Raw genomic sequence first — 288,358 nt, 5'->3', positions numbered from 1 at the left:
TGTATGCAATTAGCATAAAGTGACTATATGTATTCATATATGAGGGGTTTGTGTTTTGTACATGGATATTACAGCCCGGTTGCTGTATTACTTGTTATTACAGTATGTCTATGTGCACTGAAGTGATGATCAGTGTTTTTGCATGTTTGTGAGTCCATGCATGAATGTGTTGTTTGTGTATTTATATGTGTGTGTGTGTGTGTGTGTGTGTGTGTGTGTTTATGCATGTGTGTGTTGGCAGAGGGAGGGAGCTGCTTGAAGGAGAGCAGTAGTGATGGAGCCTGAAAGCCCTGCAGCGCAGCTGTTCTCCCAGTGCATCGTCAACTACACCACTGAACCTGCAACACTCCGCTCTCCTCTGCCAGCTCTTACCCCCACTCCTCTCCTCGCTCTCTCGCCGTTCATCTTTCTATCTTTCTCTCTTCATTGTTATCTCACTCGTTCTCCTCTCTGCTCGCCCTCTCTTCCAATGGCTATCAGGTTTGGGATCAATTCCATTTCAATTCGTCAATTCAGAGAGTAAACCAAATTCCAATTCCCAATACACATTTTACTCAGCATTGAAGAGAATTGGAATTGGAGTTTCAGTGTGCCTCCTGAATTGACTAGAATTTAAATGGAATTGACCGTAACCCTGATGGCTATGTCGTCTTTTTTCTAGATGCTAGTGTGGGTCTATCTTCTCGCTCTACAAAATTGTTTTAATTGTCCCCCTCTTTCTTGTTTGTTATATTGTATCATTACCATTCCCTGCCTCTCTTGTAGTGCTTATTTGTCTCTATTTTCTCCCTTCATCTAACCCCACGCTATTTTCTCCTCTCTTCTCTGACTCTGATAGAGTTAACCTGTCATCATTAAGGGGGTTTACTGGTTTATTCAGATCCCCATTAGCTTTTGCCAAAGCAGCAGCTATTCTTCCTGGGTTGGGGGATGATGAGAGAATAAGAGAGGGGGGCGAAGAGGAGGGACATTGCGATGGAAAAAGAGAAGTCTCGAAATCCCAGCAAAAATCATCTTTTCATATATCTGACTTTCGTTTATCTACATCCAGCCCTTATATTTAGCTTCACAATTAAGCGTTTTACAATTTTCTTTTCAGGACAACCAGGGCTACAAGTAGAACTCCAAATCATTTGACATAAACAGCTTCACTCATGAGATTTATTGACAAATGTCAATGAAAACATGTCAGTCAAAGCAAAAACCTGTTTATATTCTGTAAGTACAGAAATGGTTTGCTTACTGGGAAATCTAACCGGTCAGTGCCCACTGTGTGGAGTTTGGATTCTGCGATATAAACTTTGTGAGCTTATTACAGTACTATAGACACTATGTCCTGGGATTTCCTATGATCTTCTATGTAGAACACCCCCTTTATCTTCCAACAACTCTTGTGTGGAAGGTAAGGGCAAAGCTTGTGCATGTTCGGGAGATTTGCAGCTTTTCTTCGATAGCTTTTAGGAGTATGTCGCTCAAACCATTCGGACTCTACAAATGTTTTTGTATAGAAGACCCGGACCCGGGCTCTTCGGGGATCTGCCCTTGTCTCACAAACACCACTCTAGCTGGCAGGAAGCTTGGGCCCAGTGATGTACTGGGCCGTTCACACTACCCTTTGGAGCGCCTTATGGTCAGATGCAGAGCAGTTACCATACCAGGCGGTGATGCAACTGGTCAGGATGCTCTCGATGGTGCAGCTGTAGAACCTTTTGAGGATCTGGGGGCGCATGCAAAATCTTTTCAGTCTCCTGAGGGCGAAAAGGTTTTGTCATGCCCTCTTCACAACCGTCTTGGTATGTTTGGACCATGATAGTTTGTTGGTGTTGTGGACATCAAGGAATTTCTTGACCCGCTCCTCTACAACCCCGTCGATGTTAATGGGGGCCTGTTCGGCCCTCCTTTAATCTGTAGTCCACGATCAGCTCCTTTGTCTTGGTACCTACGGATGCAGAAAAAAAATATACAAATCCAATAGTACAACCATTAAAGGAGTTTGTAGCTCAAACACAAGGTTTAAAAGGGGTTAGAAGTCCAAAACGCGCCAGAATTACAGTTGGACTCATTGGGTTAATAGAGTTGTGAGTGCCTGCCTGCCTGCCTGCCTGCCTGCCCTGCCCTGCCCTGCCCTGCCCTGCCCTGCCCTGCCCTGCCCTGCCCTGCCCTGCCCTGCCCTGCCCTGCCCTGCCCTGCCCTGCCCTGCCCTGCCTGCCTGCCTGCCTGCCTGCCTGCCTGCCTGCCTGCCTCCCTGCCTGCCTTGTTGATTACTTAATCAGCATTCGACACACACACACACACTGACACACACTAATACACACTAATGCACACATGTTGTGATATAGAGAAGTATACGAGTGTTGGCCGTCAGAAACAGGCCAGGTGTACTTCTACAGTTTGTCCATAAGGAAAAGGTATAACCCACCACATAAATCACCTGTCACCATTTCAATCTCACCTCTTTGTCTGTGCTAAATTCACACTTGTGTCGGCAGCTTCCCTTACCAACAACGAAACTCCAATATTACTGCACGTACGGGAAACTGGGATTCAAAACTCAATGAATAGCTTCATGTAATTGTAATCAAAAGTTCATATGCAACTAGAGATTTTAAATGACATAAAATGTAGAAACAGTGGAGATGTTACACTGAGAAAAGCAGTAGTCAGGATAACTTTTTGTTAGATTTGTTTTTCTTATTGTCCATTTACAGTTAACTAAATTGCACACCATTTGTATATACTTGTTTTAAATATGTTTGGAAAGCTATTGACACACAGTGTTTGAAAGGGGTTCGAAGTCCAAAAACGCTCCAGCGTCATGGTGGGACTCATTGGGCTAATAGAGCTGTGAGCCCTGTGAGTGAGTGACTGCCTGTCTGCCAGACTGAGTGACTGCTCTGTTGATTACTCAATCAACAGTCCTCTGGTCTTGTCATATTCTGTCATGGGGCGGGGCCAGTGAATGACGGACAGCCGTCGGAGAGGCGTTGTAAGTAATGTGTCGCTGTGGTGACCGCACAACGATTTAGGGAAATGGAGTGGTAACATCAGAGTGGAAGAGGCTTAGGCCTGGAGGAAGAGCTGGCATTAAAGCAATGTGTCTAAGAGAAGGTTCGTGAATATGTCTGTGTATATAGGAATAAGATAATACACATACAGATGTAGGATCTTAATTTGATCCAGTTTGCAACAGCAGGAAAATATTCCTGCAGCAACAGGAAATTTGAATTATTATGTGTATTATAATGAATGGACATTTTGTAGGGGCCTGAAATTTCAAAGTTGAAATTACAAACTTTAGAAGCCTTTTAAAAACTCAAATACACTAAAAGTTAGCATCTCAGCAATAAAAGAGTTAAGATCAAATTAGGATCCTACATCTGTAGGTTAACTAATGTATCTGAGAAAGTGTGTTTCTGTGTGTGTTTTTGTGTTGTCCACATAGTGTGTGTTTTCCACATAGTGTGTGTGTGTGTGTGCCTGCGTGTGAGTATTTTCATACTTCTTTCGTGCTGATCTACAGCCCATTAATCAGAAGGGCCCATTTCCAATTCTTTCTCCACTGTGTTATATTATGGTATTGCTTTCAAAGTGGTTCTCCAACTCCTTTTTTTCTGTCAGAGTGAGTAAAAATAGAAACATTCATGCTCTCTCAATGTACATTCCCACCAGAATGTGTGCATCTGTGGGCGTCTTGGAATGGCTGCTCAATATCATCTGGTTCCCACATTCTCAGGCTCCCTTTAGCTGGCACCTGTGGGTCTCTTTGAAGGAAAGCGTTTCTGACGGGACTCAGGAGCCAAGAGGAGTTGCTATGGAAGTGGGAGAGGAGGACAGTGTCAGTGTGTGTGAGGTAGCCTAGCGGTGAAGAGCGTTGGGCCAGTAACCGAAAGGTTGCTGGTTCCTAATCCCTGAGCTGACTAGGTGAAAAATCTGTCGATGTGCCCTTGAGCAAGGCACTTAACCCTAATTGCTCCTTTAAGTCGCCCTGGATAAGAGCATCTGCTAAATGTAGTTTTTGGAAGGACGGATCTGATGTCATTTCCGATCACAACTTGTAGACTTGTTTACATGCTGCTGCAGGCGGGTTTGTTGTTAACCTTACTTTGCTACCTGCCAACTTTACGGTTTTTATATGTTTATGTTTATTTTTTCCTTCGCTCAACTTTTTTCATTATACATTATACAGGAGAACGATTACCTTATGGCGAGGATAGCTGTGCTGCAAGCCCAGCTACAGACGCAATCGTTAGGCAAGGGTAATTTAAGTGTAGGAAAGGATGAAACAGCGTCTGTGCCACCAATAAGTAAAGATAGTTGTCATGTTGTCTTGTCTCTGTCCTTTCCCTTCACCCTGTCTCCCTCTGCTGGTCGTGTTAGGTTACCTTTTCTCCCCCGCTTTCCCCCAGCTGTCCCTTGTCTCCTCTAACTACCCATTCACCCCGTTCCCCACCTGTTCCCTTTTTCCCTCTGATTAGGTCCCTATATCTCTCTCTGTTTCTGCTCCTGTCCTTGTCGGATTCTTGTTTGTTTGTGTCATTCATGCCTGAACCAGACTGCCGTCATGTTTGCTGTAACCTTGTCCTGTCCTGTCGGAATCTGCCGGTCCATCTGAGCCTACCTATGTTTGGTAATTAAAGAAGCTCTGTTTAAGTTGATTCGCTTTTGGGTCCTCATTCACTCACCATAACAGAAGAATCCGACCAAGAATGGACCCAGCGACTTCGGATCCTCTCCACTCAGCCGTCGAGATCCAGGGAGCGATGCTAGGCAGACACAAGCAGGAATTGTCTGCTGCTCGACATGCCGTTGAGACCCTGGCCACCCAAGTCTCCAACCTCACAGAACAGGTTCACCATCTCCGCCTCGATCCACCGGCCACTTCCAGGGCTTTCGAATCTCCGGAGCCCAGAATCAATAACCCGCCGTGTTACTCTGGGGAGCCCACTGAATGCCGCTCGTTCCTCACCCAGTGTGATATTGTGTTTTCTCTCCAGCCCAACACTTACTCCAGGAGCACTGCTCGTGTCGCCTACGTCATATCTCTCCTTATTGGACGGGCTCGTGAGTGGGGCACGGCAATCTGGGAGGCAAGGGCTGAGTGTACTAACCAGTATCAAGACTTTAAGGAGGAGATGATACGGGTTTTTGATCGATCTGTTTTTGGGGAGGAGGCTTCCAGGGCCCTGTCTTCCCTATGTCAAGGCAATCGATCCATAACAGACTACTCTATTGAGTTTCGCACTCTTGCTGTCTCCAGTGGCTGGAACGAGCCGGCCTTGCTCGCTCGTCTTCTGGAGGGTTTCCGCGCAGAGGTAAAGGATGAGATTCTCTCCCGGGAGGTTCCTTCCAGCGTGGATTCCTTGATTGAACTCGCTATTCGCATTGAGCGACGGGTTGATCTTCGTCACCGAGCTCGTGGAAAGGAGCTCGCGCTCTCCGTCGCCTCCCTCTCCGCATCACTACCATCTTCCTCTGCCGGCTCGGGTGCTGAGCCCATGCAGCTGGGAGGTATCCGCATCTCGACTAAGGAGAGGGAACGGAGAATCACCAACCGCCTCTGTCTCTATTGCGGTTCCGCTGGTCATTTTGTCACTTCATGTCCAGTAAAAGGCCAGAGCTCGTCAGTAAGCGGAGGGCTACTGGTGAGCGCTACTACTCCTGTCTCTCCTTCAAGATCCTGCACTACCTTGTCGGTCCATCTACGCTGGACCGGTTCGTCAGCTTCCTGCAGTGCCTTAATAGACTCTGGGGCGGAGGGCTGTTTTATGGACGAGACCTGGGCTCGGGAACATGACATTCCTCTCAGACAGTTAAAGGAGCCCACGGCCTTGTTCGCCCTGGATGGTAGTCCTCTCCCCAGGATTCAGCGTGAGACGCTACCTTTAACCCTCACTGTTTCTGGTAATCATAGTGAAACCATTTCTTTTTTAATTTTTCGTTCACCTTTTACACCTGTTGTTTTGGGCCATCCCTGGCTAGTTTGTCATAATCCTTCCATTAATTGGTCTAGTAATTCTATCCTCTCCTGGAACGTCTCTTGTCATGTGAAATGTTTAATGTCTGCTATCCCTCCTGTTTCCTCTGTCTCTTCTTCACAGGAGGAGCCTGGTGATTTGACAGGGGTGCCGGAGGAATATCACGATCTGCGCACGGTGTTCAGTCGGTCCAGGGCCACCTCTCTTCCTCCACACCGGTCGTATGATTGTAGTATTGATCTCCTTCCGGGAACCACCCCCCCCCGGGGTAGACTATACTCTCTGTCGGCTCCCGAACGTAAGGCTCTCGAAGATTATTTGTCTGTAGCTCTTGACGCCGGTACCATAGTCCCCTCCTCCTCTCCCGCCGGAGCGGGGTTTTTTTTTGTCAAGAAGAAGGACGGGTCTCTGCGCCCCTGCATAGATTATCGAGGGCTGAATGACATAACAGTGAAGAATCGTTATCCGCTTCCTCTTATGTCTTCAGCCTTCGAGATCCTGCAGGGAGCCAGGTTTTTCACTAAGTTGGACCTTCGTAACGCTTACCATCTCGTGCGCATCAGGGAGGGGGACGAGTGGAAGACGGCGTTTAACACTCCGTTAGGGCACTTTGAATACCGGGTTCTTCCTTTCGGCCTCGCTAACGCTCCAGCTGTCTTTCAGGCATTAGTCAATGATGTCCTGAGAGACATGCTGAACATCTTTGTTTTCGTTTACCTTGACGATATCCTGATTTTTTCACCGTCACTCCAGATTCATGTTCAGCACGTTCGACGTGTCCTCCAGCGCCTTTTAGAGAATTGTCTTTTTGTGAAGGCTGAGAAGTGCACTTTTCATGCCTCCTCCGTCACATTTCTCGGTTCTGTTATTTCCGCTGAAGGCATTAAGATGGATCCCGCTAAGGTCCAAGCTGTCATTGATTGGCCCGTCCCTAAGTCACGCGTCGAGCTGCAGCGCTTTCTCGGCTTCGCGAACTTCTATCGTCGTTTCATCCGTAATTTCGGTCAGGTGGCAGCTCCTCTCACAGCCCTTACTTCTGTCAAGACGTGCTTTAAGTGGTCCGTTTCCGCCCAGGGAGCTTTTGATCTCCTCAAGAATCGTTTTACATCCGCTCCTATCCTTGTTACACCTGACGTCTCTAGACAGTTCGTTGTCGAGGTTGACGCGTCAGAGGTGGGAGTGGGAGCCATCCTTTCTCAGCGCTCCCTCTCTGACGACAAGGTCCACCCATGCGCGTATTTTTCTCATCGCCTGTCGCCGTCGGAACGTAACTATGATGTGGGTAACCGCGAACTGCTCGCCATCCGGTTAGCCCTAGGTGAATGGCGACAGTGGTTGGAGGGGGCGACCGTTCCTTTTGTCGTTTGGACTGACCATAGGAACCTTGAGTACATCCGTTCTGCCAAACGACTTAATGCGCGTCAGGCGCGTTGGGCGCTGTTTTTCGCTCGTTTCGAGTTCGTGATTTCTTATCGTCCGGGCTCTAAGAACACCAAGCCTGATGCTTTGTCTCGTCTCTTCAGTTCTTCAGTAGCCTCCACTGACCCCGAGGGGATTCTCCCTGAGGGGCGTGTTGTCGGGTTGACTGTCTGGGGAATTGAGAGGCAGGTAAAGCAAGCACTCACTCAAACTCCGTCGCCGCGCGCTTGTCCTAGGAACCTTCTTTTCGTTCCCGTTCCTACTCGTCTGGCCGTTCTTCAGTGGGCTCACTCTGCCAAGTTAGCCGGCCACCCTGGCGTTCGGGGTACGCTTGCTTCCATTCGCCAGCGTTTCTGGTGGCCCACCCGGGAGCATGACACGCGTCGTTTCGTGGCTGCTTGTTCGGTCTGCGCGCAGACTAAGTCCGGTAACTCTCCTCCTGCCGGCCGTCTCAGGCCGCTTCCTATTCCCTCTCGACCGTGGTCTCACATCGCCTTAGATTTTGTCACCGGACTGCCTTCGTCAGCGGGGAAGACTGTTATTCTTACGGTTGTCGATAGGTTCTCTAAGGCGGCTCATTTCATTCCCCTTGCTAAGCTTCCTTCTGCTAAAGAGACGGCACAAATCATCATCGAGAATGTTTTCAGAATTCATGGCCTTCCGTCAGACGTCGTTTCGGACAGAGGTCCGCAATTCACGTCTCAATTTTGGAGGGAGTTTTGCCGTTTGATTGGGGCTTCCGTCAGTCTCTCTTCCGGCTTTCACCCCCAGTCTAACGGTCAAGCAGAACGGGCCAATCAGACTATTGGTCGCATCTTACGCAGTCTTTCTTTTCGCAACCCTGCGTCTTGGTCAGAACAGCTCCCCTGGGCAGAATACGCCCACAACTCGCTTCCTTCGTCTGCGACCGGGCTATCTCCTTTTCAGAGTAGCCTCGGGTACCAGCCTCCGTTGTTCTCATCTCAGTTCGCCGAGTCCAGCGTCCCCTCCGCTCAGGCTTTTGTCCAACGTTGCGAGCGCACCTGGAAGAGGGTCAGGTCTGCACTTTGCCGTTATAGGGCGCAGACTGTGAGAGCTGCTAATAAGCGTAGAACGAAGAGCCCTAGATATTGTCGCGGTCAGAGAGTTTGGCTCTCCACTCAGAACCTTCCCCTTAAGACGGCTTCTCGCAAGTTGACCCCGCGGTTCATTGGTCCATTCCGTATCTCTCAGGTCATTAATCCTGTCGCAGTGCGACTTCTTCTTCCGCGATATCTTCGTCGCGTCCACCCGGTCTTCCATGTCTCCTGTGTTAAGCCCGTTCTTCGCGCCCCCGCTCGTCTTCCCCCCCCCCCCCCCATCCTTGTCGAGGGCGCACCTATCTACAGGGTCCGTAAAATCTTGGACATGCGTCCTCGGGGCCGTGGTCATCAGTACCTAGTTGACTGGGAGGGGTACGGTCCTGAGGAGAGGAGTTGGGTTCCCTCTCGGGACGTGCTGGACCGTGCGCTGATTGATGATTTCCTCCGTTGCCGCCAGGTTTCCTCCTCGAGTGCGCCAGGAGGCGCTCGGTGAGTGGGGGGGTACTGTCATGTTGTCTTGTCTCTGTCCTTTCCCTTCACCCTGTCTCCCTCTGCTGGTCGTGTTAGGTTACCTTTTCTCCCCCGCTTTCCCCCAGCTGTCCCTTGTCTCCTCTAACTACCCATTCACCCCGTTCCCCACCTGTTCCCTTTTTCCCTCTGATTAGGTCCCTATATCTCTCTCTGTTTCTGCTCCTGTCCTTGTCGGATTCTTGTTTGTTTGTGTCATTCATGCCTGAACCAGACTGCCGTCATGTTTGCTGTAACCTTGTCCTGTCCTGTCGGAATCTGCCGGTCCATCTGAGCCTACCTATGTTTGGTAATTAAAGAAGCTCTGTTTAAGTTGATTCGCTTTTGGGTCCTCATTCACTCACCATAACAATAGTAGTATAAATCCCCTCGCACAGTCTCCACAGCAGGACAATTTTCTCATGGCATCTAGAGGAAATGCTGTAGGAATGCTCAACCGGTGTCGCTCATTCAGCCGACAGAAACTTTCAACCGGTTCTCTCCATTAAGCAAAGGGTCAGAGTCAGAGGTCAAGCCTTCCCTGGTCTCTCCTCCTCCCGTTATGGGGTCTGAGATGCCAAAGCCTCCCACCATTAACTCTGACAAATTGAAAACCCTAGTCATTGGTGACTCCATTACCTGCAGTATTAGACTTACAACGAATCATCCAGCGGTCATACACTGTTTACCAGGGAGCAGGGCTAAGGCTAGAACTGGCGAGTGTAGAGAGTATAGTGAGTGATATTGTTATCCATGTCAGTACCAACGATGTTAGGATGAAACAGTCAGAGGTCACCAAGCGCAACATAGCTTCAGCGTGTAAATCAACTAGAAAGATGTGTCGGGCATCGAGTAATTGTCTGTGGCCCCCTCCCAGTTAGGGGGGAGTGATGAGCTCTACAGCAGAGTCTCAACTCAATCGCTGGTTGAAAACTGTTTTCTGCCCCTCCTAAAAAATTTGTAGATAATTGGCCCTCTTTCTGGGACTCACCCACAAACAGTACCAAGCCTAGCCTGCTGAGGAGTGACAGACTCCATCCTAGCTGGAGGGGTGCTCTCATCTTATCTACAAACATAGACAGGGCTCTAACTCGAACATGGCGGTGTTCGCCTTAGCAATCTCACTGGAATAAAGACCTCCTCCATTTCTGTCATTATTGAAAGAGATCGTGATACCTCACATCTCAAAATAGGACTAGTTAATGTTAGATCCCTCACTTCCAAGCAGTTATAGTCAAAGAACTAATCACTGATCATAATCTTGATGTGATTGGCCTGACTGAAATATGGCTTACGCCTGATGAATTTACCGTGTTAATTAAATGAGGCCTCACCTCCTGGTTACACTAGTGACCATATCCCCCGCGCATCCCGCGGAGGTGTTGATAACATTCACAATAGCAAATTTTAATTTATTTTAAAAAACGACTGCGTTTTCATCTTTTGAGCTTCTAGTCATGAAATCTATGCAACCTACTGATGGGGTCAAATTGTGGTCATGATAGGGGCTGCACCAAATGTTTGATGTATTATAATAATTGATTATGCTTATGTTGTATTAATAGAAGGGGCGGGGCTATGTGACCCCTCCTCCTTTACATTTATAGGGTCCTAGACTACAGATTAACAATATATATTCATTATAAGGTTTTAAAATTGTTCCACAGTCTTATCTAAGTCTCTGCCTCTTATAAAGAAATGGTCTGAGAAATGTGTGAATTATTGCATGGGGTCTGTGAGAAAGCACTTCAAAGATAAACATAGAGCCCTGCAGGGGAGTAGAAGAGATATGAGGATAGTCAGGCATACCTCTATAAATCAACTTGGGGGAGTGGACATTTACTGCTGAGGCCTTAGAAAATACTGGAATTATTGTATCTCTTGCAAGTTTGTATAGCTGTGTATGCATGGGCTTGGTCTGAGGAGTAGCAGGTAATGACATTTGCAGTGACATCACAGGGGGTTGACGACAAGCATGATAAAAGCAACTTGGACTTTTCCTATTTTACAGAACTTATGAGTGACATCAGTTGTATGTGTGATGTTTGATCTTTGACTTCTGTCTACAGCTGTATTTTGTTTAAAATTGTTATGATTTATAAGTGCACATTTTGTGTGTTACTTATTCGTTAAGTAAATAAAACGGAGCACAGAAAAACAGAACCACCACTACTCAATCACTTTTTATAGCTACTGTTTACAGGCCTCCTGGGCCATATACAGCGTTCCTCACTGAGTTCCCTGAATTCCTAGCGGACCTTGTAATCATTGCAGATAATATTAACATTTTCGGTGACTTTAATATTCACATGGAAAAGTCCACAGACCCACTCCAAAAGGCTTTCGGAGCCATTATCGACTCAATGGGTTTTGTCCAACATGTCTCTGGACCTACTCACTGCCACAGTCATACTCTGGACATAGTTTTGTCCTGTGGAATAAATATTGTGGATCTTAATAGCTTTCCTCATAATCGGACAATCTTTTTATTAAGTTTGCAATCGCAACAATTAATCTGCTCAGACCCCAACCAAGGAGATCATCAAAAGCCTACTGAAAGAGCTGCTTCCTGTGCTTGGCCCTCCTATGCTGAACATAATAAACTGCTCTCTATCCACCGGATGTACCAAACTCACTAAAAGTAGCAGTAATAAAGCCTCTCTTGAAAAAGCCAAACCTTGACCCAGAAAATATTAAAAACTATCGGCCTATATCGAATCTCCCAGTCTTCTTTAAAAAAAATGAAAAAAATGTTGCGCAGAACCTCACTGCCTTCCTGAGGACAAACAATGTATACGAAATGCTTCAGTCTGGTTTTAGACCCCATCATAGCACTGAGACTGCACTTGTGAGGTTGGTAAATGACCTTTTAATGGCGTCAGACCAAGGCTCTGCATCTGTCCTCGTGCTCTTAGACCTTAGTGCTGCTTTTGATAACATCGATCTCCACATTCTTTTGGAGAGATTGGAAACCCAAATTGGTCTACACAGACAAGTTCTGTCCTGGTTTAGATCTTATCTGTCGGAAAGATATCAGTTTGTCTCTGTAGATGTTTTGTCCTCTGACAAATCAACTGTAAATGTTGGTGTTCCTCAAGGCTCGGTTTTAGGACCACTGTTGTTTTCACTATATATTTTCCCTCTTGGTGATATCATTCGGAAACATAATGCTAACTTTCACTGCTATGCGGACGACACACAGCTGTACATTTCGATGAAACATGGTGAAGCCCCAAAATTGCCCTCCCTGGAAGCCTGTGTTTCAGACATAAGAAAGTGGATGGCGGCAAATGTTCTACTTTTAAACAGAGGTGCTAGTTCTAGGTACCAAAAAACAAAGAGATTTTCTGTTGAATCTGACAATTAATCTTGATGGTGGTACAGTCGTCTTAAATAAAACTGTGAAGGACCTCAGCATTACTCTGGACCCTGATCTCTCTTTTGACGAACATAGCTTTACTGTTTCAAGGACAGCGTTTTTCCATCTACGTAACATTGCAAAAATCTGAAACTTCACTGACATGATCTTCCTGTCCAGGTTGGCGCCCCCCCTTGGGTTCGTGCCATGGGGGAGATCTTTGTGGGCTATACTCGGCCTTGTCTCAGGATAGTAATTGGTGGTTGAAGATATCCCTCTAGTGGTGTGGGGGCTGTGCTTTGGCAAAGTGGGGGGGGGGGGGGGGGGGGGGGGGTTATATCCTGTCTGTTTGGCCCTGTCCGGGGGTATCGTCGGACAGGGCTACAGTGTCTCCCGACCCCTTCTGTCTCAGCCCCCAGTATTTATTCTGCAATAGTTTGTGTCGGGGGGCTAGGGTCAGTCTGTTATATCTGGAGTATTTCTCCTGTCTTAGCCGGTGTCCTGTGTGAATTTAAGTATGCTCTCTCTAATTCTCTCTCTCTCTTTTTTCTCTCTCCTCTCTCTCTCTTTTTCTCTGTCCTCTCTCTCTCTTTCTCTCTCTCTTTTTCTCTCTCTCTTTCTCTTTTTCTCTCTCTTGGAGGACCTGAGCCCTAGAACCATGCCTCAGGACTACCTGGCCTGATGACTCCTTGCTGTCCCCAGTCCACCTGGTCGTGCTGCTGCTACAGTTTCAACTGTTCTGCCTGCGGCTATGGAACCCTGACCTGTTCACCGGACGTGCTACTTGTCCCAGACCTGCTGTTTTCAACTCTCTAGAGACAGCAGGAGCGGTAGAGATACTCTGAATGATCGGCTATGAAAAGCCAACTGACATTTTCTCCTGAGGTGCTGACCTGTTGCACCCTATACAACCACTGTGATTATTATTATTTGACCCTGCCGGTCATCTATGAACATTTGAACATCTTGGCCATGTTCTGTTATAATCTCCACCCGGCACAGCCAGAAGAGGACTGGCCACCCCTCATAGTCTAGTTCCTCTCTATGTTTCTTCCTAGGTTCTGGTCTTTCTAGGGAGTTTTTCCTAGCCACCGTGCTTCTACACCTGCATTGATTGCTGTTTGGGGTTTTAGGCTGGGTTTCTGTACAGCACTTTGTGACATCAGCTGATGTAAGAAGGGTGTTATAAATACATTTGATTGATAGAGGTGGAGGTAGGGGGGCTGGAGCAGGGTGATGTGATGGTATGTGTGTGCGTTCATGTGAGTGGAGGGAGAGAGAATCACTGTGGCTTTGAGGGGGCAGGGTGATGACGTCGCTGCCGTGTGGAGTAGATGCGATGAAGGGTGATGACACTGAACAGAGAGAGACAGGCTCCAGCAACCCTACTGCCAATAGAGGAAGCACAGGTACATGACAGGAGCACAGCCGCTATATCCAGCTCAGTACTCACTCTCAGTCCATTTACTTTCCGATAGAAGATTAGCCTTAAGTCTTGTGCTGATGCAAAACAATTGTATTCAGTGCTCAAATTACACACTGACTCGTGGGTTGTGTATGGGGGTTGGAAGTTCCCAGCACCTCCCAGAAACCTTTGTGATTCGAGCCTTGTGAAATGTAAACTCAGCATATTGACACACAGAGTACATCAACCTATTACTATCTATGGGCAACCACGCACCAACTTTCATGTGGAGTTAGTTTTCACAGCAAAGCACATGTTTTGTTTTATGCAGACAATATTACACTACACATTTGAGCTATCTTTTAGTCCATGGTAGGTTCATATTCAGGGGTTGGTTCCCCAGGAAGATTAAGCCTAGTCCTGGGCTAAAAGGCAAAATCAACGGAAATTCTCATTGAGGATTATTTTTAGTCCAGGACTAGGCTTAATCCGTGTCCGAGAAACTGCCCCTAGTTGTTTCTGTATCACAGAATCAGTCCTGGTCATCTCTACTCTGGAATGGAGTGTGTTGCAATGTAGAGGAACATTTTATGGGGAGACGGTGACCTCTAGTGTGTCACATTACATACTGCTGCACACAGGCAAGGCACTCAGGCAACTAACTAACTAACAGTGATTCTTGAAGCAATATCTCCGAAACCATGAACACTTGTAGACAATGCATTTACCAAGTGTGCCAAACTGAATGCACATTTTCTGCTTTACACTTTACACTTGTAATTTTATAACACACTTCTTGCAAAACTGTAAACACAACTCACTGCTTTACACTCAGTTTGCAATTTAATAACACACTTCGAGCAAAACTGTAAACATTGGTCTCTACATTGCTACACTATTTCGCCAATTGCCTTTCCACATTGACACGTGAAAACACTTTTAGATAATGAGTTCACTTACAAATCAGAGCTTGAGCACTATAAATAGGCTACAGGTAAACATTTGATTTGGACAACAATGGAGGCCAATATTGGACAGAGAGTAAGAGGGGTGAGAACTAGAGGAGGAAGAGGAGGAGGAGGACGAGGACGAGGAGGTGAAAAAGTAAAAGAAGAAGGAGGAGGAGGAGAAGGAAGAGGTGAATTAGGACGGGGAGAAGGAGAGGAAGGGGAAGAGGAAGAGGAGTCAGGATCACAATAACTGATTAAATCAGACCGACTGTGGTTTACCATGTTGTCAACCATGGGATGAGCATGAGGGATTCTGGGCAACGGGTTCAACCAAATCTGAGCCGTTATACTGTTGCAGGTATCATCCAGATATTTTGAAATTTCATAATGAGAAGGATCTATCACCAAAACCATTTTTACAGAACTGCAAGAAAACCAGTATCTGGTGGAAGAGGTCGACTGTTCACTCCAATAGGAGGAGACCCACATTGTAAATATGGTCATTGCAAATAACTGCATCACACTCAGAGACCTGCAGGACCACATAATGTCAGATAACACCATATTCCAAAACGTCAACAGAGTGAGTCTCTCTGCACTGTCTCGTCTACTGGAACACAATAGAGTTAGGATGAGGCAGCTGTACAGATTCCCTTTCGAAAGAATCTCAGACCGTGTAAAACAACTGAGATATGAATATGTGCAGGTAAGCTACACTATCCTATCATTGGTACTGGATCTGGAAGTGTATGGTGCTACATCATATTGACGGATCCCTGTCTTTTCATACTGTGCTACATTGTTTTGTCTTGTCTCTTTCAGAGAGTCATGGAGCTAGAAGCAGATGCAGTGCATCATGAGCTAATATATGTGGACGAGGCAGGTTTCAACCTTGCAAAAACAAGGGGCCGCGGCAGAAATATCATCAGACACTGTGCCATCATCAACGTCCCGGGTCAAAGTGTTGGCAACAGAACAATGTGTGCGGCTATTAGTCAAAACGGCGTCCTTCACCATCATGCAATCCTAGGCCCATGCAACACTGCACATATTATCACATTTCTCAACACCCTCCACAACAGACTAATCCCTCATGACCAGGGGCCAGAGCAGCCCAGGTACGTTATCATCTGGGAAAATGTTTGTTTCCACCTGACTGTTGTGGTCCGCAATTGGTTCACAGGTCACCCACTTTTCATCGCACTCAATCCCCCCCCCCCCCCCCCCCCCCCCCCCCATGCTCTCCGTTCTTGAATCCTATTGAATAATTATTCTCTGCATGGCGTTGGAAGGTGTATGATCGCCAGCCCCGCCAACGCATACCCCTTCTACAGGTAGTGGAGGAGGCTTGTGGAGACATGGATCAGGGGTGATGCCAGGCCTGGATACGGCCCTCCAGGCCATACTTTCCACGCTGCCTAACTCAAGACAACATCGCATGTGATGTGGATAAAGTCTTACTCTTCTGCTGCCCTTTTGTTGTTTGAGGAGTGTTAGAACATTTTGAGAGAGGGAGAAAAAAACACCTTTTCCCCTTATTTGTATTGATAGTGTGTTATGTTCGGGATACACATCCATACTTTACACATTTGGATACCTGTGTGTATGTGTGTTCAATACATGTATGACAACTTTATTGCAAACTGCTGTGCCCTGCACACAGAAAAAGCAAAAGCCACAAGTGTTTTTTTTATTTATACTATCAGTGTGTAGTTGGTGCTTCGTGTGCTTATTCAAATGATGGTTTGTTTTTTAAAAAGAGTTTGAAGAGTTTTGCTTTTGCAAGGGATGCATAATGTTTTGCTAGTTCGGTGTAAGGTGTTGTGGTTAGTGTGTAGAGTTTAGCAACAAAATAGCCTGAAGTTTCAAAGATAGTGCCTAAGCAATCAGAAAAAGACGTTATTACTAAATGCTGTGTGTGTGTTTATTTATGTAAACGGACTGTTTATACATTTATACAATTATGCTTGTGTGTAAACCGATGCTTTATATTATCTCTGGATTGATATAATATTCTCTGAAAAAAATATATATCCTACATTTTTTATACCCCTCTTCCCTCTAGCTTCCTCAAGCTCAGTGGTCTATTCTGGGCTGTAGCATGAAGCTGTGACGTCTGCTTCCAACTCACACTCTCAAACATGTAGATCCCCTGAACGCAGCTCACTCTCCAGAACCCAATTACCTGAATTCTGATCACATGTTCATTTACACACACTACTTTGTTTAGTTCTTTGCACCCCATCATTGTGAGGTATTGTTTGTTTTTATACATATTTTATATTGATCTTTGTTTTCCCCGTATTAGTCGTCCCGTGTATTGTAGTTTTGGCTATCTTCACTTACGACGCCTTTTTGCCTATTCCCTGCCTGTACCTTTGCCTATCAGATTTCCTGTCATCAACTTCTTGTCTGATCTCCCGGACAACGTTCTTAGCCTTTTCCCTGCCTGTAACTTAGCCTATCGGATATCCTGTCATCAACCTCTTGCCTATTCCCTGCCTGCAACTTCGGATTTCCTGTCATCAACCTCTTGCCTCATCTCCCGGACAACGTTATTAGCCTTTTCCCTGCCTGTACTGTTGCCTTTTTGGACCCCCTGTGTATGACTTTCTGCCTGCCCCTGGACCCAGCTACCTGCCTCCTCCTGTGGTCCTTCACAAATAAACACCTGCTGCACTTGAAACCAGCTCTCTGTCTCCCATCGTGTTCATTACAGAATACCTCACCAAAAAAACGACAGATGGATTCAGCGGAGCTGCAGCTACGTCTAATCCGACAGGAGGAGCGAATTGATGAACTCTGTGACCTCCTTCGCCGGTCCATTCCTGCTTCACTGATATCCGGTGCCACGGCCTCCTCTCGTTCATCTCCCTCCATATCTGTGCCTAATAAATATGACGGCTCCCCAGGGAAATGTCAAGGATTTCTCATGCAATGTAACCTGTACATAGACCATCAACCCGCTGACTTCACCTCTGACAAAGACAGGGTGGACTTCGTCATCTCTCTACTCACAGGCAAGGCTATGGATTGGGGCCGCTCAAAGTTCTGATCTGTACTCTGAATCCCGTTTCCACTCCCTCTTCAAGGAGGTGTTCAGGTCGTCACACTGGGGACCTGTTATGTTACAGGGCTGTCGCTCCACCACTGAGTATGCTCTTGAGTTCTGCACCATGGCTGCCAGCAGTAGATGGGAGTGATCCAGCACTCCTTACAATCTACTGGAGGGGTCTAAATCGGGAGTTACTGACCGAACTGGCCAGCAGAGATTTAACTGACCTAAACCAATACATCCGGATGTCCATATCCATTGGCAACCTACTGGTGGACCGCAGACCTATACAGTCTCCCATGGCCTATGAGTTTTCCACGCCCTTCTCTCGTCCACCACTGTCTAATAGCCCCGAACCCATGCAACTCGGCTGCGCCCCTCTCATGCCTGCCGAGAGACATCGGAGGTTACGTGAAAACCTGTGTCTCTATTGTAGAGAGAGTAACCACCTACTCAATAGCTGTCCGATTCGCCCCACACGAAGGGATGACCACAACCCCTCCACTTCCGCCCGGGTAGGCATCGCTACGTTTTTGAATATTAACAAAAAGCTGTTTTGTGTCCCGGCTTTCTGCTAATGGGATCACTCAGTTTGTAGAGAGACTAGTGGACTTGGGTGCCACAAGTCATTTTATTGACGGACAATTGGCACAACAGTTAAGACTCAAACTAATCCCTGTTAATCCTCCCTTTAGGATTAATAGACGGACATCCTCTCGGAACTGGTCTTGTGACTCAAATGACCAACAGTATCACCCTTCAGATTGGCCTCCTTAACTCTGAGGTCATTCAGTTAATGGTGTTGTCTTTGCCTAAAGAACCCCTCATCCTTGGTCACCCCTGGCTAAGCCTTCATGACCCTGCCATCTCCTGGCGACAAGGGGAACTGCGGTGATGGTCTCCCACCTGTTTTGAGAACTGCTTCAATCCACCATGTTGAGCCACCTCTATAGAAGAATCGGAGTCTGCCATTCCAACCCACATCCCACCTGTATATGCCCAGTTCCAGAGTGTCTTCAGCAAGACAAAGGCATCCATTCTGCCCCCCTCATCACCCAGAGGACTGCATGATCGACCTCCTTCCTGGGGCATCGCCCCCTAATGGTCAGATCTATCCCTTGCCAATCCCAGAGAACGAGGCTATGTACACCTATCGAGAAGAGGCCCTCGACATGGGATTAATCCGTCCATCCACGTCTCCGGCTGCATCCAGTTTCTTCTTTGTGAAAAAAAGGATGGTAGTCTCCGTCCCTGCATAGATTATCGACCCCTCAATGACCTTACCATCAAGAATCGCTTCCCTCTTCCTCTGAATCCAGCCGCACTAGAACAAGTTGGACAGGCTACCATCTACTCTAAACTGGACCTACATAGAGCATACAACCTGGTCCGTATCAGATGTGGGGATGAGTGGAAGACTGCGTTCATCACCGCTAGAGGTCACTACGACTACCTGGTTATGCCCAACGGTCAAACCAATGCTCCTGCAGTCTTCCAGTCCTTCATGAAAGAAGTTTTCCAGGACATGATCAACCAGTTCCTCATCATGTACATTGACGATATCTTGATCTACTCTCATTCCATTGCAGAGCACGTGCAACATGTGCGGCAGCTCCTCCAACAGCTACAGGACCACCATCTTTATGTCAAGGTTGAGAAGAGTGCCTTTCACGTTATTATGGTAACTTTCCCCGGTTTCGTGTTGACACCAGGAGGGGTCAACATGGACAAAGGTAAAGTCATGGCCATGTTTAACTGGCCCAAAACTACCACCTTAAAGGAACTATAGCGTTTCCTAGGACTTTCCAACTACTACCGCCTTTTCATACGAAACTTCAGCAGCACAAACTCTCCTCTCTCAGCTTTCACCAGTCAAAAAAACAGTACCATCCAATGGACCCTTACTGCTTTTGAGACCTTGAAACAACTCTTTACCTCTGCACCCATCCTTAGGCAGCCAGATCCTACCCTTCCTTTTGTTCTGGAGGTTGATGCATCCGAGGTCGGCGTAGGAGTGGTTCTCTCTCAGCGTTTAGGGACACCTCCCAAATTACACCCATGTGGCTTCTTTTCCAAGAAACTGTCACCCGCTGAGGGGAACTATGATGTCAGGAACCGAGAGCGCCTCGCCATTAAGCTGGCTATTGAAGAGTGGTGCCACCGGTTAGAGGGAGAACATCACCCATTCCTTGTCCTTACCGACCACCGCAATTTGGAGTACATGAGAAATGCTAAGAGGCTAAACCCCAGACAGGCTCGCTGGGCACACTTCTTCACACGCTTCGACTTCACCGTCACCTATCTGCCTGGCAAGGAACATGTGATGGCTGATTCCTTATCCCATCTATTTGACTCCCCTTCCTCTAACCCAGCTCCCGAGCCCATCCTGCCTCCGTCTTGTGTCATGGGACCTGTACAGTCGGAAATCCAATAAGCCGTCCAAGAGGCCCTACGCATGACCCTGCACCTCCGACACCCGTGCAGGCAAGACCTACGTTCCAACATCCGTCAGACCCCAACTAATGCAGTGGTGCCATACCTCACTGAGTTCTGGCCATCCAGGGATCGCCCGGACCACAGAGCTACTGATATGCAAGTTCTAGTTGTCATCTCTAACAGCAGACTTACGAGATTACGTTATTTCCTGTCCCGTCTGTGCATGGGCTAAGAGACCTCGCAAACTACTTACAGGTGAACTCGAGCCTTTACCTACACCACACAGACCATGTTCCCACATCGCCATGGATTACCTCACTGATCTGCCAGACTCTTCGGGCTTCACTACTATTTTAGATGTAGTGTGCCGGTTCTCCAAGATGTTCCTTCCGCATTTACCTAATGCCATGGAAATGGCTGAGTGCATGTTCCAACAGGTGTTCCGTCTGTATGGATCCCGGGAAGACATCTCCAGGGTGGGGTGAGCCTTCTGTGACTGACGGGGGGTCTACATCAGCCTACCCTCCGGATACCATCCCAAAACCAACAGGCAGACTGAACGCCTGAATCAGGAAATAGGGACGTACCTTTGCCAACACTGCACCCACCAACAACACGAGTGGAGTTGCTATCTAGCCTGGGCTGAATACGCACAGAACTCCCTGGTGCATTCCTCACTCCATCTCATTACTTTTCAGTGTGTCCTTGGATACCACCCCCGTGTTTCCATGGGAGACAGAGCCTGGAACTGTGCATGCCGTCTGAGTGGTTTCGACATAGTGAGCAGGTTTTGGAGACTGCGCATCGGCACCTACATCAAGCTTTCCTCTCCCAGAAATGGTTTGCTGACTGGCGTCGCCGACCTACTCCACTCTTCCACCCTGGGCAACGTGTGTGGCTCTCTACCCGGGACATCCGGCTTCGTGACCCCTGCAAAAAGTTCAGTCCCCGGTTCATTGGTCCCTTCAAAATAACACACCGCATCAATCCTGTCACCTACCGTCTCCAGTTGCCCCTCCATTACCAGATCTCCTCATCCTTCCATGTGTCCCTTTTCAAGCCTGAGGTACAGCCCTCTCCATCCTTCAGTGGCGCACCTCAGCGCACCTCCTCTGTTTGACATCGGCGGTGCACTGGCTTATGCCGTCCAATCCCTCCTTGACTCCAAGTGCCTGGGTCCAAGTGCCTGGGTCGCATCCACTACCTGGTTTGGGAGGGGTAAGGACCTGAAGAACGGTCCTGGGTCCCCGCCCAGGACATCCTTGACCCAGCCATGATCCTGTCTTTCCACCATAACCTTCCAGACCGCCCAGCTCCACGTCCCTGTGGTAGGACAGGTATTGTTTGTTATGATACATATTTCTATTCAGAGCTCTGTTATTTCTCGTATTAGTCCTCCTGTGTATCGTAGTTTTGGCTATCCTCACTAATGATGCCTTTTTGCCTATTCCCTGCTTGTACCTTTGCCTATCGGATTTCCTGTCATTAACCTCTTGCCTCATCTCCCAGACTATGTTATTAGCCTTTCCCTGCCTGTACTGTTGCCTTTTTGGACCCCCTGTGTATGACTTTCTGCCTGCCCCTGGACCCAGCTACCTGCCTCCTCCTGTGGTCCTTCACAAATAAACACCTGCTGCACCCTGCGCCTAAATAAGCTCAGTTCAATTTGCAATTAACAAGTCACAATCATTTGCATGGACTAGTGTTTATCATTTTTGAATGACTAACTCATCTTTGTATTCCACACATGCAATTATCTGTAAGTTCCCTCAACCGAGGAGTGAATTTCAAACACATATTCAACGACAAAGACCAGGGAGGTTTTCCAATGCTTCAATAAGAAGGGCCCCTATTCGTAGATGGGTAGACATTTTTAAAAAGCAGACATTGAATATTCCTGTGAGGATGGGTATTAATTACATGTTGTATTGTGTATCAATACACCCAGTCACTAAAAAGATACAGGCATCTTTCCTATCTCAGTTGCCAAAGAGAAAGGAAAGCGCTCTAGGATTTCACCATGAAGCCAATGGTGACTTTAAAACAGTTACAGAGTTTAATAGCTGTGATATGAGAGAACTGAGGCTTGATCAACAACATTGTAGTTACTCCACAATACTAATCTAAATGACAGAATGAAAAGAAGAAGCCTGTACAGAAAATATGCATCCTGTTTGCAATAAGGCTCTAAAGTAAAACTGCAAAAAAATGTGGGAAAGAAATGTACTTAATGTCCTGAATACATAGCGTTATGGGGAAAATCCAACACAACACGTAACTAAGTACCGCTCTTCATATTTTCAAGCATGGTAGCTGCATCAAGTTATGGGTATGCTTGTCATTGCCAAGATTGCCAAGGACAAGTGAGTTTGTTGAGGATAAAAAGAAACTGAGCACAAGCAAAATCCTAGAGAAAAACCTGTTTCAGTCTGCTTTTCTACAGACACTGAGAGACAAATGTACCTTTCAGCAGGTACATAATAATCGAAAACATAAAGCCATACATTGGAGTTGCTTACCAAATCAACATTGAATGTTCTTGAGTGGCCTATTTACAGATTTGACTTAAATTGTCTTGAAAATCTATGGCAAGACATGGAAATGGCTGTCTAGCAATGATCAACAAACAACTTGACAGAGCTTGCAGAATATTTTTGTTAAATTATGTGCAAATATTGTGCAATCCAGGTGTGCAAAGCTCTTAGAGACTTAGAGCCAGAAAGACTCACAGCCGTAATTGCGGCCAAAGGTGATTCTAACATGTATTGATTAAGGGGGTGAAACTTGTGTAAATTGTATATTTTTGTATTTTATTTTCAATAAACTTGCAAAGATATTGTGTGTAGATGGGTGATAAAAAAATATATATATATCAGTACATTTTTAATTCAGGTATTGGGTATTATGTGTAGATTGATGAGGGGAAAAAACAATTTAATACATTCTAGAACAAGGCTGTAATTTAACAAAATATCGAAAAAGTCAAGGGGTATGAATACTTTCCGAATGCACTGTGAATCAAGGGGTATGAACACTTTCTGAAGGCAGACAAAATGTGCATGGATAGAAACATTACCCAAGGTGAACTGTTAGAGGTCATTAATAATCTAGAAAAGGTGAAATCTGCTGGTAATGTATTCCCAGTGTAATTTTAATGACACTTTCATCCCAAATTACTAAAGGCTATGTTACTTATGCTCACAGTAGCTCTAGAGAAAAATTAACTTCCCTCGTCACTATGTTTGACTAAAATCACCATACTTAAAAAAAAAAAAAGATAAGGTTCCATTGTCATGCGGATCCTACTGCTCAGTTTCACTCTTGAGTGTGGATTATAAAATCATTGCTAAGGTATAGGCTTTTCGCGTAGAAACATTAAAACAAAAGGTAATTCACTCAGATCAAACAGGATCTCCAGACAATCTCTGCTGTTTTTTTTTCAACGTAATCCATCATACCAAAAACTTCAATGCTCCAAAAGTGGCAGTATCAATAGACGCTGAAAAAGCATGTGATATGGTGGAAAAACAGAAAAACAGCAATAGGTGTAAATCCATCGCTACAGTGAAATGCTTACTTACAAGCTCTTCCTCAACAACGAGGAGTTTAATTGACATTCTCCACAGTGGAAACCTGTGACTACTGCATCACTACTGCATTGACTACAAACACACTGGATAATCTGATAGAGAGGGTTACTGGCTGGGGTAGCACCGTCCAGATGATTTTGTCATTAGTTCCATGAGATTTTGCTACATGGATGTGTTGAGGAGTAGCTCTTGGTTAAACATCTTCAATAATCCCCTCACCTGATCTCCAACACCCCCCCCCCTCCCAAAACAACACTTTCTCTTTCTCACTTACTCTCTCTCACTCCCTCACACACTTTCAGTCTCCTTCTCTTTCTCTCTCACTCCTTCCTTCCCTCCCTCTCTTTCTCTCCCTTTCTTTGTCACTGTCGCGCATACTCACTCTTTCTCTCTCTTCCCCTCCCTCCCAAAAAATCAAGAAAAGCACTTCTCTCACACTGTCTCTAACTCACTTACTCTCTCTCACTCTGTCTCTAACTCCCTCTCTCTCACTCTTGTCTCTAACTCACTCACTTACTCTCTCTCACTCTGTCTATAACTCACTCTCTCTCACTCTTGTCTCTAATTCACTTACTCTCTCACTCTGTCTCTAACTCACTTTCTCTCTCACACTGTCTCTAACTCACTTACTCTCTCTCTCTTTCTCTAACTCACTGAGTCTCTCTCTCTCTAACTCACTTACTCTCACTCACCCTGTCTCTAACTCACTTACTCTCTCTCTCACTATGTCTCTAACTCACTTACTCTCTCTCACCCTGTCTCTAACTCACGTACTCTCTCTCACTGTCTCTAACTCACTCAGTCTCTCTTCCTTTGTCTCAAACTCACTTACTCTCTCTCATGCTCTTTCATTCCCCCCCCCTCTCTCTGCCAATAAAGGGGTACAAATTCTCTCTCTCTTTCTTGTGTGCATGCTCTTTCTGTATCTCTTTCTCGCTAAAAGCCTTTGTCGGCTTAGGATTAAACAAATTAAACCTTGGCAAGCCACTTAAATGATCTCACTTCCTCTCTATACAATACCCCTCTCTCTCTCACACACACACAAAACAAAGCCATGATCACGAAGTCACGCACGAGGTAAACAGGAATAAAGGACAAGACTCACAAATCCCAAATCTGGTAATGAGTTTAGACACTAAAGCCAAAGACAATTGTGGGCAGACGCTTTAACTGTGGGCAGATGCTTCCCGGGTCCCCCTTTCTGTGGGCAGATGCTTCCCGGGTCCCCCTTTCTGTGGGCAGACCTCTCTCTCTCTCTCTCTCTCTCTCTCTCTCTCTCTCTCTCTCTCTCTCTCACTCTCACTCTCTCACTCTCTCACTCTCTCAGACACACACACCCCTAACACACTCCTTGCACACTCGCATGCAGTCCTAGCCAGCATAGAGTGCGATTTGACCTCTGTACTCAGACCCGTCCCACACCGCTAGTCCCATCCTCCTCCTCCTGTGTACACGTGCCAGGGATAAATCCTGCCTCTCCCCCTTTCTCCACCTCTTCTCTCTGCCACGCATATACACAAGCAGGGCTCCCTCTGCCAACCCTCACTCACACACAGCCTCTGTGCAGTCTAGTTCACTTTCCTGGTGCTTTTGGTGCTTAGACATTTTGCCTTCATGGAGGACTACCACAAACCCGACCAGCAGACGGTGCAGGCACTCAGGAACATCGCCAACCGCCTCCGAATAAACTGCATCAAGGCTACCACTGCAGCCGGCAGCGGGTAAGACCCTTTAACTCAAACTGACACAGACACACACACACACAAACACATACACCCAGTCGTAAATCTAGGGAAGAGTGTATAAAGACTCCTTCATACACACAGGTGCACATGCACACCCATGTAGAATACAAAATGAAACAGCATGTTTTCTTTTTGTTCTCATGTGAGCTATGGAAAAATGTAACTGAGTTGAAGATGAAATGTAGGGTAACTGGGGTAACTAGCCCCCTGGGGTAGGCTGTAGTCGCTTATTTCCCTTCATAGTTTGTTTGTCTAAGCACGACCATCATCCACATACCACATTTTTTACAAAATGTTGCTTTTTTGTGTCAGCAATGGGACATGGTTCTTAAGGGGGGCTGGTTACCCCATGTTACCGTATGATGCTGTGAGTCACTACACATATGTGATGCAGATCAAAACGATAAAGATTATCCGTAACAATAACATAAAAAGTTTATATTTTCGTCAACATCTGTATGTATTGATTTTTATATCGACATACAGTAGCTTGTAGTTAGGTAATCTGTTTATATAGTTTAATTGTAGAACGCTGTATTCTTGAACAATTTACGGATTATTTTGTTTATTCTATTGAGCAAGATTGATGTATGGCCATTGTGGCTCAACATGAGATTATTTAGTTTTTTTCGATATTAGAAAATGTTCCATTGTGAACAACATGAAAGGATACATTTTGCTGTAGTGTCTGAAATTAACTCCTGTATCTGGGGAAAAGTATAGCGCGTCTTCATTTGTCTGACCGCAGGCAGGTAAGCGATGGAGGAGCCCTCGGAGCTTGCGCGTCAGTTGTTGGCACGAGACAAAGCGCATGGAGATAACCCTGGCTGGGATGTGCGCTCCGCCATCTTCGTTGATTTAGATGGGGGGGAATATTGGTCATTAAATATTATTAATAATTACTCCGCAATTACTCTTAGTGTGAACACCAAATTGATGTTTATTATTAGGCTAGAGTGTAATTATTGTATTAAATAGAGAGCCAATGCACAAACAAGTGCGCACGTTGGGTAATTCTGTAAAGAACATATTTCATTGTGATTTTTGTGAAGAAATCACACGTTTATAGAGCATCTTACTTAAATCGCAGACTGGAAATGGGAGCTAAATGTTACAAAGGTTTCCACTAGATACAAAGTCAACATTTGCTATAGCGTAAAAATGTACATAAAATAAAAGCTTTTTGGTCTTATTTTTAGGTTAGGGTTGGGCATTAGGGTTAAGGTTAGGGTTAGGCATTAGGGTTAAGGTTAGGGTTAGGCATTAGGGTTAGGCATTAGGGTTAGGGTTAGGGTTAGGCATTAGGGTTAAGGTTAGGGTTAGGGTTGGGCATTAGGGTTAAGGTTAGGGTTGGGCATTAGGGTTAAGGTTAGGGTTAGGCATTAGGGTTAAGGTTAGGGTTAGGCATTAGGGTTAAGGTTAGGGTTCAAATCCCATTTTAAGAAGATAAATTGTAGAAATGACCTTGTGGCTTAGGTAACTAGTGACGACCACAAGGTTATAAGCCCGGTGATGAATGTGATTCCAAATGGCGCCCTCTGACTGATTGACTAACTGGCTGTCTGACTCGTGCTATTTCCAAAATGGTCCACATTTCTCCCCAGTCACCCATCAACGTACCCCTTGGATGTTGACATCACTGTAATTGGGAAAAAGAGGGAGCCAATGGGGCATCTCGGTTTGAATATGGCCCCCTCATCAGTATTTTGGATGAACTATTCCACTCTAATTATTATTACCCATGTTTCCCCATGGTGCCATAGAATTCTTTGGCAAGCTCAGATTTTAGACTGTGCCACTTAAAATCCAGTTAGACTGATTGAATTCAGAGTGTTTTTGAGATTGTAAAGTGATACTTCTGTTCTCTGTGTCTCTGTGTGTGTGTGTGTGTGTGTGTGTGAGTCTATGTGTCTGTCTGCTATGTGAACACCTGTCAGTAACATCCCTCTCTGCTCATACACTCTTAGAAAATACATGCTATCTTTAACCTAAAACAGTCCAATAGGAAAACCCTTTGAATAACCCTTTTTGGATCCAGGTAGAACCCTTTTGATTCCAGGTAGAACTATTGGTTCCATGTAGAACTTTTTCCACAGATGGTTCTACATGGAACCCAAAGAGTTCTACCTGGAACCAAACAGGTTTCTCCAATGGCGACAACCAAAGAACCCTTTTTGAATCCTTTTTCCTAAGCGTGTACTCCTTGTCTCCCAGATATCCCACATCATGCTGCAGCGTTGCAGAGATCATGTCTGTTCTGTTCTTCAACACAATGAAGTACCGCGCAGAGGACCCCAAGAACATCAACAATGACCGCTTCGTCCTTTCGAAGGTGAGACTATTGGAATTAAATAGAACACTATTGTCGCGTTCTATTACTGTTGTTGTCAGATCCATGTGGTGAGATCCTCCTGCTCACCTCCACTGTTTTGGTTGGGTAAAGGTCACATAACGGTCAGGATCTGCTTCCGTGAAGTTGTATCATGCATATTGACTTACGTAATACACTTGTGTTACAGCTGGTGTGCGATTGTCATGTGATATGGCAACAGTCATAAGAAGCAATGTATTTTACACTCCCTGGTTGTGAAAGAGTTACGTGGTTATGTCTTGGGTTGTATTAGAGTAACATGGGTTTTCCTCTCCTTAGGGTCATTCTGCACCGGCCCTGTACTCCATGTGGACAGAGACTGGTTTCCTGAAGGAGAGTGAGCTGCTCTCTCTGTGCCAGGTGGAGTCCAACCTGGAGGGACACCCCACACCTGTGAGTGATAACTACTACACATCACCTTTGCTAACCTAAAGGTTAGCGTACACCTCACCTTTAATAGCCTGACAGTTAACCTACGCCTCACCTTTAATAGCCTAGCAGTTAGCACCGTAGCAAAACTGAAAATGGAAATATGTGTTCTTCTTGGACAAGTTCAGGTAGTACCTCACTGAACGTTGATAACTTGTAACCTATAATAATAGCTTAACGTTTTATAACCTACTCAACACATCCTTGCTCTCTGTGGTGATAGTAACAGTCCTGTTCCTGTGTATGTGTTGGAGTTTCAGAAGCAACAGTTTGTGGATGTGGTCACTGGCTCTCTGGGCCAGGGTCTGGGTGTAGCCTGTGGGATGGCCTACACCGGGAAGTACTTTGACAAGTCCAGGTAGGAGTTCACACACATTCACACACAGATTTGTGGTCTTTGCAGGCCTCTGAATTCTAAAGTGTTAAGTATGGACTCAAATGCATAATGAGGTATTTTAGAACTTAGCGCATAGTGATGCATTTTAGAGCTCTTTAGACCACCGTGTGTTATTTTAGAGCTCTTTGGAGCATAGTGAGATATTTTAGAGCTCTTTAGAGCATAGTGAGCTATTTTAGAGTTCTTTAGGGCACTGTGAGGTTTTCTAAGGTCCTCTGGGTGTGTAGTATCTGCATGCTCTGCTCTTCCGATTCTTCTGCTCTAATAACCACAGCCCCTGCGGCCACAACTCAGTTATTTTTACCATCCAGACAGATTCTGTCTCAGAATCCAATTCAGACTTTACATTAGTATTCATCACTCAGTCTATTGTTCAAAATCAGACTCACATTCCTCAGTCTAATTCAGGTTTTGTCTCAGAGTGAGGAATGCGGATCTCTGATATGTGGAATGTGGATATTGCCAGTCCTGAAAATATGCCCTGCCCTGGATAGATTTGTGCTAGAGGAGGAGTTTGTGTGGGTGGTGGTTGAAAATGATGACATAAGCAGATTATCAGGCCATTTGATTAAAATATGAGCATTTGCTTTGTTCAAAGGAGTCTGTGTGGCTAGAAGCCTCAGTCAGCGTAGATGTGAGGGAATGCAGTAAGTGGGATAAAGGGAGAAGTAAAGGTTACCAATTTCCCGTTGTGGGAGAGGGCTTTCACAATTCCCAGGGGGCGTTCAATCCGGTCTGTCACTTCAGGGGAAATGGATGAATTTGACTTGAAAGATTTCATAGAGCACTATTTGGTGTTGGGTAGAATGATAATTTGATTTTACCACTTCTTGAATCTACACTGTTTAAAAAAGGTACTATCTAGAACCTAAAAGGGTCCTTCGGCTGTCCCCACAGGAGAACCCTTTGAAGAACCCTTTTTGGTTCCAGGTAGAACAATTTTCGGTTTCATGTATAACCTTTTCCACAGAGGGTTCTCAATGGAACCCAAAAGGGTTCTACACGAAACCCATAAAAGAGTTCTCCTATAGGGACAGCTGAAAGAACCCTTTTGTAAAAAAACATTCTAAGAGTGTATACACGCGCACATGCGCACACACGGCACACACACACACACACACACACACACACACACACACACACACACACACACACACACACACACCCCTGTCTCACCCACCCATCCCTCTCTCTTGCCAAGCTACCATGTGTTCTGCCTTCTGGGGGATGGGGAGCTGTCTGAGGGGGCAGTGTGGGAAGCCATGTCCTTTGCCTCTTACTACCAGCTGGACAACCTGGTGGCCATCTTGGATATCAACCGCCTGGGCCAGACCGACCCAGCGCCCCTGCAGCACCACGTGGAGAAGTACCAGAAACGCTGCGAGGCCTTTGGGTGAGTGTGTGTGTGTGTGTGTGTGTGTGTGTGTGTGTGTGTGTGTGTGTGTGTGTGTGTGTGTGTGTGTGTGTGTGTGTGAAAGTGGGTTCACGAGTGAGAAGGACAGAGTGAGTAAGAGAGGTAGAGATCCTCTTTGTCAATGTAATGACAGCGAGAGAAAGTCTATGAATGTGTGAAGGCACATGTCAACATTAGTGGGCATATGTGGAATTGTTTGTTCATGAGTGTATGAGAAAGAGAAAGTGTGTGAATGCCTTTTCCATATGTGAAATGGATTTTCTGACGTGAGTGTTGCTGTCTACAGTTGGCATGCCATCATCGTGGATGGGCACAGTGTGGAGGAGCTGTGTAAGGCTCTGAGCCAGGCTCGTCACCAGCCCACTGCCATTATCGCCAAGACCACCAAGGGCAAGGGAATCCCAGGTACTCTCACCCTCGTATGGCTATTGGCTACATCCTATCACTCATACCGGTTAATGGGCTAACCTCTCAGTATGGTGTGTAAAGTATATAAGGTGTTGGGCCATTGATTTTTCCTGACCATGTGACCTGACTCCAGGTCTGGGGGTTTTCCCCGTCAGGAGATCACATCGTCAGGCTAAAACCCCTGGGCCTAAATATCCATTCAAATGTTACTGTGTATCAGTGGTGGAAAAAGTACCCAACTGTCAAACAGTACTTGAGTAAAAGTAAAAATACCTTAATAGAAAATGACTCAAGTCAAAGTAAAAGTCACCCAGTAAAACTCTACTTGAGGAAAAGTCTAAAAGAGTTTGGTTTAAAATATACTTAGATATCAAAGATTAAAGTATAATACATTTTAAATTCCTTATATTTAGCATCCAGATGGCATCATTTTCTTGTATTATTAATTTACGGAAAGCCACAGGCACACTCCAACATTCAGACATCATTTAAGGCAGTAGGGATGACCAGGGATGTTCGGTTGATAAGTGCTTGAATTAGACTATGAGTACTTTGGCTGACAAGGAAAATGTATGGAGTAATTTGTACAATATTGGCTTAAAGAATGTAGTGAAGTAAAAGTAAAAGTAGTCAAAAATATAAATGGTAAAGTAAACTACAGATACCCCCCCCAAAAACGACTTAAGTACTACTTTAAAGTATTTTTACTTAAAGTACTTTACACCACCGCTGTGTATACAGCATGTGTGTATTCTAATATTATGTCTGTCTGCATTTACCAGCTGTGGAAGATAAGATGGGCTGGCATGCCAAGCCCCTGTCCAAGGACATGGCTGAGGGAGTCGTGAAGGATCTGCAGGCGCGCATCATGAACAGCAGCAAGCGCCTGTACCCCACCACGCCCGTAGAGGATGCCCCGCCAGTCAGCCTGCGCAACGTCCGCATGCCCAGCGCACCCGCCTACAAGCAGGGAGAGAAGGTAACATACAGTGCCTTGCGAAAGTATTCGGCCCCCTTGAACTTTGCGACCTTTTGCCACATTTCAGGCTTCAAACATAAAGATATAAAACTGTATTTTTGTGAAGAATCAACAACAAGTGGGACACAATCATGAAGTGGAACGACATTTATTGGATATTTCAAACTTTTTTAACAAATCAGAAACTGAAAAATTGGGCGTGCAAAATTATTCAGCCCCTTTACTTTCAGTGCAGCAAACTCTCTCCAGAAGTTCAGTGAGGATCTCTGAATGATCCAATGTTGACCTAAATGACTAATGATGATAAATACAATCCACCTGTGTGTAATCAAGTCTCCATATAAATGCACCTGCACTGTGATAGTCTCAGAGGTCCGTTAAAAGCGCAGAGAGCATCATGAAGAACAAGGAACACACCAGGCAGGTCCGAGATACTGTTGTGAAGAAGTTTAAAGCCGGATTTGGATACAAAAAGATTTCCCAAGCTTTAAACATCCCAAGGAGCACTGTGCAAGCGATAATATTGAAATGGAAGGAGTATCAGACCACTGCAAATCTACCAAGACCTGGCCGTCCCTCTAAACTTTCAGCTCATACAAGGAGAAGACTGATCAGAGATGCAGCCAAGAGGCCCATGATCACTCTGGATGAACTGCAGAGATCTACAGCTGAGGTGGGAGACTCTGTCCATAGGACAACAATCAGTCGTATATTGCACAAATCTGGCCTTTATGGAAGAGTGGCAAGAAGAAAGCCATTTCTTAAAGATATCCATAAAAAGTGTAGTTTAAAGTTTGCCACAAGCTACCTGGGAGACACACCAAACATGTGGAAGAAGATGCTCTGGTCAGATGAAACCAAAATTGAACTTTTTGGCAACAAAGCAAAACGTTATGTTTGGCGTAAAAGCAACACAGCTCATCACCCTGAACACACCATCCCCACTGTCAAACATGGTGGTGGCAGCATCATGGTTTGGGCCTGCTTTTCTTCAGCAGGGACAGGGAAGATGGTTAAAATTGATGGGAAGATGGATGGAGCCAAATACAGGACCATTCTGGAAGAAAACCTGATGGAGTCTGCAAAAGACCTGAGACTGGGACGGAGATTTGTCTTCCAACAAGACAATGATCCAAAACATAAAGCAAAATCTACAATGGAATGGTTCAAAAATAAACATATCCAGGTGTTAGAATGGCCAAGTCAAAATCCAGACCTGAATCCAATCGAGAATCTGTGGAAAGAAGTGAAAACTGCTGTTCACAAATGCTCTCCATCCAACCTCACTGAGCTCGAGCTGTTTTGCAAGGAGGAATGGGAAAAAATTTCAGTCTCTCGATGTGCAAAACTGATAGAGACATACCCCAAGCGACTTACAGCTGTAATCGCAGCAAAAGGTGGCGCTACAAAGTATTAACTTAAGGGGGCTGAATAATTTTGCACGCCCAATTTTTCAGTTTTTGATTTGTTAAAAAAGTTTGAAATATCCAATAAATGTCGTTCCACTTCATGATTGTGTCCCACTTGTTGTTGATTCTTCACAAAAATACAGTTTTATATCTTTATGTTTGAAGCCTGAAATGTGGCAAAAGGTCGCAAAGTTCAAGGGGGCCGAATACTTTCGCAAGGCACTGTACAGTACATGCATCTCACCATATACTGTACATATGTGGTTGTACAAATTATCCCAGGAATATGGACTCCACTGGGGCTCACCCTATAGTCGCAAACATTATATCAAAATAGAAGCAGTCACTCACACCTTAGATTGACTACTGTCAGAGAGAAGGTGGTATAATGATACATGAACAAACAGGCAGAAAAATTTACTTATTAATGACTGACTGGTTGATTTGAATCGTTGATTTGTTGATTGACTGGTTGTATTTCTCAACAGATTTCCACCAGGAAGGCCTATGGCATGGCCCTGGCTAAGTTGGGCCGTTATAATGAGCGCGTGGTGGTCCTGGATGGAGACACCAACAACTTAACTTACTCAGAGATCTTCAAGAACGAACACCCCAACCGCTTTGTGGAGTGCTACATTGCGCAGCAGAACATGGTATGAAATTAACCCTAACCCTTACTCAGACCCTAACCCTATTGAGTTTTTCTTGATTTTCTCTTTATCACATACAGTACCAGTCAAAAGTTTGGACACACCTAATCATTCAAGGGTTTTTCTTGATTTTTACTATTTTCTACATTGTATAATAATACTGAAGACATCAAAACTATTAAATAACACATATGGAATCATGTAGTAATCAAAAAAGTGTTAAACAAATCAAAATCAATTTTATATTTGAGATTCTTCAAAGTAGCCACCCTTTGCCTTGATGACAGCTTTGCACATTCCTGGCATTCTCTAAACCAGCTTCACCTGGAATGCTTTTCCAATAATCTTGAAGGAGTTCTCACATATGCTGAGCACTTGTTGGCTGCTTTTCCTTCACTCTGCGGTCCAACTAATCCCAAACCATCTCAATTGGGTTGAGGTCGGGTGATTGTGGAGGCCAGGTCATCTGATGCAGCCCTCCATAACTCTCCTTCTTGGTCAAATAGCCCTCACACAGCCTGGATGTGTGTTGGGTCATTGTCATGTTGACAAACAAATGATAGTCCCACAAAGCGCCAATCAGATGGGATGGCTTATCGCTGCAGAATGCTGTGGTAACCATGCTGGTTAAGTGTGCCTTGAATTCGAAACAAATCACTGACAGTGTCACCAGCAAAGCACCCCCACACCATCACACCTCCTCCTCCATGCTTCATGGTGGGAACCACACTTGCGGAGATCAACCGTTCACCTACTCTGCGTCTCACAAAGACACGGCAGTCGAAACCAAAAATCTCAAATTTGGACTCATCAGACCAAAGGACATATTTCTACCAGTCGAATGTCCATTGCTCGTGTTTCTTGGCCCAAGTCTCTTCTTCTTATTTGTGCATAAATTTGACCACAAAGGCCTGATTCACGCTGATGTTGAGATGTGTCTGTTACTTGAACTCTGTGAAGCATTTCTTTGGGCTGCAATTTCTGAGGCTGGTAACTCTACTGAACTTATCCTCTGCAGCAGAGGTAACTCTGGGTATTCCTTTCCTGTTGTGGTCCTCATGAGAGCCAGTTACTTGAAGTAACTTTCAAAGCTCTTTACAGTTTCCGGATTGACTGACCTTCATGTCTTAAAGTAATGATAGACTGCTGTTTCTATTTGCTTATTTGAGCTGTTTTTGCCATAATATGGTCTTGGTCATTAGAAGGAAAGGAAAGAAATTAGACAAATTAACTTTTAACAAAGCACACCTGTTAATTGAAATGCATTCCAGGTGACTACCTCATGAAGCTGGTTGAGAGAATGCCAAGAGTGTACAAAGCTGTCATCAAGGCAAAGTGTGGTTACTTTGAAGAATCTCAAATATAAGATATATTTTGATTTGTTTAACACTTTTTTGGTCACTACATGATTCCATATGTGTTATTTCATAGTTTGGATGTCTTCACTATTATTCTACAATGTAGAAAATAGTAAAAACCCCGGAATGAGTAGGTGTGTCCAAACTTTTGACTGGTACTCTGCACTCTATGAGCCAATTATGACCATTCTATAAACCCAGACAACACTCTTTCTAAATAAACCAAGCTTTTAAAAGCCAACCTGTTTTTAAATTACTTCTAAATTATACTTTTTGTTTAAAAAAAATCTATTCAGCATTGTTAAAACATTGCACCAGCATTTCGTGGCTCAGCTTAGCTGTTCTCTCTCCTCTGCCTCTGTCTCTCTCGCTGATGCTCAACCGAATGCCCTGTCCCTAGACCTGGGTTCAAATACTATTTGAAATCTTTAAGATACTCTGAGCATTTTTCCTCTAGCCTGTTTGAAGTGCCAAATGGTGGGGCTTTACAGTTTCTGGACGAATCTGATGGCCCATTAAGCCAGACAAGCTCAATCAAGCACAGATAAAGTATTTGAAATGATCTCAAATAGTATTTGAACCCTTGCTCTGCCTGTCACTAATTTTGCTGATGCTGATTCGCTATAACAAAATGCCTCTTTACTTCTGTTCAGACCACTGACTCGTTGAGCGAATTCCCCCTCTCTCAGGTCTGATTAGCTGAATAAAAACTTCTCTCTCTCTCAGTGTTACAGAGGTTGGCCTGATGAATAATGGATGTTGGTCCATCCATAATGTAACGCTGGAGAGAGAGACATGACCCACTTACAATACACCATGCCAAGCATCCTCTCTCCTACATTCTCCCTCCTCCAATGCCTCACCATGCTTCCTCCATCCACCATGCTTCCTCCCTCCGCACAGCTGACTGGTTTGTCGTCTTGAGGATTTGAACCAGTGACCTTTCAGTTACAGGCCCAGCACTCTAACTGCTAGGCTACCTACCCTCTATTCCTATCCTCTCATTGCAATCGGACTTTAGATTAACATTTTGGGAGAGTTGTCATTCAGGCTTGGCTGTATTACTGTACTGCTGCTGTTTGGCTGGTTCCTCCTGCAGCAGCAGCCTGGCAGCCTGTTCAGGTCAGGGCTGTGTTTGATGAACAGCCGTTATGACAGTTATGCTTATCTGAGAAGTGAAATATGAATCAGTGTGAGGAGGGTGGGTGTGGCCGACTGACTGACTAATTGGCTGCCTGGTTGACTGGCTAACTCAATGACTAACTTTTTAAATGATTTTTATTTTATTTAACTAGGCAAGTCAGTTAAAAACAAATTCTTATTTACAATGACGGCCTAGGAACAGTGGGTTAACTGCCTTTTTCAGGGGCAGAACGACAGATTTTTACCTTGTCAGCTCAGGGATTTAATCTAGCAACCTTTCGGTTACTGGCCCAACGCTCCAACCACTAGGCTACCTGCTGCCCCAGACTGACTGACTGAATGGATGGCTGACAGACTGCCTAGCTGACTTACTGACTGCCCCACTGCCTGGCTGACTAGCTGGCTTGCTGGCTGATAATACCATTGTTATAAAGAAGATTGTGCAGAATAAAGTTAGAATGGCAGGTTCAAATGAGACAGACAGATTGTCTAATGGGGAATCGTTAATATTGATAAGAGAATAATGAGAGAATCAGAGGTACTGCTGTTCATGTTATGACTTATTTATGACTGCATTATGTATGGCATGGTTGAATACTCGTTTCAGATTTGCATTCTAGAGCGTGCATTATTTCCCTTTATAAACTGGATGGTTCCAGCTCTGAGTGTTGATTGGCTGACAGCCGTGGGATATATCAGACCATATACCACGGGTATGACAAAACATGTATTTTTACTGCTCTAATTACGTTGGTAACCAGTTTATAATAGCGATAAGGCACCTCGGGGGTTTGTGGCATATGGCCAATATACCACGGCTAAGGGCTGTATGCAGGCACTCTGCGTTGCGCCTTGCTTAAGAACAGCCCTTAGCCATGGTATGTTGGCCATATACCACATCCCCCTCAGGCCTTATTGCTTAAATAATGCACGGTATATCAGCAAGGTAGAATTCAATAGCTATAGTTATTTCTTACATGTTCTACGTTTGAGCTGCTTTTGAAAGAAAAAGTCGAATTGAAAACATTATTGGCATTGTTGAATTTGATTCTCATAATAGCAAGCTAGGACTGATGGTTTGGTTCGTTAAACTAGCAAGTCTGTTTGTTTGGTTACCAAGGCAACTGCTGTAGCTATCTAGTAAACTTGCTAGCTACTTCAGTGGATGTTGAACACATTTCTACAGCAAATGTTTTAAATTATAGCCATGGCATAGAATAAAAGGGATAATCAACTCGGGCTCTATGCGTTTCATGGAAGATAATGCAACTCTGTGAAGGTCATTTCCACTCCGCTAGCACGTTGCGGAACACACCTTCCACGTCGCTCATTGTTTTCCATAGAAGGCATTGTCCCTCGTTGATTATCAGTTACTCATGTCATCATTGGAGTCATGCGTCTTTGAATACGGCATTAAAGGGGCAATCTGCTGTTCAAACAATCACATAGAGAGAAAGAGACAGAGACACACAAAGAAAGAGAATAATGATCATGTCAATGGCAAGAGCGCTAACCTCTTTGTCCAGGTTAGATGTGGGGCAGAAGGAAATTGGATAATAGTACTTCTATCTGGTACTGTTATGGAATAGGAACGAGTCCAATGGCAACTCAGAGGTTTAGACAGCCACTGTGAAGAGAAGAGCAGGGGGATCGGGGAGGGCTTTTGAGATATGAAACAGGAAATGACAACTTGTGAGAGAGAAGCACGCCGCTGATTCCTCCCATATGGTACCATAAACTCGTGTGCTTTTGGACTGACTGACTTCTCACTGACTTTTACATAGCGTAGGTCCTGGGTTTCTGGGAGGCTTGACCCCCTCATTTTGATTGTGATTCGCTCAGCAGTCATTGTCCCCGTGGAGACCATCACGTGCCGCACTTTATTAACAAGTGAAAACACTACTCATTTACCAAACAGATTGTCCTGTATTTCAATCAAACGTCCCATTTGTTTGATGACAATTGACATTTCAACCTGCCTCTTTTGCAGTCACATGGCACTTTTCACAAGGTATACAGTGCCTTTAGAAAGCCTACGTACCCATGGTCCACGTTGTGTTGTGTTAAAGCCTGATGTTAAAATGGATTAAACATAGATATTTTTGTAACTTGCCTAAACACACAGCCCATAATGTCAATGTTGAATTGTGTTTTTCAAAATGTTTACTAATGAATGAAACATGAAAGGCTGAAATGTCTTGAGTTCATAAGTATTCAAGCACTTTGTTATGGAAAGTCAAAATAGTTCAGGAGTAAAAATGTGCGTACCAAGTCACATGTTAAGTTGCATGGACTCACTCTGTGTGCAATAATAGTGTTAACATGATTTTTGAATACCTACCTCATCCCTGTACCTCACACATACAATTATCTGTAAGGTCCCTCAGTCAAACGGTGAATTTCAAACACAGATTCAACCACACATACAGTGCCTTGCGAAAGTATTCGCTCCCCTTGAACTTTGCGACCTTTTGCCACATTTCAGGCTTCAAACATAAAGATATAAAACTGTAACTGGAACTACATTTATTGGATATTTCAAACTTTTTTAACAAATCAAAAACTGAAAAATTGGGCGTGCAAAATTATTCAGCCCCTTTACTTTCAGTGCAGCAAACTCTCTCCAGAAGTTCAATGAGGATCTCTGAATGATCCAATGTTGACCTAAATGATAAATACAATCCACCTGTGTGTAATCAAGTCTCCGTATAAATGCACCTGCACTGTGATAGTCTTAGAGGTCCGTTAAAAGCGCAGAGAGCATCATGAAGAACAAGGAACACACCAGGCAGGTCCGAGATACTGTTGTGAAGAAGTTTAAAGCCGGATTTGGATACAAAAAGATTTCCCAAGCTTTAAACATTCCAAGGAGCACTGTGCAAGCGATAATATTGAAATGGAAGGAGTATCAGACCACTGCAAATCTACCAAGACCTGGCCGTCCCTCTAAACTTTCAGCTCATACAAGGAGAAGACTGATCAGAGATGCAGCCAAGAGGCCCATGATCACTCTGGATGAACTGCAGAGATCTACAGCTGAGGTGGGAGACTCTGTCCATAGGACAACAATCAGTCGTATATTGCACAAATCTGGCCTTTATGGAAGAGTGGCAAGAAGAAAGCCATTTCTTAAAGATATCCATAAAAATTGTTGTTTAAAGTTTGCCACAAGCCACCTGCGAGACACACCAAACATGTGGAAGAAGGTGCTCTGGTCAGATGAAACCAAAATTGAACTTTTTGGCAACAATGCAAGACGTTATTTTTGGCGTAAAAGCAACACAGCTCATCACCCTGAACACACCATCCCCAATGTCAAACATGGTGGTGGCAGCATCATGGTTTGGGCCTGCTTTTCTTCAGCAGGGACAGGGAAGATGGTTAAAATTGATGGGAAGATGGATGGAGCCAAATACAGGACCATTCTGGAAGAAAACCTGATGGAGTCTGCAAAAGACCTGAGACTGGGACGGAGATTTGTCTTCCAACAAGACAATGATCCAAAACATAAAGCAAAATCTACAATGGAATGGTTCAAAAATCAACATATCCAGGTGTTAGAATGGCCAAGTCAAAGTCCAGACCTGAATCCAATCGAGAATCTGTGGAAAGAACTGAAAACTGCTGTTCACAAATGCTCTCCATCCAACCTCACTGAGCTTGAGCTGTTTTGCAAGGAGGAATGGGAAAAAATGTCAGTCTCTCGATGTGCAAAACTGATAGAGACATACCCCAAGCGACTTACAGCTGTAATCGCAGCAAAAGGTGGCGCTACAAAGTATTAACTTAAGGGGGCTGAATAATTTTGCACGCCCAATTTTTCAGTTTTTGATTTGTTAAAAAAGTTTGAAATATCCAATAAATGTCGTTCCACTTCATGATTGTGTCCCACTTGTTGTTGATTCTTCACAAAAAAATACAGTTTTATATCTTTATGTTTGAAGCCTGAAATGTGGCAAAAGGTCGCAAAGTTCAAGGGGGCCGAATACTTTCGCAAGGCACTGTACCAAGAGGGTTTTCAAATGCCTCATGAAGGAGAGAACCTATTGGTAGAAAAAAACTAAAAACAGACGTTGAAAATCACTTTGAGCATTGTGAAGCTGTTAGTTATCTCTACCATGTAACCACGCCAGCCCAGGACCTCCACATCCGGCTTCTTCACCTGCGGGGTCGTCTGAGACCAGCCACCCAGACAGCTGGTGAAACTGAGGAGTATTTCTGTCTGTAATAAAGCCCTTTTGTGGCGAAAAACCTACTCTGATTGGCTGAGCCTGGCTCCCCAGTGGGTGGGCCTATGCCATATTTCTGTTCAGTGTATATACAGTACCAGTCAAAAGTTTGGACACACCTACTCATTCAAGGGTTTTTCTTTATTTTTTACTATGTTCTACATTGTAGAATAATAGTGAAGACATCAAAACTATGAAATAACACATATGGAATCATAAAGTAACTAAAAATGTGTTAAACAAAAACAACATTTGTTTTATTTTTGAGTAGCCACCCTTTGCCTTTGACAGCTTTGCACACTCTTGGCATTCTCTCAACCAGCTTCATGAGGTAGTCACATGGAATGCATTTCAATTAACAAATGTGCTTGTTAAAAGTTCATTTGTGGAATTTATTTCCTTCTTAATGCGTTTGAGCCAATCAGTTGTCTTGTGACAAGGTAGAGGTGGTATACAGAAGATAGCCTTATTTGGTAAAAGACCAAGTCCACATTATGGCAAGAACAGCTCAAATAAGCCAAGAGAAATGACAGTCCATCGCTACTTTAAGACATGAAGGTCAATCATTGCGGAAAATGTCAAATGCAGTCGCAAAACACATCAAGCATTCTGATGAAACTGGCTCTCATGAGGACCGACATAAGAAAGGAAGACGTAGAGTTATATCTGTTGCAGAGGATAAGTTCATTACAGTTACCAACATCAGAAATTGCAGCCCAAATAAATGCACACAGAATTCAAGTTTATTTACTAGACAAGTCAGTTAAGAGCAAATTCTTATTTACAATGACGGCTTTGGAACAGTGGGTTAACTGCCTTGTTCAGGGGCAGAACAACAGATTTTTACCTTGTCAACTCAGGGATTAGATCTAGCAACTTTTCGGTTACTGGCCCAACGTTCTAACCACTAGTCTACCTGTCGCCCGTAACAGCAACATCTCAACATAAACTGTTCAGATGAGACTGTGAATCAGTCCATCATTGTAGAATTGCTGCAAAGAAACCACTACTAAAGGACACCAATAAGAAGAGGATGCTTGCTTGGGCAAAGAAACATGAGCAATGGACATTAGACGGGTGGAAATCTGTCCTGTCTGATGAGTCCAAATTGGAGATTTATGGTTCCAACCACCGTGTCTTTGTGAGATGCAAAGTAGGTGAACGGATGATCTCTGCAAGTGTGGTTACCACCGTGAAGCATGGAGGAGGCATGATGGTGTGGTGGTGCCTTGCTGGTGACACTGTCTGTGATTTAGTTAGAATTCAAGGCACACTTAAACATGGCTACCACAGCATTGTGCAGCGATACGCCATCCCATCTGATTTGCGCTTAGTGGGACTATCATTTGTTTTTCAACAGGACAATGACCCAAAACACACCTCCAGGTTGTGGAAGTGCTATTTGACCAAGAAGGATAGTTATGGAGGGCTGCATCAGATGACCTGGCCTCCACAATCACCCGACAACCCAATTGAAATGGTTTGGGATTAGTTGGACCGCAGAGTGAAGGAAAAGCAGCCAACAAGTGCTCAGCATATGTGGGAACTCCTTCAAGATTGATGGAGGTGCCGATGTGCGGTCTCCCAAAACACGGGGGGTTGATATCCGAGGACACACTGAAAAAGAGTGAGATGGAGTGAGGAATGCACCAGGGAGTTCTGTGCTTATTCGGCCCCGGCTAGATAGCGACTTCACTAGTGTGGTTGGTGGGTGCAGTGTTGGCTAAGGTACTTCCCTATTTCCTGATTCAGGCGTTCTGTATGCCCATTGGTTTGGGGATGGTATCCGGAGGATAGGCTGACGGAGACCCCCAGTAGGTCGCAGAAGGCTCACCACACCCTGGAGATGAACTGGCATCCCCGATCTGAAACGATGTCTTCCGGGATCCCACACAGACGAAACACTTGTTGGAACATGCACTCAGCTATTTCCATGGCATTAGGTAGATGCGGAAGGGGGATGAGTCGGCACATCTTGGAGAACCGGTCCACTACAACAAAAATAGTAGTGAAGCCCGAAGAGTCTGGCAGATCAGTGAGGAAATCCATGGTGATGTGGCAACATGGTCTGTGTGGTGTAGGTAAATACTCGAGCTCAACGGTAGGTAGTTGGCGAGGGCTCTTTGCCCATGCACAGACGGGACAGGAAAGAATGTAATCTCGGACGTCTGCTGTTAGAGATGACCACCAGAACCTGCGTGTCAGTAGCTCTGTGGTCCAGGTGATCCCGGGATGGCCAGAACTCAGTAAGGTATGCCACCACTGCATTAGTTGGGGTCTGACGGACGCCAGAATGTAGGTCTTGCCTGCAGGGGTGTCGGGAGGAGCTGGGTCGTGGCGTAGGGCATCTCTGACAGCTGATTGGATTTCCCAGTGTATGGGTCCCATGACACAAGACGGAGGCAGAATTGGCTTGGGTTAGAGGAAGGGGAGTCAAATAGATGGGATAAGGAATCAGCCTTTTCTTGCCAGGCAGATAGTTGATGGTGAAGTTGAAGCATGTGAAGAAGAGTGCCCAGCGAGCCTGTCTGGGGTTGAGCCTCGTAGCACTTCTCAAGTACTCCAAATTGCGGTGGTCGGTAGGTGTCCCTACCCGCTGAGAGAGATCTGCTCCCACGCCGACTTTGGATGCATCAACCTCCAGAAGAAAAGGTAGGATTTGGCTGCCTAAGGATGGGTGCAGAGGTGTTTCAAGGTCTCAAATGCAGGGCGGTGTCGGTCCATTGGAGGATATGTTTTTTTTGACAGGTGAGAGCTGAGAGAGGAGCGTTTGTGTTGCTGCAGTTTCGGATGAACCGGCGGTAGTAGTTGGAAAGTCCTAGGAAACGTTGTAGTTCCTTTACGATGGTAGGTTTGGGACAGTTAAGCACGGTCGTGACTTTGTCTTCATCCATGTTGACCCCTCCTGGTGTCAACACGAAACCTAGGAAGGTTACCGTAGTAACGTGAATGGTGCTCTTCTCAGCCTTGACATAAAGATGGTGGTCCTGTAGCCGTTGGAGGACCTGTTGCACATGTTGTACGTGTTCTGCAATGGAATGAGAGTAGATCAAGATATCATCATCGTACATGATGGGGAACTGGTTGATCATGTCCTGGAAAACTTCATTCATGAAGGACTGGAAGACTGCAGGAGCATTGGTGAGACCGTAGGGCATAATCAGGTATTCGTAGTGACCCTTAGCGGTGATGAATGCCGTCTTCCACTCATCCCCACTTTGGATACGGACCAGGTTGTAAGCACTACGTAGGTCCAGTTTAGAGTAGATGGTAGCCTGTCCAACTTGTTCTAGTGCGGCTGGAATCAGAGGGAAGCGATTCTTGATGGTAAGGTCATTGAGGGGTCGGTAATCTATGACTACTATTCTTTTTCACAAAGAAGAAACTGTATGCAGCCGGAGACGTGGATGGACCAATGAATCCCATGTTGAGGGCCTCTTCTATATAGGTGTCCATAGCCTCGTTCTCTGGGATGGACAGGGGATAGATCTGACCCTTAAGAGGCTATGCCCCAGGAAGGAGGTTGATCATGCAGTCCTCTGGGTGATGAGGGGGGCAGAATGGATGCCTTTGTCTTGCTGTCTGGAACTGGGCATATACAGGTGGGATGTGGGCTGGAATGGCAGACTCTGATTCTTCTATAGAGGTGTCTCAACAGGGTAGATTGAAGCAGTACTCAAAACAGGCGGGAGACCATGAGAGCAGTTCCCCCCACCAGGAGATGGCAGGGTCATGAAGGCTTAGCCAGCGGTGACCGAGGATGAGGGATTCTTTAGGCAAAGATAATACCATTAACTGAATGACCTCAGAGTGAAGGAGGCCAATGTGAAGGGTGATACTGTCGGTCATTTGAGTCACAAGACCTGTTCCGAGAGGTTGTCCGACCAGCGCATTAATCCTAAAGGGAGTATTAACAGGGATTAGTTTGAGTCTTAACTGTTGTGCCAATTGTTCTTCAATGAAATTACCTGCGGCCCCTGAGTCCACTAGTCCCTCCGTAAACTGAGTGATCCCATTACCAGAATGATGTGCCGGGATACCAAACTGCCTTTTGGCAATTTTCAAAAACGTAGAGGTGCTTACCCGGGTGGAAGTGGAGGAGTTGTGGTTGTGGGGGGGGGGGGTTTGTGGTTACTCTCTTTACAATAGAGGCACAGGTTTTCACATAACCTCCAATGTCTCTCGGCAGGCGTGAGAGGGTTGCGGCTGAGTTGCATAGGTTCGGGGCTATTAGACCGTGGTGGAAAAGAGAAGGGCGTGGAAAACTCATAGGCCATAGGCGACTGTATAGGTCTGTGGTCCACCAGTAGGTTGCCAATGGATATGGACATCCGGATGTATTGGTTTAGGTCAGTTAAATCTCTGCTGGTCAGTTCGGTCAGTAACTCCCGATTTATTCCCCTCCGGTAGACTGTAAGGAGCGCTGGTTTACTCCATCCTCTGTTGGCAGCCATGGTGCAAAACTCAAGGGCATACTCAGTGGTGGAGCGACAGCCCTGTCGCAGCTCACATAACAGGTCCCCGGTGTGACAACCTGAAACGGAATGGTCTAACACCTCCCTGAAGAGGGCGTGGAAACGTAATTCAGAGTACAAATCAGAACTTTGAGCGGACCACAGGGCTGTGACTCAATCCAGAGCTTTGCCTGTGAGTAGAGAGATGACGAAGTCCACCCTGTCTTTGTCAGAGGTGAAGTCAGCGGGTTGATGGTCTATGTACAGGTTACATTGCATGTAAAATCCTTGTACAGTACCAGCCGTCATAATTATTAGGCACGGATATGGGGGCGGTGAACAAGAGGAGGTTGTGGTTCCTCATATCAGTGAAGCAGGAATGGACTGGCGAAGGAGGTCGCAGAGTTCATTGATTCGTTCCTCCTGTCGGGCTAGACGTAGCTGCAGCTCTGCTGAATCCATCTGTCGTTTTTGGTGCGGTATTCTATAATGAACACAATGGGAGACGGAGAGCTGGTTTCAAGCGCAGAGCGCAGCTGGTGTTTATTGTTAAAGGACCACAGGAGGAGGCAGGTAGCTGGGTCCAGGGGCAGGCAGAAATTCATACACAGGGGGTTCAAAAAGACAACAGTACAGGCAGAGAAAAGGCAAGTAACTTTGTCCAGGACATCAGACAATAGGTTGATAACAGGAAATCTGACAGGCTAAAGTACAGGCAGGGAATAGGCAAAAGGCGTCGTTAGTGAGGCAGGCAAAAACTATCATACAAGGGAGGATAAAGTACGGGAAACACAGAGCTCAGACTAGACGTGTGTAACAAAACAAATTATTCCTCACAATTATGGTGTGGAAAGAACTGAACTAAATAGTGTGTGATAATGACATACAGGTGTGTGATCAGAATTCAGGTGATTGGGATCTGGAGAGTGATCTGCGTTCAGGGGATCTATGTGTTTGAGAGTGTGAGCTGGAAAGTGGGCTGGAAAGTGAGCTGAGTTCAGGGGATCTACGTGTTTGAGAGTGTGAGTTGGAAGCAGACGTTACAGTGCAAAGCTGTCATCAAGGCAAAGGGTGGCTACTTTGAAGAATCTCTCATATAAAATCTATTTTGATTTGTTTCACACTTTTTTGGTTACTATATGTGTTATTTAATAGTTTTGATGTCTTCAGTATTGTAATACAATGTAGAAAAAAATAATAAAAAAATAAAGAAAAACCCTTGAATGATTAGGTGTATATATTGTTTTTCTCACAAACCTAGTGCACTGGCCCTTTAATAGTCCTGTATTAGCAGACCAATATAGTTGTCTGTAGCGCGGACAAAAAATAAGTCATAGATATAGAATAAATAGTGTTCTATGTGATTCTGGGTTCCACTCACCTTCGGCTGAAGCTAATTTATCTACAGTAGACTACAATGCTATGTCTCTGCAGTTGCAGGACCACCATAGAGATGAACTACATGTTCCTGTGGGGATAGATAGGGACTAGATTTACTGCCGAGCTCCGGATGAGGCTCATTCAGGGAAGAAGAGGAGGATGGTCTTCCTGAATCTATGTCTGCATCTCAAATGCCACCCTATTCCCTACATAGTGCGCACAATAACAACTGCACCTTCTAAGAAATAGGGTGCCATTTGGGACGCAAACCTTGTAAATGTATTGACAGTTACTTGGAAGATGAAATATTGTTCTGCCATCAGCTTCATGAAAATAATGTCCATCCATTATTCTCAGTAACTAATCTCCCTAAAGTCACCAGCCGCCACTGTTATAGTGTGATGTAACTCCTCTCTTCTCCTTTTCCCTCTAGGTGAGTGTTGCCACTGGCTGCGCTGCCCGTGAGAGGAATGTTGTGTACGCCAGCACCCTGGCCTCCTTCTTCACCCGGGCCTACGACCAGCTCCGCATGGCTGCCATCTCAGAGAGCAACATCAACTTGTGTGGCTCCCACTGTGGCCTGTCCATTGGTGAGTCTGTCTGACCCTCCCCCAAACAAACCCCGGGCACACTCCCAAATTCTCACTCCACTCCACGCCACTCCCACAACCACCCACCATCACCCCCATACACTGCAACCTGTCACCAAAGATGGTGGATAAATTAAGATAGTTCACTCAAGCCGTTTACCATTGAAAAAATATATTATGTTCCTGGCTGCTTAACTGGGTGTGTCTCACATAAACAGCAATGCAATAGCAGCTGGGTCTGGTTTAATTGACTTTCATTGAACCTGAAAAAAACCAGCAAGTGGGATGTCTCGCTTCCTCTTCCATCTCTGTCACCTCAACGAATGTTCCCTATTAACTGCCTGTGTGCGTGGTCATGCACCTCCTCCAGGACTGCCAGAAATGCCAGGTTGACGCAAGAGATTGAACTTCACTGAGTTCACCCCGTTAGTTTTCACTTTATAGATCAATGTTTTTTTCTGTGATTGAATCAACATTATACCAGACCCTTTTCAATGCAACAAACCAAAACAAATCTAACTTTGCAAGATTTGGTCTGTGATTTTGTTGTAGGGAGAGCAAGAGCGCAAAGGAGAATTATATTGGCAGTCAGGTAAAAAGCTTATGTCTTAATAAAAAGGAGCAATGTTGTATTTTGAGACAGGCTTGAATATGCAAATAAGCCAATATGCAGAGGGATAGCCTACATTGTCTAATTCTCTGTATAGTAATAATAATACATTTTATTTTGTAAAGTGGTTTCTTGTATCATACAACACAATAAAATGCCATTTACAGTCCCCTATTTGGCCCATGGTGTTACAGACCAAGTAAAAAATCATGAATGTCAAGCCCTTCATAATGTAAAAACGTTTTTCAACGTCTCATGCAATGTAGGCCTGCATTGAACACCACACATAGGCTATATCACAGAAATCAAAAGCTATTTCCATGTGAAAATGTTATAGGATTTCCCTCATTGGTTTTGTTGGTAGGCTTGCATTATGCTGAAATAGCCACAATAGCCTAATGGCTACTGTCTAAAACTGTAAATTTGCTCTGTGCCACCAAAAATTGAGGGAACATTAGTCACACAACCCCACTCTTTATCCAGTGACTCTACCCCCTCTTTCACTCTCTTCAATCTTTCTATTGGCTCCTCAAGTCAAAGCACCCTCAAATGGTACTGCATTCCCAACGTGACTGTCCATCTCGTGCGGTTGATCCAAGTTCCTCTCTTTCTTTTTCCCCACTTCTGTGTTTTCCTCCTCACCTCCTTCACCCCCTGAGGTCCCCTAACCTCCCTCTCCCCCCCTGACCCCTGACCCTGTCTGTCCTGGATGCTGTCACCTTCACCAGGGGACCTGATGTCCCTCTCCTCTGTTAGTCCCTCAGGTACACTGCATGCCACTCTCTCTACGTCCGTCTGTCCTACTGTCTGTATTCTTGTCTGTCTGCCTGTCTTATACACCTGCATGTCAGTCCACCTAGCCTTTAGCTTTATATTGGGTTGAAATCATATTTGAAATATTTTGCTTGAGCCTGCCTGGAGTCTTGGCTGGATGTGATTTGCACCAGGAAATCTCAATAAAGAGCAACACATAGTATTTTCTTTCTACGTTACAACATTTTGGAAGGAAATTAATCTATTTGAGTGTTCCAGGAGAGGACGGGCCGTCTCAGATGGGTCTAGAGGACTTGGCCATGTTTAGAGCCATCCCCATGGCAACCATCTTCTACCCCAGCGATGGTGTGTCTATTGAGAAGGCAGTGGAGCTGGCCGCCAGCACAAAGGTACTCATAATCCCTCCCACCAAAATGCTATTGGTTCTTATCCCCTCACACCAAATGTTATTGGCCCTCCAACATTGACGCATCTCCCTATGCCCCTGCCCCAACACCAGAAGATATGCTTTGTGTTCAAACCCTCAAATGTATGACCATAGTATTCCATTCTCTTTTCTAAGGGCGTTTGCTACATCAGAACCAGCCACCCCGACAACCCGATCATCTACAGCAGCAACGAGGACTTCCATGTTGGACAGGCTAAGGTGAACTCTTTTCTATATTACATTAACCACACAGGCTATCACAGCCTTGGATAAACCACTTAAGTTTCCTCCTACTTCCGGACATGAGCTGATTAGTTAGATGATTAGTTTAATCAGTTCTACAGCATCCATATTATGAACTCCCTCACTGAGGAAGTATTGTCTGACAACTGAAAGAGTTCCTATTATGGATGCCGTACAAGTGGTTGAATGGCTTCAAATTAACACAGAGAGGGTTGTCTTTGAGTGGAATATAAACAATGAATCTCTCATCCAATAGTCTAGCTTTATGAGATGCTTTATGAGATGTGCTGAAACCTTGTTGTTAACTCATCCCTGTCCATCTCAGGTGGTGTACCAGAGCGCGGAGGACAAGGTGACCGTGATCGGAGCAGGGATCACCCTACATGAGGCCATGGCTGCAGCTGAGATGCTCAAGAAAGGTACAGTACAACTACAGCCAGACTTGAAGAAAGACTTGGAACCCAGAACCGAACTGTATAGGGATTTGATGATTCCTGGCTGTGGCCATTCTCTCTTTTCTGCATGCTCTAATATTGGCTACATGCGTAAATGAATTTGCTATTGAATCCAATCCATTCATTAGTTTTGGCGCACAACTCTATATCCTATAAGTGTTGGCCTTTCTCAATGATATGTTCAAGCTTATCCTGTTAAAGTTATATCCCTCTCTATATCTGAACCTCATTGTTTGAAGGTTTTAATGCCATTCTCTGTATAGTTGCTTGAATCTTGTTCTCGTTTCTCTACTGAAACACACTACTTTGGGTTTCACAATTACGGCAACTTTCCCAAAATTCCCAGGTTTTCCATAAATTCTGGATGGAGTATTCTAGATTTTCTCCTTATTCCCTTCTGATTCCAGGAATATTCTAAACAGGATTTCTGGAAAACCTTCGGAGTTTCCAATCCTATACACTACTGTTGATAAACACTATGTTTCCCACCTCGTTGTTTTCCCAGAGAGGATCTTCATCAGGGTGATCGACCCGTTCACCATCAAACCCCTGGACTCCAAGACCATCATTGAGCACACGCGCCAGACCAGGGGCCGGATCCTCACCGTGGAGGACCACTACTATGAAGGTATGCTTTTCGCAACCAGAGTTCCGACCTTAGGTAGAAGTTAGAGAAGGAGATAGACACAGAGGGGTTAGACAGGAAAATTATAAAGATGGGGCTCAAACCCGTTGCCAGAAGTATGCTTGGTCAGGAGCCTTTCTGCTACACCAGAATCTGGCACTCAAGAATAATTGTATGTCATTTAGCCGTATATATTGCAACCTGGCAACCTGTCATTTTTCTGCATTGTTTATTTATACAGACTGTATCCTCTCATTGGCTCAGAGGTGATGCGGTGGCATGTTCTCATTAGCTTGAGAGGCATAGCGGGTTTTGAGCTGTCATAGTGGGCGTGGGCAAGACATATTCTGTTCTGGTGCATTTTGTTTGCTGAGGAGGACTGTCTGTGTGTGTGTGTGTGTGTGTGTGTGTGTGTCTGTGTGTGTGTGTGTGTGTGTGTGTGTGTGTGTGTCTGTGTGTGCATGCGTGCGTGAGTGTGTGAAGGCCAGGGAGGCAGTGCTGTCAGATTTCCTTAGTGGAGCGTGTGCCGATGGGGCTTCTGTGACCTAGATCAAAGATGTGTAGCAGTAGCAACCCCCTCTCTGCCCCCTAAGGGGGGAGAGACTGCACTCTTAGAAAAAATGGTTCCAAAAGGGTTATTCAGCTGTCCCCCTACGAGAAGCCTTTTTTGTTCCATGTAGAACCATTTTAGTCCCAGGTAGAACCCTTTTCAGTTCCATGTAGAACCCTTTCCCACAGAGGGTTCTACATGGAACCAAAAATGATTATACCTGGGATCAAAAAGGGTTCTACCTGAAACCAAAAATAGTTATGCAAAGTGTTCTCCTATGGGTGCCACCAAAGAACCCATTTAGGTTCAAGATAGCACCTTTTTTCTAAGTGTCGGGATAGCAGTAGAGAAAAGAGAGACTGAAAGAATGAGAGGGTGAGAATATGGTGGGGAAAGATGGCGAGTGAGTGTACGCGCGCATGGCGACAGATATAGACCAATGGCTTCATCTTCAAGATCTCAAGACCAATGAGTGGCCTCCGCTAGACATCTCCAGGCACAGTTCTAGGATCAGTTTATCATCTGTAATCAAAAAGCTTTACTAATAGAGGGGGGAAAACGCTGTTTGAGCTCAATGTCATTCTAAATTACTCCCGGGGAGTGTATCAGAGCTGGGGGAAGGATTGCTGTCATTTCAAATTGACTTAATGAAATTGGATTGACCCCAATCCTTTTGCAGAGATGCTTCCTTAGCCTTCTCACTCTCATGTATTTCATTTAATGTTGCTGTTCCTCAGGTGGCCTGGGGGAGGCAGTATGCTCAGCGGTGGTGAATGAGCAGGGCTTCACCCTGCAGCGTCTGGCGGTGGCCCACGTCCCGCGCAGTGGCAAGCCCAACGAGCTGCTCAAGATCTACGGCATCGACCGCGAAGCCATTTGCCAGGCCGTCAGGAAGATGCTCAGTGGCTCCGCCAACGCCAAGTAGCTCTACCCCTTCCTGCATAAGCTACGCCCCACCCAGCCCAGCCCCCATTCTACCACCCCTGAGAAAAATAGAGACATTGTTCCATGTCACCACCCACGCCTGGTAAACCCACCCCCTCACTGTGAAAGCCCTGTCCCCTATGTGTTTACTAAAGTAACGTGAGTTCGTGCTGTATGTACATTTTGTAGTAACAGTCACACATTTCACTTTTTTTTCTCTCACACACATGCATACAATAAACACACAACCCTACTCCCACTTCCTGGTAATTATGGGTAATCCCAGGGTCAAGGGGTCAACTTCAGAAATTAAAGTGAGAGGTCGTCAAACTCGGCTGGCAGGTGTAGACATTCTGCAAACCATACAATGCAATAAAGACTATACATGTTGTGACTCTATGAAGGCACCTTTATTTGATGCTCATGTGTTTTTAAACTCTTCCCAGTTGATATGTTCAACCAAAAAACAACCAGCAGCTGTTTGAATACTTTTATATTGTTCTGATGATGTAACTCTAAAGACAGGGTGGGGCAGCTGGTAGTGAAATGTAAGTGTCGTCTCCATGACAACCGTCTCTGGGAAAATGTCATGTTTGTAAAACGTAGTCCAAGAAGGAAAAAAAAAGAAACAAAAGATGATGAAATGAAAATGTATGTGGGCTACAAATATCAGTACAGTGACAAATCCATACAGTTTGATCCATATGTCTCTCTATACCACAACCCAAACACATTACTGGACAGCTTGTGTTAGCACACATGTTGGTTTTAAACTTCCTTTTATCTCTACAACTCAGGTGTAGACTAGATAAACACATGGGGTCAGATAACTGCCAAAATGTTGTGCGTAAAAAGCTTTTGGAACATATTTAACTCCATATTAACACCTTTTACCTGCATGAGCAAACCAACAGTGTGTTAAAACGAGCTGTCTGAACATACCAATAATGTTTCTATGAGCAAATAATGTCCACTATAGCAAACAGTTGGACCTGGAGGTGAGGAAGAGGGACACAGGGCCAGCTAGGGCTTAGAGCAGGGTTGGGGTTAATTCCATTTCAATTCAATTCAGTCATATCAGTATGTAAATTGAAATGTAATTTACCCCAGCCCTGGCTTAGAGACTGTCTCTGTGCTTGTGGTCATGGTGATGTTGGGAGCATGCAGTTACATCTGAACTGTGAAGCTAAAACAAACACCTCATTTGTTACTTGAACTTTTGTACGTACCTTATACTTTCATCTATTAAAGCCCTCTGCATTTGAGTTTGAGAGTTCACTACTATTTCCGGGTGTTTCTTCGACTGTGTGCATGCAAATGTATCGTAGCGTGTCTATTGAAAAAGGCACGTTGGGGTAAGTATTTGCTTATGCAAAACATTTTATTAGAATAATGATCAAATTAAGGAAGACTAAAATGAATAACATCATTATAATTGACCATAGAGATAATTCATTCTAAATAAATTCTAAATAGATAAAACAATAAGTTAAACTTTAATTTATTTGTAGAGTGTTCGTTTGAATATGATTAGAATTGCAGCAGGTTTCTCTTCATTTTTGATTCTGTACAATTTCGATTTGATCAGAACCAACACCCACTGTGAGTATCCAGATTTGATCGTGAAAGATTCCGACAGATGACCGAGCAGAGTTGGTCCATTGGTCGCCATGTTTACGCTGAGATCCTATCAGCAGACAGTATTAGTCTGAATATATCAGACATCTGTTTGTCTAATGGCAGCTCTGCAATGTGACCTTGTAGGTAGCACGGTAAAAGCCATTGCCCATTCTACTGAGTCTTCTACAGTTGACAATCGCCGTGTCCCCAGCCAGCCCAACCACTCACTGGACCCATATTTATTTTCAATCTCTTTTCGATATTTAATTTGATTATACCTTCCGGTAACCTGCCTCACCCAGTGTGATACGGAATCGCTATTATTTTTAATTTTAGAATACATTCAAGAACCTCCAGAAGCTAACCCGCTAATTAGCTACAAGCTGTTTAGTCATTGTTAGCCACTGCTAGCGGCTTTTACCTTCTGCACAGCCAGCCCTGTTTTTAGCCTGGATAATACTCGCCAGTCTACCAGCATCGAACTGTCTCTCCACAAAAACGCTGGATTCCTGCCGTAATCCCTGGACCACTACTTCTGATCTTCACAGCTAGCTTGCACCCAGTACCAAAGCTATCCCTGAGGCCCACCTCCCGGCCTACTCAGCTGTTCACCCAAACCCCACTCATACACGGCAGGAGCCCAATACTCCACCGGATCCTTGCTGTAAACTCTGGACCTTGGCACCGGATCACTGCTGCTACCGATTGGCTATAGTGGCTAACGCCACTGCCACGAAGCTAGCACCAGTTAGCCGTGAGCCAGGCACATCTCCCTGCTAGCAAACTAAATTCTACAATACCTCTTTCACCATCTGGCTTGGATTCTCTGTCGACACGGCCTCCCGCTGCACCACCACGACTGGTCTGCCGACGAATACTCCATCAACTGTGCCTTCAACCGCCTTCAACCGGCCTCCCTACCACCCCCGGGCTACTAACTTTAAACGCCGTGTCACCCGCGTGCTAGCGTAGTGGAGCTCCCCTGTTCCATCTACTGCTGCCCCCTGGACACTATGATCACTTGGCTACATAGCTGATGCCTGCTGGACTGTCCATTAATCACGATACTCCATTCTGTTTATTTATGTTTTATCTGTCGGCCCCAGCCGCAAACTCAGGCTCTATGTGTAATTAATCCGACCCTCTCTGCCTAGTCATTGCCATTTTACCTGCTGTTGTTGTGTTAGCTGACTAGCTGCTGTTGTCTCACCTGTTGTTTTAGCAAGCTCTCCCAATCAAGACCTGCGATTACTTTATGCCTTGCTGTATGTCTCTCTCAAATATCAATATGCCTTGTATACTGTTGTTCAGGTTAGTTATCATTGTTTTAGTTTACAATGGAGCCCCTAGTTCCACTCCTCACACCTCTGATACCTCCTTTGTCCCACCTCCCACACATGCGGTGACCTCACCCATTATAACCAGCATGTCCAGAGATACAGCCTCTCTTATCATCACCCAGTGCCTGGGCTTACCTCCGCAGTACCCGCACCCCACCATACCCCTGTCTGCACACTATGCCCTGAATATATTCTACCACGCCCATGAATCTGCTCCTTTTATTCCTTGTCCCCAATGCTCTAGGTGACCAGTTTTGATAGCCTTTAGCCACACCCTCATCCTACTTCTCCTCTGTTCCTAGGGTGATGTGGAGGTAAACCCAGGCCCTGCATGTCCCCAGGCACCCTCATTTGTTGACTTCTGTGATCGAAAAAGCCTTGGTTTCATGCATGTCAACATCAGAAGCCTCCTCCCTAAGTTTGTTTTACTCACTACTTTAGCACACTCTGCCAACCCTGATGTCCTTGCCGTGTCTGAATCCTGGCTTAGGAAGGCCACCAAAAATTCTGAGATTTCCATACCCAACTATAACACTTTCTGTTAAGATAGAACTGCCTAAGGGGGAGGAGTTGAAATCTACTGCAGAGATAGCCTGCAAAGTTCTGTCATACTTTCCAGGTCTATGCCAAAACAGTTAGAACTTCTAAAATTTAAAAATGAATCTGTCCAGAAATAAGTCTCTCACTGTTGCCGCCTGCTACCGAACCCCCTCAGCTACCAGCTGTACCCTGGACACCATCTGTGACTTGATCGCCCCCCATCTAGCTTCAGAGTTTGTTCTGTTAGGTGACCTAAACTGGGATATGCTTAACACCCCGGCAGTCCTACAATGTAAGCTAGATGCCCTCAATCTCACACAAATCATCAAGGAGCCCACCAGGTACAACCCTAAATCTGTAAACATGGGCACCCTAATTGACATTATCCTGACCAACTTGCCCTCCAAATACACCTCTGCTGTCTTCAATCAGGGTCACAGCGATCACTGCCTCATTGCCTGTATCCGCTACGGGTCCGCGGTCAAACGACCACCCCTCATCACTGTCAAACGCTCCCTAAAAAACTTCTGCGAGCAGGCCTTTCCAATCGACCTGGCCCGGGTATCCTGGAAGGATATTGACCTCATCCTGTCAGTTGAGGATGCCTGGTCATTATTTAAAAGTAACTTCCTCACCATCTTAGACAAGCATGCTCCGTTCAAAAAATGCAGAACTAAGAACAGATATAGCCCTTGGTTCACTACAGACCTGACTGACCTCGACCAGCATAAAAACATCCTGTGGAGGACTGTAATAGCATCGAATAGTCCCCGCGATATGCAACTGTTCAGGGAAGTCAGGAACCAATACACGCAGTCAGTCAGGAAAGAAAAGGCCAGCATTTTCAAGCAGAAATTTGCATCCTCTAAAACTTCTGGGACACTGTAAAGTCCATGGAGAACAAGAGCACCTCCTCCCAGCTGCCCACTGCACTGAGGCTAGGTAACACGGTCACCACCGATAAATCCGTGATAATCGAAAACTTCAACAAGCAATTCTCAACGTCTGGCCATGCCTTCCTCCTGGCTACTCCAACCTCGGCCAACAGCTCCCCCCCCCCCCCCCCCCCACAGCTACTCGTCCACGCCTCCCCAGCTTCTCCTTTACCCAAATCCAGATAGCAGATGTTCTAAAATAGCTGCAAAACCTGGACCCATACAAATCAGCTGGGCTTGACAATCTGGACCCTCTATTTCTGAAACCCCAAGGATTGGAAAGCTGCCGCAGTCATCCCCCTCTTCAAAAGGGGAGACACCCTGGACCCAAACTGTTACATACCTATATCCATCCTGCCCTGCCTATCTAAGGATCTAAGGTCTTTGAAAGCCAAGTCAACAAACAGATCACTGACCATCTCGAATCCCACCGTACCTTCTCCGCTGTGCAATCCGGTTTCCGAGCCGGTCACGGGTGCACCTCAGCCACGCTCAAGGTACTAAACAATATCATAACCGCCATCGATAAAAGACAGTACTGTGCAGCCGTCTTCATCGACCTGGCCAACCAAGGCTTTCGACTCTGTCAATCACCATATTCTTATCGGCAGACTCAGTAGCCTTGGTTTTTCTAATGACTACCTTGCCTGGTTCACCAACTAATTTGCAGACAGAGTTCAGTGTGTCAAATTGGAGGGCATGTTGTCCGGTCCTCTGGCAGTCTCTATGGGGGTACCACAAGGTTCAATTCTCGGGCCGACTCTTTTCTCTGTATACATCAATGATGTTGATCTTGCTGCGGGCGATTCCCTGATCCACCTGACGACACCATTCTGTATACTTCTGGCCCTTCCTTGGACACTGTGCTATCTAACCTCCAAACGAGCTTCAATGCCATACAACACTCCTTCCGTGTTCTCCAACTGCTCTTAAACGCTAGTAAAACCAAATGCATTCTTTTCAACCGTTCGCTGCCTGCACCCGCACGCCCGACTAGCATCACCACCCTGGATGGTTCCGACCTAGAATATGTGGACATCTATAAGTACCTAGGTGTCTGGCTAGACTGCAAACTCTCCTTCCAGACTCATATCAAACATCTCCAATCCAAAATCAAATCTAGAGTCGGCTTTCTATTTCGCAACAAAGCCTCCTTCACTCACTCCACAACTTTACCCTAGTAAAACTGACTATCCTACCGATCCTCGACTTCGGCGATGTCATCTGCAAAATAGCTTCCAATACTCTACTCAGCAAACTGGATGCAGTTTATCACGTAGCACGCGCTCCAGCAGTTGTATCTCACTGATCATCCCTAAAGCCAAAACCTCATTTGGCTGCCTTTCCTTCCAGTTCTCTGCTAACTGCGACTGGAACGAATTGCAAAAACCTCTGAAGTTGGAGACTTTTATCTCCCCCACCAACTTTACACATCTGCTATCTGAGCAGCTAACCGATCGCTGCAGCTGTACGTAGTCCATCGTTATATAGCCCACCCAATTTACCTACCTCATCCCCATACTGTTTTTATTTTACTTACTTTTCTGCTCTTTTGCACACCAGTATCTCTACCTGCACATGTTCATCTGATCATGTATCACTCCAGTGTTAATCTGCAAAATTGTAATTGTTCACTCCTATGGCCTATTTATTGCCTACCTCTTCATGCCTTTTGCACACAATGTACATAGATTCTTTTTTTTCTACTATGTTATTGACTTGTTTATTGTTTACTCCATGTGTAACTCTGTGTTGTTGTCTGTTCACACTGCTATGCTTTATCTTGGCCAGGTCGCAGTTGCAAATGAGAACTTGTTCTCAACTAGCCTACCTGGTTAAATAAAGGTGAAATAAAATAAATATTTATCAACACGGTCACCTTGCACCCCCTTAAGGAGGGGGACATGTAACTACACCCACATCTCCCTAAGGTAAGTGGGTGGAACCTAGTACTCACAGGGTACTGTCGAGAGGGGGAAGGTTGTGGAGAGGTAATGGAGGGCTCTGTGTGAGCTGTGGGAGTCTCCTTGGAGCCGGAGTCAGAGGTGCTGTGGGCGCCAGTATAGTGCAGCACAGTTTCTGGGTGGGACAGGGTGAAATAACGGCGGTTTCTCCTGAATGTCTGGCTATGAGTGTTTACTAGGATGGAGCGTGGTGTGTTCTTGTACTATGACTTTGTCCCGGGAGTCCTGCATCCATACTATACCTCCTGGGTGAAGAGAGCTGAAGGCCTTTGCTCAATGTCAGCGTTTCTTTTGGCTGAGCTTAGATTGTCTGTCTGTAAACTCAGAGAGGTCTGGCCACCCTGTCAGCATTGAGGGCAGAGTATTAATGGTACTCAGTTTCCTGCCTTGCAACAACTCTGCTGGGCTCAGTCCATTGGAGAGGGGGGTTGATCTGTATGCTAATAGCACATGGTCGGGGTCTGGGGAGCTGTTTGACAGTCTGTATAGCTTGTTCGGCTGCACCATTGCTTTTGGGGAACAACATGTTTGAGGTTGGGTGTGTGAATCCCAAGGTGTCTGCAGATGTTTTTAAAGTCTCAAAGGTAATCTGGGCGGCCATTGTCTGAGATTAGATGAAGAGGGACCCGCTACGAGCAAATCGTGACTTCATCCTCTCCACCCTCTGCGCTAGATGGCGTAAGGTCATTTTTGCCATCTCCATGAATCTAGAGAATTAGTCAAAGACAACAAGTTAGGTGTAGTTGTCAAGGTAAAAATGTCAGCCCCTAACTTTTGCCAAGGGCCCTCTGGTGTCGGTCTTGGGATGAGGGTCTCTGGGTCTTGCCTCCAGTGGAAAGGACAGCGTGCACACACCCTTCAATTAGCTGTTCCTGAGATTGGCTGCTCTTGGTTCCCTGTAGAGGGATTCTTGGGCAGAGTGTCAGCCGTAGGCAACCTCTTACCATGCACATGAGCAATGGAGTCTCATTCTGAAGCGTTGCTTCCTTGGTGGGAGTTTGTCGAGCGACTATAAGCCAAGCAGCGCTAGCAGAGTCGTATGATCAGTGTCGACTTTAAATGTGAGGCCTATAAGAATGTTCCTGAAGTGCTCACAAGCACATGTAGTAGCAGCAGCTTCTTTTTCGATCTGTGTGTAGCAACGTTCTATGCTAATCAGGATCCGGGAAGATTGCATGATGTGACGCCAGTCCGTGTCACTTTTCTTCTGTAGCAGAATGGCTCATAGGCCGTAGGAGGCCTCAGATGACGCCTGCTGTAGGGCTGTAGGGCTGTAGGGCCGTAGACGACTAATCCAGGAGGAGTTGTGAGGTTACTTTTAATGTCATTAAATGCCTGCGCTTGCTGGGGGGGGGGGGGGGGGGGGGGTCGCAAGCACTTTTCTTGTTCAGTAGCTCTCTGAGTGGTCTGGACGTCTCTGTGAGGTGAGGGACGTATTCCCCAGGTGGTTGACTATGGCCATGAAACTCCAGACCTCGCTCACGTTTGTTGGTACTGTTATTTATGCAGCTGCTGTGACCTTTGATCTTGGTTGGGTCAGCTTGAACACCACTCCCAGCGATTTTCTGTCCCAGGAATTTAAACTGTTGTTTGGAGAACTCACATTTTGCAGTCAGAGTCAGTCCGGCCTGTGCAAGCCGGTTATTGTGTTTGTCATGAGTTGCCCCGTACACCAGGATATCCTCCATTTGGCAGACAACTCCTTCAAGGCCCTCCAGCAGTTGTGACATTCAGCACTGGACATGTTCTGGGGAGATGAGATTCCAAATGGGAGCCTCAAAAAGCCGTATCGGCCAAGGGGGGTGATAAACGTGGTATGTTTTTCAGAGTCAAAAGGATTTTACAGAACCCTGACTATGTGTCGAACTTGGAAAAGATGTTGATGTCTTTCATCTTGCCTTGTGTTCAACGTAAGGCAGCATGTGTAGCTTCCTTCAGACCGGTGATTTTGCAAATACTAACTAGCGTTAGCGAAATGACGGGAAGTCTATGGGTATCTGCTAGCATGCCCTGAAGGAATTTAGGTGTATGCTGCAGTGGGTCTTTGGTCAGCTGTTGGTATACAGTCTCTGGCATGTCTGTGACATCAGCACCTGTGTTAATTTCGAGTTTGACCTGTTGATTAAACAGACTGAGTGTACTGTAGTTACCCATGGCTGGTCTGTATCCTTCCTGATAGAGCCAATAAACTATTTTAATTTTCAATACATTTTCAGACTCCTCTTCCTCTAGGAGTTCTGACACTGCTGTGTATGATCTGCAGACTGTTGCATAGTGGTCCTTCTTTAGACATTTTTTTTGCAGATAATGCTGGTTCTGCATTCTGATTGTTGTCTTGCTAGGGTTCCGACATGTGGTCTTTAACTAGCTTCTGCCACTTGTTAGCTAGCACTGTTCTTAATGTAGCTGGCTAGTTAGCTTGCTTGCTGACTAGTTAGCTGAGAACGTTAACTAAAATGGCGGTAAAACGTGTTCTCACATCTACTTTTTCATTTGAAACATTACATAATAAAACCTGACAACTTCTTTCGAGACTCTGAGTCGCAAGCATGGTGGTGGTTGACCACTTCTGATACCATGTTAAAGTTATGAAGTGAGGGGACACGGACACCAGAGGTAGTAGGAAACATGAATGACTTTATCTGGCATCAACACAGTATTTATCAACTCGGTCATCTTGCACCCCATTACGGAGGGGGACATGTAACTATTCCCACAATGTGCACATTTATCAGTTTCCATCACGCATTCATCCATTGACAGCATTCATTCAATGAGGAGAGAGACACATTAGCGCCTGGGTACCAACGCCCAGCAGGGGATTTGTCTTGGCCCCTTAAATAAAGGTTAAATAAAAAATGTAAAGTAAGGAGGGAGGGAGAGCGAGAGAAGATAGAAGGATGGGGGATTATATTATAGAGAGAGAGAAACCGACATACATGAATTAACTCAGGGTTAATGTCTGTGATGCGAATGCAATGTATCCACAAAAACATAATGTTTCTTGACACAGATAATTTTGCTTACACCAGGCTGGGTTTACTTTGCACTTGTAATAATGACACTTAAACTTTATTGCAGTATTGTTTTCAAATCCCTAGATGGCAGTCTTGTTAAAGAATCAATGTTTTCCATAGACTGTGCACCGATAGAACTCTGCCTTGTAGTCTTAGAAACCGCAAATTAGTTACCTCTGGTTCGTTCAGCCATTCCTATGGGGTTAACACAGGCTTATGAGCTCGTATACATTTTGTTCTATAATATAATATGTCAGTTAACATGACCTTTATGAATTATGAAGCCTTTAAGTGCTTTATGTATTTGTTTGGATTACATAAATGCTTCAAAATTCACAAAAAGCAGTGGTGGAAAAAATACACAATTGTCATACTTGAGTAAAAGTAAAAATACCTTAATAGAAAATGACTGAAGTAAAAAGTAAAAGTCACCCAGTAAAACTCTACTTGAGGAAAAGTCTAAAAGTATTTGGTTTAAAATATACTTAAGTAATCAAAAGTGAATGTAATTACTAAAATATACTTAAGAATCAAAAGTCAAGGTAAAAGTCATTTCAAATTGCTTATAAGCAAACCAGATGCACCATTTTCTTGTTTTTTTTATGTATTTACTGATATCCAGAGGCACACTTCAACACCCAGATATAATTTACAAACGAAGCATGTGTGTTTAGTGAGTCCGCCAGATGAGAGGCAGTAGGGATGAACAGGGATGTTCTCTTGATAAGTGTGTGAATTGGTCTATTTTCCTGTCCTGCTAAGACTTTCAAAATGTAACGAGTACTTTTGGGTGTCAAGAAAAATGTATTGAGTAAAAGGTATAATATTTTCTTAAGGAATGTAGTAAAGTAAAAGTAAAAGTTGTCAAAAATACAAATAGTAAAGTACAGATACCCCCAAAAACTACTTAATTAGTACTTTAAAGTATTTTTACTTCATTATTTTAAACCACTGACAAAAAGTGACGTTAGCTGATGAAGATGATTATTTATTGAACAAAACATATAGGATATCCTAAAACTGTGTTGAGGGATCATCTGAAACGGACTGACATGTCTAACTAACTTCACGGGTCATTTGATTAGTTATGCACAACAGATGCATTCGTAGAACAAAACAGTTGCTGTGGTTTGTATGGGAAAAACATTGAGCCAATAAGATGCACCTCAGTGAGAACATTCTGTAACTGTGCCATGGTCAGTGGCGATTTTAGCATGTAAATCTTGGTGGGGCCAACAAAATGACTTCAAAAAAAAAATGCATGCCAGCAAAGCAACTACATAACACAACACTAAACAATACCATTAATTGCAATGGTAACAAACGGTGCCAACAAACTGTTAGGGCCTACATAAAGCTATCTCAACAGCGGAGCTTTCCTTTCAGCACTATGGAGTGAATCCTTACCACTGCTACACCTGGCTCTCAGCGGAGCCTTGTCTGGCAGCGAAACAGTTCATTCAGCTTCATTTAGTGCCTTTTTAAAAACCCTAACTGATATGGCAGACTTGCTAAAATAAATGTGGTTTCTACTGACTCCTTATGGATTTGTGTAAGTCAATAAGAACCACATTCTCCTTCAATAAGAACGAACTTCCAAATGCAGTTTTGACTATTGAACCATACACATACATTGTTACATTTATGTTCAGTAAATTCATAATGTTTATTCTTATATCATTAACAGTTAGGTCTAAGTATAAGCAAGTGCAAGTAAATGAGCCGCCACGAGATAGGCCTATGCGTTCAGCACTTTCAAAATGGACACCGACAGAAATTCAGATAGAAAATAGTTCAGATAAATTCAGCAAGATGTTGAGGCCTTAACTTTACTCTTCTTTAAATCACCAAAGAGAGAGATAGAGACTCGGGTTAGCCTACCATTTGAAGTATTTTATTAGGCCTGTGTGTTCTAAAAAAGAAAGGAAACTACAATCATGAGGATCCACTTTTATAGACAATATACCGATGCATAGACAGTGCATTGCGCAAACAAAACATCCCTCGCAATATAAATTGGAATTGCATGGGTCTATTACTGAACTTTTTGTTGAAAAAAAATATTTGAATGGGAAGAGAGTGTCACTGGCAAACATGGTTACAGACTAGAGGTTGACCGATTATGATTTTTCAACGCCGATACAGATACCGATTATTGGAGGACCAAAAAAGCCGATACCGATTAATCTGTCATTTATTTTATTTTATTTGTAATAATGACAATTACAACAATACTGAATGAACACTTATTTTAACTTAATAAAATACATCAATAAAATCAATTTAGCCTCAAATATATAATGAAACATGTTCAATTTGGTTTAAATAATGCAAAAACAAAGTGTTGGAGAAGAAAGTAATATGTGCCAATATGCAATATGCGCCATGTAAAAATGTGTGCCATGTAAAATATGTGCCATGTAAAAAAGCTAACGTTTAAGTTCCTTGCTCAGAACTTGAGAACATATGAAAGTTGGTGGTTCCTTTTAACATGAGACTTCAATATTCCAAGGTAGAAGGTTTCAGGTTGTAGTTAATATAGTATTTATAGGACTATTTCTCTCTACCATTTGTATTTCATATACCTTTGACTATTGGATGTTCTTATAGGCACTATAGTATTGCCAGTGTAACAGTATAGCTTCCGTCCCTCTCCTCGCCCCTACCTGGGATCGAACAGCCACACTCGAAGCAGCGTTACCCATCGCTCCACAAAAGCCGCGGCCGCTGCAAGGGGAATAACTACTCCAAATCTAAAAGCGAGTGACGTTTGAAACAGTATTAGCGCACACCCAGCTAACTAGCTAGCCATTTCACATTGGTTACACCAGCCATTAGGCTGATAGGCTTGACCTCATAAACAGCGCTGTGCTTGCGAAGAACTGCTCGCAAAATGCACAAAAGTGCTGTTTGAATGAATGATTACGGGCCTGCTGCTGCTCAGTCAGACTGCTCTATCAAATCAGACTTAATTATAACATAATAGCACACAGAAATACGAGCCTTTGGTCATTAATATGGTCAAATCCGGAAACTATCATTTCGAAAACAAAACGTTTATTATTTCAGTGAAATACGGAACCGTTCTGTATTTTATCTAACGGGTGGCATCCCTAAGTCTAAATATTCTTGATACATTGCACAACCTTCAATGTTATGTCATAATTACGTACATTTCTGGCAAATTAGTTCGCAATGAGCCAGGCAGCCCAAACTGTTACATATACCCTGACTCTGCGTGCAATGAACGCAAGAGAAATGACACAATTTCACCTGGTTAGTATTGCCTGCTAAACTGGATTAGTGATAACTAGTGATTATGATTGATTGTTTTTCATAAGATAAGTTTAATGCTAGCTAGCAATTTACCTTGGCTTCTACTGCATTCGCGTAACAGGCAGGCTCCTCGTGGAGTGCAATGGTTAGAGCGTTGGACTAGTTAACTGTACGGTTGCAAGATTGGAAACCCTGAGCTGACAAGGTTCAAATCTGTCATTCTGCCCTTGAACAAGGCAGTTAACCCACCATTCCTAGGCTGTCATTGAAAATAAGAAAGTGTTCTTAACTGACTTGCCTAGTTAAATGAAAGGTATATATAAAAAACAATAATTTTTAAAAATCGGAAATCGGCGCCCAAATTTCCGATTGTTATGAAAACTGGAAATCGGCCCTAATTAATCGGCCATTCCGATTAATCGGTCGACCTCTATTACAGACCCAACAACATTATATAATATCTCCTCCTCGTCAAGAAAAGCACATGAGCTAATGAATTGCTTTGTTTACACAAAGTAAAGAAACATCCTCTCACTCTCAACAGCGTTTATTTTCAGCCAACTTAACGTGTAAATATTTGTATGAACATCAGATTCAACAACTGAGACATAAACTGAACAAGATCCACAGACATGTGACTAACACAAATTGAAAAATGTGTCCCTAAACAAAGGGGGGTGGTGTCAAAATCAAAAGAAACTGTCAATATCTGGTGTGGCCACCAGCTACATTAAGTACTGCAGTGCATCTCCTCCTCATGGACTGCACCAGATTTAACCGTTCTTGCTGTGAGATGTTACCCCACTCTTCCACCAAGGCAACAGCAAGATCCCGGACATTTCTGGGGGGAATGGCCATAGCTCTCACCTTCTGATCCAACAGGTCCCAGACATGCTCAATGGGATTGAGACCCAGGCTCTCCGCTGGCCATGGCATAACACTGACATTCCTGTCTTGCAGGAAATCACGCACAGAACGAGCAGAATGGCTGGTGGCATTGTCATACTGGAGGGTCATGTCAGGATGAGCTTGCAGGAAGGGTAACACATGAGGGAGGAGGATGTCTCCCTTGTAACGCACAGCGTTGAGATTGCCTCAATGACAACAAGCTCAGTCCGATGATGCTGTGACACATGGCCCCAGACCATGACGGACCCTCCACCTCCAAATCGATCCTGATCCAGAGTACAGACCTCAGTTTAACGCTCATTCTTTCGACGATAAATGCGAATCCGACCATCACCCCTGGTGAGATAAAACCGCATCTCGTCAGTGAAGAGCACTTTTTGCCAGTCCTGTCTAGTCCAACGACGGTGGGTTTGTGCCCATAGGCGACGTCGTTGCCGGTGATGTCTGGTGAGGACCTGCCTTACAACAGGCCTACAAGCCCTCAGTCCAGCCTCTCTCAGCCTATTACAGACAGTCTGAATACTGATGGAGGGATTGTGCGTTCCTGGTGTAACTCAGGCAGTTGTTGTTGCCATCCTGTAAATGTCCCGCTGGTGTGATGTTCGGATGTACCGATCCTGTCCAGGTGTTGTTACACATGGTCTGCCACTGCGAGGATGATCAGCTGTCCGTCCTGTCTCCCTGTAGCGCTGTCTTAGGCGTCTCACAGTACAGACATTGCAATTTATTGCCCTGGCCACATCTGCAGTCCTCATGCCTCCTTGCAGCATGCCTAAGGCACATTCACGCAGATGAGCAGGGACCCTGGGCATCTTTCTTTTGGTGTTTTTCAGAGTCAGTAGAAGGCCTCTTTAGTGTCCTAAATTTTCATAACTGTGACCTTAATTGCCTACCGTCTGTAAGCTGTTAGTGTCTTAACGACCGTTCCACAGGTGCATGTTCATTCATTGTTTATGGTTCAATGAACAAGCATGGGAAACAGTGTTTAAACCCTTTACAATGAAGATATGTGAAGTTAATTGGATTTTTACGAATTATCTTTGAAAGACAGGGTCCTGAAAAAGGGACGTTTCTATAAGCAATAGGCCTATAACAATTGAGATGTACACAATTAAATAAATAAAAGGTTAAATAATAAAGGTGAAATAAAAATCTATTAAAAAAACTAAATAACTATTGAGATGTACAATCTATGGCATAAGGGAACGATGAGCGGATAAGAGGCAATCCGTATTTTCAATTAAGACATTAATGAGTGAGCTAACCATAGGATAAATAAAGGGGGCATATAAGCAGACAAAGAAAGCTCTTACAATATTCGATAATGACATTTCTCTAAAACAGGCAATAGGTTACATGTGCTGAGTGGGAAAGGGACCAAATTATTAGGGTGAGGCACATGGGCTACTAACAGCTTACTACAAAACATACACTTAGTATTACACTGCAAAAAGTCAGCTCTCAAAATCAAGAAAAAAAGCTATAAAATGAGGGAAAATGTTACTTGCCAAGATTTTTTAAACAAGTAAAAAGGGAGGAGGAGGTAAAAACAACAAGTAAAAAATCTAGTCTCAAAGAACGATATCTTAAACCGAGTGCGGTCAGACTAAAAACAAGTAATTTGTCTGGATACAAAGAAAATATTTAAGAATAATTTTCTCAATATGCAGGAAAATGTGCTTAAATTTAGCAAATGCTAGTGTCATCACCTTGAAACAAGGCTATGTTTAGTCAATATATCTTAAAACCAGTACAGCTACACTAAAAACATGTACATTTGTCTGGATAGAAAGAAAAGATCTAAGAATTATTTTCTCAATTTGCAGGAAAATGTGCTTACATTTAACATCAATGCTATTGCAATCGTCTTGAAATAAGGCAAAATTCCCAGGAATTTACAGAAAAATAGCATATAAATGTACTTGTATTACTACTAGAAATGAGATTGGCTTGCTTAAAGAAAGAATCTAATTTATTTTCACTTCTGTATTAAGGACTCGGTATATCCAGAGGCTGATATGGGTAGAACAAAGGATGCAAAAACAACAACAAAGGCCGTTGGTGGTCAAGGTGCAAATTTAAGACCTATGGCAAGATAAACATAACAGTGCTTTAAACCTTCTTAATAAACAACAAACACACTGCCTATTTAGGTTATTGGATTGGTTCTCGGATGGGCCAATACACACAGTTCTGTTATTGGGACCGGAAATGAAAAAATTGTATTGTGCAACCCTAAATCAGTAATTAACTTTTTCCACTCGGACATAGCCTTTTTATATGAAGAATGGCGTCCGAGAGGACTTCTGTCTGCAGCACAGAGAGGAGTGTCACAATGCACTTGAGATATGTCAGGTGAAAGGCATAATAACGCACCATGAGATACGTAAATCCTCCTTAGAGAGGCTGGGCAGCATGTCTGTGCTTATATTAGCAGCTGAAAAACACATTTAACCACATGGTAAATAGTTAAGTAATTAGCCACTAAATCATAGTTTATAGACACCAAAGTGTCAGGTTGATATAGGTTATGAGACATTAGCATACTGTCTTCCCTTTCCAGTTAACGCAGGAATGATTTACCAAGCTAGCTAATGTTAGCTAACAAAATTAGACTACCAGTATATCATTAACGTTGATGTCAATAACTTTAAACCAAAAGATAGTGCAAGCTAATGAAACTAAAATTAACGCTAAATTGTCTCCCATAATGAAAATCTTAGTTAGTTAATCTTTGCTTGCCTAGCTAAGATTGTAAACAATGACTGACACATCGATAATTTAGCTTCGCTGTCTTTGGCGCCGTTCCATTTATTTTCTATTGTCAATAGAAAGGGCGCCAAAGACAGCGAAGCTAAATAATCGACGGTGTCAGTCGTTAGGGAACATTTACACCTCATTAACACTATTTCTGGCAATAAAGCACTCTCAATCTAACCAAAGTTCAAGTTTTTTCAACGAATGGCCGTTCGTGCAGTTATTAAGTGTTAACAGTCAATGTTACCTAGTTAAAATTAGCATGATAACTTTGTCAACTTTCGAATTCAAATGAACGTTAGCTAACGTTAGCTTGCTAAGGAGAAAGGTCGACGGGTATAAATAAATGAACATTACATCCATTCCGTCTTCATTCATGGTGTTGTTAGATGACTCAAAGATTTGGACCGTCTTTGACTTTTTATTTGTAGGCCTCCCTTATTTAGCTAGATAATGTGATGAATGTACGTCAGATCACACGAGAGGGAGTGCTGAATATCAGCACGGATTATGATTTATTTATTTAATCATTTATTTGGCTCCACCAACACACATAGTTCCACAACTGGACTGGGACTGGACTGTTGCCAAGCACCACATAAACATTTTCCAACACACTAGCTTGCTACTTTGTGTAGGTCTACACGTTACCGTCCTCTCCTGACGACCATTCATAATTTAACTCAAATGTTATTTGTGGAAATATGTTCATCTTTGAGGTGCGAAGTTTTTTTACAATTTAAGATATAACGATCGTTGATGTAATTAAAGGTTATTAGAACGCCAGTAAAGCGGAGTGATACATGTATAGTTAAAAGTCCCGGTGCTGTTATAGTCTACTCCAATCAAATTACTTGGTCGTATTATGAATACTTGTGAACATCATTTTCATTTTTTTCTGCCCTTTTCATCGAAAGGGAATGTTTTACTTGCGTTTGCTTAAAGTAAAGTTCAAGATGCTTTGGCGGTGCGTTATCTGCTGCGTTTGTATCACTTTTTCATTCGCACAGTCGCAGCCCTGATTTCTGCTACTCTGTGGTATTGACGGATGCACTGAGGAATATAGTGTACAATTCCTTCTATCATCATGTAAAGAGAAACCACCTTCAACACCTACTTGAAGACACTGACCAGATGAACAGCCATCGGAGGAAAGCCAAGTACCACCGGAACAAGTAAGTAAGTAAGTAGCTAGCATTTTTTGTTCTGGATTTTTTTTATTTTTTATTATTTAATGAACGGACGATACATGGACCAAAGTCATACTGTCCATAGGCTATTCGATAATTTTATCTATCATAACTCTTATGGCTAAAGCTGGGTTAATGTGAAAATAATCAATGATAAATAGGAACAAAACACAAATGGCTTTATTGGTGAAACTAAATACAATTTCAAATAATAATCTGCTTCTTTGATGTGTGGTACACAGGACAACATTCAACCCGATCAACTTCAAGCTAACTCCAGCATCACTGATCAGCAACTCCATACATCTGACTCAGATGAAGGGCAAAGGGGCATTAACCAACATGGAGCTCATTGTTACTGGGGTACAGCAGTATCAATCATCACTATTGGACAACCTCAGGAAGCAGATGGAGGCAGTGCTAGAGAAGCATTCAGGAAGCACATGAGGTCAACTTGAAAAAGATGTAATGGATATATTTGACAATTTAATGTACCCTTTGCTGGCATTGCAACAAAATTTAGACAGGACAGTTTTATTAAGAAGCAGTTTAGCTGTTTGGACACAGAGGAAATTCCAATTGCTGGAACCATATGCAGGATGAAATGTGGAGGATCAAAATACATTTTCATCAAAGACAAATGATTTCATGATGTACCATTAGTCAAAAGTCTAGAACAGTTCTTATCACACCCAAGGATTTTGTCTATGGATGAAAAGGGACCCCAGGTGTGTAGGGAAAGTTTTTTTTGTGACATTGTTGATGGTGCTCTTCTAAAATCACATCCCTTATTTTCAGAGAAACCAAAGGCATTGCAGATTGTTCTGTACACGGATGAAATATAGATCTGTAATCCACTAGGATCCTTTGCATCAAAAAAACAAGTTGTTAATGGTGTACCACACCCTAGGAAATATAAATCCAAAATACAGGACTAAACTGGCTGCTATCAGGCTACCTGCCATGGCTAGATCAGAAGACCTCTGTCAATCTGGTGTAGATGTAATATTGAATAGAATCAAGGAAGACATGGATGCATTGTACAGTGGGGTTAAAATGCAAACTATTAACGGAGAGAAAACGATATATGGTGTCATGGTCTCTCTCTGTGGAGACACCCTGGCACAACATGAACTAGCAGGGTTCAAAGAGGGTGTGGGCTTTGCCTACAGTAAGTGCAGACACTGTGAGTGTTCTTTTGATAGACATGCAGTCACTCTTCAACGAGGATGCATATACAAAAAGGACATTGTAGAAGCATGTCAGACAGTGCGATGAAATAGAAAAGGCACAGACGGACTTGCTTCGCAACAGCCTGAGAAACATATGGGATCAATAGAAGGAGCAAGTTAGTTGAATTCCCAGTCTTTGATATCATACAACAAACTCCACAAGACATTATGCATATAATTCTGGATGGCCTAGCCCCATTGGAAATCAAATGTGTTTTGAATCATCTTGTTGTGTCAGGACAGATTGATCGGGACTCAAGTGAATTCTGTTATTCTTGGTTTCCCTTATTCCCCTCTAGATGTTAGAGATCGGCCATCCCCAATTTATGTTAGTACATTAACGTGAAGTGATGGTAAATTAAAACAGTCATCTGGGGAAATGCTTGTCCGGCTTCCCTACTTCCGGCGCCGACAGAGATGGCCGCCTCGCTTCGCGTTCCTAGGAAACTATGCAGTTTTTTGTTTTTTTACGTGTTATTTCTTACATTAGTACCCCAGGTCATCTTAGGTTTCATTACATACAGTCGAAAAGAACTACTGAATATAAGATCAGCATCAACTCACCATCAGTACGACCAAGAATATGTTTTTCGCGACGCGGATCCTGTGTTCTGCCTTACAAACAGGACAACGGAGTGGATCCTATGCAGCGACCCAAAAAAACGACTCCGAAAGAGAGAGAAACGAGGCGGTCTTCTGGTCAGACTCCGGAGACGGGCACAGCGCGCACCACTCCCTAGCATTCTTCTTGCCAATGTCCAGTCTCTTGACAACAAGGTTGATGAAATCCGAGCAAGGGTAGCATTCCAGAGGGACATCAGAGACTGTAACGTCCTTTGCTTCACTGAAACATGGCTCACTGGAGAGACGCTATCCGAAGCGGTGCAGCCAACGGGTTTCTCCACACATCGCGCTGACAGAAACAAACATCTTTCTGGGAAGAAGAGGGGCGGGGGCGTATGCCTCATGGCCAACGTGACATGGTGTGATGAAAGAAACATACAGGAACTCAAATCCTTCTGTTCACCTGATTTAGAATTCCTCACAATCAAATGTAGACCGCATTATCTACCAAGAGAATTCTCTTCGATTATAATCACAGCCGTATATATCCCCCCCCAAGCAGACACATCGATGGCTCTGAACGAACTTTATTTAACTCTTTGCAAACTGGAAACAATTTATCCGGAGGCTGCATTCATTGTAGCTGGGGATTTTAACAAGGCTAATCTGAAAACAAGACTCCCCAAATTTTATCAGCATATCGATTGCGCAACTAGGGGAGGAAAGACCTTGGATCATTGTTACTCTAACTTCCGCGACGCATATAAGGCCCTGCCCCGCCCCCCTTTCGGAAAAGCTGACCACGACTCCATTTTGTTGATCCCTGCCTACAGACAGAAACTAAAACAAGAGGCTCCCACGCTGAGGTCTGTCCAACGCTGGTCCGACCAAGCTGACTCCACACTCCAAGACTGCTTCCATCACGTGGACTGGGAGATGTTTCGTATTGCGTCAGATAACAACATTGACGAATACGCTGATTCGGTGTGCGAGTTCATTAGAACTTGCGTTGAAGATGTCGTTCCCATAGCAACGATTAAAACATTCCCTAACCAGAAACCGTGGATTGATGGCAGCATTCGTGTGAAACTGAAAGCGCGAACCACTGCTTTTAATCAGGGCAAGGTGTCTGGTAACATGACCGAATACAAACAGTGCAGCTATTCCCTCCGCAAGGCTATCAAACAAGCTAAGCGCCAGTACAGAGACAAAGTAGAATCTCAATTCAACGGCTCAGACACAAGAGGCATGTGGCATGGTCTACAGTCAATCACGGACTACAGGAAGAAATCCAGCCCAGTCACGGACCAGGATGTCTTGCTCCCAGGCAGACTAAATAACTTTTTTGCCTGGTTTGAGGACAATACAGTGCCACTGACACGGCCTGCAACGAAAACATGCGGTCTCTCCTTCACTGCAGCCGAGGTGAGTAAGACATTTAAACGTGTTAACCCTCGCAAGGCTGCAGGCCCAGACGGCATCCCCAGCCGCGCCCTCAGAGCATGCGCAGACCAGCTGGCCGGTGTGTTTACGGACATATTCAATCAATCCCTATACCAGTCTGCTGTTCCGACATGCTTCAAGAGGGCCACCATTGTTCCTGTTCCCAAGAAAGCTAAGGTAACTGAGCTAAACGACTACCGCCCCGTAGCACTCACAGCCGTCATCATGAAGTGCTTTGAGAGACTAGTCAAGGACCATATCACCTCCACCCTACCTGACACCCTAGACCCACTCCAATTTGCTTACCGCCCAAATAGGTCCACAGACGATGCAATCTCAACCACACTGCACACTGCCCTAACCCATCTGGACAAGAGGAATACCTATGTGAGAATGCTGTTCATCGACTACAGCTCGGCATTCAACACCATAGTACCCTCCAAGCTCGTCATCAAGCTCGAGACCCTGGGTCTCGACCCCGCCCTGTGCAACTGGGTACTGGACTTCCTGACGGGCCGCCCCCAGGTGGTGAGGGTAGGCAACAACATCTCCTCCCCGCTGATCCTCAACACTGGGGCCCCACAAGGGTGCGTTCTGAGCCCTCTCCTGTACTCCCTGTTCACCCACGACTGCGTGGCCACGCACGCCTCCAACTCAATCATCAAGTTTGCGGACGACACAACAGTGGTAGGCTTGATTACCAACAACGATGAGACGGCCTACAGGGAGGAGGTGAGGGCCCTCGGAGTGTGGTGTCAGGAAAATAACCTCACACTCAACATCAACAAAACTAAGGAGATGATTGTGGACTTCAGGAAACAGCAGAGGGAACACCCCCCTATCCACATCGATGGAACAGTAGTGGAGAGGGTAGCAAGTTTTAAGTTCCTCGGCATACACATCACAGACAAACTGAATTGGTCCACTCACACAGACAGCATCGTGAAGAAGGCGCAGCAGCGCCTCTTCAACCTCAGGAGGCTGAAGAAATTCGGCTTGTCACCAAAAGCACTCACAAACTTCTACAGATGCACAATCGAGAGCATCCTGGCGGGCTGTATCACCGCCTGGTATGGCAACTGCACCGCCCTCAACCGTAAGGCTCTCCAGAGGGTAGTGAGGTCTGCACAACGCATCACCGGGGGCAAACTACCAGCCCTCCAGGACACCTACACCACCCGATGTCACAGGAAGGCCATAAAGATCATCAAGGACATCAACCACCCGAGCCACTGCCTGTTCACCCCGCTATCATCCAGAAGGCGAGGTCAGTACAGGTGCATCAAAGCTGGGACCGAGAGACTGAAAAACAGCTTCTATCTCAAGGCCATCAGACTGTTAAACAGCCACCACTAACACTGACACTGACTCAACTCCAGCCACTTTAATAATGGGAATTGATGGGAAATGACGTAAATATATCACTAGCCACTTTAAACAATGCTACCTTATATAAATGTTACTTACCCTACATTATTCATCTCATATGCATACGTATATACTGTACTCTATATCATCGACGGTATCCTTATGTAATACATGTATCACTAGCCACTTTATACTATACTATGCCACTTTGTTTACATACTCATCTCATTTGTACATACTGTACTCGATACCATCTACTGTATCTTGCCTATGCTGCTCTGTACCATCACTCATTCATATATCCTTATGTACATATTCTTTATCCCCTTACACTGTGTACAAGACAGTAGTTTTGGAATTGTTAGTTAGATTACTTGTTATTACTGCATTGTCGGAACTAGAAGCACAAGCATTTCGCTACACTCGCACTAACATCTGCTAACCATGTGTATGTGACAAATAAAATTTGATTCGATTTGATTTGATTTGATTCGATTTGTCCTGCTAAGGATATTGCCATTTGTTTTGGAAAGTTTAGAAGTCAATGCATATATGACTGATAATTGAGCTAATAGAGGTTGTACAGATAGCATTTGCACCTGTTCTTTCCATTGCGACTGTGTCTAGGTTGAAGTTACTCATTGAAAATAATTTGAAGCATTATAGAAGGAGCTTTTTCCAGACCGCAATGTTACACCTAAACAGCATTATATGATACATTTGCCATTACAGATAAAGTCATTGTGTCCAAAGGTTAGACATACGTGTGTGCGGTTTGAGTCTAAACATTGTTTCTTTAAACAATGGGCTTCCAAGCTCAATTTAAAAAAGATTTGCAAGTCTTTGATCAATCAGAACCAAATATATGTAAGCTGCCAAAATGTTAACAGTTCAATGCACCCAATTGTTTCAAATGAAAGGGAGATGGGACCTGTATCAGAGGTTAAAGATCTATATACAATATTTACATGGAAAATTGAGGGTCTTCCTAGGTTTCAATGAAGTAAACCATGCTGTATCAGTCAAATGGCTTGTAATAAATTCTAATAAATACATAACTCAGAAGTCTATGATCTTTGCCAAAGTACTGAATTGTAATATGCCAGAATTTGGACTGGTCAAAAACATATTTCTTGTTGATTCTATTTCTTGTTTGGAATATCAACCATTTCAAACTATACGCTTTGATAGAAACGTCATGGCTTATGAAGTTGCACAGACCACTTGAGTTAGTGGATGCTGAAAAGCTGGTTGATTTGACCTCTTATTATACAATTAGCAACAAGAGCCAAACGTATGTACTAGTCAAATACCATCTTGGGGATGTAATAGAATTGTACAACAGTTCAAATGACTCAGTGTGTTCCTCAGATATGAAAAGTGTACTGACTTTGTTCTGTACTGTATTTTGTCTACATGATTGCTGTGTGTAAGATTGACAATAAAACAGTGCATTCCAGTCGGTCATTATCTGTTCTTAATATGTGAAGAGATGAAAAGGATAAGATGCTTGAAATAAGAAATTGTGACTTTGACAAAGCAGTTTTGTACTTGTCAGTGTAGATCAAACAGCTTTATAATTCTGTCAATTCTAGTTTCGAGCATTGAGTCACTCATTCTTGTCAGACAAAAAAACAAGCTTTGATTTAAGATATTTAATTTTACTTAGATTTCAAATTTTGCAGTGTACTTTCTTAGCTAAAGCATACATATCTCCCTGGCATATTACATAATTTATGCAGCAGGATACAAGACATATTTGGACTCACCGTTGTTGGTGCTGTGCTGACTTGTACAGGAAGGCGGTCCTTCCTGTGGGATTCTTTTTTTAAATCAAACTTTGTCATCAAAGTCTGGCATTCTCTGGATTTTTGGTGTGTTCAATACAACAGGGAAATCTGAAAAAAAAAAGAACAAGGTCAAATCCTGACGTCAGTGATCTTCAGGTTGGAGCTCTAGTAAGAGGTCGGAGTTCCCGACTTGGAATTTCGAGTATGATGACAGTTCAAAACGTATTTTCCCAGTCAGAGCTCGTTTTTTCTGAGTTCCCAGTTGTCTTGAACACACTGAAGTCGGAGATTTCCCACTTCCGAGTTTCCAGTTGATTTGAACACAGCACACCTTCACACATTGGACAATGTGACAAGTGGTCCTTCAATGCCCAACCCTAATTCATGAGAACTATATGCAACCATACTTGTAGATATATCTACAAATTCATTTATATTTAGTTAGCTAGCTAGTTAATAACATTTTTAACTAGCTAGCTAAATATCCCGGCCTTGGTGGGCTAACGCCCTCATTGACTGTAGGGTTTCCCACAGTTTTTTTTCTATAGACAGAGCGCTGCCAACGCATCAACTCCTGAATTACCATTTGTCAAACAATAGAGGTCGCCAGTTTGTAGTCCTAAAACCCGGAAATAAGTTACCTCTGGGTTGTTCCGGATGGGAAAAATCAATGGGGAAGGAATAGGGTTTGGGAATAAATGCAACAAATAAGGCCTGAGGTTATCACAGGTTTAGGATATCTTATACGTTTTGTTACATGAGATAATAGCAGTCAGTTAACATGACCTTTATGAATTATGAAGCCTTTGTTTTTTCTTATTACATTATTATTTTTTTTAAATCACTAAAAGTGACATTGGCTGTCATAGATTATCTCATAGAAAGAAACGTATAAAATATCCTAAACCTGTGTTTACCATAAACCCTGTTTTCAGCATTTATTCAAAAACCTTAGAAAAACGCCATTCACTTTCATAAAGGCTTTGTCCAACAAACTATGGCACATTTAGAGCAAATTATGAGCCATTTTATGCTTGATCCGAAAATGTGGTTCGAGGCGCCGTATGGATGGTGAAACGCAATAGGGAAATTGTGTTTATACAGGACGTCCCGCTCTCACCTACCGTCAACCAATCATATCAATAAAGGAGCTACATTTGGAAGCCAAATTGCATCTTAGACAACTTCCTTGTCAACAGCTCCTTGCTGCTCAGCGAAGCACAAGAAGAATGACCTTTCTGCACGGCCATTGCAGACGGTGGAATGAACATGTATAGCCTTTAAACCGTGGACCTGCGCTCTGGTCTGCCGACTGCTACTGGGTATCATGGTCGTGTCGCCTGCATTAGATACGTGACCATTTTTTTTCTCTTGCATTATTTTATTTCAAGTAGGATAGCAGTATACACAAAAATTAACTAATATTGATAACCATCTAGATGTCACCTTGATACATGTTCGGTTCCCAAAACTATAATCTGTTACGAACAGAGTGGACTAAGTTTTGTAGACTTTACCCTTTGCCAAAGTTGTAAAAAAATGCGTTGTTTAGAAGGAGTGTGAAGGATAATTTACTTATTGTACACGCGCACCTCACAGAGTAGGTGTTCCCTAAATTTAAATATGCAAATATATGCTCGAACACGCCAATAGGATCTCGCTAGCTTGTGCTTGGCTCTGCCCGCCTCCATGCTTGTTCTGCCCTCTATGACTAATTTGTTCCGTTTGAAATGTTAGGCTGTGGTCCATCTTGGTTTAGTTATACAAATCTTTGCCCATACTCCCGGTTGCCATTGGTATGCATCTATCTGCTCTCCGCCGGCACACTCATTAGGCAGGATTAGGTGCCTATGGCGGCAGATTGAGGAGGGAGGCATTTTCTGAGCTAAACTGACCAAGACGCACCTCCAACAACAACACATAAAACCTCACATAATTTTGCCCAAAAACAATGACAATTTCTCTCAACCAGTGGCATATGGGTTTTTTTAGGTGAGCGCTAAATCTGCCCTTTGATAAGCAGTGCCCACTTTGTCAAAGGCAAGGGCGCAAAATATTTTTTTCGCATTTTTTTCGCCATTCGCAGCGCGACTCTCCATGGTGCTGTTGGAGAGACGCATCTCTGCAGCGTTCCAATGTTCCGTCAAAAAAATATCTAACATAAATCATGTTGCAGATATAGGATATAGACAAACTATGTGGCTTTTTCTGTAGCCTACCTGCTGGAGAAAAAATGCATGACAATGTAATGAGGACACTTTTTTACATCATGCAGGTTTCTCCGATCAAATAGCCTAACCTAAATGGCGCTCAATCAATAAAAAAAATGTTGAATAGGTGACCGTGATGGTTCGAGGGCCAGATTGGGAATTTAGCAAGGACACGAGAGTTAACACCCCTACACTTACAATAAATGCAACCTTTCGGTTACAATTCCAACGCTCTAACCAATAGGCCGCCCCAATGATTTCCACATCCACGGACATTGGTTTTTGGTCCGGTCGGGACCAAATCTTAACTTGATTTCAACGTCCACGGATATTTAAGGTTCTGAGTGTTTGGTTCAGATTAATGTTCTCCAGACCGCCTTGATTTCAACGTTCACGATTGGTTCATTTTGTCTTGTCCAGAGTAATTCTGAACCAATCATATGTTTGGTTCAGATTTTGTCCCGTATTGACCAGCCTTGATTTGGCCCAAATGACTATAAATGACTTATTTTTAACTTTCATTCAGAACCGAAAATTAACCTGATTTCAACTTCCGGAAAATACATCTTTTTCAACATCCGGAAAAGATGCATTTTCAATGTCCTGGAAATATGTATTTTAAACATACAGAAAATACATTTTCATATTTCATTCAGAACCTAAATTGAACCCAACTTCTGGAAAATACGTCCTTTAGACGTCATTTTGCTTACTGGAACTATTCTAGTTTTGCAGTGGAACGCCATTTTTTGGTCTTGCCTAAAGGCGGCAGAATGGCAAGGACCGGACCTGCATCTACCCCCTTTACTATCAGTGCAGCCCAATCAGCCACGCAAAACAGTGTTGAGTGGCAGCAAATCTGTCCAATTAGCTGAGTCGCTTTCTATACACCCACTCCTTTCGAAACACCTACTCGCCCAAACTCCGCTCGCCATATCGAGTTGCAGCAACCCATTCTCGAGTTAGTGCCTACAAAAAGACGCCATTACTATTTCTCTCCATGGGCGTAGTCCTTCTTCCCAACATAATGGCCCTAAAACTACATCTCCCACGGCGCACAACTGTAGACCTGAAACTGTATTCCTCATAATCGATGATCTCAACTTAGTTTCCTCTCTAGTGGCATGAAGTAGGCTAGCTGGTGGAAGATAGGTACCGGGGCTATGGAGCGAGCTGAAAATACTATCTGATAACGGTATCCGCTGAACTTTTTGTTCACATCAAAAAGTTGAGGACCCAACACAGCCATGCAGTTCAAATACAGAAGGCACTGATTTATTTTTATATGCTTTTCTGTTGTCCTTCAAGTGCTGGCCAAGATGTCTGTGGAGGAACAGGAATATCCAGAGGCGACTCTGGTTGCAGAGGCCGGGCCGCAGTGGTTTCGGGCGGAATTAGAACGCCTATCCCGGGAGTTGAGCGAGACGACTCATGAGAAGATCCAAGCGGCGGAATACGGGCTTGCGGTGCTCGAAGAGAAGCAACTGCTCAAACAGCGGTATGATGAGTTGGAGACTGAGTTCGAGACCGTTCGGCAGGAACTCGACCAGCTGAAGGAGGTAGAGTCAGGTCACAACATTCCACTACACATTTGTCAATTTTACTGTCAAAGCGCGCCCATTTAACTTCGTAACCGTTAATGGCTAAAAGAGTACAGTAATGAGTGTACGTTTCTCATTCGATTCAGGCTCGCTATGCTATGTTGCATTACTTTGTCGAAGGTTTTAAATTCAATTCAGCTGTGATGTTATAAGGGACAGTTCGACAGTTACTGGGGGGGGGGGGGGGGGGGTGCATAACTGGAGGAAGATGTTTTGAGTAGGGGGTGCTGTTGTGTGTGTGTGGGGTAGAAAAAAAAACATAATAGCAGGCTAACAATAAAATAAAATTCCAAATGTAATGAGTAGCCTAAGCATAGGACAATATTCAATAAGAGTAGTCACTGCAGCTTAAAGTGAATTGAAATACATTTGCCAAATTATATAATTAAGCCTGTCTGTGCAAATACTTCACCAGAGAGCATGATTTAGCCACAGAGGAACATTAGCTCCTTTTAAAGCTGCGATTGAAATCACAAACGTGTAGGCCTCCATGCTTTATTGGGAAGCCCTCAATTTGCGGTTTTTGAGATGTGGCTGTTGGGTGAAAAGTAATGCATCTAAAAATATGTGTGAAGTTATTGTGTCTTCAGTATAATTTGAAATGTTAAGAGAAGAAGGGGAGGGGTGTGTGTGACAAAGAGAGGCCAGCATCCCGGAGTCGCCTCTTCAATGATGACATTGAGACTGGTGTTTTGCGGGTACTATTTAATGAAGCTGCCAGTTGATGACTTGTGAGGTGTCTGTTTCTCAAACTAGACACTCCTAATGTACTTGTCCTCTTGCTCAGTTGTGCACCGGGGCCTCCCGATCCTCTTTCTACTCTGGTTAGAGCCAGTTTGCGCTGTTCTGTGAAGGGAGTAGTACATAGCGTTGTACGAGATCTTCAGTTTCTTGGCAATTTCTCACATGGAATAGCCTTCATTTCTCAGAACAAGAATAGACTGACGCGTTTCAAAAGAAAGTTCTTTGTTTCTGGCCATTTTGAGCCTGTAATCGAACCCACAAATTCTGATGCTCCAGATACTCAACTAGTCCAAAGAAGGCCAGTTTTATTGCTTCTTTAATCAGAACAACACTTTTCAGCTGTGCTAACAAACTTGCAAAATGTTTTTCTAATGATCAATTAGCCTTTTAACTCACCACAACTAATAATCTGAGCATGTCAAAATTATCTTCACCTCACACAGTAAGTCAACATAGGCAGTAATTAAAAAAAAAAAAATCAGTTGTGAATGATGAAATTTCCTCACATTATTTGAAAATGTCATGCTCCGAGGATCCCATACATCCAGTGGAAACGTCATAAAATACCCTACCTGAACACATGTCCCTTTGTGCAAAAACAGCTGTCTGTCCAGAGCTCACTGAAGCAGGTTACTCTGAGGGCCCAGAATAGGCTAGTTGATACAATGTGGCAAGTTCGCAAGCAACAGCATAGGGCCAGACCTTCATATATATATAATCACTGGTGCTGAACCCAGTAAGACAGAAAGAAAGGGAGGCAGGCCTGCAGAGTATCTATAAAGAAATTAAAGAACCTGCATTTTCATCTGGACATATGTCTTCTTTATGTATTTTTACTTAGTTGACAATGGAAGTTGTAGGCCTACTGCTACATTTGCCTAGGCCATCTCTATTTTTATTTAGCCGCCAATGGCTCACGGTGAATCAATGTATCTAAATGGCAGAGGCTGGTGCTCGTGCATTAGTGGAATTTTAACTTTCAGATTTGTATCATTTGTGTTATTAACCACGTGACAATGATTTTGAGTAACGAAAATGTTGTTATTAAAATGAAACCGTTTCACGAAAGTGTGCATATTAAAATCATAAATGTCATGCAGATCGGTAGAAATGGTCGGATACATTGTAAGCTTCCCCATACGTGAAACTCATACTTAACTCACGCGCCTAAGAACAGACTATTGTTAAGAGCGCACATTTCTTTGTACTGCATAATTACAACGTGTTTGTGTGATAGCGATAAGGAGAGGGGTGTTGTAACTAAGATTGTGTGTATTAAAACTGAGCAAAAATGGACAGCTGTGTGGAGAAAAGCGCTCACCTCGATCCAGCACCAGCGGGTGGAAAGCACCACTAGCTGGGCAATCCCCAGCACTCTGTTGCTTGCCATGGGAAGGAGCAGGCCTGCGAGCCGAGGGGGCGAGAGAATGTCATGTTCCTTATTTGATATTGTTCCCTTTTCGCCATGTTTAGAATGGTAAACTAATAGAAAACAGAAGTGTAGAACGAATTGTGAGCACTGCTTCAGATCACTTGATATCCACTACAATTGGGACAAAAGAGAGGGGGAGAGATAGACCCGACTTAACTCAAAGTAAACTGTCTATTGCACAGCAGAGGGTGTGTCCAAAACCTAATAGATAAGAGCAAAAAGAGAAACAGAGCTGAGAGCTCTCCATGCAGAATGGGCCCCATATATAATTATCCCATGTTTTATTTCTCTCTCCCCTACCCGAATCCCATTATCATTTACGTCAAGAATGCACCAGAAAACACACATTCTTACTGGGGAGGGGGTGGGCTGGTCTAACCCGAGGTGTCATCAAAAAAAAAGCGCCCCCTCCCCAAGGGCTACCGTGGTATCGGCTTGAGGGGGAATATACACGGCCGTGAATATAAACGAAGATAATTCTCTTGGGAGGTAATACCATTGGTATTTGATTGAGGGGTATTCTAGGTCGGGTGAACAAAAGGACTTTAGTTTCTGTATGCTTTCACAATCACACAATGAGTAGTTAGTCATGAAACATACATCCCCACCTTTGTTCTTCTCAGAGAGTTCTTTATTCTTGTCTGCACGATGTACTGAGAATCCAGATGGCTGTATGGACAGGGACAGTATATCCCGAGAGAGCCATGTTTCCGTGAAACAGACTGTTACAATCCCTGATATCTCTTGGGAAGGAGATCCTCGCCCTGAGCTCGTCTACGTTATTATCCATGGACTGTACATTAGCGAGTAACATACTCGGATGCGGCGGATGGTGTGCACGCCTCAAGTCGGACTAGAAGTCCAGTCTGAATACCTCTTCTACGCCGGCAGTGTTTTGGAGTAGCCTCTGGAATAAGTTCAATTGCCCTAGGGGGAATGAACAAAGGATCCAATTTAGGAAAGTTGTATTCCTGGTCGTAATGCTGGTGAGTTACCGCCGCTCTGATATCCAAAAGTTATTTCCGGCTGTATGTAATAACACAAAAAATGTAGTAATACAAAATAACAATAACAAGGCTACAGTGGGGAGAACAAGTATTTGATACACTGCCGATTTTGCAGGTTTTCCTACTTACAAAGCATGTAGAGGTCAAATTTCTATCATAGTTACACTTCAACTGTGAGAGACGGAATCTAAAACAAAAATCCAGAAAATCACATTGTATGATTTTTAAGTAATTCATTTGCATATTATTGCTATAGTAGTGGGTGAACAGGGAGTACAGGAGGGGACTAAGCACACACTCCTGAGGGGCCCCTGTGTTGAGGGTCAGCGTGGCGGATGTGTTGGGGCCTACCCTCAACACCTGGGGACGGCCCATCAGGAAGTCCAGAATCCAGTTGCAGACCAGGCTTTCAAAGCATTTCATGGCTACAGATGTGAGTGCTACGGGGGCGGTAGGCATTTAGGCAGGTTACCTTGGCGTTCTTTGGCAGAGGGACTATGATGGTCTGCTTGAAACATGTAGGTGTTACAGACTGGGTCAGGGAGAGGTTGAACATGTCAGTGAAGACCCTTGCCAGCTGTTCAACGCATGCGCTGAATACACATCCTGGTAATCCGTCTGGCCCTGAGACCTTGTGAATGTTGACCTGTTTAAAGGTCTTACTCACATCAGCTACGGAGTGTGATCACACAGTCGTTTGAACAGCCTGTGCTCTCATGCATGGTTCAGTGTTGCTTGCCTCGAAGCAAGTATAGAAGGTGTTTAGCTCATCTGGTAGGCTCGCTGGGCAACTCATGGCTGGGTTTCCCTTTGTAATCTGGGATAGTTTGCAAGCCCTGCCACATCCAACGAGCATCAGAGCCGGTGCAGTAGGATTCAATCTTAGTCCTGTATTGACACTTTGCCTGTTTGATGGTGGTTAGCTTCTTCCAAAATCAAGCTTCTCTTGGTAACAGCAGATAATCCCTTCCTGGATCAACAGCCTTGCTGTCTAATATTTGTTATGTGCGTGGAGCAAACTGTGAGTAGTATTCTTGAGTTACTTGTTTAGGTCAGAAACTGTATAAAATGTTCGCAATGCACTTGTTAGCATTTAATTATCATTCTCTGAGATTTTACATGTACCTGTTTTTATTTATTTTTTTATTTCACCTTTATTTAACCAGGTAGGCAAGTTGAGAACAAGTTCTCATTTACAATTGCGACCTGGCCAAGATAAAGCAAAGCAGTTCGACACATACAACGACACAGAGTTACACATGGAGTAAAACAAACATACAGTCAATAATACAGTATAAACAAGTCTATATACGATGTGAGCAAATGAGGTGAGATAAGGGAGGTAAAGGCAAAAAGGCCATGGTGGCAAAGTAAATACAATATAGCAAGTAAAACACTGGAATGGTAGATTTGCAATGGGAGAATGTGCAAAGTAGAAATAAAAATAATGGGGTGCAAAGGAGCAAAATAAATATATTAATTAAATACAGTAGGGAAAGAGGTAGTTGTTTGGGCTAAATTATAGGTGGGCTATGTACAGGTGCAGTAATCTGTGAGCTGCTCTGACAGTTGGTGCTTAGGAGATAAGTGTTTCCAGTTTCAGAGATTTTTGTAGTTCGTTCCAGTCATTGGCAGCAGAGAACTGGAAGGTGAGGCGGCCAAAGAAAGAATTGGTTTTGGGGGTGACTAGAGAGATATACCTGCTGGAGCGTGTGCTACAGGTGGGAGATGCAATGGTGACCAGCGAGCTGAGATAAGGGGGGACTTTACCTAGCAGGGTCTTGTAGATGACATGGAGCCAGTGGGTTTGGCGACGAGTATGAAGCGAGGGCCAGCCAACGAGAGCGTACAGGTCGCAATGGTGGGTAGTATATGGGGCTTTGGTGACAAAACGGATTGCACTGTGATAGACTGCATCCAATTTGTTGAGTAGGGTATTGGAGGCTATTTTGTAAATGACATCGCCAAAGTCGAGGATTGGTAGGATGGTCAGTTTTACAAGGGTATGTTTGGCTGCATGAGTGAAGGATGCTTTGTTGCGAAATAGGAAGCCAATTCTAGATTTAACTTTGGATTGGAGATGTTTGATATGGGTCTGGAAGGAGAGTTTACAGTCTAACCAGACACCTAAGTATTTGTAGTTGTCCACGTATTCTAAGTCAGAGCCGTCCAGAGTAGTAATGTTGGACAGGCGGGTAGGTACAGGTAGCGATCGGTTGAAGAGCATGCATTTAGTTGTACTTGTATTTAAGAGCAATTGGAGGCCACGGAAGGAGAGTTGTATGGCATTGAAGCTTGCCTGGAGGGTTGTTAACACAGTGTCCAAAGAAGGGCCAGAAGTATACAGAATGGTGTCGTCTGCGTAGAGGTGGATCAGAGACTCACCAGCAGCAAGAGCGACCTCATTGATGTATACAGAGAAGAGAGTCGGTCCAATAATTGAACCCTGTGGCACCCCCAGAGACTGCCAGAGGTCCGGACAGCAGACCCTCCGATTTGACACACTGAACTCTATCAGAGAAGTAGTTGGTGAACGAGGCGAGGCAATCATTTGAGAAACCAAGGCTGTCGAGTCTGCCGATGAGGATGTGGTGATTGACAGAGTCGAAAGCCTTGGCCAGATCAATGAATACGGCTGCACAGTAATGTTTCTTATCGATGGCGGTTAAGATATCATTTAGGACCTTGAGCGTGGCTGAGGTGCACCCATGACCAGCTCTGAAACCAGATTGCATAGCAGAGAAGGTATGGTGAGATTCGAAATGGTCGGTAATCTGTTTGTTGACTTGGCTTTCGAAGACCTTAGAAAGGCATGGTAGGATAGATATAGGTCTGTAGCAGTTTGGGTCAAGAGTGTCACCCCCTTTGAAGAGGGGGATGACCGCAGCTGCTTTCCAATCTTTGGGAATCTCAGACGACACGAAAGAGAGGTTGAACAGGCTAGTAATAGGGGTGGCAACAATTTTGGCAGATCATTTTAGAAAGAAAGGGTCCAGATTGTCTAGCCCGGCTGATTTGTAGGGGTCCAGATTTTGCAGCTCATTCAGAACATCAGCTGAGCAGATTTGGGAGAAGGAGAAATGGGGAAGGCTTGGGCGAGTTGTTGTGGGGGGTGCAGTGCTGTTGACCGGGTAGGAGTAGCCAGGTGGAAAGCATGGCCAGCCGTAGAAAAATGCTTATTGAAATTCTCAATTATGGTGGATTTATCAGTGGTGACAGTGTTTCCTATCTTCAGTGCAGTGGGCAGCTGGGAGGAGGTGTTCTTATTCTCCATGGACTTTACAGTGTCCCAGAACTTTTTTTGAGTTAGTGTTGCAGGAAGCAAATTTCTGCTTGAAAAAGCTAGCCTTGGCTTTTCTAACTGCCTGTGTATAATGGTTTCTAGCTTCCCTGAACAGCTGCATATCACGGGGGCTGTTCGATGCTAATGCAGAACGCCATAGGATGTTTTTGTGTTGGTTAAGGGCAGTCAGGTCTGGGGAGAACCAAGGGCTATATCTGTTCCTGGTTCTACATTTCTTGAATGGGGCATGTTTATTTAAGATGGTTAGGAAGGCATTTAAAAAAAATATCCAGGCATCCTCTACTGACGGGATGAGATCAATATCCTTCCAGGATACCCCGGCCAGGTCGATTAGAAAGGCCTGCTCGCTGAAGTGTTTCAGGGAGCGTTTTACAGTGATGAGTGGAGGTCGTTTGACCGCTGACCCATTACGGATGCAGGCAATGAGGCAGTGATCTTGGTTGAAAACAGCAGAGGTGTATTTAGAGGGCAAGTTGGTTAGGATGATATCTATGAGGGTGCCCGTGTTTAAGGCTTTGGGGAGGTACCTGGTAGGTTCATTGATAATTTGTGTGAGGTTGAGGGCATCAAGTTTAGATTGTAGGATGGCTGGGGTGTTAAGCATGTTCCAGTTTAGGTCGCCTAGCAGCACAAGCTCTGAAGATAGATGGGGGGCAATCAGTTCACATATGGTGTCCAGAGCACAGCTGGGGGCAGAGGGTAGTCTATAGCAGGCGGCAACGGTGAGAGACTTGTTTTTAGAGAGGTGGGTTTTTAAAAGTAGAAGTTCAAATTGTTTGGGTACAGACCTGGATAGTAGGACAGAACTCTGCAGGCTATCTTTGCAGTAGATTGCAACACCGCCCCCTTTGGCAGTTCTATCTTGTCTGAAAATGTTGTAGTTTGGAATTAAAATGTCTGAATTTTTGGTGGTCTTCCTAAGCCAGGATTCAGACACAGCTAGAACATCCGGGTTGGCAGAGTGTGCTAAAGCAGTGAATAGAACAAACTTAGGGAGGAGGCTTCTAATGTTAACATGCATGAAACCAAGGCTATTACGGTTACAGAAGTCGTCAAAAGAGAGCGCCTGGGGAACAGGAGTGGAGCTAGGCACTGCAGGGCCTGGATTCACCTCTACATCGCCAGAGGAATAGAGTAGGAGTAGAATAAGGGTGCGGCTAAAAGCAATAAGAATTGGTCATTTAGAACGTCTGGAACAGAGAGTAAAAGGAGGTTTCTGGGGGCGATAAAATAGCATCAAGGTATAATGTACAGACAAAGGTAAGGTAGGATGTGAATACAGTGGAGGTAAACCTAGGTATTGAGTGATGAAGAGAGAGATATTGTCTCTAGAAACATCATTGAAACCAGGAGATGTCATTGCATGTGTGGGTGGTGGAACTAATAGGTTGGATAAGGTATAATGAGCAGGACTAGAGGCTCTACAGTGAAATAAGCCAATAAACACTAACCAGAACAGCAATGGACAAGGCATATTGACATTAAGGAGAGGCATGCTCAGTCGAGTGATCAAAAGGGTCCAGTGAGTGGAGAGGTTGGTTGGGGGTCACAGCGATTTAGACAGCTAAATCGGTAGCAAGCTAGCATAGGAGCAAGCTAGCATAGAATGGAGGTCTGTTATTAGCCAACTCTTGCGTTCCGTCAGTAGATTAGAGGGTTTCCGTGTGGTAGAGGGGATTAATCCAAATCACACAACAACAATAAAAACAATAGATATAGTTATAGAGGCCCAAGAAGAAAGAAAAAAAATATAAAAAAATAAAATAAAATAAAAATTGTCCGATTGTCTATTCAGATAGCAGCCGATAAGATAGCCAACGGCTAGCAGGCCGCAGATGGGCGCCCAGGCAACGTTGCGCCGGAGGAGCCAGCCGGACAATTCCCTCGGGTAGACAACGTCGGCAGTCCAACTGTGAAGGCCCGGTGGGGCTCCGCGTAGGCAGCAAAACGGGTCCGGATAGGTGACTGCAGCCCAGGAGTGATTGATGGAACTCTTCAGCTGGCTAGCTCCGGAACAATTGATGTTAGCTCCGGAATCGACGAAAGCCGATAGTCACACGGATAGCAGCTATGAGATCCAGGTATGGATGTCCAGAGCCAGCGGCCGAAATCCAGTATGTTCCGTTCCTAGCCGCGCTGCACCGCGCCGTACAAAACTGCCGATAGATTCTCGAGCCAAAGGACAGCCGATGACCACAAACCGTAGTTAGCTGAGTACTAACGATTAGCCAGTAAATAAGCTAACTAGCTTCTGAACCAGCTTCAGAGTAGCTTCTGAGTTTTTGGAAAATTAAAAATATATGTGAAAAAAAAGTTGTAAATATATCTATATATTTATATACACGACAGGACAAGGACAAAAATACGTCTGAACTGCTATGCCATCTTGGGATGATGGTTAGCAACACATTTTCCACCGACATGTTTCTGTGCAAATGCACCACACAACCAATAAACAAAGCATTGGGCACACTAATTTCATGGTTTGCGTTTTCAACACCACAATAAATAGACTATAGCCGTATTTGCATGGGACTAGTATTACTAGAGAATGTTGGTTATGTAATTATTACGACAGAATGTCCATTATTCCAGAGGGCTATTCGGACGGAATTCGTTTTTTCCCAAACTGCCCCCTGTAATTAATATTTTCTATAAATGAACCATTATGATGGAAGCCTGGAGGTTTTTAATCTAGAAGTGATATTTCAACATGTCCAGGCGATTACAGGCTACACTGATAACTTGAGCACCCAAGTTTCTAAACCATACCAAACTTGTCATTGCCAAAAGTTTAGCCCATTTGGAATGCTGCTTTGTGACCTATTAACAGCAAGTGTTGCATTAAATAGGCACAACATTTTCTTTATTATTTACAGATTTGGCAATGTTCAATTCATTGGCACAAAACTTAAACAAAAGCATTCACTGTGAAAGTTGATACATGTAGGCTCTTCATATATATACACTACCATTCAAAAGTTTGGTGTCACTTAGAATTTCCTTGTTTTTTTTAAAGAGAAGCACATTTTTGGTCCATCAAAATAACATCAAATTGATTAGAAATTCAGACTAGAGGTCGACGATTATGATTTTTCAACGCCGATACCGATTATTGGAGGACCAAAAGAGCCGATACCAATTAATCGGCCGATTTAAAAATGTTATTTTTAAAAAATATATATATATTTGTAATAATGACAATACTGAATGAACACTTATTTTAACTTGATATAATACATCAATAAAATCAATTTAGCCTCAAATAAATAATGAAACATGTTCAATTTGGTTTAAATAATGCAAAAACAAAGTGTTAGAGAAAGTAAAAGTGCAATATTTGCCATGTAAAAAAGCTAACGTTTAAGTTCCTTGCTCAGAACATGAGAACATATGAAAGCTGGTGGTTCCTTTTAACATGAGTCTTCAATATTCCCAGGTAAGAAGTTTTAGGTTGTAGTTATTATAGGAATTATAGGACTATTTATTTCTATACCATTTGTATTTCATATACCTTTGACTATTGGATGTTCTTATAGGCACTTTAGTATTGCCAGTGTAACAGTATAGCTTCCGTCCCTCTCCTCGCTCCTCCCTGGGCTCGAACCAGGAACACAACGACAACAGCCACCCTCGAAGCAGCGTTACCCATGCATAGCAAGGGAAACAACCACTCCAAGGCTCAGAGCGAGCGAGTGATGTTTGAAACGCTATTAGTGCACGCTAACTAGCCAGCCATTTCACTCCGGTTACACCAGCCTCATCTCGGGAGTTGATATGCTTGAAGTCATAAACAGCGCAATGCTTGACCCACAACGAAGAGCTGCTGGCAAAACGCATGAAAGTGCTGTTTGAATGAATGTTTACGCACCTGCTTCTGCCTACCACCGCTCAGTCAGATACTTAGATACTTGTATGCTCAGTCAGATTATAAGCAACGCATGACACACTAGATAATATCTAGTAATATCATTAGCCATGTGTAATTAACTAGTGATTATGATTGATATATATTTTTTATAAGGTAAGTTTAACGCTAGCTAGCAACTTAGCTTAGCTTACTGCATTTGCGTAACAGGCTAAATTGTTACGCGAATGCAGTAAGCATTTGCGTATCATTTGCACTCCTTGTGGAGTGCAACAAGAGGCAGGTCGCTATTGTGTTGGACTAGTTAACTGTAAGGTTGCAAGATTGGAACCCCCTGATCTGTCGTTCTGCCCCTGAACGAGGCAGTTAACCCACCGTTCCTAGGCCGTCATTGAAAATAAGAATGTGTTCTTAACTGACTTGCCTGACTTGCCAAGATTGGAACCCCTGAGCTGACAAGGTGAAAATATGTCGTTCTGCCCCTGAACAAGACAGTTAACCCACTGTTCCTAGGCCGTAATTGAAAATAAAAATGTGTTCTTAACTGACTTGCCTAGTTAAATAAAGATTAAATAAATGTGTTAAAAAAAAAATCTGCAAAAAGTCCAATAATACAGATTTCCAATTGTTATGAAAACCTGAAATCGGCCCTAATTAATCGGCCATTCCGATTAATCGGTTGACCTCTAATTCAGACCCCTCAAAAGTCCTCAACTGGCAGCTTCATGAAATACTACCCGCAAAACACCAGTCTCAACGTCAACAGTGAAGAGGCGACTTCGGGATGCTGGCCTTCTAGACAGAGTTGCAATGAAAAAGCCATATCTCAGACTGGCCAATAAAAAGAAAAGATTAAGCTGGGCAAAAGAACATAGGCACTGGACAGAGGAACTCTGTGGTTTTAGAGGATGCAACAGTTCAGCACCTCAGTAGTAAATGTCAGTTGGCTTTTCAGTTGGGGAGCGTTTTGAGCTGTGTGTCTCATGTCTTCACTGTCCTTTCATGAGCAATGATGCACCTGGGCTCCGCTACCTATCAGCTATTCCAATTTGTTCTTGTGGATTCATATAAAAAAAATGTATGCAGGTTGAATGCTTTAAATGTGTGGTATGATTTCTAGTTAGCCTATTGCAGATCTTGACAAATGATACACCTCCCAATGTTGTCACTATGAATAGTAAATTTAGGGCAGGATAGGCTGTTAGACTGGTAGACTATACAAACCTGTGGTATAGTAAAAGTTAGCACATGGAAAAGTGTAGTGCATTAGGCAAGTACCAAAACACCTTTATATAGGGGTGGTGCACTCAAACAGATGAGGATGTGACTAGGATGTAAGAAATTATATAGTAAAACCAGCAAAAGAGCGAATGTAAAACAGGGAAAAAACACACTACCCTCCCGTGTGCCCAATTAAAAAAACCACAACCCTCCCGAAAGCAAAAAAAAAAGCAAATTAAATCGAGTTGAGGAGGAAACTGACACCTTTGCAGCCTGAATGGAGGATGTTTTATGTACCAGCTGGTCCATGGGTGACACGAGTGTATTACCAGCTGGGCTGACGGTGTCGACACCTAGGGGTAATACGACATCAGGAAGAGCTCTCTAGGGGTCTCGGTGCTAGAAGTTTGTTAGCCTACTTTAATAACATCAAAGTTGGCCTACTAGGATAAAAGACGAGGAAAACATTCAAAAAGACAGAACACTAACTTCAGGCAAGAGTGTAGATGTTTTCAGATGTTTACAAACACACACGTGTGTCTGTGTTAGTATTATTTGGGAAAATGTGGGTGATATTTGAATATCCTTGTTAAAGTTATTATCTCTGCATGACATCTATCAGCAATAACCTACACCAGTCCCAACTTGCTCTTTGTTTGAGAGTGGAGATTGCTGTGGTGGAGGCCAGTACTACATTTAAAGCCAGTCAGCCCCATGCTGGCTTTGCCTCTGCCAGAGAAAGGTTTCCCTGCCTCAGGCTTCTCCAATGGGAGAACAGCAGTCGAGTTGCTTGGCTGGTTTTGATCAGATTTGCCCAAATGCTTTAGTCTTCTCTCTGAGAGACTAGGGCCTCTATCTTGTGAATCCTGTTGCAGTTTATCCCTGCGTCATAGGGGCTAGTACCCACTGTTGAACAGGGCTGGAGTCCAGAGGCCAAACTAGGTCCAGCCCAAGTATTTATGACATTTAAGGGGATTTTAGTCACCCTGAGGCATGTGTGTCCCTCTCCCAACAAAATGGCTTGCAGTAAACTGAAATCAGCTGTTAGGCTATGTGTTAGAGCTAAGCAACAACATTCTCACAGAATTCTGACTATGGTGCTCTAGCAAAATGACAGCATTTATAGCCACACAAGCACAACTGGTTATCATGGCAACTTCACTAGCATTGTTTATGTTTACCTGATTATTTCTATCTCTATCAAGAGTAGCTCATTTGTGACCCGATTCAGAAAACTAGGGGTATGTTGCAACTTCACAGGAGAGCCGTTTGAACGTATTTATTTTATTTTTTTAATCAAAATGCGTTTTTTGGCAGAAATGCCTTCTAGAACATGTGAACTTTCATGTGCCTTAATAACAAACTAGTATGCCATCTGTTAATACGAATAAAATTCTTAAATTACGAGCCTTGTTGGTTAAGCCACAGAAAAAGCGAGTAACCTTCCCACTGAACATGATTGGCTGAGATAATGAGTGGGCTGGACATGCCGAGAGATGAGTTCGGATTGGTCTGCCATATAGAAGGCTTCTGTCTATTTGAGCTCGTCAGTCTGTGTTGGTAATCCTGTTGAACGTGGTTCTTTAAAAAATGTATTGTGTAGTGGAGCTGCATAAGTGGGGTTCTCCACTTTCTGGAGGATCAAGTTTTGAAATCAGTGGAATTAGAGTATGATAGCTAAAGAGTTTGAGAAAACACCTGTCTCTGGATTACATCTTCAAACTAAGGGCAACCGTGGTATGGCGTTCCTGACAGGCATGATGTATGCAGGTAAGATAGTCAAGCGACAGCTCGCTACATTTTCAGATATTACACGTTTCTAATTTTGACAAAGTGGTTTCATTTCAAGCTAAAGTGTACTGTTAGCTAGCTATCTAACGTTAGCTGTCTGGCTCCCTAGCTGACGTTATTATTAGTTTCCCAGGGCCATTTGCTTTTCTAGTTAGAGCCTAATCAATTTAATCAAATTTATTTAGAATGCCCTTTTCACATCAGCCGACGTCACAAAGTGCTGTACAGAAACCCAGCCTAAAACCCCAAACAGCAAGCAATGCAGATGTAGTAGCGCGGTGGCAAAGAGAAATTCCCTAGGAAGGCCAGAACCTAGGAAGAAATCTAGAGAGGAACCAGGCTCTAAGGGGTGGCCAGTCCTCTTCTGGCTGTGCTGGGTGGAGATTGAACGTTTATAACGGAACATGGCCAAGATGTTCAGTTTAAAACGTTCATAGATGATCAGCAGGGTCAGATAATAATAACGACCGATTTATGATTTTTCAACGCCGATAACGATTAATCGGACAATTTTTAAATATATATTCGTAATAATGACAATTACAACAATACTGAATGAACAATGAACACTTTTATATTAACTTAATATAATACATAAAATCTATTTAGTCTCATAAATAATGAAACCTGCTCAATTTGGTTTAAATAATGCAAAAACACGGTGTTGGAGAAGAAAGTAAACGTGCAATATGTAAGAAAGCTAACGTTTTTAAGTTCCTTGCTCAGAACATATGAAAGCTGGTGGTTCAATATTCCCAGTTAAGAAGTTGTAGTTAGTATAGGAATTATGACGCGTTGGCAATTTCTCTCTATCCCATTTGTATTTCATATAACTGACTATTGGATGTTCTAATAGGCACTTTAGTATTGCCAGCCTAATCTCAGGAGTTGATAGGCTTGAAGTCATAAACAGCGCTGTGAAGCAAGCATTGCTCAGAGCTGCTCGAAAATGCAGTAAAGTTTGAATGAATGCTTACGTGCCTGCTGCCGCCTACCACCACTCAGACTGCTCTATCAAATCGTAGACTTAATTATAATATAATAAACACAGAAATTCGAGCCATTAATATGGTCAAAAATGGAAGCTATCATTTCGAAAACAAAATGTATATTCTTTCAGTGTAATACCGTTCCGTATTTTATCGACCGGGCCGCAACCCTAACTCTAAATATTACTGTTTCATTGCACAACCTTCCCAGACGGGAAGATCACTTCAGTGACTCAACCCACTCAAGTGATGCACCCCTCCTGTTAGCTAGCTGACATTGAACCTGGTTGGTTTGCTCCGAGCACTGTGGCATTGTTCATTGTTGTTTAACTAGCTAACGTTAGCTGGCTGGCTCGTTAGCTAACGTTACGTGACGTGTGTACAACGCCTGTTGAATATGGCCAGAGTCAGTAAATGTCTGCAAAAAAGCATCATGAAATTGTTGTCAGCAGAGCTGGTTAGGCTGTTTTCATGTTATCCAGAGTTAAACAAATCATCGGCCAGAGCGTCAGGTGTGCGCTCCAAGAGCGAAACGAGATGGGTGGGGCTAAATCTTGAACGATGCTGAATGGGTGTAGACAAAGAGGAGCTCTTCACGAGATACCAAAACATTAAAAAGTGACTTTACAAGTTCATCAACTTTCAAAGCAGAATAACTTTCCCATTGTTCCTCAAATGCAGTGTATGATATCCCATTTTGTAGCTCTGAGTCTCTACTTTTATCTAGTGTAAAAAAAAAAAAACACAATTTCAAATTTCATAGACCGAATCCAGGTGGTGAGTCACATTTCTGTTGTCATTAATCTGAAGCATATTGATGCTAAATCCACTCCAATGTATCTAATATCTGAATACATTGTAGACAGCCTCAATATTGAACTTTGTGTGAGAGACAGTGAAATAAAAGAGCATGAGTTCCCATGCCATTCATCAAGCATGGCTGTCCCTTGTATTGTATGTGTACCTCAATATTCTCTCTCTCTCTCTCTCGCTCGCTGACACACACAGCCTATGTTCTTACTCACAGACACTTGACAGGGCTTGACACTTGTCCTCTTGTCAAACAAGGAGAATTTAGATTTACAGTGCCTTGCGAAAGTATTCGGCCCCCTTGAACTTTGCGACCTTTCGCCACATTTCAGGCTTCAAACGTAAAGATATAAAACTGTATTTTTTTGTGAAGAATCAACAACAAGTGGGACACAAATCATGAAGTGGAACGACATTTATTGGATATTTCAAACTTTTTTAACAAATCAAAAACTGAAAGATTGGGCGTGCAAAATTATTCAGCCCCCTTAAGTTAATACTTTGCAGCCCCACCTTTTGCTGCGATTACAGCTGTAAGTCGCTTGGGGTATGTCTCTATCAGTTTTGCACATCGAGAGACTGAATTTTTTTCCCATTCCTCCTTGCAAAACAGCTCGAGCTCAGTGAGGTTGGATGGAGAGCATTTGTGAACAGCAGTTTTCAGTTCTTTCCACATATTCTCGATTGGATTCAGGTCTGTACTTTGACTTGGCCATTCTAACACCTGGATATGTTTATTTTTGAACCATTCCATTGTAGATTTTGCTTTATGTTTTGGATCATTGTCTTGTTGGAAGACAAATCTCCGTCCCAGTCTCAGGTCTTTTGCAGACTCCATCAGGTTTTCTTCCAGAATGGTCCTGTATTTGGCTCCATCCATCTTCCCATCAATTTTAACCATCTTCCCTGTCCCTGCTGAAGAAAAGCAGGCCCAAACCATGATGCTGCCACCACCATGTTTGACAGTGGGGATGGTGTGTTCAGCTGTGTTGCTTTTACGCCAAACATAACGTTTTTCATTGTTGCCAAAAAGTTCAATTTTGGTTTCATCTGACCAGAGCACCTTCTTCCACATGTTTGGTGTGTCTCCCAGATGGCTTGTGGCAAACTTTAAACAACACTTTTTATGGATATCTTTAAGAAATGGCTTTCTTCTTGCCACTCTTCCATAAAGGCCAGATTTGTGCAATATACGACTGATTGTTGTCCTATGGACAGAGTCTCCCACCTCAGCTGTAGATCTCTGCAGTTCATCCAGAGTGATCATGGGCCTCTTGGCTGCATCTCTGATCAGTCTTCTCCTTGTATGAGCTGAAAGTTTAGAGGGACGGCCAGGTCTTGGTAGATTTGCAGTGGTCTGATACTGCTTCCATTTCAATATTATCGCTTGCACAGTGCTCCTTGGGATGTTTAAAGCTTGGGAAATCTTTTTGTATCCAAATCCGGCTTTAAACTTCTTCACAACAGTATCTCGGACCTGCCTGGTGTGTTCCTTGTTCTTCATGATGCTCTCTGCGCTTTTAACGGACCTCTGAGACTATCACAGTGCAGGTGCATTTATACGGAGACTTGATTACACACAGGTGGATTGTATTTATCATCATTAGTCATTTAGGTCAACATTGGATCATTCAGAGATCCTCACTGAACTTCTGGAGAGAGTTTGCTGCAATGAAAGTAAAGGGGCTGAATAATTTTGCACGCCCAATATTTCAGTTTTTGATTTGTTAAAAAAGTTTGAAATATCCAATAAATGTCATTCCACTTCATGATTGTGTCCCACTTGTTGTTGATTCTTCACAAAAAAATACAGTTTTATATCTTTATGTTTGAAGCCTGAAATGTGGCAAAAGGTCGCAAAGTTCAAGGGGCCGAATACTTTCGCAAGGCACTGTAAGTTGTCCGAATGGACAAGTTTAAAAAAAATCCCAATATCAAACAATTGCTTCGATCAGATTTGGATCAGAGGTGCTAACATTGGAAACATATTCAAATCTATTTTTCATAAGCCCATACATAAATAAAAAAGCCTACATGTCAAAGTGTAGGTGATATGCATATTGGCTACAGCCTCATGTCCAAACCCATGCTGACATAAGGCGCAAGAAAATGTTGCCAAACATTCATGAGACTTTTAATTGCATAAATATAGGCTAAAGTGATGTTTGACAAATATAATGAAGGGTAATTCACTTTTTAACGTCTAAAGGCTTGATTCTGTCGACATACTCTAGGCACGGTTCGTTCAGCTCAAATGGTCATGAGAGTGAAGGACAGTGCCTGTTGCGCACCCCACATCACCCACCTTGAATCTGAGCGAAGGGGGTCAGCATTATGATACAATTGAACCATAAACAGGATATTTTATATCATTTTATGATACTTCTTGTTTCAGTATGCCATTGAAACCAGCATTTTTCCTCATGTTCTATTGGTTTTCAAATCAACTTTATTTAATTGTCCAGCAGCCAAAGGCATAATCCTAGTCATATTAGTAATCCATACTAGTTGATGCATCTTTAGATCTCCCCTCTTTCTTATTTTCGAATGGATATTTCTTTCTCTGCCACATGAAACCGTTTACATACAGTGCACTTTTGAGAAGTATTTTTTTTATTTTTTATTGTATTTTGGAACGTTTGCCCATAGCCTAAGACGTGTGCATTGTTGAGCGTATAATATGAGGAATTAAACTTTGTCAACATTTTTAAGCTAAACGATCTGATCTGTTGCGTAAGTGTCATTGCTTTTTTTAAGAACATTTTATTAGGTGCAGTGTCTGTATGAATTTTGGATGTCTTCCCAGAGCTGTCCCAGAGTCTGTAGACATATATTATTTATCGTCTCAGGGATGAAGGGACGACCTTAACTTCGAGTCCTGGAGGGAATCAATTTATAAAGACATTTGGTCGTAATTGTAATGTTACCCTGTTAAGTGAAATATGTTTTAGGCTACGAAGGGTGGCCAACCATTCTCCAGGAGAGCCTTAAAGGCCAGTGTTACATTTTGAGACAGGCTTGAATATGCAACGTTGCCAATAGGCAGGGTGTAGCCTATATTTTTGTCTGATTCTCTATGCTAAAAAATATAGTAATGCATTTTATTTTGTAAAGTGGATCCTTGCGTCATACAATGATGTATAGATTGTGTTAGAGAGAGAACATTTTTGGGGGACAAGTGAGCTTTTGGACCCCAAAAATATCTGTCCTACTTGTCCTTTGGACAAGTGCCTAAAAAATTGTCAAGCCCTGCTTAATTGTTTGGGTAAGCCATTCAACTGTACTCTAATCTTTTCTAAATAGCCCTAAATAAAGATCTAAATCTCCCGCTGAGTTCAAGAGGATCTATCCTTTCATGGCCTGGACCTGGGAATATGCCAAGACCAGAGAGAGGGGGGGGGGGGGGGGGGGGGGACTAAGACTTGTGGGACTTGTAGTGTCATTGAGAAAGGATCTATTTTTCTTCTCAGTAGCTCACCAGGACCAGCCTCAGAGGGTATGGGGCCACCATTAAACTCATCTCTCTGCTAATTGAACTAGCCTACATCAGAATGAAAAACAGACTTCTTTATTCAGATACATTGCACTACTTTCACTATGTACTGCGATTTGGTGTGAAAACAAAGAAAAAACAACGTTGAATGCATTCAGTTGTACAACTGACTAGTTGTTTCCCTTGAGTTTGAGAAAGAGGGAGAGAAGCAGCAGATGGCATGCGTAGAACCAAGCTAGTAGGCTCACCTCACTCCTGTAAACGCACTTCTTTACAACCGAAACAGTTCGGAGCAGTTCATATTACGATGATGTTTTGGTTTGTTTTTTTGGGCTGTTTGGGCACACATTATTCTCGAGGCAAGCTGAAGTTGGTAGCTGAAGTCTACACCCCCTCGTCGGCGAATGGTCAACCGTAGGGATTCTTCAACGACTCGTCCTCACGCACAGTTTTTCACTTGAGAAATACTGCATCAAACGTCCTAGTCAGATGCAAAATTGCGTGACTAAGATCTCCTCAGCAAAAATACCAAAATGAATTACAGATTTCTTGAGTTATCACACAGTAGAGAAATTCTGACTAATTTGAGGAAGTTTATACTGGCGTCTCAAAATGGACAAAAGTACTATTGCCGCTTTTTTCTTGTTTTTCATGTTACGGTTGGTGCCGAACTGAAGCATGCTGACGCCTTTACACACATTCCCACACTAGCACCCTCTCCATCCTTGAATTTCCAGGTCAGCAAAACCATAGCTTAGTTAACACATGCTGACCTTTACGTGAACTGCTTACAGTACGTCTGTCGGATTGTCTGTTTCTGTGAAACATGGATGCACATACACTCACACACTGAGTGTACGTGGACATGGGTTAAGATACAGGTGGAGGTAGTTAAGACTAAGCTCCTCATGTCTCAGACAGACGTGTCTCCTGCCTCCCTTCGACTCTACTGCTCCAAACACACTTCAGGAACTTGTAGGGGGAAAAAGGAGGAAGCTGAAGCTGATGGGGTACACAGTAGTAGGTTTTGGTAGACAGAAGGTGCTAAGGTGCACAATAGTAGGTTTTGGTAGACAGAAGGTGCACAATAGTAGGTTTTGGTAGACAGAAGGTGCACAATAGTAGGTTTTGGTAGGCAGAAGCTGCTCTTTGGTAAAAGGGGTAAATTGGTCATCAAAAAGAAAGGAGGATCAAGGCACTCTTCATATAATCAATTAAAATGAAGAGTGCCTTGGGCTTCCTTTTTTATGACCTTTTTTTTAATGACACTTCAGGAACTATAGGGCTCCCGAGTGGCGCAGCAGTCTAAGGCACTGCTTCTCAGTGCTAGAGGCGTCACTACAGAACCTGGTTCGATTCCAGGCTGTATCACAAACTGCCGTGATTGGGAGTCCCATAGGGCGGCGCACAATTGACCCAGCGTCGTTAGGATTTGGCCTGGGCAGGCTGTCTTTGTAAATAAGAATTTGTTCTTAACTGACTTGCCTAGTTAAATACAGGTTAAATTAAAAAAATTGAATAAACAAACTATTGGACAGTGCAACAACAGGCCTAGGTTTGCAATATTCCAGGAACACAGCGTTGTACAAGATATTCAGTTTCTTGGCAATTTCTCGCATGGAATAGCCTTCATTTCTCAGAGCAAGAATATACTGACGAGTTTCAGAAGAAAGTCTTTGTTTCTGGCCATTTTGAGCCTGTAATCGAACCCACAAATACGAATGCTCCAGATACTCAACTAGTCTAAAGAAGGCCAGTTATATTGGTTCTTTTAATCAGCACAACAGTTTTCAGCTGTGCTAACAATTGCAAAAGGGTTCTCTAATGATCAATTAGCCTTTTAAAATGATAAACTTGGATTAGCTAACACAATGTGCCATTGGAACACAGGAGTGATGGTTGCTGATAATGGGCCTCTGTACGCCTATGTAGATATTCCATAAAAAATCAGCCGTTTCCAGCTACACTATTCATTTACAACGTTAGCAATGTCTACACTGTATTTCTGATCAATTTTATGTTATTTTAATGGACAAAAAAGTGCTTTTCTTTCAAAAACAAGGACATTTCTTAGTGACCCCAAACTTTTGAACGGTAGTGTACATAGATACATACATGCATACTGAATGCACCTACAGTAGAAACGATAACACGATATACAGAAAATAAGGAACTTACTTTGATAGTAACACACACATGTCCAAAGTTATTATTTCTAAGGAAAACAACAAGGAAGGCCATGCGAGCGCCAGACAGAAAATGTTCCAATTCGTGCGAGACTGCGCAAATGTCTGCATACTTGATCTGCGCAAACATTGGTGAAGTACATGGGCAATCCTCGAAGAGAGAAGTTTGTCCGGCTCAGTAAAGCCTCAAACATAAATGGTCCGCAACGCTGAAATGGGCAACTTCTATGTGAATTAATGAGGAGGCGGAACACACCTCAATTCAAACTGTTGTTAGAAAAATACAAATTTGAGAAAATAATTTGAAATTGACAAGTTGAAACATAGCCTATAGATAATTAGCAGGCAGCGCGTGTTAACTGTCCTGTTGCGTAATAATCACATTTTGGAACAGTGAGTGCGTTTTGACATCACGTGCATAAAACAACTCCCGCTGGCGCGACCGTTAGAGATATTTGGACCTCACGTATGAAAAAGTTAAAGGGTTGCCTGTAGGAGATATTTGGGCTGCAGCGAGTTGGGTGTGCTTACAGCTGGGACAGGAGTGGGTCATTAGGCAGCGTGCAGATTGTGCAACACCCAGGTACCGCAGGTTTTCCTGTCGGGTTGGCACTCTGGGCTGTCTGCTGTGGGCCCTGCTTCGGGCTTGATTTCATATCCCCATAGTTGTTGTAGTGAGTTGACCGACTGAAGGGGGACATAGTATAATGACTATAACTACAGTTCCCTGAAGGAGGGAAACGAGGTACAGCACAAGTTCAGCCCCACTCTGCCCAGTTCTGGGCTATGTGAAGAGTGGTACTGAATTGAAGGAATTAATCTGTGCCTTAGTTTAATTACCTGTGGAAGGCGGGGCTTTCGTTAAGGCACGGTGTTCATTGGCCTTGCCAGGCGTGCGTGATTCTAATGTTCTTTGGGTTAGGGCACGCAAACTCCCTATAGCTCTGTTGTACCTCCTTTTCCTCCATCAGGGAACAGTAGTTGTAGTCATAACTGTATGTTTTTCTGGGTTGTTACAGTAGTACATTTAGCATTGTCAGGTGACATGTTGACTGGCTCTCTATGAATGAATCACGTATACCTGCACATGGCTACTCACGACGTACTCGTATCCTGATCACTTTGTAGAGGTGATAGGTGGAGGTCTTAGCTGTTCTCTGTCTGATACACAGCTAAGCCTGTCTGATCCTGGGCCAAACCGGTGTCCGTGTCTGAAATCTGGCTTGCCTACTACCTACTTAAACTGCATACTGTGTACTAATCATACTACATATTATTTATAATATACTGTTTAGTAAAAATTAATACAGTAAGCAACAAATATCATACTAGGCCCATCCTACTGAGATTGCGTCATCCAATGCACAATTGCGTTGATTACCCCCATTCATTCATTTTGGGACAGGCGTCCCTTCAGCTGGTTAGCAGCTGTCAGACACACGTGGGTTCAGAAAGACAATTATTTTCTTCCTCAATAGTGTGCAGCGAATTCTAATAGATGAAAAGCCGCACGGCCACTGTCTCTGTTTGTTTTAGAAAGCAGGGATTGGTTGACGATCTAGGGTTAGGGCAGGGCAGAGACTAGAGAGCTAAGGTCAGCTTATCCTTCCTGACCAACAGGTGGTATTGGCATGTGTGTCTACTGGCTGGTGAGTCTTCTACCATTTTGGCCCAGTTACAAAGGCATATAGTATACACCGGGTTATACAATGAGTGTTATTGCGACATTCTCAAATATCTAATAACACAATTGATTCACAGCCAAGTTGTAAAGGCTTTCCCTCAGGCCCTCTAAGCAGATAGGTCTATGGTCCTCTGTAATAGTTTACTCACTAAAAAAGCCGGAGATCGACAACAATGAGATACTTTGTGTGTGTCACCTCATGCTTTACCTGCAGACATTATCCGCAGACACTCAGATACAATATAATTTGATGACATTTTTTGATATAACAAAAGCAATATACTGTATTGTTTTTTCAGGTATTATGAATGTGCCATTTGGAGATTCCCTGACTGACAGTGTTATGCGTAATGCAGGCTGTGTTAGGATGTTCTCTCTAGGGGCAAGCAAGAGGTCTTCAGGAGCAGCCCCCTTGCTTACATAGGACATGAAGTTCTGATTCCTAATTTTTTATGCCTAGGCTGGGGTCTCTGAACTATTTGACCCATGTAAGCGTGTTTTGTGAATGTGACATGTCTGTTTACGTACATGTGCTTAGTATGTAAAGTATGCACATACGTGTCTGTCTGGTAATTACTGAGAGTCCTGACCTGTGTCCGTTAGTGTGCTGTGCGTTTTCTACGGACCATGTGGCTGGATATTTCACCCTTCGAACAAACTTTTTCAAACTTTTTCATACCTTGGGAGTGTTTTTAGCTCGAACTGTGTCCATGTCCCACGGCATTTATTCCGATTATCCATAAAAACATCTGCAGCATTGATGGATTACATTTGCACCAGTTAGCTAATTCTAGCCCAATTGGTAAAAAAGACTACTGCTACGAATTTACAACAGATTCAGTTAGCAAATGACGGATCGAAAGGTGATCTTCATCTAATTCATACAGTGGGGGGAAAAAGTATTTAGTCAGCCACCAATTGTGCAAGTTCTCCCACTTAAAAAGATGAGAGGGGCCTGTAAAAAAAATTCCAGAAAATCACATTGTAGGATTTTTAATGAATTTATTTGCAAATTATGGTGGAAAATAAGTATTTGGTCACCTACAAACAAGCAAGATTTCTGGCTCTCACAGACCTGTAACTTCTTCTTTAAGAGGCTCCTCTGTCCTCCACTCGTTACCTGTATTAATGGCACCTTTTTGAACTTGTTATCAGTATAAAAGACACCTGTCCACAACCTCAAACAGTCACACTCCAAACTCCACAATGGCCAAGACCAAAGAGCTGTCAAAGGACACCAGAAACAAAATTGTAGACCTGCACCAGGCTGGGAAGAGTGTACAAAATGTTAGGAACACCTTCCTAATATTGAGTTGCACCACCTTTTTCCCTCAGACTAGCCTCAATTCATCGGAGCATGGACTATAAGGCGTTGAAAGCATTCCACAGAGATGCTGGCCCATGTTGACTCCAATGCTTCCCACAGTTGTCAAGTTGGCTGGACCATTCTTGATTCACACTGGAAACTGTTGAGAGTTAAAAACCCAGCAGCCTCACAGTTCTTGACACCTTCAAACCGGTGCGCCTGGCACCTACTATCATACCCCGTTCAAAGGCACTTAAATATTTTGTCTTGCCCATTCACCCTCTGAATGGCACACATACACAATCCATGTTGCAATTGTCTCGAGGCTTAAAAATGAATCTTTAACCTGTCTCCTCCCCTTCATCTTTCATGGAAAGAGTAGGTGCAGGTGTTCCTAATGTTTTTTGTATATTTAGTTTCATCAGACAATTCTTCCTTTTTATAAATATCTCTGCTTTAATCAAAGATTGTTACATCGTTTTAGAGATTCAAATTTGCTTCCGTTTTGACTATGTTCCCTTGGGTTCTCGCGACATGCTAATCTTCCTGTTATTGTTAGTTGTGTCTTGGGGGTATGATCTTTTGACACTAACTTTCTCACTCATTATTCATGATTCATTCCGGATGATCCGTAATCATGGTAGTAACCACATTAATGTAGAAGTGTTTAGAAAAACATATTATATTTTTGTTTATAATGAAAGTGACTTCAAAATGACACTACATTGTGTACCATTCATTTCTATTGAGCACAAAATAATCTGAAACGCAACCAAAACAAACTGGAAATGCATCCAACAAGTTTGTAGAGTCACAAGCTTGATAGAGTCAATGCATGCTAGGAATATGGGACCAAATACTAAACTTTTGACTAGTTTATTTGTAAGAATCTTTAGGGGTATCAATAATTTTGACCCCTACATTTTTTGAGAGGAAAAAAAAATGTGTTAAACAAAATCTCTTTCTCAGAGCAATTGTATTTGTGTAAAATATATATATCAGTTAAGAACAAATTTCAATAACGGCCTAGGAACAGTGGGTTAACTAACTGCCTGTTCAGGGGCAGAACGACAGATTTATACCTTGTCAGCTCAGGGATTTGAACTTGCTAGTCCAACGCTCTAACCACTAGGCTACTCTGCCGCTTAAGGACAACGAAGTCGAGGTATTGAAGTGGCCAAGCCCTGGCCTCAATCCTATTGAAAAGTTGTTGGCAAAACTGAAAATGCGTGTGCGAGCAAGGAGGCCTAAAAACCTGACTCAGTTACACCAGCTCTGTCAGGAGGAATGGGCCAGAATTCACCCAACTTATTGTGGGAAGCATGTGGAAGGCTACCCAAAACATTTGACCCAAGTTAAACAATTTAAAGGGAATGCTATCAAATACGAATTGAGTGTATGTAAACTTTTGACCCACTAGGAATGTGATGAAAGAAATGAAAGCTGAAATAAATCATTCTCTCTACTATTATTCTGACATTTCACATTCTTAAAATAAAGTGGTGAACCTAACTGACCTACGACCGGGTATTTTTACAAGGATTAAATGTCAGGAATTTTGAAAAACTGAGTTTAAATATATTTGGCTAATGTATATGTATACTTCTGACTTGAACTGTATCCGGTGTTGAGTTGTTTAAGTTTACACTGAAAACGATTTACAATCCCAGCAACGATTTTAGGGGAAACACTGTGTTGCGAATTGAATAGGAAATGTGACGTGGCATTGTGTAGTTCTCTTCATCCCCCTCTCTCTCTACCCCCCCTCCCCCTCACAGGGAAATATTTTGGTGTGCTCTTGCTATTGACTCAGCCAGACCAAGCAGTGCCTGCCTGCCCACCCAGGCCTCTATTAGTAATGGAACATTTGTCTTGTGAGAACATGTCAATGGTCAGTGGCCTCCGCAATGCCTCAGTGCTCAAACTAGCAACCCCTTGGCATTGCTTCAGCCACACTGACTGACATGCCGGAGGATTTGTATACACAGTGCGGAGAAAGAGAGGTTAGATGGACACAAGTGAGGCAGGAGAAGAACCCTGGCTCTGTTGTAGCTGGGTTTTTCTTTGACCGTTCTGCTCCAGCGTCCTGTTACATCATCAGTTGGCACAGTGTCCCTGGCTGTGTTCCAGATGGCACCTTATTCCCCATAAAGTTCACTACTTTTGGTCAGAGCCCTATGGGCCCCGGTCAAAAGAAGTGCATTAAATAGGGAATAGGGTGCCGTTTGGGACGCTGGACCTGTGATGCGGACTGAATGTTCTATAAGCCCAGGGGTCAACTGTCTGTAGGAATCTCACATTGATATTTTCAGGCCATTTAAAATGTTGTCTTTTACCCTCACTGGCCTTGGACATCTGGGTTATCATGCCTGTTGTCATGTCTTTCTTAACCCTACATGTATCCTTATGCTCTTCTGGTTGTGTTAGATGCATAAAGACACATTTCGGTTGAGCGCATTGTTGTGCAGCTGACTAGGTAACCCCCTTTCAGTGTTCCCCAACACGTTACAAAAGTAATGGATTACTTTTATGAGTAACCTAATAAGATAACGATTTACTGTGTTAAAATATTGTAATATTAGTTACTTTTTTAAAGTCTGTTACTTTCAGAAGTTAACCGCCCCATTCTTTTCCTCTGTTTTTTCCCCCCCTCTACTTAGCGTAAAATTGTTTTGCTCACCCTTCACATTCATCACTGTCAAGAGAATTTTAGAGCAGATGGTGTTAACAAATTGTAGCCTACTGTACCTGTGTCTTGTTTTAATCTATTTTGCATTGTGGCGCGCACTGTTGAGTTTTGGCCACATGAGCGAAAAATCCGACCATTCAGATTTTGTCTTACAGTAACGTTATGGTATGCCATTATATTCAGTTCTATAGTGTAAAAATGTATCATTGTGATCCCGCAGACAGATTTAGCTTTGATCTAACTTTATTAAAGGTCCGATGCAGCAATTTTTATCTCAATATCAAAAAAATATTATATTAGGGGAACAATTAAGTACCTTACTGTGATTGTTTTCAATTAAAATGGTCAAAAAGAAACAAAAATATATATTTTTAGCGAGGATCAATTACTCAAGCAAGGATTTAGGGGGGACTAGTCTGAGTGGGAAGGGGTAAACTTAAAAACTAGCTGTTATTGGCAGAGAGGTTTGGAACTCTCTTTTCTTATTGATTTATTAACCCTTTTACCCCAGTACGATGTTACTAGGCAGGCCAAAACTCCATCCCACCCAAACAGGAAGACTAAAAGAGCATTATCATAATTTTCACAATTTCCCAGTAAATATTATTTTTATTATTCCAACCTCTTAGTGTGGAAATATAAAACACAGGCAAATCACATTTGGCCTTTTAAACAAGCACCATTCTCCATTCATGTTCTGAAACGCTGAATGGAGAAATGCTGGTATATCCTTAGTCTATATGGAATTATTCCACATAAATATGTAATTTATACTCATTATGATAAATAATATTTTCAATTTCCATATAAAGAACCAAAATGTCCAATAAATGCAATTCAAAATGTCCAATAAATGCAATTCAAAATGTCCAATAAATGCAATTCAAAATGTCAAGAAAAGTGTATCACAACAAAATGGATCTTGATAAATCCAATGCATCAAAGGAAAATTGTCCATAAACATTCAGGCAACTTAAATAAAAAATCATATTAGAATAAGGCTGTGACGTAACAAAATGTGGAAAAAGTGTAGGGGTCTGAAAAATTTCCGAATACACTATGTTTTAATTAGCTAGTTTGATTTCAAAGTTGAGAGATTGGTTGCACTTCTGTGTTTAGCAGAGTAACATTCTGTCGTATCCAACAGAAACCAAATGTGAGAACTGCCTACATGCCATTTTCTCTTAGGCTACCCATCCCTGCCCCCCTCTGCTCTGCATGGCCACATAAGTGAAACAATGGCCAGACAGACACCTTCCTCTCCATGGAGAATGTTTGAATATGCTATTGTCAAGTTCATAGAATTTAGGCTACATTGATCCATGACAGGCAGACAATGTGACTATTCACTAACTCCACCTTTGTGTCTGTGTTTCAGGAGTCAACAGACAACAACAATTTAGCCATCCTGAATTTTGTCCAGAAAAATGCAGTGTACACATTCATTTATGTAGCTTATTGTGAAGGTAGGCCTATGTCACTGTAAATAACATTGTAACTCTCACACGCCCTGAAAACGGAGAGAGGATGATCTCTCTCCCAAAAATGGCAAATCAGGTCACCGTCCATGATTGTCGAACCCTGGTTAAAATCCAACGCCACGTATGTGAAGTAGAGTCGGGACTACAACAAGGCTGGACAATCATGGGAGGCTTGACCAGGGTGCTGATGTACACAGTGGGTAGGAACCTGACAGCACTCTCTTGACTGTTTACAGAGAGAATCCCTGCCTGATTCTCAGTTCTCTTGGCTAAACTGAGAACAGTTTATGGATCCGGTCTATGGACTTAATGACAATTCAGGACTGAGGACAGGACTGAGGACTGTCGGTCTGTGTGATGCAGACCAAGGACAGAGGCTGAGCAAGCAGCAATATTGTAATATTGACAGAAAAGTGAAGCTGTCGTTGAAATTGTTAAAACGTATATGTCATATGATGGGTCCATGTTTTGTTCTGTTTATCATGCAATGCCTGTTCTGATAATGTTTACATAACCAACTACAATTACAAGCTGAGCAAACAATGGAATGGAAAATAAATTATTACAATGTACAGGAAGACCACATGTTCATTATAGCCTACTCCTCCACTCAGGGTACTATCATACATGGACTGCTAAGGATTCCCAGTGTTACAATGTTTGAGGGGGGCCACATTGACATTTCAATTGTTTATGTGGGTCCTGATGAGCACCACTGAAATGTGATGTGCTCTAACAAGCCACCAATTCCTTCTCTCTCTCGGCTATAACCTATCTATATTACATTATACACATTATTTTACAGGAACACTGGTGTTATTGTTCGTAGAATACAAGCTAACTAGTAATATTGTACTCCTACACACCAACAGTGTAATATCCGGATGAAGTTTGATAAAACTAAGTAAATAATTAGGAACATACAGTAAGTAGAATTACATGAAATGTATACATTGTAAGATGTTTTTTGATACAGAGTGATTTTTGTATTAGTAGCTAACTCTGCTATTAAAGTATTGGTCCATGTTCTAGCTAGTGTCCAACACTGATTCAGTGTTGGACTCTGCAGCTAGGTCGTTTAGTTAGCTAGCCAGGTAGCTACAGTGCCTTGAATTAAATGTAGATTTTGTCTCGCTGGCCTATAAACAGTACCCCATGATGTCAAAGTGGAATTCTGTTTTTAGACATTTTTACAAATTAATAAAAAATGAAAAGCTGAAATGTGAACAAGTATTTTTGGCAAGCCTAAATGTGTGTTATGGCAAGCTGGCAAGCCTAAATGTGTGTTATGGCAAGCTGGAAAAGCCTAAATGTGTCTTATGGCAAGCTGGCAAGCCTAAATGTGTGTTATGGCAAGCTGGCAAGCCTAAATGTGTGTTATGGCAAGCTGGCAAGCCTAAATGTGTGTTATGGCAAGCTGGAAAAGCCTAAATGTGTGTTATGGCGAGCTGGCAAGCCTAAATGTGTGTTATGGCGAGCTGGCAAGCCTAAATGTGTGTTATGGCGAGCTGGCAAGCCTAAATGTGTGTTATGGTGAGCTGGCAAGCCTAAATGTGTGTTATGGCGAGCTGGCAAGCCTAAATGTGTGTTATGGCAAGCCTAAATGTGTGTTATGGCAAGCTGGAAAAGCCTAAATGTGTGTTATGGCAAGCTGGCAAGCCTAAATGTGTGTTATGGCAAGCTGGCAAGCCTAAATGTGGGTTATGGCAAGCTGGCAAGCCTAAATGTGTGTTATGGCAAGCTGGCAAGCCTACATGTGTGTTATGGCAAGCCTACATGTGTGTTATGGAATGCCTACATGTGTGTTATGGCAAGCCTACATGTGTGTTATGGCAAGCCTACATGTGTGTTATGGCAAGCTGGCAAGCCTAAATGTGTGTTATGGCAAGCTGGCAAGCCTAAATGTGTGTTATGGCAAGCTGGCAAGCCTAAATGTGTGTTATGACAAGCTGGCAAGCCTAAATGTGTGTTATGGCAAGCCTACATGTGTGTTATGGCAAGCCTAAATGTGTGTTATGGCAAGCCTAAATGTGTGTTATGGCAAGCCTAAATGTGTGTTATGGCAAGCCTAAATGTGTGTTATGGCAAACTGGCAAGCCTAAATATGTGTTATGGCAAGCTGGAAAATCCTAAATGTGTGTTATGGCAAGCTGGAAAAGCCTAAATGTGTGTTATGGCAAGCTGGAAAAGCCTAAATGTGTCTTATGGCAAGCTGGCAAGCCTAAATGTGTGTTATGGCAAGCTGGCAAGCCTAAATGTGTGTTATGGCAAGCTGGCAAGCCTAAATGTGTGTTATGGCAAGCCTACATGTGTGTTATGGCAAGCCTAAATGTGTGTTATGGCAAGCCTAAATGTGTGTTATGGCAAACTGGCAAGCCTAAATATGTGTTATGGCAAGCTGGAAAATCCTAAATGTGTGTTATGGCAAGCTGGAAAAGCCTAAATGTGTGTTATGGCAAGCTGGAAAAGCCTAAATGTGTGTTATGGCAAGCTGGAAAAGCCTAAATGTGTGTTATGGCAAGCTGGAAAAGCCTAAATGTGTGTTATGGCAAGCTGGAAAAGCCTAAATGTGTGTTATGGCAAGCTGGAAAAGCCTAAATGTGTGTTATGGCAAGCTGGAAAAGCCTAAATGCGTTCAGGAGTAAAGATGCGCTTAACACGTCACATAATAAGTTTGTAATTATTTGTATTTTCCCTCCAATTTCGTGGTATCCATTTGTTAGTCGTTGCTGTCTCATCGTTACAACTCCCGCACGGAGAGGTGAAGGTCGAGAGCCATGCGTCCTCCGAAACCCAGCCAAGCCTCACTGCTTCTTAACACACCGCGCATCCAACCCGGAAGCCAGCCACACCGATGAGACAAGGATATCCCTGCCGGCCTAACCCTCCCTAACCCGAAGAACGATGCTAGGCCAATTGTGCGCCGCCCCATGGGCCTCCCGGTCACGGCCGACTGCGACAGAGCCTGGGCTCGAACCCAGAGTATCTGCGACTGCGCCACCCGGGAGGCCTATCTGTATTTTTTTTATTTAACTAGGGAAGTCCGTTAAGAACATTCTTATTTACAATGATGGCCTACCAAAAGGCCTCCTGCAGGGACGGGGGCTGGGATGTAAAAAAAATAATATATAAATATAGGACAAAACACATCACGACAAGAGACAACACTACTTAAAGAGAGACCTAAGACCGCAACATAGCACGGCAGCAACACAGCATGGTAGCAACACAACAACAACAGGGTAGCAACAAAACATAGTAGCAGCACAAAACATGGTACAAACATTATTGGGCACAGTCAACAGCGCAAAGGTCAAGGTAGAGACGATAATACATTACACAAAGCAGTTAAACTGTCAATAAGAGTGTCCATGGTTGGGTCTTTGAATGAAGAGATTGAGATAAAACTGTCCAGTTTGAGTGTTTTGTTGCAGCTCGTTCCAGTCGCTAGCTTTAGCGAACCGAAAAGAAGAGCGACCCAGGGATCTATGTGCTTTGGGGACCTTTAACAGAATGTGACTGGCAGAACGGGTGTTGTATGTGGAGGATGAGGGCTGCAGTAGATATCTCAGATAGGGGGGCGTGAGGCCTAAGAGGGTTTTTATAAATAAGCATCAGCCAGTGGGTCTTGCGGCAGGTATACAGAGATGACCAGTTTACAGAGGAGTATAGAATGCAGTGATGTGTCCCATAAGGAGCATTGGTGGCAAATCTGATGGCCGAATGGTAAGGAACATGTAGCCGCTCGAGAGCACCCTTACCTGCCGATCTATAAATGTTGTCTCCCTAATCTAGTATGGGTAGGATGGTCATCTGAATCAGGGTTAGTTTGCCTCTGGGGTGAAGAGGAGTGATTACGATAGAGGAAACAAAGTCTAGATTTAACTTCAGCCTGCAGCTTTGATATGTGCTGAGAGAAGGACAGTGTACCGTTTAGCCATACTCCCAAGTACTTGTATGAGGTGACTACCTCAGGCTCTAAACCCTCAGAGGTAGTAATCACACCTGTGGGGAGAGGAGCATTCCTCTTACTATACCACATGACCTTTGTTTTGGAGGTGTTCAGAACAATTTTAAGGGTAGAGAAAGCATTTAACACAAAATCCAGGGAGGGGCCTGCTGAGTATAAGACTGTATCATCTGCATATAAATGGCTGAGAGAGCTTACTACTGCCTAAGCTATGTTGTTGAATTGAGAAAAGTGTGGGGCCTAGGATAGAGCCTTGGGGTACTCCCTTGGCTTGGTGACATGCAGTGGCTGAGACAGCAGATTTTCTGACTTTATACACTGCACTCTTTGAGGTAGTTAGCAAACCAGGCCAGAGACACCAAACAATACTCCTTAGCCGGCCCACAAGAATGGAATGGTCTACCGAATCAAACGCTTTGGCCACGTAAATAGAAATAGCAGCACAACATTGCTTAGAATCAAGGGCAATATTGACATCATTGAGGACCTTTAAAGTTGCAGTGACACATCCATAACCTGATCGGAAACCAGATTGTATTCCAGAGAGAATACTATAGACATCAAGAAAGCCAGTCAGTTGATTATAGACAAGTGTTTCCAACACTTTTGATAAACAGGGAAAATAGAAATAGGCCTATAACAGTTAGGATCAGCTTGATCTCCCCCTTTTTTAAATAAAGGATGAAACGTGGCTACCTTCCAAGCATTGGGAACCTCCCCAGAAAGGAGAGACAGGTTAAAAAGTTTGGAGATAGGCTTGGCGATGATAGGGGCAGCAACTTTAAAGAAGGGTCTAAACCACCTGACCCAGATGTTTTTTTGGGGTCAAGTTTCACGAGCTCCTTTAGCACCTTGGACTCAGTGATTGCCTGCAGGGAGAAACTTTGTTGCAGGGTAGAGGAAAAAGAGGGATACGCATCGGGATAGTCTCATTAGAAGGGGTGGGAGATGAGGAAATGTTGGACTGGCATGGCTGAGTCATAGATATTCTGACCTAATGAAGTGGTGATTAAAGAGCTCAGCCATGTGCTTCTTGTCAGTAACAACCACATTTTATCTGTAAGGTCCCTCAGCCGAGCAGTGAATTTCAAACAGATTTAATCACCAAGACCATTGGTAGATGGGTAAAAATGGAGCATGTTGAAGTTTTTACTTACACTTTGGATGGTGTCAATACACCCATTCACTACAAAAATACAGGCGTCCTTACTAGCTCAGTTGCCGGAGAGGAAGGAAACCGCTCAGGGATTTCATCATGAGTCCAAAAGTGAACAGTTAAAACAGTTACGGAGTTGAATGGCTGTGATGGGAGAAAACTGAGGATGGATCAACAACATTGTAGTTACTCCACAATACTAACCTAAATTACAGAGTGAAAAGAAGGAAGCCTGTGTACACAAATATTCCAAAACATGCATCCAGTTTGCAGTAAGGCACTAAAGTGAAACTGCCAAAGAAATTAACTTTAAGTCCTGAATAACAGGACAACAGATCACAGATCACTTTAATATTTTCAAGCATGGTGGTGGCTGCATCGTGTTATGGGTATGCTTGTCATCGGCATGGACAGATGGATAAAAATAAACTAAATAGAGCTAAGTACAGGCAAAATCCTAGTAGAAAACTTGGCTTAATCTTTCTTCCAACAGGCACTGGGAGACAAATTTACCTTTCAGCAGGACAATAACCTAGTTGCTTACCAAGATGACATTGAATGTTTGAGTGGCCTAGTTCAGTTTTGACTGAAATGGCAAGACTTGAAAATGGCTTTCTAGCAATGACCAGCAACCAATTTTTTATTTAACCTTTATTTAATTAGGCAAGTCTTAAGTACAAATTCTTATTTCCAATGACGGCCTACCCTGTACGACGCTGGGCCAATTGTGCGCAGCCCTATGGGACTCCCAATCACGGCCGGATGTGATTCAGCCTGTATTCGAACCAGGGACCGTAGTGACGCCTCTTACACTGAAATGCAGTGCCTTAGACCGTTGCGCCACTCGGGAGCTTGAAGAACTTTTAAATCCAGGTGTTCAAAGCCCGTAGACTTACCTAGAACAACTCACAGCTGTAATAACTGCCAAAGGTGACCCTAACATGTATTAACTCAGGGGTGTGAATACTTATGTAAATGAGATTTCTTTATTTAATTTAATATATTTTCATAAATTTCTAAAAATATGTTTTCACTTTGTCATTATGGGGTATTGTGTGTAGATGAGGAAAAAACATCTCATCCATTTTGAATTCAGGCTGTAACACAACAAAATGTGGAATATGTCAAGGGGTATGAATTCTTTCTGAAGACACTAGCAAACAAGCTAGCTACATTTTGAGTACACTAGCTAATAACTACATAACCTAATTATCTGAAGAGTAAATGTTATCAGAAAAACATCTGAATGGTAGCTAACTAGATAGTGACATAATGACAAATATTAAAGCTAGAACTATACGTTTTCTTAGGTGTACTGGTGCTCTTAAATAACAATTCCAGGTTGCACAACAAAATATTTAGGTTCTAATGTAAGTAAAATGGTGGCACTGTAAAGCCTTGTATTGGTCCAGGGAGTAGGTTAGCTAGCCTCTAGGGTCACTGGTAAAACTCCAGTATTGGCGCTAAACTGTATTCATCCTTGATCATTCAATTCTGTTGCAGAAGAGGAGAATGGATGGTCCTTGTGGCGTATGGGCTGTGGAGACATGCACTCCCGATTTAATCAATATTTATAAGGCACCATACCTCTGTGTTCTGAGGGTGGAACTATACAATAATTTCCGCATTAAGACAGGAATTAGGTCGTAATAGTGACGGAAACTTCCTTGGGGGGGGGGGGGGGGGGGGTTCTTTAAAGCCATTAAATACCAGCTATCAAGTCACAACAAGGCCGACTTCAAATGCCGGTATCAAAATTAAAATAATATATGGATCGGACTCTCAGAAACAGCAGTGGTTCAAACTGTAGAACCCAGTTCCTACATTTCAATTTAAAAATGGATTTTATCAAAGTAAACTATGCTACATTTTATCTCTGGAACCCTCAGGATGACAAATCGGAGCAAGATTACTGAATGTAAGTACATGATTTACCTTCAGAGGTGAATGTATCAAACCAGTTGCCGTTATAAAAGTTTTTTGTTGTTGTGCACTCTCCTCAAACAATAGCATGGTCTGTAATTCACTGTAATAGCTACTGAGAATTGGACAGTGCATTTAGATTAATAAGAATGTAAGCTTTCTGCAAATATAAGACATGCATATGTCCTGGAAAGTTTGCTGTTACTTACGTCATTCTAGTCACATTAGCGCACGTTAGCGACAACCGTCCCTTGTATAGGGACACCGATCCCGTAGAGGTTTTAACTGACCACGGCGCGAATTCAAACTGTCAGATAAAACCTAAATAAATATAATAATGCATTGAAATATACTGCATATAATCAAAGGGATTACTTCTCATCAAGGATGCATGTAAGTCAAACAAAATTGACCAAAAAATTGCGTATTTTAAAGTATTATGTATTAAAGGAACCTTCACACCTTCACTCATCTGATAGCCTTTAGTGAAGCTCTGTGCTTAATGGACAGCATAAAAAAGTAATATGACGAGTAATATCTAATATTACTCTCAACCAGTCATGATGCTTTCAACTAGTCATGCTCACTGGAGTCCTGCACGAGTTCTGGTCAATGTCCACCCTTCTCCCAGTTTTGTACTCCTATGACTTCTGTCCTGGTACTAATCTATGCGTATGTATGTTTCTCTCCTCCTGTCCCCAGGCGTTTGGTCAGGCCTACTCCACCCATAGGAAGGTGGCTGCAGATGGGGAGAGCAGGGAGGAGTCACTGATGCTGGAGTCAGCCAGTAAGGAGGCCCAATATCAGCAGATGGTCCTGGAGCTGCAGAATGAGCTGCGGTTGGCCAGAACTGCCCTCACTAGCACCCAATCAGAGAACGAGCGCCTGGCTGCCGTCGCCCTGGAAATGAGAGAGGTGAGCTGGAAGGTGGAGGACCTGCCCAAAACACAAACATGGTCAATGTGGAGAGGTCAAACCTCAATGTGGAAATACTCTTGTATCTCACCAATCTGACGAAGAGGACCATATCTTTTTAGTAGGCACTCTCACTCAATGGTCTAGTCTGGTAACTGGATCTTGGTCCTCCCTAATTACAGTGGATAAGCTGCCAAGATCTCATCTCAACACTATTCCACTGGCATATAGCCACATAAGCTGGGTGTTGGGTGTTCCTCAATATGCATACTACCAAGCTGCACACTCATGCTCCAAGTACATTCTATATTCTTGTGTGGAGAACGAATAAAACGTTTGAGAAGCACCACTTTTTTATCTCACGCTGCACCTCCCCATTCACTGAACCTTCTTCCAGCCAGGACAGTGAGAAAACCAGATGTACACACAGCAAACTTTTTACTTCAGAATTATCGTCTAGATATACAGTACCAGTCAAAAGTTTGGACACACCTAACCATTCCAGGGTTTTTCTTTCTTTTACTATTTTATACATTGTAGAATAATAGTGAAGACATCAAAACGATGAAATAACACATGGAATGATGTAGTATCCAAAAAAGTGTTAAACAAATCAAAATATATTTTATTTTTGAAATTCTTCAAAGTAGCCACCCTTTGCCTTGATGGCAGCTTTGCACAGTCTTGGTATTTTCTCAAACAGCTTCATGACGTAGTCACCTGGAAATCATTTCAATGAACAGATGTGCCTTGTTAAGTTCATTTGTGGAATGTATTTCCTTCTTAATGCGTTTGAGACAATCAGTTGTGTTGTGACAGGGTAGGGGTGGTATATAGAAGATTAGCCCTATTTGATAAAAGACCAAGTCCATATTATGGCAAGAACAGCTCAAATAAGCAAAGAGAAACGAAAGTCCGTTACTTTAAGAAAGGAAGGTCAGTCAATATGGAACATTTTAAGAACTTTGAAAGTTTCTCCAAGTGCAGTCACATAAACCATCAAGCGCTATGATGAAACTGGCTCTCATGAGGACCGCCACAGGAAAGAAAGACCCAGAGTTACCTCTGCTGCAGAGGATAAGTTCATTAGAGTTACCAGCCTCAGAAGTTGTAGCCTAAATAAATGCTTCACAGAGTTCAAGTAACAGACACATCTCAACATCAACTGTTCAAAGAAGACTTTGTGAATCAGGCTTTCATGGTCGAATTGCTGCAAAGAAACCACTACTAAAGGACACCAATAATAATAAGAGACTTGCTTGTGCCAAGAATCACGAGTAATGGGCATTAGACCGGTGGGAATCTGTCCAGATTCCCACCGGTCTAAAAGCTGTGTCTTTGAGACGCGAGTAGGTGAACGGATTATCTCCGCATGTGTGGTTCTCACCGTGAAGCATGGAGGAGGTGGTGTGGGGGTGCTTTGCTGGTGACACTGTTGGTGATTTTTTTTAGAATTCAAGGCACACTTAACCAGCACACTTAATAATCTAGCTAGCCAGCTAGTTTAACAGGCAAAACTACCTACAACTAATCTTATGCAAGGTAGATGACTAGCTGTCAATTCTTCATGGGTAGCTAGCTACCAATTCTTGATGGATAGCTAGCCAGCTAGCCCTATTGACTTACCATGAGCTTGCGATCTACTAACACAGTATGTATTTGCTAACTAATATACAAAATATTATTATATACAAAATATTTTTGTCACAGAACGTATGAGATGTTATTGGTGAACATTTTATTCCACAGTCAGAGTTAATTTTATCTCCCTTCAGCTAAAATACAGTCCAGCATTGATTTCAATACCTTTTGTCATTTTTTTCATGGTTGCATCATATTTCTGTGCATACTTTCCGTTGAACCTCGCATTGATGCATGCTTCAAAATATGTACGAACAGAGTATGCATCCAAAATGTGCCCTCCGTGCTCTGTTTCGCACACTTTAATACTTCGGAGTATGCGTATTGAGAAACACCCGCTGCGTTGACATTACAGTACAACCACGGAATGCATTTTTGATCAAATCCACATGTCCTCGTGTTGTACTCTCTGACGACTTTTTCCTCTTTCGCTTCTTCTCTCACCCATTTCTTTCCTCGTTGTCTGTAGAGCTCTGAGCAGGTGGAGTTGCAGCGCACCCAACTGCGTGATGACATCCGAGAGTATAAAGTGCGGGAGGCACGACTGCTGCAGGACTACAGTGAGCTGGAGGATGAGAACATCTCCCTGCAGAAACAGGTGTCCCTGCTACGACAGAGCCAGGTGAGAGGAGGAGGAAGGGACTAAGGGGAGGGAGGGGGAGCATTCATTTAACATTTTAGTCATTTACAGGAGTGATTTAGGAGTGATTTAGGGTTAAGTGCCTTGCTCAAGGGAACATCTACAGATTTTTCAACTAGTCGGCTCGAGGATTCGATCAAGCGACCTTTTGGTTACTGGACCAACGCTCTTAACCACTAGACTACCTGCCGCCTCCCCTGCCCTAGAGTAGTGGGTGCTGTTGTGTATGGAGATTAGGGGAGGATGAGGGCTTATTGTGGGTAATGGGTAGCGGTTAAGGTTGTAGAGTTAGAGAGACTGGCCAATACACTTCAGATGTTTGGGTGAAAAAGTGACACGGCTCGAAAGTCGAAAGCCAGGGCCAATGAATGAGGCTATTGATACAAGGACCAACTGGAGAGGATGAGACAAAAATATGCTTTTGTGGTGAGTGTAAGGGGGATTCTCCCTATTTAGTTAGTGATTCCTCTGATGTGCTGTGGCTTCTCTGTGATCTCTAGGTGGAGTTTGAGGGTCTGAAGCATGAGATCCGTCGCCTGGAGGAAGACTCCCAGTGCCTCCACAGCCAGCAGGAGGAGGCCATGCGCCTGAGGGAGATCGCCGAGCGCCAGCTGACCGAGGCTCTGGAGACCATTAAGACTGAGCGAGAGCAGAAGGCCGCCCTGCGTAAAGAACTGTCCCACTACATGACCATTGGGGACAACCTGTTACCATACCACCACAGTTCCCTCAACGTCTCCCTGGACGGACTCAAGTTCAGCGAGGATCCCACTGCTGCCACCAACGTGCCGAACAACGATGACTCGTTCCGCGGCTACGAGAACGGCCTGGCCGAGATGGCCGCCGACGCCAACGAAGATAACAAAGCCAAACTTCGGCCCGCCCCCAGCCTAGTGGATGACCTGCTGAGTGAACTCAACATCTCAGAAATCCAGAAACTCAAGCAGCAGCTCATGCAGGTAAGAGGACCACATAGTAGTTTTAGCAGGCAGGACTGTAAAAATGCTTAGCCTGTTTGCTTTATTCACAGTCCACTGTCAAGGTGTCAGCGTCCCTGGTAAAGCAATAAAGTAATAATTAGCATTATTGAGCTGGGTTTGTAAGTGTTGCCTGGAAAATAGTTGTGCTTACATGCAGCTGTGAACAGTTCTGACTTATGGCTGGAAAGTTCATTAAGCATTGGGGAACACAGTGTTCATCCATTTAGGGACATTGATTACCTATACTGGCCTTAGTGGCCTAGTCAAAGGCTAATCAATTGAGCCCTATGTGGAACTTCATGGGCTACATGGACTGACGAGGCTACTTCTATTATACATGCAGTGTTGACTTGCTGAATAAATACTGTGTGAAATTATTGAGTGAGTATCTCACACTACAGTGTCTCACACCTCCATATGGCATTTTGGATTACACTTCATTTTAGAGCCAGATATTTACCTGGTATTTACATAGAAATTAGAAGAAGAAAAAAGGACAAATGTAAATATAGAATTGTTACTTAATTTCTCAATCAAAAGTAATAAAAACCAAGCTGAAATAGGACTGTAAACATAGTGTTGCAGAGATTTCTCAGTGCTGTTATGTGACTGTGTCCCGTGTCTGTGTTCTCCAGGTGGAGCGAGAGAAGGCGGCGCTCCTCTCCTCTCTGCAGGAGTCCCAGAAGCAGCTGGAGGTGGCCCACGGGACTCTGTCAGAGCAGCAGGAGACGGTGGGACGGCTCACCGAGAACCTCAGTGCCATGAGGAAACTCCAGGCCAGCAAGGAGCGCCACTCGGCCCCGGACAGCGAGAAAGAGCGAGACAGCCGCGATGACGGTGACGGGGACTACTACGAGTTGGACATCAACGGGCCTGAGATCCTGCAGTGTAAGTATACCATCGCCGTATCAGAAGCCGGGGAGCTCAGACAGGAGCTGAAGACTCTTAAAGCCGAGTACCAGTCTTGCCGGAGCCAGTACGAAGAAGAGCGAGTCCGCCTGGAGAGCGACGTGGCAGGGCTGAGCGAAAAGCTGGCCTCCCTGGAGAAGAGCAGCCGGGAGGAGCACGAGGAGGTGGCGAGGCTGGTGAAAGAGCTGCGGCGAGTGAGTGAAGCGGTTGGCGAGTCGCAGGGAAGCCTGAACGTGGCGCAGGACGAACTGGTGACGTTCAGCGAGGAGCTGGCCAACCTTTATAACCACGTGTGCATGTGCAACAACGAGACGCCCAGCCGGGTCATGCTCGACTACTATAAGGAAGGAAAGGCCAGTATAGGGGGCAGGGGCAGCCGAGAGGGGAAGACACAACATCTGTCCCATGTTCTGCTCTCCAATGGGCTGGTTCCTGAAACTGAACCCATTAAATCTGAAGCCAGTGATCCAGCCACCCCAGCCCCAATCCCAGAGTCCCGTTCAGAGCCCATGAACATCTATAACCTAGTTGCCATCATCAGGGACCAGATCCGTCACCTGCAGCAGGCGGTGGACCGCACCACAGAGCTGAGCCGCCAGAGGATGGCCTCCATGGAGCTGGGTACTGTGACCGATAAGGACAAGGAGGCCTGCATGGGGGAAATCCTCAAACTCAAGTCTCTGCTCAGCACCAAGAGAGAGCAGATTGCCACCCTGAGGACCGTGCTCAAGGCCAACAAACAGGTGTGTGTGATAGTGTGAATTTTCTGCCAAAACATGAGCAGTTGGTACTGTTTAAAAGTAGAGTTGATACGGTATGAAATGAACAGTAGTTGAGTATTTACTTTCTGTGTAGAAGTTCAGAGTTAATATTAGCATAAGGTCTTACTAATCCTGTGACTGTGACCTCTGCCCTCCATTCGAATAAAATGGACAATAAACTATTCTACTCTACTCTGCAGACGGCTGAGGTGGCGCTGGCCAACCTGAAGAGTAAATACGACAACGAGAAGACCATGGTGACCGAGACCATGTTGAAGCTCCGCAATGAGCTCAAGGGCCTGAAAGAGGACGCTGCCACCTTCACTTCATTACGGGCCATGTTTGCCACAAGGTAAGGCTTAGTAGATACACGCTAAGAGCTTATTGGGACACTTAAGTTATCAGAAGTCTGCTTTGAAATGTAATGTGAAAATGTAGTTTCCCGTCTAAATACACATACCCAAAAGTAATTTATCCCTAGTACAAATATGATACAAAAATGAAAATATGAAAAATCATGTGATTTTCTATTTTTTTTCCTATTCAACAATGTGGGGGAAATAGGGCTTGAAATTACTGAAATACTTTCCATGTAGTAACAATCAAATTATTAACGACTTGCAATAATATTTCACCTTGCTCATAACTGTAAAATATGATATACTTAGTAATATTATAATAAATATACTTAGTGACAGTACAAACTTGGCACAATTTCATATAACTGACAACAAAGCATTTTCTGCCCAGCTTCCTCTGAGAGACTCAGAGACGTCATTCAAATGCCTGCTGACTCGTTACAACTTCAGCTTTATGCACAGTCATTTCGTCCCTCTATGACCAAGAGGAAGAGGTCTTGTTTCAATTCTACAAAATTATTTCGTATTTTTCCATGCTGAGAGCTCTAAATCCACCTGAGAACATCACAGTGAGATGACTCTTTCCCTGCAATCGCTAGGTTTTCTCGTTTCATATGCCGTATTGCATGTAGGGTTCCCAATTCCCCCCCCCCGCCAAAAGAAAATGAACACCTTTTTTTTTTTTTTTACATAAATGACTGTAAAAAGACCAGAAAATGTATTACCATGCATAATATACAGTGCATTCAGAAACTATTCAGACCCCTTCCCTTTTTCCACATTTTGTTACGTTACAGCCTTATTCAGCCTTTTTTCCTCATCAATTTACACACCATACCAAAATGACAAAATCAGAAGTTTTTTATTTTTTTATTTTTTTAATGTTTGCACATTTATAAAAAATGTAAATAAACAGAAATCCCTTATTTACATAAGTATTGAGACCCTTTGCTATGAGACTCAAAATTGAGCTCAGGTGCATCCTGTTTCCATTGATCATCCTTGAGATGTTTCTAAAATTGATTGGAGTCCACCTGTGGTAAATTCAATTGATTTTAGATATGATTTGTCTATATAAGGTCCCACAGTTGACAGTGCATGTCAGAGCAAAAACCAAGCCATGAGGTCGAAGGAATTGTCCTTAGAGCTCCGAGGCGACAGGATTGTGTCGAGGCACAGGTCTGGAAAGAGTACCAAAACATTTATGCCGCATTGAAGGTCCTCAAGAACAGTGGCCTCCATCATTCTTAAATTTAATACATTTTGGAACCACCAAAACTCTTCCTACAGCTGTCCGCCCGGCCAAACTGACCAATCGGAGGAGAAGGGCCTTGGTCAGGGAGGTGACCAAGTACCCGATAGTCACTCTGACAGAGCTTCAGACTTCCTATGTGGAGATGGGAGAACCTTCCAGAAGAATAACCATCTCTGCAGCCTTTATGGAAGGGTGGCCAAACGGAAGCAACTCCTCAATAAAAGGCACATGACAGCCCGCTTGGAGTTTGCCAAAAGGCACCTAAAGCCTCATGAGAAACAAGATTCTCTGGTCTGATAAAACCAAGATTGAACTCTTGGTTCAATCTTGAATGTAAGCGTCACATCTGGAGGAAACCTGGCAGCATCCCTACAGTGAAGCATGGCAGGGACTGGGAGACGAGTCAGGTTTGAGGGAAAGATGAACGGAGCAAAGTACAGTGAGATCCTTGATGAAAACTTTCTCCAGAGCGCTCAGGACCTCAGACTGGGGCAAAGGTTCACCTTCCAACAGGACAACGACCCTAAGCACACAGTCAAGACAATGCAGGAATGGAAGTCTGTGAATGTCCTTGAGTGGCCCAGCCAGAGCCCGGACATGAACCCGATTGAACATCTCTAGAGAGACCTAAAAAATAGCTGTGCAGCGACACTCCCCATCCAACCTGACAGAGCTTGAGAGCATCTGCAGTGACGAATTAGAGAAACTCCCCAAATACAGGTGTGCCAAGCTTGTAGCATCATACCCAATAAGACTTGAGGCTGTAATAGCTGTCAAAGGTGCTTCAAGAAAGTCTGAATACTTAAAAAAATATTTCAGTTTTTTATTTTTAATACATTTAATACATTTCTGGAAAAGCATCAGATAGATGTTCTACATATTCTGAGACTGAGGGTCACTGTTTCGCTCGCTCGGATGCTTTACCTGAGATTGATGCGTCTTTCTGTCGGCGCGCGTCTCGGTCAAATAAATGATCAATTATTTGATTTGGACTGGCAAGGAGGTACGTTAGGGCGGGTCGGGCTCCCTAAGACCCGCCCATAACGCCGGCCCTGAATGAGCTTCTAGGTTGTTGAGGAGCTGTTTTTCTGCCAGAGGCTGCATGCAAAGATGGTGGATAAATGAAGATGGTTCACTTAGGCCGTTTACCAATGATAAAAATGGTCAGTTTCGGTCTACTTATCTGGGGGTGTCTCCCATAGACACCAATGCAATAGCAGGTGGGTCTGGTCTACTTACTTCATTGACTTTCATCGAACGAAAAAAAAAAAAAAAAAAAAAAAATTTAAAGCGAGTGGGGTGTCTCACTTCCTCTTCCGTGTCTGCTGCATGTGTGTGTGGGAGAGACGGGGCATTGTGGGATCTGTCTGATGTAATACTGAAGAGATTCAGAGGCTGCTGGCAGGCTCCTCCTGACAGCATCTGGAAAATGCGCCTCTGAGTCTGAACGGAGAAAACATGCACCGACTGGCAGCAGGATAAGATGTGCGCCATCTGGTGGGGAAAATTATAAGTTCCTTATTTGGTTTTCATTTGACTAATATTTTCCCTTCTCTCACTATTCCTGTGTCCCTTTTGCTCTCGCCCTCTATCTTTAATCCCTCTTTATCTCTCTTTCTCTGTCTCCCTCCCCCCTCCTCTCTCACCATCTCAGGTGTGACGAGTATGTGACCCAGCTGGATGACATGCAGAGGCAGCTGGCTGCAGCGGAGGATGAGAAGAAGACCCTGAACTCCCTGCTCCGCATGGCCATCCAGCAGAAGCTGGCCCTGACCCAACGACTGGAGGACCTGGAGTTCGACCACGAACAGGCGCGCCGCGGCGGGGGAGTGGCGGCAGGCGGGCGGGGAAAAACCTCCTCATTGGCGCGGGGCAAAGGGGCATCGGCCAATCATTATGTAAGTCAGAGACGTTCCTGCAGGGTTCTCCCCGAGCCCAGCGGCATCCTGGGAGGCCCCGTGGTCCTCTGCAGCGAGATTTACTTTGACCTTTGAACTCTAACCTCCATCATAACCTCTAACCTCCATCATAACCGCTAACCTCTCATCACGCTATGCACTGCTGAGCTTCACCGGCATGGTTCTGTCAAGGCTGTTGCTGTGACTAGGACAGTGGTGGCTAACGGTGTGCTTGTATTTACTACTATGTGATATGTGTACTATGTGTATTTACTAGCTATGTGTTCATATCCAGCATGGCATGATGCTAGCTTGGCTCAGGCATACCTTTTCTGCTAGTAATTCTCACGGAGTGGCAGAATGTTGGCAAGGTTGTAGAATTTACTGTTCAGAGCAGTTCAGAGCAGGTGTGTGTACATAAATTAATCTGTTATATCTGTGTTATTTCATGTTTATGACAGTGTAGCTCTTATGACGAAGGCTTCAAGTAAAGTGTAACTGAGTAAGCTTATGACTTTCAGACAGGCAGCAGTGCAGGCTGCAGAAAGACCTCTGCTGCTTCCGTCTGGTCCACACCATTCGGGGACCATTCAAACAGTGCAATGAAATGTACTGTTGCTGCTAAATAAAAGGGCACTGTGGCTAAGCACTTGTGATATCACTTTTGCTGTGATATCACAAAGTGATAACTGTGATGTGGCACATTCAGGTTTACAGATTAAGTTCCCTGGCACTTGATGTAATAGAGATTGTAGAGCAATTTTCATTGCAAAGGCAAATAGAGCACTTCTAAATGAGGGTTAGTTACCAACTCTAATTAAGGAATAAGTATTTTAAAAATGATATATGGGTCTAGTTTTGTGTGAATTAGCCTGGTGGTTTTGAAATGTTTAGTGAGGACTTTCAGAGTAAGGTGAAGACTGAGTGAATCTGTTCCGTACACTCCAACTCTCTTATAACCCTCATCCATGTCTGCCCCATCCTCCTCATCTTCTCCTACCTGTCTGCAGAAATCTGTATGCTGGTGTAACTTACATTTACCTCATAACTCATGATCATCCCTAACCTGCACGTTGAGTACCATACTTGTGAGTCTTCTGCTTCCTGCAGCCAGTTGCATCATGGTCAGCCAAGACTCCACTGTGCATGACTAACCCTTACCATCCTAACCCCACTGACTCCCCCACCTTACCATGCCACTAACGCGGGAAATGATTTCATCAACTTAGATTGATTATCATTTGGTCAGTCTTCATTTGATACAAACTCTCAGATTTTAATGTTATTCAATTTTCTCTCCATTTTACAGTAATTTAATCAAGCCCAGTGTCCCCTTCAAAGGTTGACAGTTGCCGATGATTACTTCAGTACCCCCCCTGTGGCCTGAGACCCATGTCAGAGACACACACTGCTGTAATGCGAGGACTTTGTGCAAACACACACCAGAGTATGTGAGCGGAGTTGAGCGGTCAGAGATCCCACTCATTGCTCACAGAGTAGTCTTCTGCCACTCCAAATTCACTCCATTCATTTTGTGTTTAAAAATGATCATTTAACAAACACCCCATCTACTTTTGTGACACTGTACTCATATCAACATCTCTTTGCATTAGTGATGGGGTAGGCTAAATAAATACAACAGAATAGGCATAATTAAAAGAACATAGTGAGGGAAATGCTGGCCAGAGCATGCCCAAATGAAGCAGGATAGAAGGTCGGCGCTCCAACGTTTTAGAAATTCGCTCCACGCTCCAGCCGAATGAAGCACGCTCCACTTCAGCTCCACTCTGCTCACGTCCTCTGACACACACACACACACACACACATATGCTCCAGGCCCCTAGACACACGTGAAACCCCCAGGGGTTTGGTCCCTCTGTGCGGCTACAGGAAACAAGAAAGTCTCCTCGGTATGATGACCAATAGAGGTCTATTTCTATGGATATGACCGACAGTTTGATCCTCATTTGTGATCCAGTCACTCACTCCACATTGTCCACCTCTATACTATTATAACTCTTGTGTCTTTCCCCCGACTACAGCCGACTCCAACTCAACTCCACGATTTACGATGGAGTCGAGTGGTGTCTAGTGTTGGCGAACTGGAGCGCCGAAGTGACATAAAAACCCACTGTCGCGTGTAATTGCGGGCTATGTTTTGGGTGCTGAAATCATTTGATGTGATAGTCGCCGCTCAACTCCATCGTAAATCATGGAGTTGAGTTTAATCGGCTACCCGGATGACTGCGCCATTTTAATGTATTTATTTATCTTTGTTTATCTCAGTGAACGTGTGAGGTGTTCATAAGCTTTTTGTTGCATTTAATAATTGTTGATAATTGGAGCATTCGTAATAGAATTTCCATGGAGAGCAAACCTGTGTTGATTTATATTTATTTGTAGAGAAAGATCAGAGGCAGGAAAGTCATAGGAACTAAAGTGACTTGCTACAGTTTTCCCGAGGGTCAATATTCAGTGGGACTCCTAGGCTAATGTAAGAAATCTTGATTGGAATGAGTCCTTTCTCTCTTTTGTTTTAAATCTTGTCACATGTATTTAGATGTTTTATTTAACCTTTATTTATCCAGGCGAGTCAATTAAAAACAAATTATTCTTTACAATGACCGCCTGGCAAATTTTTATAATGTTCAAGAAGGCTTTTTGGCACCTTATTCTTCTATCTTCTGGTCTTAGTTTTGACTAGTAGTGCCTTTCTGTCCACAAAAGAGAAGCTAGATTTAGTTTTTAATGTTTTCAATGTCTTTGAGAAGGAATTTGGGTGAGAGGTTTTGACCCCAGTCATTACAGATTGAGGAAAATAACAGGAACTGTGGTGAATTCTTTGAAGTGATTCTGTGATCCTCCAAACGTGCAGAATTGCAAATTTAGGGGCTGTTATTATGATGTATTATTATAAAGAAAACCCGTATTTTAAACGTTTTGATACCATAACTGTTAACTTTGGCTGCCGAGTTAGTGGCGAGAGGCATTTACAACAGTGGCTAATTGAGAGATTACTAATGCACATACTTACTTATACTCTAGTGTGTGTGGCAAAGGTCAGGCAATGTCAATATAGAATTGACAAGTATGGAGGATAATTTCTTTGTCTGTTTTAATGCAATTTTATTTGCCCTTTTTATGTCCTCTAATAGAGTTGTTGTAACTTCAGCAAACAGAAGAGGTAAAGTCATCAACACTTCTGCAGTGCCATTTAATTCACAGCTTTGTTGATGCAATAAAAGTTATGTTTATGACTTTCTTTTTTTTTTACAAGTGCAATTTAAACGCAGTATCAATATGGAAATACGGTATAAAAATGCTGTCTGTTTGCTGATGCTATTGTTATGTTTTACTACTTACTCACAATCTTGATCCAATTTGAGTTTATCTTTGTACTAAATAACTTGTTTGTATTTATTTTAAACAATGTCATGTATGTTCGTATTGTCAATAATGTGGATTATGATTAGTGGCATATTGATACCATGTTGATGTCATTTTCCATGTTTTCTTCAAGGGACTTTGGGTGGAGATGGTGGTCGCATTCCACTGCTTGGTTCGTTGCATGCATCAACCAATGGTTGCATGCCATGTCATTGACTGACAGATTGCAATAACATAATGATGTGGTTAGCTGATAGGTAAGATCTGGCAACGTCTAAGCAGTGGAAATAGAAGCCAGTAGCCTACTTACCTATGTGGTGATGATGATGATGTTGCACTGGCAAGGTGCATGCTTAATAGTATAAACTTAACTTCAGACTTAATGTTGTGTTGTTGAGGTTATTAAAACATGTATATTGATCCTATTTCTGCTTCGGTCATTCTGTCTCCCTGTAAAATAGTCTGTATCAATTTAGGAAGTTTACCAACATGCATTTGTCTTTTTTTGTTGGTGCCATAATAGCATATTCCTAGAATTAGTCAATTATGGAAATTGAGGCCTACTGTAAATCAAACGACATCAAATTCTAACAAATTCCTTTTAGTAAAACTTAGATAATATGTATGTTAATTCAACATTCAATAAAATAAATGACATTGATACTGTAGGCTACTTCATAGTTACTATTCAATGTACTGCTGTCGGTCTAAAATAAGATGCAATGTATCAGGCATTTCCGGGAAAGTTATAGCCACTCCCTGCAGTGTTGTCGTGATAATGGTCTCGAAGAGGGAGGGGCCACTCAAAGGAAAGAAGGGACTCCACACAATGGGAGGTTTGTAGGCGACTTCTTAAACTATAGTACTGCTGTGTTTCTTGTTTGTTTTGCCATGGGTATGTGTGTTTTGTAATTTACACACACACATATTGTCGCTGCGCTTGAACAATTAAGAACCCCGTCTGTCTTTTCGATAGTTTATGGTGGCTATGGCACTTTCAACTTCTGTTTTCTGTCGGGCTAACAGAGCTTGATAGCCTAACCTTTTGCAAAGTGTAGTGCTCCCGACAGCTACGTCTATTTCAAGCAGCATAGTTTCCGATGTTAGGCTACACCGCGTGCCCGCCTTTGACCTACTTGTAACACGACATCACCAGTTGCTGTATTCTACTACCCGTTGCCACATTGTAACACATCCCATATACTGTAAGCCAATGCCACTGACAGCGCGAGAAGTTTTGGACAGATACTTTACTAGCAATTACGCAGGCAGACCGAGCTGAATTCAACAAATTGTCTGAAGAGACAATTGTATAGCTACTGACACATTTGATCTTTTTCGGCAGTCTATGTTTCCGTTAACTTGTCCAGTGATTTGATTTGTTAGAAAGTTCGTATAGAAAATAGATGCGACAATTGCCTGCTAGAGTGCGTTGCCATCTAACTATCTCGTGTCGATAAAACATCTGGACGTCATGACGTCACACCTGCCGTTTATAATATTTCGCTGAAAACTGGTGTCGAATAAAAATGTAGTGGTTGAAGTGTTTACTTTGCCCATTTAGGGAAATTGCGAATTAATAAATTGGCGATAGCCTATATGCCCTCCCATCTATCTTTTTCATGTCTCGGAGACAGCGAAAACCACCATGGATAGAATGCAATAATTTACAAATATTTTCCATTTACTTATAATTCTCATGTGCCAACGTATAACCGCGGTTCATTCCATGGTGAAACGTGCACTCCTGTAGATCTGAAATAATTGGACACGGTGAAACCTGCCAGCCAAGCAGAAAAGCAAGGGGAAGCAATTCCGGCATTCTTGGAAGTCAGGACAATCCTTGTCCTGCAAAGAAACATACATTTTATGGTTGAAAAATACTATGTTGCAAGCAGCAGACTACTACAATAATCATTAATTCGAAAAACACCTTATCTCAATTTTTCGCAATAACGAAAGTTCGACAAAAGAAAAATCGGCCCCTGACAAACGATAAAAAATGTCGATCTTTAGGAAATGTCTCCTATCTGCCGTTTCCATGACGTGTTTCTTGCAACATTGATTTTGTCCAATAAACCTGGGTCAATGGAAACCTGCCTAGTGTAGCTGTACAGTTTATGCGAGATATGTGATAACTATGGTATTGTGTTTAGATTGAAGAATGTATACATTTTAGAATAAGGCTGTAACCTAACTAAATGTGGAAAAAGTCGAGGGGTCTGAATTCTTTCCGAATGCACTCTATCATATAGGATAGTTTCCAAAATCGAATAAAATGTTCTATTGGATTCTAATTAGATATTTGTATTGGAATCCAACATGATTTTTTTTGTTTGTTACCGCAACTACAGAAGAGCTCGCTCTCCCTGCCTTTTTCATTACTTCACGATCAGAGCCGCTTGCAATGATCAGCTAGGGGGAAATCAGATTTTCAACATTTTGATACCGTATAATTATTTAAAATATATGCAACGAATTTTCCACCAAAGGGTTTCTGTGCCAATGCACCACACAACCAATAAGCAAAATATACTGACATGGTTTGCGTTTTCAACACCACAATAAATAGACTGTCAGTCTCGACAAACAAATACGTCCCTCCCTACCTTGTAGGCATACCCAGTATCGAAGGCTTGGTTTGACAATCTCTGAATGTTATTCAACTTTTTGGTGTATTCTAACATGTCTCTTTCCATTAATCGTATTGCTTTTGCACGGTTTGGATTGGTTGATATTTGTCAGTAAAAAAAAACATATATATATATATATATATAATTTAAAATGTGACCGAGATTGCATTGATATGTACTGATGGTTGTGTCACAAAATGTTGCTTGGTTATAGAGCATGTGGCCACTGGTATTGGCACGTGCGCTGATGAGATTATTATGGACAAAAGTGCGAGATTATTTTTATTTGTCAAATGGCAGCCAAGCATCGATAATCATGTCACCAGAATAAGACTCTTGATATTGAAAGGAGCATCAAACTCATCACGGTGGACTTTCACTATCCTGTGGAGTACATCACCATTTATTTCGTTTCCTAATAAACTGCATGCTTTCCCATAATGTGGTGCCATTTTTTATTAGACAATTTACTCGCATACAAAGGTTGGAAACCTGTTGAATGTCAAGCCATTTTGAGGCTGCTGGAATTCTATTTGGACGGACGTGGGAACGCCTACAGGAGACTTTTGAAGTAGCCTAATAATGTTACAACATTTTGACTGGTTGTGTTTATGCCACATATAAAAGATAATACATTTTTAAAGAAAAAAAGTTAAATTATAACTATTTTGGCTATATTGAAGGTTCTAGGTGCGGGATGAATATACGTCTAGGGTGGAATTAATTATATAGTAACACCTGCAAAAGAGTGAATGTAAAAGAGCCCAAAAAAACAACCATCCCCAAAGCCAAGTAAAATTGGATCTGTTCCGAAATCCATTGTAATTCAATCACTTTTTGATAGCATCCCCTTTGTTTTAAACACAACTTTCCATACATGTGTTTGCCCATTGAAGAAGTGGTCAGAAAGTGACTTTTTGGACATCAATGCCAAAAGATAAATGTGCTCAAAGTTCACACATTTTGCATATGCCTATCCCACCATACATGAGACAACCATGTCTTCATCACTGGAAAATATATACGTTTGAGTTTGATATAATATCAAATGTTACAAACAATGCTGTCAAACGATTTTTTATATAAAAATGGTCTTAAATCTTGAACGTCAATTACCTAAAAACGTGTAAACTCCGATTTAAATATGCGCACATGTTGTAGCTTAGACACTATTTCACATCATCTGCGGTTTATGTGTTGTGCCCGCCATCGGTTGAGAGACAACGTGCTCTTGAATACAGCGTGGGTGTCATTTCAATCATAGAAATTGATTCTGACCCTATCCCTTCAGACTAGAGGTAGACCGATTAGGGCCGATTTCAAGTTTTCATAACAATTGGAAATCGGTATTTTTGGGCACCGATTTGCTTATTTTTATTTTTTAATTATGATTTATTTTTTATACCTTTTATTTAACTAGGCAAGTCAGTTAAGAACACATTCTTATTTTCAATGACGACCTAGGAACGGTTTGTTCAGGGGCAGAATGACAGATTTTCACATTGTCAGCTAGGGTGATCCAATCTTGCAACATTACAGTTAACTAGTCCAACACAATAACGACCTGCCTCTCTCGTTCCACTCCACACAGTGCAGGTGCATTTATACGGAGACTTGATTACACACAGGTGGATTGTATTTATCATCATTAGTCATTTAGGTCAACATTGGATCATTCAGAGATCCTCACTGAACTTCTGGAGAGAGTTTGCTGCACTGAAAGTAAAGGGGCTGAATAATTTTGCACGGCCAATTTTTCAGTTTTTGATTTGTTAAAAAAGTTTGAAATATCCAATAAATGTCGTTCCACTTCATGATTGTGTCCCACTTGTTGTTGATTCTTCACAAAAAAATACAGTTTTATATCTTTATGTTTGAAGCCTGAAATGTGGCAAAAGGTCGCAAAGTTCAAGGGGGCCGAATACTTTCGCAAGGCACTGTATCTCTTGAATGATTTGGCATTCATTTCCAAAAAGTCACTTTCCGAGTATTTCTACAATGGGCAAATACAATACATGGCCAAAAGTATGTAGACACATTCTCGTCGAACATCTCATTCCAAAATCATGGGCAATAATATGGAGTTGGTCCCCCTTTGATGCTATAACAGCATCCACTCTACCAGGAAGGCTTTCCACTAAATGTTGGAACATTGGTGCGGGGAGTTGCTTCTATTCAGCCACGCGCATTAGTGAGGTCAGACACATATGTTGGGCCTGGCTTGCAGTTGGCATTCCAATTCATCCCAAAGGTGTCCGACGGGGTTGAGGTCAGGGCTCTGTGCAAGCCAGTCAAGTTGTTCCACACCGATCTCAACAAGCCATTTCTGTAGTGACCTCACTTTGTGCACAGGGGGCATTGTCATGTTGAAACAGGAAAGGGCCTTCCTGAAACTGTTGCCTCAAAGTTGGAGGCACAGAATTGTCTAGAATGTATGCTGTACCATTAAGATTTCCCTTCACTGGAACTAAGGGGCCTAGAATGAACCATGAAAACAGCCCCAGACCATTATTCCTCCTCCACCAAACTTTATAGTTGGCACCATATATTCATGCAGGTAGCATTCTTCTGGCATCCACCAAACCCCAATTCGTCCATCAAACTGCTTCCACTGCTCCAGAGTGCAATGGCTGCAAGCTTTATACCACTTCAGCCAATGCTTGGCATTGCGCATGGTGATCTTAGGCTTGTGTGTGGCTGCTTTGCCATGGAAACCCATTTCATGAAGCTCACGACCAACAGTTACTGTGCTGACGTTGCTTCCAGGGGCAGTTTGGAACTCAGTAGTGAGTGTTGCAACCGAAGACAGACGATTTTTACGTGCTACATGCTTCAGTACTTGGCTGGCCCATTCTGTGAGCTTGTGTGGCCTACCACTTCGCGGCTGAACCGTTGTTGCTCCTAGACGTTTCCACATTACAATAACAGCACTTACAGTTAACTGGGGCAGCTCTAGCAGGTCAGAAGTTTGACAAACTGACTTGTTGGAAAGGTGGCATCCTATGACGGTGCCACATTTAAAGTCACTGAGCTCTTCGGAACGGGCCATTCTACTGCCAATGTTTGTCTATGGAGATGGCATGGCTGTCTGCTCGATTTTATACACCTGTCAGCAAGTGTTCAAATCAAAAGGGGTGCTGTGAAAAAGTGATTGAATTCAAATGGATTTACCCTACAGCTTAGCTCATGCAAAATGCTGCCATATATATGTCAAGTTGCCGGTGGTTCTACAGAAACAAGAGAAAATTCGGAAAGATGTTAATATAATCCATGTTTTGTATCAAGTGAGAAATGTCTCTTGCATGTATGTAGATCTTTGTTTTCGTCACAAAGTGTTATGCGCTGTCGTGTACTTCTACCAGTGGCCACGGCTGTGTCGCATAGAACCGACCAGTTCCTGCAAAGACTCTGGGAAATGCTAGATGTGCGGCAGTTAAGATGGAAAGGAACCTCCTCAGGATGTACAAAACATGGATTTAATGAATGTCTTTCTGACTTTTCTGTGGTTTTTGTAGAAACCACCTGCAACATAGTTATCACATATCTCGCGTAACTGTAACTACGCTGGCACCTGATCGTCTTCGGTAGCCTATACTTGCCTCTTCAGACAATTTGTTGAATTCATTTCTAGCAATCTGTAGGTGGTGCCAGTGAGGCATCATGCGTATGTATTTCACCCTAGAGTTACTACATGCACTTGGCTATTTTAGGACGAGCAATGTTGAGGTCGACCTCCTGGCATAGCTTTCCTATTCTTTAAAAACTTTCAAATTCATGCATATTTTTAGCCTCTTTTGAGATTTCGCTTCCCTCGTTTGTTTGTTGACATATCCTCATTATCAGCAAGTGAATCCTTCCTTATCCTGGACCTAATATGAACTGTGTTCGGTGCTAATCATTTGCCATTTTAATCATGTTATGATTCGTTCCCACGTGACTGTCAGACAGTTTCCATGACCAGCTATTGGAGGACAGTCGGTTTCTCAGGACAGACCGTCGACTGGACACAGAACTAGTGGATAAGCTCATCCTGCAGCTCAACAGGATCTACCCACAGATCCTCACAGACAAGGAGGCCACCAAAGTGAGTAACTTCCTCTGGACAAATTTGTTTGACCCAAGGTCATTTGTAACTTCCACACGCAGAGCTCTTTGCTCTAAGAGATGTGTCCTACTGAAATGTAGCGAATGACTGCTTGTTCAGGCAGCTGTGGTTTCAAGCAGCACTTTGTTACATCTACAGGATTTTAACTCAATCTAAGCATCCGTTCCATTTCCAGACTCTGTTGAACAGACCACTTGATCATAAATTTAGTTCCAGAACGTGCAGTTAGTCAAATGGTAGCACCTCGTGGCCAACTGTAACAAAAAATGTCAAATTGAGTAACAGGCTAGCGTGCACAGGACATTCGTTTCTGGATTCCAAAGGTAATCACTTACATTCAGAGAGAGAGGTATTCTACACACATACAGTGGGGCAAAAAAGTATTTAGTCAGACACCAATTGTGCAAGTTCTCCCACTTAAAAAGATGAGGCCTGTAATTTTTATCATAGGTACTCTTCAACTATGACAGACAAAATGAGAAAAAAAAATCCAGAAAATCACATTGTAGGATTTTTAATGAATTTATTTGCAAATTATGGTGGAAAATAAGTATTCCCTTTGTTGGCAATGACAGAGGTCAAACGTTTTCTCTAAGTCTTCACAAGGTTCACACACTGTTGCTGGTATTTTGGCCCATTCCTCCATGCAGATCTTCTCTAGAGCAGTGATGTTTTGGGGCTGTTGCTGGGTAACACAGACTTTCAACTCCCTCCAAAGATTTTCTATGGGGTTGAGATCTGGAGACTGGCTAGGCCACTCCCGGACCTTGAAATGGTTCTTACGAAGCCACTCCTTCGTTGCCCGGGCGGTGTGTTTGGGATCATTGTCATGCTGAAAGACCCAGCCACGTTTCATCTTCAATGCCCTTGCTGATGGAAGGAGGTTTTCACTCAAAATCTCACGATGGCCCCATTCATTCTTTCCTTTACACGGATCAGTCGTCCTGGTCCCTTTGCAGAAAAACAGCCCCAAAGCATGATGTTTCCACCACCATGCTTCACAGTAGGTATGGGGTTCTTTGGATGCAACTCAGCATTCTTTGTCCTCCAAACACGACGAGTTGAGGTTTTACCAAAAAGTTATATTTTGGTTTCATCTGACCATATGACATTCTCCCAATCCTTTTTTGGATCATCCAAATGCTCTCTAGCAAACTTCAGATGGGCCTGGACATGTACTAGCTTAAGCAGGGGGACACGTCTGGCACTGCAGGATTTGAGTCCCTGGCGGCGTAGTGTGTTATTGATGGTAGGCTTTGTTACTTTGGTCCCAGCTCTCTGCAGGTCATTCACTAGGTCCCCCCGTGTGGTTCTGGGATTTTTGCTCACCGTTCTTGTGATCATTTTGACCCCACGGGGTGAGATCTTGCGTCGAGCCCCAGATCGAGGGAGATTATCAGTGGTGTTGTATGTCTTCCATTTCCTAATAATTGCTCCCACAGTTGATTTCTTCAAACCAAGCTACTTACCTATTGCAGATTCAGTCTTCCCAGCCTGGTGCAGGTCTACAACTTTGTTTCTGGTGTCCTTTGACAGCTCTTTGGTCTTGGCCATAGTGGAGTTTGGAGTGTGACTGTTTGAGGTTGTGGACAGGTGTCTTTTATACTGATAACAAGTTCAAACAAGTGCCATTAATACAGGTAACGAGTGGAGGACAGAGGAGCCTCTTGAATAAGAAGTTACAGGTCTGTGAGAGCCAGAAATCTTGCTTGTTTGTAGGTGACCAAATACTTATTTTCCACCATAATTTGCAAATTCATAAAAAATCCTACAATGTGATTTTCTGGATTTTTTTTCTCATTTTGTCTGTCATAGTTGAAGTGTACCTATGATGAAAATTACAGGCCTCTCTCATCTTTTTAAGTGGGAGAACTTGCACAATTGGTGGCTGACTAAATACTTTTTTGCCCCACTGTATCTGGAATTCTGAATATGATATGACGATCCAGTTTAGGGACCTTGATGTGCCCACCTGCGTCCGACTGGCCGAGCTCCTGGCTCACCTGCAGGGGAAAGGTGAAGAGGCCTGCCGGGAGTTCTACCGGGCGCTTCACCTGCATATGGAAGAGGTGTACTTCAGCCTACCAACACGCCTCCGCCTCAGAGGTTAGTCCCTCCGCCCCGACAGTCAGTCATTGGAGAGCTAAGATTTGCTCTCCTTATTATTCACATGAAAATGTTTTAGTCTTTTTCTGTACACTACTGATGGTATATTTGCATCTAAAAACCTGCATAAATGTAATCCCTTTCCTAGATTCTGTAGACCCGTTCACGATTACAGCCTCACCCACCCAGCCGAGATATGTGCTGAACGACCGAGGTAAGCATACACACAGAAAGCTGAAACTCTGTCACACATACAAACACACGTACTGTAGACACATGCTGTACATACCTTTATTTCTCACAGTCTCCTGTTCTCTCTCTCTAGGTCCTCTGTTCTTCCTGAGTTGTTTTGGTGTTGCGGTGGGGATGGCTCTACTGTATTACTATGGCGGTGAGTACAATAAGTCCCTTCCATTTTTTTCTTTCTTTCCCCAAAGAAAAAAAACAGAAGTCATTATGTCGTATGGCTTTTCTGTACTCCTAAACGGATTCTTTTGAAACCAAGCTAAGCTTAACATTGCATCTTCATGTTGTGCCACAAATCAAGCTCCACATCAAACTTGATTTTAAAGGGTATTTAAAAATCGCAACCCACTTTGAAGTGTAACAAACAAGAGGCGGTGAACGGGATGAATAAAAGACACACAAAAACCTCCATGGTGTCTGCCCCTCTTACTTGACGGGGCAGGCTATTCCGTAGCGTACAGACCAAATCATGTACACCTATTCTGTTTCCTTTAGGTTGAAGTTGTCAGTCTTATCATGCTTAGTTAGGGAATAAAACAAAGTGTAAACCGTCCATGTGTTGTCCTACAGAGGCCAAAGTAACAGGGGGAAGCGGGGCTCTTGGCATGGCTGCTCTTGGACTGGGCCGACGAGCCAGAGAGGTTCTCATATGGTACGCTGAAGACCCCATCAGGAAGTAGTCTGTGTGTCTCCACTACCACAGCAAAACAAGCACTCCAAAGGTGTTTCCGGACATCCATAACACACTACACAAATACCCTTTTCACATTACCATGCCAACCTGAACCAAACTGTGCTGGTTACAGCAACTGTGGTCGATGAGTAACTGGGCCAGTTGATTACAGCTTGGTTTGGCTCAGTTCAGTTTGTCTCAGTGGTGTGAAAAGCCAGGGGATTATAACTTTGTACATACTGTATATAGCAGTCTTTTGGCTTTAGGAATCTTGAGTGTTTTTTTGGACAATTTGTCATATAGCAACTGGTTTTCTTATAAACTTTCATTGTCTTCATAATGGTTAGATATTAGACATGTGTCTTCTCTGGTGAAAGGGACTATTATCACACTAATGCTCTGTTACTGAACAGCATCTTGTCAAGAGCCAGCCTCCTTCCGTTGTTCTTTTGGTGTGGTTTGGACACCGTGTACAGAAACCAATAAACCAGACTCACTTTAAATGAACCTTTCCTACTGAATGTGTTGTACTACTTGCAGTATGCTCAGGAGATTGACGTTAGGAAACATCAAACGGCAAATGAGGGTTTTTATCAAATAGGATGTTTATTTGTTTACTTAGCTTACTGAAGGAAACCAACCAAGCACTACGTTTTATTGCAATTTGAATTGTAATATCATCTCTGTTATCAGGGAGGATCTATAACTGGAAAACATGAATGATATATATATTTTTTTAGCAGACACCCTTACAGTAGTGAGTGTATACATTTCATACTGGTCCCCCGTGGGAATCAAACCCACAACCCTGGCCTTGCAAGTGCCATGCTCTACCAACTGAGCCACACGCTCTACCAACTGAGCTACAACATGTTGTTCGTCCGGTGTTTTGTCTTGGATTAAATGTCTACCACATGATGCCTTTCCATTTGATCAATCCAGGTCCACTATGCTTGTAGCTAGATTAATGTGTGACCCAACCATATCAGAGCAATTGTAACATGTTCACTAGAACTATCACATTATAGCGGTTAATTACACTCTTTTTGAGTGACAATAGTACTTAGTTGCTGTTTTTGACAGTGTTCATTTTGTTTTTATGCCCACTGAAAAGCCTATGCAAAGTACTACATTTCAGGTCTCAGCCGTGTTTCACCTCGGTCTGTTTCTCTTTCACTTTTCTCTAATATTATTAAGCGTTTTCAAAGTTCTCTCTAACACAGTGTGAAGCCATTGTTCGCTAACTTGCCTTAATCTGTGCTTTGTTTGGTATGGGAAATATTGTTCATGGGGGAAGTGGATTATAACGGTTATAATGTTTTATAGTAGGGAAAAGTATACTATTAGATACACATGTAGCCTACCTGATATATATTCAGTGTGTAGACATATGAGACTGTTGTCACAGCTCCATCTACTCTGTGAGGAGAAAATCCTGACTCCCATTTAAGTCAAATGGACATCAATGCACAGCTAAGTGGTTTTAGTGGAAGTTAGGCTTCTCCCCACATTCTCTTAACTGCCTCATTCTCACAAGTGCCATCATTATGATTTATATAATTCTATGACTTTTCACTATTTACTGTTTACTGTCAAGCCTTTCTATGCGTGGACAATACAAAACAATATCTGGACAAATTGTTAGTTTTCATTTACAAACTTCATTTCAGAATAGTACAGTTTTCTACTGCATACAGTGCATCAAACAACAAAGTGCATTAAAAGTGGGGCTAAAATATGATTTGGTCCTTCATTTAAAAAAATAGAAAATGCCTTCAATCATTAAAATATATATATTGGCAAAGCTTAAGGTCTAAACATGGCATGAAATATTATATATTATTTTTTACACATAAATTGTGATGGTACATACTGTATGTTGCATAGATCTGAGATCACATATAAGGCAGCAGGCAAAGTCTGAATGTCCGGTTGTAAAATTCAAGTAACTTAACATGAGAATTTTGGGTAAAAATCCACTAATTACCAACATTTTGCAACGCTAGATCAGTGGTTCACAAACTTTTCACACCCCTCTTGTTGGCGGAGAGAACATTTAGCAAGTTTAAAGCACATTTCCTGAAATTCTATACACTCGGCAAGCCTGCCCAGGGACTGTGGTTGAAAATTAGCCGGCTGGCTAAAACCGGCACTTTTACTGAGAACGTTGATTAATGTGCACTGTCCCTGTAAAAATAAACTAGACTCAACATGAACACACAGAATATGTAGGAAATTAGCTTTAAAATGGCGGCCATGGAGGGCGATATTTTTGAGAGGCATTTAAAAGCTAATTTCCTACATTCTACACATTTTGCCGTATCTTGTGTGTGTTCATGTGATAGCTGAGTGACTCAAACATTACAACAAAATCAATGGGCTAAAAAACACAGCAGCTGGGTCTGTACAGCTTGAGTATTTCTAGAACAAAGTTACCATGACAGCAGCTCTAAGATATGAGATACTTTAGTGTATGTGGACACCCCTTGAAATGAGTAGATTTTGCTATTTGTTTGCCAGTGACCGTCTCTCTCTTCCCATTCAAATATTTGTTTTCAACAAAAAGTTCAGTAAAAGACCCATGTGATTCCATTTGATATTGCGAGGGTTGTTTTGTTTGCTCGTTGCGCTGTCTATGCGTCGGTATGTTGTCTAATAAAAGTGGATCCTCGTGATTGTATCGTTTTTCCCTTTTAGACCACATAGGCCTAATAAAATACTTCAAATGATAGGCTCTCTGTCTCTGTCTTTCTGTCTCTGTGTGGTGACTGAATGAAGAGTAAAGGTAAGGCCTCAACATCTTGCTGAATTAACATCTGTCTGAAGATTTACATGCTAAAAATCACCACTGAGCTGTGTGCGTGTGTGTATATATAAAATGGATCTAAAATAACCCTGATATGTACATATTTATCAAGGCAACACATGAACACTGTTGGTCATTTGAACAATGCATTGTTCACACAAGTAATAGCGAAATATGAAGTGTGACAGGATCGTCATGAAGTAGGGTCAACCTGATTGTGACTGGCCGCGTGTATGAAAGGCCAGTGGGAATCCTGTATAACGAATCGATCCATTGTCTTTGGTGTCACGGAGAATCTGATGGAATACTGGATCCGTCAACCTCTCTTGCTTGTAAAGTAGCAGTGATTTGGTTTGTGCAGCTATGGCATTCCGGTAGAAAACATTTACTTTAAGATTCACCTTTGTGCATTCTAACTGTAAGTCCGTGTACAATACATATATTTATTCAACTCAAGTAACCTGACAATTTGACACTGATTACCAAACACTTATTTGAGGATTTCAACCAAGGGTACACGTTGGCATATTATGTGTGTATTGTGCATATGACACCAGGATAATGCCTGTATAACTGTAGTAACTAATGACCAGGGGTAAGGAGTGAAGTTAAGAGTTTTGATTGGGCTTTTGGACACCAAAGGCCGTAATAAAGACGTTGACTACAACGATGATGAAGATGAGTGCTGTGGCGATGTTCTCCATAATGTTCAGCTTGAAGTGGGTGCTCTCATCGTTCAGGTTCCACTTCACTGCAGAACAAGAGAAGAACACAAACATGTTGCGGATTAGCTTAGTGGCTCCAAGCATGTCCTCAGCTCATAGAAAGCAACCAACAGAGGGAGCTATGTCAAAAGTTGTTTCTAAGACTGGGGCCCTGTTTGAATTCCCTAAAAGTGCATTCTTCCTCTTCCCCTTGACGTAATCACTGAGTAGACAATATTGGACAAGTGAACTCAAGGGCTCCACCACATGGTGGTATTCACCTGTCCAGCCATTTCTGATCCTGCCTCCTGTAGGAAGGAAAGGGAAAGGGGGGGATAATCTGAATCAGAGAGGTGCAGGGGGCTGCCTTAATCGACATCCACGTCTTCGGGGAGCAGTGGGTTAACTGCCTTGCTCAGGGGCAGAAGGACAGATTTTTACCTTGTCAGCTCGGGATTCGATCCAACAACCTTTCGGATTACTGTGCTCTAACCACTAGGCTTGATGCACTTTTAAATAATCAGACTGACACCTGGCTTTTGAACCACCAAATATCCAGTGCCGTCATGTTTAGCTAATCATTCTTGAACCATGTGATATGAAGATACCGCATTTTACATTTCTTACACTCAGGTGAATGGTTATTTAGGACATGAATTATATGCCTCACTAGAAAGGAATGCCAATATGTTGTTGTGGGGGTTGTTGTGAGAGTTGAAGCCCAGTTAAGCATTTTTCACATGCTGACTCAATAGAGGCACACCTCCTGTAACGTTAGCAATTCTGCCTGAGGACATTAAACTGAGTATTCCTAATTTGAACCAACTGAGAGGAGAAATACAATGGATATACAAACACTGTCTCCAATGGTCCCGTTCTTTAACTCTCCCACCCACACAACGGGAGCCCCTGGCAGGGGAAGATACGGACATTATAGCCAGGTACACAGACAATAACAGAGAGAGCCATTCAAACATAAAGTAGGGTCAGAAACATGTAGGGAGTTTATCTGTTCTTGGAGCTGAGGAGAAACAATGGCACCGTAAACCAAGTGTTTATGTCTCGTCAATAGGGTCAGGAGTTTGTCAGGTCACATGGTCAGGAAAGACTCTTGGTCCCATGCCTCATCAATCTGTGGCTACGTCCCAATTATCCCTCCTTCCTCCCAAAGTGTGCATTTCCCTTAACTGATTTGAAATGAAATGACTGGAACAAGAAATATGGTGGAAACTCCTTTTAGCCCATGCCTCTGCCGATCCAACGCTTTTAGATTTGTGGAAGGTATTAAATGACTTCACTCTTCAGGAGAAAGGAGATCTTATTGGGTTACTGCGGTCAGTATGAGGAAGAGGACTTTGCTGGTTTGAGCCAGACGGGAGTGACTACGACTTTCTTAATGGCCTCTGAGGGGATAAATAAAGTTGAACAGAACTGAGACCCACCAATGAAGATGAGCAGGACGCCCACGGTGATCTGCAGGATGAGGGATATGGAGATGAAGGTGATGAGGGGGGTGTAGAAGGTGAAGTCTGGACCCTGCTCCAGGACGGCCTTCAGCTGGGAGGCGTTGGCCATGAGTAACGCCACGTCCAGCATGCTCTCTGCTGCGCTCTTCTTATTAGCATACCGGTTCATGTTTATAGGCTGGTCTGCCTGCCTCCGATTCCGGGGGCCTTGACGCGGCTCCTGGACATAGAGAGACTTAACGTCAGTACAACATAGACAGAGACCGATAACACACCTGAACACAGAGGCTAACATCAGTGCACTATCGATAGCGACAGCAGACCAAGCCCCGGGAACCTGAACACAGGAGACTGACGTCAGTACAACATAGATATACAGAGATTTAACACTGGCACATCACTGTTAGGACTTAGTAGAAAGCTAGATTATATGAACACATACTAATGTCTGCATTTAACTGATTTAACATGTATATAGCCATGTTATTACCTGGTACTCCCTCTACATAGCCATGTTATTACCTGGTACTCCCTCTACATAGCCATGTTATTACCTGGTACTCCCTCTACATAGCCATGTTATTACCTGGTACTCCTTGTAAATAGCCATGTTATTACCTGGTACTCCCTCTACATAGCCATGTTATTACCTGGTACTCCCTCTACATAGCCATGTTATTACCTGGTACTCCCTGTATATAGCCATGTTATTACCTGGTACTCCCTCTACATAGCCATGTTATTACCTGGTACTCCCTCTACATAGCCATGTTATTACCTGGTACTCCATGTATATAGCCATGTTATTGCCCGGTACTCCCTGGATATAGCCATGTTGTTACCTGGTACTCCCTGTATATAGCCATGATATTGCCCCGTACTCCCTGGATATAGCCATGTTATTACCTGGTACTCCATGTATATAGCTTTGTTATTGCCTGGTACTCCCTGTATATAGCCATGTTATTGCCTGGTACTCCCTGTATATAGCCATGTTCTTTTTTACTCTTATTGGTATTCTTTATTCACTGTATATTTAATCCTTGTGTCACTTTCCATTTTTTACAAAAAAAAATGTTATCCTTAACTCTGCATTGTTGGAAAAGGACTAGTAAGTAAACATTTCACTGTTAGTCTACACCTGTTGTTTACGAAGCATGTGACAAATGACATTTGTTTCGATGGGGAAATATGGGGGAATTCTAGTGATTTCTGCAGTTGCTCTGCTGTGGTTTGTGGGAAAGGAAAGTGTTGTGGGACTTTTAACAGGAAGTGTGACCATGCACATGTTTCTCACCCACCCCATATTGACCAAGTTAAAAAATGTTTAGCGGGAGGGGAATTCTGGCGATTTCTACAGGGACTGCTGTTCATTTGTGGGAAATGGCCATTGTCACGGCTCTCTGTGCACAGATAACTGCTAGAAAGGACAAGAGGTCTAGTGCCATGACTCCTCTGCAATTTCCTTCCAACCAGGGTGTAACTACTGTAGCTGTCAACCAAGAGGAAGTTGGATAATATGAATGTAGAAAGCAGAGGGGTGTGTCAGGGTGTCTTAAGTGATGCGGAAGCATGTTTTGTGTGTGTGTGTGTGTACTGAACATGTACTACTTGAGTGTATTGTAGAGCAGTAGTGAATACTGTTCAGTAACAGTTGTAATTGTTAATTGTATGAAGGAACTGTAATTGTCGTATAATCTATAGCATGACAATGACATATTAAATGTCAGAATATTGCAACGTTATCAAATGAGGAGGACTGAGGAACACTTCTCCTAAAGTATGTGCTACTATACTATGTAATAACATTGTGTAGTACAGCAGTGAGGAGTGGAGAGGAGAGAAGCAAGGCCGGTCTAATGAGTGCCACTCATGACACATGTTTACCAACAGAGTAAACCCCAGGAATCCATTACAGCAGAACTGACGTCATGCTGTCTGCCTCGGTGGTCAAACAAATGACCGTGTCTATATATCTTGTCCTGTCTCAGCTTCCCGAAAGTTTGCATTTATTTCAAGTCGTTCAGAATGCCCGCTCCAGCTGTGAGCCAGTTTTACTCGGCTTTATGTTGCTTTACTTTCTCCACTAATTCAGAAAGGCATAGGGAGGGCATGACTGTACGGTGATGTAATTACATTGTTACGTCATTGGAAAAGTGGGCCCCTAACCCAAACATTACCCAGGTTTTTGTGTGGGTTAAAGGGCAGAGTAAAACAGAGAAGCCCACATCTACATGCCTCTTGCCACCTCTGAAAAAACACAAAGCCCACAGAGGGGAAAAGTCTCCTTGTGACCAAGGCTAGCGATGACTGGACAGTTAGTTATCTCTGAGAAGCAGCCTGCTTTCCCTCACTGCCTTATCACCCTCAAATTCCTGCACTCATCTTTCTTTTGTTTATTCCATTCCCTCTATCGTTCCCTTTCTACGGCCCTGTTTTGCGTGTGCCATTTTCCTCACTCGATCTTGTTGCCCATTTTTCTGCATGCCCTTCCGGGGGCTAGTTTCACATACTGCTGTGTTCATGGCGACGTTCTAGAAATAGGCCTACTGAAAAGGGTGAACTTCCTCAAATTCCGTTTCTCATAGTCCATTACCTCCCCTCATCTTCCTTCTTTGTTGTCCGTTTGGTCTGGTTATCTGTCCCACTCCCTCTCTCTCAGGCTGAGGAGGGACTCACCTCTACCGCTGATGTCCAGAGTGTTATAACACGCTGAGATACAGTACATGTCACGTAATTCCCTGTGACGGCAGAAACCCTTCTTCTGCGGGATTGTTGAGTAACAGATAGATCATTGTAGGTCTGAACAGACACTGCTGACTAGTCAGTGTTGTTACTCATGTAGAGATGGGTGTTCCTTTTAGCTCTTCTATTTATTTTTTCTTCTCTGCCCTTGTTCATACACCGGTAGGTAGTACATCCACTGAACAACTGTTGTTGTTTGACTGTGAGCTTCACATGTGGGCTCTTTTCGTGTTGCTTTTAACTGAACAATTAGACTCGACAATGAGCCTAAGCCACAGGTTTTTGATCAACACTGATGGGTAAAAAAACAACAACAAAGCGTGACGATCACAAGGTTTTCAAGGGAGTTCAGTCAGGACTTTTCTGAGTAACCGAGTCATCATGGCCCAAATGTCAATGATATCCAGAATACCAGGCCATGATGTCACTTTGCTCACAGAGCAGAGCGGTCTCAGACTGGACACCTCCTTTGTGTTGCGCATAGCACTGTTTCAGCCACTATGTTTTAGATGAGGTGTGAAATTGCCTAGGTCATAAACAATATTGTGCTCCCTTATTTCTGGACTGTCTGAAATAGGCCTGGATAATGTCTTGCAAATGGGTTTTAAAGGCTATCAGACTGACAGGACACTGTGTGCTTTCTGATGGTGCCAAGTCTGGTTTCCTCAATATTATAAAAGGGGTACCGCTGAGGTTGGTATTGGGAACTGTTCTCTTTACTATTTATGTAAATAATATTAGTCTTATGTATTAAATCGTGCAATATTCATCTGTATGCAGACAAAACGGTTATGTATGCCATAGCCTGGTCAACAGTCGGTGCAATGTTGGAGCTGCAATCTGAATTGGTTGCATAATGGAAAGCCCTGGTTGATTTAAAACATACTTAATATGCTGTTCTCTAATTCATGGGAACGTTTCTCAGGGGGGCTACATATTCACTCGTTGGATGCCTCTCTTATAGAGCGAGTTCCCGCCTATAAATATCTCGGTGTTTTGGATTGATAAAAATCTAACATTTCAAAAACTTGAGCTAGTGAAAAAAACTCTGATTTAAAGTTGTCTTTAAAAAAAAAATGTATTAGATCTTGCTTCCATGAACAGAACGAAACGGGTTGTGAGGTCAACTTTCCAGCCAGTTCTTGACTATGGTGACATCCGTTTACCGGACAGCAGCAGCCACTAAACCAGTGGGGACTTGGGGAATTCTGCTGCTTTAATCCTCATGGTTATGACCTCTTGGTGTTGTGTAACAGGAGTTTACGATGTGACTGAAAACTTAGGTGGTTTCCCCCTTAGTATCTGTTCACAAATACATGTTCCCTGGATACCCTCTGATTAAACTTTAAGACACACCAGTGGTAAATCAGTTACTGCTGGTGGTTTTGATCACTGTGCTCAACAAAGTGGGTTACATTTGAAAATCATCAAATATATGAAACAATGTTAAACATTGAATGTATGAAACACTAATATTTTTGGTTTTTCTAATTATTTGTGTTACATCAACTCATATTTAATCATATTATCAGTAAATCCAACACATTTTTATTGCCATTATTGATTCCCTGGACTTTCTTTATGTGTTAATTCAAACAATTTATTCAAGAAAAAAAAAAATCCAAAACAGGACCTTACATCAACTCAATAATATAGAGTGTAAATTTGCTGTCTTCATTGTATCATGTAGATTCAACACTTTTATTTTTGATTTATTTTTACATTGAACACTCTTCAGCTGTTAGAGTTAGACTGTTAGACTTCCTCTAACCGTTTTTAGGTTATAACTGAGTTATAATGCATCACAGTTTTGTTGATTTTATAAACAATTGATACATCTCGTTATTGCCATCTTCTAGCTACCCAACATTGTTGGATCAAATCCTTGGTTGAACAGTGAAAGTGATACTTTTCCTCATTTGGGTTTTCAAACACACATTATTTGAAGGTTGGTCACTAGGCAACATAAAATCATGTGTTGTCCAAGTTGCATGCAATAAGGAATTCCCCTGCTGTCGGTAGTCTAAGTCAGGGCAGGGTGCATGTTGTGGCTCCCGAGTGGCGCAGCGGTCTAAGACACTGCATCTCACTGCAAGAGACGTCACTACAGTCCATGGTTGTAATCCAGGCTGTATCACATCCGGCCGTGATTGGGAGTCCCATCTGGTGGCGCACAATTGGCCCAGCGTCATCCAGGTTTGGCCAGAGTAGGCCGTCATTGTAAATAAGAATTTGTTCTTATCTGACTTGCCTGGTTAAAAAAAAAATTATGGTCTCACGCCTAATCCTCAACAGGTGCGCTTTGGACTAGAATGAATGAGTTTATTTGATTAGCTGTAGGCCTTGTAGTAGAAACCCTGACCTATTGTCCCAAGGTTCGCGTGACAATGGTCTTTGAAATAGGCCTAACAAGTGATCAAGCTTTGTTGCCAAGTGTTAAAGCACCCTGCAGCCACTGATAATGTAATAAAATGCAAATAATGTCATAAATATGCCGAATGCATAATGTAATAACGTTTTTTGTGTAGATTACTACATTATGTTGTGGGTAAGAGATATCCATGAATAGTGTAAAAACTTTATCCAATATTGTAATATTCACTGCCCCCCCCCCATGCATATCAAGTCTCATGCTTCAGTAATAGCTGACTTCACACCAAACCACATTCCTGAACAGTAGCTTGAAACCTGACTTTCAAAATACACATTTGACCCCCAATACACACCCACAACCCCAGTCAGTGAGTCAGTCTGACTGTCTGTGAAAATGATGGCGAGAGAGTGTGTGCGTGCTTGTGCAATTTTTTTGTTGCAAACTACTACTAAAATCTCAAATGTTATGCAATGTTTTTATAGATATAACCCTGCGAACAGCATCCCAAAATGGTTGCCTAAAGTGGTAAGGACTTTGTTTCATGGTCCCACAAAGGTTTTGTCTAGTTACCGGTTTGTCCCGGGGACGTTCACAAAAATGTTTTTAGGACATTCATGGGACGTTGTTTCATGGTCTCCTGGAGGTTTTTGAGTATTTCCCGGTTTGTCCCGGGGACGGCCCAGATGGGCGTTTTTAGGACGTTCTCGGGATGTTTTGTCATCATCCCCTGAAGGTTCTTGTACCCGGCTTGTTCGCTTGTGTGTTTCAAAGAGCTGTCAGTCAAGGCAGGGTCATGAATAATAGCTCCCTGCCCACTCAGCCTTTTCTTTCAGGCTTCCTGATAGTTAGAGATGAGAGAAAAGGTACAATATCTTTAATTTTTTGCTTTATAATAGTGAACAAATATTATAGGTGATGTTTTGGTCATTCAAAATCATTTTTTACTTGGAAAATAGGATGACTGTGCGGGACCTTTAACACTATGTTATTTCTTTTTTTAAACTGTGTGACTAATATAAATCAATTTAATTAAGATAAAATATCTGAAATAAATATCAGATAATAAAGGCCAGTATCATCTTATTTACTTAAATAAAAGAGAATACATCATCTCAAACTGCAGCAGTCAAATGATTTGCGCTCAGAAGCAAGCACCAACACGCTTCACATTGAGCGTGGGAAATGAGCTCTACAAAGTAAATAGTATTATTATTATTACTATAAAGACAGAAAAATACACATGTAAAAGCTTAATTAAATAAAGGAATATTCGTGGGAATATAGCCATAATATACACAAGAGAAAGGAGAATGGAATATATTTGAAAAGCCATTTATTTAAATAAATTGAAGCAGCCTCCATGTGCGAATGCTATTTTTCAAACTTTTGGATATTTCTTATTGTCTATTGTGCAAATAATGTTATTTTTTTATTGGAGAAAGAAAACAAGTAGGCGACCAGTAAGGTGCAATAAACTTTTGTTTGTGATCTATTTACAGAAAATATACATATAGGAACAAATCAGCCTGAATATCAGGACGCGCAACTGCAATGTGTTTCAACTGCTTATATGTACATTACATCTGAAACTGTTCTTTAGAGATTGCAACCCTTCTGTCCCCACGCACAGTGTGTTTAGGGCTCCATCTACGTTCATTCCTCCTGGGCCTATTGATCAGGTGCTGGATGCGTACCAAAGGCTGCTTTGTGAAGACATATATCTAAGCTAGAAGCCTCTGTCCCTTATGCCAGAAACATCTTTACCCACTCGGGTACACTGTCTGTCACTGAGGGTATGTGCAATGGTGATCTCACCCCCAAAACACTTACCTCTTCGTCGGCATGTCCGTTCATTTCCATGATTTCAGTCGCCATATTTGTCTCTTAACTATTGAATTTGAAATAAAGCGGGTTAAATTCCAAAAGTATTGTGGGAGTTCGTGTCGTTGTTTCGCTGCCAGTGTCCGCCAGGTCTGTCGCTGTGTGAAATAAAGACTGAGATGTGGAAGAGTGCCTACCACCCGTCAACGAGGGGCGTTTCCACACCGGGGCTCAGGAACTGAAAGTAGATCCAGAATGTCATGTTCTGATCTATAAGGAGAGCCCCTTTTCATTTGGAATGAGAAACAAGAGTTTCACAACATAAAATATGCAATAAAGGGTTTTTATGAAATTATGTAAATTGTCATTGATCTGATCATTTTCAAGCCTTTCAAACTTTGGGTTATGTCTGATATGAATAGCTTTTAACAAAACATCTTCCTAAACACTATGTCAACATCAATTGAATAGCCTACGGCTTATTTTCGACTGTAACACCAGTGTTACACTATTGTATAGGATACAAGGGAAATTGTGTTTTCATAGCACTGACATAGAGAACTTGTGAAGAGCAGAATCAATAACAACTTCTGCATAATCTCATACTGAACAGTTGCTTTGTGAAAAGGTGTTAAAGTTCACTGTGAACCATTTTTATGTAAATGATAGCTGAAAAGTATAAGTGGCCTGCCTGGCTTTGGCCTCAAGTGAGACAGGGGGTGCCGGCCCCCAAATGGAAACAGAAAGGTATTTTTAGGTAAAGCACTGGGGTAAATCCTGTATAGAAATGCACCATAACTGTTGTAGAATGAGTCAGAATAATGATCAAATTTTCAGTGCTGAATGGAGGTGCCACATTGTGTACATCTTCAGAAACAACACCTCCACTACGTTGATTCTCAACACAGGGGCCCCACAAGGGTGCATGCTCAGCCCCCTCCTTACTCCCTGTTCACCCATGACTGCGTGGCCAAGCAAGCCTCCAACTCAATCATCAAGTTTGCAGATGACACAACAATTATAGGCCTGATTACCAACAATGACGAGATGGCCTACAGGGAGGAGGTGAGGGCCCTGGCAGAGTGGTGCCAGGAAAATGACCTCTCCCTCAACTTCAACAAAACGAAGAAGCTTATCGTGGACTTCAGGAGACAGCAGAGGGAGCACGCCCCTATCCACATAGGCAGGACCGCAGTGGAGAAGGTGAAAAGTTTAAAGTTCCTCGGCGTACACATCATTGACAATCTGACATAGTCCACCCACACCTCAGGAGGCTGAAGAAATTTGGCTTGGCCCCTAAGACCCTCACAGACTTTTACAGATGCACAATTGAGAGCATGCTGTCGGGTTGTATCACTGCCTGGTACTGCAACTGAATCGCCCGCAACCACAGGGCTCTCCAGAGGGTGGTGCAGTCTGCCCAACGCATCACCGGGGGCACACTGCCTGCCCTTCAGGACACCTACAGCACCCGATGTCACAGGAAGGCCAAAAAGGACATCAACCATGCAAGCCATGGCCTGTTCACCCCGTTACCATCCAGAAGGCGATGTCAGTACAGATGCATCAAAGCTGGAACCGAGAGACAGAAGCAATTTTTCAATCTCAAGGCCATCAGACTGTTAAATAGCCATCAGTAGCCGGCTACCACCCGGTTACTCAACCCTGCACCTTAGAGGCTGCTGCTCTAAGTACGTAGACACGGAGTCACTGGTCACTTTAAAAATAGAACACCTAGTTCCTTTAGTAATGTTTGCATACTGTATTCTACTGTATTTTAGTCAATGCCACTCCGACATTGCTTATTCTAATATGTATATATTTCTTAATTTCATTATTTTACTTTTAGATTTGTGTGTATTGTTATGATTTGTTAGATATTACTGCACTGTTGGAGGTAGGAACACCTATTGTGACCAACACAATTTGATTTGAGTATATACACTGAATGTCCAAAACATTAGGAACACCTACCTAATATTGAGTTGTACCCCCTTTTGCACTCAGAACAGCCTCAATCCGTCAGGGCATGAACTCTACAAGGTGTAGAAAGCATTCCACAGAGATACTGGCCCATGTTGACTTCAGTGCTTCCCACAGTTTTACCAATTTGGCTGGATGTCCTTTGGGTGGTGGACCATTGTTGATACACACAGGAAACTGTTGAGCGTGTAAAACCCAGCAGCGTTGCAGTTCTTGACGCACTCAAACCGGTACGCCTGGCACCTACTACCATACCCTGTTCAAAGGGAATTAAATATTTTGTATTTCCCATTCACCCTCTGAATGGTACACATACACAATCAATTGTTTTAATGTTTAAAACTCCTTATTTAATCTGTAATCTCCCCTTTATCTACACTGACTGAAGTGGATTCAACAAGTGACATCAAATACACTCTTAGAGAAAAGGTGCTTTCTAGAACCTAAAATGGTTCTTTGGCTGTCCCCACAGGACAACCATTTGAAGAACACTTTTTGGTTCCAGGTAGAACCCTTTTGGGTTCCACAGAGGGTTCTACATGGAACCCAAAGGGGTTCTACCTGGAACAACAAAGGGTTATCCTATGGGGGCAGCTTAATAACCCTTTTGGGACCCTTTCTTTCTAAGGGTGCAAGGGATCATAGCTTACACCTGGATTCACCTGGTTAGTCATGGAAAGAGCAGGTGTTCCCGAATGTCTTAAGTATACTCAGTGTATTTTCTGAGGCAGAATACGTGAGCAGTAGTAATAGAACTCTCCTGTAGGTGGAACAGTCTGCACGGGAAAAAATAGCACTGTCATGCAAGTTTCATTTCAACAGAGATTGGCGCAGCGCCATTGAGAAATAAGAACTGATTAACTGTCGAACTCAACTGATTTAATAGAATATAACATTGTTCTATTGATTTCTATTGAACCGAATACAAGTTATATTATCAAGAACAAGCATGTTGCCTACTTATCGCTGTTCACTTTTAGGCTATAATTTGCTGGCTGTTCTATTCCAATATATTCTATTGGGTTATTTTCTATTCTATTCTACTGCACTTAACTCAAATGAATAGAATGTAGGCTAGAATATATTTTAGTCCATCAAGAACAAGCAATTAGCATACTTATCGGTGATCATGTGCATGCTGTTCCATTATATTCTACACATTTAAGTGCAGTAAACAGATAGCAGAAAACAATACAATAGAATAGGCCAGTGATCCCTTTTCGGAAATAATTTGCAGGTTTCTGCCGGGCACAGAGAGAGCGCCCTGTAGGCTTCTCGTCCTTCACAGGAGCCCGTGGCGTCATGCAGAGGATGGGAGGACACAGCGAGTGGTGTGGTCCATTCCAACCCGTGTCACGGAGGCTGAAAGGTAGCGCCTAAAAACGTGCGTATTTATTGGATACGTGTTGTTGCTAGGGGCGTGGGTTTGTGTCTTAAAATGGGCCTGTCTCCTTGCCATAGAAAGTGTAATTTGAGAGAGACATGGCACAAATACTGTCCGAACGAACGGTGAGATGCTCTGGGAGAAAACTGTGCCGCAGTGAGCAAACGATTTGATCTGATCAGCGCTTTTACTCCGCACCCGGACACCGCTCAACAGAGGAACTGCCCCCCCAGCGGAGTGCTGCGCATAGGGGGCGATGCAATGGGGGCGATGCTGTGATGTGGAGGTCACACTTCCCTGACTTCATTCTGCTTTTCAATCGATAAATAACCGTAATACATGCGCAATAAACAGCTACTGGATCGACTAGCCTACGATTATAGTGGTCACAGCGGCTCACCTGACAGTTACATGTGATGGGTATTTTGAGTGATTGGAGAGAGAAACAGGGAACTATCCTTGCCCGACAACCGTGAGTGTTCATCGTAGCAGTTCTCCCTACCACGAGTTCTGCAGCTTACACTGTAACCAATTCGATCAGTTGATGAAACAAAGTCTCAATTAACGAAGGCTTTACCGAAACTGCATATGATAGCAATTAATTACAATTGTAATGTATTAATGCAACATTTCAATTGGCTGTTTGGCTGGCTGTCTTGATTCGTGATAAGATGAGCCGTATTAAATCATGCAGTGGCACCATTGCGACTGTTTTAAGAGTTTTGTCGTTATTAATTGCCGTTTTATAAATATGCTAGATATCTCAAGTGAGACTGTTTAAGGGATTGTATAGCTGCCTAACTGCGTCAGTACATGCGAACGTTGCAGGTAGCCTATGCACATCCTCTCTGCTGAGGAAGGACCATGAAAGCAGTAGCCTCTGAATGTCACCGATAACTGTCTAAATATTTCCCGGGGATGGATTCCGGGGATGACTCGGTCTCGGACGCGCCACTTGGATCGACATTCTCCTCGGTTCCCAATTTAGACTCTGACACCAACGCCAACATCCGTATCTATGAGAACGGTGGAGAGCGGAATGTCAACAACATGGAAACTGCAGCGCTGAGAGGGGCAAGCGACCCGAGCGCGTACCCCTTATCGGATTACCGGGGACTGGTCCGTCAGAGGTTTATTCGCAGAAGCTTGTGGTTTTCCGACGCGGACGACCAAGCGTTGGACGCGCCAGAATGCGTCAACAGTACTCCAATGCTCAGCGTCCACCTGCGCACCATCGTGGACCGAACCCGCGCGCTCGGACCTCGCGTGGCTTTCCAGGTCCAGGAGAGCTCGAGCACCGAGAGCCAAGTGGGGCAGAAGGACAGTGCTACTGAGAGTGTGAGCGCGGATGAAGAGAAGGAGAGGAGCGAGGCCGAGCCCAAACCAGACGATGCAGCTGCACCGTCGCCTGATACCACCGGGAAAGCGGGGATTGACGAGAACGAGGATGAGAACGAGATAAAAGCCGTGTCCACCTCACCCGGGGGCCGGTTTCTCAAATTCGATACTGAGATCGGGAGAGGGTCATTTAAGACTGTCTACAAGGGTCTGGACACAGACACCTGGGTAGAAGTTGCTTGGTGTGAACTCCAGGTAATTGAATAGGACTCCTTGGTTTACACTTTAAGTAACTAACTCCATTACAATGTCTAATTGTTTGGAACTAGAAACATCCTTCGGAATACATTTATTTATTTATATATTCAGAACTATTTTATGAAGCTGTAATAACACCTATTCTTATGGCTGCCTAAGGTGCCCATATAGCATTTTGCACTAAATGTGGCAAGTGTTAGCCCATTAAGGATGCTGAATTCTTCCCAGACCTTTTTTGTTGTTGTTGTTGGTTATGAGGGTCTTGGTCATGAAACCATAGTCTATTATGAGGCCTATGATACCACTGCACAGACACACTGACAGAAACGATGTGTTGCATTTAAAAGCTTTACGGTAGATTGCCACCACTTGAACCTGTGCTAGTTCAGATGAGACAGAGTGGAGGCTTGTAGTACTGATGATGGGACGCCAGTTTTGATGATGGGTTATCAGGCTTGCGCCACCTGTCCCTCCCTCCGCCCACACATGAAAACAGACCCTGTCACCATTGTGTTTAATACAACTCTGCAATGTACATTTACAGCGGACTGAAAAAAATAATACCGTCATCTTGCTGCACATCAGTTCTGGATTGGGTCCATTTGCAGTCAATACGAGGTTTCTGTACTGCTGCATAGAGCGTTTTTAGGGTGTCGCCAAATGAGCTGAGAGAGGAGTTTAGTGTCAGAGCAGAGACGGGGGGAAAGAGAGAGCGACTCGGCTAGTTCACTGAGATGATCTTATACCAGCATTTTAGAAGTTCCACTAAAATGTGTATGGATGGATGTGGTAATTTAACAATACACAACCTACTGTTTGCACCATGCCAGCCATTAGGTAATGCTATGAATACACTGTTTCAGTGTACAGGCGAGTCAGAGTCTGTGTTGTGGTTCCGGAACTAAGCCAAGGGAAGGGAGAGGGAGATATTCAGTATTTCAGACACATAGGGGCGAGAGGGTTTGTGTTATGGAGCTGATGCAGCATTTCTCAGTGTTAGACCCAGGAGCGGAGAGATGGTGTTTTTAGGAACAGTTTTAGCCTGGAGCCCCCTTCATTGTTTAGGTTCCCCTGGGGAAGTCATGCACGAATATCGCACTGTACCTCCAAGACATGCTAACCTCTCATCATTACCAATAACAGGGGATGTTAGCATTTTTTTTGGGGGGGGGGTATGATATTTATGCCTCTAAATTTCTAACTCATCAATTATTCACGATTCATTCAGGACTATCGGTAATCACGGTAGCATCCACATTAATGTAGAGGTGTTTAGAAACATTCTATTCACAATAAAAGTGACAGCAAAATGACCCAATACATTATTTACCAATTTGGGCTCCATATAATCTGAAATACAACCAAAACAAACTGAAAATGCATCCATCAAGTTTGTATAGTCACAGTCTTGATGTAGTCATTGAGTGCTAGGAATGTGGAATGAAAATACTTAACTGTTGACTACTTTAATAGACATATAAGTGAATCTACAAAAAGTGCAGCAATTTCTAGACAGTCGACTCAATATGGATGACAATACCCTCAAAATGAATCTGACCGTCTCTAATTTAACCCCATAGTCATTGTATCATTTCCAATCCAAAGTGCTGGAGTACAGAGCCAAAACAACAAACTATTTGTCACTGTCCCAATACTTTCTGACCTCACTAAATAAAGAGAGATAGAAAAGAGAGCGATACCGAGATACAGAACGATAAGCCAGATGAACGAGAATGAGAGAGCAACATGAGGATGATTGAGGGAAAAATATTTCCAAAGACAAAGGGATACAGCCATCTGCAGAAATACACAAATGTACACGTTCAATTTAGTAAATCAACTGATCATATGGATGTGTGTGTTTCCCTCTCTCTCCGTCCCTATCCCTGGGTCAGACAGACTTACCAGGTCCTGATCGTCTCGGATCAGTGGATGATGCAACATGATTCAGGGAAAAACTGACAGCTGCCAGTGTGTCTGATCAGCTGAGGATACAGTTCTACACACACGCAAAACAAACGTTCCACTCCGCACGTCTCCACATCATGTGGACAGGCTGATAGTACAGCATACTAAACTAAACGACAGCCTATCCCCTGGGGCGTTACTGGGCAGATCTGTCTGGAGAGGCTAAACCTGCTGATGCAAGCGCTCCCTTCTGCAGCGAGAGAGAGAGAGAGAGAGAGAGACAGAAAGAGAGAGAGAGAGAGAGCGGGAAAAGGGAGAGGGAATGAGAGGGAGTGTGCGCCTGTGCGGGTCAGTTAGGGATAAGCAGTGATCGGCTCCGGCTTGCTGTGTATCGGGGACAGTAAAGCTATGCGTCTTATATCACAGCTCATTGCTGTCATGCTGGGTCTCACCCATTCCATTAGAGCAGAGTGCTAATATAGCTTCTCAGTCTTCTTTCGCAATGACAAAGCTTAGTAAGGCAGGCAGATGCTGTAACTGCCACGCCCTGCCTGGGGGGGGGGAAAAATCCATAGACTGCCACATGATCCTTAGATAGCTCCGAGCAATTCCCACTCCCCAGTTAACCTCCTTCCAGAATAGGATCCTGAAAATTGTGTTGTATAGGAAACAGTATGGGCAATTAAGGACATGCTAATTAGGCTAGCATCTGTTTACTGACATGTTAGATATACAGATATAAACAGCAGCTTAGGTCGCTATGGGCTTTAGGTGAAATACGACTCCGCACCTTCCTCCAATAATCCATGCTGATGAATGGACATTATGTGAACATTCTTTATTACTGCCATCTGGAAATCTGTAACACTATATGCACACACTTCCCAGAAGAAAAAGTGTGTGTGTGTGTGTCTTTGCCACTCAGTATCTCAGTATTGTTGCATCGCTTTGCGTCCCTTTGACGCTTCTCTCTGAGTCTCAGTGGGTATTTGGTTGTGTGTACTGTAGCCACGGTATCTCATTGCTGTACGCTTGCGGTCCCCTCTTCTCCATCACTGTTTTAGTGGTCATTTGGGTCATGTACACAGTGCACAGGTGTTTATACTGTCTGTATACTGTACATAGTGTGAAGAGTTTATATGTGTTTGTATATGTATGTAGGAGTATGAATCTTGTTACAGAAAAGATTTTGGGTTCATCTTTCGTTTTGTGGGTCTCATGATTCAAGGCTGTGACTGTAGTGTATTCCTGTGTGCGTGTGTGTGTGTGCGTGTGTGTGTGTGTGTGTGTGTGTGCGCCGGGGTTGTCTAAGGTTTCTGCCAGACTGTCCTGAGTGGAACAGAGATGTAGAGGATCTTTACTGTCAGCTGTTTCACTATTTAAAGAGAAGAAGAGGGCCAAAATATTGATCCACAGTAAACTCCATCACCCAGAGACTGTATACCCAAAGACACAGGTGTTACATTCAGCCTCTCCCCCCTACAGCTGTGGAAGGCATCCTCATTCTTAGTATAGAGTCTATATCTGCTTCACAACACCTTTGTAAGAAAGCAATACTCTTAGAATAGACATCTTTACTGAACATCGTGCTTTCATTGGAAGACATCACCTATGGCATCATGTCCAGATCACACTGCACGGTTTTATACATGGCTGTTAAGAGAAGAATGATTCCCATCCCAACGCTTTCCTCACTCAAAATATCACACTTGTGTTCAATCCCAGTCTTTCCCTATATTCATATTTCCCTATATTCATTTTGCAGCGGTGGCCGAATCGTTTACACCGCTCTAAAAGGTGTCATACATTTTTGGTGTGCATATAGTGTTACAGATTTCCAGATGGCAGTAATAAAGAATGTTCACCTTGAATCATAAATATATATATATATATACAGTGCCTTGCGAAAGTATTCGGCCCCCTTGAACTTAAAGATATAAAACTGTATTTTTTGTGAAGAATCAACAACAAGTGGGACACAATCATGAAGTGGAACGACATTTATTGGATATTTCAAACTTTTTTAACAAATCAAAAACTGAAAAATTGGGCGTGCAAAATTATTCAGCCCCTTTACTTTCAGTGCAGCAAACTCTCTCCAGAAGTTCAGTGAGGATCTCTGAATGATCCAATGTTGACCTAAATGACTAATGATGATAAATACAATCCACCTGTGTGTAATCAAGTCTCCGTATAAATGCACCTGCACTGTGATAGTCTCAGAAGTCCGTTAAAAGCGCAGAGAGCATCATGAAGAACAAGGAACACACCAGGCAGGTCCGAGATACTGTTGTGAAGAAGTTTAAAGCCGGATTTGGATACAAAAAGATTTCCCAAGCTTTAAACATCCCAAGGAGCACTGCGCAAGCGATAATATTGAAATGGAAGGAGTATCAGACCACTGCAAATCTACCAAGACCTGGCCGTCCCTCTAAACTTTCAGCTCATACAAGGAGAAGACTGATCAGAGATGCAGCCAAGAGGCCCATGATCACTCTGGATGAACTGCAGAGATCTACAGCTGAGGTGGGAGACTCTGTCCATAGGACAACAATCAGTCGTAAATTGCACAAATCTGGCCTTTATGGAAGAGTGGCAAGAAGAAAGCCATTTCTTAAAGATATCCATAAAAAGTGTCATTTAAAGTTTACCACAAGCCACCTGGGAGACACACATGTGGAAGAAGGTGCTCTGGTCAGATGAAACCAAAATTGAACTTTTTGGCAACAATGCAAAACGTTATGTTTGGCGTAAAAGCAACACAGCTGAACACACCATCCCCACTGTCAAACATGGTGGTGGCAGCATCATGGTTTGGGCCTGCTTTTCTTCAGCAGGGACAGGGAAGATGGTTAAAATTGATGGGAAGATGGATGGAGCCAAATACAGGACCATTCTGGAAGAAAACCTGATGGAGTCTGCAAAAGACCTGAGACTGGGACGGAGATTTGTCTTCCAACAAGACAATGACCCAAAACATAAAGCAAAATCTACAATGGAATGGTTCAAAAATAAACATATCCAGGTGTTAGAATGGCCAAGTCAAAGTCCAGACCTGAATCCAATCGAGAATCTGTGGAAAGAACTGAAAACTGCTGTTCACAAATGCTCTCCATCCAACCTCACTGAGCTCGAGCTGTTTTGCAAGGAGGAATGGGAAAAAATATCAGTCTCTCGATGTGCAAAACTGATAGACATACCCCAAGCGACTTACAGCTGTAATCGCAGCAAAAGGTGGCGCTACAAAGTATTAACTTAAGGGGGCTGAATAATTTTGCACGCCCAATTTTTCAGTTTTTGATTTGTTAAAAAAGTTTGAAATATCCAATAAATGTCGTTCCACTTCATGATTGTGTCCCACTTGTTGTTGATTCTTCACAAAAAAATACAGTTTTATATCTTTATGTTTGAAGCCTGAAATGTGGCAAAAGGTCGCAAAGTTCAAGGGGGCCGAATACTTTCGCAAGGCACTGTATATTCCTGCCGAGACACACTTCGGCAATTAAGCCCTTTTTCTACTTACCCATAGTCATATGAACTCATGGATACCATTGTTATGTCTCTGCATGCAGTTTGAAGGAAGTTTATAACTTGTGTTATGGAAACAGCTACCTTTGCCACCGCTGCTGAACAAAAAAAAAAATCCTAGGGGGAAATTCATAGCATTACTCCCAAACATGGCCCACCGGAGTCCTACAGTACATTCATGGGTTTCCAGACCAATCACATAACTGTCGAGACACTGGAATAATCTCATTGCCTCCCCTTTCTTCTCATAGGACCGCAAGCTGACCAAAGCGGAGCGCCAGAGGTTTAAGGAGGAGGCAGAGATGTTGAAGGGTCTTCAGCACCCCAACATTGTGCGTTTCTACGACTTCTGGGAGTCACCGGTCAAAGGGAGGAAGTGCATCGTTCTGGTGACAGAGCTCATGACCTCAGGGACACTAAAAACGTGAGACAAACACAACCAGCAGCATCCTCCCTCCCGCTCTCCCTATCACACAACACTGCTGAGCTTAACATTAAACAAGGTCAGGTAAAACCTCCTAAACTGTTCTCATGAAATGAAAAATAGTAACTTCCCAAAAGGGGAAATTCCACTGGTGTCAGTGGAAAGTTTTCATTGTATAAATTAGTTCATCCACAGTTTGACAACTTAATTGGGCAAACTAATAGTTAAATGATCATTGTTCTCATCAGATGGATTGTAATGGTAGTGGTCATGATGATGGCGATGATGACAATTATGATGCTGCTGCTGCTGATGGTCTGCTCTTCATCCTCAGAGGGGAAAGGGGAGGACCATCCTCAGTGAATTTTATAAAATCAAAATAGTCAAACATTTTAAAAGTTATCCTTTTTAGATAAAACTGTCCTCCAACCTATCAGAGCTCCTGCAGCATGAACTGACATGTTGACCACTCAATCAAAAGATCAGAGAATGAATCTAGTACTGAAAGCATAAGCTACAGCTAGCTAGCACTTCGGTGCATACCATGTGGTGAATAGTTGACTTAAAGAGAGAGAAAGATAACAGTTTAACAGTTTTGACAGAGAGAGCATTGAGAAAGGGAGAGAGAGCTGTATTTAGTTGTATTTTTTTAACGTTCACCTAGCTGGGAAACACAGATAGCTAGTTTAGCCTACTCAAATACCCGGCTCAAACAGATGTTATGTTAGCTAGCTGGCTATGGCTATCCAACACTGGATCTCTTTCAAGTCAAGGTAAGCTTTTGGTTTTATGAATTATTTTGCCACCGGGCCCACCGGTGTAACTACCAAGCTGCTTTCTGACTGTACTGCATGATTGTAGCGGGTTTACTAATGCATTAGTTCTAGTAGTTCTAGTATGATGTTACAGCGATGTAGACTGTGTGTAGTGGTTAGGGGTCATAATATGAAGGTTTGGCTTGGAAAGTTTTTTTTGCCTCGTCACAGACAGCTGATGTGTACTGAAGTCCACAAGCGAAGGGAAAAGGTGAGAGGAGGAGAGCACGTAGATAGTTGCAAGAAGGAATTATTTATACAATGAGCAAAGTGATCGTGCTGTTTTTATGTGGCTGCTGTGAAAGTGAACTGTTTGCGTGTGATCATGGGTGTATTCATTCTGCCGATTCTGTTGAAAAACTTTTCTTAAACAGAAAAAAAACGTAACGATACGGGGACAAACATACTTTTTTTTGTCCAATAGAAACTAATTTGCAACTGTTGGATTAATGATTACACCCTAGATCAGCTAGATGCAGGCAAGAGTGTGCAAGGCGCTATTGAATGTGTCACTGTTTGTCACCTTGATTACTCAAAATTATTTCGACCTGTGCACTTACGCTGTAAACTTTCATTCATATGATAGGTTGTAGAAACCTCATGATGGGTACAGGGAAAATTTGAGTATTATGCAGTAGCCTAAACCTATCTAGGATACATTGAGCTGGGTGAATGGAATATGAATGACAGTCATCCAGTATGCTATAATAGAAATAAGGCCATGCTCCTAAAAAAATAAATATTCATCCTCCCTCATCTTAAATGGCTCCGACCGCCACTGTCCTCCAGGTATCTGAAGCGGTTTAAGGTGATGAAGCCTAAGGTTCTGAGGAGCTGGTGTAGACAGATCCTGAAGGGGCTCCACTTCCTCCACACCAGGGACCCTCCAATCATCCACAGGGACCTGAAGTGTGACAACATCTTCATCACCGGCCCCACCGGCTCCGTTAAGATCGGGGACCTGGGATTGGCTACCCTCAAGAGGGCCTCCTTTGCCAAGAGTGTCATTGGTGAGGAATTACACATGCTCTTTCATGCTCTGCTTGGAAGGGTCGTAAACAAATAATCTGTAAAAGGGTATGGAATCTATAATGTAACTATGCATTTAATGGATTGTGACAGTACTTTAGCCTTGACTCCACTTGAGACCCGAAAGGCTGTTTCTGAATTCATTGATCCTCTTTTGGATGGGTATACAGTATGTGAGATAGCTTAGCATGTTTATCATATTTGTGTGAGTGTGTGTCACTGTGTTAGGGAGAGAACCTTGTTTCTTTCAAGAGGAGCCCTGTAACTCTTGTGACCTTTGATGTTTGCGTTTGCCTTCTTCGCTGACCTCTGTCCTCCCAGGCACCCCTGAGTTTATGGCCCCTGAGATGTATGAGGAGCACTATGACGAGGCGGTGGACGTCTATGCCTTTGGCATGTGTATGTTGGAGATGGCCACCTCAGAATACCCTTACTCCGAGTGCCAGAACGCCGCTCAGATCTACCGCAAAGTCACCAGCGTGAGTTTAGCGAGTCCAGCACAATACTGTCTCTCACCCACACCGTGCTGGCGCTTATGTTTTTCCACCAGCACTAAGTCACCCATCTCATCGCGATCGCCGATGTTTACTTACGAGCACAAACAGCAAAGCCATGAAGATCTATATTCAGTATTTAGTCCAAAAAAGTTACCACAGTGATAAGAGATGCTACGCTTACAGTAAAAACCTACAAAAGCACAGATACAGTCATTCAAATGAGTTAAAGTAAAATACCAAACGAAATGATCAAAATTCTCTCTCTGCTGCTTTAAAAAAAAAGATAGTTGTTGCAGTGCGCTTTTTGAAGTACAACAACAACCCAGAGGAATGTACGGTGCAGAGGTTTAAAAGGAAGTGAATCATCACATTTTCAGAAATAGTTTGCCGTTCTTTCAACAAGGATAAATAAGGTGTTTATGACTTATGGAGACCATGCCTGTATTTCAAAATGCACCTTATTCCCTAAAGTGCACCACTTTTGATTGGCTTTTGGTCAAAAGTAGTGCACTGCATAGGGAATAGGGTTCCTTTTGGGACGTAGCCCATTCATTTCTTCACAGGGAGCTAGCTTCCTGCCACAACATTCCTCTCTAGAGTAGAGTAACGGCAGCTGAGGCGGCTCATCACTTCTCATTGGAGTGGAGTAGACGACACGTCACCACGGGGAGTCTGTTCTTAATGGAGTGGGACATTTGTTAGCCGTCTTACTCCTGTCGCAAAGAACGAAGGTCACACAATCTGTGTGTTATTTTTGTGACACTCTGACTCAGTGCAAGACTGTGTGAGAAATGGTATTTGTGGACTCCAGGACCAATAGCTGTCACACCTGGGGATCCAAATAATCAAATATATTTTATCTTTGTCCTCAGGAAGATTGTTTTTGTTTTTCTGTCTGTGAGTGTCAGTGTGCGAATGTGTAATATATCCCATGACATTCTTCTTACGTCATACTGTGTGAGATATCACGTAGAATATACTTCCCATCCTGCATATTGTCGTTCTCTGTGTCTGGCATCTCCAGGGGGTGAAGCCTGCCAGCTATGATAAGATCAGTGACCCAGAGATTAAGGAGATCATCGGGGAGTGTATCTGCCATCGGCGGGAAGAGAGGTAAGTGGACCAAGTCAAGTCCATCTGTAAAGTAAAGTGTGCGGGTAAAGTACTGAGCAGTTAGAGGGCATTAAATGGTCACAACCAACACATACACACACACAACACACATGGGTACATCCATTTCAATTCAGTCACTTTTTGACAGCAGCCCTTTTGATTTGAATAAAACCTTCCATACTATTTGCCCGTTGTAGAAGGGTTCAGAAAGTGACTTTTTGGACCTGAATACCAAAACATTCAAGAGATCAAGGTGCTCAAAGTTTTGCCTAACCCACCATGCTATGAGACATCCATGTCATCATTACTGGAAAAGATTAACGGTTGAGATTGATATCATTTGAAAGCTTACAAACAGGATTGTCAAATTATTTTATAATTTATTGAAAAAAAAACATTTGTTAATTCAATTATGACATGTTTTAATCTTTAATGTCAATTATCAACAAATGCGTGAAACTCCTATTTTTATTTTCTCCAACCGATGTTGGGCACAAAACGTATGATGGTGTAAAGAGAGTCTAAGCTACAGCATATGCGAATATGAAAACAAATCTGAGTTTAGATAATTGACGTTAAAGGTACAAAATGACAGGATAAAAACATATAGTAATTTATTTCAAAAAACTTGAAAATTGTTTGACAACCCTGTTTGTAAGCTTTTAAACGATATCAATCTCAACCATTTATCTTTCCAGTGATGAAGACATGGATGTCTCATAGTATGGTGGGGTTTGCAAAATGGGTCAAATTTGAGCACCTCCATCTTCTGAATGTTTAGGCCCAAAATAATAATTCACATTTCCTGTTGCTGCGAACTGGCTCAAATTAATATCCTGCACAGTCTGCACTGTTGATGTTCCTATGTGTACTGACGTTTCGGATCAGTCATTCTGAGTGACACCATAACCTTTCCACCGCGGCGGCGTTGTGTGTGAGAGAACGTGCGTGTGTGTATACTTTACTGTATGTTTGTTGTCTACAGGTACAGCATAAAGGACCTCTTGAACCATGCCTTCTTTGCGGAGGACACAGGCGTGAGGGTGGAGCTGGCCGAAGAGGACGATGGGAAAAAGAGTTCCATCGCCCTGAAGGTGTGGGTGGAGGACCCCAAGAAGCTGAAGGGGAAGTACAAAGACAGTGGTGCCATCGAGTTCACCTTTGACCTGGAGAAAGAGACCCCAGAGGGCGTGGCCCAGGAGATGGTGAGTAGCAGAGTAAAAGTCTTCATGGGTCCACCAGACCCGAAATTCCGAGATCTGACCCGTGGCCCAAGTGGGTTCGAAGTCCAAAATTCGAACCTTTGTCTCGGATCTAGGTCGGGTCTGATATAATTGCCACGGGACTTGGGTATGTGCAATTAAAATTGATTTATCAACTGGACCCGATTAGACCCGTCCTATAGTAATTTAATCAGTGAGGTGATGAGAAAACTGTGCAAGCTTGTTATCTGTGTCACTCCCATTGCAACTTAAAACATAGCTTATGCCGGCCAGGTCCAGCTGAAACTTGTTCCGGCCGCTCACCTCTTGTGCGTATGTTGCTGAGGAGAGAGAGAGAGCAAGAGAGATTAGCCTTGGCCTAGGTTGCTGTTGATTGTGAAGATGGAGGCATTTTTCATTGAAGTAAAGCGAACATTAGAGGGGAAAGAGTACAGTGAAAAGAACCTGAGAAAGGGAACGGACAGGTCGCTATTCAGGTTTGATGCAATTTTCTAACTTTTAATTTATTTTCGTATTTATTATCTTTATTATCCTTATTATTATTATATATCATTATTATTATTATTGTAAGCCTATTTATCCTAATCTAAACCAGTTCTTTAAGTATGCAAAAAGTGTTTTGTTTAATTCTGTTGAGACATTTTCATTGGCTAACTTAAGTTCCAACTGTAGGCTAATCCTAGTGTTCACCCTATAAACACCGACTTGACTTACTTTTGATAATACCCCAATGAAGTTTAGAAACCTTTGTGAAGGTTTGGTGTGGTGTGGCTATTATTAGGCAAAAGCTGCAGGCCTATGAAGTTCAGTGAGCACCTACGGACGCCGAAAGTTGAATTTGATATGACCGTTTTAACTTGATATGATTGATATGTGACAAAGAAAGTTTTAGGACTACCAATGTTACTCCTATAATCTAACAATATAATGCTTATCTTTAATAAGCAAGTATTGATTTAATCATATCGGGTCAGGTAGGAAAGCCACGGTTCCATTTCGGATCCAACTGTTTGGACCCGTGAAGACGTCTATAGCAGAGCCATATGTAGAGACTCTAAATGGCTGTGGTGAGCAGGGTTCACATTATCATGGCTCAGATCTGTTTTGCAGACACTGTTGGTGTATTTGCAGTACCAGTTGCAGAGTATGATATTTATGTTATAGAGTGAGAAATTATGTGACTGTCTCTAGATACCATTTATTTGATGAGCCTTAATCAATTTTTTGTTTTATGATGAGTGAAATGTAGCATTTTACTTTAATCTAGCCATGTGGCATCCTCATGGAAAGCAACTCTGTCCTCTAGACTATATATCTATATAGTCTAGAGGACATAGTTGCTTATATATTTTTTATATACTGTATACAGTATATATATTTGGAGAACAGCAAAAACAAGAAAAAATTAACCCAGCCATTATCACCTTTGCTGTTGTAGGTTCATTCACCTCAATCGATCTACACTGAACAATAATATAAACACAACATGTAAAGTGCTGGTCCCATGTTTCATGAGCTGAAACGCAATAAAAAAGCGTATTTTTCTCGAATTTTGTGCACAAATTTGTTTACATTCGTGTTAGTGAGCATTTCTCCTTTGCCAAGACTGGTGTTGCTTATCAAGAAGCTGATTAAACAGAATGATCATTACACAGGTGCACTTTGTTCTGGGCACAATAATAAGCCACTCTAAAATGTGCAGTTTTGTCACACAACGCAATGCCACAATGTCTCAAGTTTTGAGGGAGCGTGCAATTGGCATGCTGACTGCAGGAAGGTCCACCAGAGCTGTTGTCAGATAATTTTATGTTAATTTAACTACCATAAGCCGCCTCCAACATCGTTTTAGAGAATTTGGCACTACGTCCAAACAGCCTCACAACCGCAGACCCATGTGTATGGCGTCGTGTGGGGGAGTGGTTTGCTCATGTCAATGTTGTGAACAGAGTGCCCCATGGTGGTGGGGTTATAAGCTATGGACAATGAACACAATTGCATTTTATCGATGGCAATATGAATGCACAGAAACACTGTTATAAGTACATGAGGCCCGTTTCTTAAAAGGTATCTGTGACAAGTACATGAGGCCCGTTTCATACAAGGTATCTGTGACCAATAGATCTGTATTGCCAGTCGTGTGAAATCCATAGATTTGGGCCTAATTAATATATTCCAATTGACTGATTTCCTCATATGAACTGTTACTCAGTTAAATCTTAGAAATTGTTTCACGTTGTGTTTATATTTTTGCTCAGTATACAAACACGTAGCCTATTAGCTATACAATTGTAATGTTATACCCCTGAAAGGGGGGAAATATGAGAAATGACTCACACTGACACGTAGCATCAGCAACTGTTCAATCAGTTGTAATGATGAAATGGATCATCAACTCTTTACGTAGATAGTTATTTTCTCAACTTACACAGCATTTACATTTGTATTCCTAGGCATTAATAATCAAGCTCCACACAAACAGACATCAATGGAGCATACAGATGATCGTATTATCACATTCACATTAATTATTACAATATTTCTTACGATTCTGTATTGCTATCAGTGATGTAGTGGTAAAAAGGTGGGTAATGGGTAAACTATAGACTCCAGTGGGCGATTGAGATAAGACGAACAACCACAGATGAAAACGAATGACATTTTTAGAACTGTATTGATTGCATATTTATGCAGGTCTATAGGGAAGATAGGCCATGTGGAGATGTTCATATTGAAACATGTCTTATTTTCTTTCAGTTCCTAACTTGTTTGATAAGATTAGTACCAATTTTCTTACGGGACTCCACATGGGGCCATGACGCCAAGTTTGTGACCTACTGTACTAACCCCTCCCTCTGCTTGCTCCCGCACGCTCTCTCTGTCTCCTCTACTTCCTCCTGAATGCATTGCAGCCTGCCTCAGCCTCACCACTGAGTGCCACATCACTGTCTGTCTCAGTAGCCGACTCTCTGTAAAGCAAAGTTATTATGAGAACTTAATACCTTATTGTTTGCTCCTGCTGAAGTAGGCTCCTTTTAACATTAGCTTCTTACTTCATTATTCTAGTTGGCTAAGTAATCGGTTTACCTCCACTGTACTCACATCCTACCATACCCTTGTCTGTACATTATGCCTTGAATCTATTCTTCAACGCCCAGAAATCTGCACATTTTACTCTCTGTTCCGAACGCACTAGACGACCAGTTCTTATATCCTTTAGCCGTACCCTTATCCTAGTCCTCCTCTTTTCCTCTGGTGATGTAGAGGTTAACCCAGGCCCTGCAGCCCCCCAGCACCACTCCCATTCCCCAGGCGCTCTCATTTGTTGACTTCTGTAACCGTAAAAGCCTTGGTTTCATGCATGTAAACATCAGAAGCCTCCTCCCTAAGTTTGTTTTATTCACTGCTTTAGCACACTCCGCCAACCCTGATGTCCTAGCCGTGTCTGAATCATGGCTTAGGAAGGCCACCAAAAATCCAGAAATTTCCATCCCTAAGTATAACATCTTCCGACAAGATAGAACTACCAAAGGGGGCGGAGTTGCAATTTACTGCAGAGATAGCCTGCAGAGTTCTGTCATACAATCCAGGTCTGTGCCCAAACAATTCAAGCTTCTACTTTTCAGCGAGCAGGCCTTTCTAATTGAAATGGCCCAGGTATCCTGGAAGGATATTGACCTCATCCCATAAGTTGAGGATGCCTGGTTGCTCTTTAAAAGTGCTTTCCTCACCATCTTAAATAAGCATGCCCCGTTCAAAAAAGTAGAACTAAGAACAGGTATAGCCCTTGGTTCACCCTAGACTTAACTGCGCTTGACCAGCACAAAAACATCCTGTGGTGTTCTACATTAGCATCGAATAGCCCCCGTGATATGCAAAGTCAGGAACCAATATACTCAGTCAGTTAGGAAAGCTAAGGCTACCTTTTTCAAACAGAAATTTGCATCCTGTAGCACTAATTCCATAACGATAATCAATCATTTCAATAAGCATTTTTCCACGGCTGGCCATGTTTTCCACCTGGCTACCCCTAGCCCGGCCAACAGCTCAGCACACCTCTGCAGCAACTTGCCCAAGCCTCCCCTAATTTCTCCTTCACCCAAATCCAGACACCTGATGTTCTGAAAGAGCTGCAAAATCTGGATCACTACAAATCAGCTGGGCTAGACAATCTGGACCCTCTCTTTCTAAAATTATCCACCAAAATTGTTGCAACCCCTATTACTAGCCTGTTCAACCTCTCTTTCGTATCGTCTGAGATCCCCAAAGATTGGAAAGCTGCCGTGGTCATCCCCCTATTCAAATGGGGAGACACTCTAGACCCAAACTGTTAAAGACCTATATCCATCCTGCCCTGCCTTTCTAAAATCTTTGAAAGCCAAGTTAACAAACAGATCACAGACCATTTTGAATTCCAACGTACCTTCTCCACTATGCAATCTGGTTTCTGAGCTGGTCATGGGAGCACCTCAGCCACGCTCAAGGTCCTAAATGATATCATAACCGCCATCGATAAAAGACAGTGCTGTGCAGCCGTCTTCATCAACCTGGCCAAGGCTTTCGACTCTGTCAATCACCACATTTTTATTGGCAGACTCAATAGCCTTGATTTCTCAAATGACTGCCTCATCTGGTTCACCAACTCCTTCTCAGATAGAGTTCAGTGTGTCAAATCGGAGGGCCTGTTGTCCGGACCTCTGGCAGTCTCTAGGGGGGTGCCACGGGGTTAAATTCTTGGGCTGACTCTTTTCTCTGTATATATCAATGATGTTGCTCTTGCTGCTGGTGATTCTCTGATCCACCTCTATGCAGACGACACCATTCTGTATACATCTGGTCCTTCTTTGGACACTGTGTTAAGAACCTGTTGTATGGCCTCAATGCCATGCAGTTTTCCTTCCGTGGCCTCCAACTGCTTTTAAATGCTAGCAAAATTAAATGCATGCTCTTCAACCGATTGTTGCCTGCACCCACCCATCCGACTAGCATCACTACTCTGGAAAGTTGTAACTTAGAATATGTGGACAACTACAAATACCTAGGTGTCTGGTTAGACTGTAAACTCTCCTTCCAGACTCACATTTAGCATCTCCAATCCAAAATTACATCTAGAATCATCTTCCTATTTCGCAACAAAGCCTCCATCACTCATGCTGCCAAACATACCCTTGTAAAACTGACTATCCTACCGATCCTTGACTTCGGCGATGTCATTTACAAAATAGCCTCCAACACTCTACTCAGCAAACTGGATGTAGTCTATCACAGTGCCGTCTGTTTTGTCACCAAAGCCCCATATTCTACCCACCACTGCGAACTGTATGCTCTCGTTGGCTGGCCTCACTACATATTCGTTGCCAAACCCACTGGCCCCAGGTCATCTATAAGTCTTTGCTAGGTAAAGCCCCGCCTTATCTCAGCTCACTGGTCACCCACCCATAGCACACACTCCAGCAGGTATATTTCACTGGTCATCCCCAAAGCCAGCACTTCCTTTCGCCGCCTTTCCTTCCAGTTCTCTGCTGCCAATGACTGGAACGAATTGCAAAAATCACTGAAGCTGGAATCTTATATCTCCCTCTCTACCTTTAAGCATCAGCTGTCAGAGCAGCTTACCGATCACTGTACCTGTACACAGCCAATCTGTAAATAGCACACCCTCCTACCTCATCCCCATATTGGTATTTATCCTCTTGCTCTTTTGCACCCTAGTATCTCTACTTGCACATCATCATCTGCACATCTATCACTCCAGTGTTAATGCTAAATTGTAATTATTTCACCTCTATGGCCAATTTATTGCCTCACATCCCTACTCTTCTACATTTGCTCACACTGTACATAGATATTTATATTGTGTTATTGACTGTATGTTTGTTTATGTGTAACTCTGTGTTGTTATTTTTGTCACACTGCTTTGCTTTATCTTGGCCAGGTCGCATTTGTAAACGAGAACTTATTCTCAACTGGCCTACCTGGTTAAATAAAGGTGAAATAAAAAATTATAATACTAATAATAATAGCCTACTAGCCAAAACCTTCAACGTTACTGTACAAGTCTCTGCCAGTAAATCCAAATCCAAATCCAATTTTATTTGTCACATACACATGGTTAGCAGATGTTAATGCGAGTGTAGCGAAATGCTTGTGCTTCTAGTTCCGACAATGCAGTAATAACCAACAAGTAATCTAACTAACAATTCCAAAACTACTGTCTTATACACAGTGTAAGGGGATAAAGAATATGTACATAAGGATATATGAATGAGTGATGGTACAGAGCAGCATAGGCAGGATACAGTAGATGGTATCGAGTACAGTATATACATGAGGTGAGTATGTAAACAAAGTGGCATAGTTAAAGTGGCTAGTGATACATGTATTACATAAGGATGCAGTCGATGATATAGAGTACAGTATATACGTATGCATATGAGATGAATAATGTAGGGTAAGTAACATTATATAAGGTAGCATTGTTTAAAGTGGCTAGTGATATATTTACATCATTTCCCATCAATTCCCATTATTAAAGTGGCTGGAGTTGAGTCAGTGTCAGTGTCAGTGTGTTGGCAGCAGCCACTCAATGTTAGTGGTGGCTGTTTAACAGTCTGATGGCCTTGAGATAGAAGCTGTTTTTCAGTCTCTCGGTCCCAGCTTTGATGCACCTGTACTGACCTCGCCTTCTGGATGATAGCGGGGTGAACAGGCAGTGGCTCGGGTGGTTGATGTCCTTGATGATCTTTATGGCCTTCCTGTAACATCGGGTGGTGTAGGTGTCCTGGAGGGCAGGTAGTTTGCCCCTGGTGGTGCGTTGTGCAGACCTCACTACCCTCTGGAGAGCCTTACGGTTGTGGGTGGAGCAGTTGCCGTACCAGGCGGTGATACAGCCCGCCAGGATGCTCTCGATTGTGCATCTGTAGAAGTTTGTGAGTGCTTTTGGTGACAAACCAAATTTCTTCAGCCTCCTGAGGTTGAAGAGGCGCTGCTGCGCCTTCTTCACGATGCTGTCTGTCTGAGTGGACCAATTCAGTTTGTCTGTGATGTGTATGCCGAGGAACTTAAAACTTGCTACCCTCTCCACTACTGTTCCATCGATGTGGAAAGGGGGGTGTTCCCTCTGCTGTTTCCTGAAGTCCACAATCATCTCCTTAGTTTTGTTGACGTTGAGTGTGAGGTAATTTTCCTGACACCACACTCCGAGGGCCCTCACCTCCTCCCTGTAGGTCGTCTCGTCGTTGTTGGTAATCAAGCCTACCACTGTTGTGTCGTCCGCAAACTTGATGATTGAGTTGGAGGCGTGCGTGGCCACGCAGTCGTGGGTGAACAGGGAGTACAGGAGAGGGCTCAGAACGCACCATTGTGGGGCCCCAGTGTTGAGGATCAGCGGGGTGGAGATGTTGTTGCCTACCCTCACCACCTGGGGGCGGCCCGTCAGGAAGTCCAGTACCCAGTTGCACAGGGCGGGGTTCGAGACCCAGGGTCTCGAGCTTGATGACGAGCTTGGAGGGTACTATGGTGTTGAATGCCGAGCTGTAGTCGATGAACAGCATTCTCACATAGGTATTCCTCTTGTCCAGATGGGTTAGGGCAGTGTGCAGTGTGGTTGAGATTGCATCGTCTGTGGACCTATTTGGGCGGTAAGCAAATTGGAGTGGGTCTAGGGTGTCGGGTAGGGTGGAGGTGATATGGTCCTTGACTAGTCTCTCAAAGCACTTCATGATGACGGAAGTGAGTGCTACGGGGCGGTAGTCGTTTAGCTCAGTTACCTTAGCTTTCTCGGGAACAGGAACAATGGTGGCCCTCTTGAAGCATATGGGAACAGCAGACTGGTATAGGGATTGATTGAATATGTCCGTAAACACACCGGCCAGCTGGTCTGCGCATGCTCTGAGGGCGCGGCTGGGGATGCCGTCTGGGCCTGCAGCCTTGCGAGGGTTAACACGTTTAAATGTCTTACTCACCTCGTCTGCAGTGAAGGAGAGTCCGCATGTTTTCGTTGCAGGCCGTGTCAGTGGCACTGTATTGTCCTCAAAGCGGGCAAAAAAGTTATTTAGTCTGCCTGGGAGCAGGACATCCTGGTCCGTGACTGGGCTGGATTTCTTCTTGTAGTCCGTGATTGACTGTAGACCCTGCCACATGCCTCTTGTGTCTGAGCCGTTGAATTGAGATTCTACTTTGTCTCTGTACTGACGCTTAGCTTGTTTGATAGCCTTGCGGAGGGAATAGCTGCACTGTTTGTATTCGGTCATGTTACCAGTCACCTTGCCCTGATTAAAAGCAGTGGTTCGCGCTTTCAGTTTCACACGAATGCTGCCATCAATCCACGGTTTCTGGTTAGGGAATGTTTTAATCGTTGCTATGGGAACGACATCTTCAACGCACGTTCTAATGAACTCGCACACCGAATCAGCGTATTCGTCAATATTGTTATCTGACGCAATACGAAACATGTCCCAGTCCACGTGATGGAAGCAGTCTTGGAGTGTGGAGTCAGCTTGGTCGGACCAGCGTTGGACAGACCTCAGCGTGGGAGCCTCTTGTTTTAGTTTCTGTCTGTAGGCAGCGATCAACAAAATGGAGTCGTGGTCAGCTTTTCCGAAAGGAGGGCGGGGCAGGGCCTTATATGCGTCGCGGAAGTTAGAGTAACAATGATCCAAGGTTTTTCCACCCCTGGTTGCGCAATCGATATGCTGATAACATTTTGGGAGTCTTGTTTTCAGATTAGCCTTGTTAAAATCCCCAGCAACAATGAATGCAGCCTCCGGATAAATGGATTCCAGTTTGCAAAGAGTCAAATAAAGTTAGTTAAGAGCCATCGATGTGTCTGCTTGGGGGGGGGATATATACGGCTGTGATTATAATCGAAGAGAATTCTCTTGGTAGATAATGCGGTCTACATTTGATTGTGAGGAATTCTAAATCAGGTGAACAGAAGGATTTGAGTTCCTGTATGTTTCTTTCATCACACCATGTCCGTTAGTCATAAGGCATACGCCCCCGCCCCTCTTCTTACCAGAAAGATGTTTGTTTCTGTCGGCGCGATGCGTGGAGAAACCCGCTGGCTGCACCGCCCCCGATAGCGTCTCTCCAGTGAGCCATGTTTCCGTGAAGCAAATAACGTTACAGTCTCTGATGTCCCTCTGGAATGCTACCCTTGCTCGGATTTCATCAACCTTGTTGTCAAGAGACTGGACATTGGCGAGAAGGATGCTAGGGAGTGGTGCACGATGTGCCCGTCTCCGGAGTCTGACCAGAAGACCGCCTCGTTTCCCTCTTTTTCGGAGTCGTTTTTTTGGGTCGCTGCATGGGATCCATTCCGTTGTCCTGGGTGAAAGGCAGAACACAGGATCCGCGTCGCGAAAAACATATTCTTGGTCGTACTGATGGTGAGTTGACGCTGATCTTATATTCAGTAGTTCTTCTCGACTGTATGTAATGAAACCTAAGATGACCTGGGGTACTAATGTAAGAAATAACACGTAAAAAAACAAAAAACTGCATAGTTTCCTAGGAACGCGAAGCGAGGCGGCCATCTCTGTCGGCGCCGGAAGTCAATTAGCTAGCCACCTGACTGACTGACATATCAATAAGCGACTATTTACCAGTTGTGCACTCATTCCCCCGAGAGTCCATTTTTTGTTTGTTTGGGGTATGTCTGTAGACCTGGCAGGAGTCAGGTGGTTGGAAAATTAGCTTTTTTTTTTTTACAGAATCTTGCAAACACACTGTCAGCAGCATCTCTAATTGAGTTTTTTAAGCTGACTCTGAGATGGGGTAGTTCGTTTCTCATTCGTTTCACGTCCTGTGTCGCAAGAGGGCAGAGTTACCCATTTCAGAGAGTGGTGAATGTGCTGCTAAAAAGGCAAACCCGGGGGATGCGGGCGAACATAACTAACAAACCACTGTTCATCATTCCAAGAATATAAGTGTTCTGAGCTTTGATTTATATTTATTTATTATTAGTTTTTTCAAATTAGATAAAAATGACTGTAGTCCGGATCTCAGCATCCTCACATGTAGTTACGGCCTTGTCTGTACAGACTACATCTCCCAACATGCCTCTGGGGGCTAGGGCCTGCTGTGCAATTGGTGATAGTCATGAAATAGTGTGTTTTTGAGATTACAGTCAGACTGCACAGAATCACATATCTACAAATAACATCTAATCCCATATAACAAGTCATTATGTGATTAAACTGATCTTCCTCAAACACGCTGAAAGACTTGATATCGTGTTACAGTCCATTCCTGGACAGTAAAAAAAATAATCTCCACAAGCCAGTCCTGATATAATTACCCATCATGTAATCAGTAAACTCTAATTGGTCTTGTGGTCGGGCCAGTATCATCCAGGAAGGTATTGATTTAAACCAGTCAATCTGGTAGACCCTGCCCGACCCTGTGGCCCATCAGAGAGCTGTGGGCTAAGGAGGGGCAAGCTTTTATCTCGTTGGGCGACTGTGATACAAAGATAGGGACAGCTGATGTCCCTAAAGTGCTGTCTGATCAATTCATATTTCCACGTTAGCTCAAGTCTGGTGATAACACCTCTGCTTTGCTGTCCTGTCTACTGTAGATGGAGTCAGGGTTCTTTGTGATAACCTCTGGCCTTCCTTGTTCTGTCCTGTCTGTCCTGTCCTGTCTACTGTACTGTAGATGGAGTCAGGGTTCTTAGTGATAACCTCTATCCTTTCCTGCTCTGTCTGCACTGTCCTGTCCTGTTTGCTCTGTCCTGTCTACTGTTAATGGAGTCAAGGTTCTTAGTGATAACCTCTATCCTTTCCTGCTCTGTCTGCACTGTCCTGTCCTGTCCTGTCTACTGTTAATGGAGTCAGGGTTCTTAGTGATAACTTCTATCCTTTCCTTCTCTGTCTGCACTGTCCTGTCTACTGCAGATGGAGTCAGGGTTCTTAGTGATAATCTCTATCCTGTCTGCACTATCCTGTCCTGTCCAGTCCTGTTTGCCCTTTCCTGTCTACTGTTAATGGAGTTAGGGTTCTTTGTGATAACCTCTGTCCTGTCCTGTCTACTGTTAATGGAGTCAGGGTTCTTTGTGATAACCTCTGTCCTTCCTTGTTCTGTCCTGTCTGTACGGTCCTGTCTACTGCAGATGGAGTCAGGGTTCTTAGTGATAACCTCTATCCATTCCTGCTCTGTCTGTCCTGTCCTGTCCTGTCTACTGTTAATGGAGTCAGGGTTCTTTGTGATAACCTCTGTCCTTCCTTGTTCTGTCCTGTCTGCACGGTCCTGTCTACTGCAGATGGAGTCAGGGTTTTTAGTGATAACCTCTATCCTGTCTGCACTGTCCTGTTCTGTCCAGTCTGCTGTAGGTGAAGTCAGTGCTCCGTCTGTTTTTTTTTGTGATAACAAAGACAATCTACTGAAAGACCCTAAACTGTAGGAAAGATTAATAGAGAAATACCTAACGCTCTGAGCTTTCTTGACCAATCACATTGACATTGTCATGCTGTATCACATGGTTGCTAGGCCATTTCTCACACACTCCCTTCTAGAAAGTCAGGGTATGAGTCGAGAAACATATTTTTTTTACTCGAAAGCATGTAATGTCACGATTTCAAAGCAGTAAAATATTACGGAGAACTTAATAGTCACATCTCGGAAAAGATCTGTAATATTGTGCGTCTTGTTCATGTAATTCATGCTATTCTTGGGATGTTGAGCTAGTGCCCAATTGACTCCCATTTTCTCCTTGAAGGAGTGCTCCCCTTGACCCAGAATGCACTGCACTGCTAATTGAAAAGAACTGGATTAGCATCTCGTCCTTAGAGTATTTCTGAGGATAACCTCTTTTCCGTCGGTGGAGTCAGGCTTCTTCCTGGTTTGTTTATGCTGCATTCATAAAAAGTTGGAAACTCTGACAATACTACTTGTAAAATTAGAACAACGAGTTGTGTGCATTTACGTGCTTTCAACTCATTGAGAACGCCAATTGGCTAATGGCAAACAAGCTGCAGCAATCATAAAGTAAAAGTACAGATCATCCTCGTAAACAAATTATAGTGGTCGAAAACCATATTTTATTGTTTTTTATAAATAATGTTTTTTTTGTAGCATTTAACTGCCGAAAATTCTGTTATCGAGGTCATTTTAAGTTTCAAGTTTTATTAGTCAGATGTATGGGATATACATGTTATACACTGTCCAACGAAAGGCTTACTTGCAGGTTCCTTCTTGACAATGCAACAGCAATAAGAAATAATAAAATATAAGAATACAAATAGTAGCATAAGTATAATACAATTTATAGTCTAATATTTACACATGTTTTGGGGAAGAGGGGTTTGGGGGACAGGTTTTTTTTAACTATGTGGCATTTAGCAATCATAATGCTAGCAGCAGTGATGTGTGCGTAACATGAATGTACATTTGTGTGTGGGTGTGTGTGGGGGGGAGGAGTGTGAGTGAGTGCATGTGTGCTAAGGTGCGGAGAATCAGAGCAGGTGTTCAGTCCAGTTCAAGTGTTCAGCAGTCTGATGGATTTTAGACACCAACAGGATCAGAGACAGTTTCTATCAGACCTCATGCTCCGATACCATCTGCCTGACGGCAAGGAAGTGAACAAATCGTGGCTGGGGTCTGTGTGGTGTCATTTCCTTAGTATGTGACATCAGAGTTGTGACATCAGCATGTGAGAGAAGTCGGAGAGAGATGATGGACAAGTTTCCCTCTAGTAATTACCAGTTGGAGGGGCGTTCAAGTGGATTTTCCCCAGTCGTATGCTGGTATTTATGAGATGTTATGAACGCAGCATTGGTAATAACCTCTCTGTTATAGGTAGATTCAGGCTTCTTCCTGGACAGCGATGTGAAGATCGTAGGAAAGTCCATCAAGGATCGAGTGGCTCTCATCAAATGGAGGAGGGAGCGAACCGTCCCTGCAGTTGAGAACCAGACCCAGAACCTGCTACAGGTTTGTGCTTTTTATGGGTTCACAGCAAAGCCATTGTTATTCTCTGAATTATAATTGTTTTCTTGACATGGTCAAGTAACTTAAGATTGGTAACTTTTTTTCTAATTTGGCACACAGAAACTAGAGGCCATGAGTAACTTGGTCAAAAATATTGGCACCAATTGGCCTATAGGGGGCGTTTTTACAAGCAGTCTCACATAAACCTTCATATCGGCCCTGTTTGACCTAGAGACGTGAAACGTTCTATGTAGGTGTCTTTCCTCATGCTGAAAAAAATTGCCTCAAGGACCCATAAGGTCCATCAGGATAGATTTTCCTCCATCTTGGACATTTTGGAAAACCTTTGAAAAGCGTATTCTCATGTACCATAAGTCCAAATAACACCACATTCGACCATATGTGGGAACTCCATCAAGACAGTTGGAAAATCATTCCTCATGAAGCTGATTGAGAGAATGCCAAGACTGTGCAAAGCGGTCATCAAGGCAAAGGGTGGCTACTTTGAAGAATATAAAATAGATTATAATTTTTGGTTACTACATGATTCCATGTGTGTTATTTCATAGTATTGATGTCTTCACTATTACTCTACAATATAGAAAATTGTAAAAAATAAAGAAAACCCCTTGAATGAGTAGGTGTCCAAACTTTTGACTTACTCATATTTATAGATAAACTCAATACATTAAGTAATGACTTTAAGAGTGATAACTGCTTTCAAAGATAACCAACCTAAAGCACTAGAACAAACTTCACTTGCGTCATTCTTGATTTAACAAAAGGAAGATCGAAAGATAAAGAAGACAGTTGAGAGTGCTTGCTTTGTTATCCAACTGATCTTTTGTCCTTTCTGTCATCGTCTGAAACCCGTTCATTGCTGCTCCCAGCTATATTTGTCGTTGTTGTTGTTGTTGTTGTTTAAGTTGTCCCTTTATTTGGTCACCAAAACTTTCTGAGTCAAGATCACTTTCGGGGTCAAAATGCAAGCTGAGATGTACCACTCAGATATTTTCTTTAAACATGGCCTATGCAACATTAACCTAATGAATACAGGTCTGTAGGAATGAGGTTCGTGCAGTAGGCCTAATACATTATTGCAGCATATTGGCTGTGCTTGGCCTGTCAATATTGTTCTTCTCAGACCATATTATATTTAAAAACTCAAGCTATGATAAGAAAATAGATCAGTTGTTGTGTACTTGTGAGGCACAAAGAGGATACATTTAAATAATTCTCTTTTTTATTTTACTGGACTGACGGTACCTGAATCTGATGGTAGGTCTCAACGGAGAGAAGGGAGAGAGCGGCATTGGGTCCGACGCTCACTGCCCCTCCTCTCTACTTTTGTCCGGTGAGACTGACCAGAGGGGACACCGTCTTCCACCTGATGGCGAAACTTGAGTCATACCTCATTATTTCTGCCTTAAATTCATGTTTTTCCTACGGCCAGAGAAAGTGAAATATTCCTTGATTAAAAAAATAGACACGACGATCCGCTAATAATAAGACCACAGGCCTATCGATACAATTAGCTACTCATTAATTGCAGCTGAGGTGCCTGTTGTACCGCGACTGTAAGTGAGAAGCGCGTTTAATGTTTTGTAAAAGTGTTGGAATAATAAAAACAGTGTTGACAGTTCTGAATAAAAACTTAAACATGAATTCACTCATAAAAACAGCAGCTCTTTGCTGTATTCTTTGATAGTCTCTCTCTAGTCATGGTTTCAAAAGTTGTGAAATCTCACTTTGGCTAGTATCAAACTTACCTGTGGATTAGGAAGCTGCAGGCATGGTGAGTTAAGCAATTTGATTGGACTGCGCAGTAGGCACACTTGATTTAGCTTTTTGGGTCTACCGGGTAGGCAGAGTTTGTCCCTTCAGACAAATGAAATGGTTCAAAATGGAAACACCTACCTGGCACGAATCAAGTGCACCTACCGCCAAACAGTGCAAGACACATGTCGTTGGCTTTTCTACAGAAATGTTTGGTGATCGACTAGGAATCATTTTAAGATAGACCAGTGGTCACCAACCACTCAATCTGAATCAATGTTACCATGTTATTGTTGATCGAATCTGTACATTAAACAACCCTGCTGCAGGTGCCCAGCATGGGGGTACCACGACAGGGGGCGCAACTGGCCCCAGCAGAGCCAGAGGAGGCAGAAGCTGACCAGCCCCTTACCCTGATCTGCAGCCTGCCCGCACACGCCACAACGACTACATGTAAGAACCTGAAACCAGCCTCTAAACACGAAGGGAGAGACAGAGGCAAACAACAAACAAACAAACAAACAAACAAACAACAAACAGCAAACAACAAACAAACACATAGATGAATGTGTATACAAGAAAACTGAGAAACACTTTAAGTAATTGAAACACACACACACAGGCAGATCACCTTTTCTTGAGGAAGGGTCGATCAGTTCAACGAAATCAAATCAAATCAAATTGTATTTGTCACATGTGCCGAATACAACAGATGTAGACCTTGCCTTACAGTGAAATGCTTACTTACAAGCACTTAAACAACAATGCTTTAAGAAGTTAAGAGAAAATAAGTGTTAAGTAGAAAATAGAAAATATAAAGTCCGAAATAATTAAAGAGCAGCAGTAAAATAACAACAGCGAGGCTATATACAGGGGGTATCGGTTAGTCAAGGTAATTGAGGTAATATGCACATGTAGGTAGAGTTAAAGTGACTATGCATAGATAATAAACAGAGTAGCAGCAGCATAAAAGATGGGTCTGGGAAGCCCTTTGATTAGCTGTTCAGGAGTGTTATGGCTCGGGGGTAGAAGCTGTTAAGAAGCCTTTTGGACCAAGACTTGGTGCTCCAGTATCGTAGGTGTGAGGTAGCAAAGAGAAGGGTCTATGACTAGCATGGCTGGAGTGTTTGACAATTTTTAGGGCCTTTCTCTGACACCGCCAGGTATAGAGGTCCTGGATGGCAGGAAGCTGGGCCCCAGTGATGTACTGGGCCACACGCTCTACCCTCCGTAGTGCCTTGCGGTCGGAGACTGAGCAGTTGCCATACCAGGCAGTGATACAACCTGTCAGGATGCTCTCAATGGTGCAGCTGTAGAACTTTTTGAGGATCTGAGGACCCATGCCAAATCTTTTCAGTCTCCTGAGCGGGAATTGGTTTTGTTGTGACCTCTTGATGACTGTCTTAGTGTGTTTTGTTGGGGAAGTGGACGCCAAGGAACTTGACGCTCTCAACCTGCTCCACTGCAACCCCATCGATGACATTGGGGGCGTACTCTGTTCTCCTTTTCCTGTAGTCCACATCATTGATTATGTTGAGGGAGAGGTTGTTGTCCTGGCACCAAACGGCAGGTCTCTGACCACCTCCCGATAGCCTGTCTCATCGTTGTCAGTGATCAGGCCTACCACTATTGTCATCTGCAAACTTGATGAGGGTGTTGGAGTCGTGCCTGGCCATGCAGTCATGAGTGAACAAGGAGTACAGGAGGGGACTGAGCACGCACCGATGAGGGACCCCTATGTTGATGATCAGCGTGGCAGATGTTTTGTTACCTACCCTCACCACCTGGGGGCGGCCCGTTAGGAAGTCCAGGATCCAGTTACAGAGGGAGGTGTTTAGTCCCAGGGTCCTTAGCTTAGTGATGAGCTTTGAGGGCACTATGATGTTGAATGCTGAGCTGTAGTCAATGAATAGCATTCCTTTTGTCCAGGTGGGAAAGGGCAGTGCAATAGAGATTGCGTCATCTTTGGATCTGTTTAGGTGGTATGCAAATTGGAGTGGGTCTGAGGTTTCTGGGATAATGGTGTTGATGTGAGCCATGACCAGCATTTCAGAACTAGAGACGTGAGTACTACGGGTCGGTTGTCATTTAGGCAGGTTACCTTAGTGTTCTTGGGCACAGGGATAGGGACTATGGTGGTCTGCTTGAAACATGTTGGGATTACAGACTCAGTCAGGGACAGGTTGAAAATGTCAGTGAGTCATTTGCCAGTTGGTCAGCACATGTTCGGAGTACACGTCCTGGTATTCCATCTGGCCCTGCTGCCTTGTGAATGTTGACCTGTTTGAAGGTCTTACTCACATTGGCTACGGAGAGCGTTATCACACAGTCGTCCGGAACAGCTGATGTTCTAATGCATGTTTCAGTGTTACTTGCCTCGAGGCGAGCATAGAAGTCATTTAGCTCGTCTGGTAGGCTCGTGTCACTGGGCAGCTTGTGGCTTTGCTTACCTTTGTAGTCTGTAATAGTTGGCCGGAGAGCGTCGGAGCCGGTGTAGTATGATTCAATCTTAGTCCTGTATTGACGCTTTGCCTGTTTGATGGTTTGTCGGAGGGCATAGCGTAATTTCTTATAAGCTTCCGGGTTAGAGTCCCGCTCCTTGAAAGTGGCAGCTCTACCCTTTAGCTCAGTGTGGATGTTGCCTGTAATCCATGGCTTCTGGTTGGGGTATGTACATATGGTCACTGTGGGGACGACGTCATCAATACACTTATTGGTGAAGCCAGTGACTGAGAATCCTGGAACATATTACAGTCTGTGCAAGCAAAACAGTCCTGTAGCTTAGCATCTGCTTCATCTGACTACTTTCTTATTGATCGAGTCACTGGTGCTTCCTGCATTACTTTTTGCTTGTAAGCAAGAATCAGGAGGATAGAATTATGGTTTGATTTGCCAAATGGAGGGTGAAGGAGAGCTTTGTACGCGTCTCTGTGTGTGGAGTAAAGGTGGTCTAGAGTTGTTTTCCTTCTGGTTGCACATTTAACATGCTGGTAGAAATGAGGTAAAATGGATTTAAGTTTCCCTGCATTAAAGTCTCTGGCCACTAGGAGCTCCGTCTCCGGGTGAGCTTTTTCTGTTTGCTGATGGCCGTGTACAGCTCATTGAGTGCAGTCTTAGTGCCCGCATCGGTTTGTGGTGGTAAATAGACAGCTATGAAGAATATAGAGGAAAATTATCTTGGTAAATAGTGTGTTCTACAGCTTTTCATGAGATACTCTACCTCAGGCGGGAAAAACCTGGAGACTTCCTTAGATTTCATGCACCAGCTGTTGTTAACAAATATACATAGACCGCCACCCCTTGTCTTACCAGAGGCCTCTGTCCTATCCTGCCGAAAAAGCTTGAAACCCACCAGATGTATGTTATTCATGTCGTTGTTTAGCCACGACTCGGTGAAACATAAGATATTACATTTTTTATTTTCCCAATGGTAGGATATACGTGATCGTAGTTCATTTATTTTATTTTCCTATGATTGTACGTTGGTTAATAGGACCGATGGTAAAGGGAGAATACCCGCTCCCCTCCGGATCCTTTCAAGGCACCTGGACCTTCGTCCCCAATATCTCTGTCTCTTTCTCCTGCGCATTGTCGGCGTCTGAAGTAAATCCTTCCCGTCTGACTCATTAAAGAAATAGTATTCCTCCAGTATGGGTTGAGTAATCGCTGTCCTGATATCTTGAAGCTCTTTTTGGTCATAAGATACAGTGGCAGAAACATTATATATAAAATAGGTTACAAATAACGCAAAAAAACACACACAATAGCACAATTGGTTAGGGGATTGTAAAACGCCAGCCATCTCCTCCATCGCAATTATCTAATCCAGATGGGAAAAAACTTCACAAGGCTTATAGATGAAGGGTAGGTAGAGAGATGCAGGGAGAGCGAGAGATGCAGAGAGAGAGATGCAGGGTGTGACTCAGCTCTGAGTCATCTCCCAGCTTTTGAATTTGAATGACACTTCATCTCTCCATCCCTTTGTTTCTTTCTTTCTCTCTCTTTCTCTCAGTCTCTCGCCAGTTTGATATTATGTTTTCTCCCCTCTGTTTCCTGTTCTTATAGCTGATGGTGGAGTGGGCCTCATGGTGCTGTCAAATGTTAAAAACAGTCAGCCCAGTGCCCCATACCAGTCCATCCCAGAGCCCATCTCTACACCCCAGGTGGTCTACAGCCCCCCTGTGCAGCCCCAGGCCCAGCTGCACCAGGGAGCCTACCAGAAGCCCACTGCACAGCCTCCCCAAGTGGCCTACTCCTTAGCTACTACCACACAGCTTCATCAGGTGGCCTACCAGCAAGCCACCACTCAGCTGCATCATGGGGCCTACCAGCAACCTAAAGCACAGCTGCACCAGGGGGACTACCAGTCTCCACCTGTAAGTTTTCTCATACAAAATTCCCCATTACCTCTAACTCAAATTTCAAAACTCATTATTATAAACATATCCTCACTGCAAGTCTCAGACATTCCCTTTCTATGTCTCTTTAGCTCCTTGTTAACATTTTATTTTCGGTATTATCTGTCTTTTGTAAAGACAAACTGAACTAAAATCTGTTTTCTTTTGTCCGGTCGATGCCACCTGAGCAGCAACACTTCAGTGAGCCCTTTGCATTCCAGAATGCTCTTCTCTCTCAAGAGATGAAAGGAGATTTCTTGGTTGGTTGTGGGACCAATGAGAGTACAGTGTGTTGTGGTGGGACCAATCAGTGCGCTAGACGTGGAAGCACCTCCTTGATTGACATGTGCAGGACCCACTCCCTCCCTAAGCCTCTGTGCCGTTCTCCCTGCCACCTCTGTCCCAAACGAGACAAAGTAACACATCGGAGCCCGGAGGGTAACAAAAACTCAGAGGAGTACGCAGCAGCCGCGGTCCCCCCTTTAGACTCCCCTCCCCCTCGGTATCCTGTCCTCTCCCCTCACTTGTCCCAATACCATCAGTGTTCCTACCTTGACTCAATCAATCAATCAGTCAATCCCCCCCATCCTGCCATCCTGGTTACAAATCCTATACGACGCCCCTCAGACCTCCCTCTACTCCACTCCCACAGGGCCTGTGCGAGCTTTGACCTTCTACTAAGAACTAGGATGGAGGCTGGGGGGTCTCTAGGCCACCTCTACACGCCTCCCCTCCCTCCCTCCCCCCAGCGCTCATCAGTACACACCCCCTCCTTAGTCTCCCCCCAGCTTCTCTCACTGCTCAATCGCCCTCTAATCACCTCCTCCCTGTCGGCTCCTCCGTCTCCCTCACATCTTTCCCCGCCTCCTTCCCTAATGGTCGGCTCCTCCAGTGGAGATCTCTCCCTGCTCGACCACTGTCTCAGCCACATCGTCAGTCGCAGGAGAAGCTCCCCAACACCCCTACACGCCCCGTACCAGCCCAGCCAAAGCTATGGAGAGGCTAGGGTTCACAGGACCAGCTCCCCTACTTCCCCAGACAGCGGGGCCTATTGGCCCAGCCAAAGCCAGCCCACCTCTCCAGTGCCTGAGCATTCTGACCAAGGCCTGGGTTTGGAAAAGCCCCTGCTTCTATCACCAAATGGTTCAATGGTAGGTCAGGGATACTACCGGCTTGATTGAACTTTGACCCTTCTGAGCCATTGCTGTAGCAACACCACACCTAGCTGCAGCACCTCCGCTTTCTCTTAGCCTCGCAAGCTGCCAGATCCCGCGATCATAGCTTTCTCTGTCCCTCCCATGATGACCAAGTGCAACATTACTTCCCAATCCCAAATCAACCCCTAGGGATGCAACATTTCCAGTAACTCCCAAATTTCCCAGGTTTTCCATAAGTCCTCATTGGAGGATTTTCTGCTTATTCCCTCCTGAAAAATCTTCCAACTGGGATTTCTGGAAAACCTGGGAGTTTTGGGAAAGTTACTGTAATTTCCTGACCATAACACCGACCCTCAAGCATAACAGTGATGTTCTATCTGCCTCTGTTCACTCCTCAGCAGATAAACACCACATGGCTCGATTACGAGATGGTGGATCAGCTGTGTAGATTCCCTTACTATTGCAGCAGCCACTCCTCAATTACTTTTATCCGGCAGTTTCCAGCAAAACAATATCAACCTTGCTCAACAATGATTTGTCCCTTCTTTGATCCCGTGAAGAAAAATGCTGATTCTATATGATGTGTTCTTGATAATCTTTGTCATAATCTGAAAGACTGCCTTTTCTCCTGTGTGTTCCAGCCCAGTGCAGGGTGGATCCAGGCCCAGCCCCAGCCCCAGCCCCAGGCTCAGCCAGCCTCTGCTCCAGCCACCCCAGGGCCTCCGGTACATCAGAACGGCCCCACGGCCCCACAGAGCTTCCCAGCTGCTGACCCTCTCGCCACTGTACAGGCACAGGCGCAGCCTGCTGTTACAGCCCAGCCCAGCCACGAGGTAAGGATCTTTTCTGAATCTAACACTTGGGTGTTAAGATGGCGTCGTTTTACATGCCCGTAACCAATTGTGCTATTTTTTTGTTGTTGCATTGTTTGTAACTTATTTTGTACATAATGTTGCTGCTACCATCTCTTATGATCAAAAATAACATCAGAACTGGGATTACCCACCATGAACTGGAAGAAACTTTTTCCTTTGACGACTCCGACGAGGAAGACATACTGCTCTCCCGGGAACAGGCCCAGATCCCCCGTCATTTGCGTGAAGAAAAAACGGAGGAAAAGAGGATGCAGATCAGGCTGCCTTTTGAGAATCTGTAGGCGAGCGAGTAAACTCCCACTGCCAGCAGGTCTACTTGCTATCATGCAATCATTGGAAAATACTTACGATTATCCTACCAATGGGACATTAAGAACTGTAATATCTTATGTTTCACCGAGTCGTGGCTCAACCAACTCTGTAAGGCCATAAGCAAACAAGAAAATGCTCACCCAGATGCAGCGCTACTAGTGAACGGGGACTTTAATGCAGGCAAACTTAAATCAGTTTTACCACATTTTTACCAGCATGTCAGGTGCAACCAGAGGAAAAAAACTCTAGACTGCCTTTACTCCACACATAGAGATGCATACAAAGCCCTCTCCCGCCCTCTATTTGGCAAATCTTACCATACTTCTATCCTCCAAAAACTAAAGCAGGAAGTACCAGTGACTCGCTCAATACGGAAGTGGTCAGATGACGCGGATGTACGCTACAGGACTGTTTTGCTACCACAGACTGGAATATGTTCCGGGATTCATCCAATGGCATTGAGGTATACCACCTCAGTTATCGGCTTCATCAATAAGTGCATCAACAACGTTGTCTACACAGTAACCATACGTACATATCCCAACCAAAAGCCATGGATTACAGGCAACATCTGTATCAAGCTAAAGGCTAGAGCTGCCGCTTTCAAAGAGCGGGACACTAATCTGGACGCCTATAAGCAATCCTGCTATGCCCTCAGACGAACCATCAAACATGCAAAGCATCAATACAGGATTAAGATTGAATCCTACTACACAGGCTCTGACGCTCGTCGGATGTGGCAGGGTTTGAAAAATATTACAGACTACAAAGGGAAACCCAGACGCGAGCTGGACAGTGACGCGAGCCTATCAGACGAGCTAAATGCCTTTTATGCACGCTTCGAGGCAAGCAACACTGAGGCATGCACGAGGGCACCAGATGTTCTGGATGACTGTGTGATAACGCTCTCGGTAGTCGATGTGAGCATGACCTTTAAACAGGTCAACATTCACAAAGCCACAGGGCCAGATGGATTACCAGGATGTGTACTCAAAGCATGCGCTGACCAACTGGCAAGTGTCTTCACTGACATTTTCAACCTCTCTGAGTCTATAATACCTAAATGTTTCAAGCAGACCACTATAGTCCCTGTGCCCAAGGAAGTGAAGGTAACCTGCCTTAATGATATCCGCCCCGTAGCACTCACATCGGTAGCCATGAAGTGCTTTGAAAGGCTGGTTATGGCTCACATCAACAGCATCCTCCGGATACCCTAGACCCACTTCGATTCGCACACTGCCCCAACAGATCCACAGATGACGCAATCTCAATCACACTGCGCTTTTCCACCTGGACAAAAGGACACCTATGTGAGAATGCTGTTCATTGACTACAGCTCAGCGTTCAACACCATAGTGCCCATGAAGCTCATCACTAAGCGAAGGACCCTGGGACTAAACACCTCCCTCTGCAACTGGATCCTGGACTTCCTGACGGGCCGCCCCCAGGTGGTAAAGGTAGGCAACAACACATCTGCCACACTGATCCTCAACATAGGGGCCCCTCAGGGATGTGTACTTAGTCCCCTCCTGTACTCCCTGTTCACCCACAACTGCGTGGCCAAACACGACTCCAACACCATCATTAAGTTTTATGACGATACAACAGTGGTAGGCCTGATCGCTGACAACGATGAGACAGCCTATAGGGAGGAGGTCAGAGAAATGGCAGCTTGGTGCCAGGACAACAACCTCTCCCTCAATGTGAGCAAGACAAAGGAGCTGATTGTGGACTACAGAAAAGGCGGGCCGAACAGGCCCCCATTATCATCAATGGGGCTGTAGTGGAGCGGGTCGAGAGTTTCAAGTTCCAAGTTCCTTGGTGTCCCCAGATCCTCCAAAAGTTCTACAGCTACGCCATCGAGAGCATCTTGACCGGTTGCATCACCGCCTGGTATGGCAACTGCCATGCATCTGACTGTAAGGTGCTATAGGGATAGGGAACACCCCCCTATCCACATCGATGGAACAGTAGTGGAGAGGGTAGCAAGTTTTAAGTTCCTCGGCATACACATCACAGACAAACTGAATTGGTCCACTCACACAGACAGCATTGTGAAGAAGGCGCAGCAGCGCCTCTTCAACCTCAGGAGGCTGAAGAAATTTGGCTTGTCACCAAAAGCACTCACAAACTTCTACAGATGCACAATCGAGAGCATCCTGGCGGGCTGTATCACCGCCTGGTACGGCAACTGCTCCGCCCTCAACCGTAAGGCTCTCCAGAGGGTGGTGAGGTCTGCACAACGCATCACCGGGGGCAAACTACCTGCCCTCCAGGACACCTACACCACCCGATGTCACAGGAAGGCCATAAAGATCATCAAGGACATCAACCACCCGAGCCACTGCCTGTTCACCCCGCTATCATCCAGAAGGCGAGGTCAGTACAGGTGCATCAAAGCTGGGACCGAGAGACTGAAAAACAGCTTCTATCTCAAGGCCATCAGACTGTTAAACAGCCACCACTAACATTGAGTGGCTGCTGCCAACACACTGACACTGACTCAACTCCAGCCACTTTAATAATGGGAATTGATGGGAAATGATGTAAATATATCACTAGCCACTTTAAACAATGCTACCTTATATAATGTTACTTACCCTACATTATTCATCTCATATGCATATGTATATACTGTACTCTATATCATCGACTGTATCCTTATGTAATACATGTATCACTAGCCACTTTAAACTATGCCACTTTGTTTACATACTCATCTCATTTGTACATACTGTACTCGATACCATCTACTGTATCTTGCCTATGCTGCTCTGTACCATCACTCATTCATATATCCTTATGTACATATTCTTTATCCCCTTACACTGTGTACAAGACAGTAGTTTTGGAATTGTTAGTTAGATTACTTGTTGGTTATTACTGCATTGTCGGAACTAGAAGCACAAGCATTTCGCTACACTCGCATTAACATCTGCTAACCATGTGTATGTGACAAATACAATTTGATTTGATTTGATTTGATTTATAGAGGGTAATGTGTATGGCCCAGTACATCACCAAGGCCAAGCTTCCTGCAATCTAGGACCTATATAATATGCAGTGTTAGAGGAAAGCCCATAAAATTGTCAGAGACTCCTGCGACCCAAGTCATAGACTGTTTTGTGCCAAGTATAGCACCAAAAGGCTCCTTAACAGCTTCTACCCCCAAGCCATCAGACTGCTCAACAATTAATCAAATGGCCACCGGACTATTACTTTGACCCCACCCCAATTCGTTCTGTACACTGCTGCTACTCGCTGTTTATTATCTATGCGTAGTCACTTCACCTCACCCCTACCTACATGTACAAATGACCTCAACTAACCTGTACCCCCGAACACTGACTCTGTATCGGTAACCCCTGTATATAGCCTCGTTATTGTTATGTTATTGTGTTACTTTATATAATTTTTACTTTAGTTTATTTGGTAAATATTTTCTTAACTCTTCTTGAACTGCACTGTTGGTTAAGTGTTTGTAAGTAAGCATTTCATGGTAAGGTCTACACTTGTCGACACTTTTTGATTTAAATGTGAGTGTAAATATGAGATGTGCTAGTTTGTTGGACTCTCATTGACAAAATCCTGACCATCCAGTCAGATGCTGTCTGTCCCCAGGCTTCTGTTTAATAAGCAGAGATGATAGTGGCTGTGATTTTTGTTGTTCTCAGCTGTGTGTGTGTGTGTGTGTGTGAGCCCAGAGCTTTGTGTATGTTTATGCGTGTATCCCCAGTCAGACGCTGTGACCGAGGGTGTGTGTTCCAGTCAGAAAGACTGTTTGGCAACTAGACTTGGTGACTGGACAGGCAGAGTGTATGAGAGGCAATATATTATGTTTCTGGAACAGGACAGATATAGATGTTCAATTAACGTCGTCATGATTTTTACTCACCCTGCCTCTCTCTCTCTCTCTCTCTCTATCTCTCTATCTCTCTATCTCTCTCTATCTCTCTATCTCTCTATCTCGACCACAGTTGTCTGCCAGCCAGCCTCTACCTCAGCAGTGCTCTGACATCCCCATCAGTCTTGTCCAATCAGCTGCCTGCCTGGGCAGCAATGCTTCTACCCCTCTACAGCAGCCTTCCCAGGCCACGCCCCCTCTCCAGCCACTGCAGATCAGCACACAGGTGGGCAGTAGATTTGTTAGATTTTTGGGGGGATTTTATTATAATCTCTTTAAGATCTTGTTCAGACCTTTAAACATTTAAATACAATGTATAATACATTGTACATTGTACATAATACATGTTCACATAGAACACACTGTTACAAACAACAGACGCAATACATTGACAGGTAAGAAAAACACAATATATAAAAAATCCTGATGATAAGTAGATTGGTTCCTTCATCTGCCCTGGTCCTGCACAACCTTCCAAACGATTATGTTCAACTGGTTCTGAAGTATTGTTTGAATTTATATATTGAAAAGGAAAAGGTGCAACACTCGCTCACCATAACCCCCCCCCCCAGATTAAAATATTAACTTTTCAGCCTGCAATGGCCTTCATCAGAATCAGAATGTATATAGTGAAAGGTTTCTGGTTTGCTCAGATAAATTATTCCAACTGTTCATTGCTCTGAAACAAAATGTTAATTTGCCAGTATACCTTCTCTCCCGGGATAACCCATAGATGGTGGACAATCTATTCCTAGTATTGACTGAATGTCTGTCTCTTACCAACTGAACCCTGTTGTGAATGGAGTTTGGCCATTGTTAAATGGTGTACTCTGCAACAAGATTAGCTTTTCTTTTTATTTTGTATGATCTTATTGATTGATGACCACCCAAGAGCATTGTGCATAACTACAACAAAGGAATCGTATCCCCACCTTAGAACTTGCTGCATTCTGCAGCCTCCTAATGTCACTTCCTGTTGCATTTCCCCACACCACAGAACAGTAGATCACCTGACTCTCAATTATTAATGCTTGGGTTGTTTGCTTAAGAATCTTTCCCTGTAAATATTTTGCTATCCTTCTGACCATGCATGTAGTTTTAATTATTTTCTTACATTGTCAGGTTCTGACCTTAGTTCCTTTTTTTATGTCTCTATTTTGGTTTGGTCAGGGCGTAAGTTGGGGTGGGAATTCTATGTTTTGTTCTATGTTTTGTATTTCTGTGTTTGGCCTGGTATGGTTCCCAATCAGAGGAAGCTGTCTATCGTTGTCTCTGATTGAGAACCATACTTAGGTAGCTCTTGCCCACATGGGTTTTGTGGGTAGTTGTTTTCTGTCTCTGTGTCTGCACCTTCTTTTCACTCTCTTTTTTTTGTGATCAGTTTAAATAAATATTAACATGGACACGTACCATGCTGCATATTGGTCCGATCCTTCCTACTCCTCCTCAGAAGAGGAGGAAAACTGTTACAGAACTACCCACCACAAACAGACCAACCAGCGTGGTAACCAGCAGCAGAGGCTTCTGGACTCCTGGACTTGGGAGGAGATGGGCACAGGCTGGGGACAGGCTGGGGAATATCGCCGCCCCAAGGAAGAACTGGAGGTAGCGAAAGCTGAGCAGCGGCGATATGAGGTAAGGCAGCGCAACAGGCACGAGAGGCAGCCCACCCAATTTTTTGGGGTGGAACCCGGGGAGATTGGAGGAGTCAGGCGATAGACCTGAGCCAACTCCCCGTGCTTACCGGAAGAAGCGCAGTACTGGTCAGGCAACGTGTTATGCGGTTAAGTGCACGGTGTTGCCAGTACGCGCTCATAGCCTGGTGCGCTATAGGCCAGCCCCCTGCAAGTGCCATACGAGAGTGGTCATCCAGCCTGGAGGAGTGGTGCCAAGGCTGCGCACCAGAGCTCCAGTGCTCCCCCACAGCCTGGTACATCCGGTGACTCCTCCACGCACCAGGCCTCCTGTAGGTCTCCCCAGCCTGCCAGAGCCGCCCGTCAGTCAGGAGCTGCCAGAGCCGCCCGTCAGTCAGGAGTCGCCAGAGCCTCCCGTCAGTCAGGAGCCGCCAGAGCCGCCCGTCAGTCAGGAGCCGCCCGTCAGTCAGGAGCTGCCAGAGCCGCCCGTCAGTCAGGAGTCGCCAGAGCCTCCCGTCAGTCAGGAGCGGCCGGAGCCGCCCGTCAGTCAGGAGCCGCCCGTCAGTCAGGAGCTGCCAGAGCCGCCCGTCAGTCAGGAGTCGCCAGAGCCTCCCGTCAGTCAGGAGCGGCCGGAGCCACCCGTCAGTCAGGAGCCGCCGAAGCCGCCCATTAGTCAGGAGCCGCCCTTCACTCCGGCGCCGTCAGAGCCGCCCTTCACTCCGGCGCCGCCAGAGTCTCCCGCCTGTCCGGCGCCGCCAGAGTCTCCCTGCTATTCAGGGCCCGATGTAAGGGTCCCCAGTTCGGGGTCGCCACTCCAGAGGTGCCACCTAAGTATGCCAAGACTAAGGTGGAGTGGGGTCTATGTCCCGCACCAGAGCCGCCACCATGGTGAAATGCCCACCCAGACCCTCCCCTATAGGTTCAGGTTTTGCGGCCGGAGTCTGCACCTTTAGGGGGGGGGGGGGGGGGGGGGGTACTGTCATGTCCTGACGTTAGTTCCTTTTTTATGTCTCTATTTTGGTTTGGTCAGGGCGTGAGTTGGGGTGGGCATTCTATGTTTTGTTCTATGTTTTCCGTTACATACATAGATGAGTTATTTGAGACAACCATGGTAAGCAGTTGTCTAGCTGTACCCCTAGTAGTTTGGTTTCTGCCACTTCCTTAATTTGTACTCCCCCCCATGCTTAATCACATCCCATGTTGTGCCTGCTGTTACCAGACCGACATATCTTTGGTTTTCTTAGCGTTCATAACAAGTTTGTTCCGGCAGACCCACTCCCTGATATTTCCCTGATCTATTTGTAGAGCTCGCTGTACCCGTTGAACAGATTGTCTTGATGTATAGATTATAGTATAATCTGCAAATATAGTACCTTGAGTTTCAGGTAAGGACACAGTTTAGCATGCTTCCATACATTTGTAAAGTGTCCCTTTTCCAGTGACCAATTAGATATGTATTTCAGTGAAAAATGAAAAGTGAAAATATATATATAATGAAAATATATAATGAAATACAGAAATTTCATATGTACATACAGTAAGTATTCACGACCTTGAGTCAGTACTTTGTAGAAGCACCTTTGGCGGCGATTACAGCTTTGTCTTGGGTATGTCTATCAGCTTTGCATATCTAGAGTTGGAGATTTTCTCCCACTCTTTCTTGTAGGTTTTCTCAAACTCTGTTAAATTAGATTGCTGTTGAACGCTGCTCCCAATCTTCAATTCTTCCCACAGTTTTTCAATGGGATTGAAGTCTGGGCTTTGGCTGGATCACTCCAGGACGTTCACATTCATGTTCTGAAGCCATTCCAGCGATGCTTTGGCTGTATGCTGGGGTCATTGTCCTTTTGGAACGTAAATCTTTGCCCCAGTCTGGGGATGTTTGTGCCCTGAAGCAGGTTCTAATTTGCCTGTATTGGTCTCCATTCATTGTCCTCTCTATCCTTACCAGTCTCCCAGTCCTTGCCACTGAAAAGTATCCCCATTGCATGATGCTGTCACCACCATGCTTCACAGCAGAGATGGTGTTAGATGGATGATGGCCTGTGCCTGGTTTTCTCCAGACATAGCGCTTTGCACTCAAGCCAAAGAGTTCCGTTTTTGTCTCATCAGACCACAGAATCATTTGACTGATTATCTCAGAGTCTTTCACATGCCTTTTTGCAAACTCCAGGCGTGCTGTCATGTGCCTTTTTTCTCAGGAATGGCTTCCGTCTGGCCACTCTCCTATAAAGCCCAAATTGGTGAAGTGCTGTATTGACCATTGTCCTTCCAGCAGGTTCTCCCGTCTCAGCCAAGGAACTCTGTAGTCTGGCCAGAGTGGTCATTGAGTTCTTGATCACTTCCCTCACCAAGGTCCTTCCTGCCCAGTTGCTCAGTTTGGTCAGGTGTGTTTCTTTCTAAGTCATGTACAAGCAATTGAATTGTCCACAGGTAGACACCAATCAAGTTGTAATGACATCTCAAAGATGATCAAAGCTAATTGGGATGCACTTGAGCTCAGTTTGGAATGTCATAGCATAGGGGTGTAAAATACTTAGAGTACCAGTCAAAAGTTTGGAGACACATATTCATTCCAGGGACTTTCTTAATTTTTACTATTTTCTACATTGTAGAATACTAGTGAATCATCGAAACTACAAGATAACACATAAGGAATCATGTAGTAACAAAAAAAGTGTTAAATCAAATCAAAATATATTTTATATTTGAGATTCTTCAAAGTAGCCACGCTTTGCCTTGATGACATCTTTGCACGCTTTTGGCATTCTCTCAACCAGCTTCATGAGGTAGTCACCTGGATTGCATTTCAATGAACAGATGTGCCTTGTTAAAAGTTAATTTGTGGTATTTTTTTCTTAATGTGTTTGAGCCAATTCATTCTGTTGTGACAAGGTAGAGGGTATACAGAAGATAGCCCTATTTGGTAAAAGAACAAGTCCATATTATGGCAAGAACAGCTCAAATAAGCAGAGACACGACAGTACATCATTACTTTATGACCTGAAGGTTAGTATATCTGGAACATTTCAGTTGCAGTTGCAAAAACCATCAATACGCTATGATGAAAAGGGCTCTCATGAGGACCGAGACAGAGTTACCTCTGCTGCAGAGGATAATAAGTTCATTAGAGTTACCAGACTCAGAAATTGCAGCCCAAGTAAATGCTTCACAAAGTTCAAGTAACAGACACATCTCAACATCAACTGTTCAGAGGAGACTGCAGCATGGTCGAATTGCTGCAAAGAAACAACTACCAAAGGACACCAATAATAAGAAGAGACTTGCTTGGGCCAATAAACACGATCAATGGACATTAGACCAGTAGAAATCTGTCCTATGGTCTGATGAGTCCAAATTAGAGATTTTTGGTTCCAACCGCCATGTCTTTGTGAGGCGCAGAGTAGGTGAACGGATGATCTCCACATGTGTGGTTCCCACTGTGAAGTATGGAGGAGGTTTGATGGTGTGGGGGTGCTTTGCTGGTGACACTGTCTGTGATTTATTTAGAATTCAAGGCACACTTAACCAGCATGGCTACAACAGCATTCTGTAGTGATACGCCATCCCATTTGGTTTGGGCTTAGTGGGACTATCATTTGTTTTTCAACAGGACAATGACCCAACACACCTCCAGGCTATGTAAGGGCTATTTGACCAAGAAGGAGAGTGATGAGGTGCTGCATCAGATGAGCTGGCCTCCACAATCACCTGACCTCAACCCAATTGAAATGGTTTGGGATTACTTGGACTGCAGAGTGAAGGAAAAGCAGCCAACAAGTTCTCTGCTCTCATATGTGGGAACTCCAAGACTGTTGGAAAGCATTCCAGGTGAAGTTGGTTGAGACTTCACCAATGCCAAGAGTGTGCAAAGCTGTCATCAAGGCAAAGGGTGGCTATTTTGAAGAATATAAAATATATTTTGATTTGGTTAACACATTTTTTGGTTTCTACATGATTCCCAATGTGTTAATTCATGGTGTTGATGTCTTCAATGGCTTCTGAAGCATCCAGTATGTTTGCAGGCAGAGTAAAGAAAATTTTTAAAAAACAACGGATGTATCTTTTCGGGACAATACAGGCTGTCAGTAGATACACCCAATACAAAAATGTAATTAAACAAGTGTGTACTCCTGGCTGTTATATTTAACTATTTGCCACAAATAGTTCACTTTAGATTGCACTACCTGCTCAGAGGGGTTGTTTCTCCATAATGTGTAGGTTCTCGCTTGACAGACTCATGGCGCTTATGCAAAACAGATCTATCATGTATATTTGATCAGAATTGTAGAGGCACAATCCATAAGCAAGTAATACGTAATGAGAGTAACAAGTAAGAAAAGTGCCCTGGAGGACTGACAGCTAGGGAGGGTATTTGTGAGTGCACACAATATTGGTTTTGCAGTGAAGAAGAGGAACCAGGTGCACTCAATGGTGAAAATCAAACAACTTGTTTTGTTTGTGTTTGTTTTGTTTCTGGTCGATTGTGTTTGTACTTTGTTTTGTTACCACTGGGGACACATAATTTATGGATTGGGCCTTTAAGTAATTGATAAAGATCAGGAGTTGTGTTCACTCCTAATCTAACCTGATATCTTTGGAGAAACATAGAGATTAAAGCTGTGTGTTTATTACGTTCTCATTATGTTGCTCTGTTTATTTAGCTTTTTCCATTTATATTAATTTGTTTTGCCCTACCCTGTCATGTCAACAGGTTGGAGGGGGAGTGTCGCTGCACAGCTATTTTCAGATCTCTCCAGAGATGGTCGATCGAGTTCAAGTCCAGGCTCTGGCTGAGCCTTTCATGGACATTCAGAAACTTGTCCCGAAGCCACTCCTGCGTTGTCTTGGCTGTGTGCTTAGGGTGTTTGTCCTGTTGTAAGGTGAACCGTCGCCCCAGTCTGAAGTCCTGAGCGCTCCGGAGCAAGTTTTCATCAATGATCTCTCTGTACTTTGCTCCGTTCATCTTTTCCTCAATCCTGACTAGTCTCCCAGTTCGTGCCGCTGAAAAACATCTCCACAGCATGATGCTGCCACCACCATGCTTCACCATAGGGATGGTGCCAGGTTTCTTCCAGACTTGTCACCTGGCATTCAGGCCAAAGAGTTCAATCTTGGTTTCATCAGACCAGAGAATCTTGTTTCTCATGGTCTGAGAGTCCTTTAGGTGCCTTTTGGCAAACTCCAAGTGGGCTGTCATGTACCTTTTACTGAGGAGTGGCTTCCGTCTTGCCACTCTACCATAAAGGCCTGAATGGTGGAGTGCTGCAGAGATGGTTGTTCTTCTGGAAGGTTATCAGAGTGACAATCGGGTTCTTGGTCACCTCGCTGACCAAGACCCTTCTTCACCGACTCCAATCAAGTTATAGAAACATCTCAAGGATGATCAATGAGTCTCATAGCAACGGGTCTGAATACTTATGTAATAAGATATCTGTTTTTTATTTTTAATACATTTGCAAAAATTTCTAAAAAAACAGTTTTTTGTATGTATTTAATACATTTTAGAACAATGTTGAATAAGTCTGAATACTTTCCGAATGCACTGTAAGCTGGCTTTACAAAACCTTACAAATACATTGGCTTTACATTTTGACTTTGTTGGAATATGGATAGTAAATGTAGCACAGCACATAACATACATTTGGATAAACAAGTAGGTTGTACTGTATCTTTAGCAGCAGTAGCAAAAAAGGTTCTGTAATACCTGAGTCATTCCTCCTTCCAGGTCCAGTCTGGTGCCCCTCAGGACCCCCATGGAGAGGCTCAGGTGTCGGCCCTCGCTCCGCTCCACCCCGTCCAGCCTGCCATCCTCTCCTCACCCTGGAGGGCTGAGGTGGTGGACCCCGAACCTGCTGCTGCAGCCGAGTCTGACCAGACTGTCCCTGAGATCCCAGCCCGGGTCCCACGCCTGGCTCCGGTTCCAGCTGCAGCCCTGAAGCCCGCTGGCATCCAGATAGCAGCCCCAGTGCCTGACCGTTTCAGCTTGTCCACGACTCAGCAGAACCTGGACACTGCATCTGTGTCCACCTCTTGCCAACCTGAGGCCAGCCAAGAGGTAGCTCTTCACCACACAGTTATCAACCGTTTCTACAGTACAGTACACTCTTAGAATTAGTGGTGACTCGAGGAACCATGGATATCCTCAAGGAACCCCTGGAGTTCCTCAAGGAACCGTTGCTAGTTAATGGTTCACATCTGCATCTTCCGTTAGTTGAGGGGTTCTTGGAGGAACCTTTAATGGTTCAATGTAGCAACGGGTTCCTGGAGGAACCCTGGAGTGGAGGCATGGCTTAGTAGGGGCGTGGCTTTACGATAGATCATTTTTGTTGGCTACCCGTTAGAGTAAATGTAATCAGCAATGTTAATTTGATGAATATTATATTAGAATATAATGCGCACAAATATTCAAGGAACATTTTAATTTGCAGTGTACAAACTTAACACGATAAACAGGAATGACTACGCTAAAGAAGTGACCAAAGAGAATGATCTGAAAGTCACACTTCCAACAAGCCACGCCTCCAATCTGATAGGCTGCCACCTTTGCAATATATTATTAAAAAGGTTTCAAATTGAACCCCTCCCATCACAAAACACAAGGGGTTCCTCGAAGAACCTTTTTCAACTGGAAAGGTTCTTCCAGGCGCCTTGACTTCCAAGAGTGTCCAGATACAACTCTTACTCTACAACAACGTACAGCACATACTGTGTACAGTACTCGTACATGCATCAGTGCACTCTTTTCTTGTGTGTCGGCTATGCACGGCCCATATTGTAAATGCAGGCTGCGTCCCAAATGGCACTCTATTCCCTACGTAGGCGCTGGTCAAAAATGGTGCACCACATAGGGAAGGAGTGGAGTGCCGTTTGAGACCCAGCCATACTCTAACCCCATGTGACATGTTCTTGTGAATCCAACAACCCCATTGTTTTGCCTTCAGGAGCCACTGCAAGAGAAACCCATGGCCTTTCACAGTTACCCAGGCTATGACAGGTGTGTGGCCATACCTTCTGAGCTTGACTAGTGTTGTTGAAATGTTCTTCCCCAACAATGGCTGTAGTGGGTACTGTGTACGGTATAGGGGCTGTAGTGTGTGACCGTGGTGTGGACGCCTGGCCTTGTCAATAGTGAATACTTTCTCACTGACATCTTAAAGGGATAGTTCACCCAAGTTATAAAATGACATATTGGTTTCCTTGCCATGTAACCAGTCTATGGGCAAGGTCAGACAACAATCCATCCTTAGATTCAGGGTAACTTTATCTTTAAACTAAACACCAGTTACTACACCAGAGTCCCATCTTAATGACACGCCGAGAAGCAGAGAGAGAGAGAATGTGTTAAAAGTATTGTTGAACTCGTTCACATCCCTGCCTTTAGCTTCAACTCAGACGTGGCGTCGGGTAAGGAGATGAGTGATGGCTGCGATGGCTCGGCCAGCGGTGGGAAAGGGGACGGGAAGACCCGGAAACACCACCGCAAATCGGCCCGCACGCGCTCCCGACAGGAGAAGACCAACAAGCCCAAACTGAGCATGCTCAATGTAAGTCCATCCGTTCACACTGACCACAGCTCCGACCTGGCCAGTGCACAATAATCTCGTTGTGTTGCTTTTTATAATTACTTTTTATTTTAGCCTACTTGGTAAATATTTTCTTAACTCTTCTTGAACTGCACTGTTGGTTAAGGGCTTGTAAAGTAAGCTTTTCACGGTAAAGTCGACACTTGTGGTTTTCGGCGCGTGGGGAAAATAACGTTTGATTTGATTTGCTCAATGTTTTAGCCGTTTATAAGCTATTCAGTTAGCCCAAAGGGGAGAAGTTTGAAACTGAAATGACAATTTATACTGTGTATTCAAAGTATATGCATATTTGTACTTTCACATTCAAAGTGTTTTCTCCTTCCCCTCAGGTGTGCAACACAGGCGATAAGATGGTGGAATGCCAGCTGGAGACTCACAATCACAAAATGGTGACCTTCAAGTTCGACCTGGATGGAGATGCTCCGGAGGAGATAGCCATTTACATGGTGAGGTCATGACCTTGGCAGACCTCTCTGCGTCCCAAACTACACCCAATTCCCTTTAGAGTGCAGTACTTTTGACCAGGGTCCATAGGGCTCTGGTCCAAGTAGCGCACCATGTAGGGCATAGGGTGCCGTTATGGGACGTAGACCCGGGTGCAAAAAATGACTTGAAGTCATTTCAAATTCTTTATCTGTGCTTGATTGAGCTTTCCTGGCTTAATGGATGAATTAGAATAGTCACAAAACTATTCCCATCTGGCCCATCTGGCGCTCCGGACAGGCTAGAGCAAATGCTCAAAAGATTTGAAGGATTTCAAATTGTATTTGACCCTAGGTCTAGACAGAGGTCCTCTGTCTGTCTGGGATGTCCTGGGAAAAGCTATTTTGAGAACTTCAAATAGATTGTTTAATATTTAAATAGGGCCACCATGCTCAAATGCGCTACAGCAGAAGATCTTATAAATGAGTATTCTGTTCGGTCATCCAGTTCATTATCAATCCCCTTGTAATCGTATCTTTCCTGTATTGAAATGGGATACTTACATTATGATTGTTCCTGAAGTGCTATCACTTCTTCAGTATTCTTGTTTTGGCATTATTATATTGCTTGTAGTTACATTGTGTCTGTGTGTGTGTCTCTGTCTGTGTGTATGCAGGTGGAGAATGGCTTCATCCTGCCCATAGAGAAGGAGATGTTCATTGACCAGCTGAAAGACATCGTGGACAAGGCGGAGGACATGCTGAGTGAGAACATGGAGGGAGAGACGGCCTCCGCCCTGGGTGGCAGTCCCCAACTGGGACACAACTCTGGGGGGCTGGGGGGAGAGGTGAGGGGGGGGCATCCCAAACACAAGTCTCTCACACACTGACGCTAATATACTCACATGGATGTTTATTCAGAAGCCACACGCATGAAATACACACACACACACACACACACACACACACACACATTTAATACATCTCTCACATGTCTGTTTCCTGTCTAACTCTATCTCTCTGAAGATTCAGCAGCCCGGAGCACACCATCCTGTTTATCAGCAGAATGGTAATGCCTCACTTTTCTCTCCCTCTCTCTCTCTCTCTCTCTCTCTCTCTCTCTCTCTCTCTCTCTCTCTCTCTCTCTCTCTCTCTCTCTCTCTCTCTCTCTCTCTCTTTCTTCTATATATTTTGGAACATATATAGTAATGAAACTTAGCACGTATTTAAAACCTTTAAGATGTAAAGACCTGCGCGTTTCTGGTTCCCTGAAAACGCTTGCATTGAGTGGTAGCCCTGATTCTCACGGACAGAGGAGTATGTCCACAGTTAGAATAATGAGACAGATATTTCACCGGATGTATAAATGTGAAGCATCCAAATATGGTAGTGAGAGGAAGCCCAGTGGCCAGCATTGGCAGAAGATGGAAGGAGTTGGATTTTGGCAGACATTCTGCAAATTTTGTCATCGATTAAACATTTGATCTCAATACAGTTTTCAGTTCCCAAAACTAGAATCTGTTTTGAACAGAGCAGATTACGTTTTTTTAGACTTTACCCTTTGCCAAAGTTTTTAAAAATCATGTCATTTAGAAGGAGTGCACTGGCAAATTTAGTTATTGCACACACGCACTTCACAGAGTAGGCTTTCCCTAACATAAATATGCAGATTCATGCTAGAACAGGAAAATAGGATCTCGCTGGCTTGTGCTTGGCTCTGCCCACCTCCTTGCTTGATCTGCCCACTATAACTCTTTTGTTTCCATTGGAAATGACTGGCGGTGGTCTATCTTTGTTTAGTTAAAAAAAAAGTATCTTTTGCCTCTTTAAAGCAGGATGTGAATCTGACACCACTTGAAGCTGGGATGTTCCTCCTATCATTTCATTCGCTCTTCCGACTGTCCATCAACTCCTGACTGAACCATAATTCACAGCCACAAACATGCCAGGAATCCTTACATCGTAGCGCAAGTGGTTTCATCGTCTACCACATTCAGAAATTGATGTATAGCCAGTAATCTAAAATAATTCATACAAAAACACACTTTCTGTTTGTCATAGATGGACAAGAATAATATGAGATGAAAGGCGAGTTCCTAACGAGTTCAGGAAGCCGAGTTCCTAACGAGTTCAGGAAGCCAAGCTAGGGCTCTGTGAGACGTTTTGATCAAGCGAGACCTTAAGAAAATATGCACATTTACTCTGCCACATTTTTTTTACAGTCATAAGGAAGGTGAAATCTTATAGTTAGTCATTTTATAGTTTGAGAATACTGTATTTAGAAAGCATGTATGTCATTTCAAGCCTTATTCATACAGTTTTGTTGAATAGGAAATGCATCATATATAATATTATTTTCATATTTTTATTATATGAGTACTGTGTACATGAGCTCTTGCCCTCAAAGTGATAACACATCAGCAACTTTTTTTTTTTTTTACCAGAAAGTTGAGATGCAGTATTACTAGTTATTGTTTATGGCCCTCTCATAATAAATAATACTTTTTGGGGAGTACTTAGATTACATTTTCAATTACATTTAGTTACGTTTCGCTGTTTTTTAAAGACCTCCTCTGAAACTCGGGGGACTAGTAAGTATTTTTTAAACCTCCATTTGGGCTGGATGTGTCAATGTGTAGTTCTACATGCATAATCTATGAGCGGAATTACTGTTTTACCCCAATTAACCACCAAATCCCTAATTTGGGTCCTAGCAATTTGTGTTTCAGCCAATTAACTTCAGCCCCTCACCATTTGAGTGACAGCTAGCAAGATGCACACATAGCAAAGCGAGAGAGAGAGAGAGCAATGATGTGGTGCACATATAGTATGTGAGGTAGTATGCAATTTTCGGGGACCACTTCTGGCTTTTGAGTACTACTTTCAGAAGTACTGGCTAAAAATTATAGAAAAGTATGGTTGAATTAAATGTATTCAGAGTGCTCAAGGAAGCAACTCCTCCAAAACCTGTTATGCACCTTGGTTATTCCATGTCGTTTCAGCAAGCCACGACACCCACCAACCTCAATTATTTCAGAAAACTTTTTTGTAATTAGAAACAGCATTCCTGTAACATAATTTTGTTTAAGTTTTATTCGATTTTTGATAAATTAAGCTAATTGATTGCAGCCAAATTGGCCCTTTTTAATTTACATAATATTGAAATAAATCACCCACGGACCCCCACACCAATCCCACCCCAACAACCAGTATATATTATCAGTTCTCTGTGTCTGAAATATAGAGCTGCAGCTTGGAGTATTGCTTCTTCATCCCTTGTAATGTATTCTGTGTGAATCTGGTGATGTTTTGTCCCCGTTTGGAGAAATTAGCCATTGAAACTTGCACCATCTTTTGCGACTTCGCTTGCATTATTTACCATAAATTTGTGTGAAAGTTTCAGATTTTTCTCACTAGATGCCGCTGCTCCTGCTACTGCCAGCACACCTTGTTGTCCATTTTGCTGGTCTCTTGTGTTTAATAAATGGATCAACTTTGGGTAGGAAACCAATAGCTTTTACTCATGATGAAAATAAATTGTGTGATCAAGCCATTCCTCCATGAAAGCAATTACGTTTGTCCTTCTCTTAGCAACCTTTTGCTTCAACTCAACACCCCTTGAATAGTCCTATAAATGGCAGCTCTCTGAGCTCTGGTGCAATTCTCATAAAAAGTCCAAAACTTTGATGGAGAAATGGGCTAGTGTGTAAAATGTTGTGACAACCGTAATAAAATAATACAGTTATAAACAATTATTTGCCCACTAGATGCATGGCAGGTGTATGTTTTTCAATATAATTATTAGAAAACATCTATATATGTAGTGTGATTAGTGACATATACCATTAAATCTAACCCAAATCCATTACCATTGCAAAACACTGTGTGTTAGGGACTTTTTTTTTGAAGCCCGTTAGAGACTATAACATTGAAACTATTAGAACTACTTTAGCGTAATGGTTGCTTGTTCACCAGGAATGGTCTAACTAATCCAGACCTTTTTGAAGGGAGTAAACCACACACAGAGGGGCCATTTCCTGGACACAAATCAAGCCTAAGAGATGGACAAACGGAATTGCTTTCATGAAAGACTAGCTTGAATTGTAAAGATGACCATACCATTTGTTTTTCATCATGAGCAAAAGCTATTGGTGGTTTTCTGGCTAAAGTTGGGAAAAACATTTGTGGTCCATTTAATTGACAAAAGAGACCAGCAGCAGGAATATCGGACAAAACTTGGTACTACCATACTCATTTATGGTAAATAATGCTAGCGACTTCAATGGCTAATTTCTCTGAACAGCGGGAAAAAACCCATCACCAGATTCACAGGGAATACATTACAAAGGATGAAGAAGCAATACTCTTAAGCAGCAGCTCCATATGACTTGTCAGACATAGAGAACTGATACTGTGTACTGGTTGTTGGGTGCTGGGATTGGCGTGGGATGTGGGGGGGTCCGTGAGTGGTTTTTGATCATTGTATTGGATTCCTCATGTCTTAGTCATTGTTAGGAAGAGGTATGTTCCAAATCGGATGTTAGGTACTATATTTATGGACGATTATATGAATCATATCGATTAAAATGGCCAATTTGGGCACCATCAATTAGCTTCATTTTGCAAATATCAAATAATATATTAGGACTGTTAAACTTATCCGTTTCTAACTACAGAAACGATTCCAGAACAATCTGAGATGGTGGGTGTCAAAATCATCTTTCTTGTGTTTTTTGAGGTGGAATGACTCACCTGCAAAAGGTAAGTCTGAACTACTGAGAAGTGCTTAAATCAAAACGATTAAAAAAGGCATAGAATTTCTTAAGTCTGAATCGGCCCCATAGAGAGTGGGATGTCTGTGGAGGAAGGTTTTTAAAGGAGGGCTGTGTGGGTGGGCTGAGTAAATTTGGTTGCTATATCTGTTTGACTGGCCTTTCTCTTCCACTATCTTTCTCTCAGTGCTCCACACAGGGAAGAGATGGTTCATCATCTGCCCAGTGGAGGAGCCTCCTACCTCCAGCCAGGATGGAACTACAAACATAACTGCTGATGGGACTACAACTGCTCAGCCTGACAGGACTACAATTGCACAGCCTGATGGGATTACAGTGCCTGGCCAGTCTGCTGAGGGTGGCACTGTAGGGACTGCTTCAGGCAGAGGTGACTTTGTTTCCATGTGACCGTTTGAACATGAAACCATCCTGGTCGAGCCATGCTACCAGGCTGCCCTCTAGTGCTCAATGAATGAACAACGTTCTGTCAACATCTGTAGTCAGCCATGTGTACAATTGTAAAAGAAGGTTCAGGACAGCATCTTAGAGAGTGTTGTTTTTTGCTGTTGCATTTCTGTGCAAGCTCCTTTGTCAAACCACTTTTGCAACACTCTGTCAGAACGCCACAAATACAATATTGAGTTGTTAAGTTGAAATATTTGTATGTCTTTGCATGTGGTCCTGTTGTAGAAGGGTTGATTAAGAGGATGCTAGTCCTATTGCCTTTCTGTCTATAATCTTCTGTCTTCTTTTGCTTTTGTCCTGCAGTATCAGCGTCGTCCTCCATAGCTAACTCAGTTTCTGGGGGGAGTGGAGGCTTCGCCTATGAGGGCTATGGCCTCTGTAGCCCTCCCATCCTGTCCTCCACAGACCCTCTCCTCCTGGCCATGTCCCATGTCCCAGCCCCCTCTGGCCCCCCGTCTGTCCACCCAGGACCTCCTCCAGAGGGCCAGACCCACAGTTCTACCCTTCCCAGGGTGCATCACACCCAGCCAGCCTCGGCTCCTCCAGTGGCCCCCTCTGGAGGTCGCCGCAGCTTCCTGTCCGGAGAGGAGCACCAGGGAGGAGGGCGTCTGGGTGCCATCTCTCCCATCCACGCTGCCCAGCAGATGGCAGAGATGGCGTGCACTGCCTCCATGGTGGAGGAGGTGCCCTGTTGTCCACTGGTCATGCCCCTGTCCCTGAACGTGAGTTGTGATGCTCAAGGGAGCTCAACTCCCCTCACCCCTCTGCCCCCCCAGGACCCCACTACTTCCTCAGCCAGAGAGTCCCTACAACTTTCCTACCCCTCTGTTTCCCGCGGCGACCGCTCCCAGCAGCCTGTGGTGCTCCATCAGCCTTTCTCTTCAGTGGGTGGAGCCAAGGCCCCCTCGTTGCCCCAGAGCCCGGCTCCCCACCAGCACACGGCAGGGGGGCCCAGTGAGTCGGACGGGGAGGGTCGAGGGGTGGGAGGTCGGGGGGGCTTTGTGGACAGCACCATCAAGACTCTGGACGAGAAGCTGAGGAACCTGCTGTACCAGGAGTACGCTCCTATGTACCCAACAGGCACTGCCGCGGAGACACCAGGCTCGGGGACAGAGTACGTCCAGTCCCCTCCTGGGCCCGACAGTGCCACCTTGGGGTCAGGAAACAGCACACCTGGACCCATGGGGGAAGGGCGCTACCGGACAGGGGAACAGCTGGTAAACATAGAACATGTCATACATAGAACTCATAGAATGCATCCCATATTTCCTGAATAGTGCACTACTTTTGACCAGAGCCCTATGGGCTCCATTTGGGACTCAAACATACTTTCCTTTCTGAGATTAGAATTGTTTTCTTTAAATCAAATCAAATCAAATGTATTTATATAGCCCTTCGCACATCAGCTGATATCTCAAAGTGCTGTACAGAAACCCAGCCTAAAACCCCAAACAGCAAGCAATGCAGGTGTAGAAGCACGGTGGCTAGGAAAAACTCCCTAGAAAGGCCAAAACCTAGGAAGAAACCTAGAGAGGAACCAGGCTATGTGGGGTGGCCAGTCCTCTTCTGGCTGTGCCGGGTGGAGATTATAACAGAACATGGCCAAGATGTTCAAATGTTCATAAATGACCAGCACGGTCCAATAATAATAAGGCAGAACAGTTGAAACTGGAGCAGCAGCACGGCCAGGTGGACTGGGGACAGCAAGGATTCATCATGTCAGGTAGTCCTGAGGCATGGTCCTAGGGCTCAGGTCCTCCGAGAGAGAGAACTAAAGAGAGAAAGAGAGAATTAGAGAGAGCACACTTAAATTCACACAGGACACCGAATAGGACAGGAGAAGTACTCCAGATATAACAAACTGACCCAAGCCCCCTGACACATAAACTATTGCAGCATAAATACTGGAGGCTGAGACAGGACACCCCAGACAACATGTAAAGTACATGCAATCTATCTATGCCATTCATCCTTACATGTTGGCCATTCTCCCTTTTAGAAACGACTGCATTGTATTACCCTCATACATTATATTACCCTCATACCCTCTCTTTCTCTGCTTCAATCTTTTACCGTTTCTCTTTTCTCAACCCTCCCTCACCACTTTTCTTTCAGCCTCAGATTCCAGAGAGGATGGACAGTTTAAGCGCGTTGAGTGATTCTGTCATGGGTGGTATGTACACTCTACTGTGTTGTATGTAGGCCACAACATTACAGGTGCAATTATTTTCTTTTAACTTATAGAGAACAGCTGTTGTGAAAAATCAAAATCAAGTTTTTGTAGTTATTTAGATAAGCTATGTCATCTCTCTCATTCTCTCTGTCTGCAGCCCCCATGTCTAGGAGAAAGAACATACTCCACTCTACCTCTTGCTCGGGCTCCAGTGGCCGGTCTAAGGTACTTTACTGTATTACATACTACACAGATCACACACGTGATGTTAGCTAGCGAGCCAACGAGCTAACGTTTGCTAGCTAACCAACAGTGAGCTTTAACTTGCAATAAAAAGGACTTTCTGACTAAATTAGAAACTTTATATCTGAAAATAGAGCTCGACTCTTACCCGTATACATGGATGAACGCTTCACGGCGGACGGTAACCATTTAACTCTATTTTGTTTGTAGCTACATCTTGTTTGTGTCAAGTCACTCCGGTTCACACTGACTGTGGTGTGTGCAGAAAGTAGCCCATCACGTTTTCGATAGCGCCTGCTAAATTCAGGGCATCAATGTTGAGAAAAGTAGCAGAACTTTTGTAGATCGATGGCTAACGTTATATATTTCAAAAACGGCGCGGTAGAAAGGACTGTTAACACATACTGAGCAGCTCACGTTATAAACAGAAGCATGCTACATTGCCAGCCCATCCGTTATCTCAGCCAATCATGGCTAAAAGGAAGGTTCCTGTCTTTTCCGTAGCTAAACCAGCTAGGCACCTAATTTAACAATTTTATTCGTATTTATGGATGGAATACAAGTTCGTTATTAAGGCATATGGAAGTTCACATGTTCCAAAAGGCATTTCAGCTCAAAAATGCAGTATATGTTCAAATGCCGCTCCTGTGAAGTAGTGAATTGCAATATACGGCTAGTTTCTCTATAAACAAGTCACATATGTAACGGTCTGAGTGTAGTGGGTGAGGAGTCAGGCGCAGGAAGCAGAGAGTTCAGGGGAGTGCTATTTTAATGCACAGAGAAACGGCGAACATAAGCCAACCCTCACGAAAACACAGGGCGTAAATGAACAAACAAATGCCCCAAACAGGGGGACTTAAACTGTCCAGAAAAACCCCACAAAATGGGAAAACACAAAACCCATAGACGTGCACACAAGTACACCAAACCGACGGTCACAATAATTAATCCCGCACAAGGAACCATGCGGGCCGGCTGACTAATAAAGCCTACTACTAACTACCTAACTCAAAACAGGTGCACTCAATAAACACATAAGGAGGGGGAGGAAATAATCAGTGGCAGCTAGTAGGCCGGCGACGACGACCGCCGAGCGCCACCCGAACGGGAAGGGGAGTGTCCCTCGGTCGGAGTCGTGACAACATATTTGTTCCCAATAGTCATTTCCACTACTACCTCTAGAGGTGCAATACCTAGTTAGTTTTGTAGAGGAAACGGCGAATGCGGTATTTTAGACCAATATCATAATTACCTGCAAAGGTATTAACTTGGAAGTGGCTCTTTAAACAATAACTTTATCATTGCTGTTGTCATCCGTGTCTGTAGATTATCATAGGCCCTCCTGACATGGTGACACGAGGAGAGCTGAAGCAGAGGAGTTGGAGCAGTGCTGCCTCCCCAGCACATCCTGCTGGCCACTCAGACCACCGCAGTGCCCAGGCAATGGCCATGGCCCCCTCCACCACCATCGGACGCTTCTCAGTGGTCAGCACCGAGGACGACGTCACCCTGAGGACCCGCAGCAGCCGCTACTCTGCGCCGCCCGATTTCTACCTGGATACACCCCCCTCCATGGCCAAACGGGGGTCACTGCCGCGCGCCTCCACTACCACTTCCATGTCTGTTGATGTTACGGTCCACGCACACCCACGCTTCCTGTCATCAGACTCGGGGGCGGAGAGTAGTCCCGCCAAGCTGGCCCCGGCCACACCTTCACGGCACGGCCACTCGGGGGAGCGGAGAGGAAGTGACCTCATGAAGAGGGCGGTGGCCTTCTTGCGCCGTTCGGGCCGCCGCAGTAGTAGTGTGCAGAGCTCTGATTCGCCGAGCCGGCAGGGGGGCGTGCACGGCTCGGCCTATGTCAGTAGTGACAACGACTCCGAGATGGAGGACTCGGATATGAAGAGAGAGCTTACCAGACTCAAGGAGAAGTAAGTTGTGTGTGTTTAGAACAGGGGTTACCAAACCCACCAATTGAAGTGTCTTTTGAGTCGCAAACCACCATAAGGGTAGAACGGTGAAGAAAAATACACAGACCAAAGAATATTTAAAAAAAAATTGCAGTTTGAAAGCTAATCTCTTGCAATTCCACACAATTCTACAAATGGCTAATGCTGTGTTCTTATTCTTAAACATTATAACAAAATCAATGAAGGACTGATTGTCTAGCTTTTACTTTGTTGATTGTAAATTCTCATTATCTTTTCTACATACTTTCTATTTGATTATAGTCATTTATGTTTACACTGAAAGTGTTTTTCTTTCACTTATTTTAATTACATTTTTTGGGGAAATTTCATCTCGCGACCAACTTGGACATCTGCCGTGACCCAGAAGTGCGTCCCGACCCATAGTTTGGGAACCACTGGTCTAGAAGACCATTATCTGGAGGAATCAGGCACCTTAACCTTTTTCTAAACATATCTCTCCTCCCCCTCCCCTCCACCCAGGCATTTGAAGGAGATTTCGGAGCTGCAGGCCCACCAGAGAGGGGAAATAGAGCTGCTGTACCGAAGGCTGGGTAAAGCCACACCACCCCCCCTAGGTTTCTCCCACACAGCTCCCCCCAAGCGGAAGAGCAAGCACAAACACAAACTGAAGGCTGGCAAACTCCTCAGTCCTCTGGTACAACAGCTGAGGAACGTTACCACCAAAACCAGTGATTCTAGCAAAACCAGTGAGTATGAGGGCACTGAAACCAATCACTCCACTGATGGTGTTGAACTGAGAGATACACCTGGGATTGAACCCAGCTTGGCTGCGCAACTTAAGATTGCATCAGCCCACTAAAGCCTGGGCAGGTCCTCAGGTCTGAGGCAAGGCAAGGTAAGGTATATAGTAGCAGGTTTAAATTATAATATATGGGCCGTGGTCAAAATAATTGAACTAAAAAGGGAACAGGGTGCCATTTGTGATGCACTTTGTCTATCTGTCCAGGTTTCTGTGTGTAATATTTACAGTTGAAATCGGAAGTTTACATACATCTTAGCCAAATACATTTGAACTCAGTTTTTCACAATTCCTGACGTTTAATCCCAATAAAGATTCCCTGTCTTAGGTCAGTTAGGATCACCACTTTATTGTAAGAATGTGAAATGTCAGAATAATAGTAAAGAGAATGATTTGTTTCAGCATTTATTTCTTTCATCACATTCCCAGTGGGTCAGAAGTTTACATACACTCAATGAGTATTTGGTAGCATTACCTTTAAATTGTTTAACTTGGGCCAAACGCTTCGGGTAGCCTTCCACAAGCTTCCCACAATAAGTTGGGTGAATTTTGGCCCATTCCTCTTGACAGAGCTGGTGTAACTGAGTCAAGTTTGTAGGCCTCCTTGCTCGTACACTCTTTTTCAGTTCTGCCCACAAATTTTCTATAGGATTGAGGTCAGGGCTTTGTAATGGCCACTCCAACACATTGACTTTGTTGTTCATCAGACCAGAGGACATTTCTCCAAAAAGTATGATCTTTGTCCCCATGTGCAGTTGCAAACCGTAGTCAGATTTTTTATGGTGGTTTTGGAGCACTGGCTTCTTCATTGCTGAGCGACCTTTCAGGTTATATCGATATAGGACTCGTTTAACTGTGGATATAGATACTTTTGTACCTGTTTCTTCCAGCATCTTCACAAGGTCCTTTGCTGTTGTTCTGGGATTGATTTGCACTTTTCGCACCAAAGTATGTTCATCTCTAGGAGACAGAATGCGTCTTCTTCCTGAGCGGTATGACGGCTGCATGGTCCCATGGTGTTTATACTTGCGTACTCTTGTTTGTACAGATGAACGTGGTACCTTCAGGCATTTGGAAATTCCTCCTAAGGATGAACCAGACATGTGGAGGTCTACAATCTTTTTTTCTGAGGTTGTGGCTGATTTCTTTTGATTTTCCCATGATGTCAAGCATAGAAGCACTGAGTTTGAAGGTAGTCCTTGAAATACATCCACAGGTACACCTCCAATAGACTCAAATTATGTAAATTAGCCTATTAGAAGCTTCTAAAGCCATGGCATCATTTTCTAAAATTTTCCAAACTGTTTAAAGGCACAGTCAACTTAGTGTATGTAAACTTCTGACCCACTGGAATTGTGATACAATCTGAAATAATCTGTCTGTAAACAATTGTTGGGAAAAATGCTTGTGTCATGCACAAAGTAGATGTCCTATCCGACTTGCCAAAACTGTAGTTTGTTAACAAGAACTTTGTGGAGTGGTTGAAAAACGAGTTTTAATGACTCCAACCTAAGTGTATGTAAACTTCCGACTTCAACTGTATATTGGTCTGTGTAGGTGAGCCTACAGTGAGTCTGAACGGGTCTCCAGCAAAAGCTCCAGTTCAGTCAGACAGCCGAGCCCATTCAGGTACCAGTCACCTGGTTACCTCCACCTCTGAGCCCGTCCAGACCCAGCAGCCCTGCTCCCTCAAGGGTTCCCTCTCCTCAGACAACATTTACGCTGGAGCTGGACTACACGGAGAGGGGACAGGTCCACAGACTCCACCAAGCCAAGGTGACCCACAAACAACATGTCCCAACATGCAAAAGGAGACACTATCAGAGTTTCCAAATTCCGGTAACTTTCCAAAAAATTGCCAGGTTTTCCAGAAATCCTGGGTTGAGAATATCAGATTTCCTGCTTTATTCCCTCCTAATTCTGTGAATATTCCAACTTGGATTTCTGGAAAACCTGAGAATGTGGGGAATGTAATTGGAATTTTGCAACCCTAACTGTCTGTTTTATTACTTTATTACATTCGTCTCACCCAAATGACAAGCAACAGATACAGATCAATATTGTGGGTCATACTCATGTTTAGAGGAAGTGCTGCAATAGGATGCCTTAGAAAATATGTTTTAAATGATGGAACACAAAGTTACCTTCATCGGGCATCTGTAGCCTTTAACATATGGTTCTGACAGAGGTTGCTGTTCAAACTCATTTCTCAAGCGGGTTCTGGTCAGAGCTGTGTGCTCTTCTTACCCTGATGTTCTGTGTCTCCTCTCCTCCTTTCCTCTCCTCCTCCTCTCCACAGGCTGGCCTGCTTACCCTCCACCACCTGAGAGAGTGACCTATAAAACCAGTAGCAAACCACGCGCTAGATTCCTCAGTGGGCCTGTGTCTCTGTCTATCTGTTTGTATCTCCTCCTCTCCTCCATTGCTCCACCACTCCCCACTCACTCTGCTTCTTGTCCTCCTCCACTGCTCTCCTTCCTCCCCTCCATTCTCCTCTTTTCATGTCTTCCTCTTCTTCTCGCCTCCTCTTCTCTCCTCCTCTTTACCCAGGGAGCCGAATTACTTTGAAAAGATGTAAAGATGATGTTGAGATTACGTTCATTTTCTGTTCTGAACAAAAGTTGAAAAGACGTATTTTCCCGGATGTTGAAAATACATTTATCCAGACATAAAAAAATACATATTTTTGGTGTTATTGTTTCTATGGTCATATTTCAACCCTACATAATTGAACATATAATTCTTTCTTCATTAACATTTAAATATATCAGATTACAGGAAAATGGAGCAAAATGAAGATTGCAGTATAGAATATTTATTATTACTCCCATCTGTCACCTTTTCAAAAGCTTCAGAACTGGAAGTGATCATGTTTTCTGACAACCAACAGAAAGAACAGTTCAACCACGACAACATTATCAGTAACCATTACAGAAACTCTTTACTTGCTATGACTGTGATATGTTTGTCGACCTTAGTTGAATACACTGACTGTAAGTTGCTCTGGATAAGAGTGTCTGCTCAATGAACTAAATGTAAAAATGAACACACAACTGGGCATTATTGAAATGAGCTCCGGTCGTTCCGTACTCTAATGTGCAGTCCAAACCTGTGAAACATATACGTCTATGATTGGTTCAGATTTGGTACTAAAAATCAACGTCTATGGATGTTGAAATCAAGACTGGTTCTGGGCCGGATCAAAAAACGACGTCTGTGGACGTTGAAGTACTGACCATTTTTAAACTATGTCCGGATATCCTCATCCTGTAGCTCTTTTATTTTTTTTCTCCCCCTCTTTTTCCTTCCTCCATCCCATCCTCTCCCCTGTGTCTCTCTGATTCTCTGAACTACAGTGAAATGTCTCTCTCTGTCTGTTGTGCTTGGCTGATGAGTAGTGGATGCAGTAGTAATAGTAGTAATGCACTGCAGCAGTACTGTGTACTCAGCTCACTCTCTGCTCCTGTCTGTCTGTCTGTCTGTCTGTGTAACTCTGCCTCTCTGCCCATGCAGTACTGCCTAGTGGACCCTGTCTGCATGGCTACACACAGCCACTGTTATTTTGCGCCATGTTGGTTACGAGCTCTCTCTCTCTCTCTCTCTCTCTCCCTCTCTTAGACCTCTCTCTCCCTCTCTCTCTCTCTCTCTCTCTCTCTCTCTCTCTCTCTCAGACCTCTCTCTCTCTCTCAGACCTCTCTCTCTCAGACCTCTCTCTCTCTCAGACCTCTCTCTCTCTCAGACCTCTCTCTCTCTCTCTCTCTCTCTCAGACCTCTCTCTCTCTCTCTCTCAGACCTCTCTCTCTCTCAGACCTCTCTCTCTCTCAGACCTCTCACAGTTCTGTGGCTCACTTCTTGAGGGACTGCATGATTGGCCTGTCCATCTGTATTCAGATAGTTGTCTGAACCGTGCTTTCCCACGGTGTTATGTGTGTGATGATGCTGCATCTGGCTTTTGAGCAGATCTTTGTAGCAGTGTGACTGTATGTTTTTAGACGTACGTCTATGTGTGTTTATGTTTTCCGTGTTGCTTGGAGTCCTAACTCTGTTTATCTCCTAGGGTCAACTCTGAAACGTCTCTGCCTTGGTAAAGAGCGTGGTAGGGGTAAGTATAATTTGCAGAAACGACATTAGCCATTTAGAGAATCCCAAACTATTTATTGTATTTATCTATTCATGAATTCATTGATTTTATTATCGTATCTACTCATGTACCTTGTTTTCTTTCCCCAAAAGCTCCTCTCATGAGTAAGAGTAGAAGTACATTTCATTAGATTAGAATGCATTTTACAAACAAGAGGGGCCTGAGAGTGTTCATTTGAACTACATTTACTTAGATAACACGTTTCAGCAACAGAGCTAGTTGGGACCAGAGTATGTAAGCGGAGTTCAGCGGTCGGAAATCCCACTCTTTCCTCAGCTCCACATCCTTTCCAACCACTTCCAACCAGTTCGTTAAAAAAACACTCCTTCCTCACAGGAATAAAAATAAAATAAAAATACATTTGCTCCATTCATTAAAATCACCATTGAACCAACAACCATCTATTTCTGTCCCTACCTGGACCATTTGGTTTTGAAGTACTGAAACCAAACCATATGGTTTGAATTGAAAATGATTTTAATAAACAACATGAAAAGGTAAGAAGCGCTAATCATTTGAATTAGGCTACATGTCGTATTAAACGGCATATACACACTCTAAATAGGTCAGGAGTCAGACAAGTATTGTATTATTTAGGCTATATTATTAGCCATTTATTTCAATTATTTCAAGGCCATACCCTACCAAGAAATACATTGTGAAGCATTTGCAAGTGCAACACACTAGGCTTGGCAGGAACACTATAGCGCTCAGCGTTTAAACTACATTTTGTTGTATTAAATCATTTTAGTCAATTCATTTCCCATATAGGCTGACTTAGAATTAGATACAAATGAAACTAAAAATGCCTTGTTAGGCTCAGTCTACAGTGCCTTTGAATTCATTTTTAGAAACATGAAGCCAGAGTCTGGCTTCAGGCTCATGCGATGGTGCCTGGAGAGCAGGTCAGCCACGGAGAATATCCTCTTTGCGTTTGCAGAGCCACTGTGGATGCTAAACACCCCTCAGGCTACTCTTGCTAGGCAGGGATGCAGAGTTTTTATTTTTCTATAGGTAGGTCTAAAGATTTTTAGGCAAAATAACCCTATTAAAACAGAAAGCTCCTTGAACGGGTAATGTAATATGTCAGGCCTATTGGGCAAAAATGTATTAGACCCCATTATATAGATAATATAACATTTAAGAGATCACATTTTTTTGTTTATAAATCATTTGCTACAATGACACACTTAGCTCGCTACCCACCTCATTCCTTTCTGTTAGCATGTGCATGTAGTAAGTACACCATCATGCTTTTGGGATAGGTGTCTTTTCAGATTCCAAAATGATTATTTAGCTGTGGACACTACATCACTGCATTCCCTCTCTTGCTCTTGGTTTCTTTATGAAAATATTCAGCCAGCTCCATGACAGTAGCTAAAGCAAGGGGCAGTAGCAGCACACAAGTAGCCTACAAATACATGCTGGGCCGGGCATTTCCTGAGCTCCTGAAGTGAGTGGTACTGGAGCGAAATTGGAGCAGGTGAGAAGGCCGAGGCTCCAGCCTTTGGGAATCTCGCTCAGCACTCCAGTCAAATTGGGCACTCCTCGCTCTGCTCCAGCTCCGCTCACATACTCTGTTTGGAACTTGAGGCAGGGTCTGAACAGTATGTCCATCTCCCAGGGACTGGATCAGGCTCAGGTGCATCCAACCAGCCATCCCAGCAACAGACAGCCAGCTCCACCCCTCCTCCCCACCAGCCAATAGCAGGGTTGGCCCAAGCCCAGGCCAACAACAGCAACAACAAGCCAGGCACCTTCACTGGCACTTACCCTGGCGCCTACATAGGCTCCTATGCAGGGTCCTTCACAGACGACCTCCACAGACTGGTGGATGACTGGGCCATGGAGGCTCTGGCTGTCTCCTGGCGGCCGCGGCCCAGTTCCCTCAGCCTCAGTGGGCAGCCGCGTTGGAACGACGACCCCATGGGGCCCAGAACCAGAGCCAGACTGGCCAGCGCTCCAGATGTGAGTAGTTGTTGGATACGGTATGTATCTGTATTTAACTGTTTATGTACTATGCATTATTTATTAGTAGGGGTGTAGCTAAATGGGTTCAACTAGTGTTTGTTTTCTTAAAAATTATATATTGATTTTTCTGCACTTGATTGATCATTTCTGGCACAATAGAACCAGGGTGGGAAATTGACTTTTTGGTCCACCAGCCACTGTGGTAGGTAGATCAAAAAAATCTACTAGCCAATCAGATCTTTCAAAAGCCAAAATATTTTCCTTTACTTACACTCCAAAAAAGTTTCCTTTTCATACGCAAAAAAATCACTAATAACTGATTATTTATTTGACTAAGAAATATATTACTATAAATAAGTAATGTGGTATATTGCTCAATTTAATGAAATGTGTGTGACCTGAATCTTTTATCCAATGTACAGTATGTTAAAATAAATTATTTAGATAAAATAGTAAAAACAGATTAACAGTTCTATAACTGAGTATTAAGCATCAACAAAGTGCCTTCCCTACCACACAATGCTGAGTCATGCAGTTTATTTGATTGATTGTTATAAACTGGGTTGTTCGAGCCCTGAATTCTGATTGGCTGGCAGCATTGGTATTTCAGACTGTATACCACAAGTACGACAAAACATGTATTTTTGCTGCTCTAATTACGTTGGTAACCAGTTTATAATAGTAATAAGGCACCTCAGGGGTTTGTGGTAAATGGCCAATATACCACACCCCCTCGGTCCATATTGCGTAATTATAGTCCAGGGCTCTAAACTGACATTTGTTACACGGGGTACATAAATTGACATTTAGAAGCACACAAATAGGTGTAGGAGCACAATATAATAATTTGGGTGTTTTAGTGATAAGAATTAATAAGAGTTTATGAATAAAAGTTGTTTTGAGTCTTCAATACTCAGTTAAGCACAATGTACCCCCAAATATTTGAGTCATTAGGGGTGTGTTCATAAATTCACTCTGGAGTGTCCCTTAGTAAATAATGCGTTTCGTAGGGCCGGTCTTTGCTGTTCTGCCGCCATAGGCAAGCCAAAAAATATTGCCCCTCCCCCCACAGAACTAGTATAGTCCCAGTAAGCAAAATTATGTTGAAGATACGTTTAAAATATGTATTTTCCAGACGTTGAAGTTAGGTTCAATTTAGGTTCTGAATGAAAGGTGAAAATGTATTTTCCAGATGTTGAAATCATGCACATTTGTGGTTCTGAATGAAAATGGAAAATAAGTCATTTATAGATGTCTATGTTTGGGTCAAATCAAGGCTGGTCCAGACCAGACAAAATCTGAACCAAACATAGACTTCTGTGATTGGTTCAGATTTGGTCCGGACCAGAAACCAATGTCCGTGGATGTGGAAATCAAGGCCTGTCTGGATCTGCACCAAAACAAGACCAAAAGTCCAAAAGCTTCTGCGTCAGTCCGTGCTTACTGAGGTGTAGCCTACAGTGTTGCTTGAAATGGAATTTTATGAGTGCCCATCTATGTGGTAAGCTTACCATTTGTAAAACACCAAAACTCTACTTCCGGACAGGACCAAAAAAAGATGTCCAAAAGACGTCAGCTCATGCTTCCTGGGGTGTAGCCTAACATGCCATTGCATTGACTTAGTTAGTCTTGATTCCTGTGACTAATCAGTTTGGCTATTTAAGCTCTGAATATCAGCTACCCAACTTGCCTATTTGCAATGTGTTTACACAGTGGAAAATTCAGAAGTATTTTCTTTTTAAATATGATCAGCTTGTCAAACAATGTATGGATACAAACTTGAAACCACTGATCATGACAATGCAACTCCTGGACAACAGTTGTGATTGTTCATTCCATATTGTCCATTTTACTTTGACTTGTCCTGTTTTTAGGACATGTTCTTTGTTGACATGACAGCATATTTTCTATTTGATTGAGCGCCATTCAGGTTAGGCTATTAGTTTGGAGAAAACTTCATGATGTAAAAAGTGTCCTTCTCATTACATTGTAATACATTTTATCTCCAGCCTGAAGGCTACAGAAAAGACCACATAGTATTTCTACCATATCCTATATCTTCTACATGTTTTATTATTTTTGACCCAAACTTTGGTGGAGCGCTGCAGAGATGCTTCTCTCCAACATCACCCTGGGAATGGACAAGTAAAATATTTTGCACCCCTGCCTTTGACAAAGTGGACACTGCTTATCAAAGGGTGTAGTCAGCGCTCACCTAAAGAGCCCATATTAAAATCATATCAAATCAACATTTATTGGTCACACACATGTTTAGCAGATGTTATTGAGGGTGTTGTGAAATGCCACTGGTTTGGGAAAAATTGTCATTGTTTTTGGGCAGAATTATGTGAGGTTTTATGTGTTGTTGTTGGAGGTGTGCCTTGGTCACTTTAGCTCAGAAAATGCCGCCTTCCTCAATCTACCACTATGGGCGGCTACCTAATCCTGCCTAATGAGTGGGCCGGCCATGGCGTTTCGCTCTCGCGTTCAGAGCGCACACTGGACACTGGCCGAGGAGGAGTAGTGTTGATCTGAGTGTTCTGACCTCACAACATGAGTCAAGCACCCAAGCTAACTGGCTAAAGTTGGCTAGCTTGCTTTATTATTTCACCTTTATTTAACCAGGTAGGCTAGTTGAGAACAAGTTCTCATTTGCAACTGCGACCTGGCCAAAATAAATAAGAGAACACCTCACTCTGACCATTTACTCACCCCAGCAGAGCTGGTTAGGCTGTTTTCATGTTATCTAGAGCGTTGGTGACTGTAACTGTGCTGCTGGCAACCACTACATTTTTTTTCTTTTTTGCTGTTTACTGACAGCGGTGTTGCTCGTCAACGGGTGTTGCTCGTTCGTATATTCATCAGTTATTCTGCACTCTGGCACACTCAGAAGGGAGTGCTCTGAAATCGGAGTAGATAGTGTGAATTTACGAACGCACTCAGTGAGACAAAAAAAATTGTTATCTGCCCCTTTAAAAACTTCTTATGGCGGCAATCCCGTTAACGGGATCATTTTCATCAACAACCGCTGAATTGCATAGCGCCACATTCAAATAATATTACTAAAAATAATTATATTCATAAAATCACAAGTGAGATATAGCAAAACACAGCTTAGCCTTTTGTTAATCCACCTGTCGTTTCAGATTTTGAAAATATGTTTTACAGCGAAAGCAATCCAAGCTTTTGTGTAAGTTTATCGGCCGCTCGACAAAACATTATGAACACCTAGCATCAAGTAGCTTGGTCACAAAAATCAGAAAAGCAATAAAAATTAATCGTTTACCTTTGATGATCTTTGTATGTTTTCACTCACGAGACTCCCAGTTACACAATAAATGTTCCTTTTGTTCCATAAAGATTATTTTTATATCCAAAATACCTCCGTTTTTTGGCGCGTTATGTTCTGAAATCCACAGGAAAGAGCGGTCACGACAATGCAGACAAATTCCAAATAGTATCCGTAATGTCCACAGAAACATGCAACATTTTTATAATCATCCTCAGGTTGTTTTTAAAATATATAATCGATAATATACAGTGCCTTGCGAAAGTATTCGGCCCCCTTGAACTTTGCGACCTTTTGCTACATTTCAGGCTTTAAACATAAAGATATAAAACTGTATTTTTTTGTGAAGAATCAACAACAAGTGGGACACAATCATGAAGTGGAACGACATTTATTGGATATTTCAAACTTTTTTAACAAATCAAAAACTGAAAAATTGGGCGTGCAAAATTATTCAGCCCCCTTAAGTTAATACTTTGTAGCGCCACCTTTTGCTGCGATTACAGCTGTAAGTCGCTTGGGGTATGTCTCTATCAGTTTTGCACATCGAGAGACTGAAATTTTTTCCCATTCCTCCTTGCAAAACAGCTCGAACTCAGTGAGGTTGGATGGAGAGCATTTGTGAACAGCAGTTTTCAGTTCTTTCCACAGATTCTCGATTGGATTCAGGTCTGGACTTTGACTTGGCCATTCTAACACCTGGATATGTTTATTTTTGAACCATTCCATTGTAGATTTTGCTTTATGTTTTGGATCATTGTCTTGTTGGAAGACAAATCTCCGTCCCAGTCTTCAGGTCTTTTGCAGACTCCATCAGGTTTTCTTCCAGAATGGTCCTGTATTTGGCTCCATCCATCTTCCCATCAATTTTAACCATCTTCCCTGTCCCTGCTGAAGAAAAGCAGGCCCAAACCATGGTGGACAGTGGGGATGGTGTGTTCAGCTGTGTTGCTTTTACGCCAAACATAACGTTTTGCATTGTTGCCAAAAAGTTCAATTTTGGTTTCATCTGACCAGAGCACCTTCTTCCACATGTTTGGTGTGTCTCCCAGGTGGCTTGTGGCAAACTTTAAACGACACTTTTTATGGATATCTTTAAGAAATGGCTTTCTTCTTGCCACTCTTCCATAAAGGCCAGATTTGTGCAATATACGATTGTTGTCCTATGGACAGAGTCTCCCACCTCAGCTGTAGATCTCTGCAGTTCATCCAGAGTGATCATGGGCCTCTTGGCTGCATCTCTGATCAGTCTTCTCCTTGTATGAGCTGAAAGTTTAGAGGGACGGCCAGATCTTGGTAGATTTGCAGTGGTCTGATACTCCTTCCATTTCAATTTTATCGCTTGCACAGTGCTCCTTGGGATGTTTAAAGCTTGGGAAATATTTTTGTATCCAAATCCGGCTTTAAACTTCTTCACAACAGTATCTCGGACCTGCCTGGTGTGTTCCTTGTTCTTCATGATGCTCTCTGCGCTTTTAACGGACCTCTGAGACTATCACAGTGCAGGTGCATTTATACGGAGACTTGATTACACACAGGTGGATTGTATTTATCATCATTAGTCATTTAGGTCAACATTGGATCATTCAGAGATCCTCACTGAACTTCTGGAGAGAGTTTGCTGCACTGAAAGTAAAGGGGCTGAATAATTTTGCACGCCCAATTTTTCAGTTTTTGATTTGTTAAAAAAGTTTGAAATATCCAATAAATGTCGTTCCACTTCATGATTGTGTCCCACTTGTTGTTGATTCTTCACAAAAAAATACAGTTTTATATATTTATGTTTGAAGCCTGAAATGTGGCAAAAGGTCGCAAAGTTCAAGGGGGCCGAATACTTTCGCAAGGCACTGTATCAACTGCAGCTGTCTTTTTCAGTAGGAGAGGGAAAGGCCATGGCTGCCCAAACTCTGTTGCACATACAAAATGCTGCTGGCACCCGGCCATACAATGACGTGATTTTATCGTTCTCGCTCATTTTTCAAAATAAAAGCCTGAAACTATGTCTGAAGACTGTTAACACCTTGAGGAAGCGAAAGGAAACGGAATCTGGTTGATATTCCTTTAAATGGAGCAAAGGTAGGCTATGGAACATGAAGTTTTCAAAATATAAGCCACTTCCTGGTTTGATTTTCCTAGGGGTTTCGCCTGCATTATCAGTTCTGTTATACTCACAGACAATATTTTGACAGTTTTGGAAACTTTAGAGTGTTTTCTATCCAATACTAATAACAATATGCATATATTAGCAACTGAGACTGAGGAGCAGGCCGTTTACTTTGGGCAACTTATTCATCCAAGCTACTTAATACTGCCCCCCAGCCATAAGAAGTTAAGGGGTGGGCTGTTACCGTAGTAACGGCCACTCGATGTCTGTCAGAGATGAGAATCTCTGTCTAGTCCCAGTCAGGGTTGCAGTTTTTGCGGGTTTGCAGTCAAATTGGGTTACATTGACAAAAACATGTATTGGTTGCGGGTGGCGCATTTTTGGGCTACTCCTAAATTGAACCGCTGCCACCATGGCATTTGTCTTTAAAAATATATATATTGCCTTATTGTTTAATCATAGCAGTCAAAACAAGTTAAATTGACATCCATTGATAGAAAATTATCTGGAGAGATTAATAAGGGCAATTTATCTTTTCTCTCGATAATGTTATGGGAAAAGGGTTTATTGGATAAATGCTGCGGTAAAAACATGTTGGGATAATTTTTCAGGCCTTGTGGGCAAGTTTTCAGAGGTCAATGGGCTCTAAATTTTAGCTGGACCTGGCAACCCTGGTCCCATTTGGTATTATATAGAACATCCTGGCCCTGCCCGCCTGTGGGGAAAACATGTGGTTACCTAGGTTACCCCATTGACTCACAGCAGAAACTTGACTTTTTTCAAAGACAATTTTCTTGTTGTCTGCTTGTTTTAGTCATTTACAAAACTACATTTAAGAAAAGTACAACATGTCTAAAGATTAATTTTCAACATTGCCTGCTCCCGAGAAATCTTACTACTTACTACTATGTAATATTGAAGAGCTTCCCCCGAATTTGTTCTTAAATGACTTGCCTAGTTAAGTAAAGGTAAATAAAATGTCCCTTTTCATGAAGGTGCTAGCAGCCACGTCAGTGCTAGCTAGCTAACGACCGGAACATTATGTTCGCCAAGAGCAACTTCAAACAAACTGACTATACAGCTACAAGGAGTGAGTGGACTTACAAATGAACTATACTAAACAAGTTATATGTCTTACCTGTGATGAAATGTTTTCAACACACATAGCTACTCTACCGGTCAAAAGTTTTAGAACACCTACTCATTCAAAGGTTTTTCCTTATTTGTACTATTTTCTACATTGTAGAATAAAAGTGAAGACATCAAAACTATGAAATAACACATATGGAATGATGTAGTACCAAATGATAAATTATTTTCCCCTAACCCTATCATCCCTCCCCTAATTGGAGTAAACTAATGGACAACAATACTTAGACTTCTACGTCCAGCTTATACACATTTATATATGATATATACGATATATATATCATATATGTATATACATTTTACAGACACAGTATACTTTACATTAGTTATCTTTTGTTTGTTTTTAGTCCCATCCTTCAGCTACCCTCAACCCCTCCCATCTATCTCTGAAGACCATCCAGTTTTGATTTCTAGCTGCCATATATTTTTTAACTGTGCTGTGATGTTTCACAACATTTCTGAAACGTTCTATTCTCATCGTTTCTACAGATTCTAAATTAAAGATAAACATTTGTGCGAAGAGTATTATTATATTATTATATCAATTGACTATGACTTTTCAAATCACCCAGTAGGGCTATTTGCAGAGTTAGCTCCAAGCAAATGTTGCAATTTTTCAGCCATTTGGACTATCTTATTGCTAGCAGCAGACAGTTGCAGAAAACTCAAACCAATATTGAAAAACAACATAGCGTGTTAACAAAGTACTGTAACTAGCCATGAACATGATGACAAAGTCACACTTTAGTAGCCTTTCGGGTCAATTTGACTTTTCATTGGAAAAAACTGTTGTCAAATGCTCTGTGTGACAACCTGCCAATATGGCTGGTGAAATAGGCGTTCTTACCTGCCAATGCCAAAATGTCCCTGCATTTGACAGCTGGTGGGTGTTCATTTCCCACCCAGAATAGAAACAATGGACTAGTCCCAAAGTGCAAAACCTACCAGCTGGCACTCCAGACAGACCTAATCACAGGTTGAATTCATTTGAAAGAAAACAATTACTATTTGAAGCCAGGTTTGGAATTGTTAAGATGAAAGCCTGTGGTGACTGAAAGCTCACCTATATATCTTTCTCCTCAGACACCTGCCAGGACAGCCCCTGGCTTTGAAGGCCCCCAACTCTCCCTGTCATGGCCGATGATTGACAGCCAGGCCCAGGGGTCAGTGATGAGGACCAGCTCCCCGGGACAAGCAGGGTTCCATCCTAGCTATCTGGTGGCCCATCCAGCCCCAGACCTGTTTGGGGGGCTGCCACCTTCGCCCCTCTCACCCTTCTGTGTAAGCCAGTGGCCTGAGCTGCTGTCCTCCTTGGGTTCAGGGGTGTTTGCTTTCCCTATCATGCCCTCAGCCTGGGGCACCCCCACCTCCGCCCCTGCTCCACCCTACGAGCCCCCCGACCCCAAAACCAGGACCCTCTAATCCTCTAACCCCTGTAGCATCATGTCTTCCAACTATGTTACCAAAAAATAAGTCATATGTAGTTAGAGCTGTGGTCTACTCTACGCACAGTATGTAAACTGTATATATTTAACCAGCATGTATGTATATAGTAAGCATTTGTATATATAGCCCATATATGTTGTTATCAATGTGTGTGACATTATCAACCTCAATTTACATACCTCATATGTATGTACATAAGGGACATATGTATATTTTATCACCTGTGTGAATGTGTTGTACTGTATTTAAGGTGTGTAATACATTCATTATATTTGCATAATCCATTCATTTGTTTGTGCATATAAGCTTTCTGTGTATTTAAATGATCTATTCCTATATCATTCATTGCTACTGTAAGTCTTTGTACATAAACTGTTTATGTTTGTGTGTTTATCACCCATATGTGTGTATGTGTACCCCTGTGTGTGTGTGTGTTTTTGTGAGACAGTGTGTGTCCAACATGTTATCCATATGTACAGTAGGGCCTGCAGGGCTCTATCCTAACCCAGACGAGAGCCATTCACCATCTTGCCGTCACTGTGAAGCCTCGTCTACCTGGTTACCAGCCTGGTCTCCCTGGTTACGAGCCTTGTTACCCAGGTCACCAGCTGTGTCACCCTGGTTAACAGCCTGGTCACACTGTTGGTTTCCCTGGTTACCAGCCGTGTCACCCTGGTTAACAGCCTGGTCACACTGTTGGTTTCCCTGGTTACCAGCCGTGTCACCCTGGTTACCAGGACCGCCTGCTTTATTACTCTGACATTTATGTTGTAATATACTTCCTTCATTTTCATTGAAACTCTTACAACGCTAGTGCTTGAAATAGTACTAGGAAATGTGGAAGAACTTGAACTTAACCTTCAGGAGAAATATCCTGCAAGAGTGCCTTGAACAGTAGTTTCAGTTAATTCTGGAGACAAGCATGAGGCCATTTGAGATAAGTCAGGATAATGGGGTCATATTATGTGTGTGGTTTTGTCTTTAAAGGTACTAGGTATATTTGTGTGAATGTTATATTTAGGAAAAAAACAGGTTGGTTATATTCAGGTTGCCAATTTAGAATGTTGGGAGTATGACCATGGTATTGGTTGTTTTGTGAATATTATAGTAACAGATGGGACATTATCTAATGTACTACTGTAAGATTCACACAGTGCACTGAAGCTATGTGTTGGCCTCTTTGTCCAGAGGCTTCTACAAAGCAGTAGCTATATACGATTTTGCTCCACTGACCACGGCCTGCATGAACACACACTAAAGCTTGCACGGGATAAGTGCAAGAGTTGGGGGCATTGTCTGGGTGAGAGCTAGTGTTACTTGGCCATCACAAAACGGGATATTTCGTACTGTACTGTACAGTATGAGTAGAACTGAAGGGTTTCTCAGTATGGACATTCCTACAGTATGCCTTATTGTAGGTTTGAATCATTCACCCGTGTGGTTTCAGTATTAAGTGGGTCATTCCACGAATAGTGCCTTTCATGGCCTTGTGACGTTGTGGGTGTGTGTACATTTTTATAAAACACGTCATTTAACCGTTAGTTCACATACTTCTCCGCTCTTACTGAGCTAAGCACTCAATTTAACAGTCGGTTCACATAAGTCCAATAGTAGCGTGTTTTCATTAAAGTAAATTCCCATTTTGGCATGTCCCACATCCTGTTTGACAATTTTAACCCGCTTCACCACAAACATTCCCAACGTTTTCACCATCGCTGTAAAGCCGTAGTTCTTTTCTTTCTTTGACCAAGTACCAATGGGTCCCTCGGGTTTAAGGTCAGCCCTGTGACATGAACTGAACTCTCCTTTAAAAAGAAAAATGTAACATCTAATAGTCAAAGCATAGTGTAAAAGCAGGTGAGCTGGTGCCCCTCTTTTTGTCCATTTCCAGTGTTTTGTGGTGGAAAACTGAGCGATTCGATCATAACACGTCAACCTCGTTACCCCTAGACAGATAGTCAACACATGATTTAACAAGTTCGCAAGTTTGGTTAATCTTGCATTGAATTGCGCCTCTCTGTTCCATACCCCCTAAGTTATGGCTTAAGTAAGATGAAATCGTCAATGCTGTTACTTTAATTGGCACTTTTACAGCCATTTATTTTCTGAGATGGGAAAACATGTTTTTATGTAGTTTAACATTTACTCTTTATGACGGAAATAAATGTGTATTTGTGTTATTACACTACCGACAAGGCACTCTATTCGTGGAATGACACAAGTATGGGTTTTGTTCATGCACAGTACCTTATGACATATATGAATGTTAGAGGCCGGTATGATATATAAGGATTTGTAATTTATCGCATGACCTAAACAAGTTGACTCGTCTAAAGCCCATGTAGTAACCAACGGATAAAATGTGCATATCATACGGTATCTGTGGAGGTTGTTGGTTAAAAAAAAGTCATAATGTTCAATAAGGAGTTTGATCATTGACGTAAGATCAGTCATAATCTGTATCATAAGGATAATAAGTATGCAGTTATACAGTGACTAATGTAGTGCTGTGTGTTGATGACAGAGAAGGGGCTATGTCTTCTAACTGCGCAGTTCTTCCACTTTAGTCTTCTGATATGGTCAGAATCATAAGACCAGCCCAGTGTATATCAATCAATACTTCTTTCATTTTGGTTTTGGGTTGTATGACGCAATCATTTAAATCCAGTATAACACACATCATCTTGTACAATAATATCTATCAACAAAGATCAGAAATCACATGACCCAAACAATCCCAGCAAAGGCTCCATACCCGGGATGTGAGATAAATAGTGTCTGTCACTACTACACCCATTCAGCCAATAGCTTCCTTTGCCAACCAGTTGGCAATTCTTGCAAATAAATCATTTACTTGTTATGGTTTGAAGCGTTTCCTAACTGTACAGTCCTTCAGTCAGTTCAGTTTGAATTGAACTTTTGTAGACGAATAGTGCAGAATGTTCTGCTCTGAATCCAATCTCCATCCCATGCAAAGCGAGACTTGTGTTCTCTGTAAACAGCACCTGGCCTATGTAGCTATTGACAGGACTCATCATGCGCTCACTATACACAGCAAGGCTTTCTCTGAACTCTGATCTGTGACGCTTGCAGTAGAAGCTCTGCTCTCTGTACGATTGCTTTTGCCTAGCTTATACTCTCCCTTCACTTTCCTGACACACTGGTCAGTAACGCTCATCTCGCTCACAAAGATTGTACATATTTGAAGACAGAAATAAATAATAAACTTGTTTTTGCTTGACAACATGTTTTCTCTGCGTCTGTTATATTCAGTAGCGGTGCGTGGGTAAAATCACTGGGTGAAGGTTCTGATTTCTCTGTGTGTGTGTGCCTTTGTGAAAGCAGAAAAACATGTTGACTCAACCTACTTGTAGAGAAACGCCAATGCCATCCTCCTCTCATGTTGACAAAATGGTATATCACTATGTTATACACTCTACAAATAAAAGTTTCCTAGAATATCCTTTCGGGCAGTGGTTCCCAAACTTTTTATATGCCCGTACTCCTTCAATCATTCAACCTCCAGCTGCATACCCCCTCTAGCACCAGGGTCAGCACACTCTCAAATGTTGTTTTTTTGCCATTACTATAAGCCTGCATTTATTAAACATAAGAATGAGTGAGTGGGAAGTGACAAAGAGCTCTTATAGGACCAGGGCACAAATAATAATATAATTTTTGCTCTTTATTTAGCCATCTTACATATAAAACCATATTTGTTCAACAGAAATTGTGAATAACTCACCACAGGTTAATGAGAAGGGTGTGCTTGAAAGGATGCACATAACTCTGAAATGTTCGGTTGTATTGGAGAGAGTCTGTCTTAAATCATTTTCCACCCAGTTTGAGCCTGTATTTCGTTTTCATGCTTTTTTTTCAGGCAGGGGATGAAAGGGATAACAGATCCAGTTGTTTGTGTTGTCCGTTTCATAAAAGTAACTGCGTAATTGCGCACCCAGCTCACTCAGGTGCTTCGCTATATCACATTTGACATTGTCCGTAAGCTTGAGTTTATTTGCACTCAAAAATCATACAAATCATACAATGATGGAAAGACCTGTGTGTTGTCCTTGTTAATGCAGACAGAGAAGAGCTCCAACTTCTTAATCATAGCCTCAATTTTGTCCCGCACATTGAATATAGTTGCAGAGAGTCCCTGTAATCCTAGAATCAGATCATTCATGCGAGAAAAAACATCACCCAGATAGGCCAGTTGTATGAGAAACTCGTCCTCATGCAAGCGGTCAGACAAGTTAAAATTATGGTCAATAAAGAAAACTTTAAGCTCGTCTCTCAATTTAAAAAAAATGTGTCAATACTTTGCCCCTTGATAACCAGCGCAGTTCTGTATGTTGTAAAAGCGTTACATGGTCGCTGCCCATATCATTGCATAATGCAAAAAATACACAAGGCCTTGCTTTAACAAAGTGAACCATTTTCTCTGTAGTGTCCACAAATTATTTCAAGCTGTCAGGCATTCCCTTGGCAACAAGAGGCTCTCAGTGGATGCTGCAGTGTACCCAAGTGACGTCGGGAGCAACTGCTTGCACGTGCGTTACCACTCCACTATGTCTCCCTGTCATGGCTTTTGCGCCATCAGTACAGATAGCAACACATCTTGACCACCAAAGTTGATTTGATGTCACAAAGCTGTCCAGTACTTTAAAAATATCCTTTCCTGTTGTCCTGGTTTCCAGTGTTTTGCAGAAGAGCATGTCTTCCTTAATTGACCCCCCATAAACTAACGGACATTTACCAGGATCTGTGCCAGGCCCGCCAGGTCTGTTGACTCATCCAGCTGTAACGCATAGAATTCACTGGCTTGTATGCGAAGCAGTAATCATCTCCTGCCATGTCACTGATGCATCATGAAACAGTGTTGTTTGATGAAGGCATTGTCTGTCTAGTTTTTTGGGCTTCTTCTCCCAGCATTTTCCCAGCCATATCCACAGCAGCAGCAGACAGAAATAAGTCCTCCACAATAATCTGGGGCTTGCCTGTCCTAACCACTCGGTAGCTCACCGTATAAGACGCTTCTACCCCTTCTTATTAATGGTATCTGTTGCCTTAATACATGTCTTACTACTCGAAAGTCCTCTTTACTCTTGCTCCAAAAACTCTGGTGGCTTATTTTTCAAATTCTCATGTTTCGTTTCTAAATGTCTGCGCAAGAGTGAAGGTTTCCTGCGAGAGAGTAACGGTTAATGTGATTGGAGTTTAATTATTTGACTAGGCTACCTGTATTTGACATTGTGTTGTTATTTTGCTTAACACTGATGGTTTAATAAAATTTTGGGCAGTGAAACGAGGCTACTCAGGCAAGAAAAAACCTCACCCAAATGAATAGCCCCGTTGGATGGTATGGTTTGACAACCATCTAGTGGACGGAATTGCAAAATCTCCACCTGAGACCTGGATGGAGTCTGGGGACAAAGTGAGGGAAATTATCTCTGAGAAATTGAAGATAAACCACAGGAAGATTGAGGTGGCGCGTGTTCACAGGACTGTAAAACCCACCACCGGCCCAGGTGATAGGCCCAGGCTGATAGTGGTCAAGTTCCTGAGGTTCAAGGACAAGGTAGCTGTTCTGGAAAGATCCAAGAACTTGAGAGGAACGTATATCTTCCCCAACGAGGACTATCCTGAAGCTATGCGCCGGAGGAGGACAGAACTGATCCCAGCCGTGAAAGCTGCCAGAGGGGGTGGGGACATTGCTTACATCCGCTATGACAGGCTCATTGTCCACCCTCCCTCGCAGAAGCCTGGAAGGGATGAGAGAGCCAAGCCTATAGGTTCGTAGCTTCAACCCTGCAGCACACGCACACCAATTGATTAATGGACTGCTGAATGTATGTTTTTTTCTCTAGCTTTTTTGCTCTTTTCAGTATTATGTCTTTCTCTGATAAGCTACCCAGGACATGGCAGAAAATAGCACATATTAATATATGTAGCCTAAGAAATAAGGTTAATGAAATCAATATCTTGCTAACGTTCATATATTAGCCATTTCTGAAACTCGCTTAGATAATTCATTTGATGATACATCAGTAGCAATACAAGGATATAACATCTATAGAAGACACAGAAATGCTTAATGGGGAGGTGTTGCTTTATATATTCAGAGCCATATCCCTGTAATGCTTAGAGTAGATCTTATTATGTCAAGTGTTATTGAAGTGTTGTGGTTGCAGGTTCACTTGGCACATCCAAAGCCTTTTCTTTTGGGGTGTTGATATAGTCCACCAAGTGCTAACAATCAGTATCTAAATAATATGTGTGAAATGCTTGACAGTGTATGTGATGTAAACAGAGAGGTCCACTTTCTTGGGGAACTGAATATTGACTTGTTTTCATCAAGCTGTCCTCTCTTGAGGAAGCTTCTTACTGTAAGCAGTGCCTGTAATCTGGTTCAGGTTATTAACCAACCTACCAGGGAGTTAGCAAACACTACAGGAACAAGACCATCCACATGTATCGATCACATTTGTACTAATGCTGGAGAACTTTGTTCTAAAGCTGTATCTGTACCCATTGGATGCAGTGATCACAATATTGTGGCCATATCCAGGAAAGCCAAAGTTCCAACAACTGGGCCTAAAATAGTGTATAAGAGATAATACAAAAGCTGTGACTCTTATGTGGATGATGTTACAAATATTTGTTGGTCTGATGTGATTAAGGAGGAGCATCCAGACGCTGCACTTGATGAATATATTAAATTGCTTCTTCCAATTATTGATCAACATGCACCTGTTAACAAACTGACTGTTAGAACTGTTAAGGCTCCATGGATTGATGAGGAATTGAAAAACTGTATGGCTGAAAGAGATGGGGCAAAAGAAGTGGCTAATAAGTCTGGCTGCACAGCTGACTGGCTTACTTACTGCAAATTGAGAAATGATGTGACTAAACTCAACAAATAGAAGAATAAACTTTATTATGAAGTTCAGACCAATGATATATAGAATAATGGGGAAAAAACTTGAGTACTTTAAATGAAATTATGGGCAGAAAGTCTAATTAAATTCCATCTTTCATCAAATCAGATGGCTTATTCATCACAAAACCATTTGATGTTGGCAATTATTTGAATGATTATTTCATTGGCAAAGTGGGCGAACTTAGGCAGGAAATGCCAACAACGAACAGTGAGCAATTGTATTCATGCGTAACAAAAACAAGTAATGAAAGAAAAGCATTGCAAGTTGGAATTTTATAAAGTTCATGTTGGAGAGGTGGAAAAATTATTGTTATCGATCAATAATGACAAACCTCCTGGCATTGAAAACTTAGATGGGAAGCTACTGAGGATGGTAGCTGACTCTATAGCCACTCCTATTTGTCATATTTTTAATCTGAGCCTAGAGCTATCTATCTAATAGAACTGAAAGGGTTTTCTTTAATGGAAGCTTCTCTAATGTCAAACATGTAAAGTGTGGTGTATCGCAGGGCGGCTCTCTAGGCTCTCTACAATTTTCTATTTTTTTACCAGAAACCTGCCACTGGCATTTAACAAAGCATGTGTTTCCATGTATGCTGATGATTCAACCATATACGCATCAGCAACCACAGCTAATGAAGTCACTGAAACCCTTATTAACTAAGAGTTGCAGTCTGTTTTGGAATGGGTGGCCAGTAATAAACTGGACCTGAACATCTCTAAATCTAAGAGCATTGTATTTGGTACAAATCCTTCCTTAAGTGCTAGACCTTAGCTGAATCTGGTAATGAATGGCGTGACTGTTGAACAAGTTGAGGAGACTACATTTCTCTGCGTTACCTTAGATTTGTAAACTCTCATGGTCAAAACATATATAGATTCAATGGTTGTAAAGATGGGGAGAGATCTAGCCGTAATAAAGAGATCCTCTGCTTTTTTGACAACATACTCCAAAAACAAGTTCTGCGGGCTCTAGTTTTGTCTAATCTTGATTATTGTCCAGTCGTGTGGTCCAGTGCTGCAAGGAAAAACCTAGTTAAGCTGCAGCTGGCCCAGAACAGAGTGACACATTTTGCTCCTAATTGTAATCAGAGGGCTGAAATAAATACTATGCATGCCAATCTCTCTTGGCTATGAGTTGAGGAGAGACTGACTGCATCACTTCTTTTTATAAGAAACATTAATGTGTTGAAAATCCCCAATTGTTTGCATGGTAAACGTACACACAGCTCTGACACACACACTTATCCCACCAGACATGCCACCAGGGGTCTTTTCACAGTCCCCAAATCCAGAACAATTTCAAGAAAGTGTACAGTATTATATAGAGCCCTTACTGCATGGGACTTCTTCCATCTGATATTGCTCAAATAAACAAAAAACATGGTTTCAAAAAACAGATAAAGCAACACCTCGCGGCACAACTCCTCTCCCCTATTTGACCTAGAAAGTTTGTGTGTATGCATTGATATGTAGGCTACGTGTGCCTTTAAAAATAAATGATGTAGTTCTGTTGTTCTGTTGTTCTTGTCTATTGCAGTTCTATATTATGTCATGTATTATGTTTTGTGTGGACCCCAGGAAGAGTAGCTGCTGCAGTTTGGTAATATCTGCTTTAGGGGTTCTTCAAATTGAAACTGTGGGGTAACCCCTATATGTTTTTTGAAGAACCCTTGAAGATGGTTCTTCAAAGAACCCCTTTTAATGGATCCTCAAAGAACTATTTCAATAACCTTTTGGGGTTCATTTTTCAACTACCCCCTCCCTTATTATTGTTATTATTATGAATAATACTCATAACAACAATAACACAACATTTTAGTTGTGAGTGTTTATTATGATGATTCTAGTGGCATAGCAGAATAAAAAAATCGAAATAAGAGCTAAACTCCCAGCAGAGCCCCAAGTCCTATGGGTACATCCTCTGGCGTGTTGATGTTCTCCGTATCCATAGCCAGAATGATATTGCATTACATGGGGATCAAACATGTTTCCTGTTATAGTCATCAGAGGTGTAGGGAGTGTGAATCCAAAACATTTTTAATTATACAGATGAATAACAAAACATGCCCACGACACAAATGATTTTGATAATGGTTTTCATACACATACCGTGTTGTAGTAAAACGCCAAATGGATCTACCTCCTGGTCCTCTTCCCCTGTCTCACCCACCAAGGGTAGAGACAGAGATGACCTCGCCTACATAAATACCAGATTGGGCAAAGCCACCAGAAGACGACTCAAGCCAACCAACTACTGAACCTGACTGGTGTCAGGAAGAATCACCCTCTGCCTCAAGTGACACCTCTGAATGGGAACAGCTGATAGACTCATTGCTGATAGAGTAAGGGCACTGTCATAAACAGAGGCCCATATGCGCACTGTAAGAAAAGTATTTCCTCATTGTTGCTAGAGTAATAGGCTCTGTCATAACCAGAGGCCCATATATGCACTGTAAGAAAAGTATTTCCTGTTGTAAGATATGTCATCACCCTCTCTGCTCTGAGGCAATGGGAGGAGCAGCGGATCGGGTGCAGAGAATCAAAAGGTATATAAAGAGACATTTGCCATTACTTTGGCGCTGACTTCTTGAATTCTGAATTAATTTAGACAACCATTTGACTTCGGGTAAATTGACACCTGACTCAAATTACTTAAAAGATTCTAACTTGTTGGATCTGAGAAGTAACTCTCCGATATACCGTTTAACTATCGAACAGCTGTTTTGTCGCTTTGCGCCAGGTACGTGGGTGCTGATGCAAATATATCCAGAGAGTTCTCTGTAGCCTCTCGATTGAGCTCAGTATCGCGACCTCGTTGCGGACACAGACTTTTTGGTATTCCATTTGGGGCAGGGAATCACCAGCGGGTTCTCCCATCCGAGCCAAACTTGAATCTCTCAATTTAGTAAAGCACCGACTCCAATTCAACCTCTCAGCCAGTAGAGGGGAGTCGCTACCTATCTAAATTCTTAACAGAACTCTGACCGATTGAAACTCTGCTCCTGATCTCGTGGGTCTCCTCGTAATCTCTCAAAGGTAATTAAATAACTATTATAAGTATTTAAATATAGAGATAAGTGTTATCATTGTACCAGGCATTTTATAAGAGCATTAAGTCATTTGCATGTTTTTGATTAACGCTGTGTGTGACCGAGTAACAAATTGTGTATTTTGAAGTGTGTTTGATTGTAAAAGACAAAAAACAGAGTGTTTTCAAAAATAAACGGTAGCCTCATTTTGTCTCGAGTAAAAGGTTCTCTCAAAGACAGTTAACGGCACGGGAGATAACAACTCTGACACTCCCCGCTACCGGGGCACTGGAAACGGGGATCAATGCTCTATGACAGAATGAGTTACCATTAAAAGACAAGGAGGAAGGTGTGTCCAGTAGTGATTCATTTAATTGTCTTATCGATCTATCTAAGTTTTCTTTTCCAAGCGATACATAGCCGACGGGCAGAGTAGTGAGACTAAGTTGACAAAAGGTCTTCATACTTTAAACTAGATACATCACATAGGGGAAATACTCAACCACAGGGAAATCATATAGAGGAGACTGGTAGGACTAGTGCTTAATAACAACTCAAGGACCAATTAGTGGTGAAGCAAAGAGTCTAGAGGATAAAGGTGGGGTTCACATATCCTAGCTAGAGCTAGACCGTTGAGAGTGACAAGGCAAAAGACCTCTCTACGCGGACAACGCTTCGATATAGAAAGAGAGGCAGGGCTACGCGAGCGGTCCTGGTTATACCGAGATAACCTGAAGTATCTATAGTGCCCTGTCCAATCCAGGGAACGGGACGCTAACCATCTCTATAGCACCCCGCTGCCGGCCAAGGGGCGGGGCTGAAGGTTTCGTATCGCGACAGTGTCCATAATGTAGAGAGGCCTATGGGATATTCATTGAAGAGGTAAGGGAGGAGGATGGTAAATGTGATCTGCATAACATACCAATACCAATTGACATGCATGTGTATGTCTCCTCCTCTGTATACCTGCAACCACAAAAGTGAGCAGTTCAGTCATCTGCACCCAATACAGCTAGCCTTCAACATATTATTATAGCCTACATATTTGTACCTCTTTGTTGATTGATATCCAATGAATTGTGTATATTTTCTGTTTAGAAAGATTTGCACAAATATGAAAAAATAGATGCTATCATCATAAAACAATATACATTTCGATCATACAAGGGACAAACCTTACCCTAAATTGAGGAGGTCTTTAAATGTTTCAGTTAAATGCCTGCACCTGCTGTTCTTTCAAATCCAAATATATCAGTTGGGCAGTTAAGTTCCTGCAAGAACCCCCACCAACTAAGGGTGTTCCTTGAGGAACCCCACCTCCTATGAGGTTCTTGAAATAAACTTTTGGGGGCAATTTTCAGTGCCAAGAACTTTCAGGATCTTAGAAGAACCCTTGTTGAACCCCTCATTTTTTAGAGTGTACAGTACACTCCTTTATTTTGTGTTGTCCTAGGCTACCTGGCTAAAATGCTTGCCTTCTATATCTAGGTACGTATTCAAACTTCCATCCTCTCAGGCCAGGGGCACAACAATGTATGAATTAATGGTTGGATCAGAATCGCGTTATAATCATTAGCCAGTACGGAGAATTAAGTAAAACGAAGGACAGCAACACAACGAGATGCAACAATTCAAGTCGTTTCGGTCAATGATGTATACTCAATGCGATTTGATAGGAGAGACGCCAAATCCAAGCTGGCTTTCCTTGACACTTTTTTTTGGGTGCGCCAGTACCATTCATATTTGAGCTTGCTCAGTTTAGCTTAAAGCTGATTGGCTATTGTTTTATACTTTTTTGTCAAGGGAGGGCAAATGGTCTATGGCTTCTCTCGTAATAAATGCTATGGGCGGCAACAATGTCATACTCATTTGGACCAGACAGCCTCAGATAATTGGCCTACACGTAGAGAGACAGAGGGGAGCAGTTTCGCACACTCTGATGTTTTCTCCTGTGAGATACATTCAGCCTCTTGCGAATTGAAGGACAATTATGAAACACAGAGAGATGAATGATGAATGATTGTATGTTTTCATAAAATGTTTCTTGGTACATTTTTGGGGGAAGCCTGACATCCCTTCCCAAGCCACTGGTTGTATTACTTCTGTAGTCCAAGTTTACACCCCAAATGGCACCCTATTATCTAAAGTACTGCACTATATGAGTCATTTTACCAAAGTGGTTCAAATTGTGTTTTGGAAAAAAATGAATGTTGTGTTCTATTTTTACCAAACTTTCAGCACGTCCTACAACATATGTCAGATAGACATACTGTATCTACTACTCACACACTTTCTTTGTATTGCATATTTTTTTTTATATTTTACTGAATTCCTTACCAGGCACAAAATGTGTCTCTACCAAAAAAATTGTCAAAGAAGTTGCAGTAAAGGGTGAAGCATGTACATATATAAATAAGCATGTACATATATAAATAAGCATGCACATATATAAATAAGCATGTACATATATAAATAAGCATGCACATATATAAATAAGCATGTACATATATAAATAAGCATGTACATATATAAATAAGCATGCACATATATAAATAAGCATGTACATATATAAATAAGCATGTACATATATAAATAAGCATGCACATATATAAATAAGCATGTACATACTTATATTACAAATTAATTTGGGACATTTTATCTGCTTTCAAAATGTACAAAAAACATAATTTAAAAACATGATTTCTTTCCCTGATTATCAAAACCTTTAAACTGAATTTAGAGAAATATAATCTCTATTGTTCTCTGTAAAATGTTCAATGTTGATTGTATGATTCTGAAATGTATTGATTGATGTAATTTCTTATGTATGTTATAAATTATGTTGTTTGTTAGATGTTTAAATTGTCTCTTTTCCTATCTTTGTTTTGGCAAAATAAGAGGAGTTTCCGTAGTGACCTGGTATGCTGTACACATTGTGAACTTAGTTGCTGACTTAATTGATACCATAACTAATGTGGCACATGTGATTGACATACTATCACAATCAATAGGATCCAAAATATAAACACTTATCTATGTGTTTAATGTAGATTATCATATCAGATGTTTTTTCATTTCAATAAATGTAAAGAAAGTCAATTAACAATCAAGTGTCAATAGCAAAACAAAGCAAATTGTTTTGGTTGTGACTGTTTTGTGTTGGACTTTAGACTTATTTTGGTCTTTAACGAATCCCCATAGCTAGCATATGGCTAGCTATCTATCCTGTCCCACAACCATTATTTTCACATTTTCTGAAATATATGTTTAGTATTGAATAGGGCTGTTACGGTGAATGTATTAATGCCACACTGGCGATCATGAGTCATGACGGCAGTCAAATTTCACGTGACCATTAGCTGAAGGTAAGGTGACACAGTGTGTGGCAATGCAATGGATTATAATGATTTCTTACAAATCTCAACATAAATAATTTGAGTCTAACAAATACAATTTAAAAAAATCCCAACTGAGCTTCATTAGCTGGAATATAAAAGTGCTGAACCAACCTTTAGGACGTTATTTTAAGATGTTACTGCTACAATTCAACACGAGCACGTCATAGTCAGTAAATGGTGGATGAATGACTGACTGCTGTGTACTCTCTGTTTACTGGCCAATAATATCCTGTGCTCTTCTTTAAAAGGCTGGGTAGGTTTTGTGGGACTTCATTTCTGCGGAGGTCATGATGAAGGGAGTCTCTGTAGGAGTCGGCCTCCTTGGGCTGCTGCTGGCCTGCGTTACCACAGCACCAACCGATAAGGTAGGGTCACACACAGGTAACAGTGGGGAAGGTACTCTACCGAGCAGTTTATTTTTAAAATTTTATTTCACCTTTATTTAACCAGGTAGGCAAGTTGAAAACAACATATACGATGTGAGCTAATGAGGTAAAGGCAAAAAAAGGCCATGGTGGCAAAGTAAATACAATATAGCAAGTAAAACACTGGAATGGTAGATTTGCAGTGGAAGAATGTGCAAAGTAGAAATAAAAATAATGGGGTGCAAAGGAGCAAAATAAATAAATAAATAAAATAAATACAGTAGGGAAAGAGGTAGTTGTTTGGGCTAAATTATAGGTGGGCTATGTACAGGTGCAGTAATCTGTGAGCTGCTCTGACAGTTGGTGCTTAAAGCTAGTGAGGGAGATGAGTGTTTCCAGTTTCAGAGATTTTTGTAGTTCGTTTCAGTTAAGAGCATTGGGCCAGTAACCCAAACTTTGCTGGTTCGAATCCCTGAGCCGACTAGATGAACAATTTGTCGACGTGCCCTTGAGCAAGGCACTTAACCCTAATTGCTCTTGTAAGTCGCTCTGGATAAGAGCATCTGCTAAATGACTAAAATGTCAATGTAATATTGTTTTCGATTGTGTGGATTTGCCTGCATGTAAATGTGACCGTGTATGTTTGATTAGTTACATCAGCTCAGATGTGTCTTTTGATCGCAGCTTTGGGTGCACAGAAAGCACAAAATAGATCAGTTCAAGATACCTCATGTTGAAGGGGTCAGATTGAGCGAGACAGTTAGACTAAGTGAAGTCTATAGCTGTCCTGGTTGCTCTGCTACTTTACCCTTTCCAGTCCCTTGAAAAGACTGTGCGCCATGTCTCCTAGCTAGACAAACAAATGCCTGGGGTGAAAGAACGACTGGTCAATGCTTTTTCTCATTTGAGAGTATGTGGGCGTGTAGAGGGCAGTCAAACAAAAAGTAGGTGTAGTCAGTGCGAAACCAATCAGGTTTCAGATAACCTAATCTTGAGTTCTGCTGGTTATTATGTATTTGTAAATGGTGGGATTGCTCATCAACTAGCTCGCACAGTCTCATTTCAGAATTAGACGTTCAGACATGCTTCTCAAACGTCAAATTACGAAGTTGTTGCAAACGTCACATTTCGAAGTGTTTAAGTGTAAGCATTAACTCATGATTTCTCAGGTTAGGGTTAAGGTTTGGGATAGGCAAAAAAAAAAAAATATATATATATATATATATCACTGGATTGGAAATTGCAACCTTTATAATCAGAGGCAGATGCTTACGCCTATTCGCTATCCCTGTCCACAACGCCCTATTAAAACCAAAACCTATTTGAAGGTAAGAGGTCTGGAAAGACAGAGGTTAGTTGGATGGCAGACTGTACAGGGCCCATCACCTGCTCCCTTGTTTACATACTGTAGATCCAGAACACTCTGAAAACACTCCACATGGCCGGCATAGCTGAACCTACTTGTATGATCACAGTGACAACAGCCAGGTCACCCGTGATACAAGTCAGTATTTGACGTCCATCAATGTCTGAGGACATCAGGTGATGATTTGGAAACCGACCACTAGGGGCAACAGTGCTCACTGTTGAGACTCATACATGCCCACATACTCTTAAATGAGAAAAAGCATTGACCAGTCGTTCTTTCACCCCAGGCGTTTGTTTGTCTAGATAGGACAACAGTGCCCACTGTTGCCCCTAGTATGTTCTGGATCTACAGTATGTAAACAACAGAGCAGGTGATGGGCACTGTCTGCCATCCAACTAACCTCTGTCTTTCCAGACTCACATACCATCCCCCACCCCACACACACACGCCACGCCCATCCCCCTTCGCCCCTGACCCTCATGGACGATCCCTAGGTCACTTAGGGCCTGTGACAGCTAGGGAGAGAGAGTATTGACCAGGGTGGGGGGTGAAAAGGAAAGTAAATAGGGAGAGTAAAGGGTAGAGAAAGATTGAGTGATAAAGTAAGGAGAGAGCGAGAGAGAGGTGGAGTGGGCCCACTGAAGGCTGGGAGCTGGGGCGGTGGAGGAAGAAGGGGAGGGGAGTAATTATCCGAGTGGGGGGGGTCAGGGGCTGAATAGTGGAAGTGGAGAGTGACAGGGCCGCCGATAAGCCCTTGTTCACACAGACAGAAAGAGTACAAGGAGAGAGAAGGGGACGGAGAGAGAAACACTGGCATCCCTTACTGAGGAGGTGGGAATAATGTTAAAAGGAATGAAAGGCATGAGAGTAAACAAAGAAAGGAATGAAGGGGGAGACCCTTTTTATAGACCACCATGGCTGGACATACAGTACTAGTACTGTTACGCCAGCCACACACACACACACACACACACACACTTAATGCATATGGAGTGGGATGGCATTGTGAATCAAGGGACGTTTAATCAATTTCAGAGCTCAATCAATATGAATCCCATGTGACAGTGTTCTCCTCTGCTGCACTCGTCTCACCTTCCCCATGTTGACCCTAAGATATGTCCTCACCAAAGATCCTCTAACACAAGAAATCCAGTCACTGTCTACATAGTTGTGTTTACAGGGTATATTTAGTACGTAATACCCTCTCTGTGTGTGTAAGTGCAAGCTTATTTCTGGCTCCTCACTGTAATATTCATATGTGTAATTGGGTGCATTTTACCGCCATATCATACTGTGCTATGATTGTTTAAGACCACCCAAATGGTTAGGTCATGGGCAGTTTGATCCTGGTTGGCGATACGTGAACATGCCAGTTATAGCTAGCTAATAAAGAGCTATGTTAAGCAATATCCTGTAGTTCTGCATTTTATTATTTTGTACAAAGTGTGCAAAACAAGACATGGGGTCAGAGTAAAAGGTTCAAAAGATGGATTTTTGTGGAGTTCCTTCACCTCGAATGGACTGGGAGTCTACAAACTTACCCGATGCATGGCGTAAGTACAAACAGCATGTGGAGCAAATGTTCACGGGTCCTCTGAAGGACAGAGGAGAAGAGGAAAAATGCAGCTACCTGCTCCTCTGGATCAGTGAAAAAGGGAGAGATATTTACAACACATGGACACTTACCGAGGCTGAATCAAAGGTACTGACAATATACTACGATCGTTTTGAAGAATATGTTGCGCCGAAGACCAATACGATTTTAGCTAGGTATAAATTCCATGAGAAAGTACAGGGAGCTAGCGAGCCTTTTGAACAGTTTGTGACAGAGCTGCGTCTGCTTGTGAAAGACTGTGATTATGCAAGCAAGGATGAGATGGTCAGGGACCGTATTGTATTTGGAATACACTCACCGCAAGTGAGAGAGAAACTTTTGAATGTTGGGTCTAAGGTAACGCTGGATAAAGCTATCGACATAGCCAGATCTCACGAGCTAGCACAGGCTCAGATGAAAACCATTTTGCGCGGCAGCACGAGCACATCACGCAGACATCAAAGCACACCTCCCGTACAGAGCGACACAGACTCAAAACGCCCCAAAACATGTGGATATTGTGGATACAAAGTGCATGGCGATCAAGGAAATTGCCCAGCTAAAGGGAAACCGTGTACTACATGTGGAAAATGGAACCACTTTGCAAAAGTGTACAGAGCTTACCGTGGAAAAACAGTACACACAGTGAGTGAAGATGAAATGTCAATCAAAGAGTCAAAACACTGATGAACTGTTTATTGATTCAGTGACACAGAAAAGTCCAATATCAGAGACAGAGCAAGCCTTTGCTAACATTGAGATAGGAACACAAGGCACAGAGCTAAAGTTCAAACTAGACACTGGTGCACAAGTAAACATGATTCCTCTGAATAAGTACCGCAGCTTGACCTCTGAATGCGAGCTACAGCCCACCACACGCAGATTGACTGGTTATGGCGGTGAACAGCTCCCAGTAAAAGGCGCGTGCACTTTCAAATGCAAATACAAGGAAAGTGACATGATATTGGGCTTTTATGTTGTTGACACTAGAGCACCTGCAGTGCTAGGCCTTAAAGCATGTTTAGACATGGACCTCATCAAGCTAGTTTTATCAGTGACAGCACCAGTACAGACAGACAATGTACTGGAGGAGTTTGCTGATATTTTTAACGGAATAGGATTATTCCCAGGAGAAGATACCATTCACCTTGACCCAGGCACAACCCCTGTGGTCTACCCACCGAGAAAGATTCCCCTTGCTCTCCGTGACCGTCTGAAGAAAGAGTTGGAGAGCATGGAGCAATCTGACATAGTCACCAAGGTTACAGAACCGACTGGGTGAACGCGTTAGTGGTGGTGGAGAAACCACGCACAGGCAAGCTCCGAGTATGTCTCGACCCAAGAGACTTGAACAAGGCTATCAAATGCCCCCATTTACCCTTTACTGAAGCTAGATGGCATCACACACAAGCTAGCGGGAGCACACTACTTCAGTGCCATGGACGCTAGATCAGGCTACTGGGCTATCAAGCTCACAGAAGAGTCATCTAAGCTCACAACATTCAACACACCGTTTGGACGCTACAGGTTCCGTCGCCTGCCTTTTGGGATTATCTCAGCCCAAGACGAGTTTCAGCGAAAGATCGATGAAGTGTATGAAGGCCTCGACAGAGTTGTGACAATTGTGGACGACATTCTTGTCTATGGTCGAACCAAAGAGGAGCACGACCGAAACCTCCACGCGATGCTGCAAAGGTCCCGCGAGAGAGGAGTCCGGCTCAACCCCGAGAAGAGCACAGTCACAGTGGACAGTGGACTCGTCAAAGTATGGACTAGGTGCAGTGCTACTGCAAGAAGGAAAGCCCATCGGCTACGCTTCCAAATCTCTCACAGACTGTGAAATCAACTACGCTCAAATCGAAAAGGAGCTCTACGCCATTCTGTTCAGATGTAAACGTTTCCATCAGTACATACAGTGGGGCAAAAAAGTATTTAGTCAGCCACCAATTGTGCAAGTTCTCCCACTTAAAAAGATGAGAGAGGCCTGTAATTCATCATAGGTACACTTCAACTATGACAGACAGAATTAGAAAAAAAAAATGCATAAAATCATATTGTAGGATTTTTTATGAATTTATTTGCAAATTATGGTGGGAAATAAGTATTTTGTTACCTAAAAACAAGCAAGATTTCTGGCTCTCACAGACCTGTAACATCTTCTTTAAGCGGCTCCTCTGTCACCACTCGTTCGTTACCTGTATTAATTGCACCTGTTTAAACTTGTTATCAGTATAAAAGACACCTGTCCACAACCTCAAACAGTCACACTCCAAACTCCACTATGGCCAAGACCAAAGAGCTGTCAAAGGACACCAGAAACAAAATTGTAGACCTGCACCAGGCTGGAAAGACAATAGGTAAGCAGCTTGGTTTGAAGAAATCAACTGTGGGAGCAATTATTAGGAAATGGAAGACATACAAGACCACTGATAATCTCCCTCGATCTGGGGCCCCACGCAAGATCTCACCCCATGGGGTCAAAATGATCACAAGAGGGGGTGAGCAAAAATCCCAGAACCACACGGGGAGACCTAGTGAATGACCTGCAGAGAGCTGGGACCAAAGTAACAAAGCCTACCATCAGTAACACACTATGCCGCCAGGGACTCAAATCCTGCAGTGCCAGACGTGTCCCCCTGCTTAAGCCAGTATATGTCCAGGCCCATCTGAAGTTTGCTAGAGAGCATTTGAATGATCCAGAAGAAGATTGGGAGAATGTCATATGGTCAGATGAAACCAAAATAGAACTTTGGTAAAAACTCAACTCATCGTGTTTGGAGGCCAAAGAATGCTGAGTTGCATCCAAAGAACACCATACCTACTGTGAAGCATGGGGTGGAAACATCATGCTTTGGGGCTGTTTTTCTGCAAAGGAACCAGGACGACTGATCCGTGTAAAGGAAAGAATGAATGGGGCCATGTATCGTGAGATTTTGAGTGAAAACCTCCTTCCATCAGCAAGGGCATTGAAGATTAAACGTGGCTGGGTCTTTCAGCATGACAATGATCCCAAACACACCGCCCGGGCAACGAAGGAGTGGCTTCGTAAGAAGCATTTCAAGGTCCTGGAGTGGCTTAGCCAGTCTCCAGATCTCAACCCCATAGAAAATCTTTGAAGGGAAAAGAAAGTCCGCGTTGCCCAGCAACAGCCCCAAAACATCACTGCTCTAGAGGAGATCTGCATGGAGGATGGGCCAAAATACCAGCAACAGTGTGTGAAAAACTTGTGAAGACTTACAGAAAACGTTTGACCTCTGTCATTGCCAACAAAGGGTATATAACAAAGTATTGAGATAAACTTTTGTTATTGACCAAATACTTATTTTCCACCATCATTTGCAAATAAATTCATAAAAAATCCTACAATGTGATTTTCAGGATTTTTTTTCTCATTTTGTCTGTCATAGTTTAAGTGTACCGGTGATGACAATTACAGGCCTCTCTCATCTTTTTAAGTGGAACTTGCACAATTGGTGGCTGACTAAGTACTTTTTTGCCCCACTGTATATGGACGACAAGTCATTCCGACCACAAGCCCCTTGAGTCAATTCGTGAGGAAACCACTAGCCGCAGCCCCGCCAAGGCTACAGAGAATGATCCTTCAACTACAAAAATACGACTTCACAATCACTCACCGTCCAAGCAAAGACATCCCTGTCGCAGACACACTCTCCAGGAAGTGTCTTACCTATAAGGACAGCAGCCTCAGTGAAGGCATGGACATGCAATTGCACACTGTGTACAGCAACTTACCAGTTAGTGACACAAAACTGAAGGAGATCCAAGCAGAAACAGAAAAGGACTCACAACTCACAAAGCTGAGGAAAGTCATACAGGAAGGATGGCCTGAGCAGAGGAGAAAATGCCCACACAGCGTCTCAGAATTCTGGAACCATTGTGATGAACTATCACAGATCAACGGAATAATTTTCAAAGGAGAGAATATCATTATTCCTTCCAGTCTCAGAGAGAGATTTTGACAAAGATATTTTGACAAAGATCCATGCTGGACACATAGGCATGGAAAAATGCAAACAGAGAGCACGGGTCATTTTGTTTTGGCCCGGAATGTGCAAACAAATAGAGGACAATGTTGGTTAATGCGCCATATGTCTTGAACGACGCCCCTCAAACACCAAAGAGCCAATGTTACCTCACTGTTTCCCAGACCGACCTTGGCAGGTCGTGGCAACCGATCTGTTCACCTGGAACAATGAGGAATACATCGTAACAGTGGACTACTACAGCAGATACTTCAAACTCGACAAGCTTCACAGCACCACTTCTGCAGCTGTGATACACAAGGTGAAAGCAGCCTTTGCCATGCATGGCATTGTAGAGACTTTAATATCTGACAATGGGCCCTGTTACAAATCAAATGAGTTTGAATCCTTCACAAAAGCATGGGAGTTAACAAGCCCACATTACCCTCAAAGTAATGGCCTTGCTGAAAAATCAGTGCAGATTGATAAATCACTCATGGACAAACAAAAGCAGACAAGAGAGACCCCTACCTCAGTCTCCTTGAATACCGCAACACTCCAGTTGACAACTTCAAATCACCAGCCCAGCTATTTATGAGCCGCAGACTTCGCTGATTCCTTCCCAGCACCAACCAGCAGCTGCAACCTGAGGTTGTCAGCTACAAGGAAATGCATGGACAACATGCACAGAGACAACAACAACAAAAGCGATACTGCGACAGGTCAGCTAGACCACTGCCACCACTGATCGACGGAGAGTCAGTTAGAATCCAGGAGCATGGCCTCTGGAAGCCAGCAGTCGTCATCCAGCCAGCTGACACTGAACGTTCATATCACGTCCGCAACGCAGAAGGAGCGGTGTACCGCCGCAATCGTCGTCACCTACTGAACACAAAATAACAACACACTGATGAGATGAACTGTTCCCCTGAAAGAGAACGTGATGGACTCAACACACACACACAGCACAACATACACCATCCTTACTTGCAAACACCACAATAACTGTTGACTGACACAGAAGCATGCTCAGCATCATATCGCACAAGGTCAGGAAGAGAGGTCAAGCCCAGAGCTGTCCTAGACCTGTGAAATGTCAAAGGGTGTAGGCGGATCGCTGCCCTAAAAGCGTTCCAGACTGTAAACTTGTTTTTGAAAGTTCACTTGAAATGCTTTGGTATTGTATTTGTTTGAAATGTTAAGATGTTATTTCTACAGTGAAAGCTGAGTTGCTGAGAATCCCTTGTTTGAAAAGTAACAGTATGTTGGATTATTGTTTCAGAGTCTATGTTGATTCTGCTGGTGTAGTATGCAATATAAATGGTTACTGACCTTGAGTTCAAACTACAGAGCATGTATTCAAAAGAAACGCTTAGAATATGTCAACCTTTCTCTTTTGTTTTAAAAGAAGGGGGATGTAATATTCATATGTGTAAACATTTTACCGCCATATCATATTGTGCTATGATTGGTTAAGACCACCCAAATGGTTAGGTCATGGGCAGTTTGATCCTGGTTGGCGATACGTGAACATGCCAGTTATAGCTAGCTAATAAAGAGCTACGTTAAGGAATAACCTGTAGTAGTGCATTTTATTATTTTGTACAAAGTGTGCAAAACAAGACGCTCACGCGTACACATTCACACGCGAGTGAGTGTACAGATGTAGTCCTTTTTGTTGTGCGTGTCAGTGTCAAGCAGCAGCATGCCAACATATTATAGAGGGTTATCAGTGCTAATTCTACAATGCAATCTCTAAATCCTAAATCAGGACGCAAAAATTATAAATGCAGTCATTAAATGCTAATTTGTAATGGTAATTGGTAAATGTAATGCTTAAATACTACATTGGAATTCCAACTAAGCATTTCGTTTTTTTTTTTTAGAATACTGTGACACACACAAGAAAAAGACTGCATATGTATTCATATGTTGAGAGAGTAAACAGTGTGCCCACTAGGAACAACCTGGTTGAATCAACGTTGTTTCAACGTAGTTTGTCAATGTGTTGTGACATGGAATCTACATGGAAAATACATTGGATTTGAAAAAAAAGTAATCCACGTACACTGTTTTGAGAGGGAAATTTCAACCACAGGATTATGTCATCATGGCAACCAAATTTCAGACCCCCAAAAAATGTTGAATTTGTACCTTTAAAAGAGCGCCAGCTCTTCAACATTCAATCAACTGTCAGAACAAAAACTATAGGCTGGGCAGCACCTCCTACTGGAGAATTTATCTGTATCTACAGCTCTCCTTTGGTCTCCCATCCAGGGTTTTATCCAAGCCCAGCGATGATATTTGTCAATGACTGTTACCAATATTCCATCGTGCGAATAATCGATGAGATATCTCCACTTAACAATGAAACAGATTCACTGGTGCTATTGAAGTCATTCCAAAGGGTAGGTTTAATAGAGACCAGTTAAATGTCACCATACTTTATCACTCATTTAACATCAATGATACAGTGCTGTGAAAAAGTATTTCCCTCTTCCTGATTTCTTATTTTTTCTTCACATTTGTCACACTTAAATGTTTCAGATCAAACAAATTTAAATGTTACACAAAGATAACCAAAATGCCGTTTGAGTGATGATTTTATTTATTAAGGGAAAAAAGCTATCTGAACCTTCATGGCCCTATGTGAAAAAGTAATTGCCCCCTAAACCTAATAACTGGTTGTGCCACCCCCAGCAGCAACAACTGCAATCAAGCATTTGCGATAACTGGCAATGAGTCTTTCACATCGCTGTGGAGGAATTTTGACCCACTCTTTGCAGAATTGTTCTAATTCAGCCACATTGGAGGGTTTTCGAGCATGAACTGCCTTTTTAAGGTCACGCCACAGCATCTCAATTGGATTCAAGTCCGGACTTTGACTAGGCCACTCCAAAACCGTAATTTAGGTTTTTTTAAGCCATTCAGAGGTGGATTTGCTGTTGTGTTTTGGATCATTGTCCTGCTGCAGAACCCAAGTGCGCTTCGGCTTGAGGTCACGAACTGGTGACATTCTCCCTCAGGATTTTTTGGTAGAGAGCAGAATTCATGTTTCCATCAATCACAGCAAGTCATCCACGTCCTGAAGCAGCAACGCAGCCCCAGACCATCACACTACCACCACCATATTTGACTGTTGGTATGATGTTCTTTTTCTGAAATGCTGTGTTACTTTTACACCAGATGTAACGGGATGCACACCTTTCAAAAACTTCAACTTTTGTCTCGTTTGTCCACAGACTATTTCCCCAAAAGTTTTGAGAAAGAGACTGGGCAAAAATGGCATCCATGGCAGAGTTCCAAGGAGAAAACCACTGTTAACCAAAAAGAACATAAAGGCTCGTCTCAACATTGATCATTGATCTGGCCAAGGCTTTCGACTCTGTCAATCACCACATCCTCATCGGCAGACTCAACAGCCTTGGTTTCTCAAATGATTGCCTCGCCTGGTTCACCAACTACTTCTCTGATAGAGTTCAGTGTGTCAAATCTGAGGGTCTGTTGTCCGGACCTCTGGCAGTCTCTATGGGGGTGCCACAGGGTTCAATTCTTGGACCGACTCTCTTCTCTGTATACATCAATGAGGTCGCTCTTGCTGCTGGTGAGTCTCTGATCCACCTCTACGCAGACGACACCATTCTGTATACTTCCGGCCCTTCTTTGGACACTGTGTTAACAACCCTCCAGGCAAGCTTCAATGCCATACAACTCTCCTTCCGTGGCCTCCAACTGCTCTTAAATACAAGTAAAACTAAATGCATGCTCTTCAACCGATCACTACCTGCACCTACCCGCCTGTCCAACATCACTACTCTGGACGGCTCTGACTTAGAATACGTGGACAACTACAAATACTTAGGTGTCTGGTTAGACTGTAAACTCTCCTTCCAGACCCATATCAAACATCTCCAATCCAAAGTTAAATCTAGAATTGGCTTCCTATTTCGCAACAAAGCATCCTTCACTCATGCTGCCAAACATACCCTTGTAAAACTGACCATCCTACCAATCCTCGACTTTGGCGATGTAGTTTACAGAATAGCCTCCAATACCCTACTCAACAAACTGGATGCAGTCTATCACAGTGCAATCCGTTTTGTCACCAAAGCCCCATACACTACCCACCATTGCGACCTGTACGCTCTCGTTGGCTGGCCCTCGCTTCATACTCGTCGCCAAACCCACTGGCTCCATGTCATCTACAAGACCCTGCTGGGTAAAGTCCCCCCTTATCTCAGCTCGCTGGTCACCATGGCATCTCCCACCTGTAGCACACGCTCCAGCAGGTATATCTCTCTAGTCACCCCCAAAACCAATTATTTCTTTGGCCGCCTCTCTTTCCAGTTCTCTGCTGCCAATGACTGGAACGAACTACAAAAATCTCTGAAACTGGAAACACTTATCTCCCTCACTAGCTTTAAGCACCAACTGTCAGAGCAGCTCACAGATTACTGCACCTGTACATAGCCCACATATAATTTAGCCCTATCAACTACCTCTTTCCCAACTGTATTTAATTTATTTATTTATTTTGCTCCTTTGCACCCCATTATTTTTATTTCTACTTTGCACATTCTTCCATTGCAAAACTACCATTCCAGTGTTTTACTTGCTATATTGTATTTACCTTGCCACCAAGGCCTTTTTTTGCCTTTACCTCCCTTCTCACCTCATTTGCTCACATTGTATATAGACTTGTTTATACTTTATTATTGACTGTATGTTTGTTTTACTCCATGTGTAACTCTGTGTTGTTGTATCTGTCGAACTGCTTTGCTTTATCTTGGCCAGGTCGCAATTGTAAATGAGAACTTGTTCTCAACTTGCCTACCTGGTTAAATAAAGGTAAAATAAATAAAATAAATAAATAAACATCAAGATTTTTTTTGCCAAAAGTGAGACGAGCCTTTGTTCTTTTTGTGGTTAACAGTGGTTTTCGCCTTGGAACTCTGCCATGGATGCCATTTTTTGCCCAGTCTCTTTCTTATGGTTGAGTCATGAACACTGACCTTAAAACCTCTCTGGAATATGTGGGACGCTAACACCGGTTCCAACTTGCGCAACGTGACTACAAAATATCTCAAAAGTTACCTGTAAACTTTGGCAAAACATTTCAAACTACTTTTGTAATACAACTTCAGGTGTTTTTGTAAGTGAATAATCGATAAAATTGAAGACGGAATGATCTGTATTCAATACAGGAATAAAACAAACTGACACTACCTTTCTGGTCACGCGCCAGAAAGTACACTTGAAGTGACCCTCGTTTTGAACAGGGCTACTTCTTCATTACACAAAGGAAAAACCTCAACCAATTTCTAAAGACTGGTGACATCCAGTGGAAGCGGTAGGAACTGCAAGAAAGTCCCTTAGAAATCTTGATTCCAATGAAAAATTATTGAAAAAAGAGAGTGACCTCAAAAAAAAAAATCTGAATGGTTTGTCCTCGGGGTTTCGCCTGCTAGTTAAGTTCTGTTATACTCACAGACATGATTCAAACAGTTTTAGAAACTTCAGAGTGTTTTCTATCCAAATCGACTAATAATATGCATATCTTATCTTCTGGGGATGAGTAGCAGGCAGTTGAATTTGGGCATGCATTTCATCCGGACGTGAAAATACTGCCCCTTGTCACCAAGAAGTTTAACTGAGGCAAGTGAGGGCTGGAGTTCTTTAGATGTTGTTGTGGGTTCTTTTGTGACCTCTTGGATGAGTCGTCGCTGCGCTCTTGGGGCCACTCCTGGGAAGGTTCATCACTGTTCCAAATTTTCTCCATTTGTGAATAATGGCTCTCACGTGGTTCGCTGTGGTCCCAAAACTTTAGAAATGGCTTTGTAACCCTTTCCAGACGGATAGATGTCAATTACTTTGTTTCTCATCTGTTTCTGAATTTCTTTGGATCGCGGCATGTCGCCTTGCTTTTTGAGATCTTTGGGCCTACTTCACAAGTTCTATTTAAGTGATTTCTTGATTCAACAGGTCTGGCAGTAATCACGCCTGGGTGTGGCTAGTGAAATTGAACTCAGCTTTGCAAAAAATGTGATTAACCACAGTAAATTCATGATTTAACAAGGGGGAACAATTACTTTGTCACATATATTACTTTGTCACACATACTTTAATAAATAAAATGATCACTTAGAAACTGCATTTTGTGTTTACTTGGGTTATCTTTTTGTAATATAACAATTTGTTTGATGATCTGAAACATTTAAGTGTGACAAATGTGCAATAAGAAATCAGGAAGGGGGCAAATACTTTATATCATCAACAACTATTGTTTCAATTCAACCCTGAATTAAATAAAAATAGACAATACACTATGCATTGGGTTTCAAGCGCTGATTGATTTAAAATGTTATATTTAGTGATATCAAATTGTGTTTGGTTGTCAACTTAACCACATATCGACATTTGAAGGAGATGTATCTTCTGCATGGATGGTTCCATCCGGCTTTACTTCCAGTTTGTCTATAAATTAATAATTGATATGTTGGAAATTGCGTCTCCAACTCAACCAAAACTCAAACGGTATTGAATGTGCTCTTAAAAGTTTGTATTTGATTTAGTCCTATCCATTAAGTTAACATTTTTGGTATGCCCAGCGGGTTGATGGTGCTTCATTATCCTTTATAGAACAGGGACTGGGACATCTACAGCTTTCACATCAACTCCACAGTGACCAGTCGCTATGCAACCACTATCATTACCAGCCGGGTTGCCAATCGGATCAACCAGTCACAGGAAATAGAATTCCATGTCAAGATCCCCAAGAATGCTTTCATCAGTAAATTCAAAATGTAGGTCTACATGAATGTTTCACTGTCTAAGATGAGTTTACACACGTATTACACAAATATTACAAAAATGCTCACACATACAGTAACCCTGCCTCCTCTCTCTCTCTCTCTCTCTCTCTCTCTCTCTCTCTCTTCCGCCGTTCTTGTCTTTCTCAGGACCATTGAGGGGCAGACGTATGATGGGATTGTGAAACAGAAGGAGGAGGCTCAGCAGCAGTACACTCAGGCAGTGTCTCGTGGTCAAAGCGCTGGCATAGTCAGGTGTGTGTGGGTGTGTGCAGGACCATCTAAACCTTGTAGTACTGTAATCATGGTCAAATTATTGACCAGGCACCCAGGGCACATGTCCAGGGGCCCTGACCTCCACCATTGACTTTGTTAGTCACTCTACACATTTTGCCATGACTAATGCCATGTTCAAATGTATGGACATGGCATTAGTCATGGCAAAATGTGTAGAGTTGTAGGAAATTAGCATTAAACATTTTAGCATTTTCTCTCCACCCCATTACACAAAAAAAATGGCAAAAAAGGCTAGTGTGTCTGTGTATCTGTGTCTACAGTATGCATGTGTTGTTTTGTATTAGACGGTACCCCTTTTTGTCTCCTAAAGTTCAGTGGGGAGGACCCTTGAGGAGTTTAAGACATCTGTGACTGTGGCCGCGCTCAGTAAGGTGACCTTTGAATTGACCTATGAGGAGCTGCTGAAACGCCGACTGGGCAAGTACGAGCTGCTGATCCATGCTCGACCCATGCAACTTGTTGCTGACTTCAAGGTGAGAGAGAGAGAGAGAGAGAGAGAGAGAGAGAGAGAGAGAGAGAGAGAGAGAGAGAGAGAGAGAGAGAGAGAGAGAGAGAGAGATTGATGAGTCATTTGATATTGGGGTTGATGTTGTATTTTCTTGCTCCTTTTTTCTGTCTCTTCCTTATGGCCAGATTGACGTGTACATCAATGAGCGACCAGGCATTAACTTCCTGGAGGTAACAGGAGGGCTGAGCACCGAAGCACTGGCAAATGCCATCACCAAAACCCTTGCTTCTAGTGAGGTAATGTCCAAAACAGGGTAATGTAGAGCTAACCAATAGAAAAGTCCAGACCTCAATACATTACATGGTAAAGAAAATCTGTCTATGAGCCCTGGATAAATAAATTACATAAATGTACATTTTCACACCTCTGGACATGTTAATGCTAATACGAATTAGCTCATTCTAACAGGGTAAAGCAGGGTGTGTTTTTAAAAAGCAGAACCTGTAAACTACCAACCCCTCCCCAGGCCTGGGTACATTTCTACCCCAGCAAGGAGCAGCAGAGCCAGTGTGAAAGATGTGGAGAGCCGGGCCTGAATGGAGACCTGGTCATCGCCTATGATGTCCACAGGAAAACATCCATGGGAGATCTCAATGTACACTTCTTCCATCCTCTTTCTGGCATTACTCCTTCATCTCTACCCCATCCTTTAATCACTGTCTCTCATTCCCTCTTCAGGAGGCAGAGGGGTATTTTGTCCATCACTTTGCCCCCAGTAACCTACCACGCATTCCAAAGAATGTGGTCTTCATCATCGATCGGAGTGGCTCCATGCATGGCAGGAAAATGGAGCAGGTTTGTGTGTGTGTGTGTGTTGCCTGTTGTAATGCAGCTTAAGGCTTAGCGATTAAGCAATGTACACATACACCACATATTTATATTCAATGAAGGGGACAATGCACATTGATTGAGTGGTTAATTGGTTGCATTTGATTGTATTTTGATTGCACTGCGATCTGTCAGACCCGTGAGGCCTTGTTGAAGATCCTGGGAGACCTGGCGGAGGACGACCACTTTGGCCTGATCACGTTCGACAGCTCAGTGTCTACCTGGAGGAAGGAGCTGCTGCCGGCCAACCAGGACAACCTGGAGGCTGCCAAGAGCTTCGCACGACACATCCATGAAAGAGGAGGTACAATTATTACTTACAGACAAGGCCTCAACCACAAGCAGCTGCAGCCAAAGTGTGGCAGGACCCAGTCAAAGGCAGAGAAGAAATGACCGGTGCGGGTAGACTGTATGCAGATGTTCCTCTGCCGGAAGGCGGAGGTTCATCTTATATGGCGAAATCCACGTCAGATCTCGGCCCTGGGATGGAGTTGGTAGAATTGCCTGATGGCATGTGGGTCATGAAGGAGATGACACCACAGATTGTCATCACCTACAAAGCAACCAATGTGTTACCTGACTCTGTGTAGACGTCACGTGTAAAGGAGACAATGCGTTATGTAACTTTGCTTAAGGGAGAGGATGTCTTGTGTGGCTGTAGTCAAAGGAGGCATGGGCTTGGATATTAAGGGGTATAATTACCAATGTAAACGATAGGGAAAGAGCGGAGAGGAGATTCTGGGGAAGACGGATCAGGAGCTGATTGATGTATTAGAAGTTAAACGACTTATGGTGTAAGGTCAGAACAGAACTTAGAAGCTTTTGCATTATAATTGCCATATAAAAAAACTATGAAATCCATCATTTGTGAAACTGTGGAACCAAAAGACAAGTGTTACTGGTTTTCATTAACTGATTAAATTGCTAATTGAATAAAATGCTGAAGAAGAAGAGTAGCGTTGTAACAACTACAGGCTCAGGGGGTTCACCTTAGATGTCCCCAGACCATATCGTGGGCTCGAACAGGAAACCACAGGGGGTAACTGTGTAAAAGACACAAAAGGAGCACTGGGTATCTATAGTTTGTCGTTACTCAGACGAAGTGAGTAAGGACAAACTTTCATCTAATAAATTATTTCAAGAAATTAGTCTTAGCTGAAACCCTATATCCGGGACAGCGAGTGTGACTCACCCGGGAGGGTAAACTAGAAAGAGAAGACCAGCCGCTAGCAGGAATGTCTAAGACTATGCCGTGCTTATAAAAATTGTTTAGCCCTGTGGTTGCGTGAAAGGCGGGATGACACGTAGTTAGCCGGACCATGGCGCAGAGCGGACTATAAGTAAATATAGGATTATCCCGAGTGGCGCAACGGTCTAAGGCACTGCACCTCAGTGCTTGAGGCGTCACTTCAGACACCCTGGTTTGATTCCAGGCTGTTTCACAACCGGCCGTGATTGGGTATCCCACAGGGCGGCGCACAATTGACCCAGAGTCGTCCGGGTTTGGCCGGTGTAGGCCGTTATTGTAAAGAATAATTTGTTCTTAACTGACTTGCCAAGTTAAATAAAGGTTGGTGTTGTACACAAAAATAGCCCCAGCTCGCGCGTAATATACTGTGACACAAACTACCCTTGAAGTGTTAACAGTAGGAAGGGCTGAGCTAACCTCCGGCAGGCAGAGATAGACCAAGAGGGGTGACCGGGGTTAATAAAGTGGAGCCTAGAGCTTCTCTGCTAACTCAGCCTAGGATGGGAAGAGGGAGTCCCGCTCACTGGGAAAGAGGCTCATACCACGGAATAATCCAGGCCTACAGCATAGTGGTAGTTGACCCACTCTGTGTGGTCAAGAGAAGATCCACAGGCAAAGACTACTGGTGCGTTTGTGACCCTAGTATGACCCGTAGTAGGCACCACATTACCTACTTACTTATTTTCAAAGATTTACATAGCTGATAGCAGAGTTACAATATAGCAGAATTTTGTAGCACTTAAAGGGATAGTGAGATTTTGGCAAGGTGAACTCATGAGTCAGATGAACTCATGGATACCATTTTTCTGCCTCTGCGTCCAGTATGAAGGATGTTGAAGGTAGTTTCACAAGTCAATTCCAACTAGCGCAATGACTAGAAGTAAACTGGAACAGCTAGCATGCATGAGTCATTAAAATGGTATCCATGAGTTTATCTGACTGGTTAAGTAGATAAAGGGCTTAAATGACAAAGGCTCTCACCAACCCTTTAAACGGCACACAGGGTAAAGTAATGGAAGATATGAACAACAGCCTGGTTGGTGACAATAGCAGCTAATCCATAATGTGTTTTCCTCTCTCTTCTCTTCTTAGCCACGGACATCAATGCTGCTGTGTTGGAGGGCACAGCCATGCTGAAACGACACCCACAAGAGGGCTCAGCCTCCCTTCTTATACTGCTCACTGATGGAGACCCAACCACAGGTACACACACACACAGTTTTGTATTGCTATCCTTGTGGGGACCAAATAATTGATTCCCATCCTAACCCTCCTTAACCCTTAACCTAACCATAACTTTAACCCTAAGCCTAACCTTGGGCGTCCCGAGTGTCACAGCGGTCTATGGCACTGCATCATAGTGCTAGAGAAGTCACTACAGATCCGGGTTCGATCCCGAGCTGTGTCGCAGCAGTGACCGGGTGACCCATGAGGCGGCTCACAATTGGCCCAGTGTCATCAGAGTTAGGGGAGGGTTTGGCCAGCTGGGATGTCCTTGTTCCATTGCGCTCTAGCGACTCCTGTGGCTGGCCGGGGAACATGCACAATGACACGGTCACCAGTTGGACGATGTTTCACATTGGTGTGGCTGGCTTCCGGGTTAAGTGAGCAGTGTGTCAAGAAGCAGTGCGGCTTGGCAGGGTTGTGTTTCGGAGGACGCATGACTCTCGACCTTCGCCTCTCCCGAGCCCGTACGGGAGTTGTAGCGATGGGACAAGACTGCAACTACATATTGGATATCATGACATTTGGGAGAAAAAGGGAGGTAAAATGTTTTATCAAAACCAAAAACCTTAACCCCAAACCCCTAACCCTAACCCAAATTCTAAACCTAACCCCAATTGTAACCATTAACCTAACCCATAAGTCTAAAATAGCATTTCTCCTTGTGGGGACTGGTAAAATGTCTTTGTTTTACTATCCATGTGAGGACTTCTGGTACCCACAAGGATAATTAAACAAAAAAAACACACACACACACACACACACACACACACACACACACACACACACACACACACACACACACACACACACACAATGAAAGCCAATCTCACTTTCCTCAGGTGAGACCAACCTGGAAAAGATTCATGAGAACATAAAGGAGGCTATTGGTAAGAAATTCCCTCTTTACTGTCTCGGCTTTGGAATGGATGTCAACTTTGACTTCCTGGAGAAGATGGCACTGGAGAACGGAGGTGTGGGACGCAGAATATATACAGACTCTGATGCTGCTCTGCAGCTGCAGGTAAGGTAACACACAGTGTGTGGCACTGCAATGGACTGTAATTCTTTCTTACAAATCTCAACATAAAAATTTGAGCCTGTAACAAAAACTATTTTAAAAAATTCCCAACTGAGCTTCGTTAGCTAGAATACAAAAGTGCTGAACCAACCTTTAAGGCTTTATTTTAACAAACCTAATGCAATTTTAATCTAAGTCCTGGTGGTAGCGCTATAAGTTCGGAGGCGTGTCAGAAATATTTTTGCTATTTTCACAACCGGAATTATGAGCCCAGTAGCTGGCGGTGGCACGAAAAGGCTGGGTTTTTATGAATAAACAAGTTGAAGGTGTGTAGAGGCTTGATCCCTCACTGGCCAATCAGAACATGCCCCATGGCTAAATACTGTATGTGGTTGCTTCAAGTTTCGTATTTGCGGTCTCTTATGTATTGTAATGAACTCTAACTAGACTGTTAGTCCGTTATAGGCAAGTCTGTTAAATAGCCTACGGAAACAAAATTTGCAAAAATGTAGACCTATCGCATATTTGCTAAATTGAACTTGTTTTTGAACAGTAATTACATGGGTTCAATATGGAAATATATGGAAATATATTGTTAACATTCACACTGATAATGGCTTAGTGTAAAATGCACCACATCTGAGCCATGGACAAACGTTGTCAATGAGAAAGATTCAATTCATTATTGATAAGAGCTAAAAAGACAGAGTGAATCATTTGAATCAAATTCGAATAAAACGAAACAACAACTTGTTTTAAATATGCTATGTCTAAACACAGTTACAGGTAGGGCTGTTATGGTGACTGTATTACCGCCACACCGGGGGTCAGGAGTCAGGGCACCATCCAGTGTAATTAATAACTTCACCATATAATGTCCGATATTTTTTCCCATACCTTTATTACCATGCAACTTATGTGACTTTGATGTTTACTCCTGGACTTATTTAGGCCATAACAAAGGGATTGAATACTAGTGCGACAGTTTTTACATGACAAAATTGCAAACTAATGTTTAACACTTTCACCTCCTTACCGCCAGTTGAATAAAGTGTAATAAAGTGTAATAAAATCCTATCTCATCTAAGCAGGCTTAAACGGTTGTTTTCTGTTTATCTGACGGTAGTTGACTTGGGAGGGAACAAGAAGGAGCAAGGGGGTGGGACTAATGGCTACTGTACTGTACGATTGACAGGGCTTTTATGAAGAGGTGGCTACACCCCTATTGACGGACGTGCAGATGGTATATCTGGGTGGGGCTAACCTGACCCAAACCAACTTCAGCCAGTATTACAACGGCTCTGAGATCGTGGTAGCTGGCCAGATCCCCGACAACAACATAGAGATGTTTACCGCAGAAGTCATAGCCATATCGGTGAGGTCACCTCTGCTCTACCCCCCCTTTACAAGACCATAGGTCAGATCACTCCATACTGTCCTGTTCTTTGTTTAGTATGTTATTTTTTTTTTTTTTAAATATACAAAATGTTGATTAAAAAAATTGCTCCGTATCAGTACTTTAGAGACATCTCAGTCAAACGTCAATATATACAATAAAGTATTGTGATGTGAGGATGTCTTGATTATTTCAGAAAAGCAATAGGGTGATGTACTCTGACACATTACCAACGAAGGAGCCCATTGAAGCCAGGTCTGACAGCCACATCCAGAGGCTGTGGGCCTACCTCACTGTAAAGCAGCTCCTGGACAAAGAGTGAGTTTGCTTTGCATGACATTGTCTGTGTTTGGGTATGTTTGCACCTGTGTCTATGAAGAGGGGTATCCTACAAAGCAAGCCAGATTTACTCAGGGTTTTCTAAAGCCAACCAGTTTCAGTTAGCTTCACACACCAGCTCAGGCTTCATTTGTATTACAACGGTGGATATTGTTAATCCGCCTGCTGCTAACTCTAGCAAGTTTGTAACTGCACGAGCATAAGTCAAATGCCAAGCTCCACATTGAGACAATGCTGAAACATCCATTCATGGGCGAGTCAGTGCCACATTTTCATTTGTGCCAACTACAAAAAACTATTCTATAAAAATCGAGCAAATTCAGCAGGCTATGGTCTGAAATAGTCTTTTAGGAGTGCAGTTATTTTTATTACTTATCGTTAATACCATCTTTGGTCTGCTTATTAATGCAGAAGCACCTTTTTTCCCATTCCTGTCAATATTTCTAATATTATTTATAATATTAATATCTAATAATATTTAAGTCATACAAAAGTATTACATTGAGTGAAGTTTAAAATTAATTCTGTGATGTATTTTAACATGAAATGTTTACAAAAGCAAATAAACATTTAATTAATAAAATATGTAATCAGTCATCTTCAAAAATAGATTTGTAGACATTTTTCAAATGTATATAAAAAAAATGGAAATATCATATTTACGTAAAGTATTCAGTCACTCCGTACTTTGTTGAAGCACCTTTGGCAGCAAATACATCCTAGAGCAGGTGTTCTTCAACCTTTTTCAGCCTGGGACCCAAATGAGAAATTCTGTGTTTTCCTGGGACCCAAGCTTACGAAAACATGCAACTATACGTACATATTGGTACATTTCATTGCACTTATGTTCATTAACAAATGCAACATAGACAAATAACAATTAAATGAAATACCCATATAAATAGCTATTCATGTTTATTTTCCCCCTTAAAACACTTGCATATCTGTCTAGGTTGGAACTGTTGCTGTTAAAATACAAGTCAGAATTTTGAACTCTTTGATAACAGAACACACACACATGCTCAGTACAACCTTAAGTAACAGTACAGATGAAAAATGATCAGGCCTACTGTACATCTTATCGTAGAAATTATTGTTGCTGTTAAAATACAATAAATCATTTTTATTCTGAACTGGAATAAACTGATTGATCACATCACACACACACACACACACACACACACACACACACACACACACACACACACACACACACACACACACACACACACACACTGCAGGTCTATTCTGGACATTTTGACAGTGCAACCCTGAGGTTATGCTCAGTATTGAGTCTGTTTCTTTACTTGTTTCTTAACTATGCCAGATTTGAGAACCCTGACTCGCATAGGTAACTTTATATGGTGCCAAACTGGATCAGAACATCTGTACTGCTTTCTCTGCCAGGCAGGAGACCGCTATGCATAATCACTTTAACTCTACCTACGTGTACATATTACCTCAAAATAACTCCACATCGACTACTATGAGATAGCACTCCCTTATTTCTGCTTATCATCTGTTATAAAATGACAACAATGCCTTGCTTGTTGACTTACCACTGTCGGAGCACTGTTTCCTGAGGCATACTGCCCTGTTCTGAAATAACTTCCTGGGTTTACCGTCATGCTGTGGCTGTTTGGTCAGGACCTGTCGTTTTAATTAGTTTGTTTTGAGACTCTTTACTAAGCACTTCACTGCACAAAACACATTGTGGGCACTCCTCATTATTTCTCAAAGTTTGTATTAAACCAAGAGAGAAAAACTCATTGCTGTATTTGCGTTTCATGACAATTGAGCTCAGTCAGAACCTGCTGTGGCTAGCTTGAGTACATTTGATGACAAGCCGGTGCAGTGGCTGACAGCGCATCAACTTCTGCTAAACAACAGCACTGCAGCGTGTGGGTCACGGAGTGATCTTCAAGAAAACTGCAGAAAAAATATTTTTTCCACCCACTCACACAGCTGCCAAACTGAGCAGAAACACTGCTACTACGCAGAGAGTGCCCTGAACAGACCGTATCAATTTACTCTGACAGGTCGCGACCCACCATTAACAGATCCGCGACCCGCTTTGGTTTCATCAGACCAGTGAATCTTGTTTCTCATGGTCTGAGAGTCCTTTAGGTGCCTTTTGGCAAACTCCAAGAGGACTGTTGTTTGCCTTTTACTGAGGAGTGGCTTCCGTCTGGCCAATCCACCTTGATGGTTCCAAACTTCTTCCTTACCAAATGATGTCCAATCAATTGAATTTACCACAGGTGGACTCCAATCAAGTTGACATGCACCCACATCAACTGTGGGACCTTATATAGACAGGTGTGTGCCTTTCCAAATCATGTCCAATATTGAATTTACCACAGGTGGACTCCAGTCAAGTTGTAGAAACATCTCAAGGATGATCAATTGAAACAGGATGCACCTGAGCTCCATTTTGAGTCTCATACTAAAAGGTCTGAATACTTACAGTTGAAGTCGGAAGTTTACATATACAGTACCTTAGACAAATACAATTAAACTCAGACTTCACAATTCTTGACATTTAATCCTAGTAAAAATCCCCTGTTTTAGGTCAGTTAGGATTACCACTTTATTTTAAGATTGTGAAATGTCAGAATAATAGTAGAGAGAATGAATTATTTCAGCTTTTATTTCTTTCATCACATTCCCAGTGGGTCAGAAGTTTACATACACTCAATGAGTATTTGGTAGCATTACCTTTATATTGTTTAACTTGGGTCAAATGTTTCAGGTAGCCTTCCACAAGCTTCCCGCAATACATTGGGTGAATTTTGGCCCATTCCTCCTGACAGAGCTGGTGTAACTCAGTCAGGTTTGTAGGCCTCCTTCCTCTCACACGCTTTTTCAGTTCTGCCCACAAATTTTCTATAGGATTGAGGTCAGGGCTTTGTGATGGCCACTCCAATACCTTGACGTTGTTGTCCTTAAGCCATTTTGCCACAAATTTGGAAGTATGCTTGGGGTCAATGTCCATTTGGAAGACCCATTTGCGACCAAGCTTTAACTTCCTGACTGATGTCTTGAGATGTTGCTTCAATATATCCACATAATTGTCCTGCCTCATGATGCCATCTATTTTGTGAAGTGCACCAGTCCCTCCTGCAGCAAAGCATTCCCACAACATGATGATGCCACCCCCATGCTTCATGGTTTGGATGGTGTTCTTCGGCTTGCAAGCCTCCCCCGTTTTCCTCCAAACATAACGATGGTCATTATGGCCAAACAGTTCTATTTTTGTTTCATCAGACCAGAGGACATTTCTCCAAAAAGTACGATCTTTGTCCCCATGTGCAGTTGCAAACCGTAGTCTGGCTTTATTATGGAGGTTTTGGAGCAGTGGCTTCTTCCTTGCTGAGCGGCCTTTCAGGTTTTGTCGATATAAGACTAGTTTTATTGTGGATATAGATACTTTTTTAGCTGTTTCCTCCAGCATCTTCACAAGGTCCTTTGCTGTTGTTCTGGGATTGATTTGCACTTTTCGCACCAAAGTTTGTTCATATCTAGGAGACAGAACGTGTCTCCTTCCTGAGCGGTATGATGGTGTTTATACTTGCATGCTATTGTTGATACAGATGAATGTGATACCATCAGGCATTTGGAAATTGCTCCCAAGGATGAACCAGACTTGTGGAGGTCTACAATTATTTTTCTGAGGTCTTGGCTGATTTCTTTTGATTTTCCCAATGAGTCAATGAGGTTGAAGGTAGGCCTTGGAATACATCCACAGGTACACCTCCAATTGACTCAAATGATGTCAATTAGCCTATCAGAAGCTTCTAAATCCATGACATATTTTTCTGGAATTTTCCAAGCTGTTTAAAGGCATCGTCAACTTAGTGTATGTAATCTTCTGACCCACTGGAATTGTGATACAGTGAATTCTAAGTGAAATAATCTGTCTGTAAACAATTGTTGGAAAAATTACTTGCGTCATGCACAAAGTAGATGTCCTAACCGACTTGCCAAAACTATAGTTTGTTAACAAGAAACTTACGATTTCAACTGGATGTAAATAAGATATATATGTATATACATATTTAATTTTTTTGCAAACATTTCTGTTTTCGCTTTGTCATTATGGGATACTGTGTATAGATTGCTGAGTATTTTTTTTATTTAATCCATTTTAGAATAAGGCTGTAACGTAACAAAATGTGGAAAAAGTCAAGGGATCTGAATACTTTCCGAAGGCACTGTAGGTGCACCAGGTCACAACCGAAACGATGATGTCACTACCAAAACGCTTGTTATTTTGGCCAAAAATGAAGATAGTAAAAGTAAATCAATCAATATGTTTCAGATTCATACATTAATCACTGGACATTATTCAGAGAATAATAGAGATTATATTTCTTTCAATTAAATTTAAAGGAATAATACACCTGTCGTGGAAATTCTACACGGGGACACTCAAAGTCAATTTTAAATGAATCTTCCTTTATTCTCAACGCGCTGGAGAGGTTCTAACCAACTCCAATGCACCATGTACACATGTCGATCAGGAGCTCCAACAGAGAAGTCTCATTAGTTCTCTTATATACGTACACAGAAAGTAATAATGACATGTTTTAGCTTATTCATTATTCATAATTAAGTCATCATTAACATTTGCTTCATTCATGTGACCGACCAATACTGGTTCATGCATGTGACAGACCAATACCTCACGAGGCTTTCTTCTCTCCCAGCTGAGACCTTGAAACTGAGATATAGTTCTCAAAACAAGGGTCTGGGCGTACTGCCAAATTGCAGATACTACAGTGAGGAATTCTCCCAGGCACGTCCAATCAGTCACTTACATGAACACAGAAATTGGTTATTAGAAAAGCACAAACGTAAACATTCAGAGTTCATTACACCCAAACCATTCATTCCTATGCTTTACAGTGTTAAATAACACAAATATATGATAACAATATTGTTTGTGAACAAATGTTTCATTTTGTCATTTTAATAAGGTTATTAAGAGCAACGTGAAAATCGTTGTGGAAATCTGATGCAGCTCAAGTCGACTACAAAACCCACGATGCAATGCTCTCTCTCTTTCTCTCTGTGCATGCTTTCTAGCTAGCTAGTGTAGCTAATGTACACACAATAATACCAAAGATAGTACAAGGTGCCAGATGTTTCACCGGATGTATAAATCTGAAGCATCCAAATACGGTGAGGCGATGAAGCCCAGTGGGAGAATATGGAGTGAGATGGAACTGGGCCTACATTCTGCATATTTTCTCACTGAAGAAAAGCCCGATCTCAATACAGTCTTCTGTTACCATAACTAGAATCTGTTACAGATAGAGTGCATTAAGTTTTGCAGGTTCAAGTCCCGTACTTTTTCTGAATGTCCTCTCCCGATATGATCAAATTCATGAAAATGTAAAATTGTATTCAAATTCGTTGGTTAATTTACCATCATCCAATACACGCACGCACGCATGCACGCACACACACACACACACACACACACACACACACACACACACACACACACACACACACAGGGCAAGGGAGGAGAATAGAAAATTGCGTTGCGTGATGGACGTCGAAAGAAAAACTGAGTTGAATATTTGGTCCACTGTTTAGTTTGACCACATCTTAGCAAAATACATACCTTGTCATGATGATATAAAAGGATGTATGTGTTCTAGACAAGTATGCCCATACCATATATTGGCTGATATGGCAATCAGGAGTAGAGGTAATGTTTTAAAAACCATTATGAAATGTGTATTACTCCATTGACAAGAACCTTATTGTGAGAACGTGGCACAATGCAATTTCCTGAATTCACTGACGGTCCACTTATCTTAGATGTTAAATCACGGTGAAAATACATGTTTTACCCAACTCATAGAACATAGACTATCACCAAATTAACAAGAGTTTCATTCGGTAATGGATTATCTATTTACATTTTTTGAAAATCGTATTTTGTAATTTTTTTAATGCAAATACAGTTATTATACCTGTGTTTGTGTGTGTTTGTTTCAGGGTGCAGTTGAGCGGGACGGCAAAGGAGAAGGTGAAGAAGGAGGCCCTGGATCTTTGTCTGAAGTACGGCTTTGTGACTCCTTTCACCTCAATGGTGGTCACCAAGCCCCAGGGAGAGGACTCACAGGTGGCCCACAAGCCCAAGGAGGGGAAGAAACGGATACAATCTAGTCAAGTCGACTACGGGTCATCATTACATTTCTTGAACCACCAAGTCTACGGTGAGCAAAACTACCATCATCATCACCACACACACACACACACACACACACACACACACACACACACACACACACGCACACACCACCCCCCACAGGCACACACAGTGTGGCAATTAACTTCTTATGGCTGGGGGCAGTATTGAGTAGTTTGGATGAATAAGGTGCCCAGAGTAAAATGCCTGCTACTCAGTCCCAGTTGCTAATATATGCATATTATTAGCATATTTGGATAGAACACACTCTGAAGTTTCTAAAACTGTTTGAATGATGTCTGTGAGTATAACAGAACTCATAGGGCAGGCAAAACCCGAGAAAAAAATCCAACCAGGAAGTGGGAAATCTGAAGTTGGTCCGTTTTTCAACTCATTCCCTATTGAAGATACAGTGGGATATTGGTCATGTTGCGGGGAATGAGTCAGAGGTCTGCCAAAATGCCTTGAGCTCGTGACGCTCGTTCATGTGAGAGTTGGCTTGAGTTCCATTGCATTTCTGAAGACAAAGGAATTCTCCGGTTGGAACATTATTGAAGATTTATGTTAAAAACATCCTAAAGATTGATTCTATACTACGTTTGACATGTTTCTACGGACTGTAACGGAACTTTTTGACTTTTTGTCTGCTCCTAGTGAACGCGCTTCGTGAGTTTGGATTTGTTTACCAAAGGAGCTATTTGGACATAAATTATGGACATTATCGAACAAAACAAACATTTATTGTGGAACTGGGATTCCTAAGAGTGCATTCTGATGAAGATCATCAAAGGTAAGTGGTCTGTTATACTCACAGACATGATTCAAACAGTTTTAGAAACTTCAGAGTGTTTTCTATCCAATAGTAATAATAATATGCATATATTAGCATCTGGGACAGAGTAGGAGGCAGTTTACTATGGGCACGCAATTCATCCAAAGTGAAAATGCTGCCCCCTATCCCTAAAAAGTTAACAAGAAGTGTATCTTTAAAATGGTTTGAAATACTTGTATGTTTGAGGAATTTTAATTATGGGATTTCTGTTGTTTTGAATTGGCGCCCAGCACTTTCACTGGCTGTTGTCGTATCGATCCCGTTACCGGGATCTCAGGCCTAAGAAGTTTTAATGTATGGTGTGAGTCAATGGCGTAAATAAAAGACCAAAGGCTGTCAATCTACAGTATAAACTTTACATTATAAACTGTATATGAACATTAAATATATGTTATGTTTACCAGGATCGCCTGCATTGTCAGCCCGAAACATTCCTGGTAAGACAAATACCTTACCCCTAATTTTACTCAATCTTCTATTTTGGCCAGGATTAAATTCAAAACTGCGATAAAGCGAACTTGAAGAGCGATTGGATTGAATCCTGGCCCTTGTCTAGGTTAAATTCAGAAGTCACTACTGACTCTACTAAAAAATGTTCTCTCTATTTTTATCCCTCTCTCTCTTTCACTCTCATCCTCTCATCTATTCTCCGGTTACTTGACTATTTTTTCCTCAGATGTTTTGGTGAAATACATGTTTGTCTGTGCAGTATGTGTGTTTGTAGTTGGACAGAATGTAAAGAAAATAACTACAGTAAAAATATACACTCACCGGCCAGTTTATTAGGTAACAACCCCGTTCACGAAAATGGATCGCTCCTACAGACAGTGAGTCTCGTGGCCGTGGCTTGCTATATAAAGCAGGCAGACAGGCATCAAGGCATTCAGTTACTGTTCAATTGAATGTTAGGATGGGCAAAACGAGTGACCTAAGAGACTTTGAGCACGGTATGACCACCGGTGTCAGGTATGCCGGATCCAGAATCTCAGAAACATTGCCTTCCTGGGCTTTTCGCGCACGGCAGTGTCCAGAGTTTACCGAGAATGGTGTGACAAACAAAAAACATCCAGTCAGCAGCAGTCCTGTGGGCAAAAACAGTTAGTCGATGAGAAAGGTATATGGAGAGTGACCAGAAAGGTCAAAGGAGAATGGCAAGAATGGCAACACGTGGGCCACAAACAGGAAATAATGGTGAAGTACAACAGTGGGGTGCAGAACGGCATCTCGGAATGCACAACTCATCAATCCTTGTCACGGATTTGCTATTGCAGCAGACGACCACACCGGGTTCCACTCCTACAGCTAAAAACAAGAAGTGGATCCAGTGGGCACACGGTCACCAACACTGGACAGTCGACGAATGCTGTTGCATCACAATGATGGCAGAGTCAGGATTTGGCATAAGCAGCATGAGTCAATGGCCCCATCCTGCCTGGTGTAAACTGTACAGCCTAGAGGCGGTGGTGTGGGGAATGTTTTCCTGTCACACGCTAGGTCCCTTGATACCAATTGAACATTGAATGTTTCAGACACCTTGTAGAATCAATGCCCCAAATATTTCAAGCTGTTATGGAGGCAAAGGTGGGTCTGACCCAATAGTAGATGAGTGTTCCCTAATAAACTGTCCATGACTGTATGTGAACATATACAAACACTAAAACCTGAATAAATAGCATCAAGATCAGTGGGATCAGGTTAAAAATAGTACAGATGAAGACGGAAGTTTACACACCTTATCCAAATACATTTAAACTCGGTTTTTCACAATTCATGACATTTAATCATGGTAAAAATTCCCTCTCTTAGGTCAGTTAGGATCACCACTTTATTTTAGAACGTGAAATGTCAGAATAATAGTAGAGAGAATGAATTATTTCAGCTTTTATTTATTTCATCACATTCCCAATTGGTCAGAAGTTTACATACACTCAATTAGTATTTGGTAGCATTGTCTTTAAATTGTTTAACTTGGGTCAAACGTTTCGAGTAGCCTTCCACAAGCTTCCCAAAACACGTTGGGTGAATTTTGGCCCATTCCTCCTGACAGAGCTGGTGTAACTGAGTCAGGTTTGTAGGCCTCCTTGCTCACACACGCATTTTCAGTTTTGGCAGCAAATTTTCTATAGGATTGAGGTCAGGGCTTGGCCACTCCAATACCTTGACTTTGTTGTCCATTTGGAAGACCCATTTGCGACCAAGTTTTAACTTCCTGACTGGTGTCTTGAGATGTTGCTTCAATATATCCACATAATTTTCCTACCTCATGATGCCATCTATTTTGTGAAGTGCACTAGTCCCTCCTGCAGCAAAGCACCCCCACAACATGATGTGGCGGTTTATGGCGGTTTTGGAGCAGTGACTTCTTCCTTGCTGAGCGGCCTTTCAGGTTTTGTCAATATAGGACTCGTTTTACTGTGGATATAGATACGTTTGTAGATGTTTCCTCCAGCATATTCACAAGGTCCTTTGCTGTTGTTCTGGGATGGATTTGCACTTTTCACACCAAAGTAGGTTTATCTCTAGGAGACAGAATGCATCTCCTTCCTGAGCGGTATGACGGCTGCGCGGTCCCATGGTGTTTATACTTGCGTACTATTGTTTGTACAGATGAACGTGGTACCTTCAGGTATTTGGAAATTGCTCCCAAGGATGAACCAGACTTGTGGACGTCTGCAATTTTTTTCTGAGGTCTTGGCTGATTTCTTTTGATTTTCCCATGATGTCAAGCAATGAGGCACTGACTTTGAAGGTAGTTCTTGAAATACATCCACAGGTACACCTCCAATTGACTCAAATGATGTCAATAAGCCTATCGAAAGCTTCTAAAGCCATGGCGTAGTTTTCTGAAATTTTCCAAGCTGTTTAAAGGCACAGTCAACTTAGTGTATGTAAACTTCTGACCCACTGGAATTGTGGTACAGTGAATTATAAGTGAAATAATCTGCCTGTAAACAATTGTTGGAAAAATGACTATAGTTTGTTAACAAGAAATGTGTGGAGTTGTCAGAGTCGTGTGTATAGGTGGCAGGGAAGTCAGGCGCAGGAGAATCAGACTTGGTGGAATGGAGTAGTTTAATAACTTAAAAAAAACATAACTCCAAAACCATGAATACAATAAAATAAAGTGGGTACGAGGACCCGTTGCGCACCAATACAAACAACACGAATACTGAACAACAAACAATCTCTAACAAAGACATGAGGGGAAACAGAGGGTTAAATACACAACAGGTAATGGATGGGAATGAAACCAGTTGTGTAGAAGACAAGACAAAACCAATGGAAAATGAAAAATGGATCAATGATGGCTAGAAGACTGGTGACGTCGACCGCCGAGCACCGCCCAAACAAGGAGAGGCATCGCCTTCGGCAGAAGTCGTTACAGGAGTGTGTCAGAGTCCTTTAAGAACAGTGGGTTTGGAGTCAGGCGCAGATAGCAGAGGGTTCGAATAAATGTATATTTTCTTACCGGAAAAAATGGTCACGCCAAAAACACAAGGCGCATCAACTGACCGGCCCATACACAGGACCCAAAATGTCCGGAAAAATAAAATACAAGCGAGCATCCACAACCTAACAGTATAACAATCCCGCACAAACCTAGGCAGGCCTAACAGGCTTAAATAGACAAAAATCATTAAACACAATAAGGTACAGGTGCAACTAATGTGACCAAACGAACAGAAAAGGAAAAAGGGATCGGTGGCGACTAGTAGGCCGGTGACGACGACCGCCGAGCACCGCCCGAACAGGCAGGGGAGACACCTTCGGTGGGAGTCGTGGCAGAGGGGTTGAAAAACGAGTTTTAATGACTCCAACCTAAGTGTATGTAAACTTCCGACTTCAACTGTATATATGAAATGATTTAATGAAATTAAATGGCCATTAATACATAGTTTAATTTTACAAACAATTTCGTCACAATACACTTCACAAACAAAACAAAAATGATAGAGGTGAGGAGAGAAAAAAGGATGGAAAACCGTCAAATCAAAAGGAATGACAACAACAATAAAGAGATGCTATATCAGTGGATTCCCCCAGCACTATTAACTCAATCAACTTTCCTCCTGTCATTCCCTAGCTGGTGCTCTCCCAGAACAAGGACTAAGAGGCAAGTGATTCAATTTCAACTGCTGTTAAAGTGTAGTGCAGAAGAAAACAATTTCCGCAATGGTTGAATTCTGACCAATTCCCAAAATTCGGTGATGAGTTTTACAACTGTCCCTGCTTTACAGGAAATGCCAACAAAAGGGGAGGGGGAGGAAGAGGAATCATGTCAAGTGGTGGCAAGTGACTACCTTTCCCCTCTATCACAGCTGAACTTGTTGAACATCAGCTTACATGTGCTCATTTTGTGTTTTTGTCATAGGCTTGATGAGTCGTACTGATTATGATGTTGGTCATGCTGTCCAGCAGTCATTTCCTGACTTTGCCATGGGTAATTCTTCCACATAAAAAAATATATTATTTGATATTTTGTGTGTGTGTATCTGTGTGTAGGATTCTTTGTGTTCATGTTCTGACTGTATGTCGGGTTCTCTCTGTGAGTGTTCTCTCATGTTACACTTTCAGGTTTTCAGGATTTTAATGATCCTCTGCGAGCTCACCCAACTAAAACTACAAGGAGAACTACAACTACAACTGGTACTGCAATATTTGTCGTCCTCAAAATGTATTTTTTTGTATATTTAAGATGTTGTCTAATGTTATTGCTGTTTTTTCTCACAAAGTATCTTAAGCACCCTTCTGCATTCTCTCTGTCTGTCCCTCTCTCTATCCCTTTATCGATTTTCCTCTCTCTCTCTCTCTCTCTCTCTCAGTGAGTCCTCTCCGGAGGTTCCTGTTGCCCGCTGAGGGCCAGGCTCTGCCACTGTGCTATGACATTCCTGTGGCTCTCTCTCTCAGACTCCTAATAGACCCCAACAATGGTGACTTGACCTTTAGAATTTGATTATAATTTTGAATTCTGATTTTGATTACAAATAGTCATTTAATTCTTTCATTAAATTATTCATTGTCCTTTCCACATCATCCACTCACTCCTCAAACATCGTCGAATGAACCGTGTCCGTCTTTCACCAGATTTGGCTATGAATGGTCAGCTTGGACAATCACCCAGTGCAGGCTACCAGAAGATTGTGATCCATTACAGAAGCGATCAACATATTGAGTTAGACACTACTGGCATCACCTTCAACGATGGGCAGAATACAACATACTTCTCCTGGAGCCTGAAAATCAACCACGAAACGGACAGGTGCTGAATCATATACCAACTACGTACTTTCGAATAAAAGTCATTTTGTGCAGTGCAAGGTGTTTTATGTATAGCCTGGTTAACCCAAGTGAAGTGAGCCAATGTTCAGTCTTGTTCAGTATTTAGTATTGTGTGGAGACATAAAGAGCTCTAGAATGTATTTTACTAAAGTGGCATAATGACAGGAAATGTTATACGGTAGCTAGATAGGGTACTTTATAGCGTGCCGTTTTTTTGTTGTTGATTGAATTGATACATCTTAGTCTTGATATATCTCTTCCTGCAGTGTGTCTCTGATCCTAAGGGACAAGGAGATGGATGTCACCATAGCATCAACACGGGTCGTCATCATGCTCTACAGGAGGAATGGAATCAAGTTCCTGTGGCCCGTCCTGAGGCAGCGCCCGACAGGAGACAATATTATCGGGATCATGGGTGAGTGAAACCTTATCAGTCACTCCACTTCATATCCTTCTGGCCTAGTCAATAGTCATGACACATTCTCTTTGTTTCTATATGTGATGAGACGCTTTTGAAAACAATATTTGTTTCAATTTTTGACATGACTTGTTTTGTGTTGACAGATGAAAATATGTTACTTAGTGACACGGTATAATATAATTTATGATAACATATACCATTTAGCAGATGCTTTTATCCAAAGCAACTAATAGTCATTTTACATATGGGTGGTCCCGGGAATCAAAACCCATAATTCTGACGTTGCAAGGGTCATGCTCCACCTACTAATCTACATAGGACAACTCCTGAGCTACAGAGGACCACCTCTTTATAATGGCCTTTTTGATTTATGGTGACAGATCAATCGAGTACAGGCGTAACTGAATTACAACAGAATATAATAAGGAATTTGATTGAATAGTTTGGGGTAGGCTTCATCTCCGAGGAATGCTCCTCAGAGCCAGACGCTGATGACAGGTTGCCCTATGCTGAGCACTTGGCATCGAACCCCCCCGCTGAGGGAAAGGAGCTCCAGTGACGGGCCTTAAGGTTATTATGCTGTTGATGGTGGGGAGGTGGAAAGTCATTGGAAGACTGTTGCTGACGTATAAATATTCCCCTAGTTTCATGCCCATTGGTTGAAAGAAATGATAGCGATTATTGCACAAGTGAGCCAATAGGTTAATCAGCAGCTGTGGTGGAATTGCCATAGTGTGCCGTGATTATAGGTTGAAGCTTAATAGGTGGATGACAATCCGCACGCTTGCTAATTGGAAAGGAGGAAGAGAGACGTGACGCTATGCTGACAAGGCGACGTTATAGACACTACCATATAAAACACCTACTATGCTGATGAGTGAGATAGGAAGCGATGTGAATTATGAGTTAACTAGATTAATGACAAGTGAGGATCCATTCAGACCTGCCTTTCTGATTGAACTTTCGTAACTAACTAACTTGCCAGCAGCATACCACCCTACGTACCACTGTTGGCTTGCTTCTGAAGCTAAGCAGGGTTGGTCCTGGTCAGTTCCTGGATGTGAGACCAGATGCTGCTGGAAGTGGTGTTGGAGGGCCAGTAGGAGGCACTCTTTCCTCTGGTCTAAAAATATCCCAATGCCCCAGGGCAGTGATTGGGGACACTGCCCTGTGTAGGGTGCTGTCTTTCGGATGGGACGTTAAACAGGTTTCCTGACTCTCTGAGGTCATTAAAGATCCCATGGCACTTATCGTAAGAGTAGGGGTGTTAACCCCGGTGTCCTGGCTAATTTCCCAATCTGGCCCTCAAACCATCACGGTCACCTAATAATCCCCAGTTGACAATTGGCTCATTCATCCCCCTCCTCTCCCCTGTAACTATTCCCCAGGTCGTTGCTGCAAATGAGAACGTGTTCTCAGTCAACTTACCTGGTAAAATAACGGGTAAATAAATTTAAAAAAAACATTATCTGTACTGTGTGTTGCAGCTCTTCCACCTGTTGCCTATGAGGAGGTCCAGGGAATAACAATGAAACTTAAGATACAGGACAAAGAAGTAGACGTCTCCAGGTAAGTAGTGGTGGAAAAAGTACCCAACTGTCATACTTGAGTAAAAGATACCTTTAATAGAAAATGACTCAAATAAAAATCTACTTGAGTAACAGTCTAAAAGTATTTGGTTTAAAATATACTGAAGTATCAAAAGTGAAAGTATAAATCCTTATATACATCCACATTCCTTATATTAATCAAAACCAGATGGCACCGTTTTCTTGTTTTTGTTCATCTATGGAAAGCCAGGGGCACACTCCAACACTCAGACATAACTTACAAACAAAGCATGTCGGTTTAGTGAGTCCGCCAGATCAGAGGCAATAGGGATGATGAGGGAAGTTCGGTTGATAAGTGGCGTGATTTGGCCTATTTCCCTGTCTTGCTAAGCATTCAAAATGTAACGACTCCTTTTGGGTGTCAAGGAAAATGTATGGAGTAAAAAGTACAATATTTTCTTAAGGAATGTAGTGAAGTAAAAGTAGTCAAATATAAATAGTACATTTATAAATAGTAAAGTACAGATACCCCCAAAAACGACTTAAGTACTACTTTAAAGTATTTTTACTTCATCACTTTACACCACTGCAGGTAAGTTTAACTGTCTATCAGACACAGGCTGTGTAGAGATCTGACTGTTCATATGTTGTCTGTGATACTACTGTGTATCTATATCAAGGATGCGTATTTGGTAGTTTGCTTATGCTATTACATTAAGAACCTTGCTGTGGATTGTGTGTGCGTTGTAGGGACTCTGCTGTGGATCTCAGTGTTCGCTCTGCACCCAACGTGGCATGCTGGTTGATGCCTCTTCAGTCTGCCCTACTGGGGGGTCTAGCTGACTTCACCGTCACACAACTCTAACTGACCATGTAGTTGCTCCCACCGCCAACTCATAGACATTAAACATACAATAATTATGTTCCAGAATTAAGAAGAACAACCATTAAGACTGAGGTTTCTAGGAGTTCACTTAGTAACGCAACTCAAATCTCCTGTGACAAATTCATTGTGGAATAAATATAATTTTTGGGAACAGTTTGACGACTTTTTGTGTTTGCATTCCACCCTCTTCAATGATCGCTGTCTTTCTGACGAAACTCAAGCTGACAGAGGATCCTCTAACTGCCATCATGAACACACAATCTCTCTCTGTCTCCCTCTCTCTCTCTCTCTCTCTCTCTCTCTCTCTCTCTCTCTCTCTCTCTCTCTCTCTCACTCACCTATTGTGTACCTGTGTTTACATTCAGGTTTGACTCCCTGACCACCATCTACAAGGCAAAGGCTGTTTGCACTTGGTGGTTCTGGGAGGTGATTGTTACCACGTGGGCCACCAAGTACATAACATGGAAATAATCAAACATTCTCTATTTATATACAACTAACCATCATTTTATCAGAGTTGTGTGTATGTAAGTCGTGCTTCGATCCGTGTGTATTATCCCTACCAGGGGAAAAAAAATCTATTACGCAATCCAGGAATGCATTTCTGTAATAGTTCACATGAACTGAGGTGACTAACTTGTTTTACCGGACACGTTGCTGAATGAAACAGACTGAAAAGGGAAGCTGACATTTACGTGGACTCAACCATTGAACTCAAACTAGTATCACTGACATTTTCAGTAAATCTACAATCTAATTGTCCCAAGGCTCTTCAGTGGGTCTTGACATGACTATGCTTATGTAAATAGACAGACATGTGCTATTTAGGTTTTACATTTGCTTTATGCTTTACTGATAAAAAACAAAGCCCAAGGATCTAGACTTTGATCCGCCTGAGTGCTTTGGGTATACTTTTACCATAACACACGTTCAGGGTTCTTGGATATTACTTATGTAATACCTTGTGATTTGCGTCACTGTGTTTTTTTTTGTTTGATTGTGGCTGCGTGTGTGTGTGTGTGTGTGTGTGTGTGTGTGTGTGTGTGTGTGTGTGTGTGTGTGTGTGTGTGTGTGTGTGAGAGAGATGGGGAGAGACAGACAGAGAGGGGAGAGAGTGTGTGGGCGGGACAAGGACACAGAAGGGAGGGATCATGCCATGGTTGAGACATTCACTACATGACTCAACCTACCATATACCAGTTACCTAGTAATGACAGAACACACTAACAACAAAACTGTTGGATTTCACTGGATACTTAATTACCATATTCCCTAACTGCCGGAGAGTTGTAGCTTTTTCAACCAAGGGAACTCTGACAGATGGATGTGAAGATGAAATATCGATGACAGAACACACTGGCCACAAAACTGTTGGATTTCACTGGATACTTAATTACCATATTCCCTAACTGTGGAGACTTGTAGCTTTTTCAACCAATGAAACTCTGACAGATGGGTGTGAAGATGAAATATCGATGTTGTAAGTATTTCACATGTACGCTCATGTAACCACTGATCAGAATAGTATACAGAAAATCACATACGTTATCTGAAGTTACATGGTTAGGCTATTCTACCATGGCTATCATTCATTTTCACTCTACCAGTTGAAATTGAGCAAGGCATGTCACAAATGTCTTATCTAATCGTAGCTATAATAGGCAGCACCTTGCACTCTAACCATAACCCTAACCCTCAGGTATTCATCTCCATTCCTTGATATTGCCTACAGTCTGATATCAGGGCATTGGTTTCAGTCCAGACTTCTACCGAAGCGCAATGAAAGAAAATAGGACTCGCTCAACTTGTTTTCCATGTGTCACCAGAAATACGGAGGCGTAATGGTGGGGTTGTGTGTGGATTCATCTGACAGCAGTTGGCACATCATACTAACAGAAGAAAGAAACACTAGTGCTTGAGGATCCAAATGGTACAAACCCCTGGATGTGGCTAATTTGAGGACAATTATGAAAGTGATGTTTTTTGAGTGGTCGCTTGCAATCCTGCTCTCCATACAGCTTTTGGTTTTAGCATCGGAGCTGGAGATGATTGACTATGAGAGTCAACACGTCACCTGCTCAAAGGTAATATATGCTAACGATCCTAATAACAAGAGAGGTCATCAATCATGGAGTGTGTGTGTGTGTGTGTGTGTGCCTGTGTGTGTGAGAGAGAGAGAGAGAGAGAGAGAGAGAGAGAGAGAGAGAGAGGGACAAAGAGAGAGGATGCAGAGGGGAGAGAAAGATGGACATCAACAATCATGGAGTGTGTGTGTGTGTGCCTGTGTGTGTGAGAGAGAGAGAGAGAGAGAGAGAGAGAGAGGGACAAAGAGAGAGGATGCAGAGGGGAGAGAAAGATGGACATCAACAATCATGGAGTGTGTGTGTGTGCCTGTGTGTGTGTGTGTGAGAGAGAGAGAGAGAGAGAGAGAGAGAGAGAGAGAGAGGGACAAAGAGAGAGGATGCAGAGGGGAGAGAAAGATGGACATCAACAATCATGGAGTGTGTGTGTGTGTGTGTGTGCCTGTGTGTGTGAGAGAGAGAGAGAGAGAGAGAGAGAGAGAGGGACAAAGAGAGAGGATGCAGAGGGGAGAGAAAGATGGACATCAACAATCATGGAGTGTGTGTGTGTGTGTGCCTGTGTGTGTGAGAGAGAGAGAGCGAGAGAGAGAGAGAGAGAGAGAGAGAGAGGGACAAAGAGAGAGGATGCAGAGGGGAGAGAAAGATGGACATCAACAATCATGGTTTATTGTCACATCACACATTCAATTTCCTTTATGTACTGTATGCCATGATCTGTTAATAATTGAATTTAATAATAACATGAAATGAAAAAGAAAGAAAAACAACTTGCACGTCACTTATTTAATGTATTCAAATATTTGAATATCGTTTGTTTATTGTACAAATATTTAATGACTATGTAATGAGATCACAACCTGGCAATAAGGTCTACATACTACAGAGCACACTTTGTCAAAAGACGTGTCATATTTACTGTTGCATGTATTGTCATAACAGCACACAAGGAAATCAAACAAATTGGTGGGAAAAAAACTATAAGACTATAAATCCATGGCTCACCGATACCTGTCACCTCAACAACATCCTGTTTCCACAAGTAGGCCTACACAGCTCTAGACTCTAGGGCCTTGGGAACTAAGGAGCATTGTGTGTGTGTGTATGTATGCATGTGTATATATATATATATATATATATATATATATATATATATATATATATATATATATATATATATATGTATATATATACACTGCTCAAAAAAATAAAGGGAACACTAAAATAACACATCCTAGATCTGAATGAATGAAATATTCTTATTAAATACTTTTTTCTTTACATAGTTGAATGTGCTGACAACAAAATCACACAAAAATGATCAATGGAAATCAAATGTATTAACCCATGGAGGTCTGGATTTGGAGTCACACTCAAAATTAAAGTGGAAAACCACACTACAGGCTGATCCAACTTTGATGTAATGTCCTTAAAACAAGTCAAAATGAGGCTCAGTAGTGTGTGTGGCCTCCACGTGCCTGTATGACCTGCCTACAACGCCTGGGCATGTTCCTGATGAGGAGCATGAGGAGCCAACTCCTGGACAGTCTGTGGTGCAAAGTGGCATTGGTGGATGGAGCGAGACATGATGTCCCAGATGTGCTCAATTGGATTCAGGTCTGTGGAACGGGCGGGCCAGTCCATAGCATCAATGCCTTCCTCTTGCAGGAACTGCTGACACACTCCAGCCACATGAGGTCTAGCATTGTCTTGCATTAGGAGGAACCCAGGGCCAACCGCACCAGCATATGGTCTCACAAGGGGTCTGGGGATCTCATCTCGGTACCTAATGGCAGTCAGGCTACCTCTGGCGAGCATATGGAGGGCTGTGCGGCCCCCCAAAGAAATGCCACCCCACACCATGACTGACCTACCGCCAAACCGGTCATGCTGGAGGATGTTGCAGGCAGCAGAACATTCTCCACGGCGTCTCCAGACTGTCACATTTGCTCAGTGTGAACCTGCTTTCATCTGTGAAGAGCACAGGGCGCCAGTGGCGAATTTGCCAATCTTGGTGTTCTCTGGCAAATGCCAAATGTCCTGCACGGTGTTGGGCTGTAAGCACAACCCCCACCTGTGGACGTCTGGCCCTCATACCACCCTCATGGAGCCTGTTTCTGACCGTTTGAGCAGACACGTGCACATTTGTGGCCTGCTGGAGGTCATTTTGCAGGGCTCTGGCAGTGCTCCTCCTGCTCCTCCTTGCACAAAGGCGGAGGTAGCGGTCCTGCTGCTGGGTTGTTGCCCTCCTACAGCCTCCTCCACGTCTCCTAATGTACTGGCCTGTCTCCTGGTAGCGCCTCCATGCTCTGGACACTACGCTGACAGACACAGCAAACCTTCTTGCCACAGCTCGCATTGATGTGCCATCCTGGATGAGCTGCACTACCTGAGCCACTTGTGTGGGTTGTAGACTCCGTCTCATGCTACCACTAGAGTGAAAGCACCGCCAGCATTCAAAAGTGACCAAAACATCAGCCAGGAAGCATAGGAACTGAGAAGTGATCTGTGGTCACCACCTGCAGAACCACTCCTTTATTGGGGGTGTCTTGCTAAATGCCTATAATTTCCACCTGTTGTCTATTGCATTTGCACAAGAGCATGTGAAATCAGTGTTGCTTCCTAAGTGGACAGTTTGATTTCACAGAAGTGTATTTGACTTGGAGTTACATTGTGTTGTTTAAGTGTTCCATTTATTTTATTGAGCAGTGTATTTACTATATATATATATAGAGAGAGAGAGGGAGAGAGAGAATGTCAGTCATGATTAAAACTGATCCCACAACAGGTGAGTTTGTAGTTGTGTAGTCACATATATGTATATGTATATGTATATGTATATGTATGTATGGACACACCTACTCATTAAAGGGGTTTTCTTTACTTTTACAATTTCCTACATTGTAGAATAATTGTGAAGACATCAAAACTATGAAATAACACATATGGAATCATGTAGTATCCAAAAAAGTGTTAAACAAATCAAAATATATTTTTGATTCTTCAAAGAAGCCACCCTTTGCCTTGACAGCTTTGCACACCCTTGGCATTCTCTCAAACAGCCAGCTTCAACTGGAATGCTTTTTCATTGTGGAGGCCAGCTCATATGATGCAGCACTCCATCACTCTCCTTCTTGGTTAAATAGCCCTTACACAGCCTGGAAGTGTTGGTCCTGTTGAAAAACAAATGATAGTCCCACAAGCGCAAACCAGATAGGAGGGCGTATCGCTGCAGGATGCTGTGGTAGCCATGCTGGTTAAGTGTGCCTTGCATTCTAAATAAATCACAGACAGTGTCACCAGCAAAGCACCCCCACACCATCACACCTCCTCCTCCATGCTTTACGGTGGGAAATACATACATGCGGGGATCATCCGTTCACCTACTTTACATTTCACAAAGAGAATGCGGTTGGAACCAAAAATCTCAAATTTGGACTCATCAGACCAAAGGACAAATTTCCACCAGTCTAATATCCATTGCTCGTGTTTCTTGGCCCAAGCAAGTCTCTTCTTCTTATTAGTGTCCTTTAGTAGTTGTTTCTTTGCAGCAGTTCAACCATGAAGACCTGATTCACACAGTCTCCTCTGAACAGTTGATGTTGAGATGTGTCTGTTACTTGAACTCTCTGAAGCATTGATTTGGGCTGCAATTTCTGGCTGGTAACCCATATGAACTTATCCTCTGCAGCAGAGGTAACTCTGGGTCTTCTTTTCCTGTGGTGGTCCTCATGAGAGCCAGTTTCATCAAAGCACTTGGTTTTTGCCACTGCACTTGAAGAAACATTCAAAGTTCCTGAAATGTTGATGGACGGTCATTTCTCTTTGCTTATTTGAGCTCTACTTTTACCAAATAGGGCTATCTTCTGTATACCATCCCTACCTAGTCACAACACAACTGATTGGCCTAAATGCAATAAGAAGGAATGCTTTTCCACAAATAAACTTTTAACAGGGCACACCTGTTAATTGAAATGCATTCCAGGTGACTACCTCATGAAGCTGGTTGAGAGAATACCAAGAGTGTGCAAAGCTGTCAAAGGCAAAGAGTGGCTACTTTGATAAATTTCAAATATAAAATATATTTTGATTTATTTAAATTTTTTAATTACTACATGATTCCATATGTGTTATTTCATAGTGTTGATGTCTTCACTATGATTCTACGATGTAGAAAATAGTAAAAAATCGGAAATTTCAAATTGGAAATTGCAAACTTTAGAAGCCTTTTTGGAACTCAAATGCACTACAAGTTTGCATTTACTGCGGTGCGGGAAGATTCTCAGCAACAAAAGAGTGATTAAATTAAGATCTTACATCTGTAGTACGTATCAGTAGTTATTTAGTGACCTTGTATGTATGGATTACTACACTACAGCATAATACTTTTCGTTGGGTGGTCATCACTGTGTCTGTATAGATAAACACGGCGTAGTACTTACGTACAACGGTATAAACTGTTTACCTTGTATCTCACCAGGGTCTCTCGAACTGCACAGTGAAGGCATGTGCTGGGATTCCGATCCAAAAATGTCCTGTGGATGTAAAAGGGCTGGCGGTGCAGCCTGTGCTGTGCTGCAGACAGGACACGGCATGCAGACCTTGCCTACACATTCGCCTTGACATCCAGCCCAGAAACGACCAGACAGGTGTCTGAACAACCTACACACTCTTTTTGTCCATTTCAACCTCTGTGGTTACAATGTGAAACACAATGTGGAAAGTGTACCAATATTAGCTTCTAATGCATGGTTTATTGCTCAACCCCTGACGTTGTGTCAGTAAGTCATGCCGTCGTCACTCCTGCGGTCAACTGGGCTCTCTCTGTGTTTCAGCATCGTATGTGAGTGTGTGTTACACTGTGCCACAGCTAATAATGCCTCTGTGCAAAAAGCTCGAGTTCACAGTGATCCCTGCTGCTCCGGATGAGCAGGCTTCATCAAAGGTATGTTCCATATGAATTCACGTGTGAGTGTGTGAGTGTGTGAGCATGTTTTGTGATTCATCTCCATGCTCTCCTGTATACCCAGCAGGCATGGCTGTCACTGCTGCTTGAGTCTAATGCCCTGTCCTTCAGCAGTCAGGTGACTGTGTATGCTTGCAACCTTCACTCGACTGTGATGCTTCCGTCAGTGGATGAAGGTACGGTCTTGGAATTCCCGTAGTGTTCAAACAGGTTATGCCAACACATATTTGTTTGCTAATGATCCTCCAAGGCTCCGACTGATTAGCATCTGATAGTCAGTTGTCCCTATCTGTCCTTAGTGTGTTCATCCGCCTCACAGGGAGTTGTAGAGGAATGTGAAGGTGAGTCACATGTTCTATGTTCCTTTGTTTCCATGATGTTATTGCCATAGAAATATAAGTACTAGAATGGTTGTACCTATTCAGGAGTATACCCACAGGACTAAAGCAGGAAGTTAAAGCAGGATGTATCGCATTCAATCTGGTGTAAATCCCATTCTAATCATTCTAATTCTATGATTCTTGCACCTCCTGAGTCCTGTGTGCAGAAATATTGGTCTTACTTTAATTCATAGTCCCCAATAGAGGATCTATTGATGCTCAGACGTTCAACACACTATCAATTGCGTCCCTGTTGAAATACAACAGCTTTCCTAGGGTTAGGGGTAGGGTCAAGGCTCGGCAAAGGGTTAGGGTTATGGTTCAGGCTAGAGTTAGGGTCAGGGTTAGGGTTCAGGCTAATGTTAGGGCTAGTGGATAGTTGAACATTTGTTGATAGTCAGATGAGCCTATATTAACCATCTGTAGGGGACTATGCAAATTCCAAACCAATATAGATTTTATTCATGACCATTTGTTCTGTTTTTCCGTAATGACTCTGGTTTATGAAGTGAGATACATGGTTAGACATGTGCAACTCTGGAATTAGAGTAAATGGCTGGGATTTGCTGCTCTCTAATTTGCCGGTGTGTCTGTCAGTCCCCAGTTTCAGCACTCTAATTGATCCGGAGAGACGTGAGGTGATGCTGCAAGTTGCAATAGAAGAGGACAGCCCCTACCAACTAGAAATGTGCCTACAACATGAACATAATGGAATGTGCAGGGTCCGTGTTGTACTTGGCTTTCCTCCCAACTCAGTTATTTCTATGCAATCTTTTTCTCAGATCTTCACTCTTCCCTCTTCGATGATAACATGTTGTCTGTTGTCCTACAGACCTGGAAAGAGAAGTCCCTTCCACTGCAATCTGTCACCCCCTGCATGTGCTTCCAGGTACTGTTGCTATTTCCCCCTTAGTTATTATCAATCTTTATCGGGCCTACTTTTGTCAGTTGTGATATTACTACACCCTCACACATCCAACTCAGTCTAACTGACAACATTATCCCCTTTGTGTTGCTCACTCGAGTTCTCCGGTTTTGTGTGTAATTGATGTGTGTGTGTGTGTGTGTTGTGTGTGTTTCAGTTGTGGTGGGATAAAGGAGACGAGAGGTCTCGTCGATCTAGGAGCTGTCCTTTTAGGAACAACACCGGTAAGAGATTAACCATGCAGCGTCCTCCTTCTTACACGTGTTTCACTATGACAGTCATGAATGTGGGTCATGGAGTTGATTCCCATTGCGTCTGTAACTCCGCTATAAAGTATCTTATACCTGTATCGCTCTCTTCCAGAGCTGTTCCAGAGGAACCTATGGGAGAATGTGTCAGTATCTGTGGTGCGGGGCCAGATGAACAGTGGCGGTGCAATGCTGTCCTGGAACCTGACTGCCCCCTGTAGGGTAGAGGCGGAACTGTGGCCCTGCCAGAGAGATGCAGGCTTGGACAAGGACAGATGCAGAGAGCTGGGGGACATTAGGCAGCATCTGTCAAATGACATATGGAGGGAAATTGACAGGGGACACTGGGTGTGTATACTGGAGCATTTGATTGGTGCCTCACATTTTTTATTGGTACATCTTTAGTGTCATTTTTGTCATGGGATGTGCTCTCATCATTTGTATCAATTGGTTTTGTGTTTTTATGGTCTGGTGATATATGGATAAAACAGATTACTTTTGATTGAATGATTTTTCCCCTTCTGTTTCAGCTGATGCCAGGTGTGTTTGAGGATGTCAAACCTGGCCTTGATCTCTGTGTGATGGTAAGACACTTCTACTGGTTGACTCTGTAGGGGACTTGACTCTAATATTGAACTTGAATCCTGTTGTAGCATGATGGGGGCTCATCTTATAGTAAGTGTGTGTGTGTGTGTGTGTGTGTGTGTGTGTGTGTGTGTGTGTGTGTGTGTGTGTGTGTCTCCATCCTTGCAGGTGAAGGTCAAAGGGAAGAACAGTGAGCTTGGCCCCTTCTGTCCCATTGACTGTGAGTATTTTAGGAGAGGGCTGAATTATCAAAGTTGATATGAACCCTACTGAAACTGATCCATGTACCATTTCCTGAACACTTCTCTGATTGTATGCGTGTGAAAAGAAGGCAGTTATGTTTAAATCTTCATCATCAATCAAGTATTTACTTGTGTGCTTTATAAAAACAAATGTTCACAAAAATGTGATTGTTCTGTTTTGCCTACCTGTAGGGACTGATAACAAGAAATTCTGAGGATTGGGAAATAATTCATATCTGTACTTCTCCCTCTCAGCCAGATGGTGGCACTGGCGCTGGGGTCTGCTTGTCCTGGTCACCCTGATGCTCGTAGGCCTAGCAGGAATTTGTCTCTATTTCCTGCATGGCAAACTGAAACGTGAGTCATTCTGGTCAGATCTCCCTCAACTAAACACCAGCAAAGGCACTGTGTGTGGAGACAAAAAAAAGTCCAAAAGTGTTACATTTGTGTTAGTATTGTGTTATTGCCCTACTCTGTGGTGAAGTGAGGGGTAAGCTATTCTCACCACAAATATGCTCTCTGCCTCCCGCCAATTAATTATTAATAGTGGAGAAAGGGGGAACTTTAAAGGAGATCAATATGTAGAGAAAGACAATAAATCCAATATCTTTTCCATTGTGCATATTCTTCAGTCTCCCACTTCTCTCAATAGCACTATTCAATCTGTTTTCTCTTTTATAGCTCTATTCATGTTTCTCTCCGACTGACTTTTTTTTCTGGTGGGTGTTGTTTACTACAGTCAGGAATTTGGGGGGGGGGGGGGGGGGGGACAATGGTCAAAGGGTTTTTTGTAAAGGACAAAAAAAAACTCTCACTGAAAATGACACAAGGGCCTCTGTGTTACAGAACCATGTCAGGGTATATCATATTACATTTCTGTCTCTCCAACAGGGTGGGCATGGGAATGGCACCAGAAGGAGTGTGATCAACGTAAGCAGGTTTCTCATAATCCAAATGTACAACATGTAAAATAAAGAAGATACATATTTATCTAGCAATAATCCTTGACAAAACAATGGAAAATGAATGTATTTAACCCCCCATGCCCTTAGCCTCCCTTCCTTCCTTCTTTCCTTACTTCCTTACTTCCTTCCCTCCGTAGTACCTATAAGGGGCCACGTGGTGCTGCTGAGCCCGCCGGATGTGGATAACTCTGTGTCAGAGCTGGTATGTGAGCTTGGCTCCTCTCTGCGTGCCAGGGGCCTCAGTGTGTCCGTGGACCTGTGGAGTCGGGCTGAGTTGTGCTCTCTGGGGCCCCTGCCCTGGCTGCACTCCCAGCTGCAACCCCTGGACAGCCAGGGGGGCCGGGCCTTACTGGTACTGACGCAGGCAGCCTGGAAGAAGGCAGAGGACTGGGGCCAACAGTGGGACCAGCATGGCCAACAGCGAAGGGACATAGCCCAGGGAGTGGAGGAGGAGGGGGAGTATAAGAGGCTTCTCCAGGGCTTGTCCTCCCCATACGCGGACGTGTTCAGTGCCGCTCTGAGCTGCATCAAGGTGGACCACCAGCAAGGGCGCGCTGGAAAGCGCTTCCTCCTGGTCCACTTTGAGGCCCATTCTGCCAAGCCCCTCAGCAGTGAAAGGGGTCTCCCAGAGCTGTTCCAAGGGCTGCCCTTGTTTCACCTGCCCTCCCAGGGACAGGAGCTCCTCGTTCAGCTGGCCATAGGGTCTAAAGGGCCCAGGGCTGGTGTAGGTGGATAAGAGGGGCTGAAGGACGCTCTATTTACGAACTGTCTAAGGGGACTCCAGGGTTTGAGGAGAGACAGTGGGATACCTGATGAAGGGGTTTCCCCATAAGTATGTTGTCATTGGAGTGGAGAACAGCTGGGAGACTGTGCCCTTACAGCAGAGCAGTCACCCTGAGGCCTAATTCCTCCCAACCATCCAAGCCTGCTCACATCATCACCCCAACACCCCCGGCCACTCACTTTACATTAGCACTGCAATACACTCGACGCAACTTGTTGGATGCAGAACCCTTGGATTATACTGTATGTGGTGATGTTATTAATTGGGCTAGAGTTATTGAGAGTGTATGAAACAACAACACAGCTGTCACCTTCCGTACACCTTGAGGATGGACTTCTATGTGTGACACTATTATATAAGTTAGGGGAGACCAGGGAACAAAGTAACAGTTTAAGCTTTTGTTTAGTATGAAAATAATATTTGATGTAGAGTCATTATCTTTTTATACAAACACACATATCTTAGCTACCATTATACACTGTAACGAAGTTTACAATCTGTAGAAATTATGAGAATAGAAAGGTCATCACACAGAACAGTATATGGCAACTAGAAATCAAAACTGGATGGTCTTCAGAGATAGATGGGAGGGGTTGAGGGTAGCTGAAGGATGGGACTAAAAACAAACAAAAGATAACTAATGTAAAGTATACTGTGTCTGTAAAATGTATATACATAAATGATATATATATCGTATATATCATATATAAATGTGTATAAGCTGGACGTAGAAGTCTAAGTATTGTTGTCCATTAGTTTACTCCAATTAGGGGAGGGGTGGTAGGGTTAGGGGAAAATAATAAATAAATAAAAAATATTTATGAAAAAATACATATACAGTACAAGTCAAATGTTTGGACACACTTATTCATTAAAGGGTTTTTCTTTATTTTAATGTTCTATATTGTAGAATAATAGTGAAGACATCAAAACTATGAAATAACACATATGGAATCATGTAGTATCCAAAAAAAGTGTTAAACAAATCAAAATATATTTTATATTTGAGATTCTTCAACGTAGCCACCCATTTGCCTTGATGACAGCTTTACACACTCTTGGCATTCTCTCAACCAGCTTCATGAGGTAGTCACATGGAATGCATTTCAAATAACAGGTGCGCCTTGTTAAAAGTTTGTTTGTGGAATGTCTTTCCTTCTTAATGCGTTTGAGCCAATCAGTTGTGTTGTGACAAGGTAGAGGTGATATATAGAACATAGCCCTATTTGGTAAAAGACCAAGTCCATTTATGGCAAGAACAGCTCAAATAAGTAAAGAGAAACAACAGTTAAGACATGAAGGTCAGTCAATGCAGAACCTTTCGAGAACTTTGAACGTTTCTTCAAGTGCAGTCGCATAAAACCATCAAGCACTATGATGAAACTGTCTCTCATGAGGACCACCACAGGAAAGGAAGACCAAAAGTTCCCTCTGAGGCAGAGGATAAATTCATTAGACTTACCAGCCTCAGATATTGCAGCCCAAATAAATGCTTCAGAGAGTTCAAGTAACAGACACATCTTAACATCAACTGTTCAGAGGAGACTGCGTGAATCAGGCATTCATGGTCGAAATGCTGCAAAGAAACCACTACTAAACCTCTATTTTCTTATTCTTATTTTTTTAGGCATAATTTTTGGGGGGTATTTTTGTTTTTTTTAATATTTAATTTTTTTTTCATTATATTCTTATTTTGTTTTCTTTATTTTAATTTAATTTTAGAATTAGTTTAAAAATGAACTGCATTGTTGTTTAGGGCTGTTGTATTTGACGCAAGTGACAAATAAGATTTGATTTGATTTAAAGAAGTGACTTGCTTGGGCCAATAAACATGAGCAATGGACTTTAGACCGGTGGAGTCCAAAGTTTCAATTTTTGCCTCCAACTGACGTGTCTTTGTGAGATGCAGAGTAGGTGAACGGATGATCTCCGCATGTGTGGTTCCCACCATGAAGCATGGAGGAGGAGGTGTGGTGGCGCTTTGCTGTTTACTCATTCAGTGATTTATTTAGAATTCAAGGCACACCTAACCAGCATGGCTACCACAGCATTCTGCAGCGATATGACATCCCATCTGGTATGCGCTTAGTGGGACTTTCATTTGTTTTTCAACAGAACAATGACCCAAAACACACCTCCAGGCTGTGTAAGGGCTATTTGACCAAGATGGAGAGTGATGGTTCTGCATCAGATGACCTCCCCCGACCTCCACCCAATTGAGATGGTTTGGGTTTGAGTTGGACCGCAGAGTGAAGGAAAAGTAGCCAACAAGTGCTCAGCATATGTGGGAACTCCTTCAAGACTGTTGGAAAAGCATTCTTCATGACGTTGGTTGAGAGAATGCCAAGAGTGTGCGAAGCTGTCATTAAGGCAAAAGGTGGCTACTTTGAAGAATCTAAAATCTAAAATATATTTTGATATGTAAAACACTTTTTTGGTTACTAAATTATTCCATATGTGTTATTTCATTGTTTTGATGTCTTCACTATTATTCTACAATGTAGAAAATGGTAAAAGTAAAGAAAAACTCTTGAATAAGTATGTGTATCCAAACTTTTGACTGGTACATGTGTGTGTGTATATATATATATATATATATATATATATATATATATACACACACACACATTTTTTATTATTTATTTAATTTATTTTTTACAAAAAAATAAATGGGGGATTGCAATTACACTCATAGCTCATAGAAGCCACAATCTATCTGCAATATTAAAGTTGATATGCCACCTGTGTATATATATATAACAATATGTTACTAGGACAAGACGAGTTGTTTACAATTCAACCAAAAGTGGTGGAAGTGAAATGTCGCTCTTGTATTTTTCACAGCTAAAAGTATTTTATGTAAAATGTATAAACTTTGGCTACTCTTGTGTGTGAAAATACAACAATAACTAGAGAAGTACATATCCTGAAGAAAATGTGGTGTGCATGCTAGCTTGTGAATGATCGATTGATTGGTAGGATAGGATAAGCTGAATATGTAAAAGTCGGTTTGGTGTCTCCAGCTTGAACGGATCAAGAGTGACTGTTGGTGGGTTATTTTATGCCAATGTATGGAAATGTATACAGCTAACGTTATAAAAAATATTTAAGAATTTGAAGTAAGGATAGCCTGAACATGTGAAAGTTGCTTGGTGTTTATAGTGTGAATGATTCAAGAGTTACTGTTGGTGAGTTATTTTATGCTAATTTATGCACATACATGGAATTATAGTTCAAGTTTGAAATAATTTAAATTTAGGATAGCCTGAACATGAGAAAGTTAGTTTGATGTCTCTAGCTTGAACGGTTCAAGAGTCACTGTTGTTGAGTTGTTTTATGCAAATATATGCAACTGTGAATAGTTATGATACATGTTTTAACATTATTGAATTGGATATTAGGATAGCCTGAACATGTGAAAGTTGGTTTGGTGTCTCTAATTTGAACAGTTTAAGAGTTACTGTTGGTGAGCTATTTTATCCTAATTTATGCACATTTATGTAGTTATAATTGATAACGATCTGAAATCATTTGAAGTTGAGGATGCCCTGAATGGTTTACAGTTGGTCTTACAGCTTAAATGGCCTAGTAGGAAGACCATTTTAAATAGTCACCACTGTATTACTGTGGTTCTAATTCGAACCCATGTTATTTATGTAAATGTTAAATGCAATATAGGTTAAAAAGTTAACAAGGCTATGGAGCTTTTATTAACATTTAAAACAGTTACAGTTCAAAAAGTATAAATGATCCAAATGTGAAATCCAATCAATTTAAGTTGGGTCAGTTTGAACATCTCGACGTTGGTTTGGCATTGATAGCTTAAGTGTTGTAAGAGGAGATAAGTGTCACATTAAGATTTTTTTTTACCATTCAAGTCCGTGTACCATTTTCAGTTAAAAATAATAAAATGCTATAAAAAAGATTTCCTCAACAATCTAAGTTGGAGTATTCTGCACATCTGGAAGTTGGTTTCATGTTAATAGCTTAAATCATTTAAGGGCTACAGAGCAAGCCGAAGAAATTAAACAAGGAGTATGTAAGAAATCTGGAGTTGTACATTATTTTGGATGCATAATTAATTACTGTCATCAACTATACCAATCAAAATACATTTTTACTGATAAAAATG

General features: G+C 43.0%; 7 protein-coding genes across 20 annotated transcripts; 6 read left to right on the top strand and 1 right to left on the bottom strand.

Annotated features, from left to right (window-relative positions):
* Window positions 1–25,147: 25,147 nt before the first annotated feature.
* LOC110494036 (transketolase-like) lies at window positions 25,148–52,604 on the top strand. Of its 3 annotated transcripts, none has more exons than XM_021568718.2 (14): window positions 25,148–25,477; window positions 27,716–27,833; window positions 28,152–28,265; window positions 28,556–28,659; window positions 29,900–30,091; window positions 30,399–30,517; window positions 31,303–31,499; window positions 33,397–33,561; window positions 46,556–46,712; window positions 48,355–48,485; window positions 48,659–48,742; window positions 49,092–49,185; window positions 49,727–49,849; window positions 51,134–52,604. In XM_021568718.2, exons 1-14 carry the CDS (start codon window positions 25,371–25,373, stop codon window positions 51,319–51,321), a joined length of 1,893 nt encoding a protein of 630 aa, XP_021424393.2. In that variant the 5' UTR covers window positions 25,148–25,370; the 3' UTR covers window positions 51,322–52,604. The 3 variants fall into 3 exon arrangements, with proteins under 3 accessions (XP_021424393.2, XP_021424394.2, XP_036805931.1); XM_021568719.2 differs by having other exon boundaries at window positions 25,149–25,477; window positions 28,562–28,659; XM_036950036.1 differs by having other exon boundaries at window positions 25,149–25,477; window positions 28,547–28,659.
* Window positions 52,605–78,258: 25,654 nt separating this feature from the next.
* Window positions 78,259–127,301, top strand: bicd2 (bicaudal D homolog 2 (Drosophila)). Of its 4 annotated transcripts, none has more exons than XM_036950033.1 (8): window positions 78,260–78,670; window positions 78,784–79,034; window positions 114,833–115,045; window positions 117,156–117,308; window positions 117,827–118,285; window positions 118,942–119,958; window positions 120,177–120,328; window positions 123,245–127,301. In XM_036950033.1, exons 2-8 carry the CDS (start codon window positions 78,795–78,797, stop codon window positions 123,582–123,584), a joined length of 2,574 nt encoding a protein of 857 aa, XP_036805928.1. In that variant the 5' UTR covers window positions 78,260–78,670; window positions 78,784–78,794; the 3' UTR covers window positions 123,585–127,301. The 4 variants fall into 4 exon arrangements, with proteins under 4 accessions (XP_036805927.1, XP_036805928.1, XP_036805929.1 ...); XM_036950034.1 differs by having other exon boundaries at window positions 78,260–79,034; window positions 123,245–123,488; window positions 124,499–127,301; XM_021568714.2 differs by having other exon boundaries at window positions 78,263–79,034; window positions 123,245–123,488; window positions 124,798–127,301.
* A 328-nt stretch (window positions 127,302–127,629) lies between these two features.
* LOC110494033 (caspase recruitment domain-containing protein 19) lies at window positions 127,630–137,145 on the top strand. The gene is made up of 6 exons (XM_021568712.2): window positions 127,630–127,711; window positions 133,453–133,592; window positions 135,563–135,719; window positions 135,868–135,933; window positions 136,045–136,110; window positions 136,536–137,145. The coding sequence occupies exons 1-6, from the start codon at window positions 127,654–127,656 to the stop codon at window positions 136,643–136,645; spliced, it is 597 nt and encodes a 198-aa protein (XP_021424387.1). The 5' UTR covers window positions 127,630–127,653; the 3' UTR covers window positions 136,646–137,145.
* Window positions 137,146–138,279: 1,134 nt separating this feature from the next.
* LOC110494034 (ninjurin-1) lies at window positions 138,280–148,745 on the bottom strand. The gene is made up of 3 exons (XM_021568713.2): window positions 148,564–148,745; window positions 141,591–141,834; window positions 138,280–140,195 (listed from the first exon to the last, which is right to left on the bottom strand). The coding sequence occupies exons 1-3, from the start codon at window positions 148,606–148,608 to the stop codon at window positions 140,053–140,055; spliced, it is 432 nt and encodes a 143-aa protein (XP_021424388.1). The 5' UTR covers window positions 148,609–148,745; the 3' UTR covers window positions 138,280–140,052.
* A 3,175-nt stretch (window positions 148,746–151,920) lies between these two features.
* Window positions 151,921–226,771, top strand: wnk2 (WNK lysine deficient protein kinase 2). 4 transcript variants are annotated; one of them, XM_036950030.1, is made up of 28 exons: window positions 151,921–153,514; window positions 159,205–159,377; window positions 160,982–161,202; window positions 161,543–161,700; window positions 162,743–162,831; window positions 163,817–164,036; window positions 176,850–176,984; window positions 179,087–179,210; window positions 182,823–183,133; window positions 184,953–185,144; window positions 189,476–189,628; window positions 196,765–197,094; window positions 197,981–198,033; window positions 198,421–198,583; window positions 198,952–199,068; window positions 199,722–199,892; window positions 200,071–200,113; window positions 204,004–204,204; window positions 204,585–205,498; window positions 206,397–206,454; window positions 206,612–206,679; window positions 208,024–208,628; window positions 209,148–209,374; window positions 210,985–211,203; window positions 211,727–211,825; window positions 213,485–213,529; window positions 215,193–215,556; window positions 223,165–223,363. In XM_036950030.1, exons 1-28 carry the CDS (start codon window positions 152,840–152,842, stop codon window positions 223,223–223,225), a joined length of 6,189 nt encoding a protein of 2,062 aa, XP_036805925.1. In that variant the 5' UTR covers window positions 151,921–152,839; the 3' UTR covers window positions 223,226–223,363. The 4 variants fall into 4 exon arrangements, with proteins under 4 accessions (XP_036805925.1, XP_036805923.1, XP_036805922.1 ...); XM_036950028.1 differs by having other exon boundaries at window positions 151,922–153,514; window positions 211,727–211,801; window positions 215,193–215,536; window positions 223,165–226,771; XM_036950027.1 differs by having other exon boundaries at window positions 151,922–153,514; window positions 215,193–215,536; window positions 223,165–226,771.
* A 6,716-nt stretch (window positions 226,772–233,487) lies between these two features.
* On the top strand, window positions 233,488–273,209 carry LOC110494030 (inter-alpha-trypsin inhibitor heavy chain H3). 3 transcript variants are annotated; one of them, XM_021568705.2, is made up of 24 exons: window positions 233,488–233,506; window positions 237,146–237,262; window positions 250,848–251,011; window positions 251,168–251,272; window positions 251,625–251,787; window positions 251,948–252,058; window positions 252,289–252,417; window positions 252,501–252,617; window positions 252,786–252,954; window positions 254,992–255,102; window positions 255,966–256,147; window positions 257,340–257,519; window positions 257,737–257,858; window positions 263,892–264,112; window positions 265,321–265,353; window positions 269,001–269,030; window positions 269,155–269,205; window positions 269,289–269,357; window positions 269,492–269,563; window positions 269,740–269,847; window positions 270,002–270,176; window positions 270,463–270,611; window positions 272,105–272,186; window positions 272,918–273,209. In XM_021568705.2, exons 2-24 carry the CDS (start codon window positions 237,185–237,187, stop codon window positions 273,030–273,032), a joined length of 2,736 nt encoding a protein of 911 aa, XP_021424380.2. In that variant the 5' UTR covers window positions 233,488–233,506; window positions 237,146–237,184; the 3' UTR covers window positions 273,033–273,209. The 3 variants fall into 3 exon arrangements, with proteins under 3 accessions (XP_021424380.2, XP_021424381.2, XP_021424382.2); XM_021568706.2 differs by lacking the exons at window positions 269,001–269,030; window positions 269,155–269,205; XM_021568707.2 differs by lacking the exons at window positions 265,321–265,353; window positions 269,001–269,030; window positions 269,155–269,205.
* Window positions 273,210–274,120: 911 nt separating this feature from the next.
* On the top strand, window positions 274,121–285,074 carry il17rc (interleukin 17 receptor C). Of its 4 annotated transcripts, none has more exons than XM_036950025.1 (15): window positions 274,121–274,533; window positions 274,880–275,137; window positions 279,612–279,780; window positions 279,967–280,076; window positions 280,162–280,273; window positions 280,397–280,438; window positions 281,075–281,199; window positions 281,310–281,366; window positions 281,560–281,626; window positions 281,766–281,998; window positions 282,181–282,234; window positions 282,404–282,455; window positions 282,733–282,834; window positions 283,369–283,407; window positions 283,580–285,074. In XM_036950025.1, exons 2-15 carry the CDS (start codon window positions 275,021–275,023, stop codon window positions 284,176–284,178), a joined length of 1,878 nt encoding a protein of 625 aa, XP_036805920.1. In that variant the 5' UTR covers window positions 274,121–274,533; window positions 274,880–275,020; the 3' UTR covers window positions 284,179–285,074. The 4 variants fall into 4 exon arrangements, with proteins under 4 accessions (XP_036805920.1, XP_036805921.1, XP_021424385.2 ...); XM_036950026.1 differs by having other exon boundaries at window positions 274,753–275,137; XM_021568710.2 differs by having other exon boundaries at window positions 274,121–275,137; window positions 280,165–280,273.
* Window positions 285,075–288,358: the final 3,284 nt, after the last annotated feature.

Source organism: Oncorhynchus mykiss, chromosome 17 (genome assembly GCF_013265735.2).
Source record: "Oncorhynchus mykiss isolate Arlee chromosome 17, USDA_OmykA_1.1, whole genome shotgun sequence".
Classification (NCBI taxonomy): domain Eukaryota; kingdom Metazoa; phylum Chordata; class Actinopteri; order Salmoniformes; family Salmonidae; genus Oncorhynchus; species Oncorhynchus mykiss.
This window is presented reverse-complemented; position numbering and strand designations above follow the sequence as displayed.

Bases quoted from the DNA above. Each gene is read 5' to 3' on its own strand.
- LOC110494036 (XM_036950036.1), top strand. From the start codon at position 25,371: ATGGAGGACTACCACAAACCCGACCAGCAGACGGTGCAGGCACTCAGG. The intron at 25,478-27,715 runs GTAAGACCCTTT...CTTGTCTCCCAG, and splicing joins ACCACTGCAGCCGGCAGCGG to ATATCCCACATCATGCTGCA. The intron at 30,092-30,398 runs GTGAGTGTGTGT...TGCTGTCTACAG, and splicing joins AAACGCTGCGAGGCCTTTGG to TTGGCATGCCATCATCGTGG.
- bicd2 (XM_036950032.1), top strand. From the start codon at position 78,795: ATGTCTGTGGAGGAACAGGAATATCCAGAGGCGACTCTGGTTGCAGAG. The intron at 117,309-117,826 runs GTGAGAGGAGGA...TGTGATCTCTAG, and splicing joins CCCTGCTACGACAGAGCCAG to GTGGAGTTTGAGGGTCTGAA. The intron at 119,959-120,176 runs GTGTGTGTGATA...TCTACTCTGCAG, and splicing joins TGCTCAAGGCCAACAAACAG to ACGGCTGAGGTGGCGCTGGC.
- LOC110494033 (XM_021568712.2), top strand. From the start codon at position 127,654: ATGGTCTCGAAGAGGGAGGGGCCACTCAAAGGAAAGAAGGGACTCCAC. The intron at 127,712-133,452 runs GTTTGTAGGCGA...CGTGACTGTCAG, and splicing joins GGGACTCCACACAATGGGAG to ACAGTTTCCATGACCAGCTA. The intron at 133,593-135,562 runs GTGAGTAACTTC...ATGACGATCCAG, and splicing joins CAGACAAGGAGGCCACCAAA to TTTAGGGACCTTGATGTGCC.
- LOC110494034 (XM_021568713.2), bottom strand. From the start codon at position 148,608: ATGGCGACTGAAATCATGGAAATGAACGGACATGCCGACGAAGAG. The intron at 141,835-148,563 runs GTAAGTGTTTTG...CTCTATGTCCAG, and splicing joins ACGGACATGCCGACGAAGAG to GAGCCGCGTCAAGGCCCCCG. The intron at 140,196-141,590 runs GTGGGTCTCAGT...CTTGTTCTGCAG, and splicing joins CGTCCTGCTCATCTTCATTG to TGAAGTGGAACCTGAACGAT.
- wnk2 (XM_036950027.1), top strand. From the start codon at position 152,840: ATGGATTCCGGGGATGACTCGGTCTCGGACGCGCCACTTGGATCGACA. The intron at 189,629-196,764 runs GTGGGCAGTAGA...TCCTCCTTCCAG, and splicing joins CACTGCAGATCAGCACACAG to GTCCAGTCTGGTGCCCCTCA. The intron at 200,114-204,003 runs GTAATGCCTCAC...TCTTTCTCTCAG, and splicing joins TCCTGTTTATCAGCAGAATG to TGCTCCACACAGGGAAGAGA.
- LOC110494030 (XM_021568705.2), top strand. From the start codon at position 237,185: ATGATGAAGGGAGTCTCTGTAGGAGTCGGCCTCCTTGGGCTGCTGCTG. The intron at 252,955-254,991 runs GTACAATTATTA...TTCTCTTCTTAG, and splicing joins ACACATCCATGAAAGAGGAG to CCACGGACATCAATGCTGCT. The intron at 269,358-269,491 runs GTAATTCTTCCA...TTACACTTTCAG, and splicing joins ATTTCCTGACTTTGCCATGG to GTTTTCAGGATTTTAATGAT.
- il17rc (XM_036950025.1), top strand. From the start codon at position 275,021: ATGAAAGTGATGTTTTTTGAGTGGTCGCTTGCAATCCTGCTCTCCATA. The intron at 282,235-282,403 runs GTAAGACACTTC...CCATCCTTGCAG, and splicing joins GCCTTGATCTCTGTGTGATG to GTGAAGGTCAAAGGGAAGAA. The intron at 283,408-283,579 runs GTAAGCAGGTTT...TTCCCTCCGTAG, and splicing joins CCAGAAGGAGTGTGATCAAC to TACCTATAAGGGGCCACGTG.